The following is a 288,358-nucleotide window of genomic DNA, read 5'->3' on the forward strand; positions in this document are numbered from 1 at the left end:
CAAATGGATGAAATTGGAGAATATCCAGCTAAGTGAGATAAGTCAATCTCAAAAAACCAAAGGACGAATGATCTCGCTGATAAGCGAATGATGACACATAATGGGAGTGGGAGAGGTTAGTGTTAGGGTTAGGGTTAGGTTTAGGGTTGGGGTTAGGGAGGGGGGCAAGAATGGAGGAAGGAGGGACCGTATAGAGGGAAAAGAGGGGTGAGAGGGGTGGGGGGGAAGGGAAAAAATAACAGAATGAATCAAACAACATTACCCTATGTAAATTTATGATAACACAAATGGTATGCCTTGACTCCATGTACAAACAGAGAAACAACATGTATCCCATTTGTTTACAATTAAAAAAAAGATAATCTTTTGCTGAACTGAACTCTTGACCATAAAGAAAACTGTAAAGCCTGACCAGGCAATACCTAACCGAAGAATTTCCCTATAGTGTCCATACTGAAAATAACTAGTAGATTTCACAGACTTCTCTAACACAACTTGTAGCTCAGTTCTGAGATTTAACACAGACAAGAATCATTTGAATGAATACCCCAATTGCCAGTGAGCTTTTTTTTAATTTTAATTATTTTTATTGTAAACAAATGGGATACATGTTGTTTCTGATTGTACATGGAGTAACAGCATACCATTTGCATAGTCATCCATTTACATAGAGTAATGATGTTTGATTCATTCTGTTATTTTTTCCTCCCACCCACCCCTCCCACCCCTCTTTTCCCTCTATACGGTCCCTCCTTCCTCCATTCTTGCCCCCTCCCCCCCATTATGTGTCATCATCCGCTTATCAGTGAGATCATTCCTCTTTTGGATTTTTGAGTTTGGCTTATCTCACTTAGCTGGATATTCTCCAATTTCATCCATTTGCCTGCTAATGCCATAATTTTATCATTCGTTATAGCTGAGTAATATTCCATTGTATATATATACCACATTTTCTTTATCCATTCATCATTGAAGGACATCTAGGTTGGTTCCACAATCTGGCTATTGTGAATTGAGCAGCTATGAACATTGATGTGGCTGTATCTCTGTAGTATGCTGATTTCAAGTCCTTTGGGTATAGGCCAAGGAGTGGGATAGCTGGGTCAAATGGTGGTTCCATTCCAAGCTTTCTAAGGAATCTCCACACTGCTTTCCAGAGTGGCTGCCCTAATTTGCAACCCCACCAGCAATGTATGAGTGTACCTTTTTCCCCACATCCTCTCCAACACCTATTGTTGCTTGTATTCTTGATAATCGCCATTCTAATTGGGGTGAGATGAAATCTTAGGGTAGTTTTGATTTGCATTCATCTTATTACTAAAGATGGTGAACATTTTTCATATATCTGCTGATTGCATGTACATCTTCTTCTGTGAAGTGTCTGTTCATTTCCTTAGCCCATTTGTTGATTGGATTATTTGTATTCTTGGTGTAGAGTTTTTTGAGTTCTTTATATATTCTGCTCTATCTGAAGTGCTCTATCTGAAGTATGAGTGGCAAAGATATTCTCCCACTCTGTAGGCTCTCTCTTCCCATTGCTGATAGTTTCCTTTGCTGAGAGAAAGCTATTTAGTTTGAATCTATCCCAGTTGTTGATTCTTGCTTTTATTTCTTGTGCTATGGGAGTTCTGTTAAGGAAGTCTGATCCTAAGCCAACATATTGAAGATTTGGACCTAGTTTTTCTTCTATAAGATGAAGTGTCTTTGGTTTGATTCCGAGGTCCTTGATCCATTTTGAGTTGAGTTTTGTGCAGGGTGAGAGATAGGAGTTTAGTTTCATTCTGTTGCATATGGATTTCCAGTTTTCCCAGCACCATTGTTGAAGAGACCATCTTTTCTCCATTGCACATTTTTGGCACCTTTCTCTAATATGAGAAAATTGTATTTATTTGGGTTTGTGTTCGTGTTCTCTATTCTGTACCATTGATCTACCTGTCTATTTTGGTGCCAATACCATGCCGTTTTTATTACTATTGCTTTGTAGTAGAGTTGAAGATCTGGTATTGCAATACCCCCTGCTTTGCTCTTGCTACTGAGGATTGCTTTAGCTATTCTAGGTTTTTTATTCTTCCAGATGAATTTCATAATTGCTTGCTCTATTTCTGTAATATATGCCCTTGAGATTTTAATTGGAATTGCATTGAATCTGTATAGCACTTTGGGTAGTATGGCCATTTTGACAATATATAATTCTGCCTATCCAAGAACATGGGAGATCTTTCCATCTTCTAAGGTCTTCCTCAATTTCTTTCTTCAATGTTTTGTAGTTTTCATTGTAGAGATCTTTTACCTCTTTGGTCAGATTGATGCCCAAGTATTTTATTTTTGTTTTTGAGGCTATTGCAAATGGAGTTTTTTTCCTCATTTCCCTTTCAGCTGTTTTGTCGCTTGCGTAAAAAATGCTTTAGATTTATGCGGGTTGATTTTATAGCCTGTTATTTTGCTGAATTCATTGATGAGGTCTAGAAGTTTTCTGGAGGAGTTTTTTGGATCCTCTAAATATAGAATCATGTCATCAGCCAATAGTGACAGCTTAAGTTCCTCTTTTTGCCAGTGATCTTTATTTCTTGTTTCCTCAAGAATCCTAGCATAACAGACCCTGTACACATCCTCTGGCTCTTACATTTAAGTGCACTCTGGATATCATTTCTTAACTGTATTTCATACCCAGGAGCTTTCTTTAGTGCCAAAGCCTAGTTGGTGCTGGTATGGCACAGACTAAATGCAGGTAATTAAGCCATCCCTCACCCTCCGCCAAGCCCTCATCCAGTGATTGACAGGAGTTTTGTGAAACTATCTGGCCTCCGAGGTAGATTCACAATGAGTTCCCAAAGTGGGATTTAGTCATAGCTGATCTGATAACAAACCTACCAGTGTTCTTTACTTCCCTAGTTAAATCACTTGTACTTTAATCCTGAATCAAAGTCCTCTTCTGGGGGAACCCAAATTAAGGTACACCCCGGGGCACTTCCCAACAATGCATTTCTATGCTGACTGTTAATCAGTCGTGGCATCTTAGAACTTAAAGGATTCATCACAGACCATCCAGGGTCGAAATTTCTTCACTCTGAAAAGGAAACGAGTGTGCAAAGGGAGGAAGTTGTCTGCTCAAGGTCAAACTAGCCCTCCATGGAAAACACAACACTTGAATCGGTCTCTTCATACCCAGTTCAGTTCTGCTCTTCGTGGGATCTAAGCTGACCTACCTGAAGGTAATCTCACACTTAACAAGGGTAAAAATGGGGCATCTGCAACCATGACAGACATCACTAGTTGAAATCAGTACTCCTTTTCCATCAACTCAAATATAGTCTCAGAATATTCCTCAACAGAGTCCAGACAACAATTACTGTTTGGTCAGTGGTAACCCATAAAATGAAACCTATTTCCATGCCTGATCCAACTTGAAAAGCATATGAATTTTCTCTGCTTAAAATAGTTTTAGGGAACTTTTTATTTTCTCCTTTCAGTAACAAAAGAAAACTCCAGAAGGACTGGGAAAGGCTTCTGAGCAATTATTTTCACTTGCTCAGGAATTTTGTTCTTCACTTGATACTCTTGGAAGAGAGAGGAAGGAATGAGTAATTGAAGCACAGAGAATTTTCAGAGTAGTGAGACTATTTTGTGTGACACTATAATGGGGACACATGACATTATGCATTTGTCAAACCCATTGAACTATACAACACCACACACACACACAAGAACTATGGATTTTCACTAATAAAATATTGATATTGGTTCATCAGTTACAACAAATTTTCACACTAATGCAAAATGTTATTGGGGAAAACTGGGGAGAGCATAGATTATTTGGGAGTCTTTCTTTCCTGCTCAATATTTCTATAAAACTTAAAACTGTGCTGCAAACAAAGTCCACCATGCTTTTTTTTTTAAGACAATAAGTAATTTTGGGGATATAATACTGATAATTGTGGAAAATAATAACTCCTGTCTACTTTTTACTGGTTTATAAAACAAGACAAAACAAAACAAAAAACAGCCCAGCAGATTGTGAGGCTATGACAGGAGGATCTCATTAACAGCCAGCCTCAGCATCTTAGCGAGGTCCTAGGCAACTCAGGGAGACCCTGTCTCTAAATAAAATATTTTAAAAGGACTGAGGATGTGGGTCAGTGGTAAAAGCACCCCTGGGTTTAATCTCTGATACCAAGAAAAAAAAAAGAAAGAAAGTCAGCACCCCTGGGCATGGTGCTTAGTTCAAGGTACCAAACCTTACAAAGGGATCATGAAAACCAGGTATTTTTAGAAGAGAGAAACTGAGGCAGTGAAAGGACTTGAAATCATGTCACATGAGGTCATATAAAAGAAACTGAGTATATCTAACTAGTAGAAGTAGAGTTAATGGGTGGAGTAGAATATAGGGGCAGGATGTAATAGTTGTCCCTACACATTTGAAGGGCTATCTTATAAAGGATTTATTTCTATAACTCTACAAGAAAGAACAAGGGCTAATAAGCAGAACTAGAGTAAACATATTTGGGCTTAATATTAAGCTAAAGTTTTGAATAATTAGAACTTCCCTAAGGTGAAATAGGTCAATGTATTAGACAGTCAGTTACGGCAAGCAGAAGACAGTCGGACTCTCCCTTAGTGGTCTGATTTTTACATCTAAGTTAACTGTTTTGCCTTTCTTTTTTCATATTTTCCTTGATTGAATTCACTAGCTTATATTCAGATACACTTTTACTGGTTAAATAATTTATTATAATACTTTTATGTCAGAGGTGATAACAGCATAAAAGTGAAGGACACTGAAATATTTAAACATTGTGTAATAATGGCACTTGATGTCTTTATCTGCCAAGACACATAGCTATCCAAAACACAACTCATGTCTGTTATTTCTCATCAAATTACTAACCTGTGCTTCTCATTTGTTCCAAATGTTATCAGTATAATAGCTTTATTTATTAAGTACCTGTTATGTGTTAGATATTTTACAAATAATCAATTAATTTAAATCCTCACCATAAGCCAGTGAGGTGGAGTTTATCTCCATTTTTTAATTGAAGAATCTGAGAGTCAGAAAGTAACTTTGCCATTCTTATCCAGCCTGTAAATTCTAGAATGATTTAAATCTATACTTTAGGGATTCTAAAGTTGTACAATTTGCATATAGAGGTTGTGATGGTCATACTTAGAGTGGGGGTGATGATGGAAACTTATCTTGAACCTATATTTTCTTGAACTGCACACGTAAGATGGCTCTCAACAATCACTACCTGCTGGTATTTGCGCCTTAACGTAGTCTCCTCCCTTATTATACCGGTGGTGGTTTGTTTGACTAAATAGAATATAGCAGAAGTGATGCTATGTCACTCCTGAGGTTAGGTTACAAAAGGCACTGAAACTTTATTCCTTTTCTCTCTCTCTCTCTCTCCTCTAGGTAACTCTGTCTGGGGAAAGCTGGGTGCAATCCTAGAACAGCCCTATGGAGAGGTCCCCAAGACAAGAAACTGAGGTATCTGGCAGCAGCCATGGGAGTGATCTTGGAAGCAGACCCTCCAGTCCCAGTGGAGTCTGCAGATGGCTTCAGCCCCCCACCTCCCCATAACAACCTCATGAAGGATCCAGGGCCAGAATCACCCAGCTAAGCTGCTCCTAAATTCCTGACCCATAGAAAGTGTGTGATAATAAATGTTCGTTTTTAAAACAATTAAGTTGGGGGGGGCGATTTGTTATGCAGAAGTATAGGGCAAGCTAGGGGAGTTCATGGGGAAAAGGCTAAAACCCCCAAACTTCAACTCTTTGCAGTAAAGTCATTGCCAAAAGCTAACTTCTAACCACTATGCAAATGTTGTGAATTTTAAGGGTCTTAACAACAAGTTTTAAGGAGACTTTATATATATAAATTTACATATGTAAATCATATATATTTATTCATAAATATATATGTAACATATTTCTATATTTATATATAAATATATGTAATATATTTATATTATATAAATACATTTATATATTTATATGTAAACATATATGTGTATATACACACATAAAATAATATATATAAATATATCAATTTATATATAAATTTATATTTTATAAAATATATTTATAAAATTTGTTATTAAGATCCTTAAAATTCACATCATTGGCATAGTGGTTAGAGGTTAGCTTTATATATTTATATTTATATTATTTATAAATAATTTATATATAAATTATAGCTACATAAGTATATAAATAATTATATTTATATATAAATTATATTTATAATATTATTTATATAAGTATATAAATAATAATTATATTTATATATAAATTATATTTATGATATTATAAGTATATAATAATAATTATATTTATATATAAATATATATGTTTTCTCTCATATATATATGAGAGAGAGAAGAAAATAGAATACCTAAGTTTCTTAGCAAGAAATACACATATTGCAACAAAACTTATTTTTCCAAGTTGCATCAAATACTTTGGCTTCCATATAAGGTATAGGTTGGGATATAAAATAAAGGTTTTGTGGTACATTGTGGTTTTATTTTTAAAAAGTTTATAAAATACTGTACTACACTCCGTATCACTCTGCCTCTTCTATAGACTTCTTTACTTGACTAATGGCTGGAGCACAAAATTGAGGCTCCTAGACAACCCAGCTTTGTACATATTAGCTACAGTAACTTGAATGAGTTTAAACTTCAGCCAGTTACCAGAGTGTAACTATGATGAAATGTTCATAAAAAAGCTCTTCAGATGTTAACAGAAGCATTAAGAACCAGTGAAACTTTGTGAAAGAGGCCTTCAAATTCTGCAAGTTTTGCAAGGATGGTATTAGTCCTGAGATTCTAGTTTTAAATGTAAAATTCTGCTAAGTGAGGGATACCAGTCCTAAATGTCTTTCCTCTCAAAAAGTACCAATTATAGGTTTCTAGTGGCATCAATTCATTACCATAGTAAGAATAAGATATGTCCGCTCCAAATACCAAGATTGAAGATTGCCCTAGTGCTAAGTCTATTTGCTATTAGCCTTCTAAACACTTGCTATGGCTTGAATGTTTGCTTCCCTTAAAAATTCATGTTAAAACTCCATCAGCACTGTGTACTATTAAGAAGTAAGGTCTTGGGCTGGGGATATAGCTCAGTTGGTAGAGTGCTTGCCTTGCATGCACAAGGCCCTGGGTTCAATCCCCAGCACCACACAAAAAAAAAAACAAAACAAAAAAAGAAGTAAGGTCTTTATGAGAACATTTGGTCATGAGTGTGAAATCCTCATGAATGGGATTAGTGCCCTTTCAAAAGAGGCTGGAGGGAGGCGTCCACCCTTCTGCCATGTGGGGATAAAGCAAGGTGTCATCTATGAAACAAAGAACATACTTCACCAGACATCAGATCTGCTGGTGTCAGACCTTGGAGCTCCCTGCCTACAGAACTGTGAGCAATAAATTCCTGTTGTAGTTTAAAAACTATCCAGGCTAAAGTACTTCACTATGGTATCACTATGATTTGAATAAAAGTTTCTCAAGGCCCATGAGTTAAAGTTTAGGTCCCAGAGGCTGTGGGATTGGAAGGTGGTGGCAACTTTAAGAGGTGGAGCCTAGTGGAAGGTCTTCCAGTCACTGGGGATGTGTGCCCTTGAAGGGGATATTGGGATCCTGGGCCCTTCCTCTTCCTCGCTTCCATTTCTGGCTGCCAAAAGGGGAGCAGTCTCGCTCCACCATACACTCCCACTCTGATGTACTGCCTTACCACAGGCCCAAAAGCAATGGGGCCAACTGATCATGGAGAAACCTCTGAAATCTTAAGCCAAAATAAACCTCTCTCTTTATAATTTGATTATCTTAGGAAGTTTCTTACAATAATAAAAAGCTGTTGAAAGTTAATATTTTCTTTTTAGATGCCTCTCAATTTTTGGCTCTTGCCTGATGAGTTTCCATGAAATTCAAGTGAGAAAGATTCTAATACCTGCTTCTCTATTCTTGACTTGACTCAAACGACCCCCACCTCCATACCAATCTTCTGTCCTCATCTATAGTTTCAGGGATGCTTTCTGGCTTCCATGCAGCCACCAGCTACCCCCACCTAAAAGACCCCCACCATAATTGTAACATAGAAGCTTCTCTCTTGGTCAACAAGATTTTTGCAGATAATGTCAGTAGGATATCTGCAGAGCTCATTGTGCTTGGAGACTTCCTCTTGTTGTAAAGGCCAGGTTTCTCTTTCTTGTAAAAACTAGGTTTGCAATCAAGCTTGTTGCTGTGCAAACGTTACTATTTCTGCTTTCCTTGGTAAAAACTTGAGAAATCTCTGTCTGACCTAAAATATGGGACAAAGAGTAACTGCTATGTAACCATGCATTGGGTATAAACCCCCACTCAGTATAAATCTAAAAGAATTTCCAGACCCTGAGTCCAGAGATTTTTAGGCATTAGCCCCTCTGAATCTCTGCAGCTTAAATAAACCTGATTTCTGAAAATTCCTTAGGCGCCCAACCTTATCTGTCCTACTCTTCCTTAGGATCACACTTGGAGGGAATGTGCAGGTGAGGTATGACCAATAAGAATGGTACTTATTTGGTCATATTATCCAAAATATAAACTGCTTGGTGATATGATAAGTCCCTTAAGAAATTGTTACTGTTTTTTAAATGGTTCATGCAATTTTCCAAATGCTTAATGAGCTCTTTGAGAAGTGACCAGATTCCAAGTATATCTTGAAGATGAACAAGATTTCCTAAAGGACTGGGCATGGAACATGAGATAAAAAGAGGATTCAAGATGACTTGTGGCTTTTGGCCCAAGCAGCAAAAAGGGTGAGTTTGCTTATAACTAACATGGGAGTGCTGGGGGGATAGCTTAGTTGGTAGAGTGCTTGCCTCGCAGGTAATGTGACTTGGTGGGGTGCAGCATAGAGGGTGAGGAGTTCTATTTGGGATACATTATGTTTACACCATATATTTTTAGCAAATCAATGAAGAAGTCTACTAGTGGTAAGTGTAATATACAAAGCTGCTCCCCCTGACCCTTTCCAGCGCAGCCATTTTCCCGCCTCCCAACCACTTGTCAGTCTGTGAACATCCTAGCTAGCTATTGGTTCATCAGTCAGCTTGCAAGTATCCTTCTCTGTTATTGGTCTCCTGTTAACTCTGCAGAATTCAATTGCTTTACTGTAGCTACCCCGCCATCTTTTCTCATCCTTCTCTCTCTCCTCCTCACTTTCTCTATCCTCCTGGCTTTCACACTCTTTCTTGCACAAGCCCTTTCTCGTTCCCTTTCTTTTCCTCTCATTTTCTCTCTTACCCTGCAGGGAGACACTCTGTTTGCTTAATAAACTCCCTTATGTGATTTCCCGTGTCCGGTGTGGTTTCCGTGGGATCCCTTACAGTAAGTATAGACATTGAAGTTTAGGAGAGAGTCCTGACTGGTCATATAAATTAGGAGAACCATTAGATCTCAAAACAAATGAATGGAGACAAAGAAGATAAAAGAACCAAGGGTTGAGTCTTACATAAGAATTCAGGGAAAGAAAATGGGCAAGGAAAGAATGAAAATCAGTAGACACTGAGGTAGGGAACAAACCTCAGCAAGTAAAGAAGTATATGTAGGAAGAGAGAGTTATCAACTGTGTCAAATGCTTCCAAGGGATAAAGTTCAATAAGCAGAAAGAGGCTATTGAAATTAACAACACCGAGGCCATTCATGACCTTGATGAGCAGAATCGGGGGTATGCTGGAGGTAAAAGCCTGTCTTGGAATGGACTTAAAAAAGAATTGGAGGTGGACTGGGGTTCTTTGGTAGAGCGCTTGCCTAGCATGTGTGAGGAACGGTTTGATTCTCAGCACTGTATATAAGTAAATAAATAAATAAAGGTTCATTGACAACGAAAAAATATTCTTTAAAAGAGAATTAGAGGAGAGGAAATGGGAATTAGTATAGAAAAGCACAGTCAAAAAATTTTGCTGCAAGGATAGCAAAATACTGAAGCAGTAGTTACATTACGATACAACAGTAGTTACAATACAATAGTAGTATTGGGGTCAAGGAACACTTTCGGTGTGGTGGTGGTGGTGGTGCTGCTGCTGCTACTTTGGTGTTGCTAATTTGTTGTTGTGCTAAAAAAAGAAAAAAAGAAAAAAGCAAGCAAGCAAGCAAGCAAGCAAAACATTTATTTAGCTAGATCTTCACAAAGGTTCATTGGAAGCTTGAGTTAATTCATAGCATATCCCAGTAAGAATGTGGAGGTTTCGATGAGTTTCCTAATCACCTTTGTAATCCCCTAATCCTACCTAATTCATGCATCCAATGGTTAATAATCACCTTGAACATTAAAAACGAAGGAAAATTGTGGTAACTTTGTAACCAGAAAACTCAGAACTAAGACTGAATTCTCCTGGGAAATACTGAGAACTGTGTTTTCACAACTCCTTCTTCTCCATTTTTGGTATTTTTCCAAGGAAAAAATTATGTACTTTTTTTCATCATAATGGTTCTTGTCAGTTCCAGAAGTCTTGGGAAAAATCTGAAGTTGCTGAACTTTGTGGTGCCTATCACAAACATTAACAAATGTGCTGGCATCTACAAATGAAAATCAGCTTATTGGTACTGTAATTTCATTTTGTATTAGAAGAAAATGGATTTTTAAAAATTAATATGATTTAGAAGCTAAATTTCTATGTAAAATTAGATTGAATAGTTTCAACTTCAACTGAATGCATAGTTGTCTTTAACAATGACCTTGTCTGAGATTATTTGGAGAACAAGAATCAAGTTACCTTTACAAATATAATCAAGTATGTGCAGTCACTTTGTAATCTGAAAATATTAAAAATGAATATAATATTGTTTCCCAAATCTGATTTCTCCCTGTCTCCCATATAAACTCCACCATACTTTGATTTGTATTTCCACATATCAGTACCATAAAAATAAAGTAGCACTGAGATAGAACAGAAGACATGAGGATAGGTAGAAAGCAGATGTGCAGGACAAAACAAGAGTGACCATGATTTAAAGTCTACTTTCACATGGATTAGAAGTCCAGATTTAAAGGTCACAAACAGTACTGTTCAATCAGTTATTAGACCTTATCCATGGTTATACCAATGTAGTACTGTTTACATTCACAAAGAAAAGAAAATAACACCCCCACCCCATTAATGGTCAACAGGTCCATAAATGACCATATCCCAGTAATAGTCAACATGTCCAGTTAACAACTCTACTCTGTCTCTCAGAGTGTATATTTCTTCCTTTCTCTCAATAACATCAATCTGTGCCTCACTTTGAGTCATCCTTAAATTCCTTTCTGTGAAGGATATGTGTTGGTACAGGAGACATATGGGAAGCTCTCCATATTTTTCTGCTCAATTTTGCCATTACCCCAAAACTGCCCTAAAAATTGGTCTATTTTAAAAAAATCCTTCAGTTCAATTATAAAATTAAACAGTTCTTCATAAGAATGGATGAGTATAATAGCAAATTTCAGAAGTAAACTTTAACCTATCAAGAAGTTTAACATGAAATATTAAGAGGAATAAGAGTAATAAATCACAATTTAATAAATATTGTTGGGAAGTTAGTTTTCATTGTGAAAAAACGTTAAACATCAGTTCATACCTCACAATCAACACATACCCACAGTAAAATTAACCCAAGATGAGGAGAAGTTTTTAACTTTAAATATTCCTAGGAGTTAATAAGAGTTGCATATTTAACTAATTGTACTAAAGTGAATATTTTTCAACTAATGAAGCAAACAGACCATCTACAGATGGCAATTTAAATGCATTAACATAAAATACTGAAGCATTAATTGTAAGATCGTACTGGAGTAACCTGATCAGACGACAGTAACCGGAGAACGGACAGGCCAGATGTGAATCTAAAAGAAAAACTTTATTGGGACAGCTCTTGGGCGAGATTCGCCTGGTCCCACAGAACAGGGGCTGGAGAAGTTGCATGTGGTCCCATGGGGCGGTGTTTTTACAACCCCGGATGGAGGGGGAAGCTTGAGGACTCGTGTCCTCCTGGGATTGGCTGGGATCATTTGTCAGCGCCTGATTGGTTGCTCCTCGGAGCATGTGCAGGCTACATTGTTTCTCTACGCATACAAGCGCAAGCTGTTTGATGCCCTGCCACACCGTGCAGCTGCCCTGAACCGCCCTAATATTAATAAATGCTAAAAGATATTTGCAATACAGCAGACACTCAAGAAATGCATGTTGATAAATGAACACATTAGGCCTCTTCTCAGCCAGAACTGTAAATTATCCAGTTTGGAAACGAAACAGGAGATGGTAAGTTATTGTATCAATGTGATAAATCCAAAGTCTTCCATCAGATGATTCTTGAAAGGGTTAATTCAGCATGCTGAAAGGTTTAGAAATATCAATATTTAATTCATTGGTATATGAATTACATAAAAATCAAACAAATGAAACGTAGGTCAATATTAGAATATTTAGTAATATAAAATTTACCATATTAATAGGTCTAAGGGAAAAAACAATTTGAATATTCCCATAGATGCTGAAAAACCTTGGGGCAAATTTAACACCTTTTCCTAACAAGATTTCTTGAAAAAAAAATGGATGACTATTTCCTTAACATATTAAAATATGTATGTTTCAATTCTTAAGTCATCATGTTACTTAAGGAAACTCTGGAAGCATTCTCATTAGGTGTGGGACCATAGGTGAGTATGGTACGGATCTACAATACAATTCAACATTATTCTGAAGATCTTAACTGATACAATTATAAAAGATGAGATAAAACTTTTCATTGGTCTCAGTGGCCGAGTGCTTGCTTGCCTAGCAGGTACTGACAAACAAGAAAAGCCCCCATAAGCAAATTCAAAAGACAAATGAAAAATCAGGAGGAAATAGTCATAACACATCACTGATAAAAGATTAATAACCCTAATTTATTAAGAACTTCTAAAATTCGATGGGGGTGGGGAGAAGCCTTTGCACTATGAAAGAAGATCATTCCGCGCTCTAAGCCTGCGGGATAGGCAGTCATAGGCCAGGGCGGTCAGCGCCCTAGCAGCCGCTCTGCAGGTCCCAGGGCTGCGTTGGCTCCTGTGGCCCCAGCACCCCTCATCGTCCTGCGGGAGGAAGAGCATCACGAAGCGGGGCAGACCTCGCACTCCCGCCGCCCGATGTCTTCCGGCTCTGGAAGTAAGTCTGCAACTTGGTGCTCAAGTTCTTCGGGGGTCGGAGCCCCAAGACTCCTCCACCAGCGGCGGGAAGGAGTAGGACGCAGCCACCCCGGCTCCGCTGGTTCCCCGGGACTGCCGGGCCGCCCCACCCACGAGACCCCGAGCCTGCCTTGAGCTCCGTTCGCTTTGTTTTCTGTGAAATGTAACCGCGAAGGGTCTGGTTCTACCTGCCGGACGAAACTAAACATTTGAGAGACAGCGTGATGGAAGAAGGAGGTTTATTGACGAGAAGACAGAATTGGAAGATGGGGACGCTTGTCCTAAAAAAGCCATCTTGCTTAGGGATCGCAGGCTTTGTTAGAGGAATTCTGTTGGGGAGGCATATCATGGACCCCCGACAAGGTAGAGACAATTTTCCGTTGAGCTGTCTTTCTGAAAGGCAGCTGAAAGGGGCTGCCGTTATCAGTACGTCGAGGGAGGTTCTGGGTTCTGTAAATCTAAAGAAAAGTTACTGTTAGAAATTCTAATGACTCATGTCTTTATAGTTCCCTTTTCCCAGGAATCGTTAATCCAGTAGTTAATCTTTAGGTTAACAAACAAACAAACAAACAACTACAAAAAGCAACCAAAAAACTTTTCATCAGTGCAGGGGAAGAAAGCAGCAGGGGCAGGTAAAGGGTCTGGGAAGAATAGTGGAAGATGACAGAAAAGAAAGGACAGGATAGTTTAACAGGAGGGTGGATTGGGTGGGTTCTTTATCTCACAAATTCAGAAAATGAACAGGGACACAGGGCGAGAGCAAAGTAATAGGATTTATCAGAGTAATAGAAAGAAAGCAGAGCTCCTGAATAAAGAGGGGTCCCAAGAGAGGGATACCAAGAGATGTCTGTTGTCTAGGGATTTTATGGGCTTGATCTGTCCCTATGGATATAGGATTTGGAAAGGAAGCTGACCAAATCTATTTTGCCTTCTTTAGCAAATCCGAAGAAAAGTGATTTCTAAGCCTTAATCAGCATAAGAGTGGGGGTGAAGTCTGTTGGTGCAAAAGGAAATACTTTTGAGAGTTGGTCTTGTCTACGGCCTATTAAGGAACAGCCCTTGTGGTTAGGAATAGTTGGGGTCAGAAATTTGATTTCCCTGTTCTCTCTTCCTTATTTTCTTCTCCAGATCCTTTTCTGGGCTGCCTGCGGGTGGTCTATTTTTTGTCTCAATAGTAAAATGTAACTTTTCACAGACAGGTTTTAGCAAACCATTAGGTAGCTTCAGTCAGAGGTGTCATCTACAGCAAAGTGGTAGACTAATAATATATTGCTCAGCTGTGTGACCTCTGAAATTAATGGGGATTAATGAGGTGTGACTGTGTGGTGCCTATGTACTGGGGATTGAACCCAGGGCCTGATCTGTGCTAGGCAAATACTGAGCTACATCCCTAACTCTTAATTTTGAAACAGAGCTTCTAAGTTACCCAAATTGGCCTCCAACTTGCAGTCTCCTGCCTCAGCCTCCCGGGTAACAGGAATCACAGAATTGGACCATCTCACCAGGCTAAAATTCCTGATTTTTAAAATCTACTAAAGCAAGTGGAAGGTCTGGGGATGTTGCTTGGTGGTAGAGTGCTTGCCTAGCATGTTAGAGGTCCTGGGTTCAATTCCCAGCATGCAGGTGCGCATGTGCGCATGACGCATGCACAAGTGAGTGGATGGGTCAAAATCACTCATAGTATCAGTCAAATTCATTAGCTGTGTAACCTCAATCAGTCAAATCCATACAATGGGCACAGCCATAACTTTCATAGTATTATCTTGGGGATTAATCTCCTCCCCCTCCTTGAATAACTACTTCATGGTATTAGCATGAGGAATAAAATTTCCACCCCGCACCCCTATGGTACTGGAAATCGAACCCAGGACCTCTCAGCAACTAGTGTCCAGATGATTGTGATACAAGATGAAGTTTGAGAAGTACTGCCTGGGGCATCAGGATGCCTCTGAAGGCATATCCTCAGAGGAGAGAGATCAGAGCTGTTTTCTCAGAAGGTAGTTTGAGGTGGGAGGATAAAGGGGAATGGGGACAGAAAGAGCTCTGAAAGGGTATTTCAATAGTTCTGGTAAAAGAACTATGAGGACACCAAGTGGACAGTGAGATTTGAAGCATAAAAGGAAAGGCAGGACCAGTGACAATTGATGCAGAAGAGGGAAAAGCCAAAAGTGCCACTGAGACTACATTTACATATGTTATAAATGGGCCTTATATCTTCTCTTGTTTTCTCAAGAAATAAATCTAAGTTCCCTCTGTAAAATGAGGCATTTAAACAGGATGATTTCTGGGGTCCTTTTCAGTTCATATGTCCAGTGAACAGAGCTGCTGTCTGCTGAGCAACCTGCTGAGTCTTTGAAAGGGGCTTTGTGGTGGAGTAGCCAGGGTGATAACTCAGAGCCTTGCTTTGCATCCTGCTTTGCCTCCTTTTGTTCATTCTTACATTCACTGCCTTGGACTTACACCTATCATATGAACAGCATCTTACTCTTTGCCTCAGTCTGGGTGTTTTAGAGGCACCAGGACCCAGTCAATAAAAAGGCCATACTGCTGAACTCCCGTATGGAAATCAAAGCAAAAACTATTCAGATAAGTATAGGAAAATTCCATGACGGTCTCATTTTTCCCCAAATGACTGTTTTTCTCCTGATACTATTCTTAGGGAAACATTCAATATCTCAGTATTATTTTTGAATTCTTCTTTTCCTTTGGAGAGAAGGGTGCACTCAATCTGCTGATGCTCAGTGAGCAAGGAGGGACAATAGTTTGATAGGGTATTACCTATGCTTTCTCTAGCAGAAAGAAGGGATGAAATCTGTAGGCAACTTTTATCTTCTTTATAGAAACCTGTGTGCTAGGAAGAAAAGGTATTGAGAAATATGATTTTCATGGTCCAGAGTGGCAGCAGTGAAGTCAATAGTGAAGTTCTGCTGTGATAATATTTAGCAAACAGCTGCACACAAAATCAACCCAAGATGTCCACACATGTGTTATACAATTTTGTACTGTTTGTGTTGAAGGAAATACCCAGAATCTCAACCTAAGGAAAGAGAATGAGGGAAAGAATGCAGACAATGTGTTTCGAATATGGATTTGACTTTATTTAAAGTGAATGAAAACACCTTCCAAAGAACAGAAACAGTAATCCAAATGCTTAAAAACCACTCACACCATGCAAATTGTGTTTGCATACACAATGCAATCCAGAGCTTAATAAAAACCAAACTTCTGCTTCTTTGGAACAGATTTAACCAAAAGATCAGAAGATAGAAAACAATCAATCATAACAATAAAGAATTTAATGAATCATCAAGAACTAAATGTATAATCTGAAAAAAAAAAAAGAGAGAGAGAGAGAGAGAGAAGACCTTTGGTGTAATTTTCCTTAACTCTCTGGACAAGGAGAGGTTTCTGGGTTTTAAAGATCTTTGAATAGGACTTCCTTGGAAGAAATTTGGTTTTTGAGCACTATGCAGGAGTCCATTTCTGAGAGAACCCTAGAATTAAGGGAACTCCTTGGCTTACTCCATGGAGAAGTACCCCAGTAGGAAGCAGTACAGTGCTGGAATATAGAAATCTTGGAGCTACTTTACCTGGTTCAAAAGCTAGCACTTATTAACTGTGATCTCCAGTAATTCACTTATGCTTTCTATCAGCTTTCTTGGCTATTTCTCCTACCACCTTTTTTTTTTTCCTTTTTCTTCTTCTTATTTTTTCCTTTTTGGTCCTGGGGATTGAACCCAGGGCCTTGTACATGCTAGGCAGCACTCTACCACTGAGCTACACCCCTAGCCTAGTTTTCTTGACTATAGAAGGGGAATACTAGCCGGGTGTGGTAGTACACGCCTGTAATCCCAGCGGCTTGGGAGGCTGAGGCAGAAAGATCGCGAATTCAAAGGCAGTCTCTGCAATTTAGTGAGGTGCTAAGCAAATCAGTGAGACCCTGTCTCTAAATAAAACATAAAAGAAGGGCTGGGATGTGGCTCAGTGGTTAAGCACCCCTGGGTTCAATCCCCACTACCAAAAATAAAAGAAAAGGGAATACTAGCTGTACTAATTACACAGATGTAAAGTTCTTTTAAGGGTTGTGACAAGGGAAGTACTCAATAGCTATTTGCTATTATTACCTGACTGAAAAAAAACTCATGGGTGTTCATGTGTATCTTTAGGAAAAGAACAAGGTATCTTGCTCACCAGTTTGGGAGAGAGTGTGCAATAGATAACTGGATAATTTGCTATGGTAGTTTTTTTTCTGACTTGGAGAAACATTTAAAAGTAAAATCTTAAATGTCACATATTCCTTGTTATAGGCTTTTTTTCTATTGAGAGAGAAAGGATTAGAAAGATTTAGAGAGTGGGGCTGGGTACATAGCTCAGTTGGTAGAGTGTTTGCCTCGCAGGCACAAGGCCCTGGGTTCAATCCCCAGCACCACAAAAAAAAAAAAAAAAAAAAAAGAAAGAAAGATTTAAAGAGTGAAAACATAAATTGGTGAGATTTAGTGAAGAGGCAAAAAAACTATTTCATTGGAGCTATAGTTACTATAAGTGGTAAACAATGGAAACTAAAGTAAGGTTACTTATTTGTTAAAACTGGAAGCAGGATAACTCAAAGTACAACATATTCAGTGGAAGGGGTCTGTTCAAAAACATGTAGCAATTCTGTGGCAGGGCAAATGCACCCCATAGGACAGGTTCCGAGGATCAGGGAAGAGTGAGGGTCCAGTTAGGGACTTGGTCAGGAGTTCAGCCACAAAGAATACTGGAGTAAGAAACTCAGTTTTCCAGATGAGTAGTGAGGACTCCAGAAATGGCTTCCCAACTCCTGCTTCTGTCAAACATTTTAAAAGTATATATCTCTCTGCAGAACTACTCTAACTTGAGTTAGAAGACAAAACTGTATTAAGCATCAACGGTATTCCATGCTCTGTGTCATTAAAAAAGAAGTCTCATTTTCACATATTACCAAAGGTTGCCCAGCCTCAGTTTTCTTACTGTGTGGAAGCGGGAAGGGGCATGTGGCTCTCTAATTTTTCCATAAGTAAAGCCTTGTTTTCCCCCTTCTATTTACACAAGGCTCTTGCTTTTACCAGTAAAGTTTAAAGGGAAAGAAAAGAAAAAATTAAAGTACCTTCTCAGAGATGGCAATGAAAAGAGGATCAAAGGGTTGGGGGAGAACCTCAGAGGCCCTGGGTTCTATCCCCACCACCATGTGAAGAAAAGGGTCAACCAGTAGCTTAGGGAAGATTATTTCAGGTCCACCACCCACCCTCAACCATGACACAAGAATGAGATATACTTTTGCAGCAAAATTACTCAGCTCTTGGGGGCTTCTGCTTTCCACCAAAACTTGACACTCTAAAATAATAGACTAGTAGGTTTCTACTCTTATACAAACCACTTCTTGAGATGCAAAATTTTAAAAGGTATTTCTACAGAAGGATTAGCATTAATGCAGCCTTCTAAATACATCCTTTGAAAGCTAAGCTTGGGTTAAGACATCCTTCCAGCAGTTTTCTTACTTAATTCCTTTAGCTTTCAGTTCCTCCTTGACACGTTCCAGGTAATGATTATCAGGGTAGCCATAACTGCGGAAAGAAAAATCCTTTTAAGCATCATCACAAATAGTTCTTAAGATCTTTTGCATTTGAGGATTTCATATTCAGCATTGTGAACAATTATGGGTAATCCTGAAGATGGGTGATATATAACCATTCTGAAGTGTAGAGATGTAACTCATTTAGCTAATGACTCATTTAGTTGTCTGACCAGTATCTATTTTCCAACTAGGCTTTTAAAATTCTCAGTTTATTATAAGTTTATTTATAACTCATAAAGTTATAACCATATACTATATTTTATGGGGAGTCATTAATTATATGCATAAGATTTTCAATTGGTGATTCTTTTTGAATATCAAGGGTCTGAAGTATTCTGAGTTTTATAAACAACAATCAGATTTCCTGTAACACAGCTTTCACCACCATTAGTCCTCTCAAAACTAAGACTTTTTCTAGCATGTGATTACCAAGAGAGTTTAGCTCCTCTGGGTACTGATGAGAAAAAAGGGCAGAAAGAAAGATGATCTTAAAAGAAAGCACAGTAACACTTCTAGAATCTACCTTTCAAATTGACATGATGCTCAAGTTTAATCAACTTAGATACCATTCACTTGTATGCTGAAATCCTCTTTTCTTTGGTGCAAAATTTAATAACTAATACTTTGTAATTGACAGGGTAGGTGGTTATGGGGACCAAACTTACTCTCTTTGAATTTATCATCCCAGATTAGCATTTCTCATAATACTAGGATACCAGTGCTATAAAGTCTCCTTATAGCCACATCCTCAAATTGCCATATTTTACAACCTCTATACTTTATCTAGGACCATTACATTTCAAAAGGTTCTCACTTTTCTGGTCCTCCATATTGGGATGTTTTGTGATGTATATCATTCCACGTAATGACATCTGATTTTCCTGATGTTCGAGAGTACCCCACTGTGAAAATCAGCTTTTGTTCAAAGGCTTTATGAAGTAGTTCCAAAACCTCCTTTCCTTCCTTATTATTAGGCAAGTATGCAGTTCGATGTATTCCATGATAAGGCTTTCCTGGGTTTGGATGCTCTTCCTGTATAAAGACAAGAAAATGTCATGCAAAAACAGTCCCCTGTCTGAATTTTACTATATGCATAGATCTGTTCATTTGTAGATAGAGCAAATAGAAACAAGAAAAGCATTAAAGTGTTACTCATATTCCCAATAATTCATATTTTTTCTCTTTCTTCAACTTCACATTGTGAACACTACCTATCTTCCTGACTCCTATTTTCCTAACACATATTCTCCATTCATCCTTTGTTGACCTTAAGAAATAGACATGTAAGGGTTGGGTGTGGTGGTACACACCTCCCAGCAGCTCAGGAGGCTGAGGCAGAAGGATCACTAGTTCAAAGTCAGTTTCAGAAACTTAGCAAGATCCTGTCTCTAAATAAAAAATAAGAAGGGCTGGAGATGTGGCTTAGTGGTTAAGCACCCCTAAGTTCAATCCCCAGTACCAGAAAAAAAAAAAAGAGAGAGAGAGAGAGAATTAGATATGATATAGGGTTAGTAGTGTAGTTCAGTGGTAAAGTACCTGCTTAGTATGCATGAAGTCCTGGGTTTGATCCCCCCATCACCAAAAAAACCAAAAAAACCAAAAAAACAAAAAACGCAAAACAAAATGAAAGCACATGAAAATGTGGAAAGAGAAAAGAAAAAATAGAAGTAAAAAGACATGAAAGATCTACATTATAAGCAGATAAGGTAACTTGCATCACCGTTTCTGTCCCTTGTACATGAGTATGAAATAATTCCCTGGGAAATCCATTGTCAAATAGGCAACAGAATAATCCCTTTTGCCCCAGCTATTCCAACACAGTGGAAAGAAACCCAGGGACCCCAGAAACACTTACCGTTTGTATGCCTCCCAACATTTCATATGTAATGACAATGGTGTCACAGGATGGATAACCCGGAAGTGAGGTTTTTAAAATTCTGTACGTCATGGTTCCATCTGGTTGATTCCCTTTCTGGACACCATAGGAAGTCAGACACACAGGACAGTTGGGCTTATATGCCATGGCTGTGACGATACAAGGCCTGCAGAATTCATGCTTGCACTCAGGTAGCACATATTTGTTACTAATGGTGTCCATGCAGATGACACAGATGTCCTTTTCCTTCTTGCCTGCTTCTGAGGCCACAGAACTTGCAGAGTCCTTGAATAGAGGTGAAGCTGCTTTTGAATCTTTAGTATCAATGTCCATGGGTGTTCCATGATCTTTGTTCAATTTCTCTCCAGCTGAAGGTGACAACCCACCTCTTTTTAACACATATTGTTTTGCTTCTGCAAGGCGATTTGGAAAACCAGTCAAAGTCAATGACTCTCTATTCAGCACAAAGTGTATATCTGGATACCTCTTTGTAAAGTCATCAGCGAACTTGGTCCCATGTAAGTGCTGTTTCTCCTTTCCCAAATGTTTCAGTAAAAGGACTTCTTTTGTCAGCTGACTGGTGGCCTGTTGAAAGGCATCTATGAAGCTTGCATAAGCATGCACAGATAGATCTATGTCCTTATCCTTTGACTCAAATACAATGCAGGTCTTCTGACCTTTCTCTAGAACTTTACTATGAATGTTGTACTTCTGCTCTATCTCGGATATCTCTTGGAGTAACTGAACTTTTAGAAGCTTATAGTAAGCAGTGTCAACCTCAATTTTGTTCTTCATGCAACTGGGAGCAATTATTTCCACAGGTTTCAAGACAAAAAGTTCATTGATTATTTGTTTGGCAGCAGAAATGTCATCTTGGGTCCCAAGGAGAGTTAGCATTCCTCCTTGCTCCTTTATCAGGAGCTTTGGAAACCTGTAACTCAACTCCTGTTTGATATCATTTGCCCACTTATGGTCTGCTAAAGGGACACATTCTTGCTTCAGAGATTCAGTGGTCTTCTGAAACTCACTAACAAAAAACTCTCGAGCTGCTTCTATGTCATCTGACTGCCTAGAGGTGAAGTCCAAATAGACCATATTGGGAGAGCTGCCTTGAATTTTAGTGTTTACATCAAATCTTTTCTCTATTGAGTTTATTTTACCAGGACAGGTATATCTGAAGTATTCCAAGAAAGGCAAGGGAATTTCAAACTGGCCGCCTTTTTCTTCTGACCTGGGTTTTGATTCAGAAGGAGAAGAGCTGCTGTCCCAGTCCGGCTGGTCAAGAGGCTCCCTCTCTGTAGCAGAAGGGGAAGATTCCTGATTCCTCTCATTCTCCAGGAGCTGCTCACTTAAGAAGTAATATATTTTTTCAATATCTCTGAAGTCACCACACACCTTCTCAACTCCATTGTTACCCTCCAACTTTTTGACACTGGGGCAGAGAGTGGTTACATGTGCCCTCTGCTCTTTGGAGAACAGGTCACAGTTCAGATCAGCTGTCACAGTAAGAAAGATCTGAAAATTTCAAAGGAACAGGAACAAATAAGATATCTCAGACACCCAAGCCCACAGTAGAACCTAGAATTCTTCAGAATGCCGAGACTACAGAAACATCCACTGTGTCTTTCCTTAGCAGCAGGTAACCTGTTCAGAGCTTTATAGAGTATGCAGTATGCTACAGCCCAAAGGGTCTCAGTCCTGTCTGCACATTAGAATCACCTGGGAAGTTCAAAAAGAGAAAGAGAGAAAGGGGGTGAAGGGGAAAGGGCAAGAGGGCTAGGGCTTAGATTCATGTAAGTGGTCTACAGTGGAGCCTGGGCTTGAACATTTTTTATAAAGCTCTGTGTAAAAAAGAGCTATGTTCTAGAGCTGCCACTGTCTGACGTGGGGAATGGCAGTAGGGGAAAGGCATTTCTGTTCTCTGGACAAGTTGCTGTGGTCCTCACAAAATAGTAGTCTATGAGCCTGGAAAGGAGTCATAAATTGGAGGATAATAGTTTTCTTATTACTATTCTTTTTTCTTATTTACCCTTCCTCTTTAAAAAAAAAAAAAAAAAAAAAAAAACACACAGTTGGACATGGTAGCACATGTCTGTAACCTTAGCAACTTTATCTCAAGTTCAAGGCCAGCCTGAGCAACTTAGTGGGACCCTGTCTCAAAATAAAAAACAAATAGGGCTGAGGATATAGCTTAGTTGTAAAGTGCTCCTGGGTTCAATCCCAGTACCAAACAACAACAATAATAAAAAACCAACAAAATTAAACAACTGACCTCCCACAGAGTTGCTGGACCCTTCTAAACCTTGACCTTTAGAAGTTCAATTATAAGATAGATAATTTATTTTATAATAAAAAGGACAAATGTGAATGAAATGTAATATAAAAGCAGGTATTTCTAATGTTTTGTTCCCCCTTGAGGTCTTTGCCCATGCCCTTTTCTCTGCATGCAACGATCTTCCTCTAGATCTTCAAAATGCTTCCCGAATCTAACCTCTTCTTATACTTCTATGGGGACCACCTAGAGTCCAGGCCATTATCATCTTCCATCTGGCCCACTGCAGCTTCTCCTAACTGGGCTCTGACCTTCCTACACATATGTTTTCACACAGCAGCCAAAGTGATCTCTTAGAAATGTAAACCAGAAAGCCCCACATCTGCCCTCTCTCAGTTCCCAGCACTCCTTCCCTTGCTCCCTGCCTTCCCCTAGTCTATCTTCTTTGTAGCTTGTAGAGCTCAGGATGTAAGCTTTTGTGGGGCTTGTGCACATGTGCATCCCAGGCCTAGAATGTTCTTCCCCCAGAAACCCACTTGTCTAGCTCCCTTACTTCATTCATGTCTGTTCAGATGACACTATTTGAGAGGTTCTTCTTGACATCCTTTGTAAAATAGGGTTTCTTTCATTTATCCTGAATTATTCTTCCCAAAACCAATAGGCATTTTATTTGGTTACATTTGGTTCCTCTCACTTGAAGGTAAGTTGTGAGGGCTGAGTCTGCTGTGTACCTGACTGTGTCCCAAGCCCTTGTTACAGTGCCTGGCACATAGTAGGCAGTTGATATCTATTTGTGGGATGAATTCTTGCATGGCTGACTCCTCATCATGTTTTATGACAAAAGTCTCCTCCACAGAAGAGTTGGCTCTGACTTTTGGTCAGAAGTAGAACCATCTTCACCTTCCCCTTTTTGGCCTTGGCCCTGTTCCTCTCTGAGGCAAAACTCCATTATATATTCTTAGCAGATCGTAGCCTCTGAAATGGTTTTATTAGGTTGGCTTACTTGCTTATCCTCTTTCTGTGAATCTCTCCACCCCAGTGCCAGCTGCCCGAGAGCCGGGACCTTGTCTGTTGTGTTCTCCGTGTCCTAGTGCCTAAACCAGTGCCTGACTCATTATTAGTCCCCAGCACTGTCTGCTGGGACATAAAAGGCAGTAGGTGTGGTAACCATAGGGGCACTTACAGGAACACAGTCATCTGCTTTTTCCAACACTCACCTTTTGGACATAGGAGTCGACAGTGTTAGGAACACTTCCTTTATTTGGGTGCTTCTCCTTAGACTGTGCTTCAGCTTGTGACTGTGTCAATGAAGAACTTCTGGGTCTTGTGTCCTCTATTGGCTTTCTAGTGGTTTCCAGAAAAATGGGCACAGGTTTGTCTTTAACCAAGATGTAGTGCTCTCCTTTTTTCAACACTCTCTCCTTAGCTTCAGAGGAGACATTAAACACACATTCACACAGAAACAGGAGAAATTTCAAACAGCTGGCTCTCAGTATCCCCTGAGAATTGATTCTGAGAACCCCCAACGATACCAAAATCCATGGATGCTCAAGTCCCTTAAATGTGTGATATTTCCATCAACCTACTCATATCCTCCCACATACTTTAAATCATTTCAGATTACTTACAATACCCAATACAATGTAAAATCTTTGTAAATAGTTGTCATACTGTATTGTTTAGGGAATAATGACAGGAAAAATGTACATGTCCAGTACAGATGCTACTTTCTTCCTGTTATTATGACATTTTCCATCTCTGCTTGGTTGAATCCATGGAGGCAGAACCCACAGCTACAGAGGGCCTGACAGTAATCCTGTTATTCATGCATCTGTACCCTGCCCAAGACCCTCACTGTAAGACTGTTCCCTGCATGCTGGAATAGCAGTTTGGTGATGGGGAAGTAGGGGCAGCTATTCAGAACTCTAAAGTAGGCAGCTTACATTTTACAATAAAAGGAAAACTTAATGAAAATGGAACATCATCAGCCCATTTAAAGTCATGAAATTGTCTCCAGTTTCATTTCAATGATATGGAATAATACTCATTAAGTAATTTTTTTTTAAAGTAGGAATCCAGTGTTCCTCCTCATAATGTTAGAAATACATACGTGTTTGCTGACATTCATAGAAAATGACTGAAAGGAGATGCATCAAAATGTTCCTTCCCATTGTTTATCTCCACGTAGTTTCTTCTTTCTTTTTTGCTCTTTTCTTTAGTGAGCATCTATTACTTTTGAAACCTCAAAAGTAGGTCAATTGAATCATAATTTAAAACATAAAACCGCAATGCTTAAACAAGGACAAAAGCTGCCAAGGACCTGGGGAGGGAAGGGACAGTACTTATATTTCTCTGGCAATTGAAAAATACGTCAGTTCAGAAAAGCACATAGAAAGTACCATCCTTCAAGTGGTCAGTAGATCAGGGACTGGGCACATCTGGGGCCCTAACCTCCACCGTGGGGTCAAAGGAGTTGTTGGCAACAGTAACCCCAGGTTCCTGCCCGCCCCAAAGGGCACCTCCATACTTTCTCCTGCGCGCTCCCCTAGGTCAGATTGAACTGGATCGGCCTGGAAACCCGCGGCGCTGCGCCCCCGGGGACGGGGACGAAGACGGCCTTGGCACTTCTGCTGCCCACTGCTCACCTGCCCTTTCTTTGAACACCACCTGGAAAGTGCCCGGGGCACTCTGGTAGACGGACTGGACCTCGCACTCCCCGCCGTCCGAGAGCCGGCTCTGGAAGTAGCCTTCCAGTTTCAAGCGCGGCATGGGGATGGACTCGGACACCCGCACGAACAGCGGGGACGGCGGGCAGGGGTTGGAGGCCATGGCGCCTTGCGTGCAGCTCGCGCGGGGCTCCGGGACGCTTCTGCGCCGGACGGGGCAAAGGCGCCTCCCGCCCCTCCGACTGGGGCCGCAAAGTTTCAGTTTCACTTCCTTGGAGGTCCCTCCCTGTTCCCGGCAGAGCCGCCTCCCCTCCTCTCCGCAGTCCGCCCCGCAGCCAGCGTCGGGTAAGTGGGTCCCGCCTTTGGGGGTACGCGCTCGTGCGGGTCCGCTCTCCGCAGGATCCCTCGAGGGCGGGCGAGGACCGGGGTCCCCGGGCCAGGCCTCCCCATGTTAGCATAGAGGCTAGGCAGGGAAAATGATTCTCTTGTGCTTCTCTTCTTTGAAACCATTGTTGTTATTGCTTTTTGCCACGAAGATGTAATTCGCATTCCAAATTCACGTTATACTTAACCTAATTTTTAAAAGAAAAAAAAAAATTTTAGTTTACCTGCCTTGGGACCTATGACGTGTTCCCTGCCTGCTGCTGTACCCCGTAGATAGGAACTTTTCTGCCCTCCTCCCTTGCGTTGGCCAACAGCACTGGTTGCTGCCTTGTGCGCTAGGGGTAAGAGGTCTCTGAGCTCAAGGGTTGGCAAAGGGAGGCAGACCTATGAACAAAGAAGCAAATCTCTTGAGGACCTCCAAGTGAAAGTTTCAAGCAGAATTTGACACTCTAAGAGTGTTGGGTGGTGGGGGCGCTTAGGAGGGGGGAGAATGGGAGTGCATCTGGGACCAGGAGTGCTGTGGTCTGAAACACAGAGGGTCCTGAGACCTGGAAGGAGATGAGGTGGACAGGGACATGCATAAGGAAGGGCCTGCTCAGATCTGTGCTGTTCAATAGCAATATAATGGGAGTCACATATGTTAATTGTAAAATTCTTCGTCATATTATTAAGACTATAAAGAAACAGGTGAAATTAATTTTACTGCTATGCTATTCAGTATATTCAAACTAATTATTTCAGCATGTAATGGGATAGTTTATGATCTTTTTGGTCATACTAAGTCTTTGCCATCCAGTTTTTTTCTTTTCTTTACCTCACGTTTCAATTCAGACTAACCACATATCCAGTGCCCAATAACTAAACGTGCCTAATGGTCTCCCTTGAACAGCCCATGTCTAAATGGTGAATGGTCTTGATGACAGAGAGAAATGGAAGTGTTGGAAACAAGGGAAGCCAGAGACTGATGGGCCAGATTTGGCAGTTTAGAAAGATAGAGCTGACAACAATGCAAAGGACACATTTCCAAGCAGGGATGAATGGAGGTAGAGAGGCCAGAGAGGTTTTTGCATGTGGCTAGACCAACTAGAAATGGGTTGGTCTTCATGGACAGCAGTTTGGCACTACTATCAGAATTACAATTGCATAGACTTTGTGTTTTTTCAGTTCTACATCTAGGAATTTGTCCCACTGATATATTAGCCCTTATGTGTTAAGTGACCTATGTACAAAGTTGTTCTTTATAGCCTTGTTTATGGTAGCCTAAGACTGGGAACTCCTTAAATGCCCATGAATGGGGGACCAGAGTTAAATAACTTACAGTGTTTCTATATGATGGAATACAGTGAGTAGTGAAAAAATGAGGTCCATCTCAGTGTGCTCTATGAACAGATCTCTGGCATGTATTAAGTGGAGAACATAAAATGTAGAAGAGTAGGGGCTGGGGAGATAGCTCAGTCGGTAGAGTGCTTGCCTTGTAAGCACAAGTCCCTGGGTTCGATCCCCAGCACCCCAAAAAAAAAAATGTAGAAGAGTGTATAAGATGCTACCTTTTGTGTAGAGATGTATCTAGAAGGATAAAGGAGAAATTGATTGCCTTGGTATTTCTTGAGGGAGACAGGAGAGGGCTTTCTACACTTTTTGAACCATGTAAATGTAATATTTATTCAGACGATCAAAAGTAAAGTTAGATACTGCATTTACGTCTTTGGAAAGAGTATACTGCCATAACTCAGGCAATAGTTCTAAGACCCTAAAGTGCAGCAGTGTCAGGGAACAAGGAGGGTAGGGGCATGTATGAGAGGAACTTAGGTGATCAGGACCCAGAGATAGATTAGGTATGGAACAAAAGAGGAGATTTAAGGATAATTCTTAGATTTCTGATTTGAATGGGCAAATGGTGTATCATTTGCTGAGCTATGGAATCTAGGAGATAAAGCATGGATTTTTGTGGGGGAGTAGGGAGGAGGAGATAGGGGTCAGTTTTTGCGGAGGCTGTATTTGAGGGGAATGTGGACATTCAGGCAGAGTTGCAAAGTGAGTTCCAGGAGAGCGGTAGCCTAGAAATACAGACATGGGAGTTGTGTTTGCAGTTGGTGAGTTGAAGCCCTGTAGCAGATGAGATTACCCCTGGAGAATATGTAGGGTAAAATGAGAAGTGTCACTTAGACTCTTGAGGCCAGGCACGGTGCATACCTGTAATCCCAGTGACTAGAGGATCACAAGTTCAAAGCCAGTCTTAGCAACTTAGCAAGACCCTAAGCAACTCAGCGAGACCCTATCTCTAAAGAAAATACAAAAAAAGGACTGGGGATGTGGCTTAGTGGTTAAATGCCCCTGGATTCAATCTCCAATACCAAAAAAAAAAAAAAAAAAAAATCATGGGGCAAATGATTAAGGGGTAAGGGGTGGATCTGGACGTGAATCCAGGGGAAATCTCCTGTATAGGTATATGGAGAAAAAAGCCAAAGAACCAAGAGGGCATAGGAAAACCAATAAAGCAGAATTTCAGGAATCAAAGCAAGCAAAGATAGAAGATAGTGCCTTGGGTTAACCACATGGGGGACACTGACGATTTCAGATGAGTAATGGGGATGAGGTGGGGAGACAGATTATGGTGAGCTGAATGGGTAGGACAATCGACCACTCTTTGCAGAAGTTTGACTGCCTATAAAGGGACAGAAACACCATAAGAAAGGACAGAAGGAAAAAAGTAACAACAATAGCAAAACACTGTGTGCATCTCATCAATGGAATGAAAAGCTTTTCAAAATTAGAAATCATGTTCAGTCCTCCTGTGGAATATTCTTAGCAAATTCCCTTAGCTTCAGTGATGGAAAGTTGAGAAGGGATTTGTTGTTATTTAAATGGAAGAAATTGTTTTAGGCAACATTCTCCTTGTTTCTAATTTCTCTGGGGTTAAATGGATGCCACCCCCATTGCCAAGTCCCTGTCTAGACCTTTAAGGGCTGATCTGAAGGTAGAAATAGGTGCAACAACATCTAAAGCAAAACCCAGCAGCCCACAGCAGGTGCAGTCCTCCTTCTTTTGTGAATACAGCAGTGCCCTCTAGAGGCACACACGTGTCTTGTTCTTGCATTTTAGGATTGTTGTGGACTTACTCCTTTTCTTCCAAGTGTAAGTGCTCTTGATATTGTGGATGACTACATAAACATTTTCTATTGCAAAGACATAGAAAACACTCCGGGGACCTAAAGATAGCAGCAAGTGTGGGCCACTGTATCTTTTCAGCATCATCTAAAAATTCACAACCTTTCATAACTGCCTACTTCATGGCAAACTTTATAATATTCCCCAGAGTTTTAAAAATATTATTATCCCGACATCCCCTATTGAATTAGGTCAAGGATATTTATCATAAACTCAGTAATGCACACTCCACGCAGACATAAACATTTTCTTCAAACACTCTCCAGGGATCTTCATTTGCTCATAAGCCTGCTTGTTCCTGGCTGTTCTCCGAATGCTGTGCTCAGTCTCACCCTTTGTTATCATCTTCCTCTTCTACATATGTGAAAACCTGCTCCATCCTTCAGGACGTGGCTCCAGTCTGAACTTCTCCTTAAGTTTTTTCCTGTTCAAGCCCCCATAGCTTTTCCCCTTCTCTGAACTACCATCATGGTTTCAATTGGAACCTGTCCTGAAAAGGACAGAGGTAAACAGTAACAACAATAGAAAACCAATATGTGCATCTCACAATGGAATGAAAAACTTCTCAAGATCAGAAATCATGCTCAGTCCTCCTATGGACTATTTGTACCGAATTCCCTCAGCTTCTGGTCAATGCTTACTGACTGTGTCACTGTGTTGTTTCTGTTTATTCCTAGAAGTAGGCCGCCATATCTGGGAACTGCAGTCTATGTTTTGAAACACAAGAGGGATTAAAGACCCACCAGAGATCTGGACAATGGCCTTTTCCATGGTAAAAAAGTTTAAGTATCTATGTATTATGAACCTTGATCAGAACATGAAGAGTTCTCCCTCTAATAAATAACAAGAACTCTGGGATCTTCAGTAATACCTAGCATCTCATTTGGTTTTAATAGCCCAATAAAAGTGTTCTTCTTCAACCATGTGGGAATTGGGAATTGAAAATATGCTAATTGTTGTGGTTTGGATATGAGGTGTCTCCCAAAAGCTCACGTGTGAGACAATGCAAGAAGGTTCAGAGGAGAAATGATTGTGTTGTGACTGTATTAACCTAATCAGTGAATTGATCCCTGATGGGATTAACTGAGTGGTAACTGAAGTTGTAGGGCGTGGCTGGAGAAGATTGGAATTGAGGCCTGGCTTTGGGGTATATATTTTGTATGTGGAGAGTGGAGACTCTCTCTCTCTCCTTCCTGATAATGGGAGCTGCTTCCCTCGGCCACGTTCTTCCATCATGGTGTTCTGCCTCACCTGAGCTTCGAGGAATGGAGCTAATCTTCTATGGACTAAGACCTCTGCAATTGTGAGCCCTCAAATAAACTTTTCCTCCTCTCTAATTGTGCTGGTCAGATCCTTTTAGTCACAGTAGCAAAAAAGCTGACTAAAACACTAATTATCAACAATGTCAACTTGAGGATGGATGATTTTTTTAAAAAATGTCACTTGTTTATCATTTGGATTCTGTTCATTCATTCAGCAGTTCTTTTTTTTTCAGGACGGAGGAAAGAATAAAAGCAAGGAATAGAGAAAGTAACCTCATTTGCTAAGTCTGAAAATTCGACATCAGGGCTGTGTCATGGAATAGGCAGTTGAAAGTGGGTCATTATTGGTGGGTGGAAGATACAGCTGATGAGGCTCATGTCCTCGTGTTTTCTGCTCTATCTAGGGAAACTCCAAAGACATTGGAATTGGAGACTGTCTGAGGGTTTTGGATCTTTTTAGAGGTCTATGACCCTTAGGCCTTTTCAAATGTTAATCTACAACCCTTCATGTCATTTTGAATTCAAGGTGCACCGACCCCTGTGGAAGTAGGATAGGGTCAATGTTTGATGGAACATATAGTGTTTTCAGTGTTTTAGGCATAAAGATGGAAAATAACCACATCAACAAATACATGTGTCCCTCTCTCCCAAACCCAGTGCTTTGAGCAGAGTTCCTGTTGCTTTGCATTTAGGAGACTATATTTGTGATCTGTAGCCTGTAGTCATTCAGTTTTAATTTTTTTTTAAAATTCATTCTCATCTTTCACAGGATGTTGGAGCAGCAATTTCCAAGGAAAAATCAGGTAGGATCACCTCACTCCTACTCTTATTTCAGAAAGGCTTTGCTCAGCTCTTTCCTCAGTGGAGAAAAGGAAATATGGAAGGAGATCTCCCCTACAAGTGCTCAGGTGTGTGACTGAAGGCCAGTGTGATGACCCTAGCTCATGCTTCAGAAGGAGGATTGCTTCAGAAGCAGTGTGGCACCAGCAGCTTATTCCCTTAGGGCCCCTATTGATCCTTTCCTTTGTCCACAATGTCTCTTCTGAGCACAGCCCTGCAGCTGACATTGGACAGAAGGGATGACCAACTGATTGTCCCCTTGCCCAAATGGTACCTGCCTAACTCTAAGGGTGGCCCATTTGAGATTTGAGATTTCTAACTAAAGCTCAGGCCAGTTAGGCCAAACTACTCACTTACTGCTGCTTTTGGGTACCTAAGGCCACCAGAGGTCTTTCTTGGTGGCTCCAATTAGAAATGCCAGTTGAAGTTGTGTATATATTGCCACATTTTATATATGTAGGATGCACATTTTTTCACATTTAACATCTCTGAAACAAAGCTACTACAGTTTCATTAGCATCATTTTCCCTTTCTCAGAGGCATATAATAACAATGTCTTGTGCTCCATGAAATACTGTCACAGGTTGGGTTCTCCAGGAACTCAAGTTGGAGATGGAGTTAGTACAAAATGTTCACCATGGAAGAAGCAGAAGAAGCTGGGGTGGGTGGGTGGAGCCCTCAGGTTATAATAAAAACCTGACAGCTTCTGGCAGCCTAAGAGCTGCTGTTATAGGTGACCCTTGCATAAATTGCCTTGCTCAGGTTTTGATGGAGAACACTCTGAGAATAGTCTGACCTTGACTAGAGAACTGAGATGAACCCATGAGGGGGTTAAAAGCTAGAGGCTCTGAGCTAACCAAATTTTCCACTTCATAATCAAAATGAAGGAGGATTTAAGCAACACATTTGCTTTTCAGCCACAGGAAATACTTTTTAGTCAATCAGTTTTAATTCCACATTAATTTTAACTGTGCCATGCAACTAAAGTACTTTGAAGAAATGTTTACTGTAGTAGATATTGTCAGGCTCCATGCATTTTTTGGTACAGTGCTCCCTCCCCGCTCCTAGCCAAGGAACAGTTCTGACCAATGACCCTTAGAAGCTAGAGAAATATCCCAGCTCCTATAATTACCCCCTCTAGGGGTACAACTCTGGGACACATAATCTATACTGCCTACCAGTGAAGTTTCATTTACTAAATAAGACACTCTATTCACTTTTCTCCTTCATCTTAGTTTCCCACCCTGCCCTCCTTAAACAGAAACCCTGGTGTTTGCTAGGATCACCTCTCAAATAAATTATTTACATTTAAATTCTCATCTCAGAGTCTGCTTTCAAAAGGACTCAAACTAAGACACTGGCCAAAGCATAAAAAGTTAGAAATGTAATTCCTTGTATTTCTGACTCATAATTATGTCTTTTCTGATATTTTTACTTGCATTTAAACTATTTATGAGCCCCTGTACACACCATCTTCTTATCACTGTACATAGTAGTTACCACATAGGGGTGTTTAGTATATGTAGGTACAAAACTGAGCACCTTAGGAGTGTGTCCTACCATTGAAAACTCTTGGATATCCTTGGTGTAATTAAATGTCTGAGTGAGAAGGAGAATCAGTAAGGGAGCTAGAGAAAGTTCATATCTTTTGCAAATAAGAAACTCAGTCTCCTGGTGTGAAGTGGAATTACATTCCTTTTCGAAAGAAACTTTGCTCATTTCTTTATTATTTTATCTTCTCTCCTTTTCCAGAGACTGACTCTCTTGGAAAAAACTATAGTTGTCAAATTCCTATTAATCTCAATGACTTCAAAATTTTAAAAAATAATGAGACTCGACTGTTTGAAGTCCTCCAGAATAAGTTTGGCTGTATCTCCACCCTGATGTCTCCAGCTCCAAAAGATAACAGCGAGCCTCTTGGCCAAAAAGTCTTCAGAAAGAGCCTGGCCCCAGGACTAGAGTTATCTGTCTGGAAGGGTGACCTCAGCAGATGTGCTGTTGATGTTGTGGTGAATGCAGCCAACGGAGACCTTATACATGGGGGAGGCCTGGCCTTTGCCCTGGTGAAAGCTGGTGGCCCTGAAATCCAAGAGGAGAGCAAAAGATTCATTGCCAGTCACGGCACAATACCAACTGGTGAGATAGCTGTCACTGGAGCAGGAAAACTTCCCTGCAAAATGATTATCCATGCTGTTGGACCTCGGTGGGAAGAAAGGGAGAAAGAGAGATGTATCAGTGAACTGCACAGAGCTATTACAAATGTTCTGGAGTTTGTTTGTAAAGATAAGTACATTAAGACAGTAGCAATTCCAGCCCTGAGCTCTGGAGTTTTCCAGTTTCCTCTGAATTTGTGTACACAAACCATTTTAAGAACTATCAAGTTTTATTTCCAAGGGAAGCAGGTGGTTGGTAATTTGAAAGAAATTTACCTGGTGAGCAATGAGGACCCTACTGTTGCTTCCTTTAAATCTGCTTCAGAATCCATCCTAGGAAGTAATGAGCTGGGCTCTTGGAAGCGTCAAGAAACCACCCCACCTTTCAATATGACTCTTCAAATTGCCCAGGGCCTGACTCTCCAGATTGTCCTGGGCCACATTGAACTACAGATGGTAAATCTTTGTTTCTATTTTCTTGCACTGCCAGGAGGAAATCCTTGAATCGTTCAATACCTATTGAGAGGTTTTAGAATATGTACTATGCATTGTTGTTTAGAAAGCATCTTGTTGGGGGTTAAGAGTGTGCTCTTCACAGCCAGGCTACCTGGATTTAAATACCTGCCTTATCATTTACTAAATGGGTGACCTGAAACAAATTAGCTTATCTTTTAGTTTCCTCATCTGAAAAATGAGGATAACTGTAGTACTTATATCACAGAGCTGGAATCAATACCCACACAATGCTTATACTAGTGCTTTGCACATGATTAGTGTAGTAATTTTAATTATTATTGCTATTGCTGATATTGTTAGGCACTGTGAGGAATGAGAACAACTTATGATCCCAAGGAACTTAAAATCTATTATATTCTTTTTATCTAAAAAGTTCTTTATTTGGAAAAATCTCATTGTTGAGACAAACCACCTCAACATTTCTGAAGCAGCCTATCAGTAGTAATGTAAAATAATAGCAGACCAAGAAAGTTTGTTTCTGGAGATGTGAGTTTTGAATCTGTTCTTAAGTTGTGATGGTTGTGAATTGGCAGGAGGGAAAACTGATTGGAGACCTTCTTGAGACTTGATCAAAGACACACAGGAAATAATGAACTTGGCCAGAGTGAGTAGACACAAGTGGAGCTCAAAGTCAAATTCTGTATATATAGCTCTGTGACAGAGACTGTGGAAAATACAAGGTGTAACTTAGCATTTAGCTGGGGTTTATTGGGCACAAAGGCCAGGGCCTTGGGTGGGGGTTGAGGAAGTCAGGGTTACAGGAAATTCAAGAGTTTATGGCCTAATTCAGCTCCACTGCTAGGTAGAGAGCACCTGAGGAAGAGGATCATGGCTTGCTCATTTCTGCAGTCCCAGGGCCTTATCTGGGCATGCATCTGGGTGTTCAGCAAATTAATGATGGATAAGTGGAAGGGACAGCAAGGAGCAGGAACTGTAACAGAGGGAGAGAAGAAATATAAGATTGTATTCTTTTTTGTTTGTTTGTTTGTTTTTTGGGTGGAGGACTGAACTCAGGGGCACTTAACCACCAAGCTCCATCCCCAGCTCTTCTTTTGTATTTTATTTAGACAGGGTCTCACTGAGTTGCTTAGGGCCTTGCTAAGTTGCTAAGGCTGCCTTTGAACTTCATGATCCTCCTTCCTCAGCCTCTCAAGCTGCTGGGATTACAGGTGCACGCCACTGTGCTTGGCTAAGTCTGTATTCTTTAATTAAATGATGTCTTTAATCACAATCAAATTGACTTAACCCCCTAATAAAACAAATGCCACTTATTGTTTATAAGAAAATTATAATGAAGACTGAAGGGGCTATATGATTTGCAAAGTTATTAATACACCGATTCAAAATTAAAAGGAAAGCATACCAGTTGAATAACTTATCCCTTTAACTGAAATTTTAGTGCATTTATTTATTGCCAATAGAATTAGGAACCATAAAATTTAAGGGATACCAGTGACTCCAAATGGCAAATTCTGATTGCACTCTCAAAGTGAAACACTTATTAACATCCATGAGAAATACCTAAGTTACCCCCAAAGGGAACCAAAGATGATTAGAAGCTTTGGTGGAGGAGAGGACACAACCCTTTAGCACAGTTCTGAGAGCTAAGAGATGGTATTATTTAAAATACCACATATATGTAAATAGTCTGTTTCCAAAAACATAGATGAAGAACTGGTAGAAGTGGTTGGCTGTAGGATGGGAAAATGAGTGGGTCTGGAGATCCCATCCAGCAGGAATCCTGCTTTTCATTGCGAATCATTTTGCTTCATTTGTACTTTCTTTAACCATGTATTACTTACCTTAAAACAAAAACATTTGGTGGTAGAAATCTTCTAAGAAAATTAATGTCCTCTCTGTTTAAAACAAAACAAAGCAACCTACACAGAAATAACAAAAAAAGTGATGGTGGTACGGCAGAGAATGAAACCACTTACTGATACAATTAAAAAATAACACCAGGAATGCTCAGAATCTGGAAATATAGGAGACGTAATCCAGCAAGGGGCTAATAGATATTTTACAATAAGAATTATTTCATCTATATCTGTACTTAATTTTTGAATAGGACAGATAACTTCATGGCAGTTAAATGATTGCACCTTGGGAAATAAGATTTTCTAACCATTATTAAATGATTTTTTGGGGTTTGGGATCCTCAAAAAGCATTTTTAAAAGCTCTTTTAGGAAATGAAGATTTCAATTAGGGATTTAACAATGAATTCTGTGCTGTCTTCCCTTTTCAGACAAATGTAATTGTTAATTCTGTAACCCCACCTCATCTCAGAGGTGGACCCGTGTCAGCATCAATTCTACAACAAGCAGGAGATGAAATGGCATGGAACCTCAGGACCCAAACGACTAAACCATTGCCACATCCCCAGTTGGTATTGGTCACAGAGGATTTAAATTGCCCTGTCAATATGTATTACCCATGTACTGTGGAATTCAAGCACTAACATCCATATTCAGTAAGTTCAGAATGGATTTACCTTTATGCAGCTCCTGGTCAAACAAGTCTGTTAAATTTCCATTATTTCTTAACATGTATGAAATGTTAAGTTGCTTATGACCCACATTTGAGCCTGTAAAGTTACCTAACCCTTGACTAAATGTGAAGTGAGCATCCTGCACTAGGTGCTGAAACACAGAGCTTCCTCAGCCTGTTCACCTGTTCACCTCACCATACCCAGTGACCCTGTAGCCTTTTCCTAATAGGCATGATGTTCGGCCCCTGCGTATTTTCCTCTATGGTTTAAATTCAAGAAGGAGCTGGGATTTCCCTTCTAGCACCATTCCAGTCAAATCTATTACCTGTGGTCTCTTCCTACCTGTGCCTGCGGTAGATATTGGCTCTCTAGTCACCTTGTCTTCTAAGGCCTATAGTAGACAAGCTTTAAAGAATAGGGAAACCGACTCAGATATGGAAAGAGAGAAGTTTAATCCCCTTTGCCTTTGTTTTCTTCTACACCATTTCTTGCCCTGTCATAGCTAGAGAGCTCTTTTATTCCAAATTGGTCCTCTATGCTTCAATCTTCCACATCCTTCTTTCCACAGACAAACCTCTGTCATAGTAATTCAATATGATGTCAAAAAGTTGATAGATGTTTAAATCTGTCAAAAGTATTAGTACTTCTACAGGAGAAATCATGTAATAGATCCCAGTGATATTGAATAAATGCTGCTTTTTCTTTTAATCTCTATCGTCCTTTATTTAACTGTCTAAGAACTCTTTATGCTAACTTAGAAGGGGCTGGGGGGCAGAACAAATTGATAGTTGAGCTCTAACCGAGAAGATGGGCAAGGCTACATAAACCAGTAGAAATCAGTGCCCAATGTCTTGAATAGCCCACAGGGGCTCAAATACTTCAGTTTTTTTCAGTCATTTCATTTCTCATTATCTAATTTTGTAGCTGTAATGGGTTCTCTATGGAAGCGGCCTATCCTGCCCTCTGAGGAGGCATGGACATGACCCTTCGTAGAGGTTAGCATTGTAAAATATGAACAGAATCAAGGGATAAGTGAAGTCTTATTTTTGACTCAAAGAGTGATTTTAAATTTATGTTTCTCTTATAGATATTGGAAAATGCAATGAAGCAATGTTTGGAAAAATGCCTCAAGCCAAATATAACTTCTATTTCTTTTCCTGCCCTTGGGTCTGGAAACATTGGTATAGAGAAGGATATAGTAGCAAAACTTATGTTTAATGAAGTGCTAGCATTTTCCAAAGACCATTTGGAAAAACAACTAACTATAAACTTTGTGATATTTCCAACAGATCTGGAGACATATAAGGTGAGTTAATATGTTAGAAATGTCCTATAGTTTGTCAGGCATGGTGGTGCACATCTATAATCCTAGCTACTTGATGTTCCCAGTGGATTCTTGTAAGCCAATGTAAGCTGCTCCAGTACACTGCTGTGCCTCCTCCACAGCTCCCTGGCAGGATAGTAACAAATGACCCAATGAAGTAGCTCACCTTTTTGGCAAAATGAATCATCCTGTGCTTTGAATAAAGACTGCCCATTTCCCCTATGCAGAAGACTATTACTGGGCCCGCACGGGTATCCTGAGAACTTTCCTCAATTCTGCATGAAGTGTCATGTCCTTACAAGAGGAATTAACCACATCTAGAAAAGAAGGTTCGTCTTCTTCAACATATAGACAAAACTGTACTCGGCAGTTCAAGGAAAGTGGAAAGATCAAGCACACACTGAGGGCTCCCCTTAGGGTTAAGCATAAATATTGGCGCCATCATATATTGGTCTGCCAGGCACTGTGCTAAGCAGAAGCTCTCTTTACATTCATCCCATGATAGTGCGATGAAGCTACTATTGGCATTTCCATCTCATGGATGGGAAAACAACTCTGGATTTGATATGCACACAGCTAGTAAAGGGGCTAAACCAAGATTCCAACCTGGGTCTGTTTATTTGCCCCCAAAGCCTGAGTTCTGAACTACAAACCAAGAACTTGAGAAATAATACATCTTTCAGTTTTGTAACTCAATGGAAAGGATTATCTTATCCAGTAGTTTACATCATGTAGTGACTTTTAGCCATTTCTGCAGGCTTTTTTCAACATTAACACCTACCTAATATTCACATGGAATTATGAAATGTGTGCATGCATTTATATACACCTCTGACTTTCTAATAAGCTCCTCTTTTCTTCCTAAATAAGTCTTACAGTGAGAAGTGTGTGCATAGAAGATCAATGGCAACTTACACAGGTCCTCATGAGGATGTTACCTTGATAGTGTCCCTTTATTCCAGAAAATGGATTTGTCAGACATTTAGGGTTGACCTGACTCAGGAAGACCAATCTACACTTAACTCACAATAAAGTGATACTCATTTTCATATACTAATATTTTCCAATTCAGACTCGAAGTGAAGAAATAATTCCCCAGCTGACTAGAATACTTGCATTCACCAATATTTCATGATGGTAAGAGTCTTGGGTAGAGCTGAGTATCTATAAAAGGCAATGGATTGTTATTTAACAAATATTTATTGACTATCAACCTTGTACCAGACCTTGTATCTCAGAATAAGGAACCTGCTCCAGAACACGTTACTGACATCTCTCAGATAAGGTGTTGGTCACTAGTGAACAGAGCTGGAGAAACACTGCCAAATTCATGGCATTGGACCCCACTTTTTCAAGATCTTTGCAGACCATCTGCTTGTCATCCACACATTCTTTCTTCAATGTCATCACTAGTGATTTAGTTCCAGTTTTTCCTTCACGTTCAATTTCAAAGTCTTGCCTAATTATTTCTTTTTTTAAAATTTGTTCCTCCTAGGTACACTTTGACCAGTAGGGTCTATTTTGACATATTATACATACATAAAATAAGTATAACTTGTTCTGATTAGGATCCCATTATTGTGGTTGTACATGACGTGGAGTTACACTGGTCGTGTATTCATGTGTAAGGATAGGAAAGACACATCTGATTCATTCTACTGTCTTTCTTATTTCCATTCCCTCTCCTGTCCCTTAATTCCCCTTTGTCTAATTCATTGAACTTCTGTTCTTTACTCCCCATCTCCTTGTTGTGTGTGGGCATCCACATATCAGAACATTCTGCCTTTGGTTTTTTGGGATTGTCTTATTTCACTTAGCATGATAGTCTCCAGTTCCATCCATTTATTTCATTCTTCTTTATGGCTGAGTAATATTTCATTGTGTATATACGTATCACATTCTCTTTAGCCATTATCTGTTGTGGAGCACTAGGTTGGTTCCATAGCTTGGCTATTGTATATTGAGCTGCTATAAACATTGAAGTGGCTGCATCACTGTAGTATGCTTATTTTAAATTTTTTGAGTGTAAACCAAGGAGTGGGATAACTGAGTCAAATGGTGGTTCCACTCCAAGTTTTCTAAGGAATCTCCTCCATACTGCTTTCCAGAGTAGCTGCACCAATTTGCAGTACCACCAGCAATGTATATGTGAACCTTTTCCCCTACATCCTTGCCAACATTCATTGTTACTTGTATTCTTGATAATTTCCATTCTGACTGGGATGAGATGAACTCTCAGTGTAGTTTATTTATTTATTTATTTTAAAATTTATTTGTATTGTAAACAAATGGGATACATCTTGTTTCTCTGTTTGTACATTAAGTAGAGGCATACCATTTGTGTAATCTTACATTTACGTAGGGTAATAGTTTTTGATTGATTCTGTTAATTTTTTCCTTCCCCCCCAACCCTCCCACCTTTCTTTTCCCTCTATACAGTCCCTTCTTCCTCCATTCTTGTTCCCCTCCCACCCCCCATCATCCGCTTATCAGCGAGATCATTCTTCCTTTGGCTTTTTGAGATTGGCTTATCTCACTTAGCTGGATATTCTCCAATTTCATTCATTTGCCTGCAAATGCCATAATTTCATTATTTTTTATGGCTGAGTAATAGTCCACTGTATATATATATATACCACTGTTTCTTTATCCATTCATCAATTGAAGGGCATCTAGGTTGGTTCCACAATCTGGCTATTGTGAATTGAGGCAGCTATGAACATTGATGTGGCTGTATCTCTGTAGTATGCTGATTTTAAGTCCTTTGGGTATTGGCCAAGGGGTGGGATAGCTGGGTCAAATGATGGTTCCATTCCAAGTTTTCTAAGGAATCTAGACACTGCTTTCCAGAGTGGCTGCACTAATTTGCAGCCCCACCAGCAATGTATGAGTGTACCTTATTCCCCACATCTCTCCAACACCTATTGTTGCTTGTATTCTTGATAATCACCATTCTAATTGGGGTGAGATGGAATCTTAGGGTAGTTTTGATTTGCATTTCTCTTATTACTAGAGATGTTGAAACATTTTTTCATATATCTGTTGATTGCTTGTAGATCTTCTGTGAAGTGTCTGTTCATTTCCTTAGCCCATTTGTGACTGGGTATTTGTAATTCTTGGTGTAGAGTTTTTTGAGTTCTTTATATATTCTGGTAATTAGTGCTCTATCTAAAAGTATGAGTGGAAAAGATTTTCTCCGCTCTGTAGGTCTCTCTCTTCACAATGCTGATAGTTCCTTTGCTGAGAGAAAGCTTTTTAGTTTGAATCTATCCAGTGTTGATTCTTGCTTTTATTTCTTGTGCTATGGGTGTTCTGTTAAGGAAGTCTGATCCTAAGCCGACATGTTGAAGATTTGGACCTACTTTTTCTTCTATAAGATGCAGGGTCTCTGGTCTGATTCCAAGGTCCTTGATCCATTTTGAGTTGATTTTTGTGCATGGTGAGAGATAGGAGTTAATTTCATTCTGTTGCATATGGATTTCCAGTTTTTCCCAGCACCATTTGTTGAAGAAGCTATCTTTTCTCCATTGCACATTTTTGGCACCTTTTTCTAGTATTAGAAAATTGTATTTATTTGGGTTTGTGTCCGTGTCCTCTATTCTGTACCATTGATCTACTTGTCTATTTTGGTGCCAATACCATGCCATTTTTGTTACTATTGCTTTGTAGTACAGTTGAAGTTCTGGTATTGCGATACTCCCTGCTTCACTCTTCCTGCTAAGGAATGCTTTAGCTATTCTGGGTTTCTTATTCTTCCAGATGAACTTCATGATTGCTTGTTCTATTTCTGTAAGGTACGTCCTTGGGATTTTAATTGGAATTGCATTGAATCTGTATAGCACTTTTGGTAGTATGGCCATTTTGACAATATTAATTCTTCCTATACAAGAACATGGGAGATCTTTCCATCTTCTAAGGTTTTCTTTAATTTCTTTCTTTAGTGTTCTGTAGTTCTCATTGTAGAGGTCTTTCACCTCTTTTTTGAGATTGATTCCCAAGTATTTTATTTTTTTCGAAGCTATTGTGAATGGGGTAGTTTTCCTAGCTTCTCTTTCTGAAGATTCATCACTTATGTATAAAATGCATTGGATTTATGAGCCTTGATCTTATATCCTGCTACTTTACTGAATTCACTTATGAGTTCTAAAAGTTTTTTGGTGGAATTTCCTGGTTCCTCTAATATATAATCATGTCATCAGCAAATAGGGATAGTTTGAATTTTTCTTTTCCTATTCGTATCCCTTTAATTTCCTTGGTCTGTCTAATTGCTCTGGTTAGAGTTTCAAGGACGATGTTGAATAGAAGTGGTGAAAGAGGGCATCCCTGCCTCGTTCCAGTTTTTAGGGGGAATACTTTCAGTTTTTCACCATTTAGAATGATATTGGCCATGGGCTTAGCATAGATGGCCTTTATAATGTTAAGAAATGTTCCCACTATCCCTGTTTTTTCTAGTGTTTTGAGCATGAAGGGGTGCTATATTTTATCAAATGCTTTTTCTGCATCTATCACAATAATCATGTGATTCTTGACTTTAAGTCGGTTGATATAGTGAATTGCATTTATTGATTTCCGAATGTTGAACCAACCTTACATCCGTGGGATAAAACCCACTTGATCGTGGTGCACTATCTTTTTAATATATTTTTGTATGCGATTTGCTGAGATTTTGTTGAGAATTTTTGCATCAATGTTCATTACGGATATTGGTCTGAAATTTCTTTCCTCGATGTGTCTCTGTCTGGTTTAGTTGTCAGGGTGACTATTGGCTTTCACAGAATGAGTTTGGGAGGGTTCCCCTCCTCTTCTATTTCATGGAATACTTTGAGAAGTATTGGAATGAGCTCTTTTATAAGGTTTTGTAGAACTCGGCTGAGAACTCATCTGGTCCCAGACTTTTCTTATTGGTAGACTTTTGATGACTTCTTCTATTTCATTACTTGAAATTGATCTGTTTAAATTGTGTATGTCCTCTGGTTCAGTTTAGGTAATTCATATGTCTGTAGAAACCTGTTGATGTCTTTGAGATTTTCTATTTTGTTGGAGTATAGATTTTCAAAATAGCTTCTAATTATGTTTTGTATTTACCTCGTGTGTCTGTTGTGATATTTCCTTGCTCATTCCAAATTTTAGTAATTTGAGTTTTCTCTTTCTTCTCTTTGTTAGTGTGGCTAAGGGTTTATCAATTTTGTTTATTTTTTCAAAGAAACAACTATATATTTTGTCGATTTTTTGTTAATTGTTTCTTTGTTTCAATATTGTTGATTTCAGCCTCTGACATTAACTATTTCCTGTCTTCTACTATACTACTTTTGGTGTTGGTCTGTTCTTCTTTTTCGAGGGCTTTGAGCTGTAGTATTAAGTCATTTATTTGTTGTTTGTACTTCTTTTGTTGAATGCGCTCCATGAAATAAATCTTCCTCCTAAGTACTCGCTTTCATAGTGTCCCAGAGATTTTGATATGATGTTTCTTTGTTCTCATTTACCTCTAAGAATTTTTTAATTTCCTTCCTGATGTCTTCTGTTATCCATTCATCATATAATAGTGTATTATTTAATCTCCAGGTGTTGAAGTAGTTTCTGTTTTTTAATCTTTCATTTATTTCTAATTTCAATCCATTATGATCTGATAGAATACAAGGTAATGGTCTCTATCTTCTTGTATTGCTAACATTAGCTTTGTGGCATAAAATATGGGTCTATTTAGAGAAGGATCCATGTGCTGCTGAGAAGAAAGTGTATTTGCCTCTTTGTTGGATGGTATATTCTATAAATGTCTGTTAAGTCTAAATTATTGATTGTGTTATTGAGATCTATGGTTCTTTATCAATTTTGTTTTGGAGGATCTGTCCAGTGGTGAGAGAGGTGTGTTAAAATCACCTAGTATTATTGTGTTGTGGTCTATTTGATTTCTGGCATTGAGAAGGATTTGTTTGACGTGTATGAATGAACCATTGTTTGAGGCATAGATATTTATGATTGTTATGTCTTGCTGATTCATGCTTCCCTTAAGCAGTATGAAATGTCCTTCTTTATCCCTTCTGACTAGTTTGGCTTGAAGTGCACGTATCTGAAATGAGGATGGATACTCCAGCTTTTTTGCTGTGTCCGTGTGCATGGTATGTTTTTCCCATCCTTCATCTTTAGTCTATGGGTATCTCTTTCTGTGAGATGAGTCTATTGCAGGCAGCAAATTGTGGATCTTCTTTTTAATCCAATCTGCCAGTCTATGTCTTTGATTGATGAGTTCAGGTCATTAACATTCAGGGTTATTATTGAGATATGATTTGTATTCCAGTCATTTGGCAAACTTTTTTTTTTTAACACAACTTGTTTCTCCTTTATTTGGCGTTCCTTTAGGGTAGTTCCTCCCTTTGCTGATTTAGATCATTGTTTCATCTCTTCATCATGGATAATTTTGCTGAGAATGTTTTAGTGCTGGCTTTTTTTTTGTAATTCTTTTAGCTTTGTTTATCATGGAAGGATTTTATTTGTCGTCAAACCCGAAGGTTAAGTTTTGCTGGGTATAAGATTCTTGGTTGGCATCCGTTTTCTTTCAGAGACTTGGTAAATGTTGTTTCCAGGCCTTTCTAGCTTTAGGGTGTGGGTTGAAAAAATCTGCTGATATCCATATTGGTTTCCCCCTGAATATAATTGATTTTTTTCTCTTGCAGCCTTTAAATTCTGTCTTTATTTTATATATAGGTATTTTCATTATAATGTGTCTTGGTGTGAGTCTGTTGTAATTTTGTGTATTTGGAGTCCTCTAAGCCTCTTGTATTTGATTTTCCATTTTGTTCTCAGATTTTGGGAAATTTTCTGATATTATTTCATTGAATAGATTGTTCATTCCTTTGGTTTGTTTCTCTGTCCTTCCTCTATCCCATAGCTTCTTTTAAATTTGGCCCTTTCATTGATATCCCTAATTCTTGTAGATTCTGTTACCTGATTTCTTACCATCTTCTCTGTTTTTCACTGGTTTTCAAGGTTAAATATTTTGGTCTTCAATGTCTTGAGGTTCTGTCTTCCAGGTGTTCTATCCTATTGGTTATGCTTTCTATGGAGTTCTTAATTTGGTTTATTATTTCCTTCATTTCAAGTATTTCTGTCTGATTTTTTTTCAGTATCTCTAACTCTTTATTGAAATGATCTTTTGCTTCCCACATTTGCTCTTTTAACTGTTGAGTGGTGTGAATCATTCAAAGCCTGCATTTGCTCTCTGATCATTTTAATTATGTACCATTCTGAACTCCCTTTCTGACATTTCTTCTGCCCTGCTGTCCATTGGATTTTATTGCTATACCCTCTAGGTTTGTTTGGGACATTTTCTCCCTTGTTTTCTCATATTGCTCAGGTATCTACCCCTCTAGTAGTGAAACTGTGAGACATTGCAGATTTCCTCTATTGACTAATATTGTCTCTGTAGATTTCTAATAACTCAACTCTAGCCTTCAGTAGCCTGAAGTCCTGGAAGGAACTTGATAATGTGGTGCTCCACTAGGAAGCTGCCCCTCTAGGGATGGTGGCCTTCAGGTGGGGTATTTCCCTGTCAGTAGGCAGAGGAGCCTTCCACTGTTGACTGATGGTCCGCCAAAGGGGGGACTAGACTGAAGACTGGGGCACGTCTGATCTGGGGCTGGTCTCTGTTCTACTGCCCTGGTGGGAAAGCCTTGCCCAGCAGGGAAGACTATACGGGTGGGGAAGTTCGTTGGGCAGTTCTCCTCCTATTAGTTCACCTTTGGTCCAGAATACCACCTGGACGGGCAGCCCTCCTCTGTGATGTTTCCAGGGGTTCTGTCCTACCACCTGGGCTGGGGAGCCTAGCCCATACGAGGGACTCCCTAGCTGAGCGGCCCTCTCTGCTACGTTTCCTGGGGACCATAGCTACCGCCTGGGCACTCAGACCCCCCACTTGCGTGGAAGCCTCTCGCTGTGCGGCCCTCCTCTGCATTGCTCCCCGGTTTGAAGGGTATTCGGCTCCAGCAGGGGAGTCTCACTGGGCCACTCTACTCCACAAAGTTCCCTGCATTTCAGGACTACTGCCCCATCCAGGGAACCCGACCAGTGGGAGAGACTCACCCGGTGGCTCCGAGTTGGTCCCGAGTCTCTCAATACCTCCTCTTCTTGGCTCCTGGGTCTTGTCAAAGGTCCTATAGTTTCCTGTAGGTGTCTCAGGAAGGGAGCCACCCTTCCGATGATGATGGCCACGCCCTCAGGAATAATTCGAAATGCCTGCACCAACCCTATAAAGCGCCTCTGGCTAGCTCCGAGAGGCAGGCGGGCTGGCTCCTCTGGCCGGCTTGCTCTGAGATGGCAACAGATCTCGGTGTGGTGGTCAGGGCGGGTCGCTCAGTGATAGTGTGTGTCTTGGCCTGGTGGGTTGGGGGGAATGGCTGGTCCGCCGCCCAGTCGGCAAGGCAGGCGGGTTGGGTGCCCGCCTGCTTCCTCCCTATGCAGGCGGTCTGACTCACCTGCCACTCGCTCCGGGACTGCGACCACCCAATGTTGGCGCCCGTCTTCGATGCAGGGCTCAGGTGTAGTTTTATTTGCATTCTCTAATTGCTAGAGATGGTGAAACATTTTTTCACATATTTTTTGACCATTTATATTTCTTCTTCTGTGAAGTGCCTGTTCAGTTCCCTTAGCCCATTTATTGATTGGGTATTTTTTGTTTGTTGTTTGTTTGGTTTTTTGGTGTTAAATTTTTTAGTTTTTTGTATATCCTGGCGATTAATCTCTAGCTGAGGTGCCAGTGGTAACGATTTTTTCAATTCTGTAGGCTCTTGTTCACATTCTTGATTGTTTCCTTTTGGTGAAGAAGCTTTTTAGTTTGCTACCATTCCATTTATTGATTCTGATCTTACTGTTGTGCTTTGGGAGTCTTAATGAGGAAGTTGGTTCCTAAGCCAACAGGTGAGAGTTAGGTCCTACTTTTTCTTCTATTAAGTACAGGGTCTCTGGTTAATGCCTCGGACCCTTAATCCACTTTGAGTTGAGTTTTGTGCAGGGTAAGAGGTAGAGGTTCAGTTTCATTTTACTACCTATAGGTTTCCAATTTTCTCAGCACCTTTGTTGAAGAGGCTATCTTTTCTCCCAATGTATATTATGGCGCCTTTGTCTAGTATGAGATAATTGTATTTATGTTGGTATGACTCTGTGTCTTCTATCTCTTCTATTGGTCTACATGTCTGTTTTGGTGCCAAAACCATGCCCTTTTTGTTACTATAGTTCTGTAGTATAATTTAAGGTCTGGTATTGTGATGCTTCATACTTCACATTTCTTACTGAGGATTGCTTTGGCTATTCTGAGTCTCTTATTTTTCTAAATGAATTTTATGACTGCTTTTTTATTTCTATGAAGAATGTCACTGGGATTTTGAGAGGAATTGATTAAATCTGTATAGCGCTTTTGGTAGTATGGCCATTTTGACAATATTAATTCTGCCTATCTAAGAACATGGGAGGTCTTTCCGTCTTATAAGATATTCAATTCTTCTTTCTTTAGGTTCTGTAGTTTTCATTGTAGAGGTCTTTCACCTCTTGTTAGATGATTCCCAAATATTTTATTTTTTTTGAACCTATTGTCAACCAAGATAGTTTTCCTGATTTCTCTTCCTTGATTCATCATTGGTGTATAGGAATGCAGCTAATATGGTGAGTGTTAGTTTTATATCCAGATACTTTGCTGAATTCTTTAATGAGTTCTAGAAGCTTCTGATGGAGGTTTTTTGAGTCTTCTAAATATAGAATTATGTCATTGACCTGCCTAATTATCTCTACCCTATAAATACATTCTGACTTTTAAAATGACCTTATAGAGAGACCTGATTTTTATCATTGTGTATGTCGGTTTTTTTTTTTGGGGGGGGTTACTTGAGATGAACCCAGGGGTGCTTATCACTAAGTCACATCCCCAGCCCTTTTTTTTTTTGCGGTGCTGGGGATCGAACCCAGGGCCTTGTGCTTACTAAGGCAAGCACCTCATACCGTCTGAGCTACTCCCCAGCACCCCAGCCCTTTTTAATATTTTATTTAGAGACAGGGTCTTGCTGAGTTGCTTGGGGGCTCACTAAGCTGGCTGAACCTGGCTTTGAACTAACGATCCTCCTGCCTCTGCCCCCCAAGCTGCTGGGATTACAGGGGTGTGCCACCACTCCTGGCTGGCATTTCTTATTAGTTTATTTATCAACAGATAATGTACCTCATTTGTTTTATTTCTAAGTTCTTGGATGGGGAAGGTAGGGAAGTATCCTGTCATAACCTCTCCAGGTAACTAAATATGGTAAAATCAAGGACTTTTTGCCCTGGAAATAATAGCTGCAGTTATAATTTTTGAAGAAAAAATCCAGGCTGGGGTTGTGACTCAGTGGCACAGTGCTCACCTAGCACACGTGAGGCTCTGGGTTCAATCCTCAGCACCACATAAAAATAAATAAATAAAATAAAGGTATTGTGTTCATGTACAACTAAAAAAAAATATATATATATATATATATATATATATATATATATATATATATAAGAACATGTCAGGACTGGGGTTGGGCTTAGTGGTAGAGAGCTTGCCTAGCATGTGTGAGGCACTGGGTTTGATTTCAGCACTGCATACAAATAAATGAATAAAATTAAAGGTCCATCAACAACTAAAAATATATATATTAAAAAAAGAAAAAAGAAAGAAAATGTCTATAGCTCAAGAAACTTCTTGTTTTAAAACTTAGAAGCAAAGCAAAATCACATTTTACCTCATTAATAGTACTTAATAAAGTACTGCCCATTGTATCAACTTTGAACAAGGAAGAGTACATATCTATAGCTTTAATTCATGTTAACATCATAATACCTGTAATAAGCAGATATGAAGGTCTGTTGAATGAATGGATGATTTTTTTGCTTTAGAATATACATTCTTATTGTTTAACGATATTTTGTTTTCCTTCCTATATTTGTGTCCTCTGTGTTCTAGTAGATTATGGTGCTGCACTTGCTGTTCTCTAGGACTTTCCTCAAATCTGCTTTTAGATTTGTTGACAGTGGGGATGAAGTCAAGTGTGTTGGGTACAGATAAACAAGATTTTGGTGGACAAGGACTATATCCCTGCTTATGACTGTGCTCTATTTTGCTATTGTAGGCTTTCATGTATGAAATGACAAGTATTCCAGAGTGCTGACTCTCAACATTTACAGTGGTGAGTAGGAAATCACAGGCCTAGAAGTAGAGTTTTCCCATTTTAGACTCATTCTGGTTTTTGTTTTTTGGAGGTGGGGTGGATACTGGGGATTGAACCCAGGGCCTTGTGCCTGTGAGGCAAGCACTCTACCAACTGAGCTATATCCCCAGCACTCATTCTGTTCTTGATCATCTAAACTAATGAAAGGATAAGGAGAATAAACCAATGGAGTTCCCTGTGCTCCTGCTGTGGACACCAACCTACTTTATACCTGACTGTGAGTCTGTTCTTGCTCAATCTGATTTCATGATACTGACAGAGAAGTTAAGTGTAAATGCAGTAGATAATCCACAGTGTGGGTAGTTCATTACAAATAAATGTTTATAATTTTTTTCTAATAACAAATTCTGCCCTCCCATAAACTGGCTAAGCTAGTCAGATGTTCATACCCAAACATTTACATGGAGTTATGCATTAGTAATTACAGAAAATGCCTCTCAGTAATAACAGATAAATGGGTTAACCCAATACTACCCAAACCTGAGTAGTCACTGGGATCATGATGGAAACTTCAAAAACACACACACACACACACACACACACACACACACACACACAGAGGGTGGGAGGTGTTAGCTCCCAACCCTACAGATTCAGATTCAGAAACTCTGAATCTGGATCAAGCAGATATTTTTTAATGCTCCCTAATCAGTGTGTGCAGCTGAATCAGGTTGAGAGCCCTGTATTAAAACCAGTTTCTGGTTGTTAGGGCGTGTTGAGGATTAGCTTTATCTCCTGACTTATTCCTTTAGTGGAATTTGAGGGAACTGAAATGGAATGTTCAGTGGCTCAGCATTTCGAAAAGTGACGAAGGAACTGAATAGAACAATAATTAACAAAAAAAAAAAAGCGAAGAAGGAGGAATTGACCAGGAATGTGCCTTTTATAAGCCTATCCATTGTCCGTAAAATGATGATAATAACAGGACCTATCATGAGGATAGTTGGAGATTATGTATGTAAAGATGGTCTGGAAATTACAAAGCATTAACAAATGCCAGGGAACAAGATGAGATGGGAAGGTGGACACACTCCCCTGGTGGCCGAAGGAAGAAGAGATTTCTTTTGACTGGGAGGGATCAAGAATGGCTTCATGGCCCGGTGTGGTGGCTTGGGAGACTGAGACAGGAGATTGCAAGTTCAAAGCCAACCTCAGCAATTTAGGAGGCCCTCAGCAACTCAGGGAGACCTAGTCTCTAAATAAATACAAAAAGGGCTGGGGATGTGGCTCAGTGGTGAAGCACTCCTGGGTTCAAATCCCTGGTACCAAAAAAAAAAAAAAAAAAGAAAAGAAAAGAAGGGCTTCATGGATAAGACCTGATTCTACATTAGGCTTTGAGAATGGCAAGGTTTTCAATGATCAGTGTATATGTGTGGAGGTTGTGGGTGCAGCACCCAAGAAACCCACATGAGCAAACAAATGCAGTGTATGTTTGGGGAACCACAAGGAATATGGGGTAGCTAGACAAGAGGAGTGTTAAGATGAAGCTCATACGGAAAAGGCGCAGTGCAAGGTCTATGTGTCATTAATCTGATTCATGGGCAAATGTCACCTTTTGTTTCAGTAATTCTTTAGGATATCTGTAAAGTAATTAGATAGCACAGGACAATAATTGACAGTCATAATGATTGATGATCCTCTCAGATTATTAAGCAAAGGTTAAATTAGTTGGGAAGGCAGAGAAGCATGTTTTCATTAGTATTATTTAGCCTAATAAATCGTTAAATGTGTTTTTGGTGCTAGAAGAGTATCTTTTAGTGGTCTGAACTTAGTTATCTAGATGAACAATTCTTCTTTCCTAATAATGACAGATTAATGAAGTCCCATCTTGCACATTTCAGATTTCTCCTAAAAAATAGTACAGCTCCTAAGCAAGGGTTTGAAACCACCAAAAAGTATGCTCCAATTAAAATATTTTTCTTACTACTTTCTAAAATTTTAGCTTATAAATGGAAAATATTTTAAAACTAAAACATGGGCTTTTATTTTTTCAGCAAGAAGCCTTCCTTCCCCTCTCAGTTCATAGTTCTATCCTTGTGCTTTTTCATAGTTCTTGAGGCTAACCAAGACACTATCGGGAGAAAGAAGCTTGTTCTCTTATTGTCCAGGTCACTAAGATAGGTGCCAATTATGCAAGCGCTGGAGTCAGATGTCCACACCATATTGACTTCATGACCAGCACTAACTGATTCTATAACCATGGGCAAGTTACTTAATGACACTCTGAGTCTTTACCAGTTCTCCTATTTGTACATGGGACTCAGTTGTGAGGCGTGAGTAAAATAATACATGTAAAGCCCTTGGAACAAGGCCTAGAATATAATATGTGTTCAACTTACTTTTTTCCCCCTCAAAAATTGTCTCTGAAATTCATCCCCATAAAGCTTCATCTGAGTTCCAGTTGCTCTGCATCCTTTCTGACAACTTGATATTGACAGAGTAAAGAATTTTGCCAGTCTGGTGGATGGTTTTTCAATTCCTGATTGCCAGTAAGAATAAGCATCTTTTTTTCACATAGCTTATGGGATCATTCAGGTTTCCTTTCCTGTGAAAACTTTGCCTGACTAACTACTGGGTGGTTTCTTTTTTTTCTTTTTCTTTTTTTTTAAATAATTTTAGGAATTCTTCATATATCCTAGATACTGCAAAATCTATTAATTTCCTCTCTTTAAAATTTTGTAGTTGTAGATGGACCGAATGCCTTTATTTGTGATTTTTATGTGGTGCTAGGATTGAATCCAATGCCTCACACGTGCTAGGCAAGCACTCTGCCATTGAGCTACAGCCCCAGCCTTTAATTTTCTCTCAATTAGTCCATTCCCTATTCCCTCCTCCTTTTTTTTTTTTTTTTTTTTTTGCAATTTGAGTTTCAGAGTCACCTTAATTATCTCTACCTCTTGTGAAGAGTACAGATGGGTGATTAGAATCAGGTTTTCCTTTCCTTTCTCCTAGAATGTACTATGTCCAGTAGCAGCAGTATCTAAGCTTTAAATGCTTGCTGTGGTGATGGAGAAGGGTGATGCCCAATTTTATCCTTTAAGCAGAAGAAGGCCCATCTTGTCTGATTAAACAAAGATAAGATATAATAAGGATTTCTGGGTAGTGGAATTATAGGCATTTCTTCTTTTCAGTATACTCTGATAAATTTCTAATTTTCCAGTTATAGGCATGTGTTACTTTTATTATCAGGGATTTGTGTTTGATTGTTTTTTAAAATAAGTTTCATGCCAGGCTCACACTGTAATCCCAGTGAATTGGGAGAGCTGAGGTAGGAGGATTGTTAAGTTCAAAGCCAGCCAGAAACTTAGTGAGTCTTAGTGAGATCTGTCTCAAAATATAAAGGGCTGGGGATGTGGCTCAGTGGTTAAGCATCCATGGGTTCAATCCCAGGTACCAAAACCAAAACCGAAAACAATTAAATAAATTTCACTCCTTGAACTCTATGGCTTTCAGAGATGTTTGATTTTAAACCTGGCAGAAGGAAGAGGTTAAGGAAAACTTCATTCAGCAGGAAACAATACTTAGTTACTATCCAGATTGAGATCACAAGGTAAACTCATCTGTGAATTGACAAATGCCACAGAGTAGAGGCCAGATATAATAAAGCCAGCTTCTTAGGAGCTACTCTGTGCTTCCAAGGAGGCTATAAATAATGCATGTTGTTTGTCTTTATAACCAGTGCAACTTTCAGTGCTGATAATGGTGAAGATATCATTGGGGTAAACACTAGCCATGGTGTTTTGTTCTGTACTATTTTAAAAACCACCAGCCTTCTATGGTTGCTCATGATAGTTGTTTTAGTTCCCCAGCGGACTAACGGGGAGCAAAGAGAAAATGGGCTTGAAGCTGGGTCTCCTGCCATTGATCTGATGGGATGCAACAAGGAAGAGATGTATGAGGCCAAAGCATGGATCCAAAAGATACTGACATCCCAGAACAACCACAGCATTGAGAATAGTCATATTCTCCACCTTGGGAAAAAGGAACATGACATTTTATCTCAACTTCAGAAAACCTCAAGTGTCTCCATTTTAGAGCTCATCAGTCCAGGAAGGGCATTTTTAGAGATCAGAGGACCCCAGGCTGACCTCATTGAGGTGGTTATGAACATTGAACATATGCTGTGTGAAGTTCAGGAGAAAATGACAAGGAAAAAGGAGCAAGACCTTTGGATCTTGTCAGGTGAGTAACTTCCTTTTTAATTAGGAGTCAGCTCTACCAACTGTTTCTTCTTTTGGGTGTGAGTGTGATTGTATGTATGTGGTTAAGAGGTAGAATGGAAAAGGAGAGAGCAAACTCTTCTGGTTCACTGTTAGGTTGTAAACTTTCATTTTTAATGGTAATGGGAATTGAATCCAGGCCCTGGCACATGCTAGGTAAATGCTCCAGTACTGAGCTATACCTCCATCCCTATCTCCATCCCTCATAAATTTTATAAGGCAGTTTTGGGCCCTCTTTCTACCATCAGGGTTATTTATTAATGAATGAAAACACACACACACACACACACACACACACACACACACACATCATTGGGTTTACTTATAATGACATAGATTGCCTGAGAGGTGAATGAATTGAAAGCCTCGGGTAAAACCTAAGCCAAGTCCTGGCTAAAATAAGCACCTCACATTTCTGCAGTTGGGAGCATTCAAACATACACACTTTCCACATGCTTGTTTCTTTCATTGAGTTTATTGTATTTATTCATTAGTGCCGGATTAGGAACCATAAAATTGCTTACTTGGAGCCCTGTCATCAAAATTAAAGTATTCACTGGTAATATGAGGTACACTTAAATATCTCCATTCAAGTGGGGCATAAACTCATCAAGATAACCATGGGAATTGGTCTGGGAGAGGTTCTTTTAACAGAACCCAAAAGCTAACTAGAAATCATGCCTTTTAAAATTCTACCCTAAGAATAGCAGATTATTTCCTTCATTTTCTCAATGACTGCATATTGCATTCATGGTATATGTTGCCATGCATTGTGCTAGGTACTCACAATAACAAGGTGGATATTGTTCCTGCTCCAAAGTCTACTTGGGACAGGACAGGTAAGTAATGATAGAGGGGTGAAAGTGCTCTGGGAGCGCAGTGAGGAGAGGCACCTTACCCCCAGACTTGAGGTGTCAGGGGAGAGCTTCTCAAAGGAGGTACCATAGATGGAGAACTAAATAATAAGTGCAGTTAGCTAGGCAAAGATAGAAAGTTTCAAGACTTAAAACTACCAGTAGGGGCCTTAGATTATACAAGATTTTTAAGTCACATGAGAGAGTTCAGATGATTTTTTTTCTTTTGTGGAGGCACTGGGGATTGAACCCAGGGGCCTTCTTTATCGGAACTACATCCCCAGCCCTTTCAGTTTTTATTTTTGCTAACAAAGGAGAAACACAGAGGACTCCTATCCCAAAGGCTATGATTTGCCCGTCAGCAGGAAACAGGGGGCTTATAAAGAGGTGACTCAAAGGCTACATTCCATGTGTTCTCTGTCTGGAGGTTTGTAATTCATTGTTAATTTGGAGAGAGTCATTTCTAAGATCTGGTACATCCCCAAAGTGTGGGATTACCTCATTCCTATGGTGGGTATGTACTCAGGGACAGATAACTCTGTCCAGGATGGGAAAGAAAGATAATTCTGTTTCCCCTGAGATTAGGATGGCGAGAGCTTAGGGAGGAGCAGGGAGAGAGGGAGAGAGGAAGAGAATAAACATGTCCATTTAAAAAATAAGTTGCAGTAGCAGAGCAGCAAGGGTTATGTTCAAAGCATAAAGTAGATCAGTATTACAATTACAGTATTGATTGTGGGGAAAGCATACACTGTATGCTTTTTTTCTTTTTAACCCTTCAACCTCATGATCCAGATCATCTGAGGACAAATTTTGTCTTACGACTTCTAATTGTATTGTAGCTCTTTTCGTATGTCCTAAGCAATATGAGGCATATGCTTTAAACTAGCAAATCTCTTCCTTCAAATTTCTAGGAATTGTTTAATTAAATTGCTTTACAAACTCCTTCTCACAGAGCATTAAGACAAGGTTTTGTGTTACCTATTTTAGGACAATGGACAGATCAGCAAACACAAAATCAGGATGAAATGAAAAAAAAAAAATCACATTTCTACGATATCCAGCACCTTTAACTCAAGAACTTATGGATCGAAAGAATCAGTTTGAAAATATGGTTTGCAGGTTTATAAAGGTATACCTAATTAAGGGATGATTTTTTCTTCTCTTGCTATTAATTTCTTGGTTCTATAGCCAGAAGAGAGCTCGTCTGACAAAGACACTAAACTAGCTGCTCAGTGGTCGCGAATCTTAGGGGTAAGACTGGAAGAAGGCAGGCACATGGGTCCGATGCATCAGTATGTAGAAATGATGTTTGGCTGTTCCGAAGCCTAGATTCGAAATCCAGGAAGCCGTGATCCCTCTATCTTTGATCAAAACAAAGGAAAGAAAATGGAATAGTGTTTATCACACTGTCATTATTATCTTTCACTAATCTATGTTCTTTAAAAGGGCAGACACTATGCGCTGTTACCGGGTTTCTTTACCTGTGCCTAACACATGGTTATGCCAATGAAATTTTATTAAATGAATCAATTGAAAAAGTTTTATTAAAGGAATCAATTGAAACTGCAGCTGGGGTTGTGCCTCAGTGGTAGAGCACTCACCTAGCATGCGTGAGGCCCCGGGGTTTAATCCTCAGCACCACAATAAAAATAAAATAAACATATTGTGTCCACCTACAACTAAAATTATAATATTAAAAAAAAGAAGAAGAAGTAACAAGGATTTTGAGAGTTAAGAGTCAAACTAGGAAGGATAAGGGGCCAGGATAGACTGTTATTGCAATTTTATATGAAAAGCAAATTGCCTGCAAATTAATGTATACATAAATGCCTTATCTATATACATGCAAGAGGCAGTTGAATAGGTTACCTGGTTTTTCTTTCCTTGGTTTTAGGTGGAGACAATAGACAATGTGGTTCTTCAGGCTGCCTTCCAAAGAAAGAAGAAAATGATGGAACGGAGAACTTCTAAGGAGCCTGTGAGCCACAGGTTGTTTCAGCAGGTTCCACACCAGTCTGCAATGTGGTATGCAGAGTGGGCTTTCAGAGATTGTACTCTTGTGGTAGGTGTTCAACCCTGACTGTGGGAACTATTTTTTTGTGGGAATTGTGAGAGCAGACATCAGCAGGTGGCTCACCACTATAGCATTTGTTGCTGGGGCGGGGATCATTTGTGACTGCAGTTGAGAGGTAGTCTTTTGGAAAGGATTATATTTTTAATTTTCTTTATATCTTTTTTTTTTGACTAGGGTTTTATATTGATGACAATGTGAGCAGTAGATCTACAGTTACTGTTTTTTCTCATTTCTGTTTCTATATCCTATCTGCAGAAAACACCTGGGGCTCCCTCTCTCCTTTGGGGCTTATTTATCTGTAATTATAAGTAATGCCAGTGGTATGATCCTCATCTCTTAATTAATAGGATATTTTCCCAAATTTAAGATAATTGGTCTTCAGCTGGGCTGCTGTGTGTGTGTACCCATAGCCACAGCTACTTGGAGGCTGAGGCAGGAGATTGCTTGAGCCCAAAAGTTTGAGACCAACTTAGGCAACATAGCAAGACCTCATCTCAAAAAAGAAAAAGAAAAAAAAAGGGACAGCTGGTCTTTTGTTTCTTATTCTCATATTTCCTGTAGCTTGCTTGTGGACAAATTAGGTATGATCTGGCAGGTAAAGTGAATAGCATCTTAGGATCCTTCTCAGCTAAAGTACGACATGTAGCTTCCATGTGTCTCTTCAGTTGTACAAACTTAGATAACCTCTATATTGTACCCTTTCCTCTTCTGTGGCTAATGGAAAATTCTGGCTTTAGAGCTCTCGAAGAACTTAAGTCATAATCATGGATAGGTCCCTTGCAGTGCGACTTGGGTTTGTCTGGTCCACTAAACATGGGATCTTTACCTTAAGACTGTAGCATGATTCTTGCTGTGGAACCAATTCTAATAGTCTCTGTTTCTAGAAAGCAGAAGATCTGAAAATCATGTTTTCTTTGTCCCAGAGAGAACATAGGTAATACCAGGAGTAAAAATTGAATATAAACAATTCCTGGGGTTAGAAGTAGATAAATGAATCTCCACCGAGAATTTTTTTGAGTGCAGTTGGGAGTGGAAGCAGTATGGTCCCTTCATCGCCACAGTCTTAAATCTACAGCTTCCATTGCTCCTTAATGGGCTTCTCTGCACTCCCCATTCCACTTCAACTGAAACTACTCTTACTGAGATCTTTCTGTTTTCCAAATCTGATGAGGACCCTCTTTTTAATCCTGTGCCTGGCATTGCTAATTTCTTACCCAACATCAATTTACATCTTTCTCCCCAAAACATCTAAGATGCGCCCCAAAACATCTGAGATGCACACCAAAACAAGACAGACCCAAAGTTTTATCCAGTCTTGTCTTCATCAGCCTCAAGCTCAGGCTGTTTTCTCTTAAGGCATGAGGGTGAGGTATCGCCCCCCCCCAATGCACCCTAGATAATGATGTGAGAAGGAATAGAAGATTGCATTGAAAACTCATTTGAAAGAGGAGAAGATCACTGGCCCACACTATTTATCCTGTGCTGCTGGAAAGGAACACAGGAGAACTCCCTATTCTGGGAATGGAGTAAGACCCTAGTTTCACACTCTGGGAAAAATCTTCCTTATGTGTCATGGCCCTTGACCATTTCTAGACCCACTGCCTACCAGGGGACCTTGGATTGCCTCTAGTTTAGAATGTTCTCAGGCTGTTGTACCCTGACTTGTGATTTCCTCAGCAATGTGGTTCCTTTTAAAAACTCAGCAGGCACAGGGCCTATTCCCTTGTGGCCTAGTGTACGTCTTCATATAGTCTCTTTCTTTATTTTCTTTTCCACAGTGCTGATAGAAATCAGGTCTGTACATGTCAGGCAAGTGCTCTACCCCTGAGCTATATCCCTACCCCTCCATGCAGCCTTTAAACCTCAAGAATTGTTTTTTCCTATTGGCATTTATGTTTTTGCCCACCCGCTGCCCATTAGCTTCATTGTCACTGCCTAGGCGTAGTTTGGGCAATAGATTGCATAGGGAGACACTACTCATAATGTAACCTGCACCAATGAACTCATCTCTGCAGAGCAGTGAAAACTCTCTAAACTGAAAGTTCTAGACAAGCCCAGGATGCACCCATCTTATCACCACTGAAGCTGTTCTCATTTGGAGTACAAAAGCTCTTGACTTTTTCAGCCTTACAGTTTTCTAAATTATGGGACTCTCAGTCAATTTAGATGGCCAACCACAGGCAGAGGAGGCTTCTGCTAATAAAACTTTATTTTTTTTTTCTTTCTATACTTGCATTCCAGCTGGTTATATTCTGGGTTCATCCCTTGCTTGTAGGACTTGGTTAAATGCAGCCAAAAGTAGCTTACGCATGTGTAGTTCCCTTATTACCATAATTCATTCATTCCACATTCATTAAGCACATTGTATGAATCAGGCCTTGGGCTGGGGTAAGAGAGATATAGCGATAAGTAAAAACCAGAGTTCTTGCCCTTATAATTTATCATACAGTGAGTCCATCCTTTAAATGGTGTTCTCCTATGTTCTGCAGGAAGTCTACTTTTTTCCTCCAGTGTCCCCTGGGTGATGGCACCTATTCCCATGCCCTCAACTCCTCCTTCTATGAGGATGACTTATAAATTTCTTACTCTAACCCCCTGTCTATCTCCTGATGTGCAGGTCTAGATCATTGACTGGTTTGGAGACATTTTTATCTCGTTGTCCCATAGGCATCTCAAACTGGGCTCTTCTCTTGCCCTTGCTCTTCCTTAAGAAATATGCCTTTTGTTTTCTTACTCCCTGATTTGGCTAATGCCATCATCATCCACCTACCAAGTCTCCCAAGCATGCACGTTATTATCATCCTCCATTCCTCCCTTTGCTTCACTCTCATACTGGTTGTTGTGGTTCAAGCTTTGTAATGGTCTCAATCCAGCCTCACCTCTCTATTCTCACTGTCTTAGTCCATCTTGATGTAGAAATAGACTATTTACCTTTCCTTGTCTCAAAACAAACCCCCGTCCATCCATTAGCAGACTTGTCATGCCAAAAAAGTACCTTCTTGCTAAATATCTATATTCCTAGTTTCCTATAAAAACCCAAACTCCTTAGCACAGCATATAGGGAAATCCCACATTTTTCACCAGATTCATCACCCCATATGTTCCTTAACACTTTAGCCATAAACTTTTTTTCTACTCACGAAACTCAGCTCTGAAAGCCAGAATACCAAGACCATATTCTCTTATGTATGCTGGATGCTTTCTAACCTCTATGCCTTTCAGTGTGGAAGGCCTTCCTTCCTCAGCCTTTGAAGCTACTCAGACTCCTGTTCTTTCTTAAGACCTAGCTCAAACGGCCTCTCCTGGTTGGCCCCTTCCCCAACTCCTGCAGGCCCAGTGAGTTGATTCCTCCTCTGTGCTCCCATACTTCCTCAAGCCTTTCGTTGCAATATCTGTATGTTTAACAATGACTAAAATGTATAGTCCCAAAGCTGAAATGTGGGAATTAGTGTCTTTATGGCTCTGTAGCAGAACTTTACCTAGCTATCAAGTTTCCATGTCCAAAGATCTGGAAAACTCCATCTTGACAATTCAAGTTGAACTTGGTTATTTTGAGAAATTTCTTAGTCCCTTCAGGGCTTGAATTGAGTTCCTATTAGGTTTTGTCGTTTTTCTCCCTTTCTCTCTGAGACTGATCTAGATGGTGGCAGAGTTGTGGGGAGGGTTGCCTGACTCCTGGTTCCATCTGCCCCAAGGCCCTCTGCCAGATAAGCCCTATGGGCTTTGGTCATTAGTCTCCACTTGTGCCCTTTGCACTTAGTTAGTATCTGCTCCAGCCACTCCGTGTCTTGCCCTGAGGTAATTCCTTTTCAGGCTATGTCTGTTCTTCTCCTGAAGTGCTGTAATTATTTGAGCTTGTTTATCCTCCAGGCTGAAAGCAGGGTCTGGCCTGGTGGTCCTCACTGCTCTGGAGTCTTCCCCAGCATGGGCTATTCTTTACTCAGGCATGAGGCTGGATAAGAGAGTGCACCTAGCAGTCAGGCAGTGGTGCCCCTTCTGCCCTGGGAATCCTGCCAGTTGTTCTGAGATTTCTATTGTTCGGCCCTATCTTGACTCCCAGGGCTCTTTTGAGGGAATGGGGCAGTGAAATGAGCCCATTCTCAACGTTCCCAAGAGCTCTAGTTACGTCTTTTATGAATCTTCTCTTTCAATCATCTGGAAGGAAGAAATTTTATTTGTCTCGAATTGAGAAAACTGCTCTTTGATTATCTTGTATTATTCTCTCTTCTCATTCTTAGTAAACACTGCATGCTTTGAATCCTTTAGATTTTTATCATTTAATTTTTAAAAAAACCCTTCTGTTCTCAGAAAACCTAACTCTGAAATCTAGGATTTCAAGACCATATTCTCTTATGTGAATTAAATATTTATATATTTTATATATATCTATATACACCCATATGATATATGTACAAGTTTTTTTATATATACATGTGTGCATATATATATCTATATCTATATACACATATACATAGGTTTTATTCTTTTTTTTTTTTGCGGTACTGGGGATCGAACTCAGGGCCTTGTGCTTGCAAGGCAAGCACTCTACCAGCTGAACTATCTCCCCAGCCCACATAGGTTTTATTCTAAGCTTTATCTTTTTTTACCTTTGAGATAATAAGTGGCAATAACTCAGGGCTGGGGATGTGACTCAGTGGTAGAGCTCTTGCCTAGCATGTTTGAGCCCCTGGATTTGAGCTCCAGTACCAAAAAAGCCAAAAACAAAAACAAAACAACAAAAAACGTGAATGGGAAGAAGACCAAAGATCAAGAAGAAACTTTTTAAAAAAAATATTTTTAGTTATGGATGGACACAAGACCTTTATTTATTTTTATGTGGTGCTGAGGATGGAACACAGTGCCTCACATATGCAAGGCAGGCACTCCACCACTGAGCCCCAGCCCCAGCCCAAGAAGAAACTTTTTTTTTTTTTTTGGCGGGGGTGCTGGGGATCGAACCCAGGGCCTTGTGCTTACAAGGCAAGCACTCTACCAATTGAGCTATCTCCCCAGCCCCCCAAGAAGAAACTCTTGAGAAAGAAAATCTTTGATTTTTTTTAATCCCAAAATATTACCTTGCCACTTCAAATTATACTATATCTGCCCAGGTCCCTTTGTGAAGTTTTAAGAACAGGAATCATATCTTAGTCACTTTCGAATCTCTGGAGCTGTACTGTTCAAATAGTAGCCCTTAGCCACATATGATAACTAAGCATGTGAGATATGGCATATCTGAATTGAGATGTACTTTAAGTATAAAATACAGGATTTTTCAAAGAACTACTATAAAATAATGTAAAATATAGTTTTCTATTGATTAAATGTTGAAATAGCATTTTAAAGCTAATGAGTTAAATACAATACTAATTTTATCTGCTTCTTTTTACCCTTTTAAATGTGGCTACTAAAAAATTTAAAACATATATGTAGCTCATACTGCATTTTTACTTCTCAGTGCTGCTCTCGAGCCTAAAACAGTATCAAGTGTAGAAAAAGAAAAAGAAAAAGGGAAGGAAAGAAGAACGGAAGGAAGGAATGAGAATATAGAATATAGCTTTTCAAAGAAGTTTATTTTTTTTCCTCTCAGTAAGGTTATTATTATTTTTTTCAGTGCTGGGGACCCAGGGCCTTCTACATGCTAAGCATGTGATCTACTCCCCCAGGACCTTTATGTGATGTTAGAAAAGGCATTGCACAGGGATTACCTTGAGATCCAGAATCTGGCCCTCAGCTTCTTGGGTGCCCTTGAAAGATTCCTGAAAAGGTAATGCAGATCAAGGGACTGGAGTTGTGGCTCAGTGGTAGAGTACTTGCCTAGTATGTGTAAGACTCTGGGTTTGATCCTCAACACCACATAAAACTAAATAATAAAATAAAGATACTGTGTCCATCTAACACTAAAAATATATATATTTTAAAAAAGGCAATGCAGATCAAAAGCAATATGCCAGAATGGAGAACAGTCATTTTCGGTGATTGGAATCAGGCATATCCTTCTTAGTGTCACAGTCTCCAGAATGCCTGATGGGTGGTGAGCATGAACCTAGATCCAAAGTATGTGGAGGATTCTTGGTCAGTTATTGTGCCAGATCATGATGAGATCTGATGACCACACCTGCCATGTAGTACAGAATACCTCACTAGCGATTAGAATCTCTATGTCCCCCAAATCCAAGGTTGTTTTTCCTAAATAATGAGGCATGAACATTTACATGCTAATTTTTCTCATTTCATTTTTCTTGTAATGCTGTCCATTACTTTGCCTACTCTTATAAGATGCTATTTTTCAAGCCATGTTTTTCCAGCCAGTATTAGGGATTGAACCTAGAGGTGCTCTACCACTGATCCACGTCCCCATTCCTTTTTTGTTTTGTTTTGTTTTTGAGACAGGGTCTCACTAATAGCTGAGTCTGGCCTTGAACTTGCAATCCTCCTGCCTCAGCCTCCCAAGTTGCTTTGTTTGCAGGTGCGCATCACCTCACTTGGATTCAAGCCATATGCTCAAGAGTTGTAGAGATATCCTTATAGCTTATACCTTGTAGAAGTCAGGCAGTGTTCTAAGAGAAATAGAACTTTACTTTTATTATGTTGGATGTTAGATGCTTGGTTAATGTTGACTTGAATCATAATTTCTCTGAATCTCAGATTTTTCATCTTTTAAATAGAGATATAATCCAATTCCTAGATCGATTGAATCTAATCAGTGTAAAAATTCTTGGACAGCCAAAGGCTTTTCTAAAACTATAGTGGTGTATTAAATGTAGTCTATTACTATGTTGATATCAGTGATCATTTGTCTCCAGGAACAACTTTGGGTACCTTGGCTATAGACTTAGGAACTTAGAACAAGAGGAGATGAATTATTTGAAACACTAGAGAGAGGATACATATTAGTACCCAAATAGGCAATAGCATTTGTTAAATCATAATAATCCTTTAACTTTTAACTTTTTTCCTTTTATCAGGCTCAAAATATGGAGCTGGTATATACTTCATCAAGAACCTTAAAAACCTAGCAGACCAAGTCAAGAAAACCACTGATATAAATGAGCTGATCTATGTATTTGAAGCTGAAGTACTCACAGGCACCTTCTGCCAAGGTCACCAGTTAAATATTGTCCCACCTCCATTGAGTCCTGGAGCTATAGATGTTCATGACAGTGTGGTTGACAATGTCCTCAGTCCTGAAACCTTTGTTATATTTAGTAGCATACAGGCTATGCCCCGATATTTATGGACTTGTATTTGGGGTCATGTATGGTCACAGAATTATTCAAGACCAATGTCACAGCAGCCTAGGAGGAAATTCTCAAGTGGCAGTTCTGTTGATTAATCTTCAATTCATTATAACAATAGGAATGACCTTACATCGGGGGATCTAACCAAATTGTGGCCATCAATGACTCAAAGAGTAATTTGAATATGTCAAATGGGTTATCTGTTTGGACTGACGGGGCATTGAAAGTACCAGTCACATACTAGCATCTTAGTGGCTTAATCCTTGCCTTTTTCTCTTGGGGTTGGAGTGGATAGACAACAATGAAAAAACTCATAGGACAGTTCCTCTTTGTTGCACTTGTTCTTTTTCCTCCTTTACTGTAGGTAACAGCAAAAATGTTTTACATGTAATAAAGAGATTTTTCCAGAATGTAATCCAAGCCTTTTATTTTCTAAAAGAATGACAGTATAAAATATTAGGATAGCAGAATGATTTTAGACTTACAAAGTGTTTTGAATATCAAAATAAATCACCTTTGTTTGAATAACTGACTCTTAAAAATATGTGCAAAATTAAATAACTTGAAGTAGAAGGATGTCAAAAGGCTGATATTCAGTTTGGATTTAGCCATCTCAAGCAATGCCATTCAAGGACCATGCAGCCAAAGTATTAATTCACCAAATATTTATTATCACTAGAAGTGTTCCTATTACTTTCTGGGTCCTGGGATATGACACTGGATAAGACAAATATTCTCACAAACCTTTTGGGCTGAATAATCAGGAAAGCAGATATGGACAACTTAATGAGAGTGATTAGATATAACAAAAGGATAATTGTAGATTCTTTGAGAAAATCTAAGAGGAAGAAAAATACATTAATCAGAGATTAAGAGGAGGTCTCCAAAAAAATGAAAATTTAAGCTAAGACCATAAGGAGTGTAGCAAATTGGGAGCAAAGTCAGCAGAGTATTTTAGGCAGAGAGAATAACCCTTTTAAAAACTGAATCCACTGTGACTAATTGTCTATGTCCAAATTTGATTTCAGAGTTCTATTTGCAAGGTTGAGGCCAGTTAATCTCACCATGAATCTATTGCATACTTTCAAATTCATAGTTCTCTGTACTTTCAAACTTCCCTGACCTTACATCTTCAGCCTCTTGCATATAACACTTTCTCCTCCATAACCTCCACTGTCCTTGAAAGAGGTAAGCTTATTGTCTCACATGATACTATCCTTGAATCTGGGTAAGAGGTGTTCTGCCTTGAACTCCTGATTTGAAAGTTGTGTTGTCTTGGGCCCCTTGCCTGAAAGAGTTCATTCTGGCCTTCCTCCTTTGACTGGGTCCATCATCACAAAGTGAGGTCCCCTGTGGGATCCACCTGGAGCCTGTATTACTCCTAGGTCACCCAGTAGGTATCTGGAACCCCACATTTCCTGCTTAAACAGCTCTGAGTCCACTTCCAGGACTTAATTTGGTCTCTTTCTTGGGTCTCTCTTCCCAAGTGTGGACTATGCCACAGTCTATATCAGGAGCGGTCAAGTGGGCTAGGGATGTACCTCAGTGGTAGAGTACTTGCCTAGCATACACAAGACACTGGGTTCAATCTCCATCACCACAATTAAAAAACAAAAACAGAACAAAACTTCTCAATAGATGATTGTAGGGATGGATGTGAATGTGAGGGCTAAGGTGTCCACATGCATGTGCATGAGGCCTGTAATGCAAAACTGAGAGGACAGATTATCTTTGAAGCAGCCATAAGAATTACAGAAAAGGAGAACTAACTCGAGTTGTTCATTGTTATTGAAGGTGACAACAAAATCTCCAACAGAATATTTAAAAAGAATAATTTCTTGAAAGGGTTTTTCCAAATCTTAAAAAGCCCCCAGAAAAAGGCAACAAAGATTAACAGAACTTTATGAATTTCTTTATTCAGACTATAAGCTTATTTGAACTCTAACTCCAATTTCACAATTTCAGATCATGTCTGGCTTAAAAGCCATTTTCCTTGCAGAAAAGATGAGGACATGCGATATGCTTCCTAGTATTTTTAAAGTGATGGGAATTTCAGATACAGAGATCCTACATAGTCAATTTATAGATGCAAAGAACCCAATTGACAGACTGTACACACAAAGTGGCTGGATATTTTGGAAAGATGGAAATGAATTCCTACAAGCATAAAATCCTTCTGTACTAGTAAATAAAATCCTAAGTATTCTGTACTCAAACACCTTTATTGAGAGAAAATCTAGCTTGATGTCATTACTTTGTAATTGACAATAGGAATCAGTGCCATGTAGGCAGAAGAGCAGAGCTTCAAGTCAAAATTAATTTTGTTTGACTGTATTCAGTTTTACCACTATATCAAAGAAGGCTATAGACAGTTCCGAGAAGTATTAATGGAAAAAGAAACAAAGAATAAAACACCGACCATATCCTGAGACAGAAAGAAACAAATCATTATTTTTTTATTTACTGTAGGTAATGTCTGTTTAATTAGTTCTATTATCTTCTCTCTTCCTCCTCCTTTTTTGTATTGAGAATCGAACCTAGGGGCCTCATGCATACTAGGAGAGTGCTCTACCACTAAGTGCATCCTCAACCCCTTTTAAAAAATTTTTATTTTGAGACAGGTCTCACTAAGTTGCCCAGGCTAGCCTTGAATTTGTGATCCTGTTACCTCACGTTCCAGAGTATCTGGGATTCCAGATGTGTGCCTCCACAACTAGCTACATTCTTCTTTAAAAAATCCTCATACTGGGCTGGGGATATAGCTCAGTTGGTAGAGCACTTGCCTGGCAAGCCCAAGGCCCTGAATTCAATCCCCAGCACCAAAAAAAAAAAAAAACAGAAAAAGAAAAAAAATCCTCATATTTACATATTTTAGGAATATAGAAAAATATAGCCTACAAAATTTAAATATTTAATAAAGAATTAAATTGCTGTACCAGAGGACAGAGACATTATAGAAAATAGTTGTATTTTCTCACAACTATTTATTTAGTTGGTATTTCTATTATTACTACTTGCCACTTTTAGTGCTATTCCTATTTTGTTTAAGAGCATGCAAAAGACGTGACAATATATCATTTCTAGTAAATACCTATTTTCATATTTCTATGTTCAAGTAATATGAACACAGTTTATATTATGTTTAATTTCCACCTCTATTAGACTGGCAAAATTTAAAAAGTCAATCATTTCCAAATGTTAGCAAGGATGTCTAGAAAAGAGAATCTTATGCTGTTTGTGGAGCATAAAAATTGGTACAACCACTTCATGAAATAATCCAGCAATATTTTATTATATTAGTTTATTTTTGCTGTGTAACAAGTTGCCACCAACCTAGTGGCTTAAAACACATTTACTATCTTTCAGTTTATGTGGACCAGGAGTCCATGTACAGCTAAGTTCCTCTGCTCAAGGTTCTAACAAAGCTACAATAAAGTGCAAGTCAGGCTGTCTGGAGGCTTGACCGGGAATGAATCTGTTTCCAAGCTCTCTCAGGCTGTTGGCAGAATTAATTTCCTTGAGGTTTTACTTAAGGACCCTGGCTTCTACTGGCTCCCAGCTAAAGGAGATTACAAGTTATCTGTGCTTTTTTGCTACCCTGCCCTGTGTCCCTCTCCATAGGTATTTGACAACATAACTTTCCTTTTCAAGGTCAGGAGGAAGAGTCTAGCTCTAGTCTGCTATGACAAATTCATAAATAATGAAATGTCATCATGATAGTAAAATCCCATCATCTTTGCTATATTCTAAGTCCCATCCACATTCAAGGGGTGGCGATTATATAGGGCAACACTATGAGAGAGATGCTGTGTTCCCCAATATAGCTGGTTCCTTGTAGGTAGTAGATGTATAGGGATATTCAAAACAGCATTATGATAAAAAATATTGTTCTACATTTAAAAATTTTTCAAAATACAAAAAAATCCTAGATAGTCATTAGCTTATGAAATACCACATGTGGTATGATAACATTTTCTGTAAAGGTAACATATAAAGGAATTACGCTTCTGGCAATGGCCTATTGTAGTTGTTTTGGCCCATCACTGCCACCACTAAGAACAACTGGAGAAAACAGAAAAACATTAATGCATTTAAGAAGTACCCAGGAAATAAGAATTTGGTGGTGCAAGAAAGGGGTGCCACGGAAAGTGAGCCTGACATTTTCCATCACTTTTCCAAACCTGTGTTGACTGCTGATTCTAAGAGCAGTGACTGAAAAACGGAATAGAGCTTTTGACTGCTCAGGTACTGAGGAGGACCTGCCAAAAAGGACAAGCCTTAGTAAATACCTGAGACTTTGGTTGGGAACCTACATTGGGTATGGGTGAAAATAAACTAGCTTTTACAAAGACTAAAGTCCAGCTCTGAATAATCAGTCTTAGCTCCTGATTGGAATAAGTGATGTGTCCCCAGCATAGCTATGGTCAGACATGCTTGCCCCTAGGCCTCTCTCATGGAACACTTTCTCTTTCCTCATTCTCCTTTCTCATCTCTGATAACAAACCACCATGGTATGTTCATTAGAACCATGGGAGAATGCTCACGAAGGGGAGGGGAGGAAGAAAGGGGGAAGGGAAAGGGAGAGATACCCAAGACAAATGAATATCGCATAAGGTAGGCTACCATTAGTGTGCTACTCTTTATTCTTCTCTCCTACACTTACAAATGCGTTAATCTACCCCATCTCTTTCACTGTGCTTCTTGGCGTGTGTTTTAAATTGATTTAGTAAACCACCTCAAGTGAGACTTTCCCATCACCTCTGCTTGGCTGGCTTCAGTTTTTCTTCTTCGGAAGGCACGACTCCATTTGCTTCTCCCCAAAAGAGAATCCCATCAAATTTAATAGTAACAATCATTGAAACCCAATTTTCGTTTACAAGCACTTACTGAAAGAAAAACGAGTATGTACGTTAAAAATTAATTCTTAATGATTTCTGATACTACTTAAAAAGTGTCAGGCAAAGAGGATGGAAAAGAATTAAAATACCTAGAGGCTTCCTGCAAGCGGGCTGCCTGTGAACCCTTTGGACAAGAGGCACTGACGTCACTTTTTAAACAAGCCCTCAGACTTCAGTCACGCCATCCATCATTCATTTAATAAACATGAACTGTATTAGGTAACTACCATGTGAGGGAGATGATGCGGATCGATCGGCCTTGGAAGAGCTTAGTAAAGACAGGTTTGTAGACATAACTTTCCCAGCCTTTTCCATGGACTGTAAACCTCAGCAGGACCCTCTCCCTGACCCCGACTCTTCACAAGACCAGCGCTAACCACCAGAAACCGCAGGGGAAAGACGGTCGGAAGACTACCCTTCCCGGCAGCCTCTGCGGCGGGCGGCGGAGGGGCGCGCGCAGGCGCGCAGGCGCGCAGGCCGGCCCCCGCACGCAGGCGCACTGCGCACGCCGGCTGAGCTGGTCTCGCTCCTCGGTGCGAGGTGGCGGAGAGCGAGGCCTGGTGAACACTGCTGAGGCGCGGGTCGGCTCTCCGAGATTGTGCGCGGGAGAGCACCGCGGGCGGGCGAGCGAGCGAGCGCCTCACCCTAGCAGTGGCACCGGGATCGGTTGCCTCGAGCTGGTGAGTGGGGGGGGCCCCCGCGGCTGCGGCCCCTCCCCAGCCGCTGGAAGATCCGGGTAGTCCTCGGCATGAGCCTGGAGAGGCCCCCGGACAAGGGCCGGCGCCGGCAGTGCCTCGAGCTGGAGTGTCTGGGCCCGGACGCTCGCAGTGCGTCCGTGCGTCACGGGCCCGGGTGTCCTAACGGCCGCGCGGCCGACGGAGGGGAAGGTGGGGGCGGGGATCGCTGGTGTGATCGCCATCAGGAACGCCGGTCGAGGCGGGGCGGGGCGGGGTGGAAGCGGCGCTGGGGACTGCGGGGCGCCGAGGCAGCGGGGCGGAGAAGAGGCGAACGCGGATCCTGCGCCGCGGCTCGACCCGGCGCGCGCGGGCGGGGGGCGGGAGTGGGCCGCGCTGAGCGAGCGCTGCTTTTAGGGAGGAAACAGCACGGGTGGCTAGTAAAAATCCTAACCGGGCAAGAAGGGACAGTCTGGGGAATTCACAAGTTAGAGCCGGGACCGGTGTTGAAGGGAGGCGGGGGGTGGGGGGTGGAGACCGTCGGCTGCAGTTTACAGATGTCATAACAACCTGGGCCCGGAGCGGCTGACGGGGGTGTGGTAATTATAGGAATGACAGAACTAAGTCTGCGCTGAGCGTGTGTAAGCAGTGATGCAAAGGAAACAGCAAGTATTAGATTAAGCTCAGAATGGGAGGAGAAAACTGAAGGCTGACTGGAGTCAGGGAGGTCGTCATGAAAGAATGTTTTATGGTAGAATGGAAGTGCTTCTTGTTCCACTTTTAATTGAGAAGTTTTAAAATGATTGATTTCTCAGGCTTCGACTCAGATTCGGTTAACAGTAACAATCAGAATAAACAATCATGAAATACTTCTGAAACTATTTTAAACAATTACTTTTTCATCCTTAAACACGTTTCTTCAAAATCTCAATTAACAGATGAGTAGGTAATTTTCTTCCCTTTTTGTTACTTTAAGGCGTATTCTTTCTTTTTTTTTTTTTTTTAAGGCTTATTCTTGACGGTTTATTTTTCCTTAACTTGTTCTTCCATTTGTAATACTTTTGAGGTTATCTACAAGTTATTCTTCCCTCCGTTTTAAAGATTAAAGAGATTAAAATTTAATTTTTGAAGGAAAAGTTGTATTTTGACTGAAATAATTTATTCTTGGAAGGACTGTTTTACATTCATATATGATTTTAAGGGAATGAGAGAAGGTAAAGAATTAACGTTTATTGAGCGCCTTTTCAAATTATATGCTGAATACTCATAATATTAAAATATTTAATATTTTTAATAACTTGGAAGTAGTTAATTTTTCCAATTTTACAGATGAAAGTATGGAAGGGCAAAGTAATTTGCATAAAGTCATCCAGCTCTTGTTGGAACCAACCTTAGAACACAAAGTCTACTGTTTTAATAATTATTTCTTCTTTCTTTTGATATTTCTTGGTGTGCCTTCTTTATTTAATCCATTCATTCAGCAAATAGTTACGGAGTGATCATTTGCCTGAAACTGGGGATACTGCCATGATTGAGACACGCTGTCTGTGTCCTTATGGAATTTATAGTGTCAGAGGGAAAACTAATACAAATGTTGACTACATGATATCTTATCAGTCATTATAATTGAGCAGAAACTGTAAAAAAGCACTTTACTAAATAATGAAGTTCAACTGGAAACAGACAACATAAGCTTTGAGGAACTTATAGTTCTAGGGAAACAAAATGTACATTTTATAAAAACCCGAAAGGGGGATTGGAGCTGTAGCTCAGTTGTAGACTACTTGCCCTAGCATGTGTGAGGCTCTGGGTTTGACCCTGAGCACCACATAAAAATAAATAAATAGAATAAAGGTATTGTGAAAAAAATTCTTTAAAAAAAATACCAAAAATCCAGAAGGGATGTCTGAGGCCCTGAGGTTTGACCCCTACCCCCTAGGGTGCATGAAGCCCTCAGCCATGAGAATATCTAGACTGAAGTAAATGCATCACCTGAAAGCAGTATATTTGTATATATATATTTTTAAGGTGGTCCTCATGAAAGTTTCTTCACATACCTGTAATTTAACATCGGGCACCTTAACTTTTATCTAGAATTGATACATACCAAAGTGGGTCCTGAAAAAAAATTTTCTTTATTGCCATCCAGGTACTGTTTCTAATTTTTTTTTAAAATTAGTCTCTGTAATGTACAGACATAGGGACAAATTCTTAAGACCCTACTGCTAGGCTTTTATTTTTATTATTTTTTAATACAAATGACTGCCTTTCATTAGGTCATTTTTTGTTTTGTACGTTGTTCTGTTTCTCTTAACACTTGGGTTGTCAGGAGTCTCATAGTGTGTTCAATTTTTGTAATTTTCCTTATTTCATACAAGATAGTCTGAAATTGTGCTAATTTGTTTCCTGGACTTTTTGTTGTCATTCTCCATTGTTCTCAATTGTTTTGTCCTCTTTCCTTTTCCCATACACATGAAAGAGGGATTATATCTTTCGTCTCCAGGGTTTTAGCACAGTTTTTGTTGAATTAACGATAAAGTCTTAAGGATTTTTGATGTCTGTGCTTTTAAGTGTGACAAATTGTTCTTAGAATTGTGTATGAATATTGTACATAAAATCAGTTACGACTTTTGATGGCCATGCAAGTAAAGATAGGTGACCCTAGTGATAAAGATAATCCCATAATACTCTTTAAGATATCTTTATTCTTTGTAGGGATTATGAATTTAACTGTAATAATGGAAGAAAATGTTGGAAATGGTAAGTAGTTTAGTTAGCTGTGTAGGACTGCTTCTCTTTCTTTGCCTCAGTAAACAGGAGGTCGCCCCAGGCCAAATGGAGGCCAGATAGGCCTACATTAGAAAAATTTGAGGTTGTGCATTGAAAAGAGGAGGGATGAAGTCTGATGGAATGCAGTTTGTTTTTAAAGATGTTAGCAATCCTACAAAGCAGTCCTAAGTGAAAAAATGGTTCTGTCCTAGAGTAGACTAATTGGGGCAGTTCTTGAGAGCAGGCAATAATCCAGAATGTGGATAATGGGGTTAATCTCTTTCATATAACAAGAATAATACTGCCCTTCATATACAAAGATAAGTCTGCTTACTCATCATGATTGATTTTCCAGCATGAAGAGGGATATGTGCTGAGTTGTCCATGTGTCTCTATCCTCTGTGACCAGCAAGGCAGGTTGGGGTCAGAATGGGGATTTGTAGCTGGGGAATAGAAAGACTCACAGAAAGTACTAAAATCTGTTAATAGTTCAAGCCCTACATATGGTTTCATTTAATTATCCTTGCAGAACCATTCTGCAGGTGTTTACATAGACAGGATGATTAGGTAACTTGCCCTATTTCAGAATAAGTGTGGAACTGGGATTCAAACAGGGGCTGTTTGTGTTATGTTCATATCAATAATTAAAACTTGATTTTATTAGCAGTTCAGTTTTTCCATCAGAACAAACTAGATGTAGTTTAACATCGTGAGATGATAGTGTAAAGGTCTAATTTACTAACTGAAAGATTTTTCATGATTCCTTGTTTTATCATCAGTTTAAAACGAATTTAAAAATTATAGAATACTGTCTGAAAAGCTGCTGACCTTGTCCCAGCTTCTGCTACCCTTAGCGGTTTCCTCTTATGTTATAAATAACTTTCTTTCTCTCCTCTACTTTCCTCTCCTTCCTTTCCCCCACCTTTCTGCTAGGCATTGAACCCAGGGTCTTGGTCATGCTAGGCACTTTTACGTGCTCCGTCACTGAGCTACCCCCAACCCCTGTTGATATTTATTGATACAGCAATTTTAAACATTATCTGTTGATTTTCTTCTAAGCAAGGTATAGTTATATTCCTTGGTGTTCCATAAATACCTACCTTACCCAAACACACCCAGCCTCTCCCCTCTTCTCAATATAGTTATCACAGGTATTTATTAAGTCAATAATCTATGTTTACAGTATTGTAACTAGGTAAATATTCAAAACCACCCCTCTAGGGTACTATGATATCATTTCCTCTCATGTTTTTCTAGGAGTTAATACTTTTTTTTGCTTCATTTCCTGACAGCTATCCTGGAACCCTTTGACCTCTAATGTAGACTGGACTGCTTAACTTTTGAACTTGTTCCACAGTTGTTTTCCTGGTACTTTTTTCTTTCCATCATTCTTAAAATTCTCTTTTCCTTTCTCCCGTGTCAGATCTTCTGTTCCCATACTTTTTTTTCCTCGATTTATTCATTTCCTTGGCGTAAATCTAGTAGTTTTATGAGACATGGTATGTGGGAAGAACTTTCTGAAATCTTAGTAGAAAAAAAAAATCTTTGTTTTGCCTTCACATTTGATCAATAATTTGTCTGGGTATAAAATTCTAGGTTGAAAATGAGTAGAAATGTCTACTCAAAGTACTCATCTATTCAAAGTTTAGAAATCATTGGTTTTCTTCCATTGTTGCTATTGAACTACAAAGATATTCTGATTCTTTTTCATTGCTATGTGACCTTCTTTGTCTCCCAATCTCAATAAGCTTTTTGGATATTTTTTAACCCTTGAAATCAATGATAATGTGCTTGGGTGTAAGTCTTTTTTCGTGTAAGGGCAGTCAGTGGACCCTTCCAAGCTGAGAATTTATGTTCTTTCACTTTGGGAAATTCTTGTGTTTTGAACTTTAGGCAGAATAGAAGCTTTGGAGTTAATTATGCTCCTCAATTCTTGACAAACTCATTGAATCATATGAGGTTTTTAAAATTTTTTTCTTAAATTTCTGAGCCCTACCTATACCTATAGTAGCATGATTGGTATGTTCTTTGATTATGTATGAATCATTGTGAAATGTTAGTGGCATATGTGTGTACAATTCAAGTATTATTTACTCAACATTGTGGATCTTTGTTTTGTGCATATGTGTATTTGTGTCTAATGTAGAATTCCATAATGCACATCTACCACCTTTTACTTTTCCCTAGTAAATTGATGCCTGAGTTACTTTTCTGCAGTCACATACCCTGTTACTTGTACATCTCTATGGACTTATGGAAAAAGTTCTTGGGTTTAGTCTCAGGAATGTGATTCCTACAGCATAAATGAGACAGTTTATGTGCCTTCCAGTAGTACAGGAGGGTTCTTGTTTGCCCACACCTTTGCCTGTACTTTCTATTCTTTTGTTAGTCTGATGGATATAAAGTATTTTAGTTTATATTTTCTTAATTACTAATGATTTTGAACATTTTTTTTTGATAATTGTTTATTTTGTTCTTTTTTTCTTTTTTGGTATGTTGAATTTCCTTGTGGTGGTTAAATTTGAATTGCCTATCGATTTTAGACTTGGAAATGTCTTCTACGCTTGTTGTCTTCTGTTCACTTTTGTCTTCATTGTCTTTCAATGAGTGGATATTCTTTGATATGTTGTTTCTTTGATAATCTCTTCCTTTTCAACTTTTTGTTCTGTCGTTTTGGGTTTTGTATTATTTGGATTTTGGACTTTTTAGGTGATTTAGATTTTTTTTTTCTTTTCCCTCTTTTCCATCCCTCAGTCTTTTTTGTTTTTGTTTTATTTCTTATTGGTGTATTATCATCCCTTAAGTCTTTCTGTTGTTTCCCAAGAGATTTCCTCAGTGTTGTTTTTCAGTCCTTCTGTTGAATTTTTAATTTCTATCTGTATTTTAAATTTATTTGCGTTCATTCTTATGTTATATCTAGTTTCATAGATAAATGCTATAATCTGTTTGTGAATGTTAATGATTGTTTTATTTATTTATTTTTTCTTCCCTTCATTGCTGTTTCTTCTGAGTTTCTGTACTTCCATTGCTGTCTTTTTTCTCTGTAGAGGCTTTGTATACATACTTTATTAATTCCTCCTAAGCAGTTTTAAAAAGCTTGAGGAGTAAGAACTCTTCCCGCTGATTAGAGGCATAATTGTACATTGTGAAAATAATACTTTCCCAGATGTCTGGTAATCTTATGGTTGTGCCAAAAACTGAATTATAAGCTCTACAGGTGTGGCTTGTTGAAGGGTGAACATGGTAACTGGTGACTGTTTTCAGGGCAGGGACAAGGGTACATCTGTATGTCTTTTTTCTTGGACTGATCAGTTTTCCTGAGAAAGAGCCTTTAGTCTCTTGCCTGGAAGATCACACTTGGCTGCTATGTTTTGAAAACCCTTTAGAAAGGGAGCTGGAATTTTTTTTTTTTTGGTAGCAAGGATTGAACCTAGAGTCATTTTACTACTGAGCCATATACCCAGCCCCTTTTATTGTTTTATAAGTTGCTTAGGGACTCACTAAGTTGTTGAGGCTAGCTTTGAACTCTCAATCCTCCTGCCTCAGCCTCCTGCCTGGCCAAGGAACCGGAGTTCATAATTGTTAATTGTGTTCATATAATCCTGTTTTCAATATGGTACCTTACTAAGTATGGGTGTATGTATGTATTAGTTTATTAATTTGGGGGAATTGAGGATTGAACCCAGGGCTTCATGCATGCCAGGCCAGCACGTACCACTGAGCATCCCCAACCTGCTTAGAGCACCATTTTAAAGTCTCCTTTTCAGTTTCTTCACAGTAATTTTCTCAGCAATTACAGGGGTTAGGGAAGAGTGATTGTCTGGCTATGAGGAATATGGGAGGAAATCTGGGTGTGTGATGGCTACTTTGTAGATTTTCAACTGACTTTAGTTTTCAACCCCAGTCCTCACTTTACCTTCAGAGATACCTGGGGGATCTTCTGTGTGTAGAGCCACCTGACTGGTGGGTGGTGTGAATCCATTTATTTCTTAATGACTCTCCCTTTGCAGGTGTTTTATTTTCAGAGTTTTCCACTTTGCTAGTGAAATGTCACTTGACCTTTAGTTTTATAGCTAAGTATGCTTTCATGTTATTCCTCTTCACCTTATGAAGTATAATTCTCCATTGTGAAGATGGAGAAGTCTAGTTTTTCCCCTACATCATTGTGCTGAGAAATCAATCTTAATACAGGGCTTCAAGGCTGAATTTTACCTCTAAACCTCCTTTTTATTTCACTTTCATAAAAAGAAGCAAGTAAATTGTTAGTTTTCATGTTAACATTTCTTTCCTTTTTAGATTTAAAAAAAATTTTGAAATAACTTCAAACTTACAAAAAAGTTACCAGAAATGTGCAAGGTCTCCTCTGTATACATCTACATTCCCCAGTTGTTCATTTTGCCTTTATAATTTATTCTCTCCATATATATTTGTGTGTTCCCAACATTGCCTTTCCTTAATCGGTTGCCCTTCCAGCTCCTCATTGATTACAGACTTAAAGTCGAATTGGTTTTTGGTTTATTAAGTTTTATTCAATTCTTACCCTGTCACTATAGACTTTCCTTCCTTTGGAAGGAAAAGTTTTCTTGAATTTGGATCATCATTGCAACACTGCTGTTATGTTATATTGTGTCATTTCAGAGCCCAAACACTGCCTGCTTTACCAGTATTTCCTGTATATTATTTCTGAACACCTTTAAGTATAATATCATTGGAATTATTCACAAATTCTCATCTGTAGTATACTTTAACCTTTTAGGCCGATAAAACTCAATCTGACAAAATACTACTGGGTGGATATATTAGTCTATTCGGGCTGCCATAACAAAATACCACAGACTGGGTGGCTTAAACAACACAAATTCATTTTCTCAGTTTTGAAGACTAGAAGCAAAGGTCATGTTCCAGCAGGGTTGATGTTCAATGTTTGGTGAGGCTTCTGCTGGCTTGGAGCTACCTGCATTTTTAATGTCTCCTCACACAGACTTAGTGTCTTATAAGTCTCTGGTGTCTCATTTTCTTTCTCTAAGGACATTAGTCCTACCAATTTAGGCCTCATCCTTATGACCTCACTTAACTTTACCTCTGTAAATGTCTGTATTCAAATGTAGAAACATTGGGGGTTAAGACTTAAACATAAAAATTTTGAAGGGATGTTATTCAGTCTATAGCAATAGAGCACTGGTTTGTTTAGTTTATTTATTTTGGTACTGGGGATTGAACCCATGGGTTCTTAAGCACCAAGCCACATCCCCAGCCCTTTATTTATTTATTTTTTTATATTTTGAGACAGGGTCTTACTAAGTTACTTAGGGCATTGCTATTACTGAGACTGAATTTGAACTTAATCTTCCTGCTTCAGCCTCCAGAGCTGCTGGGAGTATAGGTGTGCACCACCATGCTTAGTGATCACTGGGTTTATACAAGAGACCTAAGTGCATATCCTAACTGTCTTGTATTAAGTATTTAACCCTGGTCAAGTCACTTAACCTCTGAGCTTTCTGATTCCTTCCCTATAAAAGGTAGTGATAATAATAGTTCTTGCCCTATTGGTTTGTTGAGAGATCCAAGTAAAATAGAAGATATGACAGCACAACCCAGACCACTATCAAAATCATTTTAAAAGTAATTGTTCCAGGGGATTTGGGTGTAGCCCAGTGGTAAAATAGTCTGCCATGTATGAGGCCTGGATTTGATTCCCCGCACCACAAAAATATAAAATAATTGTTCCTACAACTTTCAGCTTAACAATGAACTTTCTTCTGACCCAGTCAGTAAGTAAAACTGAGGGAAACTATCATATAAAGCCTCTCTAAATGGTGCTGGGGCATATAGAAGTGAAAAATGAGGGGAAAAAGCAAAAATGGGCAGAAATGAAGGGATAGATAATTCAATAATAAGAGTGGGGAGACTTTAATACCCTACTTTCTGTAATCAGAATAACTAGGCATAAGGTCAGTAAGGAAACAACACCATAAATGAAGGATAGTAGTTTATTATCTATGGATGGTTCATTCTAAGACTATCAGTGGGGTTTGAAACCACAGATATACTGAACCCTGTACACAAGCTACAACAGATGGTATGACAGCTGAAATGGCAACTAAGTGAATAAGGGTTAGGTAGTGTACATAGCATTGGTAAATTAGTTGAACAAAGGGTTATTCACCTTCCTGGCAAAATGGTAGGATGATGAGAGATTACATCAGTAATTAGAATGATGTGAAGTTTAAAACTTATGAATTGTTTATGTCTAGAATTTTTCTATTTAATAATTTTGGACTATGATTGGTCACAGGTAACTGAATACTGAAAGCAAAACTGCTGCACATAAGGGGTGGACTATTTATTCAAATCAGATATGAAGGAGGGCATATTATAGTGACCTTAAAAAATACAAGAATTATGAAGAAATACTTGAATAGTTTTATCCTGATAAGTTAAATGACTTAGACATTTTTTTTTCAAAGTATAAATATTACCAAAACTATCTCAGTAAGGAATAGACTATCTGAATAGACCTATAAGATATGAAGGTGTCACAAGACTACCCACAAAGAAAAGTCTAGGCCCATCTGACTTTACTGTTGGATTCTACCAAACACTTAGAAAAGAATTAGTACTAATTCTTCGTAAAGTCTTCCAAAAAGTAGAACATGGAAGAACACCTCCCAATTCATTTTATGAAGCTTGTTTGTATTACTTTGATGCTAAAGCCAGACAAAGGCATTACAAGAAAACTAGAGACCAGTATTACAAACATGAACATAAAAGTCTGTGTTGGAATACTGGCAAACTGAATTCAACAGTATATAAACAGATTTATATTTCATGACCAAGTGGTATGTATCCTAGAAATATTAGATTGAGTTTTAAGTCCAAAAATCAATTAATGTATCAATAAAATAAAAAATTATACTGTCATCTCAGTAGACACTGGAAAAGCATTTGACAAAATCCATCACGTTTTTATGATAAAAACACTCAACTAGGAATAGAAGGGAACTTCTCAACGTGATAAAGGACATCATACTTAATTGCTGGTTACTTTGCCTATAATAATCTGGAATAAGAAAAAGATGTCTGCTCTCTCCACATCTATTTGATTTTGTACTTAGGTTTCTAGTCAGAGAAGTTAAGAAAAAGGAAAGAAAGATATCAAGATCAGAAAGGAAGAAGTAAAGCTCTCTTACACATGACATGATCTTGTATATCCACTAAAAAGTGTTAGCATGAATAATACAAGTTCTGCAAGATTGTAGTATATAAGACTAATATGTAAAAATTAGTTGTATTCTATAGACTTGTGATGTATAGTCTGAAAATGAAATAAAATTCCATTTACCATCGCATAAAAATGAAATACTGAATTTAACAGAGGAAGTGTAAAATTTGTATTCTGAAAGGAGTTAAAAGTGATCTGAGTAGAAAAGTATCCTATCTTAATGAGTTGGAAGATTTAACTTTCCTAAAGTGCCAATATTCCCCAAATTGATTTACAGATTCAGTGCAGTCTCTAGCAGAATCCCAGCTGACCTCTTTGTAGAAATTGAGAAACTGATTTCTAAAATTCATGTGGAATTTAAGGAATACATAATAGCTGAAACAATTTTGAAAAAGAACTTCAGTAGGAAGAGTCACACTTCCTCATTCCAAAATTTACTGTTAGACAGTAGTAATCAAGACTGTGGAATTGGCAGGATTAAACATATTAACACATATTGGTCAATGGCATAGAATTGAGAGTCAAGAAATTAAACTATGTGTACATCATACGGTCCACTGGTTGTCAACAAGAGTGCCATCATGGTCTGTTTGAGCAGTTTTAATAAAATACCAGAGACCATATGACTCATAAGCAACAGAAATTTATTTCTCACAGTCTAGAGGCTGGGAAGTCCAAGATCAAGGTGCTGGGAACGTCTGTATTTGGTGAGAGCCTGCTTTCTGTTTCATAGATGGCTGATATTTTCACATAACAGAAGGGGCAAGCACACACTCTGGGATCCCTTTTACAGGGGCAGTAATCCCTTGCATGGGGGCTCTGCCATCATGGCCAAATCATATTGGCCCCACCTTCCAACACCATCACAATGGTAGTTAGGATTTCACATACAAAATTTGGAGGCATGCAAACATCTGATGTATAGCAGGTGCCAAGACCATTCAATGGAGAAAGAACAGTTTTCACCAAATACTGTTGGAACACTCCATAGCCACTTATAAAAAACAAGAAGTTTGACTCTTTATCTCTCTCTCACCATATAAAAATGTAACTCCAAATGGATCACAGACCTAAATGTAAAAGGTAATCTATATAAAACTCTTAGAAGGAAACATAAGTAAGGTCCAGGATTCTTAATAATATATGGCACTAAAAGCATGGACAAGAAAAGAAAAAGTAGATTAATTTGAACTTCAAAATTAAAAGCTTTTGTGCTTGGAATGATAACTGTTAGGAAAGTGGGAAGATTACCTATACAATGGTAGCGCATTTATAAATTATAGTTGATAACGAGAGTTATCTAGAATGTATAAAGAACTCTTGCAACTCAATGGTAAAAAGCAAACCAATATAAAAAGGGTCAAAAGAATTTGAATAAACTATATTTGGAGATACTACAGTTAGCAAATAATTAGTTTGAAAAGATGCTGTACTTCCGTTAGTCTTAAGGGTATTGCAACCAAAACCACAATGAAACATTGCTTCATATTCACTGGAATGGTTAGGTTAAAATCTAACCCTAATGTTGCTGATGGGAATATAAAATGGTAAAACCACTTTGGAGAAACGGTTGAATGGTTCCTCAGGTGATAAACATACTACATAACTCAGCATTTCCATTCTTAGGTGTGTATGTGTGACAAATAAAAATTTGTATATGAAAAAATTCATCTATAAGCATTTATAGAAACACCATTCATAATAGACAAAATGTAGAAATAGCTCATATGTTCATCAGTTGGTGAAGGAATAAATGTAATTGGGTATATACATTAAGTGCAATGTTTTTCACCCATAGAAAGTACTGAAGTACTGACATGAGACTTGAAAACATGTTAATTGAAAGAAGCCAGTCACGAAATATTGCATATTATATGATTGTGTTCACATGAAATATCCAGAATAGGAATGATAGTTAAATGATATAGCGCTTTTTTTAAGTTGATGAAAATGCTTTAAAATCCACTCTAGTGATGGTTGCACATAGCTGTGAATACAGTAAAAAAGAACTGATGAATTGTATATTTTAATAAAACTTAAAAAATAATCAAATCATTTCTGGTGTCGCTTTGGGGTGAGTTTGGGCACGTATATGTTTAAGACTGGGCTTGCATAACAGTAAGCTCAACTGTTCTCTCTCCACCCTTGTAGAAATCATGAGCACCCCAGGAAAAGAGAACTTTCGTCTGAAAAGTTACAAGAACAAATCTCTGAATCCTGATGAGATGCGCAGGAGGAGGGAGGAAGAAGGACTACAGTTACGAAAGCAGAAAAGAGAAGAGCAGGTAAGTCCTTTGTTTATTTCTTTTAAAGAACTTAATGTTCTATTTAAGATGAAAATATCATTTTCATTTTTATTTTGACAGTGTTTAACTTATGTTTCCTTTCCTTTCTATAAAATCAACACTCTCTGAGGATAGGGAAGAGAATGTACTGAAAAATGGAGTTCAAACTGGGTCAGTCTGTCAGGTTCCCATTTTTCTCAGTATAAACACTACTGAATATTTTGGTCTATTTGTTTTTAGTATATTTTGTTTTTCTTAAGTTGCAGCTTCCTTCATAATTCTCAAATGACCAAAACATTGCTTTTTGTTATAAACTTTAATTTGAAAATTTATAAACATAGTACAACTGTGAGAGATAATAAACCTCATAAACCCATCCTTTGGATTCAGTAATTGTTACCAGTTTGCCATACCTGCTTCCTTTCTGTTTACCTTTACATTTTTTAAGTATCTAATATTTTAAAGTAAAATTTTAGGGAATATATATTTTTATTCTTGAATGATTTATGTATTATTTATAAAGACATTTACAACATTGATTTTTTTTTTTTTTTTAAATCATTTTTAACCTGAGAACATCTGTAAGAGTACTTGGGACTTAACCTCACTGTACCTCCCTTTAAAAATGCTTACAACAAATGGTCCATCACTTTTGACAGAGACATTTAAAGGCAAAAAGTGTAGGTGACTGTTTTTTTTCTTTTGCTACAGAGAGACTTTTGAGTCTTAAAGGACCTTTTGACCCCCACATTATAAAAACTTCAGAACCGTTCATACCTGAAAAATAAGATAATCTGTCATAAATGTTTTGCAGTTATAGTGAAATACTCAATACATACTCTTTGAGAAGCACTGTACTAGATAACTTAGGTGAAGTCCAACAGTATGTTACAGTCTCAGTGTTTTATTAGGGTTGTAGATGTTTGAATCAAGCACTTTATCATTGCCATTATTATTATTGATAAGAGTAGTCTGTAATATTACAAAAGACTATATTGAGTATAGTGAGTAAATATATGAATTCTCAACTTTATAATCTTTGACTGTAACTGCTTATTCACAAAAGGGTTTCTTTTGATTTCTTGTTGCCTCTGTGCATCTGTCTTATTGATGGTGGATTCTTTATCCTTTTGTTTGGATTAATTAATTAGATTCTATTTTTGTGGTAAAGTTCCTTTGAAATCACAAACATATTGTTATATACTTATATTTACCTATATAAATGTGACTATACGCATATATACAGGTAACACAGGTATTAATCTGAATATAATCATCATGTCTAGGGATTTTATTTAGCATAAAGCCGTTTGAAGATGTGGTAGTGGTACTGTCATTTACACAGTGTTCATTTTATTTTGTTTCTTCTTGGCAATTATAGTTCATGTGATTAAATTCTATTATAAAATTTACATAAAAAATGTAATATTAATTGCCTGAAGGTAGATTCTCAAAGTACTTAGGATATCAAGTAGCAAGTATGACCCCCACACACCTGACTAAAACAATTTTTTTATTGGAAGTTTACCATATTCGTTATATGAGATCTGAAATTGTACTAGGGCTTTTATTAGTTTCTAGAGTACTGTTCTTTAAAATTTTAATTTTGTCATTTCATATATGCCAACTTATATGGGAAGAACTAGTAAGAATAAATAGTACCACAACAGTATTTACTTCATGCCTAATTTCTAAAATAGTAAACATCAGGAAAATACGAATTCATTCAGGGACTGTTTATCTTTGCAAGTTGCTTTGTCATCTATCTGGAAAAGTAACTGGCCTATACCAACTGAGCAGTTAGATTTGAGGGTAATATAGGTATGGATGCTGCCAAGTACACAAAAGATATCTAGCTTTTAGGGCTATCCTTTCAAGTATACAAGTACTTAATATTTGTTATCGAGCAGAACTATATAAATGATCTCTGTCCAGTTGGCAGTGACAGACCAAACTAAAGTTTATTTTTGGTAGAGCAGTTTACTGTTTATTAATACCTTTCTGATGGAGTGTGTACTTTCTTTCTCTCTCTCTCTCTCTTTCTCTCTTTTTTCCTGCAGTGTTAGGGATGGAACCAGGGGTGCTTTACCACTGAACCCTTTTTAATTTTAATTTTGAAACAGTGTCTTATTTGGTTGCCCAGGCTGGTCTAAACTTGGCGTTCCTTTTGCCTTATTCAGCCTCTTGAGTAACTGGGATTACAGCTACCATATCCTACTAGTACTTGTAATTCTTCATGTACAGAAAGAATGCTCTGTGTGTACTAATAAAATATTTTGAGCTATGTAGACTTGCTAAATCAGTGTCACTAGGTAACACAATGTTGCTAAAAACCATAGTGATGAAGAATGGAGGCTTTCTTGATATTGTGAGTTAGAAGAAATATCTTCTGGAATAACCAAGATGATAAACTGTGAATTGCCACTGTTTCCCATGAATTATTTGACTGACAAGACCAGGCAATCATCTGTAGTCTATAAATAAGTCTATACAAATCATGATTGTTTTGACAGTTGTTTTTTTCTTTTCAAAACCCCATTTTTACTTGTAATACTTTGTGTACAAAGTTGAAAAAGCCCGTAATGCTAAAATACTTGAAATAATTTTCCTGGTTTCATTCTGAAGTAAGCCACTTTCAACTTTCTTCAATGTTCAATGTGGCTTCTGTTAAATTTCTAAGGAATATGTGTATATTACTGTATAACTTTATCAATTTAAAGTATTATCTGTTGATGTTCTTTTGTGGTAGGTGAAATTCTTATATAACTATTTCCATTTACCCTTCATCATAGTACAGTTGTATTTCATTATGTATGTGTTTCTCACAGCTGAGTAATATACTGTGGTTACATTTTCTTTTTTTGCTTTGTTTTTCTTGGAGTTGTTCCCTTCATCTCTTTATTAAACTTTTTTTGGCTTTCTTCAAATTTCTGACTAAATTTTTCAGTTCTGAGTCTTTCCAGAGCTTTGTATGGTTTATGGATGTATTTCTCAATAGTAATCTCTCCACAGACTGCTTAGGTTTGATCATCCATTATACTTACTGATATCTTTTCTCAGTCTGCCTTTTATTGTCACAGATATGGTTAGGGGTTACACATGTCTTCTAATTTCAATAAGTAAGAGAGTACTTTTTGGGTTTTGTCCCCGTTATCATTGCAGGGTGGTATTTATGAGAGTAAGGGGATAGAAAGATCTTTTATTTTTAATTTGTATATCTCATCTGGAAATACAGATTGGTTTATTTTTGTTTACTGCTGGTGTGAAAATTTTATTGACTTTGAAAAGTTTTAGGATCTATTTTAATTCTTCTGTTGTAAGTAATAGAGGTGTACAGTTTCAGAATAGTGCACTGGATTAATTTTAGTAATTATGAAGTACGAATGATAATAGTTAACTATAGAGTGTTTGTTCTATATCCTTTCAGGTACTGTTCTAATCACTTTATAAATTATCACTCTTAATTCTCTAAACCAAACTTCGAGGTCATTTATTGTTTCCTTTATGATAATGTATGTTCACATTAAGATTGTGAGCCACTAATGAAAAATTTAGATTTCATTGGATGAAATTCAATCCAGGTGATTTTCTTTAGATAATCTGTGATCCTGGGCAAGATATAATATTTTCATAAAAAAATTGAAAAGTGAAGGGTATAAATTCATGACATTCCCTGTCTTTTATCTGAGATTTGCCCTTGTGGTTGTAGCAGTTTTGTGGAAATGATCTTGGCTATAAAGAATAAGAGCCTCTGTCACTTGAAGGAACCTTTGAAATCCTCTAGACCAGTAAAGTCCAAATTGTATTCTGTGGAACTTTGAGATTCTTGGTGTGTCTCCTCCTGGTTCTGTTTCTCTGTGAGAAATTTGAAAGTGATTGAGCTGAATGTCTATAATGGTAGCTGTTAGCCACAGGTGGCTATTGAACATTTAATATATGGCTGGTTCAGATTGAGGTGTGTCATATAAGTATAAAATTTACATTGAGTTTTGAAGTATAATAGGAAAAAAATATGAAGTTTCTTTTCTAAATTGACAACATATTGAAATAATATTCTGGGCATGTGGGTTAAATATGTATTAACAAATTTTTTTTAATGTGGCAACTAGAAGTTTCTAGAATTTCATTCGTGGCTTTCATATATCTTTTTTTTTCAGTTTTTATTTTTTGATTCATTGTACACAAATGGGGTACAACTTTTCATTTCTCTGGTTGTACACAAAGTAGAGTCACCACCGTTTGTGTAATCATACATGTACATAGGGTAATTATGTTTGTGTCATTCCATTTTCTTTCCTTCCCTTGCACCCTACCCACCTCTCATTTCCTTCTACACAATCCATCCTTCCTCCATTCTTCCTTTACCCCCCCCCCACTCAACCTCCCTGTTATGTATCATTATTCACTTATCAGAGAAAATATTTGGCCTTTGGTTTTTTGGGATTGGCTTATTTCACTTAGCCTGATCTTCTCCAGCTCCATCCATTTTCCTGCAAGTGCCATAATTTTACTCTTCTTTACGACTGAATAATATTCCATTGTCTATGTATACCACAGTTTCTTTATCCATTCATCTGTTGAAGGGCATCTAGGTTGGTTCTACAATCTATCTATTGTGAATAGCTATAAACATTGATGTGGCTGTGTCACTGTAGTGTGCTGATTTTAAGTCCTTTGGGTATAGGCCAAGGAGTGGGATAGCTGGGTCAAAATGGTGGTTCCATTCCAAGTTTTCTAAGGAATCTCCATACTGTTTTCCAGAGTGGCTGCACCAATTTGCAGCCCCACCAGCAATGTATGAGTGTACCTTTTCCCCCATATCCTTGCCAACACCTATTGTTGCTTGTATTCTTGATAAAGGCCATTCTGATTGGGGTGAAATGAAATCTTAGTTTTGATTTTCATTTCTCTAATTACTAGAGATGTTGAGCATTTTTCCATATATCTGTTGATTGCTTATAAACCTTCTGTGAAGTGCCTGCTCAGCTCCCTAGCCCATTTATTGATTGGGTTATTTGTATTCTTAATGTAAAGTTTTTTGAGTTCTTTATAAATTCTGGAGATTAGTGCTCTCTCTGAAGTGCATGTGGTAAAGATTTTCTCCCACTCTGTAGACTCTCTCTTCACATTGTTGATTGTTTCCTTTGTTGAGAAATAGCTTTTTAATTTGAATCTATTCCATTTATTGATTCCTGCTTTTATTTCTTGTGCTTTGGGAGTCTTGTTAAGGAAGCATGGACCTAACCCAACATGATGAAGATTTGGGCCTACGTTTTCTTCTATTTGGTGCAGGGTCTCTGGTGAACAGATGTAGATCATCTGCTATATAATAGAACTATGAGTGTTTTGCCTAAGATTATGTAGTAGATTAGTGGAACCAAAAGCCTCTTGCATCTGGATTAATGCTCTTTCCACAGGATCATGTAGCATTAGGTTGATCTGATAAAAGTTGTTTAGTGACTCTCTATGGCACACATCTTGTGTTCCTTTGCAAGGCAGGATTAGAAAGAAAGCATAGTTAAAATTCATGGTCAGAAAATCGGAGTACTTAGCTCACTACTTGTGACCTACTAAATATTAAGTGAAATCAGTCATATTTTTTAGAGACGAGTAGTACGTCTCTGATTCTGTATGACCCCAATTTCTCTTACACAATTCTTTCATTAGTAATGATTTTCACATTTATTCATGATGCTGGGAACTTTTCACTTGAACAGTTGATTAACTTGCATTTTCCCTCCAGTATCTTATTGCTTTATGAATTAATTGTCTTTGCAAATTAAATATGCCATACACTTCAGTCTTTTTTTGTGCTTGTTTTTGTTTTATTTTGTGGTGTTAGGGATTAAACTCAGGGCTTCTCAGTGGTAGGCAAGCATTCTGCTGGTGAGCTGCATTCCCCATCCCTTAACCTCATTTTTAACTTTCATCAAACCAGTTTTTGTTGTGCTTCTTTTAGGTAGTAGTAGTAACTGCATGTTGATCAGCTTTTCCATTGTCCCACCTACTATTTAATCAATTGCTACTACAATTTCTATCACTGCATTAGTATCATTTAAGGTATCTTGAAAGTGGTTGTATTTTAAAAACATTATATTTTCTGTAGATAGGCTTTTTCCCCAGCAGTTTTGAATGCTGTTGACTCAGCTTTGCTATTCCAAGTCAGTCAGTTATCAAACCAGCAGTTTTTCATGACCGGTAGTAATTAAAGATCACTAATAGCATCTTGCCATGTCATATTATACCAAAGACACTGCCTATAGATATAAACTTTTGTAATGTCAACAGATAAAATTTTTGGTGATTAAGTATGATCTTGGAATCATGTATTTTAATTAATTGTAAACTACTTAAAAATGAGGGGAGAAATTCATACAAATAATTTAAAAAAGGAAGGAAACAAATGATCTTAACTACATGTCATGCTTATGGCAAAACCACATAGAGAAACTTTTTTTTTTTTTTTTTCTTTCTCTTTTTTGGTACCATGGGTTGAGCCTAGGACCTGCTAAAGACTGAGCCACATCCCCAACCCTTTTATTTTTTATTTTGAGATAGGACCTCATTCAGTTCTGAGTCTGGGTTTGAACTTGGGATCCTCCTACCTCAGCTTCTCAAGTTCCTGGGATTACAGGCATGTACCACTATGCCTGACCAGAGAAACATTTTTAAATACACTTTTAAACTATATGAATTTGATTAATTATCTGTATTGATATATAGCCTAAGGACCAAAATAATTGTAAACAAATCTTCAAAACTGCTTGTAGCAATAATAAAATTGACAGTTATTATGAAACTATATACGTATATATATATATATAAACTATATGTTTATGTATAGTTTATATATAAATCAAAGAAATTAAGTAGATATGAATTGGTAATAACACTGGGAAGTCATATGTTTTCTTTAAAAGGAAACACCAACTCTGACCTGAAAAGGCTTACAAATAGTGAATTACATTATAGTTGAGTACTCCTGCCATCCTGAGATTGTTTGAAAGTTTTTTCCCAAAAGAACCAGACTCCTTAAAAAAAAAAATTTATTTCTAATAAAAAATAGGGAATATTCAATATTAACTAATATTTTTATATATATAACAAAGAAGTTATGTTATATAAAATATTACTGAAATTGTGTCAAAAAGAGTCAGGAGCTGCCAGGCGCAGTAGTTCATGCCTATAATCCCAGCAGCTTAGGAGACTGAGACAGGAGGATTGCAAGTTCAAAACCAGCCTCAGCAAAATCAAGGCACTAAGAAACTCAGTGAGACCCTGTGTTTAAATAAAATACAAAATAGGACTGCAAATGTGGCTCGGTGAAGTGCCCTTGAGTTCACCAGTACCTGCCACTGCCCCCCACCACCAAAAAAAAGAAAAAAAAAGAAAAAAAAGAGGAGCTAACTTGAATAGGCTCCTTAGGTGAAAAAATGGGTATTTTGAGTATCAGAAAGGATACTGTAAGGATTTTTGCTTCTGTCTAAAATGAATTAGCAGAGGTTCCATTTACCTTCCTACCTCAAATTACAGAGTCAACATTTAAAATACATGAAACAACAGTTGAAGACATTAGTCATCAGACAATGGACGTAATCTCTAGAAATGAAAAACAAATGAGGTGAACCTTGTGGTCTCTCAGCTTATCGCTGTGAGTTTCTAGGTTGTGACAAAGGAGCGCTAAGGCAGAACTCACAGCCTTTCTGTATTGAGACAGAGTTAAAAGTATGAGAAGACCAAGGCATGGGAGGGAGTGCCAGAGAAGAGAGACTTGTATATAGAGAGAAACTTGGAGATCTTCAAAGGGTTTCAGTAGAGTATACTGGTCAGCATATGTGATTGAGAAAACTACCCAAGGTTAGAGAAAATGGCATTGAAAAGAATTAGAGGGGATAGATTTATCAGAGAATGACGTTAAGATGGTTATCATAACTGTATTGTACATATTCAAAGAGTTAAGTTAGAGACAGGGCCTTGCACATGGTAGGCAGATTCTTTACCAATTTTAATATATTTTGAGGTAATGTTTGTATAAGGTTTATGGTAAGGGTTCACCTTCGCTCTTCCACACATGGTTGTTGAATTTTCCCAGCATCATTTGTTGAGGACCTTTAGCTAATCATCACTAATAATTTTTGCCTCCATTTTTCTGTTTTCTCATTTCTTCCTTGGAAAGATGGTGTTAGAGAAGACATTTCCCCTGTGGAGCTTATGAGTCTGAATTTTGCTAACAGTTTGCCATTCAAAATGTTCCTTGGCTTCCATATTTCATAAAAACTCATAGTTAAATATAAAGACTTGGTTGGATTCATGTTTGATTTTCTTACTAGACTTCATGGGCAACACTTCCTAGAGCATCACATTATAGGAGGATCATAAACATAAACTCTGTCTCTTTTTGTGCTGTTGATATTGTTGGCCTGATCTGTCTACTATAAATAGACCCTGTAAGCCTTTCACCTCAGATTGTAGTGACTTGACTTTTGATGATCACTGCTAAGATCTACTACTAGTTGCAGTGATAATTCCCTCTGCTTTTATTATCCTGTACTTTATTTAAAAATTTTTTTAGTTGTAGATGGACACAGTACCTTTATTTTATTTACTTATTTATATGTGGTACTGAGAATTGAACCCAGTGCCTCACATGTGCTATGCAAGAGTTCTACCACTGAGTTACAGCCGCAGCCCTAGCCTGTACTTCTATTACAGTTTTGTACGTTTTTTCTTGAAGACTTTCTTTTTTTGGATTGTTTTTAGTTTATCCCAGAAATGAACTGGAGATGGAGATTTCCCATATACAGCAATCCCCTTATTATTTGTGGAGAATATGTTCCAAGATCCCAAATGAATGTCTGAAACTGCAGATAGAACCTAACCCTATATATACTGGGTTTTATATATATATATATATATATATATATATATATATATATATATGTACCTATGATAGTTTAATTTACAATCTAAGGCACCATAAGAGATTAATAAGTAATAATAGTACAGTCACAACAGTTTACTTTAATAAAATTGCCAGCATAATTACTATTGTGCTTTGGGGTGATCATGAGTAAAGAAGAATTGCTTGAACATAAGCACTGTTGTGATATTATGGTATTCATTCTGAAAACCTAGATGATTACTCAGTGACTAGCAGTAGGTGTAGAGGATGGATATGCTGGGTGAAGAAATGATTCATGTTCAAGACAGGATAAAACAGGACAGCAAGAGATTTCTTCCTTGAAATCTGCTGCTTAGAATGACACCTGATTTAAAACTTAGGAATTGTTTACTTCTGGGATTTTCCTTTTAATATTTTGGGCTATGGTTGACTATGGGTAACCACAAAAAACAAAATTGTAGACAAGTGAGGAATAATGTACCCTCTGTTTCCACACCATGTATAGCTTCCCCCATTAGCAACATTACCTATGAAGTGTTTTATATTTTGTTAAATTTATAACTAAATATTTCATTTTGGGGGTTGCTGGTATAAATGGGATTATTTAAATTTCAAATTCCACTTGTTCATTGCTAATACATAGGAGTGTGATTGAATTTTGTATGTTAACCTTGTATTATACAGCCTTGCCATCATTGCTTTTTAGTTCCAGGAGTTTTTTTTTTGTTGATTTTGCTGAATTTATACATGCCTAAACTAAAAGGCATGTGCCTGTAATCCCAGCTGCTTGGGAGGCTGAGGCAGGAGGATTGTGAGTTCAAAGCCAGCCTCAGCCAAAGCGAGGTGCCAAACAACAAAATGAGACCCTGTCTAAATAAAATACAAAACAGCTGGGGATGTGGCTCAGTGGACGAGTGCCTGAGTTCAATCCCCAGTATACCTTTCCCCTAAAAATGGCAAATTTATTTCTGTCTTCCCAATCAGTATGCCTTTTATTTCCCTTTATTGTCTTCCTGCATTAATTAGGATTTGTATCTCAGTGTTGAAAAGGGATATTAGAATAATGCTGGCCTTTATAGAATGAGTTTAATGTTTGGTAGAGCCAGACATAGTGGCACATGCTTATAATTTCAGCTACTCTTCTGTTATGTCCTTGTTGATTTTTTTTGTCTTCTGGATCTGTCATTTCTGATAGAGGGATGTTGGGATTTCCAACTGTAATAGTGAATTATTCTCCTTGTGATTCTATCAAAATTTCCTTACATATTTTGGCACTTGATGATCAGGCTTATACACATGCAGAACTGTTGTGTATTCTTGAAGAATTGACCACTTTATCACTATGTAATGCTCCTCTTTATCCCTAATAAATTTCATTTCTTTGGTTTGTTCTATCTGAAATTATTACATCTGTTCCCATTTTCTTTTGTTTAGTGTTAATATTGTATGTCTTTCTCTATTTACTTGCAGATTATGTCTCTTTATGGTTTTTTTGAATAGACAACATATGCTTGGGTCTTTCTTTTTATGCTTTCTTACAGTCTCTTTCTTTAAATTGGTTATTTTAGATCACTGACAAAGTTAATATATAGATACAGTTGGATTAATATTTAACATATACTTTACTGAATTGTTTATTGCCCTTGTTCTTTGTTCTTAGTTTTGTCTTACCATTATCTTGCCCTTTATGGTTTTAATTGAGCATTTTTTTGTGATTTCCATTTTCTCTCCATTCTTATCATATTGGTTTTACCTTTTTTGTACTCTTTTTTGGTGGTTGTCCTAGGGCTTGCAATGTACTTTTACAACTAATCCAAGTCTGCTTTGAATAACATATTACTGCTTAATGAGTAATGCTAATACTTTGTAACAGCAAAATAATCCTAACTCTTCCCTCCCATCCCTTGTGTCATTGCTTTCATTCATTGTACTTATACAGAAACATACATGATAATGTACATGTACATAAATAAAAGTTTGATTTTACCTTCACGTATTTGCTTTCTGATGCTTTTCCTTTCTTTACATACATCCATGTTTTTGACCTGTATTACTTATCTTCTCACTGAAGAACTTTCAACATTTCTTTCAAAGGAGTTCTGGTGCCAGATGTGGTGCACATCTGTAAACCAGCAACCCGGGAGTCTGAGGCAGGAGGCTCCCAAGTTTAAGGCCAGCCTCAGCAACTTAGGCCCTAAGCAATGTAGCGAGACTGTCTCAAAATAAATAAAAGGGCTAGGGATAGCTCAGTGGTAAAGCCCTACTGTGTTCATTCCCCTATGCCCCCATCTGTAACCCCCCTCAACAAAAGAAACATAACACCAAAACCAAAAAGCCCTGTTCAGCTGGCAATAAATTCCTTTAATATTTCACTCCACTCTTTTCTGGCTTGCACGATTTCTGAGGAGAAGTTGGATGTGGTTCTTACCTTTGTTACGTATATATACTATGATTTTTTTCCTCTGATTTCCTTTAGGAATTGGTTATTTAGTTGTTTGAAATAATGTAGGATTTTTAAAAATTTTTTTTATTTTTTATCCTGTCTGATATTCTCTGGGCTTCCTAGATCTGCAGTTTGGTGTCTGACATTAATTTGGGGAAATTCATTACTTTTTCCCCAGTTCTTGGATATATTCTGGGGGTTTTGGTATTGTTTTGTTTGCTTTTCAGTTTTAGAAGTTGGTACTGTGGTATCCTCAAGCTCAGAGATTATTTCTTCAGCCATGTAGGCTGACTAATAAATCAACTGAAGACGTTCTTCAGTTCTGTTTTGGTATTTTTGGTTGCTTGTATTTCTTCTTGTTTCTTAGAATTTCCATTTCTCTCCCTAACATTGCCTCTCTGTTCTTGCATGCTGTCTTTTTTTGTTGGGGGAGAGACGTTACCAGGGCTTGATCTCAGGGCACTCAGCCACTGAGCCGCATCCCGGGCCCTATTTTGTATTTTATTTAGAGGCAGGGTCTCACTGAGCTGCTTAGAGCCTCATTATTGCTGAGGCTGACTTTGAACTCAAGATGCTTTTGTCTTAGCTTCCTGAGAGACTGGGATTACAGGTGTGTGCCACCATGCCTGGCTTGCATGCTGTCTTCATCCATTAGCACCCTTAGCATCTTAATCGTAGTTTTAAATGTTCATCTGAAAATTTCAACATATCCCTGCTATATCCAAGTCTGGTTCTCATACTTTCTTTACCTCCTTTTCAAACTTTTTTTTTTTTTTTTTTTTTTTTTTTTGGTAGTTGTAGGTGGACAAAATTCCTTTATTTCATTTGTTTGTTTTTAGGTAGTGCTAAGGATCGAACACAGTGCCTCCACATGGTAGCTAGGCAGACGCTCTGTCACTGAGCTACGGCCCCAGCCGTCAAACTGTATTTTTAAAAATCTTTTAGTATGCCTTATAGTTGATAAATTGGGCAAATATACTGGGTAAAAGAAACTGTCATTCATAGACTTTTGTAAAGACAATTTTGATGATGACCCTATTGAATGAGATAGGAAGATTCTCTGTGCTTCCGTCTTCTGAAAAATGACAATCATACACTGAGCAGTACTAAGTTGAGACTCAAAGGAAACCTTCTGTAGATCTTCGGAATTCTCTCTGTTACTCTCTCCTCTTTCATCCTTTGCCTTATGATTTCTCCTTAGTTCTAAACTCCATTTGCTCAATTCAGGGAGCCTTGTAACTGTTTGGGTTTTTATCCTCCCTGCATTGCAGCCTGGAAAACTGGAGGCAGTAATCTGAAGTAATCATGGAGCTGATCCTGATTTTCTTTTCTGAGAAATTGCAGTCCTATACTGCCTTTTGTGCAGTGACTAAAACATGTATTTTTGTCTGCTGTTTAGTTGTTTAGGATGAGAGGATAGGTGGTTATTACTCCCTCTAAAAATGGCTTGATGAATAAGTGTGTTACCCAGGATTCTTAAAGATATAATGAAAAGGATTTTGTGGGACCGACTTTGGAGAAAATTTTTCTTTGCCTATGAAAATTAATTGATTTTTTTTTTCTTTTTTTCTTTTTTTTTTTTTTTTGTATCAGGGATTGAATCCAGGGACACTTAACCACTGAGCCACATCCCCAGCCCTTTTGGTATATTATTTGGACAGGATCTCATGAGTTGCTCAGGGCCTCGTTAAGTTGCTGAGGCTGGCTTTGAACTCCAGATCCTTCTGCTTCAAGGATCAAGCCGCTGGGATTACAGATGTGCACCATTGCACCCTACTTGATTCTTTTAAAATATGGTTCTAGTACTCTCGTCACTGATTATTGGAGAGCTTGAAAGGTTCGAAACCTCAGTCTGCTATCCTTGAGAGTTAAAATGGAAGTATTAAGTCATTCTTACCTTATTTATATCTTCATTTTCCCAGATGTATTATTAAAAGACTATCCTGTTGCTTACTTTATGAGGGAAATGGCCAAATTTGCTCCATGTCCTTTTTCTCCCTCCCCCCCATGTCATGTATTGTCAGGCCTCTTGTAGTTATGTTTTGTATCATCAAGTATTGGTTATGCATAATGTGATAGTTAATTGTATTAGATTATAAGACTGGGGGAAAATACAATTGTTCCTCATCAATTAAGGGTGAAGGTAGCACAAACTTCAAAATTTTTAAAATGACTCTCAAAGAGTTCCATTGCCTTTTAAATGAAGTGCCTGGTATTTGGATGTTGAAGTACCTTGTGTTAGAATTACACTAGTAATAATCTTATTTTTCCAGTTATTCAAGCGAAGAAATGTTGCTACAGCAGAAGAAGAAACAGAAGAAGAAGTTATGTCAGATGGTGGCTTTCATGAGGCCCAGATTAATAACATGGAGATGGCACCTGTAAGTAAAATAATAATAATTCTTTAAGTGTTTTTGTGATAAAGATAATGAAATATCTCGGTCTTGCTGTCTCTTTTTGTACTGGGGATTGAACCCAGGATCTCATGCATGCCAGGCATGCAATGTACCACTGAGCTCTATTCCCAGCCCTTCTATCTCTTTTTGAGTTGAATAAAAAGATTAGGTTAGATAGCTACAGAAAGATCATAGCATTTCATTTTTAAAAATAAACTGCATATTTGATCTTCATGGTTTATTAAATGTTTATTGTATTTTGGACAATGTACAATTAAATTAAGGTAGGAAGATTAATTCAGCTATAAACTTAAAAGAATATAGGTGCCAAAACATCCCATTGTACTACATAAAATTATACAATTATTTTGTGTCAATTTAAAAAATAAAATAAAAATTAATTTTATGAAATAAAGTTGTTCCTCCTTAGAAACATTATTATAAAATAAAATTATTCCTTAAAAGTTGCAATTATAAAATTGACATGTAAGATGACTTTAAAATTGATTCCGTTAGAACTATTATAACATTCTGTTGCAAACCATTTTGTAACATTTTTTAGTTTATATAAAGATATAAAAACTGCTTTTTTATATGAATAAGACTTGTCTTGATATCCTGTGTGTTGTAATTATGTAATTTTTAATAGATCATCTCTGTATAGTTTTTTTTTAAAGAAAAATATTTTCTATTTCATTTACCCAATATTTTTCCCTAGTGACAGTCGCCATTATTCAGTTCTTTCTGTTCTTTTTTAAAAACATTTATTTTATTTTATTTATTTTACTTTGTTTCATTTACTTATATGTGGTGATGAGAATCTAACCCAGTGCCTCACACATACTAGGCAAGCGTTCTATCACTGAACCAAACCACAGTCCCAGCCCCTTTCTGTTCTTTTTCTGAGGTTTTGTATGTGAAGGAAAATAAACACCCCCCATCCCTTTTTTTTCTTGTGCAAATAAATTGTAGCTTATTATGTTCACTATTGTATAATTTTCATAGATTTTCAGTTTTTATGATCCAGTTTTCTTAGGAGTTGAAGGGAGTGTGATTCCCTTTGGAGACCCAGGCACTGTAACTAATGCTGTCATCATTTTTGTGGTAGATTCTTTTAGGGTCTTCACAGAGTTTTTCCAATTTAAAAACAATGATTATTAAATGAATATATTGTTGTAGACTGTATCAGTCAGGGTTCTTCAGAGAAAATCAGCGAGAGAGAAAAGTTTTATTTAAAGGAAGTGACTCACTTGATTGGGAGCTGGCAAGTTTGAAATCTGTAGGGCAAGAAATTAAGGAAAGAGTGATGTTGCCAGTCCAAAGGCTCGATTCCTTTTTTGGGAAACTCCTTTTGCTCTTAAGGCATCAACTGAGTGCATAAAGCTAATCCACATTATGGGGAGCAATCAGTTTAACTCAAGTGTAGTGATTTAATGTTGACCACATCTAAAAATAACGTCACCCTAACACCTGCACAGGTGTTTGACCAAATAATTGGTACCATAGCTTGAAGTTGACAAATAAAATTAATTATCATAGTCTATTCCTTGTTAATTCGATATCTGTATGTATCTTCCTGGTACCATATTGTGTCTCAAAGGCAACAACAAATTTGTGTCTCCACCTAAGATGATAAAATTCTATTACATGTAGCTGAAAATATACCAACCCTTTCCCCAAAAGAGGATACAAAATCCTTGGGTAATAATGTTCACTCCTCTTCTTGGTATCCTGATACCATGATATAAAATCTATATGGCTTATAAAAGGACGAGAGAGAAGAAAAAGGTAAGTTGCCTACTATATATACATGTTTGAGTGTTTAGACAGATATACATGTATATCTGTATGTGTGTGTGTGTTTGTGTGTCTAGGCACATGTATAAAGACATGATCATACCAGTCATTTAGGTGTCTTGATTTATTCAGGAATTGGTATTGCTACTTTGAAAATAGTTGCTTTTTTGACTCCCCAGCAGAATGCTTCTTACATTCCCTGATGGGAGTTCTTCATGTTAACATATTATTACCTACCACCCAACATTTACAGCTCAGTGCATCTTGCTTCACAATTCATCTTGTTGCTTTCTTAACATAAGAATTTTGTTTCATTGTGACAAATGATTTTGAGAAGAAAGTTAACTGCTCATACTGGGCATGGGTTATAACAGGAAATGGAAAAACAATAAGGCAAGAAAATAATGGGAAACCAAAAAATTATCATAAAGCAAGAAGTAGTTTAAAGTTTTAATGAAGAAGCAAGAAAATAGAATTTTAAATAAGTTTAAAAGTCAGCTGTTGAATTTGGCAGTGGCTTGATTCCATGGTCTATTTCTTTAGTATTTGTTAAGCATCTCCTGTGTGTTGGCCAGTAGTGATAAGAATGGTAAGATGGGACAGAGTCCTGATTTAAACGTTACACAGCATATACATGTAGTAAAACATTACATGGTACCCATTGATATGTACAATTTTTATGTTTCTATATGTCAGTTAAAAATAAATCAGTTATAAAACTGATGGGTATCTGATATGTATCAGTTAACCCCCCCCCCCAAAAAAAAAGTGTGCGTGTGGGGAAATCTTTGACTTTCAAGGAGATTGTAATAAACTAGGTAACCCAGACATTAACAAGTATCAGGAAAAATATCCGGTAGTGATAAGAGTTGGGCATGGAATTAAAGTAAGTGAAGTGACAGAGCAGCCGCTCCAGGTTTAGAGGTCTTGAAAACCTGTCCTTTAGAACTTATCCTTTTAATTGTGGTAATAGAAAACAACCAGTCATGTAATGAGCAAGGAGACAAATATTTTTGCTTTACTACTTACTATTGTGAGCTTTTTAATCATAGATTAAGACTTTGACTTCATTGCATTCCTAATCATCTTTTATATTTTTGCATGTAAAGATTTTTCTACATTTATGTAACTTCTTGAGAAATGTGACAAATAGGTAACTTGGCCCAAATTTATATTATCTTTATTGTCCTCTGAATTAAGATAACTTTTTATTGAATTTGATTTTCGTTTGTGATCACAGGGTGGTGTTATTACTTCTGACATGATCGAAATGATATTTTCCAATAGCCCAGAGCAACAGCTTTCAGCAACGCAGAAGTTCAGAAAACTGCTTTCAAAAGGTGAGCTTTGCATATATTGAGTCATCTTTTTATAAAATAGTCCCATAATTTATTTTCACATCACAGATGATTTGTTTTAGAGTGTGTTTTATCAATACAAAATAGAGACACACAAGGGCATATATAATTGTGAGCAGTGCCTTTTCATTTCCTTATTTATGACATCTTACGAAGACCAGAAGGCACTTTTGAACTATCTTATGAAAGACCTCATAGTTAATAGTAATCAACATCTTATTTTAATTAAAATTAAAAACTCCACTTTGTTTATAGAAAACCTTAAATAACATTACTTGAAGAAGTAATACATGTTGATTTTATTGTTAACAGTTTAACCAGTGTACCCCTAAAAGTATGGGTTTATAGGTGTGTCGGGTTTCTACTCTTGTGGTATAATTAATGTAGAATAGAATATCATACTTGTAATACTGGGCAAGTAAAAATAACAAAGTGTTGATGGCAAATACTTTAATGGTTGTTTAGAATCATTATTTAGAATCATTAGTGGTTTTTTTTTTTTTTTTTTTTTTTTTTTTGGCGGTATTGGGGATTGAACTCAGGGCCTTGTGCTTGCAAGGCAAGCACTCTACCAGCTGAGCTATCTCCCCAGCCCTCATTAGTGGTTTTAAAATAATAACATCCCTTGAGATTAACTGGAATAAAAACCTAGCATCATAATGTCTTTTGCCTGACAACTTGCTAAATATTTGAAGGGGAAGTATACCTTCCCACCTCTCTAAGAATGTGGTTGTCTATTTTCAGCAAGCTGAGCTTAATGGTTTTCTCACATAATATAACCTTTTTAAGGCCTTTTACCATTCTTCTATTTTCCTGCATGATTTCTAGTTTGCTAACATCACTCTTAAATGATAACTAGAATACAGTTCTCCAGATGTGTTCTTATTACTGTGGGATGTGGCAAGAGATTACCCTCCTTGTAAAACTGTCCATTCCAGGAATTAATCCAAGTTAACATTAGTTTTTTGGGAGTCATGGCTTAGTCATTGGATTTTCAGCAAGCTAAATTCCTTGACACTTTCCTTCATTTACTGTAGTTAATTTGTGGGAGATTAGATTATACAGACTTTTAAAAATTTAGTTGCTAAGCCAAATGCTGTGACACATGCTTGTAGTTTCTTATTCTTGGGGAGACTGAGGCAGGAGGATCACTTATGCCTAGGAGCTTACTGCTAATCTGGGCAACTTAGAACCTGTCTCAAAAAAATAAACAGAAAAATCAGTTGCTGAATTTTGCTTTATTCCTGTTGTTTTATTGCCAATTTTGATGTATTCTTTTTGCATGTTACTTCTGTAATTCAGCATATTATAACTAGTATGTTGTTACTACCACACTAGTTACTACTATTTATTAGAGTGGTTGATTAAAATGTTGAACCAGGTTTATCATTAGAACCACCTCCTCCCCAAATCGACATTGTACCTTTAGTCACTTGAGAGCCTCTTGCCTTAGCCTCCTGATTATAGGCATGGATTATAGGCATCTGCTACCACTCTCAGCACAGTAGTCACCTCTTTTAATAAGGACATTGACTTTGCTAAGATTCTCTAAATAGTATTGTGATCTGCATTTTTTAGGCATTACCACATGCGTTTTGTCAAAAACTCAAATCTCTTCCTGAAATTACTGATCTGATTTGTCTGACTTATCTACTTAATCAATAAGATTTTGAATGACTCCCTTTATAAGATACTGTATTGTGAGAAATGAAAATGAGATTAATTTGGTAAGTCATTTGCAGTGAATTTTTGCTGGCATCTATCACTGCAGTTGTTAAATTCTTTAAGCACAGAATCCTGTAATTTAGCTTCTTAAGCTATTATTTAATAAACAATAACAGACTGAAAGCTCATGTACAGAAAAAGGGCTAGAAGACAGTATACTAAAACACTAACAGTAGTTCTCTTTTGATATTTTTTACTTCCTATGTTCAAAGTTTCCTAAAATAGTTGAGGCAGTAATTTTGAGTTTTTGCAAATTCCTAGGGGTTAGGGGTGAAGTTTACCCAGCATGACAAAAAGCAAAACAAAGAATTCTGTTCATTCTTTTATTTCCATATTGTGGAAATAAAACTACCCTAGTCCCAAAGTGACCAAACTCAGTGTCACTTTTTTGGTTTTGGTGGTTTTCCAATATGAAAAAGCTGGTAATGAAGGGAGGAGTGTTACAAAGTAATGTTATGCTGAAAAGTTTTTGCATTGTAGTCAAAGGATTGTTTTTCTTCTTTCCTTTTATTTTATGGGGAAACAGAACCTAATCCTCCTATTGATGAAGTTATCAGCACTCCAGGAGTAGTGGCCAGGTTTGTGGAATTCCTCAAACGAAAAGAGAATTGTACACTGCAGGTGCGGACCATTTTCATTTCTTGACTCATAACTTGGTTCTCTTTGAACTTTTATCATGTAAATGATTTTTTACGTACTTAACCTATATGAAGGGATTAAGTTTGTTTATCATCATATTTATGACAACTACATTGCAAGCTGCTTTTTATAACTTTTTTAACATGTAGGCCCTTGTTATACTTTCTCAAATTTATATCTTTAATCTCTTATAATGTTTTATGATGATTGTAGATAATACTTGTAGATAATCTAATACTTGTAGATTGTAGACAATATAGTAGGGAAATTGTTATTGTAGAGAAACCATTATAAATAGGAATCCATGTGCGAGCAACCTAAAATTTGGTCTTGAGGGATTTGTAGATTATTATCCTTTATCAAAATGGTATAACATGGACTGATCATAAGCTCAGTAATCCTGATGGTTCTCCTTTTACCCCAAAACTGCTGACAAGAAGAGAGAGTTTTTTTCAGGAATTGTGCTTTCTTCTATGTCAGTTTAATCTTTCAGTATTATACTTTATAGAATTTCCAAGAGGGAATTCTCCAGTCTCTGAATTGGATAATTTTCACAGTAAAAGAAACCACTGTCAATGGACTTGTCCTTGGAATTATCTTAAAATTTTTAAATAGTTTTTTTTTCCCCCCTCAATAAAGTTGGATTTTTAGTAAACTAGTGATTGGTCATAGCTAGATTTTCTTGAAGTAGTCAGCTGAATTATTATTTGTATCTTTAACTATACTTGTGTTTTCTAAATATGCACTGAAGTATCTAATCTGAAAGACCCAGACCCTTTAGAGAGATTCTGTAACCATAAAATTTGTTAGGTACCAAGTAGATCACAAATTAGGATTATTTTTCCAAGTAAATCTTTGCCAGTAACAAGTTAATCATAAAGATGCCCCATCCCCCTACCCCCAGTAGGCTTTTTGCCTTCTCTGTGGCTGGTGCCATGTAGGGACTGGGACCTTTTTATAAATGATAACTTTACTCTTTCCCCGGGCTCCTTATTGGCCAGACCATTGCAGGCTATTTGTAAGTCTTAATGCTTTGTTGATATTTTCTCTCCTTTCGTCCTACCCCATCTTCCTCTTTCTTTTTACATCTTTATTGCGGTGATGAGTTTCTTCTAGAGGAAAAACAAGAAATCCAGAAAAGGTAGAGTACTTTGATGTCCCATCAGTTTTTCTTCTCCAGTTTGACATTTATCAAACCCTGTGTTTATTTGAATTAAGATTCTGTTTTGCTAGCTGCCTCCTGGATTGTCATTCTGGTCCCCATCTAAGGCCAGAATCACCAGACATCTGAAATATCATGTTCACCCTGAAAGCAAGGGAAGAGAGAGACTTTTCTCAGAAAAAAGGAAATCCAGACAACCAACACTGCAGAGAACAGAGCCTGAGCCCCTAAGCAAGCTGCCAAGCAAACCAGAGGGACCAAATGAGGAGCCTTACTGCAGTTTATCATTTGAAATTCTTTGTAGGAAGAGGGAGGTAGGGAAAATTATCATTTTGTTCATGTTGAAAAAAATGTTTCTGTCCTCTCTGGGAATGAGAGTAGCTGAGAGATACTGGTTTTACTCCTGGATCTAGCAGTTTTTAGTAGGTGTTTGCACAGGTTCAATTCTTCGTGCATAAAGAAAGAAGGTATAACCTAAAATGAAAAAAGAGATGAATCTTTCTTTACCTCTACATTGTCCTGTACTCAGTGAGTACAGTATGTTCTCAGACAGTGCCCTCTCCTGGCTAACTACATGTGAAGTCTACATCATTTTTTTCATTTAATACTTTAATCCTAGAACACATCTGAAGATTAAATACTTAGAAAGATCTAATTTGCTTTTATCTAAATTTCTAGATTCCACCCTCTGCTACGTAATTAATTAGGCTGAAATACTGAAAAATTATTCCTCTGGAAGTGACCACCTGATGATTTTTCACCTGAGCTATTCTAAAACTGTTTATTATCTAAGGGTTGTCATCTCCAGGTGTCCTTCTGCACATATTTAAGCACAGGAAGGTATTCTTTCTCCGGTGTAAGTAATAGGTAACCTCGACTTCTCTGAATCAAGAGAAGCAAGTTTATTTAGGGAGACATTAGAGTCAGGAAACTTTATGGTCTGCCCTGTCTTCAAATAATTAGATGTGCTCTGGAAACCTCTGTCTTCTTGGAGAGAACTAGGATGTATGCTATCCTTGATACTACTGCCTGCTTACTAGAGAGATGAACAGTATATCTTTGGAATAGGACTTTTGCCATTTCTCTTCCAGAAAGAGTGAATACTATATGGTTCCAATAGGAAATTTGATGGCTCAGTCCACTGATAAGTCCTGTCAAGAAACTTAATTTCTTCATTCTGTAGCTAAGGAACTGTAAATCTAGTGAGGGTGTCTTCATTCCCATTCTATTTTCCCAAATCAGTGAAACATCTCAAACAAGGGAGCTGAAAATGCCTGTTTTGGGCGTGGCTACTCTGGTTCTGACCTGCCCTCAAACTGGAGGTGAGCATGGGTGGAATCTAGGATTTTGGAAGAAAGCAATACGTTTAGCTAAGAGCATTTCTCAAGCTTGGTGACATCTGAGTCTTAGGCATACTTGAGGCTTTGGCATGAGACCAGTCTGCTTTGTGGTATGTTCTGTGGGCCCACTTTGTTTCTTTGAATCTAGGCCCAGTGTCTTTGTACTGTCCTTTGCAGTGCTAAGATGTTCATTCCCAAACCTTATAGAAAATTTACTTTAAAAGTCTAGAAGTAATTAAATTGCCTCTTGCTTAAAAACACCAGACAGATACTCGTCTAAAAGTTGTAAATTTGAATTAGGTTGGCTTAGTTTTCCCCTTTCTGCCTTTCTGTCCCCTTTAAAAGCTTAATGTGAGAAACTGCAGTAAGCCTTCATCCTCCTGTGCCTTTTCCCATCTTCATTGATCTCTCTACCTTTCCTGGAAGGTTGCTCAGATGACTCAGGCACTGTTCTCTGCAGAGTTTGATATCTGGGTTTATTTTTCTGATGTGAGCCTTTCTTTTCACTTGCTCTCCAGGTGAGCCTGGCATTTGCTAGGAACCAGAGTGGAACCGGCAAAGTGGCCAGCAACAGAGTCCTGATCCAAATGGAGAAAGGGAACCAGGCGTACCTCAACCTGGAGTGGGAAACTTGATAGGAGGTCAGAAGTACTTCAGCTTTGGATTCTCATTTTCCTTTTTTAAGGAACTGAGCGCCAGAAGGTAGAGACTTAAGAAAGGGGAGAGAGGAAGCATCAAATCTTCAGGGTGCAGCTTTCAGTTGTAGCCTTATTTAGCAAGTTCTGAATAGTGAAAAATAAGCAATTGTAACTGTATGATAGGTGTTTCCTTGTATGGTACTATTCTTGGAGTATTAAGAGGAAGTGAAAGTTGTAGTTATTTTGGTTACCTTTTGTTACTTCAGGTGATATCATTTATTAGATTTCTTTCCCTCTTTTTTTCAGGTTACTGACTTTTTTTCTTGAGTTGTATAATTAAACTTAGTTTTTGTCTATTTTTATCCTAACTATATATTTGTGTTTACCGTCAATTCTGGGTTTTACCATTTCATAACTTTCAGGTTATATTCTAATCTAGCACCCAAAGCTAAAACATTAAAAAAAAAAAACTACAAATCTCACTAAAATATAGCTGAAATTACAGACTGTGATGAAAGGGAAGTTATATAGTTCAAAGTACATCCAGTTTTTAAAGAATGTTCTTACATGTTAAATATATTTGATACTTGCTTTTTCCAACAGTAACAGGGTCTTATATTTAGGAATTCTGAGAGTGAGAGAGAGAGACAGAAAGACATGGTTATAAAAAATTCTACACATGCAGCTTGAGAGTTTTTAGAAGATATAAACACCAATGTAATTGGCACCCTTTGTGTGTGTTTTTTATGCCTTATTAATGCATGAATATGGTTATGTCTTCACTTGTCTTCTAGTTATAGTTATTCATTTGCTTCTGTCTCTGGTAACAACAAAACTGCTTTTTGATTTCTGTTCTTGAATCTTCTTTGCATTCAGAGGTTAGATCATCATTATGCCTTTCTTAGTAATAAACAACTCTTGACACTGTTTTGCTAAGATGTACTGGTTTCTAATTTTTATCATTCATGTTCAGACTGTTTTCCACTTATTTTTCATTTCCCTAATCACCATCCCTCTATTTAGTTTCGTTTCTCCTTTTTATTCACTTGAGTAGCTTCTGGAATTCCTTCTCATTTCCTCTGAGAACTTTGGAGCTATATTCAGATAGCAGTTTGTACTCAGACAAACTTAGAATTATTTAATATTTTAAGTAGCTTTTTACACTGACAGCTTCAGTATAATCTTTATTTACCCAGGTTGTTAGTATTTCTTTTGCATCAAAATCTTACTGCTATCCTTTTTCTCTTCTATATGTAAACAATTCTTATTCTTTCCAGATTGCTTTTCCTTAGACTCCTTTTCTTTTGACTTGATCTTTGCAGTATCTGATGATTATTACTGAACTTTGAGCCTGCCTGTGGTAGGACAGTCTACTTTTATGCTTATATGTCTCTGATTTAGCTAATTAATTTTTCTAGTAAGCAAAACAAACTACATTTTAGGCAGCTTTTTTTTTTTTTTTTTTTTTTTTTTTTTTAACCATAAATAATCTGGTATACCTCCATTTGAAATTTCTTGCCCTGGATACCAAAACTAAAAGCAGTTGAAATATTGCTATGCCATTGTTACAGGTATGTTTCAGAGAGGGAGTGCAGCATACTAGATGAGGAGACAGTAATCTAGTCCTTTTCTGACTGGCTGTATATATTACTCAAATCATTAGTCACTAGTTGGAACTTTTTCTGATATTTCTTCATTCATAACTAGCAAAACCAGACATCTTAACTTCTTGGGCTGTTGTGAGGATCACCTCAGAGTATGTGAATTATTCTTTGAAAAACATAAAGTGCTGTACAAATGTAAAGTTTAATTCAGACAGATTAAAAAGGGTTTGAGCATTGCTTTCATTAGTAATTTAACTATAGAAATGAATGTGTGAAGAGGTTGCCCCCAACCCCCATATTCAGGGTTTTATCTGTGTCTCTTAAACTTTGGTTATAAGAAAACATTTTCAGATATAGTTTATGTTGAGGAAATTAGTGTCTAGGTTGACCATCAAGCTGTTTTATCACACCTGCGTTTGTCACTTTTATAGGTTTCTTTGAACATCCCCTTCTTTAATTGCCTCTATGAATTTGCTGTCATTCATGCAGCTTTGGACTGTACTATACCCTCATATCCTGTCTTCCTCTACCCCCAGTGATTGATTAGTTTTCCCTATGACAGTCGTTTCTTAATTGATCCAAAAGCTTAGAAAAAAATCAAATGTACATTTTTTTTTCAAATGTACATTTTTGGTGATGTTATTGATCTCTTATTCAAAGGCCATACTACTGAATTATTTTCCTGTATGTATACTTTATTAAAGGATAAATAGAAGATAAAATGAGGGAAGGAATCAACCTAAACTTTAATTAAAAATTCTTATTTAAGTGGAAATGTAAACCTTCACTTTTGGACTTATCAATATTAAACCAAAGAATCAAGTTCCTATTAGAAATACGTAGAATTTGTAATATGCTGTATTTTTTGTTGGCCATAATTTTCTTCATATCTTCTGTTTGCCATTGCTATAATACTAGATCACCTTTTACTCAGTTTACCTTTTTTTCTTTCCCTATTAAGAATGTTCTTTTAAGGGGCTGGGGAGATAGCTCAGTTGGTAGAGTGCTTGCCTTGCAAATACAAGGCCCTGGGTTCAATCACCAGCACTGCAAAAAAAAAAAAAAAAAAAAAGAATGTTCTTTTAAAAAACTCTTTTATCTCTGTACCTTGTTTTGGAGTCTTCTCATTTATTGAAAGCTCTTATGCTTGGGAATCATTAATTTTATGTCTGTTAACTCCTTTTGACCTACTTAACATTTAAAATATCTTTTACCTTTTTTTTTTAATTGTGACTGTATTTTATACTAACATCTATTCCCATTTCACTTTGCCTATCTTATACAGATTTTTTTATTGGATTACATACATAGTAAAAGGCCTAAAGGAACATAGGGCTTTCTGGTTAAAGTTTTTCTTATCCTTATTTCCCAGTCATCTAGGCCCCTCCATTGTAGGCATTAAGGAGGTAATTTGTACAATAAGTATATTAATTCATATATTTCTTTTTAACCATTTTAGGTAATACAATATACCATAATAATGTACACCTAATGCCATAGCAATGTATGCTGTTTGGCATTTCATTGTTGTTGTTTTTATTTAAATCCTGGAAGATCATTCTGCATCAACATATGAGAAAAACTCTCATTTTTGTAGTCTCATATTAACTCTGTACCTTGATCTGAAATTTTAAGACACCTTGAATATTCTTCTAGACTGAGGAATTTTTTCTAGTCATTCCTTTGAAATTAAAATGGAATTCAACTCATTAGTGATATGTGAATAATGATCTCAGATTCTTTTCTTCGCGTACAGAAAACTTTATTGTTATAAGTAAAAAAAAAGTTTTAAAATTCTAATAAGATAATGAAAATTATTTTTATTTTTATCTTAATAGTTTGAATCAGCTTGGGTACTGACAAATATTGCTTCAGGAAATTCTCTTCAGACCCGGATTGTGATTCAGGCAGGAGCAGTTCCCATCTTCATAGAGTTGCTCAGCTCAGAGTTTGAAGATGTCCAAGAACAGGTAAAAAAATACAACAAAAAGGAAAGCATATGAAAGAATAAATTTTTCCTGTCTGCCATTTTCTTGACTTCAGTTTGACTTCTTGGCCAGGATAATTACAGGGAGTGTTCTAGAAATCCAAGCTTTACCAAAATAGAAAATTATTTAGTTACTGTAGGTACAATTTCTTCTAGACACATAAAACTTTCCCCCTTTTCAACCCTGACATTCTTTAAGCCCTATATATATACCTTTTTAGACCATGTAAGCAGTTACTGATATAAGACCTTTTCCTTGTAGGAATTGTTGTGTTAGTATCAGAGTAAGTGTCTTTGCCACTTATGTGAAGTAAAAGACATATAAGACATGTTGTTTTACTACTATCAACCTTATCAAATTTGTAAAGATACATCACTATTAAATGATTTTCTTTTATAGTTTTATTGAGGTATAAATTGTCATGTAATAAACTATATATTTAAAGTATACAGTATGATAACCACAAAACCATCATTGTATTTAAAATAAGTATATTCAGCTGGGTGGGGGCACACATCTGTAATCCCTTTCACTCAGGAGGCTAAGGCAGGAGGAGTGCAAGTTTGAGGCCAACCTCAGCAGTTTAGCAAGGTCCTAAGCATCTTGGTGAGACCCGTCTCAAAATAAAAAAGATTGGGGATATAACTTAGTGGTAAAGCACCCTGGGTTCAATCCACGGGGGTAAAAATTATCTTTACCACATCTAAAAGTTAATAAAGTTACTTGCATTTTGATTGCTTTTCAATTCTCTGTTGACTGTTTTGTGTTCTAAGCAAGATTAAAGTACATTTTTAAGTCAGCGAGTAAGCCATTTGAATCTCTGCTCTGTACTAAAGACTGTATGGAATGTTACATAGGGATGAGGATGGAGTCTTCTAAAATAAAGATAAGAATTGATTTTTCTCTTTAATGAGCTTTAATTTTTTTAATGAATGCCTAGATGCCTACATTTCCTTTTGTTTATTGTATATTTTAGAATATTTTATTCGTCCCCCAGTGCCATAACTATTTTAATTTGACTCCCTGATGAGTGAATTTTAAGAATATTTGTAGTTAGTTCATATGTAATATGTTGATTGCTGTATAGTTTTATAAGGTGTTAATGTTATATGCTGGCATCTTTTTTGAAAGAAATATGTGGGAATTAACATATACAACTGTCACTAACAAATAATTCTTTCACAGGCAGTTTGGGCTCTTGGCAACATAGCTGGAGATAGTACCATGTGCAGGGACTATGTCTTAGACTGCAATATTCTTCCCCCTCTTTTGCAGTAAGTCTCTTACTTCCTTTTTTGAGTAACAAAAATATGGGAAATTCCTTAGAAAGCATTACATCTTTGAAAGTCATTTTGGATTTCCAGATATATATATATATATATATATATATATATATATATATATATATTAACTCGTTTAGGTCATTTCTTCAGGCTCCCAATCTTAACTCCAGTTCCAAACTTCTGAATTAGTTGCATTAGAATTAATGAAGTTTAATTTTGGAGAAAAGCTATTTGAATGTATTTATTTTATCAGTAGCAGTTTAGTATTTCTCTTATGCCACCAGAGAATTAATATCTGCTGTATAATTAGCTGTTGTATCATCATGCTTGCAGGTTATTTTCAAAGCAAAACCGCCTGACCATGACCCGGAATGCAGTATGGGCTTTGTCTAATCTCTGTAGAGGAAAAAGCCCACCTCCAGAATTTGCAAAGGTAAGGACTATGCTTGTAGAAAACTGGCAGTAAAATGCAGTTAAAAAAAAATGTAGCACCCAACATTAATGTTTATAAAATGATACTTTTTGATAAAATTTAGCATGGTAGGACTTTATTGGTTTCTAGAGAATTGGTTTTTGGTGGTTTTTATTTACTTGGGATTCTTTCTCACTGTGGAAAGCTCCAAATTCATCTTAAAACCTTAGCATATTTTGTTCATAATGAAGTATTGAAAATACAGAATTTCCCAGCTTTGGCATTTTTGAAAACTTCTTTATGCCTTTGGTCTACAAAGTGTGGATTTTGACAGAGAACCTCACTCTTAAGAAGTGGTGTCTATAAAACTTTTCTTCCTGAAATGATTTTTCTTGGATTCTGCCAACCATCAGCAAAGTAAAAATTGCAGGACCCTTGATAGCATTCCCAGAGATGGAAATGCCACTCAGCCCTTTGCTAGTCAAACTCTCGAAGTATAAATCTAACTCCAGGTCATCAAGTGTCTGCTTGATAGCCTTCTTGGTTATCTCACCTCACTCCTTTTTTTTTGCTGTGCTGGGGATTGAACCCAGGGCCTTGTGCTTGCAAGGCAAGCACTCTGTCCACTGAGCTATATCCCCAACCCTCACCTCACTTCTGATTTCCATTCTTTTGAATTTCATAATCATATTATCTTCCTTTTACAGGTTTCCCCCTGTTTGAATGTCCTTTCCTGGTTGCTCTTTGTCAGTGACACTGATGTCCTGGCTGATGCCTGCTGGGCCCTCTCGTATCTATCAGATGGACCCAATGATAAAATTCAAGCAGTCATTGATGCAGGAGTATGTAGGAGACTGGTGGAGTTGCTAATGTAAGATATCTTTAAGAAAGTACTTTCCTCCCTTGTATTGTTTCCTGTTTGCTAATAATTACTAGTTGATGTATATTTTACTTATTATTGTGTTTTGGACTACTATTTTTTGTTTTTTTCATTTTATGTTATTTTTTTGAGGGTGGGTACCAGGGATTGAACTCATGGGCACTCAACTGAGCCACATCCCCAGCCCTATTTTGTATTTTATTCAGAGACGGGGTCTTACTGAGTTGCTTAACTTCTCGCTTTTGCTAAGGTTGGCTTTAAACTCGAGATCCTCCTGCCTCAGCCTCCTGAGCCATTAAGATTACAGAAATGTTGTACTGCACCCAGCTCTTTTGTTCATACTGATGTCAATTTTTTTGTTTTGTTTTTTTCTTATGAGATTTATGGAGAACCTCATATTCTTTTGTCATAGTTACCCTTTAGCAGAAATTTTTGGAAAACATTGATCTGTGATTCCAGCCCACAGTGGGTGACCTAACATCAACCCCTGGACATCAAAAGGCATCTGCCTCTAAAAATAGTATTTCTTATCTGTCTGTGCTCTTTAGAGTTTAATGTAGACTGGTATCAGATGTTGAATCTTTATTTTACTCCCTTTATAATGCTTTTGATGATGGAGTGAAAGATTTTCTCATGATATAATAATTGAGATTATATTAATCAAGTTTTTAGTTAAGACTATAGAAGGAAAAAAGAAAAAAGTAGAGTAATAAGACAATGAAGAAATGGTGTAGTTTTAAGCAACAAGAAGTTTAATTGAAGTATGAATAGATGTAAAGAGACATTGTCCCAGACTTGAGAATGTGGAATGGATTAGATAAGTAGAATGTATAGAACACAAAATTCTGGGATTATAGCTGGCCACAGACTGGTTGTAAATCAGTAAAGTAGTACTATTGTTGACTTAAAAGCAATATGATGTTGTAGAAGTTAAAAAACATTGAAAGTCTGAGACTTAATCCTTTGTATCCTTTAGTTTTTATTGTTCATTTTAATCATTTATTTTAGCCATCAATCTTAAATGTGAAGGAACTGACACAGTTTTTAAAAAATTGTTTAATTTATTATTTAGTTGTCAATGGGTCTTTATTTATATATGGTGCTGAGAATCTAACCCAGTGCCTCATGCTTGCCAGGCAAGCGGTCTACCACTGAACTACCACGCCAACCCCAAGAACTGACACAGTTTTAAGAGGAGTGATTAGTATCATTTAAAAAGAACAAAAATAAGACCTTTAAGTAAAGATAAAGAATATTGACTTATTTACCCTAAAAACCAGACTTCATGTTTTTCTATTTTCATGTTTATCTTCATATTTTATACATATAAATCTGTCTTCAAGTATGTTATTATAGACTTTATTGATGGTTTCTTTTGACCAGTAAGACAGCTTAGTAGGTTTAATAGAGTTTAGCATTTAAAGTGTGAATTCACACTTTAAATTCTTAAATTGGTTCAACTGTTGATATGAGTTTCACCTCCTTTTAAAATTAATTTACAGGAGGATCACAAGTTCGAGGCCATCCTCAGCAACTTAAGCCCTAAGTAACTTAGTAAGACCCTGTCCCAAAATTAAAAACAAAAACAAAAACAAAAAGCAAAAGGGTTGGGGGTAGAGGTTATAGATCTGTGGTAAAGCATCTTTGGGTTAAATCTCCAGAACCCAAATAAATAAACAAACAAAAAACATATATCTGTCTTGTTCCCTGTTTATCTGAGCAACCATAGAAGACCAGTTAAAGAGGAAGTGAAGCCTGTATTAAAGAATGAGAGGGAGTACTTGGAATCCATTCGATGAAATCCTGGAAAAGATTACTCTTTGTGTAATTTTTTCTAAAAATTCTAAATACAGGGGAAGACAGCTATTCTAGGGGTCACAAAACATTCTGTCATCATGGTAGGATTCCCTTAATAATCATATCAGTACCTTTCTGTTCTAAAATCTTATCACAAATTATTTCTTTTGGATTTCAGCCCTCAAGAAAAAAGATTGTGGATAGAATTACTGACTAGACTATAACATTTCTTTTTATGGTTGCAGGCATAATGATTATAAAGTGGTTTCTCCTGCTCTGCGGGCTGTGGGAAACATTGTCACAGGGGATGATATTCAGACACAGGTATGAATAAATGGTAACTTTTTTTCTCAAAAACAATACATTGAACTCCATGATTGTATTTCCATTATAATATTTAATTGATATTATTGAGGGAAACTGATACTTTTTTGCTAATGTTTGTTTAAAATGTTGGCTTTTAGCATCTACTCTCAAAACTTTGACTGTGTGTGTTTACCTGTTACTTGTAGCAATTTTGTGTTCCCCTCTAATAAAGACTTTATTTGGTTGGGCAGATTTGTTTCCTTCTACTTGTACTTGAAATGGTTTTGGGGAACATCAGAAGCTTGTAGTAGCATCTTTTTCTCTTTCTTTAAACTTTTCTGATAGCTGCCTCCTTTTGTACGTGATATGTCTCCTGTGTAAGGAAGGTTCTTGCTCCTAGTTCCTCATATCCATTCTACTTAAGTGACCTTAAGACACATTCTCAGTGGATTGTTCTAGCCATTTTTTTTTTTTCAGATGTCTCAGATGCATTGATGGTGATGATTTAAAATTATCTTAAAATTGTCTTAGGCTTCTGCGGTGTTGAAATTTTAGTTCTTTGCTTCATTAGCCATTTGTTCCTTCTTACCAAATTCATTTTCCTGATTTCTTTTGTTTATATGCATTCTCTAGGAGTAGTCCTTCAGCATCATTCATAGACCTTATTTATAATTTCAGTGATCACATTTATGTGCATGGATTGAGAATTGGGAATTGTTTTTTAGCCTTAGTTTGCTCTTAACTGGCTCCGACTTTTAGAAAGCATTTAATGTTTTTACTTTTCCTAATCTCTAACATTAAGGAGGCTAGATTTGTTTTCTTAAGTGTCTTTCATTTGTTATATATCTGTTTCCAATTTATTCTGTCCACAAAGGAACTAATTTCCTACTGTGTACTGAACCTCTGCTTCTGTTTCCTGTCTTGGTAAATGGCACAAACAGTTGTCCATGTCAGAAACCTAGACAGCAGCTTGATTTTTCCCTCTCCTCCACTTGTCATCAGTTTCTAAGTCCTGTTACTCCATCTCTGTTCGTCCCTGCAGTGCTTAGTTTAGATATTTCAGACAAGAGAAGAAGAAAAGAATATATGGTTGATTGAATAAAATTTCTCTGGAAGGAAATATAGGAAACTCACATTGGATGTCTCCAAAAAGAAGTGAGTGTTTTGGGTACAAGAATAGAAAGTTGTCTTTTAACTATTTAGTTCCTTATACTTCCTGATGTTTGAAACCATACCAGTGTATTATTTTTCAAAAATTAAAGTTTCTAGGGTTGGAGATGTTGCTCAGTAGTGGAGTGATTGCTTCTCATGTGTGAAGCCCTAGGTTCATTCCCTGTTAGCCCCCTGAAAAAAGTTTCTACATCTCCCCCTCCCACTGCATACTCATATGTTTCTGCCATGTTTGTTCTTGAACTCTCATCTCTGAACTTTGATACTTACTTTCTTCCCTGTGTGTGTAGAACATCTGTCTCCGTTGCCCATCCATGCCAGGACTGCCACCTCATACATACCTGCACTCTGCTAGTAAGGTTTTCTCTTTTCTCACATCTTGACGAATGTCATTTTCTCTGGGAAGCTTTGACCCCATACTCTTCAGTTAGTTGCTTTTTGTTTTATTAGAGTATTAATCACACTGTACTTACTGTAACTGTTAAATTATTGGGTTATAAGATGTTAGAGGTAGACTGTCAATCTTGTTCATTTGCATAGAGACTCAAAATATTTATTGAATGGAATGAAGTTCTCAATCTATACATCTAGGTCTGACCCATTTCAAGTTCCTGTCCCATGTCTTAAGACTTGTTAGATATTTCTATTTGTATGTCTCATGTTGTCTCAGTATGTTCAAGTTCCAAGTTCTGATTCTTCCTGTTTTGATAAATTCTAAACTTTGCAGTTATATTTGGTGTCTTTTCTCTGTATACTTTGTATAGCAGATCACCAAGCCTTGTTGATTCTTACTGTTGCTAGATCCACTTATGATTACCTTATTTTGGTCCTTGTCCTCTCACAAAGGTGTTTTTTCTTTTTCACACAAAGGTGATGTGCTCATCTGATTTATCTTCCTACCTCCCAAGTTACTCTTGTTTATTCCCTCTAGTAATAGCTTCATCTTTCCTAAAATAGTCTTCTTGTCATCGTTTATTTTACTCTTAGAAACAGTCAGCTTCTTTAATGGCTATGAGATGAAGGACCTTCTCATTCTTTCTAGTTGGGGGTTAGAACTAGTAGTATTCCTACTACTAGTCTGTTCTTTTATTCTCTTTTTTTGGACCTTTGGTAAGGGCATTGGGGATTTAACCCAAGGGCAATTTACCACTGAGCTTCATCTCCAGCATTTTTGTTTTTTATTTTGAGACAAGGAGTCACTAAGTTACTTAGAGCCTCACTAGGTTGCTGAGACTGGCCTTGAACTTAGGATCCTCCTGTCTCAGCCTCCTGAGCCACTGGAATTCCAGGCATGCACTATCATGCTTCTCTTTTCTTTTGCTCTTAAGGTAGTTTGTAGTACAAACTTTTCTATTTCTAGGTTTTAGGTGTAGCATCCTTCCTCTTCTTGGCTTCAGAAATCTTATGTGCATTCCAAGTTTTTATAAAGTTTTATTCTTGACTCAAGTATTCTGTTTAATTCTGACATGTTTGTTTTCCAGATACTACTTTGGCATTTTTTAAATTGCTTTTTGACATCTCTTATACTGTTGTTTATCTTTTTTTTTTTTTTTTAAGGTTTGTATGGATTGAGTATAAAAAATATTTTTTCATTATAGAAAAATTAACAAATGAAAGTCACCCATAACTCTACTTTTTAAGTTTTTGTTGTATGCAATTTTATGTACTGCTTGTACAGTTTTATATACTGCTTTTTTCCTGGTGTTCACTTAACATTCTATTATAAAACCTTATAATTTCCTCTGAGTAGATATCCTAGAAGTAGAACTATTTGGATAAAATTGTGTCTTTTTAAAATGCTTCTAGATATTTATGACTAAATTGTGTTTAGAAAGAATTATTTTACTAGAAATTTTTGTTTTGGAGGCTGTGTTTAATTGCATTTCTTTCATTGTGAGTTTATTTTCTGTTAAAGTTTTGGTTTTTCTTTTCTATTTACATAATGAAGATAGCAGCCATCTTTATTTTTTGGAAATGTTTTTTCACATTGTGTGGTATACATTTTAAATTTTCCTATTTTTAACTCAGTGAAATTTTTATTTTTATCTTATAACTTTGTTTTATGCTTAGAAATATTTTCACCATCCCTAGATCAGCTATTGACTGATATTTTCTTCTATTTTATGGGGATTTTTTCCTTCATTTTAATATTGTTCCTATGTTGGTTGCAAGCATTAAGAATTGATTTTTAAAAATGATTTTCAGCTATTTAACTTCTTAACTTATTAAATAAACCTACCAGTCACTGGAGGACAGAAAAAGTTATTAAATTATTTGTAAGAATTTGCAGAGCTGGGGAGATAGCTCAGTCGGTAGAGTGCTTGCCTTGCAAGCACAAGGCCCTGGGTTCGATCCCCAGCACCCAAAAAAAAAGAATTTGCATTTGCTTCTGGATTAACTATTTTATTGTTTAGTGATTTATTCTTGCGCCTGCCATATACTATTTTGATCATTATAACTTTTATAATTTTATTTTAGTTTCTAGTAGAGTAGGCCTCCTTTTTCCATGTGTGTTTGTCTTACTGCCTCCCTTGCCTTTTTGAGCTGTTTGATGCCTTGTGCCATGTTTTTTCAATCCTCATATCCTTTAAAGAACTTTATATATATAGTCATTAAGTATGTATTGGTTCATTGACTGCAAGATAGATAGTTAGCAGAGGATTTCGAATCTGAGACTACTTTTCTTGTCCCTTAATATGTTTGCCCATCCAGAAGGCTTAGCTGTAGAGTCAGGAGGTGAATGAGTAATCCCTATTATAATTACTAATACTAATATTATTGTGTTTTATTAAGTATGATTTTAGTTGTTGTGAATATATAAAATGAAGCTAGTTTAATAGTCTTAGAAACTAATTTTTATTAATAGTAAATGTTTTTATGTATAGAAAGTTACTTAGTTTTAAGATATCAAGGGGAGATTTATTTCTCTGTCTATATTTTTCCTAAAATAAGCTTTGTGAGTTAAAGATTTACTTATATTTGGAACAGTACAATATGTTAAAAAGTTTTAAACTTTTCCTTTCAGGTAATTTTGAATTGTTCAGCTCTTCAGAGTTTATTGCATTTGCTGAGTAGCCCAAAGGAATCTATCAAAAAGGAAGCATGTTGGACAATATCTAATATCACAGCTGGAAATAGGGCACAGATCCAGGTAGTCTCATAGCACCTTTATTCTTATACCTTTATTGATTGGTAAGGTTTTTGTTTTTCTGTTTTTTTTTAATTCAGCCGTTAAAGTACGTATTTTTATTATTGCTTTGAAAATCACTAACTTCTGTTGCTATTTCATAGTCTGCTTCTTATTTTCTTTTTCCTGGCTTAGAAATGCTTATTCTTTTAAAATTTTTACTTATACCTTGGTTTACCCCTTTGTCTTTAATATTTGATGACTTACAAGATCAGGAAAAAGTATCTTGTACTTTTGAAATGTTTTAATGTGCTTTATGTTACACAGATTGACTTTGCTCTTGCCAAGTAAAATAGTTATTTTCCAGTGGAACCCTATATTAGATTATTTAATTTTTCATCCTTTGGAGATCTGTTTTTCTTTAAATGGTTATCTATCCTTTATTTTTGCTCTTCTGTCACTGGAAGAGTAACCTGAGAGGAAGACAAGCAGTGGGCTAATGTTTCAGCATGAACTGTGATCAAGGCTGCAACAGTGGCTAAAAACTGAGTGGAATCATAGAAGTCATCTAATCCAATATTTTCATTACATAATTATTATGTTTATCTGAGCATCACATTCTAATCCAAGAATGTATAATTATTATGCATCAATAAAAGTAAATGTAAAATAAACGATGAAGTTGAGGCTCAGAAAAATAGAATAGTGTCCTCAAGAACTTCTCCAGTAAATAACAGGACTAGGATCTTTCCACTAAAGTTTGCTGACTTCCTTCACTGGTATAGTAGAAAATATTCTTGAACAGGAAAGCATTATTAGTCATCCTGAGAAAACTGAATTAAGGACTGAGATTCATAGCTGTAGCAGTTTATAGTGTGGCTATGTAATGCCAGCTGTGGTTGATGGTCTACCGCCACCAGGCTCATATGTACCGCTTCTCAGTTTCTTGATTAAGAGAAATTATGGAAGTATACTTTAGGTTTTTAAGCTGATGGGGAACCTGAAGAAAGCAATTTTGGGCAAATTGCTTTAGTGTTAGTAAGTGGGGTCGAATAAAAGTACTCTGTCCTAACAATAGTTCCTTAAGTACAAATAAGGGAATTCTGATAATTTCATTGGGAGTAGTGCCTTAGATTATGATGGTGACAGTGATCCTAAAGGAAAAAGATAACCTTGGAATGTTTTAAAGTGAGAAGGAAAAGGAAACTTGGTAACTGATTGAATTTAGAATGGATGTGTAAATAAATAGCCTTTGTGAACTTAGAGACATTTAAATGGAGACCTGATAGGACAGATGATGTGTTTGGAATGAGTATCAGACTGAAAGTACATTGCTGGCTACCCTGGGCTGGAGCTTCAGTGACAAGCAAGGACTGGAGAGTTAACAGCATACCAGCAGGAATGGTTGCAGTGAGAGGGATGAGAGTAGCAGAGGAATAGGGAATCAAACTATAAATTGTTACATGGGGTACAACAAGAGAGGACAATAAAAGAGAAAAGAACTCAGGGAGAAACTAGGTGATCTTAAGATTTTAGTCTCCACAGAGGGTGTCATCCATGGTATTAAGGTGTAGCCTGATAGGAGTAATCAAAGAACCCTGGAGGACTTTACCCGGAGCTACACTTTGTGTGTGTGTGGTGCTTGGAATTGAACCATTGAACCCAGGGTCTCATACATGCTGGGTAGTAGGCAGTTAACCACTGAACTACATCCTCATTCCCCTTCCAATTTATTTTTAACAGAGGAATGGTGTCATTAGTAAAGCAAAGTTAAAAGTTGCAATTAGTATTAGGAATATTTTTACAAATCTTACTTCCTTTTCTACTTAAATTTTTCCAATTTTAATTTTTCCTCAATTTCAGACTGTCATAGATGCCAACATTTTTCCGGCCCTTATTAGCATATTGCAAACTGCTGAGTTTCGGACAAGGAAAGAAGCTGCTTGGGCCATCACAAATGCAACTTCTGGAGGATCAGCTGAACAGATCAAGTAAGTACTAGCCAGCATCCTATAAATTAAAGGAAAAATTGTTGCTGGGTTTACATCCCTCCTTCCCTAATATTACCTAGAATGAAAAATTGGCTAGAGTTGAGGAATAAGGTGAAAGATGATCATATTAAATAAGAATGCTTAATTCTGGCCCTTTGGATGCTTGTTCTCAGTGTGTAATTAGACTCAAATGTATATTTAATTTATTACACTTGTCTCATTCTTTTTGCTGAAATTAATTCTGGGAAGAGAGGAAAAAGGCATAGTCAAGGATTGATGCGATAGAAATACTTACAGGTTAGCTTCAGCCTACTCTGGACCTGCTTGATCAGAAGCATCTTAGATAGTCTAGGTTATTATTTGTAGAACTCAGAGCCCAACTATAATAGCCCAGTTCCTGCTATTTCTACTTTAGATGTCTTAATGGTAGAATTAGATCATACTTGAAATAGAGATATGTCTTAGAATAAAATACCGTATTCAGTAGAGGAAGTATCTTCTAAAGTATTTTGGTGTTCAAGAAGAAGAGAGAGATTTGTTGTAGCTTGATACTTAAATGGTTTCCTTCATAGTAATTTATAATCTTAGTCTGTAGAGAAGGCATAAATAAAGATGGGAATCAGTTCTTCAAAGGAGCATCATGCAATTAAATGTTAAATTCTGGATATCCAATGAAAGAAAATGAAGAGTGGTATAGGGAAAAATGGAACCTTTATCCTCCCACCTCCTTCTTCCTTATTGAACCCAGCGCCTGGAGCATACTCGTCAAGTGTTCTACCATTGAGCTTCATCCCCAGCCCTTTTAAAATACTTTTTAAAAATGCTTTTATTTTAAGTCATCCATGCTGACCTCGATCTTGCTCTCCTCCTGTCTCAGCCTCCCAGGTACCTGGGATTACTGACTGGTGTGTGCCACCATGCCCAACTTGCCTTAATTTTCTCAATGGGGGAATTCAGATGAGGGGAAGATGGTTCCAAAAATGTTAAAGCATTTGCCACTCCTTATAAGTGATAGCAGACAAACATAACTATTTCTATATTGTTGGTGTGTAGATTAGATTTATGCACTCAACAAAGGCTTAAAATCTGTTTGAAATTATAAAATAAAAATTACTCTTAACAAATTACAGAAATTCTTTAGGTAGAGAAGATAAGAAGTATGTACCTGAAATAATAAGAACTACAAATAGATTATTTATATGAATAGCTATTTTGATAAAAATTCATCATGGACAGGTTATTCAAGGAGGGCTTTGAATTGTCTCCAGAAGCATAAATATCTTTTTTTAGGTCTTTTTCAAACTCTTAAGATTCTGAGTCAGGGTACTGGGATTTTAAGTGAGCCATCATAGATGGTAATAACCTAAAGTAATTTATAGTTTTCATTGCCTCTGTACCAGATGCATTTTCTTAATGAAAACAATTAAATATGTGCTTCTAAAACATTTCTAAAATACCATGCTGTCTTTCATTAGAAAGTACTTTGGGAGTATTTTGCTCTGTTAGAGAAGAGTAGAATTGCTACAGTCCGCTTTTAAAATTCAGCATATTTATAATAATGAAGTGAATTATTAATCTTCTAGCAGTTTCATCTTACCCAGATGAAGTGTTATCTTGAATGATTATTATAAAAATATTAGTCCAAATTACAGAAACCAAACTGACTTTATCACTGATAAAAGAAATTTATTGAGAAATTGCCAAGTTGTCTTCCATACTGTCTGTCTCATTTTGCATTCCACCAGCAATAAGTGAGAGTTCCTGTTGCTCCCTGTGCTTGTCAGCATTAGATGTTGTCATTGTTTTGTATTTTAGTCAGTCCTAATAGGTATGTATGTTGTTTTAATTTGTTAGTTTCATAATATCACATGATAGGATATTGAAGATTGTTTCATATCTTAATTTGCCATCTGTTTATCTTCCTGGGATGAAATGTCTATTCAGACCTTTGAACATTTTTTAATTGAGTTTCTTATTGTTGAGTTTTGAGAGTTTTTTGTATATTTGGGATACCAGTATTTTATTAGATATGTGTTTGCAACTATTTTCTTTCAGTCTGTGGCTTGTCTTTTAATTCTTATAACAGCATCTTTCACAAAGCAGAAAATTTTTATTTTCTAATTTAAAATTTTAAAGTTTAGATTAATCATTTTTTTTTCTTTCCATGACTTAATAAGCTTTTGATATCTAAAACTTCATTGCCAAATCCAAATTTGCCTAAATTTTTTCTTATGTGGTCATCTTTTAACTTTTTACTTTTTTGAGGGGGCATATGGGGAATTGTCAGTCCTCCAACTTTGTTCTTCAGTATTGTATTACTATTCTGGCTTTGCTTTTCTGTATAAACTTCTAGAATCAGTTTGTTGGTATTTATAAAAGATCTTACTAGAATTTTGATTGGAATTATCATTGAATCTATAGATCAAGTTGGGAAGAAGTGACATTTTAACAACATTGAGTCTTCTGTCCATGATAATGGAGCAGTTCTTCATTTATTTTGATCTTAAAATTTTGACATTTTCCTCCTAATAGAGCCTATACATATTTTGTCAGATTTGTACTTCTTTAATGCTACTATAAATGATACTGTTTTAAATTTCAAATTCCAGTTGTTCATTACTAGTGTGTAGGAAAGGAATTGAATTTTATTAACCTTGTACTATGCAACCTTACCATAACTGCTTGTTAGTATGGGAGATTTTTGGTCTCAACTTCAATTGTTTGGGGTTTTCTGCATAGATACTGATAATATCTGGAAACAAAGATAATTTCTTCCTTCCCAGTCTGTTAACTTTTTCTTGCCTGCTCCACCCCCCATCTTTTAAATAAGTGCATTAGCAATGGTGAACGAGTACATCCTTGCTGTGTTCTCAGTCTTTCTTATCATTTAAGTATGGTGTTACCTGTACAGTTTTTGTTGAGGTTCTTTATCAAGTTAACAAATTTTCCTCTAATTTTGATGAATCTTTTACATTTTAATTATGAATGAGTGTTGGATTTTTACAAAATTTTTGCATCTATTGAAATGATCATATGTTGATGTGATCAATTACTTTTTTTTTTTTTTTTCCTAACTGTTGGGTCAACCTTGCATACCTGGAAAACAAAATCCCACTTAATGTATAATTCTTTTTACATATTGCAGGATTTTATCTGGTAATACTTTGTTGAGAATTTTTGCATTTATGGCTTTAGTAGAAATTAATTTATAATTCTTCCTTATATTGTGTATTTAGTTTATTAGGAAAATAATTAGGAAAGTGAGTTAAGTGTTCCTCTCCTTCCGATTTTTGGAAGAGATCATAGAATACTAGTATGTTGTCCTTAAATGTTTGATAGAATTCACCAGTGAAATCATCTCATCGTAGTGCTTTCTATTTTGGAGGGTTAATTATTGACTTAATTTCTTTTAATACATATAAGTCTATTCATATTACCCATTTCTCCTTGTGTGAGTTTTGATAGTCTTGTCCAAGAAATTTCATCATCTAAGTTATCAAATTTGTGGGCATAGTTATTTATATTATTTCTTTATTATCCTGTTAATGTCCATAGCATCAGTAATAGTCCTCTTTATTTTATGATATTAGTAATGTTGTCATCATCATCATCATCATCATCATCTTCCTCCCTTCTGTTTTTGGTTTGCCTGGGTAGACATTGATTTTTATATATTTTTGAAATTGAAAATACAGCAGTGTGAGAAAGAAAGTAGAAAGTAGTAGAGTGCACTAGCAGTATGTTCCAAAATGACACTGTTCACATCCTCAGAATGCACCTGGATTCATTATCTCTGCCTCCCATACATAACTTGAGAAACCAGAATGATACAAAAGTAACATTAATATCTGCCATGACTGTGATGTTTTTTGTGTCTTGATTCCATCACAGTTAATCCTGAATGCATGTTAAATTCTGCCTGAATTAAAGAAATTCAGCTCAAGAGTCCTCTCTACATTTGTTTTATTCTTCCCATAGTCTTCTCACAATTTAGTAAAATTCTAATCACATTTGAATTATTTGACCTCCTGGGTTTGTGCTGTGTTTCAGAACCAAGTGTATCTTGGTTGGGAATTGTGGCTTCCTATAGCAACAAAAAGACATCAGTTTATCAAAACTATGCTATTTTCATGAGTTGCTTATATTCAAGGCTAGAAAAAATTTCTATTTCTTACAGTCCACAAATTGGAGAACTAGTTTTGGTTAATTTTTTTATAGCTTTTTTGATGGTGAAGTGTATAGTTGACTGGGTACCTGTTTTCATCTCTGTAGTCAGTTTGAGGATGACTCACCAGTTTCATAACAGTTTTACAGATTCAGAAATTTTGTTTTGACTAAATTGTCCTTGTATTAATTTAGGTACCTAGTAGAGCTGGGTTGTATCAAGCCGCTCTGTGATCTCCTCACTGTCATGGACTCTAAGATTGTACAGGTTGCCCTTAATGGCTTGGAAAACATCTTGAGGCTTGGAGAACAAGAAGCCAAAAGGAATGGCGCTGGCATTAACCCTTACTGTGCTTTGATTGAAGAAGCTTATGGTAAGATGCTTTGACTGAAGAAGGTTGTGGCCAAAAATTAACTCATAGATGCAGTCTAATGAAAACATTAATATTGCTAGGTACTGGAAGATGTGGTGACTGTTAAGGAAATTACCATTTCTACAAAATAGATATTGCTTACATACGTATTTAGGAAGTCAGTTTATAGTATTAGCTTTCAGATATAATTTTAGCAACTATTTTAATGCTATTATAAAATATAAGTAGAGAATCTTCTTTTCTATCAAGGAAGAAGACATGGTAAAGTATAGTTTATTGGTAATTCCAATAAATATCTTCCTTTATTCTTTGTTCTAGGTTTGGATAAAATTGAGTTCTTACAGAGTCATGAAAACCAGGAGATCTACCAGAAGGCCTTTGATCTTATTGAGCATTACTTTGGGACCGAAGATGAGGATAGCAGCATTGCTCCCCAGGTTGACCTTAGCCAGCAGCAGTACATCTTCCAGCAGTGTGAGGCTCCTATGGAAGGTTTCCAGCTTTGAAGCAATACTCTGCTTTCATGTTCCTGTGTCAGACCAGGCTACCCAGTCGAGTCCTCTTGTGGAGCCCACAGTCCTCATGGAGCTAACTTCTCAAATGTTTTCCATAATACTGTTTGCGCTCATTTGCTTGCCTTGCGCACCTGCTCTCTTATACACATCTGGAAAACCTCTGGCTCTCTGTGGGGGAATACCCTTATAATAAAAGGGTAACCAGAACGGCCCACTCTTATGGAAAAAATCCCTAGGCTTTGGAGATCCGCACTTATATTAGAGTCATGGAAATATATACATATAATGTGGCTCCCTTTTTTGTCAGGGAGAAGAGAGGACTCTTCCTCATTCCCTTTAAAGTGGGGAAAAAAAATACTGACATTAAAAGATAAAACTAAGACCTTTATCTTGAATTTCACACAACTACTTGTGACAAGGGAGATGTTTAGACCTGTTGTGTATACTTCAGAGTACTTTTCATGAGTTCTTCCACAGTGAACCCTTGGATTACCTAGTGGCTTTTTCTAGCCAAATTTACATTAATCCTTATTGAGACTGGATGGTTTTCTTTCTTCTATTGGCGCCATTCTTCAGATATTAAAGTTAAACCATCCATCCCTCACCTTCAGCCTTCAGTGAATGCTTTCTAGTTGTCTGGAATGCTGAAGAATTAACACTTTGACTCTTAAATGTGATACTGGTTTGCAGATTCTCTTAAAGCAGAAAAAAGAGGAGCACGTATTAATTTGTATAGCTTTTGCTTCTCTTTGGTCTTATGTGACTTAGGATTTGGAAGTGGTTCAGTTCTAATACTGGTATGAAGATTTAGAATCCTTAGTAATCAAAAACATCCTATAATTCAGTTAAAAAATAAGAGGAAAAAAAAAAAAAAAAGGACCTGAACCCTCCAATTTTCTCAGACTCAACCCATATGACTAGAGGCTGTGTTTCTGCATTACAACAAATATTTCAGGCTTTGTGGTCCTGATCAAGGTCCTCAGTAAATTGGAGTTCACCCTAGGTGCTTTTCCCCCTGTGACTGGCAGATAACACATACTTTTAAAGGATACTTAAGGATTTTTTTTTTCTTAGTCAAGTGCAGCTTGATTCTTATATATTCCTGCTGCATATATGATCCCTATGATGTAGCATTCTTAAGAAAAACAACCATCTTCTCAACATGACCTGCTTAACCCGAATAAGGGCAGTGATCTTTTTTTCTAATAACTTCATTGTTCCCTACTAATTTTATTTAATCTACTACTATCTTTCCCCTGTCCCCTAAATAAAAATGTGTCCACCTTCTGGCTCATTTAATGATGACTGCAATCATAAACCTGCAAATGGCGCTTCCAGTACTGTGTTCACTGATCCACATTTTGCTTGGACTGGAATGAAAAAATAAGCTTAATTGCCAAGACAACTGCAACTGAGTTCAATACGACTTCTCGGTGCTAGTTGGCCATCTTGACTCAATGTTGGGATACACTATCAGAGAAGATTTTTTGATGATGATTCTGTTCAAAATGAATTCCGAAGGAAAAGTTGGTGACTTCTGTTTCAGAGTATACCCTTTTAAACCTCTTTAGACTTACCCTGTTCTAGAGTTCATAACCCCAAAGTGTAAAAACTATCTGGAAGTTGCCCCTGACAAGCTATTGTACTTCTCTGATGAATCCTGCTGAATGTAGGAGATACTCAGAGCTTTCATACCTCATCATGATGTTCTTTAAGCAGCCAACTTATGTGACCTGATTTAAACTTTTAAAAAACCCACTTCATTCAAACTAGAAAGATTCAAAGACAAAGGACATTTATCAACCAAGAGTGACGCATTCTTCGCCTCTAGTCTGTAGTTGTGTCTGTGCTCTGGGATGGATACCGTCTGATGTCTGTTGTTATTGATGGAGCAGCCACAGCAAAACTAGTCAACTCCCATCTATACTGTTACTTTTTCTAGTGCTGCTTTGTGCTGAGAGAACATTTTAGTTTACTGCACTTGACTTGTAAAAGACTTTGATTCTTTGTAATTTTAGGGATAAATTAGGTGGTTAATTTAAAGAAGAACTTTCAATGTTGCCTTTACATCACATTAAAATATAACTTCTTTCAGAAGGATAATAGAAGCACTGATTCAGAGTAAAAATCTTGTTTTTAGCTTTCTTTTTTTGTGGCTGAGTTTTTTTAAATTGTAAATTACTGGTAACATGTCATTTCTATAGGATGTTTTAAATTATGTATCTTCTATTGGATAGTTAAATTTTTTTTTTCCATTTTATAAACCAATTTGAATGGAAAAGAATATAAAGCACACCAGTGTCTCACCTTGTTAGAGTAGTGTATGGTGGGAAGTTTTGCTAACAATTGCAGGTATCTCAATGAATGAATTAAAACAAAGAAAGTTCCGTTTAACTGATGTGATCTGTTTTGTTTAAAACAGAAGAATTTCTCTCACCTCTGGTCCTAAAAGTTCATGAACCTTAAGATCTGAACTGAGCTTTTATTTTTTTAAGTATAAAAATTGAAATTGACTCAAGATATATCACAACATAAACGTGTGCTGGCACTTAATTGATGAAGCAGCCTTTTTGGTAATAGAAATGGCCTTTTTAAGGGTTAATTGTAAATCCTATTTTGTTTCTCTGGAAGATTCTATTTAGTTTGATTTATTCAATATTTTTATCACAAAAAGTGTGTTACTCATTACAGAAGTATATTGATTTCAACAGAAGAAAACTCAGTGTAGTTTTGTATGCTGATGAAGGAAAGTGACTGTGTTTTTCCTCCCCACTGACCTCCAAACTTTGAAAGTGTATTCTTTGTAATGAGAACTTTGGTCGGGGGAGAAAAGTATTCAAAGAATTTGGGGTATAAAAGTACCTGGTATCTGAAGGACCAGCAGATAGGTAATGGTTGAATGTAGAAATACCAGGGGAAAGTTGAGATGGTGGACAGAAAGAAAAGATTGAGGAGACAGAATTTTTAGTGGAACACTTTATGTTGTCACTAACTAATCAAAATCCTTTTTAGTTATTGCCTATGTCAGTAGTACTGCTTTTGAAAACTGTTGCCCAAGGATTGTTTCTTCGTATACCTGATAAGACTGATTTGACTTTGGGATGTTTTCAGCCTTATTATTACAGAGGAAAAACCAGCAGTTTTCCCATAATAAATCTAAATTATTCCAGGTTGCTGCTGATTTTGGCTAAGAAAAAAGCATGTAAGTATATTTCATCAGCCAGACTTCACAACTAAATCCTCTCATCAGTGACTACCTATAGGCAACTTAAATTTATTTCTCTAGTGCAAAATAAACATTTCAGCTGTTTGATACCCCAACTTGGGGCATTATGAAAAGATCTTCTTTGGGTCAAGGAATATCTTCTCTTTCCTACCGATTACTTTGGTGAAAATTGTCTTATCAATAGGCAAGTCATTACAGCTGTTTTAGGGGTTGAAGCTTTTTATGTAAATTGGAAAATTGTGATGTATTAGGATGCTTGTTCACTAATGAAGGGGCTCACTTTTAAAAAGAAGTATTATTTGCCTTCAACTTATGTTATATGCTAACTCCTGCATTCCACATTGGCTCATTTGTGGAGATGTGTGTGCCTGTATATGAAACTCTCAAATATTTTGACATTCTTAATTAATAGGACCATTTCCTTCTGCTAGGTGAACCTGCCCAGGCAGGATAATTTTGGGTTACCTTTTCCTATCAAAAAAGTTAAATTTTTAAAAAAGTAATTGAAGACTGGATGTGACAAGTACATAAGTAGACTGTAATATGAAAAATATAACATGCTTTATTGTCTGGAAAAGGACAGGCTTGTAAGAATGGGTACCTGGGCATCAGAATGATGTCTGGTAAAGAAAAGATATTTGTATATGAATTAAAAGTATCAAATTGTGTTGAATATAAAATACATCTGGAAGCTTGAGGTAAGCAAAGGATATCTAGATGAAGTTCCATTCTGTTTTCAATTAAGTATAGGTAAAGAAGTCTCTCTTTCTGAAGGTCAAGATAAAGGCACTTTGTCTTTATCTGAGCATCTGTTATGTTATGGCTAAGAACTTCCTTTTTCTTAATCCTCCAACTGCTTGTTTTCTTAATCCTCCCAACTGCTTTTTGAGGTGAATAATTATCACTCTATTATAGATGTCAAAACAAGACACATGGGAAATTACTTTGCTCCATGGTCACAATCCTTAGATACTGGCTTCCAAGGGAGGAGAGAATACCTACCAAGTTCTGTCTTGAAGAAAGCAGTGCTTGTGATGTTCTATGCCTAGGAACTCCACAACTAGACTTTTCAGCAGCCACAGATGGGCAAGCCTATTTTGTAGGACCATTCATCCTGATTTCCTCATCATTGGCTCTCTGCTCCCTTAGGACAACTCCATCAGGTATAAATTGCTTTTAGTTTACATAATCTGGTGTTGTAGGCCCTCTCAACCCAGACGTTTCCCCCCTTTTGTGGTGCTAAAATTCTGTATATCCTAACAAGTACAACAAAGGTTTTTTGTGTTTTTTTAAAAAGGACACCAGATGTGGTGGCTCACACCTGTAATCCCAGTGGCTCAGGAGGCTGAGGTAGGAGGATTGCAAATTCAAAGCCAGCCTCAGTAATTTAGCTAGGCCCCAAGTAATTTGGCAAAACCCTCTTTCAAAATAAAATAGGACTGGGGATATGGTGCAGTGGTTAAGTACCCTTGTTTCAATCCCTAGTACAAAAAAAAAAAAAAAAAAAGAAAAGGGGGCAAATGATTGATTTTGAGTTCAGTAACAGAATAAAAGGAAGACATTGACGAAAGGTAAAACTTTGTAATGAAGAATTACTTCTTCCTAAAAGAGTATCATCCCACAGAGGTCTTGTTTTACTGTGTTTTCTGTTTAGTATATGTTTACCTCATTTTGGCCACTCCATGACCTTTTTCACAGTGTTCTGACACTGATTTGGAAGGGCTTTAATGATTCTTTATACTCTAATGCAGTCTGTCAGGCCATGGGTCAGTGCCTTGCACATAGTAGACATTCAGTTAATAAGTGAATGAAGGAATATACATCTTTGTGATGTGGTAAAGGGTACTAGATTACAAAAGAAAACTCAAAGGAACTCCTTTATGCTATTGTTTGAAACTAAGATTAATAACTATTAAAGCAATTATCTCAACATCTAAGTGTTTTATATGTAGTTACTTTTCAGAAAACAATATGACCTGAAGTTTGCAAAAGCAAATGTCATAGTGGGTCTGTTATTTTAAACACAACAACAACAAAACAGAAAAGTTGATGGGTACGTTCTACAGGTTAACTAATATATAATCCACCCCATGCATTTTATACCAAAAATGCCTCATCAATCTAATCTGGCATATTTTAAACTAAGGAAAAACTTGGCAGATATATACAACTGATGTGGAAGTTGGTGGTTGCCTTGGACTGTTGAACAGGAATTTTTTATTTTGACATGTTGTATCTGTTGCACGAGATTATTTTCTTTATCCTTTTCCCAGTTAAGGGACAGATGAGTAGAAACAAAAAGATGGCGGATTTCTTCATTCTGTGACTGCTTGTGTTTTTGGAGATGTCACTAAAGTTTTTTTTTTTAAACAAAAAAATTTAAAGCAAAACATAAGCCTCAGTTCCTGCAGACTTGTTTTCTTTATAGTACAAAATTCTGGATTTACATATTTACTAAAGCTGGCTTGGGTGATTGTTGCCCCTCTTTCACTTCGATTTTGGAAAAATTTTTTTTTTCTAATTTCAAATCAGTATCAAATTTCAAATCATTCTGTGATCATGAATGTTTTTTGCAAAAAATAAAATGACCCTTATACACCTCTTTATCCCCTATCCACTTGACCTGAAAAAACTAGCAGAGTGCAGTGGAGGGACCATCATAAGAAATCACTGCCCTATCTACCATTTGTGTTTAGGACTATTAAGATAAATTGATGAGTACAGGGAAAATGAATACCCAAAGACTACAGTGGTGGGTAGAGAATAGTGCAGAATTTGAGAGAAGCCTGGGCAGGCTGGAATGTAAATTACCATATAAAGAGAGTGGAATTTTCCAAGATGAAATTAGTGATTATGAGAAGAGTCCACTGGGGAAGTCAGCAGTGACTTGGTTTACTGAGGACAGTCCCAGTTTAAATTTGTGTATCATTTTAATATGTTATTTGAGTGTCCTCTGTGTCAACATTTTCTATTTAGAATATTTGCAGAATTTGCTGCAGCGCAAGGGGAATAAACCTTTTGACATAGTTGAGAGACTTTAAATTGTGAAACTTATGAGAAACTTAGTTGATTTCCAGAGGGAGGAAAACTTCAGATCACTTGTCTAGTGAGAATTAAGGGTAACAAAAATAGATAATGTTAAAAAGGGGGTTACCATGTGAGAGATTCTGTTTCAAAGCTCACATGCCAGTCTTAATGTTTCTGCCACTTTGAAGTTACCTGTGTCAGTATTCCTTGCTCCTCCACGCTCTGGCCACCAAGGCCCTCACTTGAAGGAGCTCTAACTGAAATTCCTAGTCTTAATTCATACGTACAACATTAGGACTACTTGTTAATATTAGAAAATGATGAATGAATTAACCAAAATCCTAGTCATATGAAATTCCTAGTCTTAATTCATACGTACAACATTAGGACTACTTGTTAATATTAGAAAATGATGAATGAATTAACCAAAATCCTAGTCATATTGATTTTGATTTTCTCTACACAGTTTCCTGATGCTGTTTGTAAAAAATAAAAATTCCAGATATCAAAAGTGGGTTTTAGTTTCATCAAATTTGGGAGAAAGTTCTTTCTGTGGTTTGTTTATTAATACATTTATTTTTGTGCCAGGCATTTAACCCAGAGGTTATTTACCACTGAGCCACATCACCAACCATGTCCATATATATGTGTTTTGTTTTTTTAGGTGGGGGAGATGGGGCCTCACTAAATTGCTGAGATCAGATTTGAACTTGCAGTCCTCCTGTTGCTGGGATTACAGGCCTGCGACAGCGACAAACCCAGCTGTTCTAACACTAACACATTCTTAATTCTGCTCCCCCTCTCCCTCTACTTCTATCAGACTAAATATATTCCAGCACCAATACCCCAGTCTAGCCTCTGTTTGTTTAGTAGTTTCCCTAGTATATAAACAGTGACTGGGAAAATATAGGTTTTCTTAATATTCTTTGAAACAAAGCCTAATTTTAAAAGCTGCTTTTAAATTGACCTTTTAATGAGCTAATAAAAATGGAAATAGTTGCTGGGTTTGGTAGTGCACGCCTGCAAACCCAGTGACTTAAGGCTGAGTAGGAGCACAAGTGGAGGCCAGCTTCAGCTACTTAACTGAGATGCTGTCTTCAAAAGGAGTGGGGACTGGTGCTGGGGGTTGCTCTTTGGGTTCCAGTGTCACAAATAAATGAATAATAAGTTTTAATGAGGTTTTTACTATGGTTTATGAATTATGGATGAGCCAGGTGTGCCTGTTGTGCCTTATAAAGACAAAACTTTCAAATATCTAGTAAGTACACAATAGGAGACTTTCCAAATGAATTTTAATTTTCAACAAGAGAAAGATATTTGCCCCCCTGACTTTAGCTTGGTTACCAGGAAAACCCTTTACACAGAATAACACCTGCCTCACTCTATGGTAATCACCGTGGGACTGGGGTTCAAACCCAGGCGCTCTTTACTACTGCACTACAGCCTCAGTCCCTTTTATTTTCTGAGACAAGCTGTCGCTAAATTGCCCAGGCGGACCTCCAAATTGTGATCCTCCTGAGTCGTAGCTGGGCTTACCGGCTTATGCAACTACGTTTTGTTCTGTCACTTTCTAATTTGAGCAATTACGGGGATGAAGAAACTAGTCAGTTTACAGTTTCTTTGTAAACTTTTTATTTAAAAGAGGGTAACAACTAGTTACATACATACTTTCATGGCCATTAGCATTTCTTAAAATTGTGGGAAGCTCTCTAAAGCCTATTTAACAGTAATCTTACCCATTTTTTTTTTTTTTTTTGCCACCCACCAACTTCTGCCCTTCTCTGAATCACCTTTGAAGAGATAGGAACTCTTAAGACCACGAGCTCACACATTTGCTCGGTTCTCCCAGTATATCAATGACTTACAGGTCTCTAACAGACAGGTTCTTTATCCTTTTCTAAAGGCTTACAGGGAAAATTTTGGACCAGAAATCTTAAAATCTGGGCATTTAATTCTGTCCACTCCGTTTCCCACAATCATCAAGCAGGCCCTAACACCACCGGGCTTAACATCACAACAAGAGCAAAATCAAAGCCATCTGCAGGGAAGGCACTTGCACGGAGTCACTGGCGAAGGTTGGGTCAAAGCTTGACGCATTTCAGAAATGCATGAAGTTTGGGCAATTTACAAACCAAGGGTGGGCCTAAGACTTTGGCTAAGAGGCGTCAACAAATTCATTACTTTCCTGTGAGTTTCCAAAAAAAATGCATATTCTTTAGGGGAAAAAAAAAAAAAAAAGGCCCACTGAATCCAAAACTAGCAAATTAGGGCTGGGAAATATTCTGTTTAACTTCCCACTCCAAGAAAGCATTTGAACTTGCAGGGCGCGAGCGAAAAGGACCGGAAGTTAACACGGGCGCCTCTTGCGCAGGCGCAGTCGGGCATCTCCCATTGGTCACCTCGGCTCCGGGAGCGGGTCTCTTCGCCTTTGCGCTCTGCTTCCTTTCCCACTCTTGTTAGAGTGGCGGTGTGGTGAAGTGCTGGCTGTTGGTATTGCGGAAGGAACCCTGGCATCCCTGGCCTCTAATTCCGGTGGCTACGTAGGTTTTAACTTATGAAATCTGTTGGAAGCGGTGGTTTGCTCATCCTCAAGTACTTAGTCTCTCTTGACTGGTAGGGTGGCTCAGGGTTCTCAAACCTTCGGAGCGGGGCGGCAGGGGCGTGTGGGAATACTTCCGTGCACCCTCACCGCTCAGGGCCTTAACCAAACACTCGATTTTAGTACCCGGCCTGCCGACGGCGCCAGGACCTTTTTGATAATATTCGCGAGTATTGACAGGGAAAACTGACGTAGTAGAAGCCGTGCTGCCGATTCAGTACATATACTTTAAAGACGATTCAGAAAATTGTTTAATTAAAACCGTGTACTTTTTTGATTGCGATTTTTCTTACTACATGAATTAGGGCCGGACATCTAATCAACATACTGTATTGGGATTTCCGAGCCCAATGGCGACAAGGGAGCCAGGAGATGTCGTAGCACAGTCCACCCTTCCCACTTCAGCCAGTCACAGCAAGGAAGCGCCTGAAAAAACCGAACTATGCCCTCAAACTTACTCTCGTGGGGCATACAGCAGCAGTATCATCGGTTAAGTTTAGTCCTAATGGAGAATGGCTAGCAAGTTCTTCTGCTGATAAATTAATTATAATTTGGGGAGCATATGATGGAAAATATGAGAAAACACTATATGGACACAATCTAGAATATCAGATATTGCCTGGTCATCAGATTCCAGTCTTCTTGTTCTCTGCCTCCGATGATAAAACTTTGAAGATATGGGATGTAAGGTCTGGAAAATGTTTGAGAACATTGAAGGGACACAGGAACTATGTCTTTTGCTGTAATTTCAATCCACTATCCAACCTCATCATTTCAGGATCCTTCGATGAGAGTGTGAAAATATGGGAGGTGAAAACAGGAAGGTGCCTCAAGACTTTGTTCTGCTCACTCTGACCCAATTTCTGCTGTTCATTTAATTGTAATGGGTCTTTGATAGTATCAGGTAGTTATGACGGTCTCTGTAGAATCTGGGATGCTGCCTCAGGTCGTGTTTAAAAACACTTGCTGATGATGATAACCCTCCTGTCTCTTTTGTAAAATTTTCTCCAAATGGTAAATATATTCTCACTGCAACTTTGGACAATACTCTTAAACTGTGGGATTACAGTAGAGGCAGATGCCTGAAGACATACACTGGTCATAAGAATGAGAAATACTGCATATTTGCCAGTTTTTCAGTTACTGGTGGAAAGTGGATTGTGTCTGGTTCAGAGGATAACCTGGTTTACATTTGGAACCTTCAAACTAAAGAGATTGTACAGAAATTACAAGGTCATACAGATGTCGTGATCTCAGCAGCTTGTCATCCTACAGAAAACATCATTGCATCAGCAGCATTAGAAAATGACAAAACAATTAAACTGTGGATGAGTAACTGCTAAAGCCAGGTTAACAAAAAAACTTATTTGAAAGATGGTTTTTCTAACTGGTATAGTTTTGTATTTCTTTTAAAAAATTATCTTCAATTATAAGATTTAGAGATTTTCAATCTAAGTATACAAAATGAGACAGTTGTAAAAGCAAGTCTAGAGTCTGCCTGGGGCTTCTGTTAGGAATTGCCTGTTAGGAATCTCAGATCTATTTGTCCCTGTATAAGTTTCCATTCTGTTTCTCTTGTAACTATTGTAGAGGGTTGGTTTATTTGGAAAATATTTAAAAGTAAGGTCGATAAGACAGGATGACTGATTGAGGTGGGCAAGAGAGTTTGCAGTTTTCTGGTTTGGGAGGTCAAATGAACAAGAGCATAAGGCTGGGGTAGTAATGGGAGGATTGCAGATACATGTCACATGCCTCCTGCACTTTTAGTGATACCTTACATGATGGGATGTGAAACAGTACATAGAATTATGTCACTAAATTGAGGAAAGTATGTCCTGGTTAGGTTTATTCTAAGAGTCTATGAACTTTTAATTGAAGGACCTCTACCTCATTAGGTATGCTACATTGAATGGCAGGACCTCCACCTCATTATTAGGTTGTGCCATCTTGTGATGGCAATGTGTGCTACATTGAATGGCGAGACTGCTCTCCTTCAGGATGTTACCTAACTTCTATATACTTCGGACTCATTGTACGTAAGTCACTTCTTGTGCCATCACTGCCTGCCTCCCTCTAGGCTCAGTGGACAGCTGAATTAGATTTTCTTCTTTCTATACAGTTCCTGATATAAAACTCAAAAATAATATTTGCCAATGTGTCATAATGTTTTCATGGGCCATGTTTTTAGCAGATATGAGTTCTGTGGGATCAGGAAGTTTCGATCCCACAGAGCTCATTATTCACCTTTGTATTCTGTTTGATGAATGACAGTGTGATACCACAACACCCTTTATTCCTTGCCTGCTTTCAATAAATTTTAGTAATAAAATCTAAAATAAAAATATAACGTAGAAATAAAAAATACAACGTAGAAAATAGTTTCTACCATGGAGACATGATAAACATACAAAAAAAATCTAAAAAATTAATACAACAGTAATTTTAACTGAAAGCAACAAGGGCAAAACTATCTTATATTTTATAGCACCTCATAGTGCTCATTAAATTGTATTTGACAAATTCTGAGGAATATATATATATAGTGACTAGAATGGTAAATTACAAGTCGAGTATTAGTGTAAGAGGTTGGTATATGAGGATACTGGAAAAAGTAGTGTGTATTAGAGGCAGTTCTGAAATTGTGGCTAAGAAATTTATATTTAACCCTTAAAGAGATAGTCATAGTATGTTATCACGTAGAGAATAACAATGAGAAATGGTTGTGTGAATTCTTGGTGCATGGCAATAATTATCAGCCTTTAGTTAAGTGAGACATTTTTATTAAACCTACAAGAATCACACTTAAATGCTCTTCAACAGTTAAAAATAGTTTCTATGATGAAAAGTTAACTGTTTTTAAAAGAAATACTGTTAAAATCTACCCAAATTTAAAACATTTGGTTTAGGGGGTCCCAAAATAATCAAGAAAAATTAATCTTTTAAAATATATGAGAAACAATAATGCTTTTTGATAATAACTTTGCAAGTGGATACCTAAAAGGAAGCTAAGGTCAAATTACTCTAGAATAAAGTATATAAACAGACATCATTATCAACATTATGAAGCTATCATGTATTAGATTTTATTGAGTATTTTATTAAAGTTCCCAAACAGCAGCATATATCACTTTTTAATTTCTGTTATAACTGAGGAGAATTAGTATATTGGGATGAAATATAATGACTTATCCATTAATATAATGAGGCATGTGACAATAAATTAAGTAGTTATAATAGAAACCAGTACCCATATCTGAGACAACGTGGCATCCCAAAGTCAAAGTGATATGTATGCTAGGTGCACATGTTCATCTTTCAACACTAATGAGAAAATGCATGAGATTTTCATATTTGAGGAATTTAGTTTCTCAGGCAGCAGGAAAGGGACCAATTGGGAACCATCATCCATGGAGCTAGGAGGTGACTGTTCTGGCCTCCAGCAAATCCATGATGATAGAATTTCTAAGTCCCCACAAACTCCTGGCCAGATCACTCTCATCACCTTGCCAGGACATTTTCAAATAATGTTCTTCAAATGAACCCCATCTGCCAGATGCCCAAGATACAGTGAAGTCTGGCTGCTTCTCAGGGCTCTTTCAGGAGCCAGCCTCCCCAAAGCACCATGGCATTGTAGTGACCTGGGCAATATAGTCAACTATCTTCCTTACCCTTTAGAATTAAGTACCAGAAGAAGAAATAGAGAACTAAAAGCTATTTTGGCCTCTGGAGAGATGTCACTTTGGTAATGGGAACAAAAGTAAGATAGATTCCTGATTCTCTAAGAGTTAATATTATTGAAATAAGTTCTCTCATTTTTAAATTTTCTCCAAAAAGCTGGGAGGCTGCATTTTACTTGGATTAAAGCCATAAAACATAGACAAGTTTTTAAGAAAATTTATTTGTACATCTACAGCAGAAAACAGGGAAACAGTTTAAGTTTGTGCAAATCACAGTGATGAAGTGGAGCTTCACCACATCCTTTTAAATACAGGCTTGCTGCAACATTATTCCTGGATTTTCAAAATCCAGCCAGCACGGATGCTTCTCTGCTACTCTGTTTTAGCCTTCATAGCTGCTTCCTCTCTGAGACGAGCTTTCTTTTCTAAGTTCAAGCTTGTTAAAGACTCATTTCTTTTGGCAGCCTAAAATGAAGTAAATTCGAACAGGTGATTATGCCAGGCTGAAGAGGCATCATTACCTTCCACTAAGGACAGCAGGGTCCTCCACATGCCTTCTACATCATCTAATGCTCTGGACTACAGTAGCCTCCCCAAGCACAAGATTAGTGCACACCTCTCCCTTTCTGGCCTCTTTCTGTAAATTTGCAGCTTTTCCTTATTCCTTTTATTCCCTTATTTTTCCTTTTATTTCCTCCCTTTCCTCCCTCTTCTCTTTGATATTAAATACCTTCTCATTTCCATTTCATTTTTTCTTCTTTCACATTTCTCCTTCCCAACTCATTTGCATACTTTCATACTCTTCTAGCTCCTTACTGAAGCTAGCTTACATAAACAGATCAGTTTCAAAATCTGTATACCAAATAAGTGAAACTAAGCATCCATACAAGCTGGTATTATATCATCTGTAAACAATTAGGTATGGGGAGGGGGAAGAGAATGGGAATGAATAGGAAGTTGATGGGAATAGGACAAAACACAAAGTAGTTAATTTTGCTCTTTTAGTCACATTAAGTTGAAAAGTCCTCCATTCCAGTAGCATTTAACAACTTTTGGAAATGGAAATTCTATAAAAGATAAATGTACCATTTTATGTAACAGAACGTGAGAGGAACTCTCTATAGCATATATGCCTGGATGATGCTAAAAGAAATCCCAGGGGATAATTTGCTTAGGCAGTAAACTCAAGTTTATTAATAAATGCAAGTTTAAACAAATATACAAAAGCAATGCAGAATTCTGAAAATCCACATCTTGTTCAGAAGCTTCTGAAGGCTTCAACCTGAGAAGTCAAAGATGAAGACAGGGAAGACTAAAGTGGGACAGCATTGGTGTTTGTTTTCAAGAGAACTTGGCCTATGTCAGCACTCTTGCCCTTTTGTGCTCCTATGAGGGCAGCCTAAAATGGTTAATGTTTATGTAACTACAAGACTCTAAAGAGAGCCAAAAGTTCATTTCCTTTTACTCTGGAGTCACTGAGGATAAGGAAATAGTTAACAATGGGTGTGTAGAGGAATCTTTCTAATATCTATTATTAGTTATAAGACATCTCTTCCAATATGGAAGCTGTAACACAGATCAGACATTAAAAGATAGGTTTGACCAGCACTACTGAATATAAAAATGACTCCATCTTAATAACAAGGATAACATACCGGGAGGTGTGGTAACATGCAAATTTGGATCTGATTTTTTTACCTTGACATTTATTAGCTATGTGATTTTGGGAAAGTTATTGACCATCTCTCAGTTCAGGTTCCTCCTTTATAAAAAACAGTAATAAGAGAACTATATTTTAGGTTCTGAGGATTATTATGGTGATTAAATAAGCTTAACAGTTTACCCTTCTACATAGTAAGCACTCAATAAATGGGAAAAATTTTACTGTAACCTTGATTAGGTGGCTCTGTTATTTGGGAGCTGGGTAGCCTTGGGTAAGTTACGAAAGCTTTTAAACTAGTTTCCCTATCTATAAATGAGTACCTATCTTACAGTGCTGTTGTGAGGTTCAGACGAGACAATAATAGAAAAGTACCCAGAATGCAGTAAGTATTCAATTAGCAATAGCTATTAATTTATAATCTGTATCAGAACAAAGACTTCTAGATTTTCATTCCTATGTGCTGCTTAGAAGCAGTGGTCCTCAGACATATGGCCATGTTTGGCTGAACTTCAAATAAAGAATCATGATAAGATGTTCACTGTGATTAAGGCAGTTATAGTGAGGATAAATAAGTCCATATACTGATGGTGCTTTATAAATATGCAGTGTTATAAAATGCCCCTGTCCTATTTCTTGTTTCATATTATTTATAACAACTATGATAAACAACACTTTTTACACAAAATAATATTTCTTCACCATGCCAAAATTAGGGCTTACCATTTATCCTGACAATAACTCACGTTTGTCCCTACTATGTCTTATTTTGTTTCCTATCATTTCTAGCCTCTTCTTGGATAGTAAACAGTAGAGGCAATCCCTGCTTTCCTTCCTGGTCTTCTGTGGAGAGAACTGAGACACAGAGGGGAATACTCTCACCTTCTTGCCCCTCGATAATCATCAGGATGCATCCTGCCACTGTCAAGGCAATCATTATATAGCTAACCTTCACCCGGATCTTGTTCTTTGCAGCATCAAGCATCTCAAACCTAATAGTACAATGTGATCAAGAAAGAATGTTAGTAACTTTTCTCTTTCTGAAGCTGCAGCAAGATATCAAGTTCTGTGTACCACAACTTAGAAGTGTAGTGTCTATAAATATAAAAAGGAGACAGGAACTGGAGATCCACAGTATTTTGGGGAGGATGAGCAATTTTCACAACCATTTATGTGTTTAACAGCAAGATGGCAAAAATTTAAAGTACAAAAGAAGTAAGAAGACAATATGAAAGAGTGAGCCAGGAACAAAGCAAAAAAAAAAAAAAAAAAAAAACAGCAACAAAAACCCAGCAAGGCATATTAAACTACTTTTGCTATGATGGGCCCCAATTTTGGCTCTCAGGTTTCTAGCAGCCAACACTAAAAATGAAACTATTAGCTAATTATCCCTAGGGTTCTTAAGAAGAAAATATGTGATACAATGACTGAAGAATACCCTGATAGCAGATATTGCTATGAGCTTCCAACACAAAGTACAATTCAGAAATAAGACCAACATGAGAGAGAGTCAAACAATGTGCTCTATATAACCTGGCTTTTTTTGTCTTGAACCAGGAGTAGACTGGAGAATATCTAAGCCAGTAGAAAGATCCTTTAAGTGAAAGTCCCTTAATATTTACCTTTTAACTAAATATTTAAATATTTACCTTTTAACTCAGTTTTACTAAAACTGAGTAAGTTTGTGCTCTTTGGCAAGTGCCTGGAGTACAGCTCTTCTAAATCTGTCCTCTGAGTGAACACTCATGTTCCCCAATAGAAAGTTGGGGGTTGGATCATCATGTTGGGTAAAAGGTAAGGGGTATAACACGGTAGAGTCTAAAGAGAAAGCCACTCTACCTTGGTTATTTTGTAGATAGGCAGTGGTTGTATTACCTGGGTGCCTAGTAGAGTCTCAAGGTAGAGCATGTGGAGTCATAATGGGGCCCAGGATAAAGGACTTCTGGTCTCCTCCAAAGTGTACATAGGAAATGATAGTCTCTAGATGATGGAATTGGAGTCCTTTTTAGTTTTCTTCCCCCATGTCTTCAACACATTACTTTGAAAATCAGGTGGGGAAATGGTTTTTAAGAAATGTTTGGAAGGAGGCATAGGGTTTGGGATGTTGCAGGTGGATAAGAGGAGGACCCTTAAAACACACACATAATGTGATATGAGAGCTGGGAACTGTAAGGCAGCAATGTGGAAGGAGTTCTCCAGGTACCAAAACTGGGCCTACAGTGGTGGGAACCAAGAACAACTTCTAAAGATTGTGAATTACTCAAGAGCACCTGAGATCACACTACTACTCATTTTGGCAGTATTTTATGTGAACTGGTATGTCCAAATGAAGTGCTGTGATTCTCATGGACAGTGATATATTTTACAGGTCAAGGAACATTTAAAAAAGTAAAGTACATTTAAATAAGGCCATGATATTGCCATTCATCCCTCAGGAAGCAATAAGAAGGTTAAGCAGTACTTGTTCAGAACTACCAGCTCAAGGATAAATGGTTGCCTGAGTCCAGGAAAAAGTCTTTTGGGGTGACTCACAGGCAGTATTTTGGACCTGAGGTGAACCTGGAACCAACTATAGGACAGGCTAGGGAAGGTGTTCCATAGCAAAGCCTATACAGCATCAGTTAGAAAAATATGTAGCAGCTTATTTTCTGTTGGAATATTCAGAAAGAAATCAAGAGCACAGGCAAGAACTTGATATCACTGTTATTTCTAGGGTGCTCTTATTTTCCAGGAGAGTACACTATCACTTAAGCTAAGATGGATAAGGATTCTTCTGCTGAAACAACTCTAGTGAAAATAATGTGCTAATCTGATTGGCAGAAGCAGAAAGGTTCTATTGCTGGGTGCAGTGGGTATGAGCCTGTAGTCCCAGCTACTTGGGAGGCTGAGATGTGAAGATCACCTGAGCCCCAGGTGTTCAAGGTCAGTCTGGACAATACAGCGAGACCCTGTTTCAAATAAATAAGTAAAAAAATTTGAAAAAATTTTAAATTCTTTTGTAAAAGAAAATAAATACTATCTTTCCGGAAAAGTGGTCCTGAATGAACCCAATTCTTTTTCAATCCTGAAAACAAGAAGGCCCCAGAAGAGTTTACCACTGAAAGAACGTGCAGGAACTTTGTCTGATATCTGTCTCTCAGTAGGATGATGCCCAGAGAGGAGCTAGCATGTACTTCTCAGAACCCCTTCTGGTCAAGATTCCTACTAGTCAGGGTCTTTGGCATGAAGCTGGAACACTGCTGCCAAGTGGGGTTGATTCTGCCCCCCAGGGATATTTGCTAATATCTAGAGATATTTTTGTCACCACTAATGGAATGTTACTGGCACCTAGAGGATAAAGGCCAGGGATGTTGCTAAACATCATCTAGCATGCAAGTCAGGCCCTACAACAGAATATTCCAGCCCAAAATGTCAACACTGCTGAGCTTGAGAAACTCTTGGTTTGGAGGAACCTGTATTCCATTATCTACAAAGTGAAAAAGTCCAGGATTATAGCCAAAGCTATGTTTAGGAAAGTGGTGACAGGAGGCACTCTTTCTTCCTCTCAGAAAAAGAATGTATTATGCTGAAACTCTTTTATGCCTAAGGTTGATCTTGAGTGGATATTGTAGACTATAGTTACTGTCACTGATATCTGAGTGATATACCCAGATTAAATACAAACTTAAAAAAGTGAATACTATTGTTCAGTCACATTCCTGTGACTAGGAGATGAAGCTAAATATCAGCTAGCTTTGGAAAACCTGACGAACATAAGTTTTCCAGCACTATTTCTGTTCTGGGTATTTGCCAATGAGCAAAGTAAAAATGCTTCTGAATTTGATTGAAAGGTTTTAAACAGTCAGAACTCAGAGATTCTGCTCTTCCCTGAAAACAGATCAGTGAGAAATACAAGCTGATTACAATCCTGAATTCAGTACTCACGAGATGGTCTCTGGGATTTCATCTTCCTTTTTGAAGCGACCTGACCATATCAGGATCTTCCTTTCCCAATCTGTTGGTTTGTGTAATGGCACTCTGTGGCTGTATTTGTCTGTGAGAAAAAAAACAGACAAGAAATCTTACTTGAGATTATAACTCCCAGGTTTATCATGAGAAAAAATGCTATTTGTGCTTTTTTTTGTTATTCACTAGACAGAAACACTGAGAAACTTCAAGCTAATTAGAGCTTTGTTTGAATGAAATTTCTTAGAAAGCTTTGTTTTTCTTTTTTTGTGGTACTGGGGATCGAACCCAGAGTCCTCTACCACTAAACACATTCCCTACACTTTTTTTTGACCCAGGGGCTAAGTCACTTAGCCTGGCCTTGAATTTGCAATCCTCCTGCCTCAACCTCCTGAGTCTATGAGATCATAGGCGTGCATCACCAAATCCAGCTAGTATGCTTTATTTTTCAGATGAGATTCCAAAATTCCCTGAGGACTAAGGTAAAATAAAAGTAGTATTTCCCCATATAAATACTAACTACTGAAAAGTAAAAGAATACCATGAATAAAAAAATGAAGGTAAGGATGAACTAAGAAGGAAATAGTAAGAAACTTGTTTGAATACAGCAGTTTGAGTCTGTAAGGTAAGATCAGATTATAAAACACCTTGACCACCAAGCTAAGGAGATTAGACCTGGTTTGGGAACTATGTTTTGTTTGCAACGGGGTCTAACTATGTTGCCCAGGCTGGTACTGAACTGGGGTCCAGGAATATTTATAGATAAATATCAGTAAATATTTATAGATAAATATCAGTTGGAATTCTTCAGTTTTTATATTATATAGAAATGACAGTGACAAGGGTTTGAGTTAGGATGTGGAATGGATGTGGCTACAGTCAATACCCAAACTTTTAGTCCTGATTTTGCTGTATCTAAAACATAATTTGATTTGGTTCCTTAAAAGATAATTTCTAGACTACTAAACATCTATATTCCTACAAAAAACTCCAATCCAACCCTTGAAGCAAGAAAAGGAGAAATGGCAAATGTAGAAATCATTGTACATGTGAGTACAATATACATATAATATGCGAAGCTTAAACTACAAGTTTGGGCATGATGTAGGAACCCCTATGAGTCTAGGTTCTTTAAGTTCCTAGTTGTCCTACTCTTTGGGAGACACCTATTGCTTAACTAGAAAACAAATAAAAACTTACTAGATGGCACTTTGGGATTTTCCTGTGGTTTAGTGCAAAATCCATTTATTTGCTTCAAATTAGAGTTTGTGGTAAATCTTACAGATGAGGCAGCATCTTTTTCATATAACCTAAAAAAATTCCCTAGAAAAGAGAGAGAAATATTTTCAGAGGAGAAAATATGAAGTTTTTTCAAGATTACAAATGCTTATAAGTTGTATATTTAAAATATTAGCTCTTTTAGAAAATTAAACTATACATATGTAAGATACACAACTTATTTAAGGTGCTATGATTGGTGTTGTTTTAAACTATAAATGCTTTGCTGATTAGGAAATCAGGAGTCTGCAACATAAATGTTTTATGAGCTATAAATTTTTACATAAGACTTCTCACATGTATCCTGTTATAATTACTCTGGTGGCAACATATGTATTAGAGCATTCAGGTTGTTTAGGTAAAAGAATAGCAACCTCCAAGAAGTGGTAAAAGAAGTCATCTAGTATAGTCATAGATATAGTTTTACACATTAATATGTAGTTTTATATTAACATAAAATATGTAGTTTTTTAATAAAATTTTAAGTTCAAAGCTCATATAGAAAGTATTATCAACTCCTATGTGTTTATCACCCAGTTACAAGTATCAACACCTACCAATAAATATTTTTCACCTAAATGTAATCATTTTCTACCCCCTACTGGATTATATAAAGCAAATTCCAAACATCATATTACTTCTTCCATAAACACTTGAGTTGTTCTCCAAACAACTTTCTAAAATCACATCCAGAATACCACTACTATAACTAAAAAATATTTCCTTAGTAACAATACATTATGACTAAATGATACTAAGATTAAAATTTCTCAAATGGGCTCATGGGTGTTATCATTATTGTGGTTGAGGTGGGGATTGAGCCCAGGGTCTTGCTCATACTAAGCAAGTGCTCTACCACTGAGCTACATTCCCAGCACAGCTCATATTTTGTGTTTGCTTTTTAAAAATTTTTTTAGTCGCAGAAGGACACAATACCTTTATTTTATTTATTTATTTATTTATTTTTATGTGGTGATGAGGATCAAACCCAGTGCCTCACTCATGCTAGGCAAGCACCCAGCCCTCATTTTTTTTTTTTTTGGTTGTTTATAGTTGGTTTATTCCAACTAAATGCACACATTGAATATGACTGATGCTTCCTGAGTTTTTTAAATCTACAAGTTCGTTCTCCCTTTAAAACTTTTTTTGGGTGGGAGGTCATTTATTTGTTGGAAAAACTAGAGTCATCAATCCTACAGGGCTTCCCTCATTTTAGATTTTGCTGAATGTATCACCATGGTGTGGCTACCATTTTCTTACAATGCCTCTATTTCTTGAAAACAGATTTTTGAAGATTGATAAGATTCAAGTTTTTTTTTTAGCAAGGTACTATTACTTCCTGTGGCATCACATTAAGAAGTGTACACTGCCCAGCATGGTGGTGCACACCTGTAAACCCAGTGACTCAGGCTAAGGCAGGAGGATCACAATTCAAGGCCAGCCTCAGCAACTTAGCAAGACTTTGTCCCAAAAAATAGGAATAGAGCTCAGTGGTAGCGTGCCTCTGGGTTTAATCCCCAGTACCAAAAAACAAAACAAAACAAAAACAAACCCCAAAAAGCTGAACATCAATTTTGGTTTTTTTGTGATATTAAAATTTATGAGTAGAGACTCAGGAGGTTGAGACAGGAGGATCACAAATTCAAGGCCAGCCTCAGCAACTGAGGGAGGCCCTCAGCAACTTAGGGAGACTCTGTCAAAAAAAAAAAAAAAAATGATGGGTAGGTGCTACTAGTCTGATTTATCCCTTATAAATTTCTTTATCAACCTTTTATCTAATGTTTTTTGCCAGCAAACGTGATTGTTTCATTAGGGGGTTACAAAATGGTAGTATTCTTTTTCACATTAATATTTGATTATCCTAAGGTATAAGTCATCAAGAAGATGTTAGGATAAATGCTTGATTCTTTTCCTTTATCTGCCAGGTTTCAAATTAATGAATTGGGTTTCCTTGCAAACTTTTGTTTGAAATTAGTATAAAAACCCTGCATTTTACATATGTGATATACTCTAATCTGTTTCAGTTATTATTATTTTTTTAATGCTCAAATGTTCTCATCTTTAGTCACTGGGAACACTTCAAGACTGGTTCAAGTCCTTTTGAACATTGCTCAGTGGTCACTGATGGCTTCTGCATTCTCTGTCAAGATGTTTTGGGCTCATTTTGAACATTCCCTGCCCCTGACCTGGAATTACACATTTCTCTAAGAGGTTCTGGTTCCTTTAAAGAAGAAATGTAGAGAGTCTCATGGTTTGTCACCATTTCTAAGACTTTTCAGTGAACAAGTCAAGGAAATGTTCTCTTCTCAAAATAATTAATACTTTTAAGAAATTAGTTGTAGTTAATAATTTTCCCTTTCAGTATGAATCATTGAATCAATCAATACTAATCAAAATTAAAAGCAGAGACAGCCAGAAACAGTTTTGATGAGGGTGGGAGATGAACTGGGAAGTGGGTGGGAATTCTGATGAATTGGAAAGTGGCCTTGTGCTTCCGAGGCAGGCACTCTACCAACTGAGCTATATCTCCAGCCCTGTTCCTCCTATTTTTAAAAGAAATTGTGAAGGATTAATTCTTTTTTTAAATTGCTTTTATTGTTTGCTTTTACAGAAAGTTTTTAAGCTAATTCAATTTCTTTATTCAGTATAGAGCTTTTCAGATTTTATATTTTTTACTCAGTTTCAGCAATTTTTGTCTTTTTAGACATCTGTCCATTTCATCTATGTCATTTTTGGCATTTAATTGCATGCTGTGTATTTGGCCACAAGTTTCTTTAGCTTAGTGATCAGCTAATAATTAGAGACATCTATAAATAAGTTTGTCAGTCTTTGCTGAAGGACTCTTGAAGGTGTATTGAAGCAAGTTTTCTACCCATAGGCAGTTTTCGACCCATAAACAGTTTAGAACACTAACTTGGCCTTCAATTCCTGATTGCACAGAGTCTAAATGAGTCAGAGGTGAAGGCTTAGGGACTTCTCAGGTCTTTCCTAGGGCACGTACATAATCTTGCACATATTCCAACCCAGAAAGATGTCAGATCTTTTCAGATATCAAAATGGATATCTCATTCCCAGGATTTTCCTTTTAAATTTTTCAACTGCTTCGTCTTTGACCCAAATGTTATTGCCTTCCTATGTTACGCTAAACAAATGCTGCCATTTTCAATAAATACCTCTGGAAAAGCTGTTTGCAAACAGTAAATTCTAAGTCAGGTGAAAAAGACAAGTCCTTTAAGTGGGGGTTCTTAGGGAGCCACCAGGGAGATCAGACACTTAACAGTTTCTGGAGTTGGGGCTTTGAGGGCGCTCCAAACCCCTTTTACCTTCTTCAGTGTATGCTAGACTGTTGGTATTTGTGATGCTGAGAGGAGATGGAAATAAGGCAAGTTAAAACTTCACAAGACTTGTTCTTACCATGATTCAGTCATTTTTTTTTTAAAGATACATACTCCTCAGATTGTTAAAAGCCCCTGGTTATTTTTCAGTCTGAAACAGCTGATTTTTGGCAATTTCTGGTAGTGTTTTCAATGCTTTTTTGTAGGAACAGATTTTCAGAGGTCCTTACCCTGACATACTGGAAGTTAGAATCTCCGTGTAAAGACTAGTGGTTATGATTTCTTCCATAAGAGACCTTATCATTTTCATTTTCTAGGTCTGCAATCCCTGAGAGCTTTGCTGGTCAAATTAACCACACAACCATCAGTGCCATGTTGGGGAAGCAAGTGATACTATAAGGAAAGTAGATAAATTATAATTGTTCTTGGCTTACTTCCTTACTTTAAATGTAACAGTATTTATAGCACTAGGGCTGACAAGAGGGTTTAATGGAAAAACAAACATGGGAACATCTGTCAAGATGCTTGAAACACATCAGGCACTCTAAAGTTCATTTTTCAAAATTACTAGTTTTTGTATATGAAGTATACCCCAAAGACTTATGTGTTGAAGGTTTGGTCCTCTCAACGCCTCAATGTTCAAAGGTGTGGAATTTGGGAAGTGATTGGATCAAGTAGGCACAAATTTCACGAATGGATTAATCCATTGCTAAGTTCATAGCTGAACAGGCTATTAGGAGGTGGGGCCTAGCAGACCAAAGGGGAGAGACTTAGAAAGGTGTATCCTGTCCCCACCTAACCTGTACCTCCCCCTCCCCACCTTTCCACGTCCTGGTTGCCATGAGGCGAACAGCTCTGCTCTACCATACCTTTTCTGCCATGATGTTCTGCCTCACCAGAGGCCCATAACATGGAGTCAGCCAACCATGGACTGAAACCTCTAAAACTATGGGCCCAAATAGTTCTTCATAGCTCTCAGGATTAAGACGATCCTAAGACACGGAATGCTGTGATTCTCAAACTAGTACATATCAGTCACCTGCAGTTTCTCAATCAACAGTTCTTGTGGTAGAGATAGGAAATTTGCATTTCTTTCTTTCTTTTTTTTAGGCACTGGGGTTTGAACTCAGGGGTACTCTACCACTGAACTATACACTCAGCCCTTTTTACTTTTTGGGAAAGGGTCTCACTAAGTTGTAAAGGCTGGCTTCAAACTTGTAATCTTCCTGCTTCAGCCTCCCAAGTTGCTGTAATTACAGGTGTTCACCATGGTATCTGGCTGGGAATTTGCATTTTTAACAAGCTCCTAGGGGGTACTGCTACTGTTATTTTAGGATTATACTTTGAGAACCACTAAGTTTTCTCCACTAAACAATGGTAAAATATACACAACATAAAATTTACAATTTAAACTACCTTTCAATATACAATTCAGTGGTGTTAAATACATTTACTTTGTTTAACCACTTCTAACATCTATCTCTAATACTTTTTCATCTTCACCAGAGAATCACTGGTTTAAGGTGACCAATAAGGCACCATCTCACACCATGCTGTCCCAGCAGGCACTTAGAAAGGAGCAAGGTTAACTGGCAGCAAGGTAAAAGAACTCTGCTCTCAAAACACAAACCAGGGCTGGGGAGATAGCTCAGCTTGTAGAGTGCTTGCCTCGCAAGCACAAGGCCCTGAGTTCGATCCCCAGTACCGCAAAAAAAAAAAAAAACCACACAAAACAAAGAATCAACATTATTTACTTAGACAGCTACCCTTTTCTACTCTCTTAATTAGAACAGAGGCAGTTAGGAAACAACAGAACAGGCTGTTAAGAAGAGAAGACAAACTACCTGTAAGTTCAGTTTGGGTAATAACAGTAAAGCAAAAAAAAAAAAGTCATGCAAACACGCATGCTTACTATCAATTATATTAAAGATATGCATATTGGTGATATAAATTCAAACACTAATAATTGAGTGCCTACTATGTGCCAGGCACTGCTTTAGGCAAAACAGAAAAGGCATAAAAATCACTGGGCACGTGACTGTGATCTCAGCAATTCGGTAGGTGGAGGCAGGAACATCACAAATTCAAGGCCAGACTCTCAGCAACTAGGCAAGGTCCTAAGCAACTCAGCAAAAGACCCGGTCTCAAAATAAAATATAAAAAGGACTGGGGATGGAGCTCAGTGGTGAAAACTCCCCTGGGTTCAATCCCAAAATAAATAAATAAATAAAAATAAGAGATAAAATCCTGTGCCAGGAGGACTTAAGATTCTACTAGGGAAAAGAATTGCATTATGTCAGGTACTAAGTGCCAGGGGTGGGGGTGGGAGGTGGATATGAAGTGTTTATATGTCTAGAAAAGTGATGTATTTGCGTGAAATTTTAATTTGGGTAGCCAGGGAAGTTCTCTTTCAGAGTGTCCCTTTGAAGAAAATGAGGGAGCTAGTTATGTAGTTATTTGAATATTTTAAACAGAAAGAACAGTAAGTGCAAAGGCCCTAAAGTGATTTTAGGGACCACAAAGAGGAGACCAGGGAGACTGGAAGGGAGCAAATAATGGGAAGAGAATTAGAATTTGATTTGAGGTCAGAGATACCTGGGGCAGAAGTGGCAGGCAGAAACTTGAAGATATGAAAGGTTTACCTTGATCAGAAAATATCTCCCAACTTTTGCTTACTTCATGCCAATTACTTTTACCTCCCTAAAGTACAGGTGCTGATTAAAATATATGCAAATATGATCTAATTATAATTAGAAATAAGACCAATTTAAGAATGTTAAAAATTTATCATTAAAAACAAGCATGAAGTACTTGTGATCCTTGGTTTTGTTTTTGTGGGTACCAGGGATTGAACTCAGGGGCACTTAACCACTGAGCCACATCCCCAGCCCTACTTCGTATTTTATTTAGACAGGGTCTCACTGAGTTGCTTAGTGCCTTGCTTTTGCTGCGGCTGGATCTGAACTCATGATCCTCCTGCCTCAGCCTCCCAAGTAACTGGGATTTACAGGCATGTGCCACTGCGCCCAGCAGTAATTTTGGTTTTTATTTTACAATTACAACAAAATGGAAGTATAAACAAGCTTTAGTATGATTAAGACCTTCTTTTTCTATCTCAAAGAGATAGAACATATTGCCCCGGACATCCAAGACAGAAATTTTCCATTCTCTGGTAGATCACAATTAAAAACATCTAAACCCAAAGAAAAATAGCCCTTTAACCCTCTGGCTGTTCTTGTAGCCTGTCCCTGACTGACCAGTTCTGTGTCCCCAGAGTCCTAGCAGGAAGTTAGGATAAAGATTCATAGTTGCCTCTAAGTCTATGATCAGCAAATGGCTGGTTAATCTTAAGGGCGGAGGTTCTCAAACCTTAGTGTATGCAAGAATCATCTGGAGGACTTGTAATAAAGACTACTGGACAGCTCTGCCAGTTTCTGATTGAATAGGTATGGTCTGAAGATGTATAGTTCTTACACTGTCCCAAGTGATGCTCATTTTGCCCATGTGGGGATATAAAATTAGAAAACCAGTGCCTTACAAGTATTATTGCTAGCTCCTGGCTGTAGACAGCCAACTGGGATGAGACTGATTCAAGTACTACCTTCTCTTCTGGTAGTTCCCTCCTTTCTACAAAAATCCCTTCCAAGCTCAGAATGGGAAGTGGACAGGGGAGAGAATGCCTTTTCCCCCCTGAGACTATTTTAAGATACTCCTGGAGAACAGTAATGCAAAAGGGACATGACAAATCTTTTAAGAATCAGTGATGATAAATGAAAGTTCAGTGAATGCTGGAGGAGAAAGGGACCTTTAGAAGATGATCAAACTTAGTTTTGTTTAACCTACTATCAAGATTAGCTGCAAGTAACACGTTGCTAGCTATGAAGTTTGGCAGTATTTAAAAAAAAAAAAACGACTGTCAAAACTCAAAAAACTTACAAGATCCTTAACATACACAAAATTTAAAACATCAACCAAGATGCTGGAGAATACATGTTTCCTAGCACAAATAACTGGAAGGGCCTGGAATCAGTAACACTTCAGTAGCAATGCTACTGCTCACTCTGCAGAACTGAGTTTCTAAACACCACTCTCTAGTAAAATAAATCAGGGATACTTGGAGAGAAATGGCTGATCGACACCAGGGCAGAGAAAATACAAAAGAGCCTACAGCATCTTTTAGTACCAGAAAGAAAAAAGTATTCAAAAAACAAAAGGATGGGAGCGTGTGAAGGGACACAGGCACTGATCTAAAAGAACTTAAACTAGAATAATTTGAGAAAATAATGCTGTAAGAGACTATAACCAACATAAAGAAGTATGAGCCCATAGTAATAAAAATAACAAGATGAATAAATGGGGACAAGGGATAAATTTTCTTACCAAAAAAAATTCAAATATATGTAGATCCTTCTTCCTGGATTCAACTTAATGACTTCCGTTCAGACTAATGGAGAGGGAAAAAAACAGAACTTTTCCTAGGTGAAACCAACTGGCCAAGGTTAAAATCACCAGTTAAAGTCATGTGGCTTTTATGCACACCTATATGAAGCGATGAGGAAGCACTTTACCTTTGTGATAATTATATTCTTCTCTAAAACCCATAACCCTAGTCAGAGCATAAGAAAACATTAAACAAACCCAAATTGTGTGACATTTTATAAAATACCTGACCAGTATTCTTCAAAACTGTCAAGGTCATGAAAATCAAAGAATGAGAAGCTGTTAGCAACAAAAAAGACTAGAGAGACATGGGAACTAACTGCAATGAAGTTTCTTGGATTGGATTCTGGAACAGAAAATGGACATCACTGATATAATTGATGAGATATGAATAAAGTTAGTACTTTAGTTAATAGTAATGTACTAATGTTCACTTTCTTAATTTAGGCAAATGTACCATGGTTACATACACTATTAACATTACAAAAATTTATTGAGGGGTTTACAGAACTCTGTACTATCTTTGCAACCTTTGGAAATTAAAATCATTCCAAAATAAAAGTATTTTTAAAAACATGGTACTTGGGGGGCTGGGGTTGTGGCTCAGTGGTAGAGTGCTTGCCGGGCCTGTGTGAGGCCCTATGTTCAAATCTCAGTACTGAGTATTAAAAAAAAAAAAAAAAAGGCCCACTAACAACTAAAAAAAATTTTAAAATATGCACCTATTAAAAAATAGGCACATGGTTACTAACTATATCTCTTTTAAACATGAATTTAAAAAAATATTTTCTATTTAAAAAATTAGAGAATTTGATATTATCTCTACAAAAATATTATTCTCACTTGCATTCCAATATACTCCTGGAATGAGAGAGGTAAGGAAAGGGCTGGGGCACAGTAGGAAAAGTGAACAATTCCAGGTCGACCAAGAACGTACAGGTGAGGGTCATCTGACTAGTGTACCTTGGTGGAAATGAGGTGAGACAATGATGGCATACATTTTGTCACACTCCCCCTTTGCTATCCTCAAGTGTAGCTGGCATCACCTGGCAGCTTGTTAGAAATGCAGACCCTCACTTCCCACCCTGACCTATACCATCTAAATCTTCATTTTTTTATGAACTAGCCAGGTGACTCATATGAATATTAAATTTTGAGATGGAAATAGACAACCATATTCACTCAGCAGTTGTTGAGTACTTACTGTGTGCCAGACAAACGGAGACCAATGCCATATATTCTAGAATGGTGCTACTCAGCCTCAGCTAGGAGCTTCACTGAAATGCAGATTCTGCAACTCACTCCAAACCCTCAGATTTTCTGAGGCTGGGGAGTAGAAATCTGTTTTTATAAGCCCCCCAGATCCTAAAGTTTGAGAAGCACTGCTCTGGAAAAGTAAACTTCAAACTTTGCATATTGGAATCTCCACAGTATCTTAAAAAAAAAAAAAAAAAAAAAAAGCTCAGTGCATAAGCACAACATAGAGCAATTAAATTCCAATTTCTGGGAGCAGAACTTGGGCATATTTTTCAAGATTCCCCAATAATTCTATATGCTGCCATGTTTGAGAAAAGCTTCTATATAACAACCAATTGTCATCCCCACTGAACACAGGCTATGTAAATGACCAGAGTACATGTGTAAGGCTGGATACCTTGTCTCTGGATGAATTCAAAATCCCTCTTTTTAATAGCTAATTCATGGAAAAGCAGTTCTACCTCAGTTCTAACTTCTACACATCAATATGTAATTCATTATTTTAGAAGTTTGGAATTCCTGTGGAATGTATTAAAATATGCCCAACTTTCAGATTTTACAGAGCACACATTCTCTAACACACTACCCAATACTTGGTGACATGCAGTGTGAACTGTCCTACAGTTGTCTTACCTACCATCTCCCTTGGAAAAAAGAGATTCTATTTTGTGTCCCTCATCTATAGCACCTGCCTGCCCTCATGGGTGAACACTGTTTGATTGTCCCACAATGAGTGACCATAGTCCACAGAGCAGATCCTGCCACACAGATGTGAGACTGTTCAGTTACTTCGTCCCCGTTCCCTAATGTTCCATGCTACCATGACCTTGGCTGGAAGAGGTTATTTCTGGAGCAACAACATTCCTTTCCCATGTTCCATGGAAAGATGTTTTAATCTATGTAAAAACTTAGGAGGTTCTCCTATTAGCTCACAAATGGCTATTTAATCTTTATAAACTGAAATACGATATTACCAGTATGTTTGCTGTCACAGGAAAGGGCAAGTGTGAGGAAGGAACTTTGAAGATTTGTTTTGTGAATCAGAGTCAATTTTAAGTCTCAGAAGAAAAAAGCGAGATGTATTCTTACTGTGGGGATATCTAAGTCCCCATGCATACACTAATCAATATTGTAACTTCGTAATTATAAAATTATGTTAAATGTTACAACTGCTCAGTAGACCTAGCAGGATAATGATTAATTTATGTCAATTATGTAGTTTATGAAGGTGAAGCATTCATTCCCACCCAGAACTCACACAGAATAGAGAAACACCGATTTTGTTCCCACATTAGAAGCAAAGATAGGCTGCCCTAAAGGTTGACCACAAAAACAAAAACAAACAAAAAAACCCCAAACACCACTTCCCCATTTCTCAGTCCACACTGCACTGCCTATTTGGCAAACCTTTTTGGTGTGCGTGTGTGCAACAGACAAAAAGGACTCACTGTGGGAGAGCGTGGATGGTCACAACACCTACAGTTAGAGTGAATGGGGTCAGTGTCATCACATAGATTTGGAGTCCCAGAATGTCAGCATGAACCTTATTAACATGGTAGTTAGGCCTGTGAATGTTCACAGCCTGGATGACAGATCCAGAAGTCAATAACACAGCGGAACAGAGTCATCAGTGTTTGAAGCCATAAAAAAGTCCATCCCTTGTCAGATTTACAGACATGAGATTTCAAGCCATTCAGGTCTGATCATGAAAAAGCTCAGAACAAGTTAATGTTTGAGGGCTTGTTCATTTTTTTTTTAAATTTTTTTAGTTGTAGATGGACACAATACTTGTATTTATTTTTATGTGGTGCTAAGGATCGAACCAAGTGCCTCACAAGTGCCAGGCAAGTGCTCTACCACTAAGCTACAACCCCAGCCCCTTTGTTGTTGTTGCTTTTGTTGTTTTTTTTTAACCATGGATTAAACCCAGGGGTGCTTAACTCTGAGCCACATCCCCAGCCCTATCCCCCCTTTTTTTCTGGTCATACATAGATGGAGCATATGTTCTCATTCTTCTGGTTGTACATGATGTAGAATCCCACAGGTTGCATAGTTATATGTGTACACAGGGTAATAATGTCTAATTCGTTCTATTCTTCCTACCTCCAAAATCCTTCCCCTCCCTTCACTCCCCTCTTCTTAATCCAAAGTAACTCTATTCTTTCCTAGCCACCCCACCCCTTATTTTGAATTAGCATCCGCATATCAGAGAAAGCATTTGGCCTTTGGTTTCTTGGGATTGGCTTATTTTGCTTGGCATGATATTCTCCAGCTCCATCCATTTATTGGCAAATGTCATAATTTCATTCTTCAAGGCTGAGTAATATTCCATTGTGTGTGTGTGTGTGTGTGTGTGTGTGTGTGTACGTACGTATGTGTATATATATATAACATACACACACACGCCACATTTTCTTTATCCATTCATCTGTTGAAGGGCACCTAAGTTGGTGATTTTACATCCTGCTATCCAGTCCCTTTTTATGTTTTATTTAGAGAGGGGGTCTCACTAAGTTGCTTAGGGACTCACTAAGTTGCTAAGGCTGGCTTTGAATTTGTTATCCTCCTGCCTCAGCCTCCAGAGCCTCTGGGATTACAAAAAGTGGTTTTAGGAAGGCAAATCTTGACATAGAATGAAGGATGGGCCTCAGGGGAGGGCAAAATGGGATAAAGGGAGCAGGAGAGGGTGATGTGGCTATGGAAACCTCCAGTTAGGTGATGTCACAATCCTGTAGTTTGGGTAATATAAAGGAAAGAGGATACCTGCAACAGAGAAGATGAGAAAAATATAGGAGGAAAACTCAGTTTTTGTGGGTTGCTTGGAATCCCCTGATTACCATTTGTAACATTGTTTCTGTGTGTGTGTGTGGGAGGGGACCTTCAGAGTCTAAAAACAAAGATTTATAAATAAACCTTTGTTACCTGGATAGTTTTCAAGCTGGGGAGAATTTATACAAAAGTCTTACAATTCTAGTCTGATAGTTATTGGTCAAGGAGCTATTCCTGAAGATCTTTTCTCCTCTCATCAATGGTCCAGCCCTCTCTCCACAATGGCTATTTGAAACTCTCCAGGCATGGTTGTGGACCCCAGTTGTATGACATACTCTGTTTACCTCCATCTGTTTTTCTCATCTTTCCCTGCAAGCTTGGAAGAACACCAATCCTCTTTCATTCTGAAAGAGTGAGCCCTTCCATCTGTGATGGCTCTAGTGAGGGAGGGACACCACACCAAATTATCACAACCTCTAGTTCCTTACCTTCCACTGCCTTTTTCCTGCCAAAGGGCATCACCCCATCATAAATACTACAAAACAAAAACTAGCAACAAAAAACCTTTATCAAATACTTGCTCATTACAGAAAAATTAGAAGCTAAAAAGAGTTGTCAAGAAAAGTGAAAGCACTAATAATCACACTACGCAGAGATAACAAGTTGGTGTATTTCTAGATTTTTTCCTATTATCATACACAATGTACATTTTTCATAACCAGACAATACTATTTCTTGCATAAGTCACAAATACTATTCCCAGGTATTGATTTAAAAAAAAAGCAAAAAACTGAGAGCTGTGTAACATCAAACACACAGATATAACCTGAATTAAATCATACCATACAGCTGGATTTTTTCCCCAATTTTCACTACTATATGTATTGTTTAAATGACCAGTTTTCTGTACTTTTTTAATTTTGTTTTTGAGACAGGGTCTTGCTCTGTTGTTCAGACTAATCTCAAACTCCTTGATTCAACTGATCCTCCTGCCTGAGCCTCCCAAGGAGCTGGGACTGCAGCCTGCCACCATGCCCAGTTCTTTTACATTAATCTTTGATGACATTCCTAATAATCTGTTTTCTTAGAATAAAATCTTATAGGAGAGGGTTAAAGATCAGACTATATGCAAAATAAACTGCTTTCCAGAAAGGTGAAAGCAAGGTATATTTCTACCAGCAGATGACAAGAATTTCTGTAGCACGTCCCAATAACACAGGTTCCACTATCTTGGATAAAACATTCACCCTGTTTTCAACAGATCCTATAAATAAAATACTAATCTTCCTTTCATAGCTCAGATGATTTAATCGACAGCATATATTTATTACCTTCACTTTACCACCCACACTTTATTCCATTACACTCTTTCTCCCCCTCAATAGCTTCACTGAAATTGCTCTAAGGCTGGTGATCCTGTTCTCACCCCATGACCACCTGTTTTAGACTCGTCAGGAGCCCATTTTACCATACACTTCCCATCTTCCAGGTCATCTGACTACACCGATCTCCTTCTTCTACAAGGATTCAATCCTTTCTTCTGTTACACATCACATTCTCTTCACATCCAATTTCTATAGTCTATCTTCATTAATGTTTCTTTGCCACTTCTTATTACTTAAACTATGACAGACCTCCAAGGTTCAGTCCTTGCCACTATTCTGTGCTACTACAGAAGGACTCCTCCATTCTATTTTAATAATCAGATCTACAATGATGGCTCCCATATTTTTCTGTTCCTGTGTCTTCTGGACTTTGATAGAGGGTTTCCCATCATCACCTATAACTCAAAGCCACCTACACCAAAACAATGCATTTTCTCTGCCAAATGAACATAAAATCTTTGATGTTACTCCTGATTATTTCCCCAGCTTCCTTATTTCTGACAATGAGGTAACACTTGTGCAGCACTCTATGCTCAAATGCTTGTCTTTTAAGTTCTATCTTAAATTATGCAGTATCTCTAAACTCTTGCTTCTTCAAGACATTTTCTACATACAATCCTTTTTTTATTTTTTTATCATTTCCACCATTACGTCACACATGGATTATTGTTATACTGTCCCAGGCCACAACAATTTATCTTGTATGCAAATGTCTTGAAAATTTCCCAAAGATGTTTCTTTGATTAGTTCTGCTTAAAGGCTTCTTTTTTAATTCAAATCAAACCAATTCAAACTCCTCATAAAGAGCTAATATCTCCTGATCGAAATCTAAGCCAATCCTTTCTCCTTCTTTCTCCCTCAGAACTTGTCCACATTACTGCTCCTACCTTTGCTCATGTTACTCCACCTCCTCCAATGACAAATGTCTAATGAAACCTCCTATTGACAATCCTACCCTTACATCTTTTCCTTTCTTAGTATTCCTGAAGCCAGCTGTGTACTGGCTCTTGGGAAAGACTGGTGAGAAATCCTCATCTACAGTGTTGCCAATAACCCTCACCACAGCAGATTTCAAGCTATCAATTTAACACTCCAATTGTAAAATTGGGAAAAGATATGCACAATGTTGGCAGGAACTGGTCCCAGGAGACCACAGCAGCAATTTCCAGAAGTTAATATATATTATTTTGTATAGGTTCTCTGGGTGCCTTGAATAGATTGGTTTAGTCATTGCAATAAACTAGCCCTAGGAAAAGAAGCAGTTCATTCTTGTCAAGAGCTTTCACAATATATATGGCACACAGTGTGTGCTCAATAAAAATCTATTGGCAAGACTTGGAGGGGTGTCATAAGCAAAGCCAAAGATGGGAGTGGTTAGTAAGAACAAACAAAAAAGCAATGAGGGAGCAGAGTGAGGTGGAAATAAAATCAGAATGGGAGCCAGGAAATACTGGTTATGTCACAGCTTTGTATGTGTGTGACTCTTAGCAAGTCAATTCCCTTCTTGGGCCTTTAGTTACCAAATGTATAAAAATTAATTGGACTACACAACTTGTAAAATATCCCTTGACTCATATGCTCTGGGATGTGAGTTCAACTCACAAGAAGGTGCCCACAGTCCACTGCATTGGGAATAAAAATGATGATAATAACATCATTTTAAAGTCTGACAAGTTAATGGAGATTGAGGCAACAAAACTTTTCTGAATGTGTAAGGCCATTCCATTCTTTTGACCTAATAATCATCCTACAGAAAGAGATAATGTCCTAAAAGCTGCATCTACTTCATTCTACTCTCAGGGGAAAAGAGGCATGGAAACTCACTTTATATCTACTTATTCCAAGATATTTCCTAGTGTCCCCCATCAAAATATGACCTGAGGATTTAAGAAGAACAGAAAGACCCAGTTTTTAGCCTCCTGGAATCCACAGCAATGTGAGTCAGTAGCCATTTAACTCCTATTCATTCATACCCATGCTTTTTATAAACTGCTCTGAGTAACTGATGCAAGCTTTAGATCCTCTTTTTCAAAAACAGGCATATAATCATGAAACTTGAATAAAATTTCAGATGTTCACAAGACCTCTCATCTGTGTAGGTGTCTGAAGTACTGCAAGTTAACAACCTGACCTATATCTACATTTACAAAACACTCAAGAAATTCAAGTCCATAAAAGCCTGTATTGTTTGCTTACGGAGAACAGCAAAGATTTCTAATGGAAAAACTAAATGTAAATGTCCACTGTTTAAAGAATTGTTTGTTATTTGAAATTTTATTCACCTAGAGGACCTTATTCCTGAGAAGATCAGGTGCATTCAGGGTCCTATGGTCATAGACAATAGCAGCTTACTCCAAATAGTATTGTGGGTCAGTGTGCTTACATTATGTTTCTATTTGATCTCTCATTCCTTTGTTTATGTTGCTTATTATCAATCTTCTTTCTTGAAAAGCCATTTGCACACAAATGTACATTTCCATTTCAAAAATAAATTTGCATTTCATGACTCTTCCATTTCACATTAATGAGACCCTTGGCCATGACAAATACTTATGTACTCATATCCTGAATGAGCAGTTTCAACAATGGCAAAGAACACAAATTTCAGAAGGAGAGGACACTGCCTTCTGCGCTGCCTTTTTTTTTTGGAAGTGATCATGGACAAATCACTTAACCCTCTGACCTGTTTCATTTACAGGAATGTGAGGGGATAATAAGACTTACCAGATTGGGCTGCTGTGAGAAACTGATCAAATAAATGTATGTGAATATGTTTAGCTATAAAACAGACAAAATAAAGCAGATCCCATGATGTTGCTCACAAAAATATCTTGCATTCACAGATCATTTATAAAGAATTGCTCAACCTTAGGTATTATTAAAGTCTTTCTATCTGAAGTAAAATAAATTATTCTTTAATGGCTAAAGGAATTGCCTTGGTTAAGTGCCCAATAGTAAAGTTCTAAAGCATCAGATGCCTACAGAGCAGCTTTGGAAGTTCCATGATGCACAAGTATAGTCCAAGACAAGAAGTGAAATCAATCTGAATTCCAACTAGTCAAAGACGCTTTCACACAGCCTGTTTTAATTTTTTTTTTTTTTTACAAAGCACTGATTCTTTCACTTGTCCTATTGAAAAGTTTTAAAAAGTATTTAATAGAATGTACACAAAAGACTTTAGATGAATTAAATCAAAACTGACAAAATCAAATGAAATCAATACTAGTATTTGAACTTTTCTTTTTTAGCAGAGGGGGTATTTGCATTATAGGAAGTAATAATCTCTAAGCAAAACAGATTTTCCATTACATTCTTCACTGAAACACAAGATAAGCCAAGTAAAAACATTACCTTTTGGGGGAAAATGCAGGCTACACAGTAAGCTTGTGAAACTTACACATTCATTATTTATGGGGGGTGCTGGAGATCGAATCCAGGGCCTTTCACCCACAACACTATCTTTTTGGCACTGCTTCATTTACATAACAATGTATATTTGCATTCTTTCAATAAATGAGTTTGGGGTTATTCTTCCTTTAAGAATTGAACAACTTTTTAATAATCTTGTACCATGGAACAAAAGCAAAAGCTCATTACATCTCATCCAAGTTCATAAAGATGACCAAGAAAACTGTCCTGGCACCTACAAGAGTGAAGATGCCAACACTGATTTCTCAGTCCTACAGTAATGCCAAAGCTCTGTTGCTTTCCTGAAGAAGACGAATTAGTTCCTAACTTCAAAATACCCACCACACAAATGTCTACTGAGAAAACAAACTGCAGATCCTGTATTTACATAAAACTTTCCTCCAAGAAATTCAAAGCACTTAGTTGTAAGATTGTTTAAAAATAATGTATCCCTCCTCCGTTTAAAGAAAACATTTATTATTATTCTGTGAGACTTTAAACTCCTTTCCCATTCAGACACTAAATGTAAAACTCCAGGCTCAGGTTGTCTGACAGCAAGAATAAACTCATCTGATGATGGGGAGCGAGGCGGAGAGGGAAGATTCAATTAGAGTAACGGGTAGGGAAAGTTAAGGTGGAAAGCAAAATGAAGTTCTAGGAATAGCAAATGATTTGAGTTCAGAGGAGGCTGGGGCCCGAGAGAAAGGAAAGGAGGGTGCAAGGGCCCCTTAAATTGGTGGGAGCTGGGTAAATAGAGAGCCAGGTGCTAGGGTTAGGCCCCAGCGTCTGCTAAGCAGCAGCTTGCTCAGTCCTGGCTCTCTCCCATTATTGACACTAAGAAGGTAGAATTCCGAGCCACCGTGCGTCGTGAAACCGAAGAGCTCTCCGGCCTGAGCCGCAGGATTCCCCTTCCCCAGCCCACTGAGTCTCACCAACCGCCAGGCGCAGGCCGCGGAGGCTCCCCATGGCCGCCTACTCCGCCAACCACAGCGGTGGCGCTGGTGCGCTCAATGTCACCAAGCGCAGCCGTGGGAGGGACGCGGGAGGTGCCAGCGGGCGGTGCGAGGGGCGGAGCCAGCGGGGCGTGCGTGACGTGCGGGGCATGTGGGACGTGCGCGACGCGCCGAAGACGCAGGCAGCGCACCCCGCCCCTCCCCTGGGCGCTGCGTCCGGCACTGAGTTTTAGGCCTGTGTCTGGGAAGTGTCGGGTAATCGGAGCTGTTTGCCGTGTTAATGTAGGAAAGTTAAAGGAAAAAATATACAACTTTTGCGAAGTGTACACTTCTCAAATACACTAAGTAAACCAGTATTTCGGTATACGGTTCTTCCAATGTTTTTAATGAATATAAGCATTTATCAAAAACACATTTGGACTCAGTGCCTAGAGGCCCCAAGTCTTGTTGGCTTTTGGAGACTCTCAGAGGCCAGTCTGAAAAATCAACATGTTATTTTGCTTTCTATTTCCCAATTAAAAAGACACATTTTAATCATTTCAACCACTTACCCACCTACACCACCGGAAATGTCCTCGTTTCTTAACCCTTCTTAGTGGTCCCAAATTCTTAATGAACATGGGCCCTTCTGCTGTAGGGAGGGAGTGTAGACGCTGCAGTGGAAGGATGAGAAATGGACTTTCCTAGATATTCTATTGGAATGACCCGATTAGTGTGGACAAAAGACTGTTCCCTTTTGTAAGAACGAGATCAGAGTAAACAATTCTTTCAAGCTCTGAGAGGGGGGCATATTAAAAAGGGGTTAGAGAGAAAAGCACGACAGCAAGGTGACAAAGTTCGACGTGGATCACGAAAACAAACCTTAGTTCAGCGTTCGGCTCCTACTGTTTTTCGTCAGGCGGCGCCGCGGACACCTCTGCTTCACAGTGATTGGCCTGCAGCGGGGTCCTCGCGTTCGTCCAATATGGCGGCGCCCAGTGGTGGTGTGAACTGTGAGGAGTTCGCCGAGTTCCAGGTGATGGGGTTTTCCTCATGTGGCCAAGCATGCCCCTCCATTTGTTCCCAGGCATAATCTCTGCTCTTGCCAGGGAGGTCGTATGGATCCGTTGTGGAAAGCGGGCTGTTGAAGGCTTTTTTTTCCTTAGCCATTGGAGGTCATGGGGGGCGCGGGGTTTGGCCTTGGGGAACAAAGCTGCTCGATGTGTATGTGGGGGTGGGGGTCATAGTTCTCCTTCTGCCGCGCAGGCCTTGACCAGGGAGCCCCGGGCCATTCCGCAATGGTAAAGCCGAGCTTGGGCTCTGTGAGTGGGGATTATAACAATTTTGTAGCAGTTCCCTGAAGTCAGTTCCCAACCTCTGCTATTTCTTTCAAGTTAAGCTTTTGTGGGACAGAAGAAAGTCAAAAAGACGGCTTGTTTACTTGATAAAACACTTGACCTCGTTTCCTTTTTTGGTGAGCCAAAACGTTTGGATTTTTCGAGGGAAAATTAATTCTAAATATACCTGCTCTGGTATTGTTGCCTTCCTAACTATTCGAGAGGTAATATTTAAGTAAAAAGGCTGTATCTTTTTTTATATTAGAACACCGAAGGTCCAGAGTTAGTTATTAACGCATGAACTCAAGAACAGGGATCTCTGGATTTTGATCAAGTTACTTTGTAAGTTATCCATTCTAATGCAGGCATAAATATCCTATTGCGTAGTTGCGGACTGAATTTTAAAAATCATCACCTTAAAATGTTTTAAACTAAAGATACTGTGAAATCACTTCATGTACTATTGACCTATCTGTAGTAAGCTTTGTTCTTAGAAAGATTCCTATGTAGGTATTCCTTAAGACATCCTCAACAAAATGAAGTTGTTTGACAGCATTTGGTTAAAGAAGTTAGTATGAGGTCTTTCCACCATTATTTGCACCCTCTTTTTTACTTCATGTCAGCTCAACGACAGCAGTCAACCTCAAATGTGATCAGAGTGCCCAATAAACATAAATACTTGTAAACATTTTAATAGGATAGACAAAGTCTGTTGAATTCCAAAGTATATTGCATATTTAAGGTTAACTGGTTCAGTTGTGGCATTGACCTTGTCACTTTAGTACTATGATATAACTTGAGTTGATGAACTCATGTAGTCAGGTAGTGGTAGCCTTAGGTTTATAGGAAAGAGCACTGATTGAGGAGTTAGATATTCCGGGTGCTAAAATGTCCCCTATGGGCAAAATCATCCCTTGCTGAGGGCTACCGCTTTGGAGGGAGAGGATAAATTAAGGAAAATCTGGGGTAGTAATTCCCAGCTCAGAGGACTTAGGTGTGGGCTGCTCAGCTGTGGACTTGTCAGCCATTCATTCCCTTGAAGTTTCATCTTTCCTGAACACCCCGTGTTCCATAGATGCTGCTCTTTAGCTTTTCTTACCTCACACCTCCCATCGTATAGTGTAAGGGTGCTCCTCTGTCATTGCATGCTTCTCATGAGCCACACTGCTCCTCTCCCTCTTCCATCCTGAGGGAGAGGGCTTCCCTAGTGCCTCTGCCACACGAAAAAAAACCCTGAAACTTCAAAACCTCCATCTTCAAGGATGCTGTCTTTCGGAACCTTTGAAAAGATACAGAGATGATAACAAGTTTCCCTAAACTGTCAGTGAAATGTAGATAACTGACCACAGAAGAATGACCTCATGGTCAGTCAGTGGTCACCCTGCTTACCTATGGGGATTTGCCAGTAGCACCTCTGTTGTCAGACGCTCACTGTCTAATCCTGGGTTCGAACATTTTTCCCAATATCTGGCCTCAGTATTGAGAGTAGTCATCCAGCTCTTTTGCCATATGGTGTGGCGTGTCATCATTAGGATTACAAAACCAATTAGATCAAAACTCCAATTAAATGTACTATCATTGATACTTTTTTAAAAAAGATGTTCTAGGTTCTAGGACTTCTGTCATTAACAGCATTGTGATCTTGAGCTAATAATCACTTAATCCCTTTGTGAATTATCTTAAGTCTATAAAACAAGAAGATTGGGGCTGGGAGTGCAGCTCACAGTAGAATGTTCTCCTAGCATATACAAGGCCCTGGGTTTGATCTCTAGCATCTACAAAAGAAGAAGATTGTATTAAGCAGAATAGCAATTTAAACTTGATTCCATTTCTATAATTATTTTAATCTTTAAGGCCAAATTTCATAAGAGCTCTTTGAGCTGATGGTGAGATAAGATTTCAGTGAGGCAAAAACTAACATATATTTCCTAACCAGGCCATCTACAGAGATAAAATATATATAAATATCAAAATTATTAAAGAAACCTGAGGGAACTTTTTAGATAGTTTCTCTAGAACTTTTCCAAATGCATAGTTTATAATACCCCCAAAATACCCTAAGTTATAATTCAAATGATATGGTTCATCAGAGCTAACTTTGGCATACTATTTAACCTCCTTGAAAATGGGTATTAACATTTGCCCCACTGCCTCAGAGATAGGAACATAAGTGAAAGTGCTTGAAAAATGTAAAATTTAGGTATAATATTTAGGTTTAGATGAGTTTGGTAAAAATTTTAAAACATGGTTGACTGATATTTGCACAAATTATTAAAGTACATATTTTTAAGACTATTAAACCATTATGTTTTATATGTAAGTATTTTAAGAATGGAAAGCACTGCACTGAATACTGTGAAAGAGAAATAGAAAGTCATGTTTTGTTGTTTTACAATACTGGGGATTGAACCCAGGGGTGCTTTGCCACTGAGATACATCCTCAGGCTTTTTCTAAAATTTCGAGACAGAGTCTACTGAGTTGCTGAGGCTGGTCTAGAACTTATGATCCTCCTGCTTCCGCCACCTGAGTTGCTGGGATTAAGGGCATGTGCTAGCATACCCAGTCTCATGTATTTTTTATTTAAAAGATTAGGTGAATTTTTTCAAAATTAAGAAAATGTTCAACTTTTCTACAAAGAAGTTGAAAGAATTGTAGAATGAGTGCTTTGTACCCACCATCTGTATTCCAATTACTTATGAGCTGTATTACCACATATCCATTTATCCAGCCCTCGGTCCTTCTGTCAGTCTTATATTTTTGGTGTATTTCAAAATAAGTTGCAAATATCAGTATACTTTACTCCTAAACATGTCAGCATGCATTTTATTAACTAGAGTTCAGTATTTGTTTGCTAATTTGAAGGGGTAAATTCCATACAGTGAAGTACACAAATCTTAAAGAGTTCCGGTCCAAGAGTTTGATGTTGACCTACTCCTGCAATGCAAACTTCCATCAAATCTATTACCTTGAAAGATTTTTCTTGCCCCTTCTTAGGTAGTCTGTACTACTACCACCCCTGCAACTATTTTCTGGGTTGTTGTGTTGTTTTTATTTTTTTCACATTTAAATATTTTAAAGTTTTAGAGGTTTTAAAATATTTTTAATTTTTTATCTTTTCCATTGTAAATATTAAGAATTAGCAAACTCCTGGAAAATGTTCTATTTCCAAAGTGAAATAAAATTTTAAAAATAAAATTTTAAAATTGAGTGCCTCGAATCCCATTTTAATATTCATTCAACATTTGTTGTGTACTGTATTAGTCTGATAGGGCTGCCACAACAAAATGCCACAGACTGGGTAGTTTAAGCAACAGAGTTCTTTTTTTTCCCCTTACAGTTCTGAAGGCTGGAAGTCCACGATCAGGGTGTTATGGTTGGTTTGGCCTCTCTTTCTCTAGAAACCAACCAACAAGTTTCTCACTCTTGTCCATATATGTCTGCGCAGAGAGGGAGAAGGATCCCTGATGTCTCTTCCTCACTGTATAAAGGCACCATTTCTATAATTAGGACCTCAGTTTATATATTTTTTTAAAGAGGTAGGATCTTGCTATGTTGTCCAGGCTGGTCCGGAATTCCTGGGCTACACAATCCTCCTACCTCAGCCTTCTGAGTAGCTGGGATCATAGGTGTGTTCCACCATGCCTGGCTATGAACTCTGTTTAACCTTCATTACCTCCTTAAAGACCTATCTCCAGGGAAATAGGGCTTCAACCTGAACTTGGAGGTTGCGGGTGGGATGGAACACAGTTTACATAGCCAACAGCCAGGCACTTGGGGGAACCCTAGTGGGCAGGGTATCAAGCAAGGAATATAGAACATATATTGGACAAATCTAAACATTTGTCCAGTTTTTTTTTTGTTTGGTTTTGTTTTGTTTTTTTTGGCCCAGATAACCAGGTCCAAGGACTAAGACACTGAAAATATGAATAAAATGCTAGAAGAGTTTAGAGAGAAATCAAGAGGTGATAACTGAGTTGGATCTTAGGTTGATAACGCCAGTGGAATTCTAGGCCAGGGTAATAGTATATTGACCAAAAATTTTATGTGCAGTCGTGAGTCACTTAAAAAGGGGGGTATGTTCTGCGAATAATGTTGTTAGGTGATTTCATTATTGTGCAAACATAATAAACTACTTACACAAACCTAGATGGTATAGGTCAATCACTCATGGCATCTTGATGCAATCAAGAGATGCAGTAAAAGAATATATATGAGCTGCTATAATACCCTAATGTAACAATAAAATATATAATGTGTATATATACATGTATATGTGTGTGTGTGTATATATATATTTTGTTTGTTCGTTTGTTTGTTTGTTTCCTGAGGAACAAGGGATTCAACCCAGAGACTCTACCACTGAGCTGCATCCTTAGCCCTTTTTATCTTTTGTTTTGAGACAAAGTCTCACTTAAGTTGCAGACGTTGGCTTCAAACTTGTGATTCTTCTGCCTCAGTTTCCTGAGTTGCTGGAATTTCAGGCGTGTGTCATGGTGCCTGGCAACATATAGTTGTGAAGTATTAGGTACTATAGCTAATTATGTGTGTTGTACTTATATATAACTGTCAGCACAGTGGGTTTGTTTACAGCAGCAAAACCATACACACAAGTAATTGTGTTATGATATTACAATGACTACAGCATCACTAGGTAATAGTAATTTTTCAGCTCCATTATACTTTTATGGGACCACCAACCATATTGTGATACATTGTTGACCAAAACATTATGTAATGCATGACCATATTGGGGCGGGGGATAGCAAATCACTATTATTAGAATATAGGACTTGCACAGGGCACATTGGGATTACACAAAGATTAGAGCCAGATTGTGGGAGGCCTTGAATGCCAAATGTGAGAATGGGGAATCGTTTTTGAGCGGAGTGAGTGAGATAATCAGAGGCAATTTAGGAAGATTCATTGTTAAACATTCTGAAAGAATGTTTAAAATTGAGGCCTAGAATCCCATTTTAACATTCACTCAACATTTATTGTGTCCTATGTTAGTCTGCTAGGACTGCCACAACAAAATACCACAGGCTAGGTGACTTAAGCAACAGAAATTTATTTTCTCATAGTTCTAGAGGCTTGAACTCTAGGTTGGTTTCTTCAACCTAATTGCTTTCCATACTATGGTGGCTTTATACTATTATCTTCTGAAATTTAGAATCTAAACATTTGTCCAGTTTTTTTTGTTTTGTTTTGTTTTGTTTTGTTTTGTTTGGCCCAGATAACCAGGTCCGAGGACTAAACATGGTATTTCAAAATCCAGTCCCAAAGTGCCTCACTTGACATCTCTTATTACCACCACCCTTATTCACATCTTTGTCTTCCTAGCCTACCTCCATGTATGACAGGCATTTAAGCCTTACCGTCCAGCCATATAGACCTAACTTGCTTTTGACTGAATACATCATGCTTTTTGTCATTTCTGTGCTTTTTTGTTGTTGTTACCACTCTGAAATTCCTTCCTCTTGACCCTATTTGAGACCCAGTTCATATTATCACCTAGTCAAAATCAACTAAGTATTCTTTCCTAGAACATTTAAATCTTGGTTGTTCATATTAGGAATATTTGCTCATTTATATGTAATGGGTTTGGTAATTAGATATACATACTGAATAGATTCTTTTCTAACATCTACACAGTGGTGCTCTGTTCCTGTCTGTAGGTACTGTCAGAGACTCCTATAGTTGCAGGCAGTCTGTGTTTCAGACTTGTGGGGAAAGGGGCCACAGTATGAGCATTGCTGTAAAAGTAGGGTTTCAAGAACAAGGGCTGTCTGGAAGAAGCATCAAGCATCTTGTGAATGGGTCTACTTCCAGACAGCTTAGGCAGAGGGGGAGGAGAGAACATGTTAAGTAAGTTCTAGTACGTGGTAATTTAGTCATATAATAGCCTTTTCTTACACCCTGTGTGCCCTAAAAACTGCCCAGTGTAATAAAAGGAATTTAATATCTGAGGATTCATCTTAGGAATAGACCATAGTATAATTGTATGGGCAGTAGAAAGTGTTCACTACTCCTCCCCACTAAATATGGTGCAACCTTCAGTATGTAAATTGCCTTCCAACAGGATGAGATTTTCACCCCCACAATTAGAGATAAGAAAAAATGCAGTTACACAGAAGGCATCTGAATAATTTTAAAGAGCTAGCCTAAAATGAGAGATTTCATGACATATCAGATCTCATGTTTTGAGAAAGGTCAAAGATAAGAGGAGCTAGAGCTGGGAAATGGCCTAGTGTTAGAGGCTTGCATGCTTGTGACCCTTGGTTAATGCCCAGCACACCACCACTCCCCCCAAAAGAGAGAAGCTGGGGGCACTACAGAATTTAAAGATTTACTTTTGCTATTGTTTGACTTACTGTAGCCTGCACAGAACCACTGAACAATATTAGGTGTTACCATCTGTGGGCATGCAGTTTATTGTGTACAATGTCTATTCAGGGATATCTTCTCTCTATTTTCTGGGGTTACAGGTGTGTGTATGTGTGGAACAGTAGAATGCTTTGGGGACTAGCATCAGATAGGTAGTCAGTAATTATGATGATAGAAATATTTAAAGGCAACACTTTTGTGCCTTTATTTGCCTTCATTTGCTCTTAGCCTGTAAGGGCCACCCAGCCTTTTCCTTAGGCCCTCCTGGAATTGCTTTAAGAGCTATGGCATTTTTTCACTGAAAGGAAACATAAGCCTGGTGAAGTGGTTATAGTTCTTTTCCGTCCCCTTTCCAACTTAGAAAGAATTCCCTTGTTGCATCTCACCACCACCACCTTTTTCTCTTCTCTTTAGCCTTATATCTTTCTCTGAAATCTGTTTACAGCTTGTATTCTCAGCAACCTCTGAACAAGTCCTTTACCAGACAGTGATTGCCATTTTATTTTATGTAATACAGCACTGTCAGGTAGAATCTTCTGTGATGGTGGAAATACTTCCATGTTTGTGTTGTCAACATAGTGACATGTGGTTCTTCAGCATTTTAAATAGCTCGTGCAATTGAGGAACTAAATTTAGATTGTTTTATTTTAATGACCTATGTGACTAGTATCTGCCATATTAAAAGACAAGCTGTAGATCACATGTTGGTAATTCACTAGTACAACAGAGAAAAATGATGTGTTTGATAGTCCACATTTGTTAGTTTTATTGGTAAGATGCAAAAGTTGTTATTACCTAGTTAATGCAGGAAAATTCCCATTGTTAAATATGGACTTTAGTAGTATGTCCATATTGTTTTATTGAAGGGGATTTATTGAAGGGTACAGCCAGTGTTCAAATTCAAAACTGGTTGAAGTTCAGAGTCAATAAAAACTGGGAAATATTAAGCTATGTATCTTTCACCTGGATTGCTGTTATCAGTTTCCTAACTACCCGCTTCTACTCTTGTTTTAGGCAATCCATTTTCCACATTTAACACCTAAGCAGTCATTTCAGGACACAAGGTTATGATCATGTAACCCCACTGTACTTAAAACTCTTGATTTTCTGGGGTTCCTCAGGAAATACTAACATCCAGTAACAACCTATAATAGTGGACCATATCTTATGCCATGTTTCTCTTACTCTCTGCACCTAAGCCAAATAAAAATTTCAGTCCACTCAACATTCTGTTAAATGGCTCTCATCAAGGTCGTCCATGTAATTCCTTTCTTTGGGTGTAGGGGTACCAGGGATTGAACCCAGCAGTGCTTAAACACTGCGCCACATCGCCAGCCCTTTTTTGATTTTTATTTTGAGGACAGGGTCTTGCTACATTGCTCAGGGCCTCACTAAGTTGCTGAGAACTCACTTTGAACTTGTGGTCCTCCTGCCTCATCCTCCCAAGCCCTTGGGATTACAGGTATGCCACCATGCCTGGCCAGTCCATAAGATCTTGACTTCATAATAAATTCAACAGAATTGATTATTCCCCTCCTTTAAACCTTGTGTCTCCCAACTTCTTTGATATTACAGATGTTCCCCTCTACTTTTAGGTGTTAGTTCTTCTTCATTGTTGGTCCCACTTCACTCCCTACCAGTCTTCCCCAATGACCTTTTCAAGTGTCATGACTTTTAAATAGCATAAGTTTGTTCATATGACTTCTAGCCTGAGCAGTGTCCAGACTGTATGTTTAACTTTCTACTGTACTCAGATATCTTAATAGACAAGTCAAACTGAACCAAGTCCAAAAACAACTTTTTTTTTAAAGTATTTTTTGACAGAATTTTAAACATATGCTAAAGGAGAAATGTACTTTGAAAAACCCCATGTATACTACTTCCAACTCTAACAATCAATTCATGGTCATTCTTTTTTTCATCTATACAGTGTGACTACTACCACTTACCCCACCTTGCCATATTATTTAGAAGCACATTCCAGGCATATCTTTTTTTAATCTGTAAATATTTCAGTAAAAGATTAATTTAAAACATAATACCAGGGTAATATATAATTAACAGTAATGCTTAATATCCTGTGAGTTAGAACAGAAGTCTTGATTTTTTCAGTCCTTCCAAATCTCTTCCTTCCCCAGCCTCTCCCATCAGTTAGCAGCATTTCCATACATTCAGTTGCTCAGGTCTCAACCCCAATAATCCTATTTTATTTTCTCATCCATCACTACCAATTCATAGCAAGTACTGTTGGTTTTATTTTGAAAATCTTGAATCCAGCTAACCTCTCCTTAATTCTACATCTACCACTTTATCAAACCATCTTTATCTCTTTACTAAATCACCAAATACTAGTCTCCTAAATGGTTGCCCCTATTTTCATTCTTCACCCAGCGCCAGAGTTACCTTTTTAAAAAAAAAAATTAATGGTACATTATCCCTTATCTAAAACCCTGTAATCTATTTAGAACAGAATTCTAAATTTTGCCAGTCTATATTGTCCTTCATATTTGGTCTACCGTGCCTCATCTTTATACCACTTTTTCTCTGATAGTTCTTTTGGCCAACTTGCCTTCTTTTAATTCTTCAAATATTCCAAGTCTCTTCTTCTTGCCTCATGTATTTTGGCTTATTCCCTCAGATATACCTGTAGTTGATTTTCACATCATTCAGGTTATAACTCAAATGTTAACAGCTTCATAGAGGCCTTTGCATGATCTTTTCACCTAAAGCAACTCCCAGTTCCTACTGGTCTCTCTTTCCCCCATGGCCTTAATTTGTTACTTTTCACCCTACGTTTTCAGTATGTGAGATTATGGTTGTTCATGGGGGTATTTCTTTATTGTCCTGTCGCCTCCAGGAATTTGCTCATTAGGAGCAAGTATGTGGTTTTTCTGTTTTCTATACCACTGTACAGGGTGTTTAGAATGGTGCCTGACACATACTAGACATTAGTAAACATTGTTTGAAGGAAGGGTTAGTAAATGAATGAACTCTGTTGTACTGTAACTGCTTCATTTTTTAAAGAAGGAAGCTTGATGAGGGCTTTCATACCCAAAGGAAACTATCTAAAAAGATCAGTTTGTTTCAATAGCTGTTTATTGTCAGACACAGGGCCTTGTACATGCTAGTAAGGCATCTTTAGTAACAAAGGCAAAATGCTCATGGTATAATGTCATAAAGCAAGACTTGACCGTATAGTACCCCAATATTTATTAAAATATTCACAGATGTAGAAAAAAGACTAAAGAGATACATTAAAATTGATAATGGGGGCTGGGAATATAGCTTATTGGTAGAGCCCTTGACTAGTATGTGTGAGGCTCTGAGTTGAATCCCAGCAATGCAAAAAAAAAAAAAGATATATTCATAATAATTTGAATAATTTTTATTTAAAAATTTTAATATTTCTTATAATGAAGATAGTACTTTAATAATAATAAATGTTTTTATTTTAACAAATGGCTGAGGAAAAAATGAAGAAGTTCGTTTGAGTCATGGATGTAAGTTTGAGAAAAGAAAGAATGGTATGTTAAAGGAGATAGAAAGACAAGCAAAACTGCTTTCAGTACATGCTTACACTGAATGTTAACTTAGATGTTTTCAACAATAAGTATATTCCTTGTATTATATAATTCTGTTTTCTTGATGATTCCTAGTGATCTTGTTTTACGTTGTTGGTTTTTGGTGGTGTTTCTTTGTAAATTTAAAACAACTAAAACAGAGAAGGGTATATACTGTTAGAAACTTATCCCAGAGTTTACGTTATATGAATGTAGAATGTACCTGATGCCCATCCTTTCTCTAGTGACAAGTGAAAAGAAGTGGGAAGGCACTGTGTTATACAGATAATACTCAGCAACTTTCTAAGTTCCTACCCTTTTGTTACTATTTTCTTTGTGTTTGCTTTTTGAAAATGGAATGCTTTTTGAGTGGCAGGGGAACCTTGAGAATAGGAACCAGGGTTACTAAAAAGAGGAAAACTGCCTGCTTGTTCTGTGAATAAGAAAACCATGACAAGATTTGATCTCAGCATGTTTTGTTTTATGTATTTGTATCACAAAAATAATACATGATCATAGTTAAATACTGAGAAGCTAAAAACTAAGAGGGTGGAGATTAATTTATTTGAGTTAACTACTACTAATAGTTTTTCATATATCTTTCTAGAAGTTTTCTTCCTAGCACCATGTGTTGCAATAATAGCTGAGAGGAAATAGAGCAAACAGTTAGCTGGTGATTATGGAGAATGTGTGGTAATCAGGTTCAGTAGAACTGTTTTTGACTGTATGCTGGAGATGGAAAGGACACACATTGTTTGCTATGTACCATACCAGCAAATGGGATTTAAATTTGAGTAAAACAGTCTTAATCCTTAAGATGACCATAGCTGAGGCAAGGAGACAGGTTTGGTATCACTATTCAAATTACTACTAAAGCTTACCTGTCATCCTTGTAATAAAGATTTTCTTATGATTGTACTACATTTGACTTGGTTTCCCCACTCCTAAATTAAAGAGTTGTTAAATATCCAAGACTTTTGTTTTTTGTGTAAATACTTAATTTTTATCACTTAATGTTTCATTCAGGTTATATTCTTTTATTTTAAATATATATAGGAATTACTCAAGGTGATGAGGACAATTGATGACAGAATAGTACATGAATTAAACACTACGGTTCCAACAGCTTCCTTTGCAGGGAAAATTGATGCCAGCCAAACCTGTAAACAACTTTATGAGTCTGTAAGTCTATCTTTTGAGTCTCTCTTTTGTACTTCTTTTATGCTTTTCTTTGATGACAAAATAAGAAATCTGTATCTAAACTGTGAATAAACAAATGATATCTTCATGTTTCTTTGCCCACACCTGAGGGTGTAAAGAATTTTGATCTGGTTTCTATAAATTAAATTTGTGATCTTATGTGCAAATCTGTGGAGAGATGGGTCTAATGAATCAGAGCAGTCATTGTTTTGACTTCTTTGTCTGCTGCCTTTAACTTATGGAGACCTCATGCCCAAAGGGATGAAGGGGAAAGTAAAATAGTAAAGTAAGACAGTAACAAGAGCAAGGATGAGAATGAATAAATCCTAAAGCCAAACAGATGACGTAAAGAATAATTAAAGCACTTCACACATTTCGTATCTTTCCTTCACTCATCAGGAAGTGAAATAGAAGCATATGGCAGATGGGAGAGAAGGAAAGCCACGGATAAATTGTCTTTTCTTGAAGCTCTGGTTTCTCAAGTATATATTTTTTCATGTCCTCCTTTATCTCTCTTTAATTTCCAAAGGCAGAATGAAATACTAATGCAGCTAAATACTGTTTGCAATTTATTATATCCTTCGATTAAGTTAGAAACTTCAATTGACACTATTTTAAGCTCTACCACACTAGGTTCTCCTGTTATATTAAAGTATCATTTTATTGAGTGATCAGGTAAGTCTTGTGGTTTTAGAAAATTGTAAGGTGTGGACTTTAATGAGTAGAATCCAATAATGGGGGAGTAGGAGGATAGGTCTAAGTTCTATTTTACCATAAGATTTTTTGACAGATTACTTAGTTTCTTTGGGTGTCGCTGACTAAAGACCTAGAAATTTATGATCACTTTGTCATATCTCTTCCCACCCCACCACCCATCTCTCTCTACTATTTAGTCATTTTCATTTAAAATCTTCTGTTAACATAGAGTTTATAGTGTCAAGATTGACAACATGGATTCAGATCTGGATTAAACTGTCCTCTGCTACTTCCTAAGCTGGGTGACCTTGATCGTGTTATATGACCTTTCGTAGCCTCCTTTTCCTTATTTGTAAAATAGTATGGTGGTGGGACCTAATTTATAGGGTTGTTAAAGAATTGAGTGATATTAATACAAAGTTCTTTTTGCACTATGTTTTGCATGAAATTGTTTACCATTATTTCAAGTAGCTTGCACCAGGGATCAAGCCTGCAGAGTGCTCAGCTCATAAGTACCTCAGAATTCCCTTAAATATTGTTTCAATAATGAAGAAGTCTGAAATGTCCAAGTTGCTCATAGCCTCCCTGATGCACTGTAGGCCCTGACTCAGCTTTATTCTGTAGTTGATGAAAAGATATTTAAATTCTCTAAGGGCAACACTTCATGGGAGATGATGTGTAAAGTTATAATGAAGCACAAGTTTTAGAAATTCCAAATCTTTAATGTAGTAAAACCATTTCAGTGCAATCCTTGTTATTAGAGCATACTCCATTTAATCTTAGCTTTACATTCTTTGTTCTCAAGATAACATAGAAATCATTACTAAGCAATAAAGTCTATGAACTTGAAACATTACTTGACAAATGCATATATTTGGGGTATCATCAAAATTCAGCTGTGATCACCAGATTGTGCTTGAAACATGACCAGTATACCTTGCTAATCAAGTCAGAAATAGATGATGAGCACTTTTATTAGATTTGTACATAAGATGACAGTTATAAAGAGTTCTGTCGGATATCCTTACTTGAGATTAACACACCACAATCCAAGCTTATATGTAGGTTTCTTCATCAATACTTAACACTTTAAAATCCTGTAAAAGGCGGTAAACAGGCAAATGTAACATTCTTTGTTTTTCTTATAGTAACTAAGACCTCTGCATTACTTAGTTTGTATTTCTTTTCCATGTTGACAATATGAACTGAAAAAAAAAAAAAAAAATGAAGGACAAAAAGAAAGAAAGAAGAGCAATAAGCTGCCCAAAGGGGGATGTAATATAGGGTACGAGTGGATGGAACAGTGGGGGAGACAGGGACGGGAAGTAAGGAGACTGAGATGGACAAGCCCAGCAGAGGAAATACTGGGGACATGTTGAGGGAAGCAGACCTTCTACCCTCTAAGGTGCTCTCTTCTGTTTTTGGTGATTTGCTGATTAAAACACAATCTTCTGTGGAGTCGATGTTTAAAAATTGGTTTAGAAAATTTCTGAAAAGTATTTCTGAGTCCCAGAATAAGGATTTTTTCTTTTAAACACTGAGATGTGACAAACTGATGTGATTGTTCTTCCCCTTTCATTTCTTTCTTTTTCGTTTAGTTGATGCAGCTCATGCGAGTAGAGATAAAGTTATAAAAAATTGTATAGCCCAGACCTCAGAAGTAGTAAAAAACCTCCGCGAAGAGAGAGAAAAGAATTTGGATGATTTAAACGTTATTAAAGCAACTTAGAAAAGAACAGACAAAGGTAAGTTGTAACACAATTTACGTTTCTCAGGCAGTTTTTTCCAAACATACCCTTTAAAAGAAAGGCAGTTTTTAATATACACAATTCAGCGTGACATGTGATTACTTAAAAAAATACCACATTAATGCTTCATTTTAGTGGACTTTGTTTTATTATATTTAGGTACGAATTGGTAAATTAATGTTCATTTCATAAATGGATTCAGTGTAGCAACTTTAGGGCAAAATAAGCATATAATCATATTTATTTCCATTCTTTATTTGTTCCCCCACTGCTAAAGACAAAGGATCAATATAGACCAATACTATGTGATCTTTCTGATGCTTAACTTGAAATATTCTCTTTATTTGTCTTTTGGAAGTACTGCCATAAATAGAGTACTATTGGCTATAATTAGGATATATGAGTACCTCATTATAGTTATTTACCTACTATGTAGAAATGGTTATGGGTCTTTTGGACCACCTTTTCTGTACATCTTCCAATATCCCTGCAGGCATTTTCACTTTTAAGAAAATAGCAAGTACTTATTTAAGGATGTTGTAAGAAAGAAGCCTTATTTTCTCACTCAGATGTAATATAGATAGGAATGGATCTCAGAATATAGTTAATGCAATAGAACTCTTTCTTTATAGCCCCTGTATATCATCAAAAAAACTGTTGTATATTTAGCAAGCAGTTGTCCTTTGATAACCTGGGGCACTTAGTTCCAGGACCCTACCTTCCACCCACTGGGGATACCAAAATCCCCAGATACTCAAGTTTCATGTATAAAATGGCTAAGTATTTGCAAGTAACCTATACATATCCTCCCTTATACTCTAAATCACCTATATGTTCCGTAGGATACCTAATACAATGTAACACTCTGGTAAATCATAGTTCTACTATATTGTTTAGGGAATAATGGCAAGAAAAAAAGTTCGTTAGTATATGTACAGTTTTTCCTTGTAAATTTTTTGGTGGGGAGTACCAGGGATTGAATTCAGGGGTACTCGACCACTAAGAGGCCAAATCCCCAGCCCTATTTTGTGTTTTATTAGAGACAAGGTATCTCACTGAGTGGCTTAGAGCCTTTGCTTTTGCCAAGTCTGGCTTTTGAACTTGAGATCCTCCTGCCCCAGCCTCCCAAGTCCACTGGGATACAGCATGTGCCACCGCACCTGGCTCTATTCCCCTTTTATTTACATTTTGTCCTACCTTCTTTACAATTTATTCTATTTACCGTCCCTTCTTCCTTTTATTCTCCCCTGCCTCCTTCCTCCCTCCTTTCCACACACCTGAACACATAGTATATTCTTTCCCGAACAATTTTGAGAGCATGTTAGACATACTATACCACTTTACCCACCTCGTCCTGTTTTTTTTTGTTTTTTTTTTTTTGATAACAGGAATTGAACTCAGGGACCCTTAACCACTGAGCCTCATCTCCGGCCCTTTTTCATTTTGAGGCAGGGTCTCACTCAGTTGCTTAGGGCCTCTTTAAGTTGCTGAGGCTATCCTTGAACTTGTAATTCTCCTGTCTCAGACTCCCAAGTTGCTGGGATTACAGGTAGGCACCACTGTACCTGGCACTGCTTTACCCTTAAACATGTTTGTTATTTCCTAAGAACAAGGAATTTTTCTCACATGATCATTGTCTAGTTATCAAAATTTTGTTTGTATATTAAGATGGCACAATAGGTGATTTTCAGATCGTTGTTTGTCAGGTATTTGAAAATCCAGTGTGAAGTGGAATCAGTGTTTTTCATACTAAGCAGTTGTGAAATTTTCCCTTTGTTGAGTGCAGGTAGCCCAACTTTGAAAAGGGGACCTTGTCATTTCTCAAGCTGTTAGTAGAAAGAAAAGCCCTGTTCCTTGTGGTGCACACAGGAGAGTAGGCCAGGCTGCTGCCCTTTCATGGTTCAGTGTCTGTCTCCGGATACTGGTCTCAGCCAATGTCTTTGCTGCTCTTTTGTTCACAACTACTGCTTTAGGTCTGGATTTCCATACCTGCTCATTCATCAGGCAGAGGTGGATTCCTCAGTGAGGTTAAGCTATAATGTTCATCTTACCCAATATAGATTATTTATGTAGAACTGGTCAAAGTGTAGGGCACTTTGGTTTTTGTATTTCATGAAGGTGTTGACAAAGGAAAATGTGGCAGGACTTTTCAGTCAGAAACTGAAAAATTACTCTTTGCATATTAAGTCAAAGAACACAATCACTTTTGTTAGTGAAGCACAAAGTTCAAAACTGAACCACTGTGTACTTGGGAGTGATTGTGTCACACAGTTTGCTCAACCCTCAGATCTGGTCTTTATGCCTTTCGGGCTGGGAAAGCCACCAGGATGATAGCTGCAAGGAAGAGTTTAGAAAGTAAACCGTGAGGTCTGTAAGGTTTACTTTCTAGCTTGATAACAGAGGGCTAGAGGGCAACCATGAGTAGTATGTAAGCAGTAAGGGCCTGTGGTCATGTGTAACTGCTGTCACCTATTAGTGACCTTTCAGAAGTAGTGCATCTATTTAAGACCCAGAGCTTCAAAAACAGTATCTTAAGCAAACAGTTTTGTTGATGGCACTGATATAATTATATTAGAAGTTGATATATATGGTGCAGTGTGTAATAAGGAAAAGAATAAAAACATGGACTGTGAAGCTGTAAGGGAAAAAATTCCCATCTAAGTTGGTGACTTTGCAACATTGTACATTAATTGCTCTGAAACTTCTGATTTTCAGTCTGTAAATGGATTTCATACTTAATAACCTTTTTTTGTTTGTTTGTTTGAGATGAGATTTCACATTTTGTCCAGGCTGATCTCAAATCATCCTTCCACCTCAGTCTTTCCAGTTGCTGGGACAGGCATGGGCCACCATGCCCAGCTGCTTAATAACTTATGCTTTCAATTTTTGGTGAGGACTGCATTATAGAATTGTGCATAAAGCTAACATATTGACTGGCATACAGTAGCAATTGCTTTCCTTTCCTTTTCCAGTTGTTGGAAGTATTGTATTACTCTTCTTTATATATCCTATCAACCATTGGTTTCTACCTTTTATTTTGCCACTACTTCAGGAAACAAGGGAGAAAAGATGATGTCTCTTCTGTGTCAGTGCTTTCCTCTTTTTGGATAGTTCTAATCGTTGACAGATTTTCTTAAATTTTGCAAAGCCCCGTCTTCCTGTAATCCGTAAATAATGCTTCTTAATCATCCCTCTGGAACTATACAGTCTAAACCCTTTTTTATACAACATCCCTTTAAATATTTAAGAAATTAGGAAGACCATCTTGATGGCAGATTATCACATTCTGTTCTTCAACTGAATTTTTCCCCTTTTTCCTTCTCCTCCTCCTCTTTTTCCCTCCTCCTCCTCTTTTTTTTTTTTTAGTTTTTGCCAGGTACAGTAATGCACACCTGTAGTCACAGCCACCAGGGAGGCCCAGGCAGAAGGATTGTAAGTTCAAGGCCAACCTCAGCAATTTAGTGAGGCCCTAAGCAACATAGACACTAAAAGGACTGGAGAGTTCACTCAGTGGTTAAGTACCCCTGGGTTCAGTCCCCAGTATGAATGAATGAGAGAAAGGAAGGAAAGAAGGAAGGGAGGGAGGGGAGAGGGTGGGAGGAAAAGAAAGGAAGAAAGAAAGACTGGATGGCTCATTAAAATCTGAAACTGAGGTTGCTTAGGAGCTTCTTCAGGTGTGATATTGCTCCATAGCACAGGTCCAGTGTCGGAAATGCAGTCCTTCCCATCATGCCATAGTTACAGCCATATGTGCCAGCTTGCATTTTGACATTAGTTTTGAGTCTAGGAAGAGATTATAGGAGCCACTGGATCAGAATCAAGTTCCATTCTCATTGGCGTTGCATGCAGATTTCTCAAGCCTCCTGCCTGAACTGTCTTCCTAATTAGTCTAGGTTTTTGGCTTGGGATTCAGACTCATGGTTGCCCAGAACTTCTCTCATTATCTGGTATTTTGCTCTTGACTCTGGCCTGGGTTCTCAGCTTTTGTCTGACGAAGACATCCTGGTTCTAAACTCTGGCAGCTTCAACCTGTAGCCTGTAGTTCATGTTTTTTCTCTTCTTCCTCCCCTGCCCCCTACACGGTACTGGGGATTGAAACCCAGGGACATTCTGCCACTGAGCTACATTCCCAACCCTTTTTATTTTTTATTTTGAGACAGGGTCTCACTAAATTACTGAGCCTGGCCTTGAGCTTGCAGTCTTTTTTCCCTTGGTCTTCTGTGTTGCTGGGGTTACAGGTGTGTGCCACTACACTCAACTTTTCTCCTATTTTTTTTTTTTTTTTTTTACTATTTTCAAGCCCTCTTCCTGAAACTAGCTAGCTTCTTCCAAGTCCCTCTGATCAGATGTGACTAGGAGTATTATGGATCCTGTCATCTGAGCCTGCAATGGAATCAGCTACTTTTCTGGTGGAGTAAGACAGTTAGACTTAGCATTTTAGCCTTAAACCTGTGGCTTTGTGGTCAAGGTGTGGGGACTCATGGCTTTCTAAATCACTTGGATCTAACGTATTTTCTCTTTCTCTCCTTGTTTTCCTTCTGGATTCTTTTTTCTTAATTCTCTATCCAAATCAGCTTGCTGCTCTGTCTTTTTTTCACTCCTCTGTTCTATCTTTCAAATCTGTAGTTGTATAATCAATTTCTAGAACTAGCATTGTTGGATTCAAGGACATGTGAATGTACATATTTGATAAGTCCTGCCAATTTGCCCTCTATAGAAGTTGGAATAATTATACTGCTACTGAAAGTGTGTTTGAGTGTATCTTTTCCCACTCCCTCACTCTTATTAGGTTTTATCAGACTTTTTCATATTACAGTTTAATTTTGTATTCCTTTGTACCTGAGTAAGATTGCACTTTTGAAAAAGTTATATTTAGGGATGGGGATGTAACTCAGTGGTAGAGCACTTGTCTAGCATGCATGAGGCCCTGAGTTTGATTCCCAGCACTGCAAAAAAGAAAATAATAATAATAATAATAATAACAATAATAATAATGTTTATTGGCCATTTTTATGTCTTCTTAGAACTGTTTGGGCGTTGGGGATGTATAAAAGCTCTCATGATGATTGATTGTAATATGCAGCAAAATTTGAAAACCACTTTTCTGTAAGATTTGACTATTGATTAGATTTGGTGTGAGGAATTTGTGTCAAAGAAGGTCCCAAAATCTATACCATTAACAGAGACATAAGCAGCAGCTAATTTTGTTGGGGAAACATAATAAAGTTTGGTTTTATCTCTGTATATTGCATAACTTCTTTTTTTTTTTTCTTTCATACAGTTGAAATGGATGCAATCAGAACTGAATGTTGAAGAAGTGGTAAATGACAGGAGCTGGAAGGTATAAAGTAGTCTTGATTATTGGAGAGAAACAGGAGGGAAACTGAGTTAGCAAAGGGCAGCCAGGACAACATGAGTGCCAGGAGGCTGTAAGAATAGAGATCAGTCACTAATGAGCAACTGAGGACTTTAAACTTTTTTTTGGTGGTGGTGGTGGATGAGGTGCTATTATCCTGTACATAGAATCAGCTTATAAAAGTTAGCTTTATAGGCAGATCATAAAATTCTGTGATTTGTCATGGTAATAGGATTAGAGATATTCCATATGTCTCCTAATACTAATTATGGACATAGTTAATATTTAAAATTTTTACTCCAGGAAACTGAGAATCTTCAAAGAGGTTATTTGTTAAAATTAGCCATTTTTTACAGAATTCCTTTCCATAAAGTTTCATATCATTAGCTACCCTGTTAGTTTCTTGCCTTCTAACATATTTGACCATGAATTTTTTATTTTATGTAGCTTTACTGGTATCTGGTAATAGGGCTTTTTACTGTTTTAGGTTCACATGTTCTTTTTTATCACCCCTGTGGTTCTGATTAGAAACCAGATCGGGGAACCAAATCTCAGGACTTTACATAATAGTCAGCAATTGCAGAGTTCTAACTTTGCTTGTAAACTTCTAATATGAAAGATTTCTAAAGGGCAAAACCTATTAAATCCGAAAGAATGAACTGAAAATTCTGTTTTATCCTTTGAAATTAACTAATGGAATGGGTTAAAACCCTTATAAGAGAGAGGCTAACTGAACCGAAATCCAGAATTGAAAACCATAGTTATTACTAGAATCATTTTGCTATTGTGTCAATTAATATTCATGGAGTTCCATTAGATGTAATTACACAGAGAATTTGAAACATGGAAGAAATAGTTGGATAAATAGCATTCCAGCAGGAAAAGAAAAATACGGTGTTATTGGCTTGACTGTTGTCTCCTTGGCTAGGCCTCCCTTGGGTTTCAGACCTTGACTTAAAAGCACCTGACTTGGCTTCTTGAATTCCTAACTCTTGACATTTTAGTAAATGTTTTTCTCTCATTTCTTTTTATTTGATTACTTGTTTCCGAAACTGTCATGCTTTTAAAGATACACAAAAGCACACAGAAGAATACTTAATTGCTAAACATAATACTTTTATCACAATAGCAATCATCTTCTACCTACTATTTGTAAATAGCTTATTTTATAATGTTATTTTTCCTTTGTCATTTAATAATTACATCAGTCTTGGGGAAAAGTAGACTGTAACAACATTCTGAGTCATGAATAAATTGCAAAATGCAACATAACTTTTTTGCTTCATCTCATTTCTTTATCCTGTCCTCGTGACCAAAATTTACTACATTTATCCTTTCCACCAATATGATAAGGTGTATTCTACTTGAAAGATTTTGTCACCATTTGTCTGGAAATATTCTTTAATAAAGTAATATTTATTCTTGGAACAGGATGGAGAGGGTCACAGTGAATATCTATCTAGTTTGTAAAACCCAGTGCAGAGGATTATGATATATATAAAATGTAGTGGGAAGAGTGAAGCATGTTTGGATTTGATATCACAGATGCTCTTGACTTATAATGGGGTTACAACATGATAAACCCATCATAAATTGAAAATATCCTTAGTCAAAAATGTATTTAATACACCTGACCTAAAACATCATAGTGTAGCCTAACCTACATTAAATGTTCTCCGTACACTTACATTAGAGTACAGTTAAGTTGGGCATTGAGAGAGTTGTTCTGCATATCGCTAACCTGGGAAAAGATCAAGATTTGAAGTGTGGTTTCTTCCCAGTGTATATTGCTTTCTCACCATCATAAAGTTGGAAAATCATCATGAAACCATCTATAGTTGTAAAGAAAATAGGTCCTACTCCTCACAAAAAGTGAGGCCTTTACTTGTTTCAAAACAGAAAATGTAGCTGAGGTACAGTAGCAAGCAAAAGTGGGTAGGAAATCATTCAGGAGGATTTGGAGAGGCTCTGCCAGGTGTTTATATCAAGGAGACTAGTTTGGAAGCCTTTTCCGGTCTGAGTATTGGAAGGATCAAGGCTGGGAACAGGAGTGAGATGAATTTTAAGATGAAATAGCCAGCAAGTCATAAACTTTTTACAAGTTTTATTTAACTATGATATGCATGTTGAAAACATGTTATAGTTTAGAGAATGTTAATGAACATTTGTGTACCACCCAGATTAAGAAGTTGAATAATACCATCTAGTCTCTTAGAAGCTCCCTGTGTAGGTTTTTATTTTATTTTTATCACAATCAACAGCAGCCAATAGAAGTAATTTTTTTTACCTTAAAAATAATTTGTTTTGCTGGGTGTGGTGGCGCACTCCTGTAATCGCAGCAGCTCAGGAGGCTGAGGCAGGAGGATCATGAGTTCAAAGCCAGCCTCAGCAAAAGTGAGGTGATAAGCAATTCAGGGAGACCCTGTCTGTAAATAAAATACAAAGTGGGACTGGGGATGTGACTTAGTGATCAAGTACCCCTGAGTTCAATCCCCAGTACCAAAAAATAATAATAATTTGTTTCCTAGCATAAGTGGGGTATAGAGGTAAATTCTGAGAAGAAATTCTTTTAGGTTTTAGAATTTTCTTTGTAATTAGACACAGAACTTGCAGATGTGTTCAAAATTTTTAGTTTTTTCATAAAATTTTTACATGAAACCATATGCAGTAAAAATTCTGCCTCTTACCCTCTGCTCTAAGCCATCTCCTGTCTGAAAGGATGGTACATGCTTTGAGATATTTGTACTTTGATTTTATGTGTGTATTTCCTCCTTTGCTACATAAACTGAAGTATACTGTATGTACCTAATTTTTTTCCGCCTTAATGTATCTTGGAAATCTTTTCAAATCAGAACATAAAAAGCTTCCTTTTAAGCATTTTTAAGCATTTTATTTCATTGAATAGCTATACCAAAACATTTAACATAGTCCCAAAGTAACATTTAGTCATAGAGCATACTTTCAACATTTATGATATGCTACTTGTTTGGCATTTTAGGAAGTAAGATAAATAAAACAACTACATAAATCCATACAGTACAGCAAAGTAGTGGTTTGCCTGGCAAGTATACCTCCTTATAAAAGGATCTGGCATATAGAAAAGTACAACAAATATCTCAATAACAAAACTTATTTAGAAAAGAAGCTTTATTTTAAACTTAATTTTAAGTCCAAACTGTTCAGAATATGGAACTGAAATGTTTGTTAATTTCTAAATTAGCTGGCTCTTGATTTTTCTTTATGTAATTTACATCTTATAAAAACATTAAAATTATTTGTGCATATTTATTACCTAGTAAGACTGTTTGGCCTGGTGAGGCAGCACCTCTGTTTGCTAACTCTTTTGACTTGGAACAAAAATGACAATATCCTCCTAATCAAATTTAGTTTCAGGGCTGGGGATATAGCTCAGTTGGTAGAGTGTTTGCCTCACAAGCACAAGGTCCTGGGTTCAAATCCCCAGCACCACAAAAAAAAAAAAAAAAAAAAAAAAAATTTAGTTTCAGACCTGATTTATGCAGAATGACTCAATGACTTTTCATTTCTTTCTAAATATCTTAGGTGTTTAATGAACGCTGCCGGATTCACTTCAAGCCTCCAAAGAATGAATAAAGAGAGATTATTTTTTTAAAAGAAGGACCGGGTCATCTCATGATTGCTAAGCACGACAGACATCAACAGGGTGGGCTTCTTAGGATGATTTCTGAGCCAACAGTCCAAGACCTTTTGTTGATTTCAGCCCCACTTAGCCAAGACCTCAAGTCTAAATAATTCTGATAATTATAAAATAATCAACTGCTATTTTATACTGATTCTGTAAAAAAAAAAAAAGTTTTGTAACTATTAAAATAATTTTCTGACTCAGTGTACATATTTATTTGTTGGTTTTCCAAGTTGAGACAGTTCTCCTAAGAGAATTTGCACAAAATTTCAACATCTGAGTTTATTTGTATAGCATCTTTTGATTTTATCAATTTGGCATAGATATGGACCTCTTTGGCCACTGATGAGTTTATTTTTACATTTATCCTTTATTTTTAAAAGGGTCATTTTATAAACTATACTAGCCAGTGAAGCTTTCTCTTAGTATCTGTTTTTATGGGGGGTGGTGCTGATACCGGGGATTGAACTGAGGGGCACTCGACCACTGAGCCACATCTCCAGCTGTATTTTGTATTTATTTAGAGACAGGGCCTCACTGAGTTGATTAGCACCTTGCTTAGTTGCCGAGTCTGACTTTGAACTCATGATCCTCCTGCCTGAGCCTTCTGAGCCACTAGGATTGCAGGCGTGCACCATCACGCCCAGCTCTTTGTATCTTAATTTATCTTCAGATGTAAAAACTAACACTGGGTAGAATTTTTTTCCTGGGCAGTTTTTCCACGGACACTGAAAAAGAAAGTGGTAAAACACATTGAGAAAAGGGAAAGGTAGGGCTGGGAAGATAGCTCAGTTAATAAAGTGCTTGTCTTGCATGCATAAGGCCCTGGGTTCAATCCCCAGCACTGCAAAAAAGAAAAGGCAAAGGTAGGGAAGGGTTTGTGTAATATTTAATGAATTAGTAAATGTATTCTGCTGTAATTGCAGAATTTTGATTATTGAAGAAAAACATTGGCTCTGGGGATGTATAGTTCAATAGTCAAGTAGATCACTGGCCCAGCATGTGTATTGGGTCTATCCCCAATGCCTCCAAACGAAAAGAAAAATACTTTCTGGTACAGGATGATTATATTGGCTTTGTATTGCTATTTAACAATTTGCCATAGGCTTAGCTGATAATATCACACCTATTTCTTATCTCACAGACAGACTTGGCTGGACTGGGTTCTTTGCTTAAGGTCTCACAAAGCTGAAATCAAGCTAAGAGCTAGGTTGGCTCTTGTCTGGAGTCTGGGAAAAGAATTTACTTCCAACTTCATTGAGTTTATAGGCAGAATTCAGATCCTTGAGTTGTATATCTGGAGTTCTTGCTGGCTGTCAGGCACCACTCAGCTACTTGAAGCCACCTACATTTCCCGGAACAACTGCTCTTTTCAATTTGGTGACAGTGCATTAAATCCTCATACTGTGACTTGGGCTTCCTTTTCAGTTATAAGCCAGATAAACTTCTTCTAAAGGCCATACGTGATTGGATTGGCCTACTGTGATCCTGCTTTTAATTACCCAGTTCATTTATTACGATTTAATTATATCTGCAAATCATTTTTGCCTTGTAATATAACAGTCACAGATGTGATGACTCATAGCCTGAGGGATTAGGGTGGGAAATTTTAGGCAGCCAGTTTAGGATTCTGCCTGTCACAATGATCTAAACACAAGCCACCTAGTTCTGGCCTTTAATATGTTGCACTTTATCAGATTATGCACTTGAGAAGGAACAATAAAGTGCTCACTGTTAGCACAAAATTCCAATCATGGACTTGTGTCTCAGTGTGTAGGGGGATCTAATGAACAAGACTGTTTGTGTAGACTATAGTGTTCTCAACAAGATAAATTCCCTAAAGGTCTGCAGTGAAAAAAATTTTCTGTAAGGTTAATGTGTTATCAATTTTGGTGAATGAATTGAAAGGCTGTGAATGCAAGAATGAAAAGACAAAGATCTAGCCAGTTGCAGTGGTGCATGCCTGTGATCCCAGCAACTTGGGAAGCAGAGGTAGAAGGATCAAGTTCAGAGCCAGTCTTGGCAACTTAGTGATGCCCTAAGCAACTTAGCAAGACCTCTGTCTTTAAATAAAACATTAAAAGGGCTGGAGCTGTTGTTCAGTGGTTAAGCACCTCAGGGTTCAATCCCTGGTTCCAAAAAAATAAATATTCCTGATGCTGGTCCTCAAGAGAGAATTTAGATCCTTGGGAAGGACTCTAAATGGCCTTTCCAGAATTACAGATCTTTTCTCCAAAATACCACTTAGGTAACCCAATTACATTTGGCAGGGTGCCTGATTCATCCCAAGTAACAGACTTCATGACGAATGTGCAATTACGGGAGCATAGAGCACAACAGTATGAATGAATAGGCTGAGTTTCCAATGAATGGCATTTAAAGCCTCAAACATGAAGAAAGAAAAAATGGTACATTGTTCTCCAAGGTTGATTTGCTTGCTGAAACAGTGTCTTGTGTAATTACTGCCTTTCAGTGAGTCAATCTGCTTTTGTTGCTCAAAGAGTAGGATTTAGATACACATGCACACATAAGAATCAAAATGCGCAAAAGTTGAGAGATAATTTGGCTTTTCCTTGGCAGAACAGAAGATAACCATACGAAGAAACACAGAGCGTTGCAAATTTTTAAAAATATTTGGTGTTCAGCGTATTCTAGATGCTATTAAACACTATTATTATGCCATTGAATAAGATGTTAAAATACCTGTTCTGAAAGAGCTTACACTTGGTGAGGGTAGACAGTAGTAAAGATTTAAGTTATATAGTGTGGTGTGATATGATAAAGTTCTATGTAAAAAAATAAATAGATCTGAGCCAAGAGGAGTGGTGCATGCATATAATCCCAGGAATCTGGGAGGCCGAGGCAGGAGGATTGCAAGTTCAAGGCCAGCCTAAGCAATTTAGTGAGACCTTTTCTCAAAAAGGGCTAGGAATGTAGCTCAGTGGTGAAGCCCTTGCCTAGCATGTGTGAAACCCTGGGTTCAATTCTCAATACTTAAAAAGAAAAAGATTTGGAAGTTAGGGGTGTGGGTGAAGAGTGGATTGCAAATGACTGTTTTTAGCTAACTGGAGAACATAATGCTCTTGTCTTTGAAAAGACAATTTAAAGATTGAAATGTGCCTAATAAGTGCAGGGAGTTTTTCTAATAAGTCATACTCTTTTATAAGTTGTGCTGCAAAGGTATCAGTTCTCAAATGGAGTGATAAGGTACTAATGCTACTGCAGTAATATAATGCCCTACATGTTCATAAATAACTTGGAAACTGTAGATGAATCAACTGTGTAATCCTGTTTTAAATTAAAAATGAGTTAGATGATCTAATCAAACATGTTAGAGATTACTAAGATTATTTATTTCTGTGTGTAGTCTTCTAAAATACCTTTGATTAATTTGGTTGACCCTTAAAAATTTCTATTATTGAGCATAGACATGGAAAAATAAGGAAAATGCAAAGTGATTACTTCAGCATTTCCAGAGCAAAACTTATTTTATCCCACAGAATTATGTTGAGGAGGAAGTCTAAAATGTAATAAAAAGTTCAAGAAAAAATAGCTGCCAGTCTCTTAATGAAGTGGCCAGCTGAGGGCACCCCTGTAAAGGGAGAGGACTTGGCCTAGGTGAATTTGTGCAATTCCTGATGCATGAAGGAAGAAGAGCTGATCCATTGGTACTTGAAAATAATTGCTATAGGCTGAATAATTTTTTCACTTCAGCGTAAAATCAGTGCTGTTAAATTGTTGGTTTATCTCTTTCTTCTGGTTTGTGAAAGCTGGCACTGTGGTTCTCAGCAGCTGGAATGGATGAGACACAGCAAATTTCCTACTCCATATACATCCCACCCCCACCCCCCACTTCCCAATAGAAACCTGATTTTGTTTAGGTTAACAGTGTGCCCAGTTTCCTTTGCAGCTCCAGGTAATGACAAGACGGTTCTGATCAATACAGAAAACTGTTGGGGTATTTCTGAGAAACTTTTAGAGTGCTAAAGGCATTGTCCTCTCCTTATTACCTCCACCTTCCTTATAGAAACAAAGTATCCATAAAACAATGGGAAAGCAATTAACAAAATAGCAGTAGTAAATCATTAACTATCAATGTGGCTAGATTATATTCTCCAGTAAAAAGAGTGAATGAATAGATTAAAAAAATCAATACCCAAATATAATCTGCCTGCAAGATACTTGCTTCACTTTTAAGCACACATACAGACTGAAAGTGAAAGGGTGGAAAAGGTATTCCATGCAAATGGAAACCAAAGGAGAGCAGAGGTAGCAATACTTCAAGGTTAAAAAATGGTAAAGGGGACAAAGAAGGACATAATGATAGAGGGGTAAATGGATAAAGAAGATATACCAATCATATGTGCATTCAATAACAAAGTGCTTAAATTTATAAAGCAAATATAAAGGATCTGAAGGAAGAGACAGATTGAAGTACTGAACCACTTTCAATATTGGGCAAATCATTCAGACAAAATCAATAAGGAAATATTGGTCTTAATGCTCTAGGCCAAATGAACCTAACACACATCCAGAACACCCCATCCAACAGCACCAGGGCATGCCCTCTTCTGCAGCACACATGGGGCATTCTTCAGGATGCAATATACATCTAACCACAAAACACATCTCAGCAAATTTAAGATCAATAACCTGTCAAGTATCTTTTTAAACCAGAAGAGCATGAAACTAGAAATCAAAAATAGGAGGAATTTCAGGAGATTCACAAATGCCAATTACAACCAATGGGTCAATTAAGAAATTAAAAGGGAAGTAAGAAAATAATTGAGCCAATCAAAAGGGGGAAAACAATATACTAAAGCTTGTGGGATGAAGCAAAAGCTTTTTTTTTTTTTTTTTTTTTTTTTTTTTTGGTGCTAGAGATCAAATCCAGGGTCTTACACATGCCAAACAGGAGTTCTTCTACTAAGTTACACCCCTAACCCCTAGCAAAAGCAGTGTGTGTGTGTGTGTGTGTGTGTGTGTTTGTGTGTGTGTACTGGGGATTGAACTTAGGGGTACTCTACTACTGAGTTATATCCCAGCCCTTTTTAAGTTTTTATTTTGAGACATGATCTCGCTAAGTTGCAGATGTTGGCTTTGAACTTGTGATCCTCCTGTCTCAGCCCCAAGTTGTTGGGATTACAGGTGTGAGCCACTGTACCTGGCAAAAGTTAGTTTTGAGAAGATCAAAAATTGATAGACCTTTAGCTAGACTGCCCAAGGGGAAAAAAAAACTCAATTAAAAAAATTCACAAATGAAAACAGGAACATTACAACTAATACCACAGGGGGAAAAAAAAAAAGAATTGTAAAAGATGACCCTGAACAACTATATGCCAGAAAATTTGGATACCCTAGAAGAAATGGATAAATCCCTAGGTTCATACATACAACCTACCAAGACTGAATTGTGAGGAAACAGAAAATCTTAACAGACTAATAGAAGACCGAGAGAGTACTCAGTAATAAATTCTCCCATGAAAGAAAAATTCCAGACTTGGTGGTTTCACTGCTGAATCATATCAAACAATTGAAGATCAAATAACAATTCTCCACAAACTTTTCCAAAAAACTGTAGTGGAGAGAAAACTTAACAGACTTTTTTTTTTTTTTTAAGTGAGACATTCATTGATACCAAAGTCAGACAAGCACATTACAAGAAAAGAACACTACAGGCTGGGCCTAAGCCAGCTAGTGTGAGGCTTGGAGCTGAAAGGACCAGGCTGTGGTGGGAGTGGTGTGGACTATCCACACCCAGGACCTGCACCAGCTCCATTTTCTGCAGCTGTTAAAGGAGTAGCACTTTAGTAGCTGGCGAGCTGGAGCGAAGCTTGATAAATAAATAGTTGTACACTGTGGATGTTTTTTGAAAAACAAAACAAAGTAAAACAAATTAAAAAAAATAGGTCTACCATTTGATTAATTCCACTTCTGGAATTGCCCATATTCATTGCAGCACTATCCACCATAATAGGTTATGGAATCAACCTAAGTGCCCATTAATGAATGAATGACAAAAAAAAAAAATGTGGTATATATACACAATGGAATGCTATTCACAAGGGACAGCAGGGATGGAATAGGAGGACATTGTGCTAAGTGAAATAAGACAAACACAGAAACACAAGTATTGCATGCCTTCAGATTCCAGAACAACTGAACTCCTATAAATAGAGAGTAGAATAGTGGCTACCTGAAGCTGGGGGTTGGCAGGAATGGGGAAAGGGTAAACAAAGGGTACAAAGTCTTGGTTTTATAAGAGGAATAAGTTTGATTTGGGGTGTTTAAAAACAAATTTAATCACAGCATGATGAATAGAGCAAACAATTGAGTACTGCGTGTGTTAATATCACTGAAAGAGTAGATCTCAAATGTTATCACAAAACACATCAAATGTTTGAGGGGATGGATGAGTTAATTGGTTGGATGTAATCATTCCACACTATATTCAGAAATCATAACACTTTGTACTGTATGTATATATGCGTATATGCAACTATACTTTCAATAGATAATAAAAATTATGAAAATGTATTATCCACTATGTTTACAGAATGAAATACATATTATTCCATTAAATAAAAAAGGACTAAAATATTGTTATATGCTAAAACATGTATGAATCTTGAAAACATCATGCTAAATGAAAGATGCTAGTTACTAGCTACAAAAGACCGTATATGATATGACTCTGTATACATGAAGTGTCTAGAATAGGTAGCTCTAGACAGAAAAGAAAATTAGTAGCTGCTTAGGGGTGATGGAGCAAGAGGCAGAAGAGAATGGGGAGGTGATAGAGGGTAAGGGTTTCTTTCTGAGGCAATTAAAATGTTCTAAAACTGATGGTGACGTTTGTACACACTTGGGCACATTCTAAAAACCACCAAATTGTACACTTAAATGGGTGAATTATATGGTATGTAAATTATCTCAAAATGTTATAAAAAAGAGAAGTGGCAATTAAATGGAACATATGGTTTTGGACTGGATCTTTTGTAATAAAGGACATCATCAGGACAACTGGGGAAATTTGAATGGGGTCGGGACTGGACATCAGCAGAACATCAGTGTTAATTTCCTGATTGTAATGGTTGCATTTTACCAATGTAGGAGAATATCCTTTTTGTGGGACGTGCACATCCTATTTGTACTAGTGAGGACTAGTATTAATGACAGAGAATCACTGTAGGTAACTGACTGTCCAACATCTGGGGAAAAAAAGATTTATTGCAGTTTTTCTGTACATTTAAGATTGCTTCAAAATAAAAATATGTTTTGTGAACTACCTGATTTAATTTTAAAATATGAGGGTGGAGATGGAATGTTGGGTTCTCAGTAACCACAAAGAAGAGGGAGGCTGAGTATTGGAAGCCCAGCATCCGGTCTGCTGATGGTGGGGGTGGGGGTAGCACCATTCTTTAGCCAATTGTGTTAGGTCTGACCCCCCCATGTCTAATAACAATTTTTTTATTTTAGAAAAGTATTAAAAACCTATCAAGAAGAAAACAAAAGACTATTACATTACTTTGGAATAAATGCTGTCAATAGTTAAGAATAATTTCTTCCAGGAGCATAATATTTCTATAATAAAAATTCTTTAAAGAGAAACCATGTAAAAGGTTTAAAAAAGTTATATCATCAAAACACTAAATAGCAGCCAAAACAAATTGTGTTACCTGTATTAGTATCAGACTTCAGAATAAGGTCTATAACCAGAGATAGAATGGAATATTTCATAATGATAAGGGGGAAGTTCATTGGAAGAACATAATAGCACCAAATGTCCATATGCCATAGTAATCCTTAGACTGGAGGTAGTACTGAGGCCCATTTTTTATGAGATTTCTAACTGATGTTAACTTGCACAGAATTTCTACCCTAAAGTAATAACAGCTGATTTTGAGAAAGAAGAGGTCACTTATATTTAATACAACAAATGAGTAAAAATTGAAGAAATAATGTATTGAAAAGGAATGCTTCTTTATTGATGGTGATGTTGGTCATTATCATTAATCAGTAGCCAGCAGAAGGAATCAGACCACTTTTGGAATATCCTGCTAAAAGCCGGTCAGCTCGTCATCCTTGCTTTTGTCAGTCTGGTAACCAGTAAGTACCAATTCCTCATTTTGTCCAGGAAGACCTTTGAATATTTTCAAGTGAATGTAACTATCATCACCTACTCGTATCTGAAAGGTATAAGACAAAAAAGGAAAAGGAGATTTATTCATAAGGATCTACATCAACAGAAAAAAGTTATGGGTCTAGAAAGAACTCACTGACATATGCCTTTCTGGAACAGTCTAGACCTGGGCCAGTGTTCCTACACTCAGCTTCTGTGAATCCCTCATCGTATTTCATGAGAGAAAGGGCAGGCTGATGGTGTGGTAAGAAGAAGCACATGTCCTAGATTCATTTAATTGTATTTTTTATCATAATATCTGGGTACAAATAACAACCCAGAGAAGCTTTTTTTTCCCCCAAAGATGCACAGAGCAGAAATATGCAACAGCCTATATTTTTGGTGATCCTTTTTTTTTTTGACTTGTAAATTAGGACACTTTGTTTGCCACGTTATTTGATAAGAGAGAAGAAAATGAGAATTGCTGTAAAAATTTTGGTTGTATGGTTTCCATACCTCTACTGTATTAGAACCTACTTTTATAAATATCCACTGTGTTTTAGGACTGAGCAGGGGCAGGGTGGCCAGCCTCCCTTGTAAAGAGAAGGGATCCTGAAGTCATAGTATGAAGGTTGAGATGGTAGTTTGGGCATAAATCCAGGACCTGGAAAACCACAGGAAGAATTTCCACTTTGTTTCTTGTTTGGGACAATAAAATTTTTGTCTTAGATGGTATCTATTGTGCTCTGCTGTCCCTTCCTATCTTAATTTTAACAAATGCCATTTGTCAAAGTTTATTATGATACTATAAGATGGTGATGAGCATTTTATACACCTGATTATATTTACTTCTTATTACAGACCTGAAGGTGGAATAATATCGATTTTACAGATGCAGAAACAGATAAAGAGATTATTATTATTCTCTATAAATCTCTCATGATGTAAATGGCAGAACCCAAATTCAAACCCAGTTTCATTAGATTCCAACATCTATGTTCTTTTGACTGAACAGGGTAAAAGCGCTTATTTTATGTTTAGAACAGGGCATTGACCTCTGCAAACATTATTAGAGACAGCACGGCCAGTGCTCTGGGTCTCAATCCTGGCTCTGCTTTTACAGTTCTATGACCTCAGTTAGTTACTTCACTTAACCAGGGTTCAATCTTCTCATCAATAATAGAATAGAAGTGGCTAATACTTTCCCGTAGATTGTATTAAAAATGAGTTAGGACACGCCCCACTCTTGGAACAGTGCTTGGCACAGTGTAAGCACGTAGAAGTCATTATCCCCATTGTTCAGGTTAGGACTTGAGGCTCAGAAGACAGCCTTTGATCACAGGTTTTGACTTGCAGAATGAGTGGAATAAAGGTTCAAACCCAGGATGAACTGACACCAGAGGCTGTGGTCCTTCCACTCGAACACCCTGCCTCTTGATAGGAAGGTGGGACATTGAGAGATGGTGAGGTCACTGGCAAGATCTTAACTCTAGAGAGTGGCTCAGCTTGAAGGAATCCACAGCCACACTGCAGGAAGTAAGGAGGGAACTCTGGATAGGAAAGGGTAGTAGAGTGGTCAAGGGAAGAAACTTTCAAGATCATTTTCTGATGAGCTTTTAAAGGAATGCATAAGGGAGTAACTATGTGATATTTATGCATTAGTATTAATCCTAAATTATTAAAGTGATCCCAGTTTTGATGGAAAGATTCCTATCTTTGAACAAAAGAACTTTTAACTGGAAAACTTTCTTTTCCAGCTGTGAAGAAAGACTGAGAAATGACAAAATGATGACATTGCTTTTGAGGATACAGCAGGGTCTCATTCACATGTATCTCCCCTGGGCCCAGTATTTACCAGGAGCCCACATATGGTAGCACTGAACTGATTCACCTAGATAACCCAGTATTGTAACTCTTCCTTCCTTCCTTTCTTCCTTTCTTCCTTTCTTCTTTTGTTTTTTTCCTTCTTCTTCTTCTTCTTATTTTTTTTTTTAATGTACCAGGAATTGGACCCTGGGGTGCTTAACCACTGAGCCCATTTTTTATTTTGAGATAGGGCCTTGCTTAATTACTGAGACTGGCTTTGAACTTGCTATCCTCCTGCCTCAGCCTCCTGATTTGCTGGGATTATAGGTACGCACCATGGCACCTGGCTCATAACTTTCTTATGCTAAGCTGACTAGTTCCACTTACTGTATTTTGTTTGCTGAAAACATTAATTTTTAATATCTTAAGTAGTTATTTGTTAAAGAGAAATAAACCATACTGTGTCCTGGTCAAATGGTTAAGTAAAGAATAAGTAAATACACTTGAATGTCTGTTGTTGTTATGATTACAGTGCTGGGGACTGAACTCATAGCCTCATGAGTACTAGACAAGTGATCTGTCACTGAACTACACCAGCACTGTTATTCTTTTTAAAATCAGAATTGTTATCTTTTTAATATATAAGAATAAGAATGGCTCCCACATATATCCATGATTGACTTGTTGAACTGGTTCCCTTTTGGTAACATCAAAAGAATTTTTAGCTGGGTGTGATGGTACACACCTGTAATCCCAGTGGCTTGGGTGGCTGAAGCAAGATGATAGCAAGTTCAAAGGCAGCCTCAGCAACTTAGTGAGGCCCTAAGTAACTTAGCGAGACTTGGTCTCTAAATAAAAAATAAAAAGGGCTGGGGATATGGCTCAGTAGTTAAGTGCCCCTGAGTTCAATCCCTGGTACTACTACTACTACTACTAATAATAATAATGATAATAATAGTTTCTTTCATTAGAACTGAGTCAATGCATCACTTAATGGTTTGATATAACTATAAAATCAATTTAAAAAATATTTTAAATATACCACTGCTTAAAACTATACCTAGAGTGCCACAAGTTTGATCTACTGAGTTGCAAAAATAATATTTAAATTATATTAATTAAAATACTTAGTTGAGGGTAAAAGTGGTGTGCAGTCTTTTCCTAGATAATGGTTCAAGCCATTTTAAAGATCCATTTAATATGGGCATACAGAATCATAAAGCTCTGAGGAACATAGGCTTTAAGACACTATCTGGTCTGGCCCCAGGCCCTCAAGCCCTCCCACCATACACGTAAAGCAACCAGGGCCACAAAACAAGTGTGCCCTGAACTGCTGTGAAATGTTTTCCTATACAAGTTCTAGAAATTAAGTTAAGATTGATGTGATCCTACAATATGTATAATCAGAAAAATTAGAGATTACACTCCATTTATGTACAATCTATCAAAATATATAAATGCATTCTACTGTCACATACAACTAATTAGAACAAATAAAATATTTTTTTTTTAAAAAAGCTAAATTCAGGGGCTGGGAGATAGCTCAGTCGGTAGAGTGCTTGCCTTGCAAGCACAAGGCCCTGGGTTCGATCCCCAGCACCCAAAAAAAAAAAAAAAAAAAGCTAAATTCATGAGAAGAAAAGTACTGTAAATGCAACGCCATTTGCTGGATTTGAGAGTCTATCACTTGTAAGGTATCATGGTAGGCATCTTCATTTTGGATAGTCAGAATGAATGAAGTGTATGGTAGGGAAACAAGAAACACCACAGCAAATAAGAAATATGATATCTTTGAATGCTAAAGTGGACATCGAACTCTAACCTTAATGTAGTAATTTATTCCAGCCACTACTTGAGTTTTGTATTCTACAGCTTCGAATTGTTCATAAGTCCTATTTGTTTTTTCTTCAAGCTGTGGTTTGACCTTAAAAAGAGAAAAAAGGAAACAAATTAGTAAATATATATTGAACTCTATTTATGTGATTTAAAATTCTGGGAACCTTATACTCTTAACAGTTCTCAGTAATGACAATGAGATCTGTGAGCTGTTTCCCATATTTCAACAAAAAACATTTATCTTTAAGATTACATGAATTAAGCTGGGGGTGGTGAGACAAGCCTGCAATCCCAGTGACTCAGAGGCTGAGGCAGGAGGATCACAAGTTTGAGGACAGCCTGGGCAACTTAGCAAGGCCCTGTCTCAAAATAAAAATTAAAAAGGGTGAGGGATGTGGCTCAGTGGTTAAGTGCCCCTGGGTTCAATCACCAGTACCAAAAAAAAAAAAAAAAAATTACATGTATCAAAATGTCAAACTTTGTTGGTTTAGGCTGAATTAACATCAAATCAATGTGATAATTCAATATAGCAACATTTTGACTGGTAAAGCTCCAGCAGTTATATATGCCTTTGATTAATTAAGAAAAAGAGTGATAATTATTATTTATTTGTAAAAAATTATTTTGAAACAATTTCACACTTAGAGTTGTGAAAATAACATATTGAATTCCTTTATAGTATTTAATTTCCCCTAATGTTACCATCTTACATATCTATAATATAATCATCAAAACCAGGAAATCAACATGATATAATACTATTAAGTCATCTATAAACCTCATTAGAATTTTGCCAGTTGTCCCCAAAATGTCCCTTTTCTGCTCCGGGATCCTAACTACATTTAGTCATCACGTCTCCCTCATCTCTTCCATCCTTTTGTCTTTTTTGCTCCTGATCTTGACACTTTTGAAGAATACTGAATTGTTGCTTTGCAGAACATCCCTGGATTTGGGTTTGCCTGACCTTCTGTTGGTTAGTATGCTACATCTTTCTGTAAGGATGGCACAGGTTAACGTGCTCCTCATGCATCCCAGGAAAAGCTGCATGTTTCCGTGGTGCTGATGTTAATTTCCATCACTTAGGTTGTCTGCTTGTTTCTGCCACTGAAAAGTTACTATTTTCCCCCTTTGTAATTAATATAATTTTTTTGAAGAGACACATTCAACTGTCCTATATATATATATATATATATTTTTTTTTTTTTTTTGGGTGCTGGGGATTGAACCCAGGGCCTTGTGCTTGCAAGGCAAGCACTCTACCGACTGAGCTATCTCCCCAGCCCCTGTCCTATATTTTTCATTAGATTTTCATTCACCAATTTATCATGTGATGTTTCTCCCCAACAACAATTTTTACTGTGGTGTTTGACAAATTATTATTTGATTTCTATCATTCCTTGTATATCTGTTAATTGAAATTTTACTATAAGGAAGACTGTCTCCCTTTTCCTATTCATTTATTACTTCTATTAATGTGACTTGTGGGTGTTTATTTCGAAAGTTATAATTCATTACTACTTTTTTTGTTGTTGTTGTTGTTGTCATTGTTGCTCCTCAACATGGCTCCAGCATTTCATGAGCACTTCCTTACTTTCTGACATGAGATGCTCTCCTAATGAAAGCATTTAATGTGCAGCCAGCTTCAGTCAAGTCTCCAGGGTATCCGAGGTTCTGCTGAGGCCATCCCGTCTTTCCAATTAGTGGGCAGATGTTTTGAGTCCTTTCCTATTGGTGTCTTAGTTCATCCAGCAGAACTGTTTTTAAAGATGTATGTAGACGTTTGCAGACTGAATTCTCGGACACTTTTGAAGGGCCACTCTGTGGACCCTTTTCTCCCATAACCTTCAGAGTCAGTGGGAAGAAGGCGATTGCTTTGTTGAGTTGGAAAATGAAGTTCCAAAGTGGAGAAAGGGAGAGGACAGAGAGAGAACAAACCAAAATGGCAAGAGGCTGGGTGGGAAGACAGGAGGAGACCAGGGACAGATGGCAGAGAGAAGCTGACCTGGAAAAGGGGTTGCTGTCTTAGGCTCTTCTGGTGCTGACCCTTTTGAGCTGCCAAAGGAGGGATTAGGAACTGAGTTAGGAGCTGAGTTGGAAAGGGTTTATCTCTACGCTGACTCCCAACAGGACTGATTTAACATCATTTTCCAAGTAAGGAAGCTGTGAGGAGAGCCTGATTGCTTAAGGTTGAAAAATTTCAATCACAGTCCTAGCTATTTTAAAGTCTTTGCCTGAAACCTAAATATCTGTTATGCAGTCCTGGTTTTCAGTCTTCTGGTCATTTTTTTTTTTTTTCAGCTCAAATCATACTTTTTTATTTCTGTCTGTTCTATGAACAGATCCAAATTTGTGACCTTTCCATGGCATGCGTGCAGATCACAAGTGCAGAGTTTTCCATGAGAGAGTTCATGCCAAGTGCTCTGGTGTATTTCCTTTGTGCCTTGGCACCTGTCATGTGGGTTGCCCCAGTTTCTGGTTTGCTGGATGTGTAATGTGCAGCCTCCCTCTCAACTTCCAGTAGAACAGATTTGCACTGTTCAGCGTTAGATGCTATGGGTCTGGGTGATGAGATTTGAGCAGGGGGCTAGGGAAAGGGGCAAACTGGGGAGCTTATAAGTGAAGCTTTGAAATTCAGAAGGTAGCTTAGTGCTGAAAGAGCCCCAGGGTGGGCACTGAGGGGAAGGAAGCCAGCTGTGAGTGGTGGTCAGGAACCTGCTATGGACAGGCCTTGTGCTGAATCCAGTTGGAGTTTCCCTTACTCAGCCTGCCACGTGCAGTAGTGGCCGAGAACCTGGAGGGAACAGTGTGGGTTTAGCACTTTGCCCCAAGTCAAAAGAAGGAGGCCATGAGGGAGAAGCGCCTGGTAAAACAGATTTACTCCAGAGCTGTTCAAGCTTTTCTTATTGCTGCAGAGCACAGATCTTGGGGGGTTGTCTGTTTTTTAGGATCTGAAGATTAAATCATGTGACACCCAACATCCAGGCATTTTCCCTAATCTGTAATCATTCTTCAGAAACACTTGAACTATGCAGAGGACGGACAGAGATGAGAGTGGTGACATGGAGAGACCGTGTGTTGGAAAATTTTACAAGTTCAGGAAGGAGAGTTTGGTAGTTGTGTGAAAGGATGGTGGGTCTTGTAGGGTGTGTCTGGTGCACATTTGTTATCTGATGTGTTTGGAAGAAAGGAGGAAGTATGAGGCAAGGCACCTGGATGAAGAACTGAAGTCACCTGGCCAAGAATGGAGGGACTGGCTGAAGAAAGGAGGACAGAGTCTCCTCTCAGAGGGATGGGTATGATCCAGCTGGGGAAAGGTAAATTGGGGCATTGTCTCACCAGATGTCTGCAGTTTTCTAAGAAGGGAAGGAACTGATACATCCTGCTGGAGGGACCATGGGGGGACAGGAGGGATTGAGAAACTGAGGAAAGAGAAGGTAGTTTCTTAAAATGAGGAACAAATTGGACTGAAGGAATGTTGTGGTCCCAGGGTCCTCATGTGGTTATTGGGTGTGAATTCAGAGTTGGGATGAGTGAGTTTTCTGTGGTTCTCATCCTCCTTGAGCAGAGATCGCTGATCTTGGAGAAGAACCTGAGGAGGAGGCAGAGGCCGTGGGAGTGATCTCTAATTGAAGGCTGGAATGACAGGAGCTCACAGATTCATGGAAATCAGGGGTGGAGGAGTGTACAAAACCACCTGTCATGGAAGAGTGACCAAGTGGGCCCCAGCATGTTCGGATGGAGATGGGAGGGTAAGTGCCTGGAGGATTCTGGTGTGGCTGAATGGCAGGTTTCCGGGTGTGGGGCAGTGGGAGACATGACTGACTGATGAGGAGGCTGAGGTAGGAGAGGGGAACATAAATCTGTGATGGGTGAGTGAGAACCAGGAGGTGCTGAATTTCAGGGTGTGTCCAGGATGGTATGCAGATATGTTTGTGTGGTATCCTGGCACATAAAAATTATGTTTTGTGTGTTTGCCAGAAATGGTATTCAGCAGGCGAGTGACTTAAGGCATGTGTGGGGGTGTCATATGCACGCATATTTGTATGTGTACTAATAGTCCTTATTTCCAAAAATAATTATTAAAATAACAAATAAACATACTTATACTGAATTCTAATCCAGTAGTTATTTACATATGATTTAAGATAACAGATCAGCAATAGTGATCTGGAGATTTCTGCTGTTGGGGTTATCTATGTATTTGGTCCTTTATTACATATATCATGGCTTTCCATGGTTGAGTTCATGTATGGCTCTTTGTTTCATCATGTGTCTTCTCACCTCCATTCCATTTTGTAAATTTTCCTGCAGCCAAGGACCGTTTTATTCTCCTGCCTATCAGAACAGTCCATGCAGTGCTGTCTACATAATCAGTGTCTTCTGAATGAGAAGATCGCAGTTGTTTTCCTTTATAACAACTTGTCTCCCAAAATAGAAAAGACAGACAGAGCAATGACTACTATCAACCAACAGAGAGAGACTTGGAAGAGAAGTCTTCTTCCAAGAATACTCTGACCAAGTTCTTTCAGCATCTCTCAGTACATGATCCATTCTGTCTCTGTTGTCTTGTCTTCTACCTTCAAATATGAACCCTCTCAGTTCTAACCCTTTGTTTGACTTTCTTTCTGACCTCATCCAACATCCCTCTTTCACTTAGCTGTCAGTTCCTGGCATGTGCAGTTCCCACTCATCTGTGACACTGCTCTCTCCTGTGATGTCCTTTCCTATTCTTCTTTCCCTCCCACCCCAGTGGGGTTCTTCCTTTACTTGGCATTCCACTAAGAAGCTCCCAGATAAGGAGAGAGGAACCTCAGAATCATCAACACTTCTAAGAGCTGAAAAAGCTTGCATTTTAACAGGTGATTTTAAAAAATAGAAATAAACTTAAAAATTGAAGAAACAAAACTACAAAGTAAATGATAGGCAGTGGAGATGTTCCCTGGAACTTCCTCACATCACAGTAGATGTGTGATGACCAGCACCTACCCACTAGCCTAGCCCTGCCGGGGGACACAACCAGTTCTAGAATCTTGGAGGAATTGATTCAATTTCCTCACTATCAAGTACTTTCAATAGCCTCTGACTCTTGGAGTTGTTTGTGGGGGAATAACTGATGTAATGGATGTGAAAGTGCTTCCTAAACTACAGTTTATTGACTTCTACCTTCCAACACTTATCTGGGAATTGTCCCTTAAGACTGTCTCCTACAATGGGGAGCAGATGAGAGACAAGTGGGAGTTCAGCAGCTGAGGAGCTGCACCCCCACACAGTAATCATTTCCCTGAAGGTAATAAGGTAAGGAGGGTTGACAAGCAATCTCTAGCATGCTCACTGGTCCAAAACCTATGGTTATGAAAAAGTACCTAATTGGCTAATGTTCTAGATATCTGGACTTCCCCCACTGCACCGTTAGCTCCTGAGGGCAGGGGCCAAATCTTACAGCTCTAATGTAGCTTCTGTAAAATTTAGCACAAGGCTAGACACCTAGGAGATAGTCAGGAAACACACATACCATGGATGCTTCATCCACGTGTGTTTCTCATAGTGACTTAAATGTGAGGCTGGAACCTGCAGTGAGGAGGCCAGACTGCCACACTCTTACTCCTCGGTGTGTTCCTGCACCCGCGAAACTTCTCCATGTGCTAACACTGTGTGGAGGAAGGGGCTGCCAGTCAAAACTCTGGAGGGAGGCTAATTTCTTAATCAGGTGAGTCTTAGCCACTTTGAATCTTGGTTTCATCATCTGAAAATTGGACGTAATGTCCTCTCTACCTGCTCCAGGGTTATGAAGATCAAATGTGAGGTCCAATGGAGGTCAAAGTTTTTAAAACTAAAAAGCGCCTTTATGGGGTGAGGTAGCAGTGTTAATACCTACTTCCCATGACACCTCTGACAAAGTTGGAGCCTGAGGTAAACACACTTTTGAATTACTTTTATAATTAAGACGGTGCTCACAGATGGCATTGTTAACAATACAAGGCCTTCTAGTAGCTTCTTATTTAAAAAAAATTATTCTTGCTAAGCAAGGTGGTGTACACTTGTGCCAGCTACTTGAAAAGCAGAGGAAAGGAGGATCACTGGAGTCCCCAAGTCTGAGACTAGCCTGAGCAACACAGGAGGACCCCAACATACATACACACACAAACACACACACAAACACACACAAAGTAAATTTAAAATAGTAATGAGTCTAACTAACTAAGGTGATAGACTTTTAAAAATCATTGAAATGCTCTGTATCTGCTATATTTCAAATTTCTATTGCTTCCTATCCCCTTACAACTCTGGTTCCTGGAGAGTCTCGGGGAGACTTGGGGGGCTCAGGGATGATTTCAGGCAAAAATTTGAAATAAACGATTACGGTGTCTTACCTATGCATATTTTAAATTTCAAGTCATTTTTATGCACATTATTTTGGTTTCGTCCTTACAGCTCTGAGGTTAGTGGGGCAGGAGACTTTTCCAAATGAAATTGAGAACTTTTATTTTGGCACCCTATTTTAAAAGCCTCATCTCCCAGGGATCTTGGAGGATAACATACACCTCTGGTCCTGTAGGCGGTGAGGCCAGGAATAGCAGCAGCAGCACCTGCAACCCCGGTAGGAATGCAGAATCTCAGGTCCACCTCAGACTCCTGAGTTAGAATCTGTGTTTTATCAAGACTCACAGGGACTTTTGGGCACATTCAAGTTTGAGGACACTGATGTGATACAGGGATTCAAATAAAAGTATTAATGACTCAGTATATTCTCCAAGAATAAGAAACTCTAATGTTAAGTAAGCAAACTTCTGAAAAAGAACTATTTAGCTCTAAAGAATGAGTGATTGAATTCCAGGCCTCTGGAATTTCAGGGCCCTAAAATAAAGGATCTTGTCTCTATCACTTACATAGAAAGTCAATTTGATTGGCCAAATAATGTCATAGAATGATGATTCAGAGAGAAAAAACAAGAAGGATTAGAAAATGAGGCAATAAATTATAAACTTAGGTGGGAGCTAATTAAACACCACCTAAAATGTATCAACATGCTAAAATCATTTAGAGTTCTATTCTTACCATAATCAATGTGGTGGTCCTGGAATCGCCATAGGCTATATTATTTCTCTCTAATTGAATCATCCTCTAACTCCTAAATGACTACAGCACTATTTGGACAGATGCAAAGGAAGTCTGTAACTGACTTCGTTTACAATACTGTTCTTCATTCAACCCATTTAAAAACGATCTCCCTGAAGTGCATTCAAAGTCCAGTTTATCCCATAGTTAACGACCTTAGACTTTTATTACTTGTTGTTTTCACAGAGATTGAAAAAATTCACCAGTAACCGAATTAGTAATCTTAAAACCATTCATTTAAGTAAAGCCTTAGAGAGATGATCCGAAACAAATTGTTCTACAAATGGGTAAACGAGGCTCTGACAAGGAACAGTGACTTGGTCGAGGTCACTCTTGCAGTGTTGGGATTATTCCAGGTTTTGTCTGAAAGGCTCAGTGTTCCATTTTTAGCTGCAGGAAAGCTTGGACAAAGCCCCATTTCCCCCAATGCTCTGGTTTTCATGTTCTCCCACCCCGCCTAACACAGGGCCAAAAGATGAACTGAGATTTTGGATCCAACTTTTTCCTGAAATGGCACCAACTCACCTCATTAGCAATCTCCTGGATTTCTGGAGTGGCGGGTTTGGCCTCAGTCAAGCCTCCAGGTATCATTTTGGCTAGTTGCGAGTCGGCTGGCAGGCTGCTGGAACCAAAGTGCTCAGGTAAGTGGGGAGACAAGTTTTAACAGGGTTGTCTACAAGCTCCGCCTACAGAATGTATTAATTTCCACAAAGAGCAAAGAGGCGCGGGAAAATGAGCTTGCCGGAGGACAGTCTTCTTGCTTCCTTGAGAGGATCTGCTGAGTGGAACTGGGAAGGATGGTGGGGGACCAGCGTGGGCGTGCTCGAGAGTCATGCGGCAGCAAGCCTCAGACTTGCGTCCCTGTGTTCTCGGTCCTGGTGATTTCACCCCGTTGCGCCTTCTGCAATACAACATGCAAAACCACAGTCTCTGGATGTTTTTAAACCTCCAATAGAACGTTTTATATAAGACATTTTTTAAAAATGTTTTTTAGAGTCGATAGACCTTTATTTTATTCTCTTATTTATATGTGGTGCTGAGAATCAAGCCCGGTGCCTCACACATGCTAGGCAAGCGCTCTACCACTGAGCCACAGCCCCAGTCATAAAAAAAAAAAATATATATATATATATATATATATATTTATATTTATATTTATATTTATATATATATTATATATATATTTATATATTTATATATATATTTATATATATATATTTATATATATATATATATTTTTTTTAAGGAATACTTTCAAATAATGTCAAGGCTGATTGTTCACAATGTACTTGAATTTGTGAAAATGATAAAAGGATCTGTATGGAGGATTTCATCTGGATATGTGTACTTCACTTTTAATTTCTAGGAATGGTGGTTCAAATACAGAAAAGCAACAAGAATAAAATAACAAGCACGTAAATTTCTATTGCTCAGAACTAAAGAGTTTAAACATTTTGTCTTTACTTCATGTCCTATTTTTCTTTTTGTAGTTGTTTTGAAGAAAAAAAAATATTACCCACCCCAACCTTGCCCTCCACAGAGGTAAGTTATTGTGGGTTTGGTATCTTTCTAGCCCATTTTTATGCTTTTACTTGGTGTTTTAAAATTAATTTATTGTTATTATTATTATCATTATTATTGGTACCAGGGATTGAACCCAGGAGCACTTAACCACAGAGCCACATCCCCAGTCCTTTCTATATTTTATTTAGAGGCAGGGACTCAGTAAGTTACTTAGGGCCTTGCTAAGTTGCTGAGGCTGGCTTTGAACTCTCTATCCTCCTGCCTCAGCCTCCCAAACTGCTGGGATTACAGACACTGTGCCTGGCCTATTTTAAGAATTTAACTTAAGTTGTATGCTAACCATATTTTTTATGTTTTGTTCTTTTCCTACTCTATGTGTTTCGTAGTCTCTCCATGTGGAGGTGTAGATAGATCAGTCCAGTTCCCTTCAAATCTGCTGCTCTCTGCTACATCTATTATTCTATGTGACTGCTCTATGGTATTTCATAGGGCATATACTCATTCTCCTATTAAGATTCCAGCTGTTTCTGTTGCTTCACCCTTATAAAGAACGTTGCATTACCTTCCTTTGTACATATGTGAGGGTTTCTCCAGACAACTTATCTAGGAACAAAAGTTGCTGTTGTGGTGTGAATATTTATTTATATCATTTTATTCTGTTTCAGGACCATGTAATAAATAGGAACCAAAGAGTTTACAGTATAAGGAATTTTTTACCCATTCGACTCCTCAGTCACTCTTCTTTCCAGAGACAACTGCTGCACCAGCTTCTTGTGTATTCTTTATAGCTATTGTCACACATGAAAATAAGTAAATAAACAACTACACATACATACACGTGCATGTACACAGATGCATGTGTATGTGTATAAATTGTTCTTTTACACAAATGAGGTAATACACTCTTTGCTTTTACCCTAACAATGTATTTTGGAGATTATGCTATATCATTATACAGAGAGGTGTTTGATTATTTATAATGGTGTTTGGCAAATGCTTGGAGAGGGATAAATGTTTTACTGGAAAAATCTAAGGGGTGCTAGGCAGGTGACTCTCCATCAAATGCCTTCACCCTGCAGATTGAGGAGAACAGCAAAGGTGATGACAAGGTGCTCCTTCACGAAGCCACAAGTCCTCTGAAGAGTATGGCCCAGGTTTCACAGGCCACAGACTCTGGTCACAGACAATCCCAGACAGCCTCCATGTGTAGGTTCTATTCATCTTCCTGTGACCTTCCCAAGTCAAGTCCTCTCAGATGCAGCCCCCTAACTGTTTTCAAGGCCACAGCCCATTTTTACTTCCTTGCTCACCTAGTCTAGGCCCTCCTTCTAGCCCTTCCCTGGTGGGAGGGGACAGGGTTAGCTCCAGTCTGTTCCCTTTCTAGGCTTGATGCCCTTTGTTTCTCAGCTCTTCCCTCTTGATTCTCTATAATTTCTTTTAGAAATAAAACCTTCCCCAAAGCAAATATTACTTTGTCTTCGCATTTCTACTATAATAGCCTTAATTCTCCAGTGGTGTGGATGACTCCAACAAACAGGGAAGAGTCGCACACAAGGAAGTGCAGAAAAGCACAATAATTGAAACAGTCAACAGATTAAATAAACACTTATTTTTAAAGTACCTTTAAGATTGCTCTTTGGGTTTTTCTTTTTTCGGCATGTCTTTATGGAGACGGTATGGAGCTAGACATCCTCATGTGTTCCGTAGTTCTTGTCTATGGTCTTATCTTCAGTGGGAGTTGCCTTTTATGGGAGCTTTATCCTTTATGGGCTGAGTTGCTAGACTTCCCCTTAGGGTGGCTGCCTGTGTGCAGCCCTAGGAGGTAAAAGCTCTTATGTTACTACTGATTTAGGAGTTTTGAACCATGAGGATACTGAGAATTGGGGCTTTTCTCCAGCTTGTGGGATAGGCCTGGGGCTCTGGACTTCCCCAGCTAACTGTGCTGCCCCCGTTGTCAGGGGTGGATGTGTGGATACACTCATGCACAACCCATCATTCCCACTCCTGGAGAGTGGAGACGTGTCCACACGAAGACTTGTGTGCAAATGTTCATAGCTGTGTTATTCCTAACAACTCTGAACTGAAAATGTGACTGGTGAATGGCAAAAATCAATCAAGTGTGGCATATTCATAGCATAAAATACTGTTCAACAATAAAAAGTAACACAATAGCCACACATTCAATAATATACGGGAACCTCAAAAACAAATCGATGTGAGGTACAAGTCAAACAAAAGAGACGATGGACTATATTATTCCATTTATGTGAAACCCTGCAAGATGCAAAATCATAGTGACAAAAAGAAGATCAAGGTTGCTTGAGGCTGGGGGAGAGGGAAGGAAAGGACTGCAGAGGGGTATAAGGAAGTGCTTTAGGAAGATGCAGCTGCTCCATGTCTGGAATGCAGTCAAGTGACACAACAGCATACCTTTACCAGAATTCATCAGCTGGGCACTTAAAACGGGTAGACTTTACTGTATGTAAGTTACACCACCCCAAAACTGGAATAAAGAAAACGGTGCTACCATTTGAACACTTTTATGTGTGTCTTGGCCTTGCTTTATATACTGCTTCCTTTAATGTGTTTCTTTAGGGTCTTAACTGCTGCTGAATGACCACATGCTCAATGACATATGACCTTAAACATACTTAGGAAAGCCCCATCTGAAGTGTGTGCTCAAGGGGGAGGACATAGGTACTCCGCCTGGCACTCCACGTGGTGAAGAAGGAAAGCAGGAGGTAAGGTTGCTTGAGGCTTGGTCACTAAGAATAGGTGAAAGATGTTTACACATTAGTTGTTGGGTCATAGTGGCCTCTAAAGGTTTGAGCTGTACAGAAACCATTTATGACTTAGGAAGATACAACTGGGAGCAATGTGCAGGCTGGTGTGTTAATGAAAAATACTGTCTCTTTTCTCCTACCATCCTCCCAACACTCAGCACACTTCAGGCCACCAAACTGTGTGGGACACACAAACAATGCTCCAATAGACCCTCATGGGTGTCCTATCATTCAGTTTGATTCTGACATTAACCGGAGTTAGGGTCTGATTCCACAGGTTAAGGGCATAATCCCCCAAGGTTGTCCCTCACTTCAGATGCCAATCATACGACCCAGGTCATGACAAATACTTTGGGTCTACCAACTATAAATCAAAGTTTCCATGACCCCCACCTTGGGTTTAACCATTTTCTAAGACTCAGAGAAACGCATTGGTCAGCTTATTATTTAATAAGGGATATGATGAAGGATACAGATAAGTAGCCATATTAGAGTGAATCCTGTAGAACTCCTGAATGTGAGAGCTTCTGTCCCTGTGGAATTGGGGTACACCGCCCTCTCACCACGTGGATGTTTCCCAATCCAGAAGCTCTTCAGACTCTATAGTTCAGGGATTTTTTATGGAGGCTTCATCACACAGACATGACTGATTGCTGACTGAACCTCCAGCCCTCTCCCTTCCCATAGGATAGGGCGTGTGGTGGAGCTGAAGTTGCAGACTTCCTTTCTGGCTTCCTGGAGCCAGCCCTCCTCCAGGGCCCACACGTGCCTCACTAAAACAAAACTTACTCCTTCCACCCAGAGAAGTTCTAAGGGATTAGGAACTTTGTGTCAGGAACTGGGGTCAAAGACCAAATATTAGAACAACAGATTGTCCTAGTACCCCTAGCTCAAGAAATGACCAAGTGTTTAGGAGTTCTGTATCAGAAATCGGAGAGAAAGAGCGATGTGTGTGTGTGTGTGTGTGTGTGTGTGTGTGTGTATCTTATTATAAATCACAATATCGTGGCTGGATTTGAGAAGATCCTGGAGACAGAAAAATCAATTAGGAAGTTAATCACAATGAAATAATGGAAGGTTAATGAGAGCTTGATCGAAGGCTGGCAGATGGACTGAGGAGGAAGGGGACCCATACCCCAATTACATAAATAATATTAGGAGTGGGGGAAGGACAAGGAAAAGGGAGTTGGAAGGCTGACAGGTGTTTCATTTGGGTGATCAGGACAATGATTGCACTATTAACAGAATTTGGGACTGCAGGGGGAAAAGCAGGTCTAAGCAAAGAAGAGTTAATACTGAAAATATAAAAATACAACTGGGAAAAGAAAATTACCTTTCTCCTTCCAGATAAATTATGGGGGAGACTGAAGATCCTTGCAAAAGAATTTAATGCGATGCACCCGCGGCGTCCATGGAGACAGATTGAAGTGGCGGAGCTCTGGCCCGAGGCACCATGACGCCGGGCGTTGAAGATATCGGCCTCGTTAGTCCAGGCCACTGTCCTGGCTGTGAGCAAGAGGAAGCTGTAGCCCGCCCGAGCCGCCCTCATCCTGACACCTTCAGCAGTAAACAAAATAAAACAACTTCTCAAAGATAAGCCTGAGCATGTAGGTGTGAAAGTCGGTGTCCCAACTAGAGGCTGTAATGGCCTTTCTTGCACGCTGGAATATACAAAGACAAAGGAGATTCTGATGAAGAAGTTGTTCAAGATGGAGTCAGAGTGTTCATGGAAAAGAAAGCACAGCTGACACTTTTAGGAACAGAAATGGACTATGTTGAAGACAAATTATCCAGTGAGTTTGTCTTCAGTAACCCAAACATCAAAGGAACTTGTGGCTGGGGAGAAAGCTTTAATATTTGAAACCTCAGGACTCCTCTGGCTGTAAACTCCAGGAAAGCTTGCTGAAACCTCGGAGCTTGCTGAAGAAATCATGTGACTGTCACATGCCTAAGGTTTATAATGTGTGACCACCTTGTGGGGAAAATAAAGTGATGCCTTGAAAATGAAGTCAGTATGTTAGATTCCAGAAGAAATGATGTTTGTATTCTCCATATGGGACAGAAAGTGAGAAACCATTGCTCCTTTTGGATCATTGTTATATAAAGAAAAAATTCTACCCTACACTTAACGCTCATTTATCCTTTCTGTTAGAACCAGTTAATGCTGCTTCCCTGACAATAATTCTCAAGACAGGTTAATAGGTGTGTGCTTGCTAGATTTCTGTCAAATGGCTTGAATGTGCATTTCTGTCTGCCTTTTCTCAACAAGATTAATGGTTCCCAAAATTCAGAGGTGAGCAGGTCTGACTACTGATAGTAACATGGCAGTGCATTGTTTTTCTACCCAAATTGGCATGACCTTTTTTACATTTTTATTAAAAATTTCATTGTCGAATGCCTTGTTTGTGTACCCTTCAACAATACTGGGAAAAGATTTCCTTGAACTGTAGTGCAAAGTAGTTCCTAGTGATGGGATCAAAAGTGAGGAATATTTTATCCACTTGTTTTATGACCTATTTTTTTGCCACCCTAAAAATCTGCTCAAAGCTGACTTAGATCCTTTTAGTTGGAAGGTCTCTTAAGAGCCATCTAGCTCACCCCTTTTAATTCTGTGTGGAAAGAGACAAACCCCAGGGAAGCTGAAGGACATTTGTCCACATGGGTCTATAAACTACAAGAGAGATGGGGCCATTCTCCATCACCTCTTCCTCATAGGGAACACTTGTGCTCAGCATTCTGAGGCAGTGAAGGACAATAGTAGTGTGGCTTAATCTGGTCAACATTTGGATAGTTTCCTTTGTAAGTTGATGAGATCCTATTAGTTTTATTTTATTTTGAGAGGAGTAAATCTTATTTTAAAACCGTTATGTGAATCACCATCTTGTTTGTTTAAAACTTTGAAACAATGGTATACACTAGCAAAGAAGATATTATAGCAGCCCAGCCCACTCCATTCTTTCGGGGTGTAGTAGTGATTATAAAACAAAACATGGGGGGCTTTTCTTACAATTCTCAGTATGTGTATACTTTCTGGTTCCTAAGTCCAAATACTAAAATTTTTAAACAATATTGTAACCAAATACTTTGATCACCAACTTTTCTTTTAAAGTAGTCCTTTTGTCACTAAGTCTATGATTTCCCTGGGTTTGACATATTAAATATTCTCAAAGATGTTATACATATACTTTTTTGAAAACCGATTCTCATGAATTAAAGTAGCTGAGTTCCTTGTGTTTGTCCCACTTACTAAAGTACCTGGCACAAAATGCACCAAAACCTAGAGCAGCAGTTCTATGTAAATGTTCATGAGTTTGTATTGTTAATATAATTGTTGATGTAACGTACAAAACTGCTCCCCTGACCTTTCCAGTGCAGCCATTTTCCCGGCCTCCCAACTACTGTCAATCTGTGAACATCCTAGCTAGCTATTGGTTCATCAGTCAGCTTGCAAGTATCCTTCTCCGTTATTGGTCCCCTGTTAGCCCCGCGGAATTCAACTGCCATCTTTCCTCTCTTGCTTTTCTCTCCTCCTGACTCTTTCTCCTCCTCTTTCCACTCTCTCTAGTGGTGCCCTTTCTCTTTCCTTTCTCTTTTCCTCTCATTTTCTCTCTTACCCTGCAGGGAGACACTCTGTTTGCTTAATAAACTCCCTTATGTGATTTCCTGTGTCCCGCATGGTTTCCGTGGGATTCCTTATAGTTGATCTACACATAATTTATGCAATACTGAATGTAGAGATTGAGTTATCAATTAAAAAATGATCTAAAAAAAAGAATTTAATCCAAGTCTTTCAAATATAATGTGGAAATCAGAAATCACAGGCCTTGATATTTCATTGGTCTTGTAGAAATTTAATCGTTAATAATATTGTATAGAAAATCTTATAAAGTAAAATATGCTGCAGTGGCATTACCATATCAGTAAAGATGAGGAAGGTGAGAAGGTTGGAGAACATTAATGTACCAATAAGCTTTGGAGCACAAAGGACAAAAGGCAACACCATGTAGATGAAGGTCTTGTTTAATTTGAATCTGTTCCATCTTATTATGTTGTTGAAAGTAACTTAAATTTCTGTCTTTTTGCTTTACTAAGAAATGTAAGAGGCCAAGAGTGTGATGGCGCATGCCTGTAATCCCAGTGATTTGGGAGACTAACACAGGAGGATTGCAAGTTTGAGGTCATTGTGGGCAGTTTAGGGAGACACTGTTTCAAAAATTTTTTTTAAAAGGTGGGAGTGGGCTGAGATGTAGCTCAGTGATAGAGCCTCCCCAGTTTAATCCTCAGTACCACAAAAAAAGAAAGAAAGAAAGAACGAATGAAAGATAATAAAGAAAGAAGAGAGAGAAAGAAAAGAAAATCTTTCCCTAATAGTTTAATAGTTAGATGTTAATTACTGTAAAATAATATACTTTTTTCAAATTATGGTCCAGGGCAGAAACCTTTTGTATTACATCTTTACTAATTTTTTTTCTGAGAAGAAATTAGCTTTCTTGATAAAATACTTATTTCTTGATAAAATACTTTGCTTGATAAATATTTTAGTGATTGGGAGCCTAATTATTTTCTCACAAAATAATTTTCTCAGAGTTATTTCCTATTAAAATCCTGATTCATTTGAACTTCCTGAATTTCCTACACCACTTATGGATGCAGCAAATTATTATTGCTTTAGTGAAATGTTTATTATTACAAAATGTAAAATTATATGTTCAACTGTGGAATTCTAATAGCTGCTGTCTTAAAATGGTTAGTTCTTATAAATTTCTTTGCTAATGTTAGGGCTTAGGAAATGATATCTCAGGGCTGGGGATATAGCTCAGTGTTAGAACACTTGCTTAGCATACTTGAGGCCCTGAGTTTGGTCTACCAAAAAAAGAAAATAATACCCCAAGTACAGTGCTTTTGGCATGCTGAGTACTTTGAATGAAAAGCATTGGAAGTTTCTCAGAAACAAAGTTTTTTGTGACCTTCTCTTGCCCTTCTTTCCCCTGCTTCTCCCCCAAAGCAGGCCATGGAAAATGAAAAAATTCCTCTTCCTCAGGGTGCATCACAGACACCAGAAGCCCTTTCCCCTGAAGACATTCACAAAGCCTGGAAACATTACTCTAACCTCCCTCTGCCTTTCTGTGTAAGAACTAGCCTTAAAGAAACTCTAATCTACCTTACCTGATAGTAGTAGATCACAAGGCCCTCATTCCAGAAGGGGTCCGGCCCGAGACCAGGGAGGGAGGACTGCCACAAGAGAAGGCCAAGAAGAATCTGAACAGCAGGCTTGGCTGGGTTTCCTCTTTGAGTCTCTTACCGTTAGATTATACCCTTTTTGTGCAATCACATTTCTGCACAGCTGTCCATTTTTCATTGAATCAAAGCCTAAAAATGGACAGCTTTTCCTGGGTCTCTGAGTCTTTGTTTCCAAGGGCTTCTGTGTCACATAAAACTTTGATTTAGTAATTCTGTTACGTTGTTCTCTCGTTATCCTGTCCTTTGTTATAGGAGCCTAATCCTTATGATGAGGAGGAGAGGTCTCATCCCCTTCTGCCCCTATGCTATAAATTGTTAAGATTTACAAATTGTAAGGGTTTGTTGGGATTTATAAATTGTTAGTTTACACTGGGCAAAAGTTTTAACTACCTCTTCGACAGACTTTTATATCAACATTTGTTTATCAGTAGTTTGCTGTACAAAGAAGAGATTAAGTGGAGTAAGATCCAAGACACAGTTTTACCTGAGATTGGCAGAAGGCGGAGAGGTGGATGACATATCAATGAAATACTAAAGATGAAAACCAATGTGGGGCTGGGACTCAGTGAGAGTGCCTGCCTAGCATGTGTGAGGCACAGGGTTCGATTTTCAGCACCACATATAAATAATAAAATAAAGGTCTATTGACATCTAAAAAAATATTTAAAAAATTTAAAAAAAAAAGAAAGAAAACCAATGTGGAGGATCACGGTGGGGAGAGGCAGGAGGCCACGCTACTGCAGCGGGTTGAGGTCATCAGGATCTGGGCCAGAAGCAGTGACTTTGACTCTGAACCATTTCTGAACTTGGTCATGGCTGTAGGTTGTCATCTCTGCATCACAATTAGCATTCCTGCCCTGCTTTCCAGTAAAGGGCGCTGCCAGCCAGTCAGTTGCTCAATCCAGAAGTCATGCTTTTTTCTTATTTCCAAATCCAATCCGGAAGACAGTTCTGCCTTTGCTTGTTGAAAAGTACTATGTGTCACTTGTTTTTCATGAAGCAGTGATCTTGTGTGAACATAAATTAGATGGTGTTCTACCACTGAATAAATTCCATTAATATAGTCCCACTGCTTTAAGAAAAGCAAACAAACAAACAAACAAGCATCCAAACCTCTCACCATGGGCTACAGGGCCTTGCATTTTCAGTCTTTGCCTCACTCTCCAAACTCATCCTATGACATTTTCCCCCTTAATGCAATCTGTGTCCTCGCCTCATCTGGATCCAATGAGGCAGGCCAAGTTCTTCCCCACCTGACCCTGGGCACTGTATGTTCTTTCAGTCAGGAATGGTCCTTCCCAGATTCTTCTTCTTTTTTCTTTTTCTTTTTCTTTTCTTTTCCTTTCCTTTCCTTTCCTTTCCTCTTTCTTTCTTTCTTTCTTTTTTTTTTTTTTTGGTACTGAGGATTGAACTTAGAGGCACTTGACCACTGAGCTGCATTCCCAGACCTGTTTTATATTTTATTTAGAGACAGAGTCTCACTGAGTTGCTTGGCACCTTGCTTTTGCTGAGGCTAGCTTTGAACTCACCATCCTCTTGTCTCAGCCTCTAAACTGCTGGAATTATAGGCATGCACCACAGTGCCAGGCTTTTTTTTTTCCCCCAGAATATTTATTAAGGTTAATGTACAATTTTTTGATTTGCCTTGGAAGTCCTTTATTGTAAAGACAATTCTTTTGTCTGATGACAAACAGTAGCCACAGTGATTAATCTGGACCTCCATGTTGGATAAATTTCATTTCTTCTTGAGATACAGGTTTCCTTCTGTATTTCTGAGGTAATGTTTCTGCAGTGTCTGGTGGACCCTGAGTGAATTTGGTGATTTACTCCCCTTAGAATGCAATGAAATTACAGGTGAGCGAGAGGGCAGCCCCGCTGATCTCAAACTTCTGTTACACTGAGTTCAGGATTGTCTCTCCTGTCAGGGAATCTTACTAATGGAGTATGTGACTTGACTACCTGAATGACCCTGCTGGCAGCTGCCATTTTGCTGCCCCCATGACGCCCCCAAGAAGGGGCAGCTTCCAGGCTCTAGATTCTTTTTATCCATCATAGCCCAGCAGAAATATCACATGCTAAGCAGGTCCACCTATTTATTAGGTCATCTTTTTGTTAGTGACACTATTCACAAGCTGTGCTATTATTTCAGTTATTTTTATATTCTTTGTTGCCTGGAATAACTGTTATATTCTCAGAGCCCAGGGCCTAGAACCTAGAACAGCACTTGACAGCAGACAATCAGTAAGTATCTATGAAATGAATAAATAACTGCCTATTTACTTGTCTGTCTTCTACATTGGATTGTAAATGTGGGGGGGAAGGAGTCCTGGCTCCCCCCCAGCATTGTTACCCTGGTGTCTGACACAATGTTCTAGCACTTTGGTAAATGCTCAGTAGGTATTGATTGGATGAAGGCACCCACTCAAGCTCTCCATCTGGAATGGATTATGGTCTAGCCAACAGAATCGTTTTCTAATATGGAAAGTGGGAGTTATGTGTCTCAAGGGGCCCCTGGAAGAGGATGGTGATAGAGCAGATGACATAGAGAAATGAGGCTCTAGCTCCTAATAATCTGCTTTAACTGGAGAAGCTCTTAATTGTCTGATAAACTGTGGTTCTATATAAAAGTAAGTTAAGCAGTTGGCAGTTCCTCAATTTTTAAAAAGTAAACCCATTGATTTAGACTAAGCCCTGTGCCAGCTTTTTTTTTTTTTTTTTTTTCCCAGATGAGGATTCTGAAGCCAAGAGAGGGATGAAGAGTTTTGCTCAAGTTCACATATAGTCAGTGGCAAAGCTGGGCTGAAGTCCAGGTCAGCTGACTCCCTGTTCTGTATTCATCTCATGTGTTACTCTCAGGTCTGTCCAGAGGACAACAGGTGATGAACCACAACCTCAGGATGTGGCTAAGAGAAAAGTCTGGTTTTGTGTGTACTATGGGGCAGAAGGACAACTGTCCTTCCGGATTGATTTTTGAGCATAAATAGACTCCCACTGGACTCAAACAACCCCTTTGTCAATCAACCAGCACTAGAGGTTGGGCACTTCCTGAGCAGAGCCCTGAGCCGCTGCTCCCACGAGCAGATTCATGTGAGCTTGGTGGGAAGTTCCAGTGAATAACATAAGCACATCTGAGAATTAACAGACCAGAAAGTGGTGACCATTGTCCCATAGGTAGGATCCTGCTGGGGAATTCTGAGGTAAGACAATGATCTCAGCTCTGCTGGCTCTAACTTTCAAAAGGAACTGATGAATATATTAAAAGCAAGTTGTTCTTAACTGGTGAGTCGAATTTGCTTATAGGTCAGCTGTACAGAATTGGCATTTCTGAAATGCCATCCATGTGGGGACTTCTAGGCCAGCTCTCCAAGCCCACTTAACCCACAAGGGACCTGTCTTATGCAGGAAATGTCATCACTGAGTAAACACGCTGCTGTTGCTTGTTTCCCCTCCATGTTCAGAAGGATCTTACAGTTCACAGAGGAAGCTGAACACATGAAAAGTGCCTACAGTTATCACGAGAAATAGCATGAGTTGGGGAAAATACTTGAGAGAGGAGGTGGTAGAGCTGGGCTTGAAGAAAGATGAACTGTTTCTCTTTAAACAGTTTTCAAAAATTTAGCAGTTTATTGAGGTATGATTGACACAACAAATTGTGCCTATTTAAAATGTTTAATTTGATAACTTTTGATATGTGTATGTGTACATGTGTATTTACACATTTATAATACCACAATCCTTACTAAAATTTCTCCATGTGCTTTTATAAATCCCCTCCAATACCTCTCCACACTCCCCATCCCTTAGCAAATGCTAATCTACTTTCTGACACTCTGTCCATCTTTTTTTTTTTTTTTTTTTTTTTTTTTTTTTTTTTGCGGTACTGGGGATTGAACTCAGGGCCTTGTGCTCGTGAGGCAAGCATTTTACCAGCTGAGCCATATCTCCAGTCCTCACTCTGTCCATCTTATATAAGTGGAATCATACTGTTTGTCCTCTTTTTTTATGGCTTCTTTTACTGGACATAATAATTTTAAGATTCATTCATGTTGTTGTGTGTATTCATAATTCATTCCTTTATTGTGTTGAGTAGTATTTCATTGAACAGATATACAACCGACTGTTCACCAGACAAGACTTTATGTGATTTTATTTCTTGGATAAATATCTGAGAGTGGAGTGACTGGGTTATATGGTAGGTATCTGTTTGCATTTTAGAGAAATTTCCTCCTTCTTTCTTTCCTTCCTTGCACAGGGGATAGAACCCATGCTAGTCAAGTACTCTACCGCTGAGCTCCACCCTCCACTCCCCAATTTTTTTTGTTATATCTTTCTTCTTTGCAAAAGCTTAATGCAGTGGTTTTCAAATTGCCCTCAGGGACTTTAAAGAGCTCCCTAGGGCTGGAGGAAAAGGGTAAGAAATGGGGAAAGGAGAAATAGTAGTCAGCCAAAGGGGCTTTGCTTTAAAACCAGAGTGGAATGGCTTGTGGGGAGGGCAGAGACACTGGATGTCCCCGAATTCCTACAGGAGGCACTCTATTCTTACAAAATAATTTTCTTATTATCTCTTCATGGTAGAAAATGAAACCTTGTGAGTTGGGTAGGCTGGCTTCTCACCTTGAACAAAATGTTTTGTTCTGCATTCAGAGGAAGGAGAGACAGTGCAGCTAGGTGGGTGGCAGGAGGGCCAGAGGGTACGCTGGAAGACCCTATGACTCCAGGCCCGGGAGTTGACTGAACATGCTAACTGCTTGAGGAAATTATTTTTTTCTTTTTTGAGTGGGGTTAAGGTTGGCCCTGAGGTTCATGCCTGAAATGACATGGAGCAAACCAGAGTGAAGACAAGGGAACCAAAAGACTGAACCCTCAGAACTCAGCCAAACTCTGTGGTGGCTCACACACAGGGTTTCCTTCCCTAAGCTCAGGAAGGTAGCCTACCTAGATCTCTGTGCCAGGTAGTTCCTAGTTCCTGTTTGGGATACAAAGGTTTTGGGATTCGGTATGAGAATTTGTGTTCCTTTCTCAAATTCTGAAGCATAGTTTATGCGTGTGAAAATGCAGAGTATAAGGTCAATACTATGTGCCTAAGTTTTGGCAGCTGTTTACACCATATAATAAGTTGTAGTGTATTTCCCACATCCCAGGAAGATGCTTCAGAACCCTTCCCGTTCACTACGATCTACTCAACCACTAGTTTTCTCTACTTTAAAGCGTTGTGTAAATGGAATTATACTCTCACGTAGGTACTTTCTGATGCTCAGCATAACCATTTTGATTCATCCTCATTGGGATTTATCAAAATGTGTGTGTTTTTTTAAATGCTATGTAGTGTTCCTGGGTGGGAACATAATATGTTTTGTCAATCTCCTACTGATGGGCATTTGGGTTATTTCCATTTTTTGTGGCAATTTTGAATAAACCTGCTATGAAATCATTTCTCCTTGGTGTATACCCAGCAGTGGAAACCCTGGTATATAGAAAAGGTGCATGTTTAACGTTGTTAGTGTAAGATATGGAAAACGACAGACCCCAAAATGGTGTGGCAGAGGGAGTGAGGAAGAGGGCAACACACTGAGAACATTGATTCTTTCCTAGTGAAGGGACAATCCCTAGAAAGGAAGCAAACGTAATCTAGTGACAAGACAGTCCCTGGGAAGGAAACATCCATCAAGCCTAGAATGGCAGTCTCTGGGAGGAAGCCAAAGCATTGATCCTTCCCCAAATAAATCTTTTCCCAGTGACAGTACAATGGGACCTGGGAGGGAAAGAGATAAGCACTGAACACTGACCCCAGACCCTCCACTCTTCTCCAAGAAAAAATATTGCGCTGGTAAAAACAAGTTTCAAATTCTCACAAACCTGTTTCCTGAGTGCCTTGACACACTCTGTCAATAATTAAGTCACCTCTCGGTACAACATATAAAAGCAGACTCCCCCTTTTGGCCAGTGACTCATTTTCCATCAGGAAAGTGGGTCCATCAGAGGCATGGCTCCACTGCTGAATTAAGGCTGTGCTGATCCGTGAAGTCTGCACCAGCTTTGTCATTTTGTGCTAACAATTAGAAACTGTCAACCCAATGTGACTGTACCATTTTTAACTCCATTAACAAATGCTGAGTTGTGTTGTTCATCCTCCTCAACACTTGGTATTGTCAGTCTGTTTTTTTTTTTTTTTTTTTTTTTTTGGAACTGGAGGTCAAATCCAGGGCTTTGCAAATGTGAGCCAGGTGCTTTGCCACTGAGTTACATCCCAGCCTGGTCAGTCTTTTTGATTTTAGCCATTCTTGTGAGTATATAGTGTCTCACTATGGTTTTAATTTGCATTTCCCTGGTGAGTAATAATTTTCAGCACCTTTCATGTGTTCATTGACTATTTGGATCTTTTCTTTTACAGAGTGGCCATTCAAGTCTTTGGCCTGCTTCCTTCTTTTTCTGTGCAGTCAGTCCCTCATAGCCACAGGTTCCTTCTCCACAGATTAAACAACCACAGATTGAAAAATATTCAGGAAAAAAATTTCTTCTATAGTAAACATTTTTGGAGTCCTTATTCCATAAACAATGCAGTGTATAACTATTTACATAGCATTTGCATCATATTAGGCATTATCAGAAATCCAGAGATGATTTAAAGTGTGTGGAAGGGTGTGTTTAGGTTGCTGAAGTCATATGTGAACACTACAAAATCTTATATAAGCACCAGCAGATTTTGGCATCCTGAGGGGTCCTGGAACCAATTTCCTGATGATACAGAGGGGTGACTGTACTATTGAAAAGTTCTGTATGTATTCTAGGTATTAGTTCTTCTTTGTGTGTGTGTGTACGTGTGTGTGTGCTACAGTTTAGATCTTGAATGTTCTCCCAAAAGCACATGTGTTGAAGACTTGGTATCCACCCCACAGAGCAACTAGGAGAAGTGGAACCATTAGGAGGTAGGGCCTAGTGGAAAGAAGTTAGGTTATTGGGGGAATGCTCTTGAAGGGGATATTGGGATCCTGGCACCTTCTCTTCTCTTTGTTTCCTAGCTCCCATGAGGTGAACATCCTCCTCCACCATGTGCTTCCACCATGAAGTACTGTGCCATAGGCCGAAAGCAGCAGGGCCAAATGACCATAATCCCTGAAACCATAAGCCAAAACAAACCTTTCCTCCTTTTAAGTTGATTACCTCAGGCATTTTATCACAGTGACAGAAAGCTGACTAACACAACATGTGTATATAATGTTTTCTTTCAGGCTTGTGGCTTGCCTTTTCACTTTTGTAATGGATTTTTCAATGAGGGAAACTATCTAATTTTGGAGTTAGAGAATATCATACTAAATGAAAGAAGCTAAACCCCAAAAACCAAAGGTCAAATATTTTCTCCGATATGTGGAAATTAATTCACAATAAAGAGCAGGTGGATAGGGAAGAATAGAGTTACTTTATATTAGGTAGAGGGGAGTGAAGGGAGGGGAAGGGGAATGGGAGAAGGAATGAAAGTAGAGTAAAACAGACATTATTACCTCATCTTCATGTATGACTGCATGACTGATGTGATTCTGCAATATGTGTAACCAGAAAAATGAGAGATTACACTCTATTTATGTATGATCTATCAAAATGTATAAATGCATTCTACTGTCATGTACAACTAATTAGAACAAATAAAATGAAAAAAATTTTTAAAAAGAAAATATCTATTTTGATGAAGTCCACTTTTTCCTTCATGATCAGTGCCTAGGACATGTTTTAAAGATACTTGCCAACTTGGGGATTAGCTCAGTAGTAAAGTGCTTACCTAGCATGTTTGAGTCCCCAGGTTCAATCCCCAGTACCACACATACACATGCACATACACACATACATACACATGAAATTGCCTTCCCTTTACATTTAAATACATGACCTATCTTGAATTTATTTCTATATGGTGTGTATGCTGTGATGTGGGACTAGTGGAGTCTCAAGTACTTTTTTTTCTTTTCCTTACAGATAATTAGTTGCTCCAACATTACTTACTGAAAAATGCAAAGCAAAACAAAATATTTTCTTTCACATTGAGTTTTATCAATGCTTTTGTTAAAAATTAACTGTGTAAGTATAGGTCTGGGTACCATTAATTCTCTTCTCTTTCCCCTGCCAGGGCCTGAGAAGCCAAGAGAAAGGGGGAAAAAGAAGCAAATTTCAGGAAACCTAGACCCAGAATAAGGCATGTGGAAGGAAATTTCATATAGTTGCTACATTTGTCCTTCCCTGGCACCCAAGAATAACATCGCCATTGTGGATATAGTTCTTTTATGAGTGAAGGCATTAAGTTCCAGGCTTGTAAGCGGGTGTAGATTTGGGACTGCTGAAGACAGAGTTGCAAGGCTGTCAGATTTCTATCTTCCCACTTCCCTCAGGTGTCACCAAGCTCATCTATTAACAGTGATGCTTAGGAAAGAATCTGCAAGTGTTTCACAACATGGCACGAATGAAAAATCTCATGGATATTTATATTTTGACTGGAGTAAGTGCTTTGCAGTGAAGAAATACAATGGTGAAAATTTGGCATGAGGTGAGTAAATATGATTTGGGAAGCAAGTTTGTATTAATTGCTCTGAGTAGGTGATCACCTCACCTTTTTTTTTTCATGTAGAGTAGGTGTTTCCTTGATTCAAAAACTTGTTCTGACTTTGTTAAACCACAGGCATCTAATTCTACTTTCACATACTCCAAGGAGCCGCCTCTATTCATTTCCACATTCTAAAGTTGGCAAATATGTCAATTTAGAAGTTTTTGAACAAGGGAGGAGGTAGTTTTATAATGTGGGAAAACAATGTTGGATTAAAGAGTTCTAGAGAAGTTCTGAGAAGATTTGAAAGTTTAACAAAAAATATATTCAATTATTCCCAGATATTTCTATTTATTACATTTTCTCTTGATTACCCTGTTCAAACATACAATTTAGAAATTGGTATGTACATTAAATCTTGTTAAAAGATTCTCCTTCACTGAGCTCATAGTTATTTTTCTTAAAATATAATATACCCATGAACTTATATCTCTTAACCAACCACATCTTAATGAGTTCATGGCATTTAGTCACTTGGAATTTCTTGGACAGTCTTTTGACTTTTATGACCATGGGAAATTCTTGAAACTGCAAGAAAAACCTTTCCATTGTAGAAAATAGCAAAGATCATAGTCAAGGCAAGACAAAGAAAAAAAATTTTCTGACTGCAAAGGACTCTGGGTTTTGTTAGGGTTGCCAGTAATGGGCAGGGAGTGAGACTCCAAAGAACTCCCCCAAAGTGAGTTAAGAGTCTCTGTGGGGCTGGGGTCATAGTACAGCGCTTGCCTAGCATGTGTGAGGCACTGGGTTTGATCCTCAGCACCACATGAAAATAAATAAATAAAATAAAGGTATTGTGTCCATTTATGACTAAAAAAATAATAATAATTAAAAAAGAGTCTCTGTAAACTAGAGGTTAGGACCTTGCAGTGAGTTTGGGGTGGAGATGTACTAGCGGGAGGAAGGCTGGGATGAGGATGTCAGGAGGTCAGGAGGTCATTTATCTCACAAGGTGTGAGACTTGGCTAAATTCAGTGAGGCATAAGTAAAGGTGCTGAGACCAAAAATAAGGCTGACAGTTAAAGCCAAGAAGTCTTGGGGCTGTGTCCCAGACAAGGGATGGGTCCCAAAAGGGAAGGGAACGGAAACATAGTTGGGAAATATGTAGAAGTAAGGTATCAAACACATTTTTCAAGAGTAAAAATTCCAATGACCCGTAACTTTTCTTCCTTTGAAGTATGAAAGCTGTAAGAATCAAAATGAAGTCACTCTTGGCAAACCCTAAACAAAGAAATACACAAAGCTGTGAGGCTATGAAGGAAGGGATCTTGTGCCTATGCCCAATAAAAAGAATTATTCACCAAAGACTTTGCCAGAACCACAACCTTGCACAAAGGCCACTGCAACCTCACCCAGAAATACTTCTGCAGGGAGGTCTGTCCAACAACTGCCTGTCTAACCCTGACTGACACCACCCTTGATATTGATCCTTATAGCCAAGGATTATTGTTTCAAAATAACTTATACAATCCTCTCCATTTTGCCTTTTAAAACACCCTCTTGCCCAAACCTCCTTGGATACACTTGAAGTTTACTATGACATTCCCACAGCAAAACTACTACCTTTTTAACCTTTGGAGAATCTCTGTTTGTTATTTAGTTGGCATGAGCGTAGCAGCAATTATTTTCCTTCTCCTCTCCACAGGACAAAGGAACCTGTGGTTATTAACAATGCCACTGGCTTTGGGGCGCTCTGAAAATAAGGCAGAGGTGCTTCTATGAGCTCAGGAGCCATTCAGACAGCTCAGTAGCCTGATCTGTGAACTGAGTTGTGTTTTTGCTCTTCAAGGGAAGATGGAAGGAGTCTACCCAGTCAGGATACTCATCAAGCAACCTGACAATACAGAAACTGACAGAGTCAATTTTTATGACTAATAAAAAAAGCCAGGGTGGAGTAAAGTAATATTATGCAACATTGTTGCTCCTGTTCCTAAGAAGAAAATTCTGCCAGACACACACAGTGTGTCATAGGCACCGCCCAGCATGGTTTTGTGTCAGCTTACGCCCTAGGAGGAATGGGCCAAACACTATGTGTGAACATAGGGTGAAATCTCTCTCAAGGCTGCTTCTTTTTTTTTTTTTTTTGGTGGTTGTGGGGGTGGGTACCAGGGATTGAACTCAGAAGCACTCAACCACTGAGCCACATCCCCAGCCCTATTTTGTATTTTAGTTAGAGACAGGGTCTCACTGAGTTGCTGAGCACCTGACTTTTGCTGAGGCTGCCTTTGAACTTGCGATCCTCCTTGCTCAGCCTCCCGAGTCACTGGGATTACAGGTGTGCGCCCTCATGCCCTCATTTATCAAGTCTTCTTGATAAATGTTCATTTATGAGTTTGGTTTTGACATGGATCAAGTATATTGCTGGGTGAACTTAGAAGTGCTCTGTTAATGTGGTCTGGGGACTACCTGCACCAGAAATATCTGGGACTCTAGTTCAGTGAACAGTCCTGAACCCCATCCCAGGTTTATTAAATTATTTCTTAAGAGTAGGCTCTAGAATCTGCATTTCAAAAAAAAAAAAAAAAAAAAAAAAACAACAACAACAAAAAACAAAAAGCCTCCTCTTGGTGATTCTTATGTGCATTAAATTTGGAAGCCCGTAGCTTGAAATGTTCGTGTCCTAAGCTTATAGAGGCAGCAGAGAGGTGAGAAGGTAGAAACCTGGAAGACCAGTCTATTGAGAGGTGGAAGCCATTTCTACAAGGAGAAAACATATGAAAGAAGTCCATGGGAAGTGCTGAAGCAGATGTTGGCAATATGTTCTATTCGTGCTGCGGCAGACGAGAGTAGATTCTGGGTTTATGCTGTGGTACATCCAGCACATATGTACCATTAGTGCGCTGGTCACTGAAGTGTTTGTCCTAGCCCAATGCCCTGCTCCCAATCCTAGCTGAGGATTCTGTAGGCAGGTGGAGCTGTGTAATCAACAGGGGACAGACGGTGGCAACAGGACCATCACTTTTGTCAATCAAAATCCAAGCTATCCCCCATAAATATGTACAATTATTATATGTCAATTAAAAGAAAATAAATTACATTTTTAAAGATGCAAGTTAGTCAATATTTCTCCACAACCTATAGAGTGCTATTACCTTCTGTGTTGTTTCTATTTTAACCTTCTGATCTTCCTTTGTCTCTACACTGACCCAACCACCTGGGGAGGAGTGAAGACAGAATTAAATTTTATAACTTCTCTCATTTCGTATCCATTGTTCTTTGGAAATATTGCATTGCTATAGAAGGCCTTCTAAAGACTGGTGTAGAGTATTAACAACTCAGACCTTACACTGCAAGGAATAAAGGAAGTCTTGGCATAACACTTCTGAGAAGCTGGAAGCCTCCAACTTGAAATCAATCTCACAGAAACCCAGGGGCAATATTGCCAGGAATTGCTCAAACTTGCCAACAGCTGAGATTTCACAAGGCCTTTTGAATTCACCCTTCTTTGCTGTTGTCACAGGTACCATTCCCTCATCACCCCCTGACTGGCTTATTGCTCATGCCTCTAAGCTGGGCCCCATCTTTCTAGTTCCTCCTGAAAGTCAAACTCATTCTCATACACTTAAAAAAAAAGATGTTGCCTTATATCTTGGGAACTTCCTGCCATCTATCAAATCCATTCTAAATTCTAAGAATAGCACTCAAGCATTTAAGGGTCGTCCTCTCAGATTCGCTTTTACTTCCATCCCCTTACTCATACAATGCCCCTCAGCAGGAAAGTCACTCTTCTTTCTCTCCATCAATCTACATCTAGTCCTGCTTTCAAAAATCATACCACCCAGAGCCTTTTCTGGTTCCCCTCAGCTCTTGGTTTGCACTACCTAGTCCTGGTACTCATGTTACATGTATGCTTTCTGTTTATCTTCTCACGATCTGATTGCAATCTCCTCCTTGGCAGAGACTGTTGTCTTAGCTGTGAACTATCATATCTGCTAGCTTATCAAGCATGTTGTATTGTATCTCCTAAATTATCAAACACAACAGCTGCTCAAACAATATATGAGCAAGTTCCTAGACCTCACAACTTTCTTTTTTTTTTTCTCTTAAATTCATTGTACACAAATGGGGTACAACTTTCATTTCTTTAGCTGTACACGATTTGGAGTCACGTTTGTGTAATCAAACATGTACACAGGGTAATGATGTTTGTCTCATTAGACCTCACGGCTTTCATACGGGAGAAAGTGACAGCTACCCCATTTAGACTTCTGGAGTCCTTGGAAGGCCACTGGGGGAGCATGTCAAGGTCAAGTTTTCCATTTTACAGTTGAAGAAATGGAATCAGTTGAGGTTCACAGTGCTTGTTAATTAAAAGACTGAAAACTGGACTTAGCTACAAGTTTAAATGGTCTTTTCTTAAAAATACAAAATAAAGGAAACACACTGGGTAGCCAGGAGTTCAAGGCTATGTTCCCTGAAGAACATCTGGACTCCAGGCTCTCTGCATGCTGGCCAAGGGCTGGTGTAGATGCTTTGGCAGTTCCATCTAGTCATCCTTAAGGGAGGTGTTAGTTACCCGTCTACTATTGCGAATTTAAGCCTACAGCCGGGTAGTATGATCCAAGCCAGTTCAGTTACAGGGCTGCTAGGTTGCACAACTCCAGGGCATTATTTGCATTGTATTAAAAAATGGATCTCAAGATTGTTGGATGTCTTTCCGAAGGAAACTTAGTTGTTTTTTGAGTAAAAGAGATGTGAAAAAGCAAGAAGAGCCTGTGTTTAGCATTCACGAGGCCCTGGCTTTAATTCTCAGTACACACAGAGAGAAAGAGAACTTTTATGTGATAGATTTAAATCCATCACTCTTCTTAAGAAAGGGCTTGCTGCAGGTGAATAGCACAGTAGTTAACAGCACGGGTTTTGGAGTTGAAGATGGCTGAGTTCAAGGTTCTGTGTGACCATGAAACCCTGGGCAAGTTATTTCACCTTTCACAGCACTGGTTTCCTGGTCTGTAAAATGGAAATAAAAATATCTACAGAGTTGTGAAAATTATGTGAAAAATGTACATATTGATTCATAAAATGTACATATGGTGGCATATATATATATATTTGCAGAAATTGACAGTAGTCATATTTTCATTTCTAGATACTTTGAAACTGTAGCAGCCATTCTCACATTTTGTATCCTCAGTGCATCTTGAAGGATCTAGAAATGCAAAGAAAACTGGAGTAAGATAGGATGGAGGAATGTATTTGAAATTTTGAATTAATTTGAAAATTTGAAATTGATGAGATAAAAAATGTCTCCTTATAACAAAACCAGCTTAAAATCTATCTAAGTACTTTTTCCTTCTTTAATAGGAAATGTGCTCTTTAGAGGCCATGTTGGCACTCTCTCTGTTGCAGGGTCTTCTTCTGAAGGACTCCTCATCTCCCCACACTTCTTATTGTCCTCCTTCCACGTCCTAAGTCACACATTCTCCACTCTTCCCTCTAGTCATCACCAGCTCTTGTCAGTTACATCAGCTCCATCCCCTTCTCTTTTTTTTCAGTATTTATATGTTTATATTTTATTTGATTTTTCAAGGTAATTTTGATCATAAGTTATAGTGCCATTATATTTTCAAAAAATGAGGAAATTGAGGTGGAGAAGGTTTAAGAATCATTTCTGGATAAGCCAGATAATTGGGCAACATTCATGTATCCAAACCAATGGTATTAAAAAAAAAAAGTCAGCGGAAGCTAAAGAAAATAAGTAAATATTTACTTTTTGTAAATACCAGGTTGGTCTCATTTGACTTTCATGTGTGGTGTGTAACAGGAAGTGGAACAATTTACTTTGTGTTAAAGACTATTATATAACCTTAAAGAATTAAGCACTTCCTCCCCCAAATGTGTCAAGTTAGGGATAGTGCAGAGAAATAAGCAACTAGACACAAGTCATCACTGGGAAAGAAATTCTGGAAACTGGTAAAGCCTTTCCATCTTTTTTAGATGAGATATTGAAAAAGTAGCTCCATCCCCTTCTTTCAGTCTGTCCTGCACGTTCAGGCTAGAGTTCTCTCTCCCTTGAATAAAAACAAGAGCTTCCCCTGGTCTCCCCCTTCAGCCACACCCCTCCCCATTTCATTCTTCACACAACAGCCAAATATTCCTTCTAAAAAGCAAATCCAATCATATCATTTCCTAAATTAAAATGCTTCAATAGCTTTCCATTATCCTTGGGATATAGTTCTCACTCTTTAATGCAGCCACAAACCCCTTCTGATTTGGCTCCTGTCAAGTTCTTCTGGGGTCTTTCCTCTTGCCTCTTGCTCATGCTAGAGATTCCCTGTGCTTCCATTTGCCTGGTGGGTGCTTCCTTATCTTCAGGCCTATTACTGGCTGAATTGTGTCCCCCAAAGTCCTCACCCCGAGTGCCTCAGGATGTGACTGTATTTGGAGGCAGGATCTTTAAAGAGGCAATTAAATTGAAATGAGACCATTAGGGTGGACCTTAATCCAACAGGACTGACGTCCACATAAGAAGAGGGAATCAGGGCACTCATACACAGGGGGAGACCATGTGAAGACACAGGGGATAGACGGGGTGACCAGCCAAGGAGAGGCTGCAGAAGAAACCAACCCTGCAACACCTTGATCTCTGGCTGCCAGCCTCCAGAATTGTCAGAAAGTAAGTTTCTGCTGTTTAAGCCACCCAGTCTGTGGTACTTTGTTGTGGCAGCTTTAGTAGACTAGTGCATAGTCTGAGTGGGATGTCATTTCCCTTGGGGCACGTCCCACATGCCCCAATGTCTGTGTGTTTCTGTGGCATATGCCGGTAGCACTTTGTAATTGTAATTGCTTATTATAGCTTTTACCACAGTGTGTTGGAATTGTTATTTTGCTTTTCTCAATTTTTGGTTGTTTATTTTTCAAGTTTTTTCCCCTCTTATCTCTATTAACAGCACAGTTAAATCTCATTAATTATTGTCACAGGAGAGACTGTGTCTGTTTTGTTCACCGTATCATCCGCAGTGCACAGCATGGTGTCTCACGTCTCCCAGGAAACCCATAGAGATGAATGAATCAATGGACGAATTGAGGGTGGTCAAAATCCTAAAGGTTAAATTAAGGTTAAGCAAAAGTCAGCTAAACTTAGGAACCCAGGGTGTTTTTCCGAAGTTCCGGTTAAGAAAAAAAAAAAAAAAAAAACAGCCAGGTTACAATTATAAATTGCAGAAGCAACCCCCTTTGCTATTCTGGTTACATGGCAACTCCCCCACCCCGCCCCAACCAACAGAAGATAGTAACACTGGATGGGCACAAACCAATTTATAACTCCAAGTGGAGCTAAAGAAAGCTGACTACAACATCTGAAGATAAGGTGGTTCTAAGTAAAATCAAGCCCAAATTCAGCAATAACAGGAGAATTTTTAAGTCTCACATTCCTAATTCTTGACCAGTTATGCCTGGGACCAGAACCACTTTCTTTTCTTTTCTTTTCTTTTTTTTAAATACTGAGTTTATTTAAAGAATAGTAAATGCAAATGGCTTTTAATCATGTTTAAAAGTGCTAACAATCTGAATGAAAGATATACAAATTAAAACTATGCCAGTTGGACACATCAAGATGAAAATACCTGATAATGTGTTGTACTAATAAATGGGGAGGGCAACCAGGGAGGATTATATATTGATACAAGTTCTCTGGAGGACAATATAGCAATACCAATCCAGTGTTAATGTGTCATGTTCTTTTCACCTAGCAATTCCACTTCTATAAATTTAATTCCCTAAACTCATATATATACAAAAAGGTACATATAATTTTTTTATTTAAATTTTTTTAATTTTTACAGACTGCATTTTGACTCATTGTACACAAATGGGGTACAACTTTTCATTTCTATGGTTATACACGATATAGATTCACACCATTTATGGCATTATAAATATACATAGGGTAATACTGTCTGTCTCATTCTACTATTTTTCCTTCCTCCATCCCATTTTCCTGTACACCATCCAAAATTCCTTCATTCTTTTCTCCCACCCTCCACCTCCCCCCCCGCCCCTCGCCCACATTATGTATTGCCATCCACTTATCAGAGAAAACATTTGGCCTTTGGTGTTTTGGGCTTGGCCTATTTCACTTAGCATGATATTTTCCAACTTCATCCATTACCCAGCAAATGCCATAATTGTATTCTTCTTTATGGTTGAGTAATATTCCATTATGTATATATACCACCGTTTATTTATCCATTCATCAATTGAAGGGCATCTTAGTTGGTTCCATCATTTAGCTATTGAGAATTAGCAGCTATGAACACTGATGTGGCTGCATCACTGCAGTATGCTGATTTTAAGTTCTTTGGGCATAAACCGAGGAGTGTGATAGCTGGTCAAATGGTGGGTTCATTCCAAGTTTTCTGAGGAATCTCCCTACTGCTTTCCAGAGTGGCTGCACCATTTTGAACTCCGCCAGCAATGTATGAGTGTGCCTTTTTCCCTATATTCACATCAACACCTATTATTGCTTGTGTTCTTGATAATAGCCATTCTAATTGAAGTTAGATTAAATTTTAGGGAGTTTTTATTTGCATTTCTCTAATTACTAGAGACGATGAGCACTATTTCATGTATTTGTTGATCATCTGTATATCTTTTTCTTGGAAGTGTCTGCCTAGTTCCTTAGCCCATTTATTGATTGGGTTTTTTGTATTTTTGGTGTAAAGTTTTTAAAGTTCTTTATAAACTTTGGAGATTAGTGCTCTGTCTGAAGTGTGTATGGAAAAGACTTTCTTCCACTGTGTAGGCTCCCTTTTCAAATTATTGATTTTGTTTACTGAGAAAAAGTTTTTTAGGTTGAATCTATCCCATTTATTGAGTCTTTTATTTCTTGCACTATGGGGGTCTTGTTAAGGAAGTCTGGTTCCAAGCCAATGTGATGGAGATTTTGGCCTACTTTTTCTTCTATTTGGTGAAGGGTCTCAGAACTAATTCCTAGATCCTTGATCCATTTTGAGTTGAGTTTTGTACAGGGTGAGAGATAGGGGTTTAATTTCATTTTACTGCATATGGATTTCCAGTTTTGCCATCACCACTTGTTGAAAAGGCTATCTTTTCTCCATTGTAAGTTTTTGGCATCTTTGTCTAGTATGAGATAACTATACTTATGTGGGTATATCTCCATGTCTTCTATCCTGTACCATTGGTCCACCTGTCTATTTTGGTGCCAATACCATGCCATTTTTGTTACTATTGCTCTATAGTGAGTTTAGGTCTGGTATTGTGATACCTCCTGCATCACTCTTCCTGCCCAGGATTGGTTTGGCTATTCTGGGTCTTTTGTTCTTTCAGGTGAATATCATGATTGCTTTCTCTATTTCTATGAGAAATGTCATTGGGATTTTAATTGGAATTGCATTAAATCTGTATAGTGCTTTTGGAAGTATGGTCATTTTGATAATATTAATTCTGCCTATCCAAGAACATGGGAGATCTTTCCATCTTCTAAGGTCTTCTTCAATTTCTTTCTTTAATATTCTGTAGTTTTCATTGTAGAGATCTTTCATCTCTTTGGTTAGCTTGATTTCCAAGTATTTTATTTTTTTTTGAGGCTGTTGTGAATGGAGTTGTTTTCCTCATTTCCCTTTCAGATGTTTCATTGCTTATGAATAAAAATGCTTTAGATTTATGCATGTTGATTTTATATCCTGCTATTTTGATGAATTCATTTATTATGTATAGAAATTTTCCGGTGGAGTTTTTTGGATCCTCTAAATAGAGAATCATGTCATTGATACCGCCGTTTACTGGTGACGAGTTCTGCTTCTTCTAATGTTGAAGATTAAGCACTAGAGAAGCACGCCAAGGCAAGCATATTAAGCAGGTTTTATTTAAAGGTAATAATACAGACTTCTCCCGGCAGGAAGAAGGGGGCCATGGCTGATGTTCTAAAGTCCCAAGAAGTGAGCACACCCTGCATCTTTTATAGGTTAAAGTCTCTTTTGTTCTCCAGTTCTCTCCCCCCTTATCTCTCTCTCCTTTCTGCCTACATGACTAGGCCCGGTTTTGCATAAGTGAGAAGCCAAGGGCAGGGGGAGGGCCAAGGTGATTCAGGCAGGTAAGGGCCAGGGGGCATTAATTAGCAGCTCCTTGTTTGCAGTCCTTGATAAAGGCAGGTAAATTTGGTAATCAATGGGCTCCGGAGATCTTTGATATTCCATTCTTCCAGGGGCAGTCTCCAACTTCCAAAGGCAGATGGCTTCATGGCTTCATTTCCTCGAATTGACCCGATTTTCTATTTCTACACTAACTACCTGTCCTTAATTCTGGCTTCATTCCCCCCTTTAGCTATAGGAACTCCTAACTGCTTTAAGGAAAAGGGGGCGTCGGTCGTTCTGGCTGCTTCGAAGCTGAAAGGGGGCAGCGAGGGGTAAAGCAGTTTGGAGTTCCTTTTTAAAAATCGGGTCAATCGAGGGGTCCAAGGTAGAAGTCTGGTTGGGGAAGAGCAGGTTGTAAAGTCATCTGGGGGTGGGTGCTTCTATGATAGAAGAACAAAAAGACATGAGTACTGAAATGAGATTAGTACAAAGTAAATGTTGCAGCATCTGGAACATGCCACTGAGTATCATGAAAATGACAGAAGTCAATCTCTCACCAGGCGGTGGAAGAACTGAGAAATTGTTCCCATAACTAGGCCTAGCAAAGGCTGGAAAGGACAAGGCCTTTATTTGGGAACTTTAACATTGTCCAGGTTATCAGGAATGTAAACACAACATTTAACTCTTAATGTCATAGATGTCCCCAGAAAATATAGTTAAGCTACTTAATGCCATTTGATTCTTGTAAAATATCCCTTTATTGGTATAACCTGTGTTTAGTAGAGATCTCTATACTTCCGTTACTTAGGGCTAGATAATCATACGAGCAAACATAGATTAAGTCTACCTGTGTAGCTTAGGAAGGTCTGCAGACCTTAAACTGACTAAAAACTTCTGGCAGTTTCTCTTGAGAGTTTTCAGGCACATTTGCTGAAAGGATCTTTTATTTGTAGCTTCCAGTCTCTATTCTAGTGGGCTAATACAAGTGTACATCTTAAGTTACATTTAACTATTATTTCTTTTAAATGCCCAAGAATGGCTATATTTTGGTTTTAACTGTTTTGCTGGGTGTCTAAGATCAAGCTGGTCAAATTGACCTGGTTCCTGTCTTGTTAAAGAGTCAGCTGAGTTCCCACAGGGGCCACTTGTAGAGAACTTAAGAACAGCTTCTTAGCTCCACCAGTGCCATTGGTTAGGTAGGGTCTCCTTGATGAGGTGACTTCCTTTGGAAGCATTAAGGGATGTCTCCCTTTTTCCATGACCCTCCTCTGCAGCAGATGCACTGAGTGATTTTTTCATCCTCTAGTCTCAACAATCTCCTTGATCAGGAGGTTGTGTGACCCAGAGTTGCAGCACTCCTTAGAGAAGTCCTCTTATTCCCTGGGTTCAGGCTGACTGAGGGCAAAACTTCCAAATACTGGTCTATCTTGCCTTCTGTATTTAATTCCAATCTCTAAATTTGATCTTAGTCATCCAGCAAGCCAGTCTCGCCAGTCATAAAGTAAGAGTACTGGGCTTTAAATTCAATGTCCATTAACTTCGCAGTTATTTACCCTTTTATCTAACTGGAGTCTGCATTAGTACTGGAAGTTACTACTATCTGTTCTGGTATTTGTTACCACTATCTGTTAGGTGATGGCTTATTATCACAAGTTACCTAGGTTGCGTGTTCTTGAAGCAGCTACTTCTGCAAAACATTAACAGGTAACAGTTTTACAAAATGAAATTAGCAAGAGTAAAAATATATTCTGCTTGTATAATAGCTATCTTGAATTTTGACTGAGAACCACATTATATTTCCTATATGAGATCATAGTAATTTTACAACAAAAACCAATCTTTTGACTATAACTTTAAATAAGCTGAAGTCTGACTAACAAATAAATAAGCTGGAGTCACTCTAACATGCAGTAAGGTTGGAGGCAGAGCCTTATCTCAGGTAAGGCGTGGCTCTTTACAGATCTTAAGTGTTCTAATTCTGATGTTGATCTTTGCTTCCTCCTTAAATATCATGAAGTAGTCTACATATACTGTTTCCTCAGTCTATATAAACTTTATAATTAACACAATTTAACATTGTATGTAAAACATGAATCAAAGAAAGGCTGAGAGAGCTTTCAACTTTCCTTTCATATGTCAAAGTGGCAAAATGTTTTCATGTTTCAGAATATTAACCTTTAAACAAGTCAGGCTCTAACTTTTATTAATACATTTACATTTGAAATTCTTTTTCTCAGTGTAAAAAGTAACCAATTTTGCATATACCCTATTGATAACAGGTCCTATAATAGAACATTAAATGATAGAAATTAATCCCCAATAAAATTTACTCTTTATAAGCTTAAAATTACCATTACAGACAAGTTTAATCTGGAGAATAGCAGCTGGATAAATTCCCTGCTTTAAAACTTGTATACCTGAAAAATATGAACACATTTAATATACAACTAGTGACCATTTCACAATTACCTTGACACTTTTATCTTACAAATTTAGTTTTTAAAGAAAAATGTAGACTCTGTAACACAGTATAATACTCTAACAGTTGTTTAACCATAATTGTATAAACCCCAATTTTTAAGACTAATTGTTCTAAAGAAAAAAACTTAATAGACACAAAGAGTAAATTAGTGCTTCTAAGAAATCCTTGCCATTTAACCATGTCATTTTACCATATAGATTAAACTTTGGTTTATATCAGAACATTAGTATTTCACTTTAGGAAAAACCTTAAATAGCTTTAGCTGTTTCACATACATACAACCAACTTAGTTACACGCAAACTTGTTGAAACTTGCCCTTTACGTACACAGACTTTCTTAGCACTTACTTAGACCCTCATGTATTTCATCACACAAGCACTTTCTTACCCAGAAACTTTTCCTTTTTCCTTTTACTAAATATATTTCCATACCCAGAACCTTTTATTTTCTCTTTCCTATTCGTTGACCCCTTTTTGTTCACATTCTGAAACAACTCTTATGAAATTTCTGAATTTAGATAAATTGCTCTATTTTAATAAGATTAAATAGTTTGTTGTTTATAGTACTCTAATTGAAACACAGTTGAAACTTTTGGGACCCTTTGTATATAGAATTCCACTTGTTAGGACATAACTCTTAGTAACCTTGTTTTTAGTTTAGTGATGACACAAAGCAAGTTTAAACCCTTTTATTTACTAACCTATGAAAACACCAATAATGTTTGAGTATGATACCCCATGGAATTTAAGGAGTTAAGAGTACTTGATGTTATTTAACATTTAGCATTTTAACTTTGAAAATTAATCAGATGTCTCTACAAACACATTTGAATAATCCCATACATGTTAACTCTAATTCACTTATTCTGTAAAAACCAAGAAATCAGACAAGTGTCCTGAACAGTATTTGCTGTCTCTTTCCTGTTGAAGAAAAGTCTTAGAAACAATTGATATTAGACATTTTATTAACATCAATATTTTATTAGCTTGACCACCTAGAGACTTGCGAGTTATTTTCAAAGACATTTTACTTTCATTAGTTTACCCAATTTGAATTGAACCTTTAAATCACGTGAATTAAAAGTATTTGGATCCATTTTTAAATTTTAATTTTAGGAGCGCTCAGTTTTGATACAGACAACACCAGACAGCACGACATACAAATAACACAAAATCAAAGGCCTTGTAACTTTATAGGTGAATCTCCATTGCAATGTAACAGATGTTCAAAAACTCGAGTTGAATAAAAAGTAGAACTGATCAAAAAAATCATGAGCTCAAAAAAAACATAATTAAAAAAACAAGAGTCCTGGAAAAATGATACGGCCGTTAATTACTTTAGTAAAGCACCATAAAATTCACTTTTGCTGGAGTTTAGGTAAGGCTCTTTTTTACCTTTTTTTCCTTGGGTTTGAGACCGGTCTCCTACTGAGTCTTTGGGCTTCTTTTATTTACATTTCAATGTAAGCCTTGACTGAGATCTGGAAGGATCTAACAGGTTTTAACAGAAACCTTGTGCCTAGGGCATTTTAGTCCTTTCATTAGGACAGGTTGGATGTCAAAGAAAATTATGAGACCTTATTTTCCATTTCTTTTGAGAATGAAGCTACTTTGCTAAGTTCCTCACTGAGATATGCCATTGGTTATTGAGTTGCCTATGGCTGTCTATCCAGGATTTATTTTCCCCTTTTGTGACAAACAGGTTAAATCTTGCTTCATAGGTAAGTTGAGGACAGGAGCTTGAAGTAAGGCCCCTTCCTGGGGCAGAATATTGTCCTATGGTGGCTATTTCCTGTAGTATTGAACCTGTTGATGACATAATTAAGCTTTATTTTTTGAGATCTTATAATTCCTATTAGCTAAGAAGTTTAGGAGTTCTGCAATGGCCTTTTGATATTCCTCCTGGGTGGAGACACATAAAGGATGTCATTTACTTATTGGAGAACAATCACAGATGTTTTATCTCTGAATTTTGCTAAGTCCTTAGCTAAGGTTTGTCCGGAACAGGTGAGGGCCATCTAAATCCTAAGGCAATACTGTCTAGGTTAGTTGAGATACAGTATCTGGTTCCTCAAAGGCTAACAGAAATTGCCATTCAGAGTCTAGCATAAACAGGAAAAGCCATCTTTTAAATCTAACTTAGTAAACCAAGCAGCAGTTGGAATCCAAGATAAAAGTGTATGAATTAAGAACTACAGGGTGGGGGAAATTACTGCTTCATTATTCTAAGGTCTTGGACTAGGTAGTTTGCTTTTTAACTCCTAAAATGGGCAAATTGCATGGACTATTGCAAGGCATTAAAAGTTTCTATCAGTTTGAATGATCTTTAATAAGTCCTTTTTCTTGCCTATATGTTCCCTTTTCTTTCCTTTGATGTCTATTAAAAATGGAAGATGCAAGCTGGAGAAGATCATCTGAGGATTGATCAGGGCCACGTGCCAATTTTGAAATTTCCTCTAAATATTTGGGGCTGACTAAATGATACTTTAAAAGTAGGTGGCCCTTTATGGATTCAGGATTCAGAGTGGTGTGCTTTCTTATTGCTTTCCTAAGTCTCTCCATGAAAATAACAGTAATGGGGAGACTCTAGATGTCTAGACTAGTGAAGGCTAACTATGCGAACAAAGGGAACCTGGGCCTTTTCATACTAATCATCCCAGGCCTTAATTCTACAGTCTGAATTCCTAATGTCTGACCGGCAAGGGAAGGGGAGCATCCAGGAGGGAGTGGATGTGTGGGAGTGTTGTGCACTGTGCGGCCCATACGGAGGCAAAGGTAATTGGCGCTTTCCCTCAGTGCCACTCTCTACTGATCACCCTGGATACCCCTCAGGGCTGTCGGGAGGGGGAGTCTGGAGAAGGAACCTTTGGGGTCCACCCGAGACTAGCCCGGGCCGAGAACCCCGCAGTTGCTCCAATCCTTCCTCCACCTCCACGCATCCTGGGCAGATCAGGACTAGGGACACTGTGTACTTGCGGCAATTGCGCTCCGGGCCTGGACAGAAAAGTAGGAAACGGCTTCAGCACAGTCCAACATGCCTACAGAGCAGGGGATTGGAACTTGCCTGGGCCGGGAAACCTCTCACCCGAGTCTTAAGAATGGCGGCTGCACTAACTGCATTTAAGTAGCCGACGGGTGCCCATTTTGCCCTCCAAAAATAAAGATACAGAAAGAAAGATGCACCTCAAACAGATGTGGGGTGTGTGGAGAGAGAAGCTTACTTACCTTGGCGTAAATCTCGGTGGGACCTCCAAATCTGATACCGCCGTTTACTGGTGACGAGTTCTGCTTCTTCTAATGTTGAAGATTAAGCACTAGAGAAGCACGCCAAGGCAAGCATATTAAGCAGGTTTTATTTAAAGGTAATAATACAGACTTCTCCCGGCAGGAAGAAGGGGGCCATGGCTGATGTTCTAAAGTCCCAAGAAGTGAGCACACCCTGCATCTTTTATAGGTTAAAGTCTCTTTTGTTCTCCAGTTCTCTCCCCCCTTATCTCTCTCTCCTTCCTGCCTACATGACTAGGCCCGGTTTTGCATAAGTGAGAAGCCAAGGGCAGGGGGAGGGCCAAGGTGATTCAGGCAGGTAAGGGCCAGGGGGCATTAATTAGCAGCTCCTTGTTTGCAGTCCTTGATAAAGGCAGGTAAATTTGGTAATCAATGGGCTCCGGAGATCTTTGATATTCCATTCTTCCAGGGGCAGTCTCCAACTTCCAAAGGCAGATGGCTTCATGGCTTCATTTCCTCGAATTGACCCGATTTTCTATTTCTACACTAACTACCTGTCCTTAATTCTGGCTTCATCATCAGCAAATAGTGACAACTTGAGTTTTTCTTTTCCTGTTCGTATCCCTTTAATTTCTTTGGTCTGTCTAATTGCTCTGGCTAGTATTTCAAGGATGATGTTGAATAGAAGTGGTCAAAGAGGGCATCCCAGGCTTGTTCCAGTTTTTAAAGGGAATGTTTTCATTTTTTCCATTAAGAGTGATGTTGGCCATGGGCTTAGCATAAATAACCTTTACAATGTTGAGGTATGTTCCTACTATCCCTATTTTTTCTAGTGTTTTGAGCAAGAAGGGGTGTTGTATTTTGTCAAATGATTTCTCAGCATCTATTGAAATAATCATATGATTCTTAACCTTAAGTCTATTGATGTGATGAATTACATTTACTGATTTCCAGATGTTGAACTAACCTTGCAACTCCGGGATAAACCCCACTTGATCATGGTGCACTATCTTCTTAATGTTTTTGTATGCGATTTGCCAGAATTTTGTTAAAGACTTTTGCATCTATATTCGTGTGATATATCAGTCTAAATTCTCTTTCCTTGATGTGTCTTTGCCTGGTTTTGTTATCAGAGTGGTACTAGCTTCAAGAATGAGTTTGGAAGGGTTCCCTCCTTTTCTATTTCCTGGAATACTTCAAGGAGTATTGGAATGAGTTCTTTGAAGGTCTTGTAGAACTCGACTGAGAATCCGTCTGGTCCTGGGTAGCTTTTCTTGGTTGGTAGACTTTTAATGGCCTCTTCTATTTCATTGCTTGATATTGATCTGTTTAAATTGTGTATGTCCTCCTGGTTCAGTTTGGGAGGAGCATATGTCTCTAAAAATTTGTTGATGTCTTTGATCTTTTCTATTTTGTTGGAGTATAGATTTTCAAAGTAGATTCTCATTATGTTTTGTATTTCAGTGGTGTCTGTCTTGATATTTCCTTTTTCATCACAAATTTTAGTAATTTGAGTTTTCTCTTCTCCTTCTTGTTGTTAGTGTGGCTAAGGGTTTATCTATTTTGTTCACTTTTTCAAAGAACCAACATTTTGTTTTGTCGATTTTTTGAATTGTTTCTTTTGTTTCAATTTCATTGATTTCAGCTTTGATTTTCATTATTTCCTGTCTTCTACTACTTTTGGTGTTGTTCTGTTCTTCTTTTTTCTAGGGCTTTGAGTTGTAATGTTAGGTCATTTAGTTGTTGACTTTTTATTCTTTTCTTGAATGTGCTCCATGCAATGAATTTTCCTCTTAGTACTGCTTTCATAGTTTTCCAGAGATTTTGATATGTTGTATCATCATTCTCGTTTACCTCTAAGAATTTTTTTTATCTCCTCCCTGATATTTTCTGTTATACATGCTTCATTCAATAGCATATTACTTAGTCTCCAGGTGTTGGAGTACTTTCTGTTTCTTATTTTGTCATTGATTTCTAATTTCATCCCATTATGATCTGATAGAACACAAGGTAGTATCTCTATTTTTTTGCATTTACTAAGGGTTGCTTTGTGGCATAACATGTGGTCTATTTCGAGAAGGATCCATGTGCTGCTCAGAAGAAAGTGTATTCGCTTGTTCATGGATGGAATATTCTATATATGTCTGTTAAGTCTAAGTTATTGATTGTGTTATTGAGTTCTATGGTTTCTTTGTCTAGTTTTTGTTTGGAAGATCTATCTAGTGGTGACAGTGGTGCGTTAAAGTCACCCAGAATTATTGTGTTATGGTCTATTTGATTCCTGGAATTGAGAAGGATTTGTTGGATGTACAGGGATGCACCATTGTTTGGGGCATAAATATTTATGATCATTATGTCTTCCTGATTTATGGTTCCCTTAAGCAGTATGAAATGTCCTTCTTTATCCCTTCTGAATAACTTTGGTAGAAGTCCACTTTATCTGATATAAGGATGGAAATCCCTGCTTTTTTACTGAGTCCATGTGCATGGATGGTAGGTTTCTTCCCATCCTTTCACCTTTAGTCTGTGGATGTCTTTTTCTATGAGATGAGTCTCTTGCAGGCAGCATATTGTTGGGTCTTTCTTTTTAATCCATTCTGCCAGTCTATGTCTTTTGATTGATGAGTTTAGGCCATTAACATTCAGGGTTATTATTGAGATATGATTTGGATTCCCAGTCATTTGGCTTATTTTTGGTTTTTAAGTTGGCTTGGTTTCTCCTTTGAGTGGTTTTTCTCTAAGGTAGTTCCTCCCTTTGCTGACCTACATTGTTGTTTTTCATTTCCTCCTCATGGAATATTTTTCTGAGAATGTTCTGTAGTGCAGGCTTTCTTTCTATTTGTAAATTCTTTTAACTTTTGTTTATCATGGAAGGATTTTATTTTATCTTCAAATCTGAAGGTTAGTTTTGTTGGATATAGGATTCTTGATTGGCATCTGTTTTCTTTCAGAGCTTGAAATATGTTGTTCCAGGCCCTTCTAGCTTTTAGAGTCTGGGTTGAGAAGTCTGCTGCTATCCGTATTGGTCTCCCCCTATATGTAATCTGAGGCTTTTCTCTTGTGGCCTTCAAAATCCTATCTTTATTTTGAATGTTAGGCATTTTCATTATAATGTGCCTTGGTGTGGACCTGTTGTGATTTTGTGCATTTGGTGTTCTGTAAGCCTCTTGTATTTGATTTTCCATTTCATTCTTCAGGTTTGGGAAATTTTCTGATATTATTTCATTGAATAGGTTGTTTATTCCTTTGGTTTGTATCTCTGTGCCTTCCTCAATCCCAATAATTCTTAAATTTGGTCTTTTCATGATGTCCCATAGTTCTTGGAGGTTCTGTTCATGATTTCTTACCATCTTCTCTGTTTGGGCAACTTTATTTTCAAGATTAAATATTTTGTCTTCATTGTCTAAGGTTCTGTCTTCCAAGTGGTCTAGTCTTTTGGTGAAGCTTTCCATTGAGTTTTTTATTTGGTTTATTGTTTCCTTCATTTCAAGGATTTCCATTTGGTTTGTTTTTTGAGAATCTCTATCTCTTTGTTGAAATGATCTTTTGCTTCCTGCAGGTGCTCTTTCAGCTTATTGGTATTATCATTCATTGCCTGCATTTGCTCTCTTATCTCATCCTTTGCTTCGCGAATCATCTTAATCATGTATAATCTGAAGTCCTTTTCTGACATTTCTTCTAACATACTGTCATTGGATTCTATTAATATAGAATCTAGATTTGTTTGGATCATTTTCTCCCCTTGTTTTTTCATGTTGTTCATGTATCTTCCCCTCTAGCAGTGAAGATCTGGGGTATTGCAGATTTCCTCCTATAGGCTTATAGTGGCCCTATAGGTTTCCAAAACCCTTTCTTTAAGGGGAGATCAATATTAGCAGTGCCCATTTCTGACACTATGCAATCCTAGACCAAATAGCCCCTATGAGGACAATAACAAAATTGTCACAATAAACAGAATGAGTTTAAATATTATCTTCAGTAAAACAAACAGATTTGCAATAAGGTCTGCAATTTCCAATGGAGGACAAAGAAGATGCAGAGGGATGTAGAACGTGGCTGCTAATGGGATAAGAAAAGAATATACAGAAGTTCTAGATAATAGAAAGGGTGAGAGTGTAATCAAAAGAAATTGGATGTTAGCATGCAAAAAAGGGAGAAAGACACTCTGAGGGAACAGGTAAACAAAAGGAAAAGAGAGCAAGAAAAGTAAAGAAATAAAAACTTAAAAATTTTCAATAAGGAGTGAAAAGAAAATCTACAGTATAATAGTCATATAGTAATGAAACCTCCCAGTGTTTAGTAGCCTGATGCATGAGAGGTACCTGACAATGAGCTTCAGGTCTCTAACAGGCGTCTCAGGATGGGATTTGCCCCACCTAAAGATCAGAGCTACAGCTTCCAGGATTATACAAGATGGCTGCTCTGGCTTCCAAATGTGTTGGCAAATGGGGAGCTGCAGCTCAGGGTGTGGATGTGGTCAGCTGGAGGTCCTGGAGGCGGGATGCGGTTGGTCAGGCAGGGGTCCTGGAGGTCTGGTGTGTTTGGTGTGGTTGTGGGATCCTAGAGGCCGGGTGCAATCAGTCAGTCTGGGGTCCCAGTGATAGGGTGCAGTCAGTTGGTCTGAGGGTCCTGGTGGCAGGGAGCAGTCAGTTGATGTGAGGGCCCCAGAGGCAGGGAGTGATCGGTTGGGCTGAGGGATCCTGGAAATGGGGCTTGGTCAGTCCGGCCAGGGGTTCTATGGGGCCTGACTGTTGTCTCAAAATGGTGGCAGCCACGTGTAATCAAACCTGCAGGTACTGTGACAGTGAACTTCCAGGCAACAGCAGGCAGCTGGTGCTCCACTGGCGGTCAGTGATCAGTTTGCTGACTGTTGTTGGATGATCAGGAGGTGAACCTCGTGCGTTGGGTGATGGATAGGTGTAAGGCAGGCAATGGACAGGCGAGAGGCAGGGCAAATGGCGGATGATATATGCCTGACGGTGAGCAATCTGCACTCAGAAAAGGTGTCAATATGCTGGCAGACTGCAGGTGATCACAGCAGACAAATGGGGTAAACAGCAGGGGATCGATAAGCAGCAAAAACTGCCTCACCAAGAAACAGATATCCTCTGCTTGAAACCGGAGTTACGGAGCGACAAGGAATGCAGACTCCCTCTAGTCCGCCATCTTAGATCTCCCACATTTCAATCTTTATAAGACCCACCCCTCTGTTTCTTTTCCTTTTTCTTTTTTAGTTTTCACATATAAGAGAAAACAAATGACTCTTGATCTTCTGAGTTTGGTTTATTCCACTTATTATAATGTTCTCAAGTTCCATCTATTTCCATTCATTTTTCTTTATGACTGAATAAAACTTCACTCTGTATATATACCACATTTTCTTTATCCACCCATCTCTAAGAGATGCTGAGACTGGTTCCATAGTTTGGCTATTATGAAATGTGTTGCTACAAACACGGGTATGCATACTATAGTATGATGACTGTAATTCTTCAGGCTAAATACCAAGGAGTGGTATTGCTGGGTCATATGGTGGTTCCATGCCTAGTATTTTAAGGAACCTCTTTACTGATTTTCATGGAGTTTGTACTAATCTACAATCTCACCAACAGGGTAAAAGTGTTCCTTTTTCTCCACATCCTCTCCAGCATTTATTGCTGTTTGTATTCTTGTTGACTGCCATTCTGACTAATGTGAGATGAAATCTCCAAGTAGTTTTAATGATGCTGAACATTTTTTCATATATTTATTGACCATTCGTATTTGTTCTTTAGGGAAATTTCTGTTTAATTCATTTGCCCATTTATTAATTGGGTTATTTAGGCTTTTTGTTTTGTTTTGTTTTGTTTTGTTTGTTAGTTTTTTGTGTTCTTCATATACTCTAGGTGTTAATCCTCTGTCAAAAGAGTAGCTAGCAAAGATTTTTATCCCATTCTGTAGGTTCTCTTTTCATGTTCCTAATTGTTTCCTTTGTTACAAAGAATCTCTTTTAATAAAATGCCATTCCATATAATAACTCTTCGCATTATTTCCTAAGCTTTAGGGATCCTATTAGAAATTAATTGCCTGTGCCTATATGTTGGAGTTTTGACCCTACATTTTCTTCTAGAAGTTGCATAGTTACTGGTCTAATTCCTAGGTTTTGATTCATTTTGAGTTGATTTTTGTGGCGGGTGAGAGATAAGGGTCTTAGTATCATACTTCTACATATGAACAACCAATTTTCTCAGCATCATTTGTTAAAAAGTCTTTTCTCCAATGTATGTTTTTGGCACCTTTGTCCAGGATCCAATGACTATAGAAGTGTGGGTTTGTCTCTGAGTCTTCTATTCTGTATCACTGGTCAATGTATCTGTTTTTATGGCAGTACTGTGTAGTTTTTGTTACTACATCTCAGTAGTGTAATTTGAGGTCAGATATTGTGATGTCTTCAGCATTGCTTTTTCGACTGAGAATTGTTTTGGTTACTCTTTGTCTTTTATTCTTCCAAGTGAATTTTAGAACTGTTCTTCTAGTTCTGTGAAGAATGTCATTTGTATGTTGATGGGGATTGTACTGAATCTGTATATGGGGTATTTTTTAGCTCCTTGGTTAGATTTATTCCTTGTTTGTTGTTCTTATTGTTTTTAGGCCATCTTTTTTTAACATATAAACATTTAATAATTAGAAAATATATTGACATCATTTATATAGGGCATTTATGAGCAAAGAAAAACTAAGCACTGTCTATGGAGAAAAGGAAGTCACTCTAGCAGGAAATCTCTACCAACACAAACTAAATTTTCCTCCCACTCTTTTCCATCTTTTTTCATTTTTTCATACATGTATATAGGGTAATAATGTCTCTCATTCTACCATCCTTCCCATCCCCACTGACCCCACCCCTTTTCTCACTCCCCTTTGCATAATCCAAAGTTCCTTCATTCTTCCCTGCCCACCCCTAACTATGGATCAGCATCTGCTTATCAGAGAAAACATTCAACCTTTGGTTTTTGGGGATTGGCTTATCTCACTTAGCATGATATTCTCTAGTTCCATCCATTTACCTGCAAATGCCATAATTTCATTCTTCTTTAAGGCTGCATTATATTCCATTGTGTATATGTACTACATTTTGTTTATCCATTCATCTGTTGAAGGGCATCTAGGTTGGTTCCATAGTTTAGCGATTGTGAATTGAACTGCTATAAACATTGATGTGACTGTGTCACTGTAATATGTTGATTTTAAGTCCTTTGGGTATAAACTGAGGAGTGGGATAGTTGGGTCAAATGGTGGTTCCATTCCAAGTTTCTTAGGAATCTCCATACTGCTTTCCAAAGAGGTTGCACCAATCTGCAGTTCCACCAACAATGTAAGAGTGTACATTTTCCCCCACATCCTTGCCAACACTTATTATTGCTTGTATTCTTGATAATTGCCAGTCTGATTGGAGTGAGATGAAATCTTAGAATAGTTTTGATTTGCATTTCTCTAATTGCTATAGATGTTGAACACTTTTTCATATATTTTCTGACCATTCGTATTTATTCTTCTATGAAGTGTCTGTTCAGTTCCTTAGCCCATTTATTGATTGGGTTATTTGGGGAGTTTTTTGGTGTTAAGTTTTTTGAGTTCTTTATATATCCTGGAGGTTAGAGCTCTATCTGAGGTGCATGTGGTAAAAAATTTTTCCCATTCTGTAGGCTCTCTTCATGTTATGGATTGTTTCCTTTGTTGAGAAGAATCTTTTTAGTTTGAATCCATCCCATTTATTGATTCTTAATTTTACTTCTTGCACTTTAGGAGTTAGGCTTTCACAAGCGGATTGTTTTCCTGATTTCTTTCTCAGAGAATTCATTGTTGGTATATAGAAAAGCTACTGATTTTTGTATGTTGATTTTGTAACCTCTACTTCACTGAATTTGTTTATTAGCTCTAGCAGTCTTCCGATGGAGTTTTTTGGATCTTCTAAATATAGGACCACATCATCTGCAAAGAGTGATAATTTGACTTCTTCCTTTCCTATTTTTATCCATTCTGTTTCTTTCTCTTGCCTAATTGCTCTGCCTAGAACTTCTAGCACTATAGTAAATAAGAGTGATGAAAGTGGACATCTTTGTCTTTACCTGATTTTAAAGGAAATGCTTTTAGTTTTTCTCATTTACTCTGAGGTTGGCTTTGGATTTTTCATATATAGCCTTTATGATATTGAGGTAAATTCCTTCTTTCTCTAATTTCTTCAGTGTTTTTATCATGAATGGTGCTTAATTTTGTAAAGGCCTTCTCTGCATTTATTGAGATTACTAAGTGATTTTTATCCTTAATTCTATTTGTGTGATGAATTATATTTATTGATTTGCATATGTTAAACCATCCTTGCATTCTGAGATAAAATCAGTTTGGTTATGATGTACAATCTTCTTAATATGTTGTTGAATATGATTTGTTAATATTTTTAAAGAATTTTTGTATCTAAGTTCATCAGGGATATTGGTCTATAGTTTTCTTTCCTTGATGTGTCCTTATTTGGTTTTGATATGAATATAATACTGGCTTCACAGAATGAATTTAGAAGTGTTCCATCCCTTTCTGTTTCACAGAATAATTTGAGTAGTATTGGCATTCATTCTTCTTTAAAGGTCTGGTAAGATTCAGCTGAGAATCCATCTGGTCTAGGACTTTTCTTTGTTGAAAGATTTTTATTACTGCTTCTATCTCATTGCTAATTATTATCTATTTAGGTTTTCCATGTCCTCTTGATTCAATTTTGTCATGTCATTTGTGCCTAGAAATGTATCCATTTCTTTTAGATTTCCAGTTTATTGGAGTATAAGTTTTCAAAACAGTCCCTAATGATCTTCTGGATTTCTGTGATATCCGTGGTAATTTCTCCTTTTTTATCTCTAGTTTTAATTTGAGTCTTCTCTCTTTTTCTTTTGGTTAGTTTGGCTAAGAGCTTATCAGTCTTGTTTATCTTTTCAAGGAATCTACTCTTAGTTTTATTGATTCTTTGCATTGCTTTCATATTTTCAATTTGATTGATCTTAATTTTTTCCTTCCTTGTTTAACTCTGATCTTAATTATTTTTTTCCTTCTACTGGTTTGGGAATTGATCTGTTGTTTTTTTATTTCACCCCAAGAGCCTTGAGATGCATCATTAGTTTATTTATTTGGAATCTTTCTGCTTTTGTTATGCAGGCACTTAGAGCAATAAGCTTTCCTCTTATAACTACCTTTATAGTGTCCCAAATGTTCTGGTATATTATGTCACTATTATTATTTGTTTTTTATTTTCCTCTGTGAAGTGTCTGGCAGGACTTGATAGGACACTATTCTCATTTGAGTCCAAACTTTTTGAAAATTTCTCCCTGATTTCTTCTATCATCCATCATTAGGGAAAACTGCATTGTTCAATCTCTATGTGTTTGTATAGTTTCTATAGGATTTTCTTGTGTTGATTTCTAATTTCATTCCATCATGATCTGATAAGATGCAAGGAATTATATAAATTTTTTTGTATTTGTTAAGTGTTACTTTGTGACCTAAAATATGATCTATTTTGGAAAAGGTTCCTGAGTCACTGAGAAAAAAAGTATATTCAGTTATTGTTAAGTGAACTAGTCGAAAGATGTACATTCAGTTCAGTAGATTTATAATATTTTTCAGGTCCAGAGAGTCTTTGCTGAGTTTATGGCTGGGTGAGAGAGATGTGTTGCAATAACTCATTATTATTGTACTGGGGCCTGTCTGAGGCTTCAATATATGATTACTTGTGCCCACATTTGGGGCATAAATATTTATTACTGTTATATCTTCTTGTTGGATTATTCCACTTACCAGTAGAAAGTGATCTTCTTTGTCTCTTCTGATTAATTTTAGTTTGGAAATCTGCTTTATCGGATATGAGAGTAGTTACTCCTGCTAGTTTTCAGGCTCCTTTCACGTGGTATATCAATTTTCATCCATTCACTTTCAGCCTATGGCTAAATTTACCTGTAAATTGTAATTTACAGTAATTGTAAGGTGAGTCTTACCTTACAAGAGTTGTTTACTCTTGTAAACAACCTATAACTGAATCTTGTTTTTTTGTTTTGTTTTTCTTTTTTCTTTCTTTCTTTCTTTCTTTCTTCTTTCTTTCTTTCTTTCTTTCTTTCTTTCTTTCTTTCTTTCTTTCTCTCTTTCTTTCTTTTTTTTTGTGGTGCCAGGAATTGAACCCAGGGCCTTGTGCATCAAAGCAAGCACTCTACCAACTGAGCTATTCCCCAGTCCCTGGATCTTGTATTTAATTCATTCTGCCAGTTTATGTCCTTTAATTGAAGGGTTGGGACAATTTACATTCAATGTTATTATAAAGAGATGATTAGTAGTTTCTGCCATTTTGATTTATTTGTAATGTTTTGTTTGACCCTATTTCGCATTTGCTTAGCTACTCTTTAAATGAAATTTGTTCATTTGTGAGCACTGGGTTTTTTTATTTCTTCTGTATGGATTATTTCTGTAAGTAAGTTCTGAAGTACCAGCTTAGTGGTGAGAAATTCTTTTAGCTTCTGTTTATTTTAGAAGATTTTTATTTCCTTTTAAATTTTGAAGGACAGCTTTACTGGATATAGGAATCTTGGTTGGCAGTTATTTTCTTTCAGGACTTGGAATGCATTATTGCAAGCCCTCTTGGCTTTTAGAGTTTGTTCTGAGAAATTGGTAATAATTCTGATTGATTTGTTTCTAAATGTGACCTGAACATCTTGAGGCTTTTAAAATTCTGTCCTTATTCTTTACATTAGGTTTTTTAATTATAATGTGTCTTGAAGAGGTTCTTTTTTTCATCTTGTCTGTTTGGGGTTTTGAATGATTCCTATATCTGCATGTCCATCTTATTCCTCAAGGTTTGAAATTTTTTTGTTATTATTTTCCTGGAGAGGATATCCATTTAATTATCCTATATTTCTCAACCCTCCTCAATTCCAATGATTCTCAAATTTGGTCTCTTAATGTTGTTCCAGAGTGCTTGTATATTCTGATCAAGGTTACTTATTTTCTTTTCTTTAATACTGTCTAAATGTCCAAGGCTGGCCACTTTGTCTTCCAGTTCTGAGACATCTGCAACATGGTCTACTCTGTTAGAGACACTTTAAACTGAACATTTTATTTGATTTATTGTGTTTTTCATTTCCAAGATCTCTGTTTGGTTCTTTTTCATATTTATATTTCCTTATCAAATTTCTCATTCATATTCTGTGCTGATTTCCTTCACTCATTCAGTTGTTTTTCTGTGTTCTTTTTGAATTCATTGATCATTTTTATAATCATTCTTTTGAATTCTGATATTTCATCTACTTCAATATCTTTGGGGTAAGTTGCTGGTGAATTATGAACCTTAGGAGGCATTGTGTTACCTTGTATTTTCATGTATCTTGTATTCTTGTATTTGGTTGTATGCATCACTTGGGATGAATTTTTCTTCCACTCCTCTGTGTGGGTCTTTTTAGGACATGATTTTCTCTTGCTAAGTGACCTAGAGTGATCTAGATTGAGATCCCCTCATAGTCATGGTATCCACAGTCTTGGCATTAGTTCTCTCTGTTTTGGCTGTAGCAGTGGATGTCCATGAATGGAACCTGAGGGTCCACCCCTGGCCAATCCTATTTGGGGACCTGGTCATTAACTTGAACTTTTGTCTTTTTTATTCTTCATATTAAAGTATAGCTGAAGTTTGAGTGTTATTAATGTTTGCATGGAGAAAGGTATACTGTCTTTTGGCTGGGTTTAGTTCAGCAGCAGAGTCTCTACCATGCGAACGTATAGTGTCCTTCTAGGTTCCCAGAACCTCACAGAAAGGTGAAAAATAAACAATCCTGTATACTTTATATCATCTCTAGATTACTTTTAATACTTAACAGTGTAAATGCTATGTAAATAGTTGTTATACTGATTGTTCATAGGATGATTACAAGAAAAAAAATCCTATATGCTGAAAACAGATGCAGTTATTGGGATTTTTCTGAATATTTTCAATCTTTAGTTAGCTAAATCTGTGGATGCCAAACTTGTGGATATGAAGGTTTGATAGTACTTGAAGATAGTCTATAGAAAATATTGAGGAGGTCTTCACTAAAATGTTAGAAGGGAATCCGTATGGTGGGAGTATAAGTGGGATTATTAATAGTTATTATTTTCTTTGCAGAAATATTTTAAAATATTTCTACAATGTATTTGTTATCTTTATAGTCAGAAAAATGTTATTTAAAAAGCTAAAAGCATTTACTGAGTTTATGATTGGTGCACTGGTATATACTATACCACAATAAAAAGAATTTTAAGAAACAAAAGCAAGAATTTTCAACATCAAGGATGATTAAGAAAAAACATCTTTGGAGATCATCTCAGACTGTGGTTGGGTTTCTTTGCTCACCAAATAATTATTGTGTGCTAATTAAATTTCTTGGTTGTCCTGTGGCAAATGTGCTTAACCAAAGCATCTTGCAAATCACATGTATACTAACTTTGGATACTAAAAGGTCACTATACAACATTTATACTGTTCCCTCCAAGTGATCACAGGCCAGGGAGTAACCTGAATTTGTCATAGGGGTGTGTGTGCTGGTTACTGGTTATGCAAGTCTTCAATAACCTGCTGAGTAAAAATCTGGTCTGGCTACTTTTCTTAGATTTCACAGCGCCTGACACAACTCTTTGTCTCCTGCTCACTTTTCATTTTTTTCTTGGGAAATCAAACAGATCCACCTTCTTACACAGCCTACAGGTCAGATGAAGTAGAGTCATGTTCTCGGAACAAAAAGTGGTTCTGGGGGGTCCAAGATGGTGAACTAGAGGGAGGCTGCATTCCTTGTCGCTCCATAACTCAGGTTTCAAGCAGAGGATATCTGTTTCTTGGTGAGGCAGTTTTTGCTGCTTATCGATCCCCTGCTGTTTACCCCATTTGTCTGCTGTGATCACCTGCAGAACCAGCATATTGACTACTTTTTGAGTGCAGATTGCTCACTGACTGGCGCCTATCGTCTGCCATTTGCCTGTTTGCCTGCCTCTTGCCTTTCACCTATTCATCACACACCGCCTGTGGTGTACCTGCAGATCGTCCACCAGTAGCCTACAGACCAACCACAGACCAACAGTGGATTGCCAGCTGCCTGCTGTTGCCTGGAACTCCACTCTCACAGTACCCACAGGCTTGGTTACACATGGCTGCCACCATTTTGAGACAATAGCCAGGGCCTGCAGGACCCCGGGACAGGCTGACCGTGCCCCCACCAGGACCCCTCAACCAGACTGACCACACCCTGCCTCCAGGACTCCTGCCCCACCAACCACACCCCACCTCCAGGACCCCCAGCTGACCACGCCCCTGCCCTGAGCTGCAGCTCCCCATTTGTCAACATATTTGGATTATCCTGTAAGCAGAAGTTCCCATCTTTAGGTGGGGCAAATCCCATCCTGAGACGCCTGCTGGAGACTGGAAGCTCATTGTCATGTACCTCTCATGCATCAGGCTACTGAAGATCGGGAGGTTTGGATAGTGTATGACTGTTAAAGTGTAGATCTTTTTTCTTTTTTCTTTTTCTCCTTTTTGAAAACTGTTGTTTTTATTTCTTACTTTTCTTGCTCCATTTTCCTTTTGTTTACCTGTTTCCTCAGAGTCAGTCTCTTTCTCCCTTTTCTCCTGCTTTAACAAGCAACTGATTTTGATTATACTTTCACTCTTTCTACAGTCTAGAACTTCTATATACTCTTTTATTATCCCATTAACAGTTATATCCTACACCCCTCCCCATTCTCTTTGTCCTCCATAAGAAACTGCAGACCTTATTGCAAATCTATTTGTTATACTGTAGATAATAGTTGAACTCATCCTGTCTGTTTATTACGACAATATTGTTAACATCTTCATAGGGGCTATTTGGTTTAGGGCTGCATATTGTCTGTACAATAGGGTGCTGCTAATATTGATCTCCCTGTTAAAGAAGAGATTTTAGAAACTAATAGGGGAAATTTGCACTGCTAGCGGGGAAGATAGGTGAATGACATGAAAAAACAAGAGAAGAAAATGTTCCAAACAAACCTAGATTCTATATTAATAGAATTGAGTGACAGCATGGTAGAAGAAATATCAGAAAAGGAGTTCAGAATATGCATAATTAAAATGATTTGTGAAGAAAAGGATGAGATAAGAGAGCAAATGCAGGCTATGAATGATAATACCAATACGCAGTTGAAAGAGCAACTGCAGGAAGTAAAAGATCATTTCAACAAAGAGAAAAACAAAAACAAAAACAAAAACAAAAACCCAAACAGAAATCCTTGAAATGAAGAAAACAATAAACCAAATAAAAAACTCAATGGAAAGCATCACCAACAGACTAGATCACTTGGAAGACAGAACCTCAGACAATGAAAACAAAACATTTAATCTTGAAAACAAAGCTGCCCAAACAGAGAAGATGGTAAGAAATCATGAACAGAACCTCCAAGAACTATGGGACATCATGAAAAAACCAAACTTAAGAATTATCGGGATTGAGGAAGGCACAGAGATACAAACCAAAGGAATAAACAACCTATTCAATGAAATAATATCAGAAAATTTCCCAAACCTGAAGAATGAAATGGAAAATCAAATACAAGAGGCTTACAGAACACCAAATGCACAAAATCACAACAGGTCCACACCAAGGCACATTATAATGAAAATGCCTAACATTCAAAATAAAGATGGGATTTTGAAGGCCACAAGAGAAAAGCATCAGATTACATATAGGGGGAGACCAATACGGATAGCAGCAGACTACTCAATCCAGACTCTAAAAGCTAGAAGGGCCTGGAACAACATATTTCAAGCTCTGAAAGAAAACAGATGCCAACCAAGAATCCTATACCCAGCAAAACTAACCTTCAGATTTGAAGATAATATAAAATCCTTCCATGATAAACAAAAGTTAAAGGAATTTACAAATAGAAAGCCTGCACTACAGAACATTCTCAGAAAAATATTCCATGAGGAGGAAATGAAAAACAACAATGTAGGTCAGCAAAGGGAGGAACTACCTTAGAGAAAAACCACTCAAAGGAGAAACCAAGCCAACTTAAAAACCAAAAATAAGCCAAATGACTGGGAATCCAAATCATATCTCAATAATAACCCTGAATGTTAATGGCCTAAACTCATCAATCAAAAGACATAGACTGGCAGAATGGATTAAAAAGAAAGACCCAACAATATGCTGCCTGCAAGAGACTCATCTCATAGAAAAAGACATCCACAGACTAAAGGTGAAAGGATGGGAAAAAACCTACCATGCACATGGACTCAGTAAAAAAGCGAGGGTTTCCATTCTTATATCAGATAAAGCGGACTTCAAGTCAAAGTTATTCAGAAGGAATAAAGAAGGACATTTCATACTGCTTAAGGGAACCATAAATCAGGAAGACATAATGATCATAAATATTTATGCCCCAAACAATGGTCCATCCATGTACATCAAACAAATCCTTCTCAATTTCAGGAATCACATAGACCACAACACAATAATTCTGGGTGACTTTAACACACTGCTGTCACCACTGGATAGATCTTCCAAACAAAAACCAACCAAATAAACCATAAAACTCAATAACACAATCAATAACCTAGACTTAATAGACATATGTAGAATATTCAATCCACCAATGAGAGGATTCACTTTCTTCTCAGCAGCACATGGAATCTTCTTGAAAATAAACCATATGTTATGCCACAAAGTAGCCCTTAGGAAATGCAAAAAAATAGAAATACTACCTTGTGTTCTATCAGATCATAATGGACAGAGAGTAGAAATCAATGACAAAATAAGAAACAGAAAGTACTCCAACACCTGTAGACTAAATAATATGCTATTTAATGAAACATGGATAACAGAAAACATCAGGAAGGAGATAAAAAAATTCTTAGAGATCAATGAGAATGACGATACAACATATCAAAATCTCTGGGACACTATGAAAGCGGTACTAAGAGGAAAATTCATTGCATGGAGCATGTTCAAGAAAAGAATAAAAAGTCAACAACTAAATGTCCTAACATTATAGCTCAAAGCCCTAGAAAAAGAAAAACAGAATAACAGCAAAAGTAGTAGAAGACTGGAAATAATGAAAATCAAAGCTGAAATCAATGAAATTGAAACAAAAGAAACAATTCAAAAAATCAACAAAATGAAATGTTGATTCTTTGAGAATGTAAACAAAATAGACAAACCCTTAGCCACACTAACAAAGAGAAGGAGAGAGAAAACTCAAATTACTAAAATTCGTGATGAAAAAGGAAATATCACAACAGACACCCCTGATATATAACACAATGAGAAGCTACTTCGAAAATCTGTATTCCAACAAAATAGAAACTACCGAAGACATTGACAAATTTCTAGAGACATATGCTCCTCCCAAACTGAACCAGGAGGACATACACAATTTAAACAGATCAATATCAAGCAACAAAATAGAAGAAGCCATTAAGAACCTACTATCCAAGAAAAGCCCAGGACCAGATGGATTCTCAGCCGAGTTCTACAAGACCTTCAAAGAAGAACTCATTCCAATACTTCTCAAAGTATTCCAGGAAATAGAAAAGGAGGGTACCCTACCAAAATCATTCTATGAAGCTAATATCACCCTCATACCCAAACCAGGCAAAGACACATCAAGGAAAGAAAATTTTAGACCAATATCCTTGATGAATATAGATGCAAAGATCCCTAACAAAATATTGGCAAACCGTATCCAAAAACATATTCAGAAAATCATGCACCACGATCAAGTGGGGTTCATCCCTGGAATGCAAGGATAGTTTAACATTCGTAAATCAATAAATGTAATTCATCACGTTAATAGACTTAAGGATAAGAATCATATGGTTATTTCAACGGACGCAGAAAAAGCATTTGACAAAATACAACACCCCTTCATGCTCAAAACACTAGAAAAAATACGGATAGTAGGAGCGTACCTCAACATTGTAAAGGCTATTTATGCTAAGCCCATGGCCAACATCATTCTTAATGGAGAAAAACTGAAACCATTCCCTTTAAAAACAGGAACAAGACAGGGATGTCCTCTTTCACCACTTCTATTCAACATTGTCCTTGAAACTCTAGCCAGAGCAATTAGGCAGACTAAAGAAATTAAAGGGATACAAATAGGAAAAGAGGACCTTAAGCTGTCACTATTTGCTGATGACATGATTCTATATTTAGAGGGCCAAAAACTCCTCCAGAAAACTTCTAGACCTCATCAATGAATTCAGCAAAATAGCAGGCTATAAAATCAACACGCATAAATCTAAAGCATTTTTATACACAAGCGACGAAACATCTGAAAGGGAAATGAGGAAAACAACTCCATTTCCAACAGCCTCAAAAAAATAAAATAAAATACTTGGGCATCAATCTAACCAAAGAAGTAAAATATCTCTACAATGAAAACTTCAAAACATTGAAGAAAGAAATTGAGGAAGACCTTAGAAGATGGAAAGATCTCCCATGTTCTTGGCTAGGCAGAACAAATATTGTCAAAATGGCCATACTACCAAAAGTGCTATACAGATTCAATGCAATTCCAATTAAAATCCCAGTGATGTACCTTACAGAAATAGAGCAAGAAATTATGAAATTCATCTGGAAGAATAAGAAACCCAGAATAGCTAAAGCAATCCTTAGCAGGAAGAATGAAACAGGAGGTATTGCAATACCAGAACTTCGTCTCTACTACAAAGTAATAGTAACAAAAACGGCATGGTATTGGCACCAAAATAGACAGGTAGATCAATGGTACGGAATAGAGCACATGGACACAAACCCAAATAAATACAATTTTCTTATACTAGACAAAGGTGCCAAAAATATGAAATGGAGAAAAGATAGCCTCTTCAACAAATGGTGCTGGGAAAACTGGAAATCCATATGCAACAGAATGAAACTAAACCTCTATCTCTCACCCTGCACAAAACTCAACTCACAATGGATCAAGGACCTTGAAATCAGACCAAAGTCCCTGCATCTTATAGAAGAAAAAGTAGGTCCAAATCTTCAACATGTTGACTTAGGATCAGACTTCCTTAACAGGACTCCCATAGCTCAAGAAATAAAAGCAAGAATCAATAACTGGGATAGATTCAAACTAAATAGCTTTCTCTCAGCAAAGGAAACTATCAGCAATCAAAGAGAGAGCCTACAGAGTGGGAGAATATCTTTGCCACTTATACTTCAGATAGAGCACTAATTTCCAGAATGTATAAAGAACTCAAAAAACTCTACACCAAGAATACAAATAACCCAATCAACAAATGGGCTAAGGATATGAACAGATGCTTCACAGAAGAAGATCTACAAGCAATCAACAAGCATATGAAAAAATTGTTCACCATCTTTAGTAATAAGAGAAATGCAAATCAAAACTACACTAAGATTCCATCTCACCCCAATTAGAATGGTGATTATCAAGAATACAAGCAACAATAGATGTTGGAGAGGATGTGGGGGAAAAAGGTACACTCATACATTGCTGGTGGGGCTGCAAATTAGTGCAGCCACTCTGGAAAGCAGTGTGGAGATTCCTCAGAAAACTTGGAGTGGACCCACCATTAGACCCAGCTATCCCACTCCTCAGCCTATACCCAAAGGACTTAAAATCAGCATTCTACAGAGATACAGCCACATCAATGTTCATAGCCGCTCAATTCACAATAGCCAGACTGTGGAACCAACCTAGATGTCTTTCAATTGATGAATGGATAAAGAAACTGTGGTACATATATATACAGTGGAATATTACTCAGCTATAAAGAATAATAAAATTATGGCATTTTCAGGCAAATGGATGAAATTGGAGAATATCATGCTAAGTGAGATAAGCCAATCTCAAAAAAACCAAAGGATGAATGATCTCGCTGATAAGCAGATGATGACACATAATAGGGGGTGGGAGGGGGGCAAGAATGGAGGAAGGAGGAACTGTATAGAGGGAAAAGAGGGGTGGGGGGGAAGGAAAAAATAACAGAATGAATCAAACATCATTACCCTATGTAAATGTATGATTACGCAAATGGTACGCTGTTACTCCATGTACAAACAGAAACAACATTTGTTCACAATATCCCATTTGTTCACAATAAAAATAAATAAATAAAAAAAAGATTTAAATGTAACTGGGCACAGTGGCATATACCTGTAATCCCAGCGGCTTGGGAGGCTGAGGCAGGACGATTGCGAGTTCAAAGCCAGTCTTAGCAAATCGAGGCACTAAGCAATGCAGTGAGTCCCTGTGTGTAAATAAAATACAAAATAGAGCTGGGGCTCTATGTGGTTGAGTGTCCTTGAGATTCAATTCCTGCAAAAAAAAAAAATGAAATTTAGCTGGGGTGGTGGTGAACATCTGTAATCTCAGTAACTAGGGAGACTGAGGCAGGAGGAACTCAAGTTCAAGACCGGGCTCAGCAAGTAAGGCCCTAAGCAACTTAGCAATACCCTGTCTCAAAATAGGGTTAGAGGTAAGGTGCACCTAGGTTCAATCCCCTTTACAAAAAAAAAAAAAAAAAAAATTGAAGGTAGATCAATAGAATAGAGCAAAGGAACCAGGGGGAGGGAGGAGGGCAGGGAAAGAGAATATACTGTAGAATGATATTGGCCAAATTATATTGTTATATCATGTCATGTATGAATATATAACAATGAATCCCACCACATGTACAACTGAAATGCACCAATAAAAATATGTAAAAAAAGTATACAGGAGGATGCATGTAAGTTATATACAGATAACTCTGTAATCTTATATGAGAGACTTGAGCATTTGAAAATTTTGGTGTCCTCAAAGTTCTTGGCACCAATCCCCATGGATACTGAGGGACCTCTATTATAAAATTGTGATTGAGTGGTTCATTTTGCCTTTATTATTTTTATTGTCAATATTATCACTTATTTTTCAACAACTTGACATTAAGCAGCTGCATAGAATTTTATCATGAGGTCTTACACTACATGGAAATGGTCACAATAGAACAGAATTAGTAGGAATGAATCTTCTAATTTGTTTTAATAGATGAGGTGAGGATGGGAACAATTGTGTGAGCACAGCATCTAGAACCTATGGAAATACTAAAAAATGATTGTGTGGTCAGATGATATTTCACATATTTACCTTTATTTTTTTCTTCAAATACCTCTCTCCCCCCATTCAAGTTCCTGGTCAATCTGTGACCATGTGTTTTGAAGAGAAGGATGTTGTGTTAGAAAGCAGAAGACTTTAAGACATTCCAATTTTTGTTTTAGGAGATTCAATTCTAGAATGGGGAGAGACTAGACAAGGTGTCTATCTGAAATCAAGATCATACTTGAAAATGTTGTGTCAGCTAAGGGGAAGGGAAATGATAAATGTACAGAAATCTCTAAGGCCTGGAATGAAGGAAGGAGGTAGCAAGGCCCGCGAGCAAGTGCATGGATCTGTGCCTGGGCGTTCTTCATCTGTCCCAAAGTGTTAATCATTCACACACAGGACAGGCTCACAGGAGAGAGATGTGACCCAATGCTGGACAGCCCCTGGCTCACCATGACCACTGAAAAATGGTCATGTCCCAAGGGTCATGTCCCTCCTCTTCCAATGAGGCTCCTTAACAGTGCAAGACTTCTTTATGGAGATGGGACGTTTCACCCTCCCTGTCTTCTAGGTGTAGCCCTAAGGCTGCTGGTCACTGCTAGCTTGTTTTTCTCCTTATGATTTAGAGAGACATTTTGCACAGACCAACTGTAAGTGAAGATTCCCAGCGTTCTGTTCTTGTAGCTGTTCTAAACATGATCATGGAATGGCCCTGATTTTTGTTGAAAAGTGGGTGCCTCATGGTTTTAGGTGATCCAGGGAAGCAGGAAAGTGCATGGATTCTTGTTCTCTTTCATACTTTGGATTCTACGTGGAACAAAGAAAGAATGAGGGGGAAGTCAAGCCCAGGGCTTACCTGGAACTCACTGTTCCATGAAGTCGGCGTAAGTTAGCCATCCCCACAGCAGGGTTAACGGAAGACAGATATTATTTTACAGCAGAAAGAAGAAGGAGGTTTTCTGGGGGCTTTCACACTGGGAGTTTTCAGGCCGAAACAACTGCAAGTTAGTAATTCTCAGATGTATGAGGACAATTCTGGGAATCTCTGTGGTGAAAAAAAAAAAAAAAAATATATATATATATATATATATATTTGAAAGAATAAATATAACTAACTCATTTTAAAGTTGTATGAGCTATATGAATGATGTATGAATGATGTGAAGACTTTGTAATTCTTATGTAATAGGAATGTAAGGAAAGAAGGCTTGAGAAACTAAGCTGTAGAAGAAGGTGCAAGGTGGTGTAAAAGAAGCATAGCCTTCATGTTTCCTAAATCAGGAACCCATAGCAGTTTAATCCTGGAGACACAGACCTGGAAAGGAATTTAGAGAACTACTAGCCCAGATGTTGTCAAAATACCGTCCGGTGAACCAGACCCAGCCCAGCTGCTATTTTTTTTTTTTAACATATCTTTTGGACTAAAAATGATTTTTACATTTTTAAATGGTTGAAAAAAATAAAAAAATTAATAGTTTAAGGACATGAAAATGTAAAATTCAAATTTTAGTGTCCATAAAAAAAGTTTTATTGGAACATATCCTTGCTTATTTGCTCTCATGCTGTCAATTGCTGCTTCTGCAGTACAGTGACAGAGCTGAGTGGCTGCAACAGACAAAGCATGGCCTGCAAAGCTTCAAATATTTATTACCTGCCACTCTACTGAAAAAAATTGGCTGACCCTGATCTTGCTCAGCGTTCAGGCAAAGAAACTGAATTCCCGAAAGTATAACTTTTCCTTTCAAGTTCAGATGGCTGAAGAGTAGAAGGTTCTTATTATTAAGGAAATTCCCTTTCCAGTCTATGTATTTTTAGTTATTGTTACGATGTCAAGCAGTTCTCTTTTCCCTCTTCTAGCTTTAAAGTTTTTTCCTGATAGAATTTTCTAGAATATGTCCACAGCTATTTTTGACAAAAGACAGTGTATGTTTTGCTTTGCTTCTATTGTCCTTTTAAAATGTATTTTGGCCTCTTGCTGGCTTGTCCACATCTTGTGGTGTGCCCAAAATGTCTCTATAAATTAGTTTTCTAAATTTATAATTGCAGGGTGTTTGTTACCATTGAAGGACATCATACGCAGGATGTATAGTATTGCCACCAAGTGCCAACTGAGCTATTGAGGACTTATCATAGTATCACAGGATGCCATGGTTGGAAGGGAACTTACATCATTTTATCTTTGCTTAAGGAGATCATAATCCTGTCTAGTCTAATGTTAGAAATAAAAAGAATGGTTTCTTAAGAGAAACTTATATGCTTACTTTGTCACTTAAAAATTTAAATATAAAGAAATGCAAACTTAGATGCTATTTGGGACTCTCCTCAAGGCTTTGTGTGTTATTGGTCATTGATAAAACTAACCCTGTTGTTAGACTATATCACAATATTCTACCCCGTTCTGTTGTTTTCAATTAAGTACACTGCAGAGGTATTTTAAAATAACTTGATATTAAAAGCCCTTGTAGCTTGCTGTCACTTACGTTTCTCTTAAATGCTTTTAATAAAAAGCATTAAATAGGGGTGTGGAGTATGGTGGTTCATGTTTGTAATCCTGGTGATTTAAGAGGTGGAGGTAGGAGAATTGCAAATTTAGGGCCAGCCTCTGCAATTTAGAAAGACCCTGTCTCAAAATAAAAACAAGAAAAAATGAAGGTCTGGGGATGTAACTCAGTGGCAAAGTGCCCTGGGTTCAACCCAAACAACCTCCCAAACAAACAAACAAGCAAATGGGTGATCTCTATAACTCTGCTTACCACTGTCTGGATGGGAGCCACTCAGCTTCACAGCCCTTTCCTTCTCTTGTATAATGGTAAATTGTGTGTTCTGGTCTTGTCTGTTTTTATTGGGTTTTTAAATTTTTTTATTTTTATTTTTATTTTTTATTTTTTGGTACCAGGGATTGAACCCAGGACTACTTAACCACTGAGCCACATCGCCAGCCCTTTTTAAAATTTTATCTACAGACAGGGTCTCACTGATAATGGATATGGAAAATAAGAAATTCCTAAAATAATGAGGCCTGAGAAAAAGAAAAGAGAGTGAAGATGAAGACCATGCACTGACAGCTTTCATCTCCCAAGAGGAGTGTCCTCCAGATGCTGGCTGCAGGCAGAGAGGACGTTTATCATCCTCAAAAGGAAACAGTCTCTCGGAGGCGTTATCTCCTCCAGAGCAAAATCCTTTCTGGCACTGTCCACAGACCATGACCGAAAGGCCCACATTCCTGACTCAGCAAAACTGACATGTTTATTGGACCATCCCTCAAAATAACCTAAATAAACCCAGTCCCTTTCTTCGTTCAGTGGTTCATTTTCCACTAGGAAGGTGGGTCCATGGGCACTATTTCATCCCCCTGAATGAAGAGCTGAGATGACTCATGAGGTTTGTTTGCATCCTGCTGGGTCTTTTTGTGCTACCAACAGAATTGCTTAGGGCCTTGCTAAGTTGCTGAGGTGGGCTTTGAACTTGGGATCCTCCTGCCTCAGCCTCTTGAGTTGCTGGGATTACAGGCATGTACCACCATGCCCGTCTGGTTTTTCATCTGTTTCCTACAAATAATTTGTCTGTTCGGGTTACCTCTATTATCTGTGATATACACTGCAAATATTTTTCTTTCAGTGATTTGTCAGTTAATTTTACTCTTTTCTTAGGATATGACAATTAAGAAAAAATTTTTTTAACGTAGTCAAATTTATCAGTATTTTCTGTTACTGAATCTGGGTTTGGAAACATAGTTAGAAAGCCTATCCTCGACATTGAACTTAAAAAGGAATTCAGCACCCATTTATTCTAGTATTTATATGGTTTTGCTCCATTTTTTTACATTAGATCTCTAATGCATTGGTAGTTCATTCTTAGAGTCTGAGGTATGGATGCAATTTTATCTTTTTAAAAAATGGCTATGGGGCCAGGCAGGGTGGTAAGTGCATGTAATCCATCCCCTTGGGAAGTTGAGGCAAGAGGATAGCAAATTCAAAGCCAGCCTCAATAACATCGAGAGGCTAAGCAACACAGTGAGACCCGTCTGTAAATAAAATACAAAAAAAAAAAAAAAATGGTTGAATGCCCCTGAGTTCAATCCTTCCTACCCACTTTCAAAAAAAAAAAAAAAAAAAAAAGTTAGCTATTTGCTATCAAGTTGCCCTTTCACCATATATTAAAGAACCAATTACTAAAATTCGGAATGAACAAGGAAACATCACAACAGACATGAGTGAAATACAAAACATAATTAGAAGCTATTTCGAAAATCTATACTCCAACAAAACAGAAAACCTCGAAGACATCAACAAATTTCTAGAGACATATGAATTACCTAAACTGAACGAGGAGGACATACACAACCTAAATAAACCAATTTCAAGTAATGAAATAGAAGCAATGAAATAGAAGCCTACCAACAAAGAAAAGTCCAGGACCAGATGGGTTCTCAGCCGAGTTCTACAAAACCTTTAAAGAAGAGCTCATTCCAATACTCCTCAAACTATTCCATGAAATAGAAGAGGAGGGAACCCTCCCAAACTCGTTCTATGAAGCCAATATCACCCTGATACCTAAACCAGACAGAGACACATCGAGGAAAGAAAATTTCAGACCAATATCCTTAATGAACACCGACGCAAAAATTCTCAACAAAATTTTAGCAAATCGCATACAAATATATATTAAAAAGATAGTGCACCACGATCAAGTGGGTTTTATCCCAGGGATGCAAGGTTGGTTCAACATTAGGAAATCAATAAATGTCATTCACCATATCAAAAGACTTAAAGTTAAGAATCACATGATTATTTCAATAGATGCAGAAAAAACATTCGATAAAATACAGCATCCCTTCATGCTCAAAACACTAGAAAAAATTGGGGTAGTGGGAACATTCCTTAACATTATAAAGGCCATCTACGCTAAGCTCATGGCTAATATCATTCTAAATGGTGAAAAACTGAAAGCGTTCCCCCTAAAAACTGGAACAAGGCAGGGATGCCCTCTTTCACCACTTCTATTCAACATCGTCCTTGAGACTCTAGCCAGAGCAATCAGACAAACCAAAGAAATTAAAGGGATACGAATAGGAAAAGAAGAACTCAAACTATCCCTGTTCGCTGATGACATGATTATATATTTAGAGGAACCTGGAAATTCCACCAGAAAACTTTTAGAACTCATAAGTGAATTCAGTAAAGCAGCAGGTTACAAGATCAATGCTCATAAATCCAATGCATTTTTATACATAAGTGATGAATCTTCAGAAAGAGAAATTAGGAAAACTACCCCATTCACAATAGCATCGAAAAAAATAAAATACTTGGGAATCAATCTCACAAAAGAGGTGAAAGACCTCTACAATGAGAACTACAGAACACTAAAGAAAGAAATTAAAGAAAACCTTAGAAGATGGAAAGATCTCCCATGTTCCTGGATAGGCAGAATTAATATTGTCAAAATGGCCATACTACCTAAAGTGCTATACAGATTCAATGCAATTCCAATTAAAATCCCAATGATGTACCTTGCAGAAATAGAGCAAGCAATTACGAAATTCATCTGGAAGAATAAAAAATTTAGAATAGCTAAAGCAATCCTCAGTAGCAAGAGCGAAGCAGGGGGTATCGCAATACCAGATCTTCAACTCTACTACAAAGCAATAGTAACAAAACGGCATGGTATTGGTACCAAAATAGACAGGTAGATCAATGGTACAGAATAGAGGACATGGACACAAACCCAAATAAATACAATTTTCTCATACTAGACAAAGGTTCCAAAAATATGCAATGGAGAAAAGATAGCCTCTTCAACAAATGGTGCTGGGAAAACTGGAAAACCATATGCAATCGAATGAAATTAAACCCCTATCTCTCACCCTACACAAAACTCAACTCAAAATGGATCAAGGACCTCGGAATCAGACCAGAGACCCTGCATCTTATAGAAGAAAAAGTAGGTCCAAATCTTCAACTTGTTGGCTTAGGATCAGACTTCCTTAACAGGACTCCCATAGCACAAGAAATAAAAGCAAGAATCAACAACTGGGATAGATTCAAACTAAAAAGCTTTCTCTCAGCAAAGGAAACTATCAGAAATGTGAAGTGAGAGCCTACAGAGTGGGAGAATATCTTTGCCAACCATACCTCAGATAGAGCGCTAATTTCCAGAATCTATAAAGAACTCAAAAAACTCTACACGAAGAATACAAATAATCCAATCAACAAATGGGCTAAGGAAATGAACAGACACTTCACAGAAGAAGATGTACAAGTAATCAACAGATATATGAAAAAATGTTCAACATCCCTAGTAATAAGGGAAATGCAAATCAAAACTACCCTAAGATTTCATCTCACCCCAATTAGAATGGCGATTATCAAGAATACAAGCAACAACAGGTGTTGGCGAGGATGTGGTGAAAAAGGAACACTCATACATTGCTGGTGGGGTTGCAAATTAGTGCAGCCACTCTGGAAAGCAGTGTGGAGATTCCTCAGACAGCTTGGAATGGAAACACCATTTGACCCAGCTATCCCACTCCTTGGCCTATACCCAAAGGACTTAAAATCAGCATATTACAGAGATACAGCCACATCAATGTTCATTGCTGCTCAATTCACCATAGCCAGATTGTGGAACCAACCTAGATGCCCTTCAGTTGATGAATGGATAAAGAAACTGTGGCATATATATACAATGGAATATTACTCCACAATGAAGAATGATAAAATTATGGCATTTGTAGGCAAATGGACGAAATTGGAGAATATCATGCTAAGTGAGATAAGCCAATCTCAAAAAACTAAAGGACGAATGATCTCGCTGATAAGCGGATGAGGACATATAATGGGGGGTGGGAGGGGTTAGCATTAGGTTTAGGGTTAGGTTTAGGGTTAGGGATAAGGAGAGCGGTAAGAATGAAGGAAAGAAGGACTGTATAGAGGGAAAAGAGGGGTGGGAGGGGTGGGGGACAAGGGAAAAAAAAATAAACATCATTGCCCTATGTAAAAAAAAATAAATAAATAAAATAAAAGCAAATACTCTCAAAAAAAAAAAAAAAAAAAGAACCATATTTGTCCCAGTGATTTTTCTAGATGCCATAAAATTTTTTTGGTATTGCATTCTAAATTTCCATATACACTTAGGCTTTAATTCTGGACTTCTAGATTGTTCATGTGCCAATGCTTTCATTATGGAGATTTTAAAATATATTTTAATATCTAATAGTGCTACTCTTCTTTTATGGATCTCTTATTTTTAAAAAGCTATTCTTGCACATTTTTTTCATATAAACTTTACTATAAATTATCTAGTTTCAAAACAAGCTCATGGGCATCTTTATGGAGAATCTTATTTATTGTAAACTCAGTTGGGCAGAACGGTCAATTTTTAAATGTGGGTGATCTTATCTAGGAATATGCAAGGTCTTTCAAATTGTTCAAGTACTCTTTGGTATTTTCTGAGTATTTTAAGTTTTTCCTTACACTGTTTGGCATATTTCTTGTTAAATTTATTCCTTGGAATTTATTTCTTTTTTTACTGTGGTACATAGGGCTTTCTCCTGTTTTATTTTCTAACTAGTTACTGTTCATGACTCCAAAGGCTATTGATTCCTGTGTATTAGTTTTGTATTCTGCTAACATTAGAATTTTTAGTTGCTTGGTTAATTTTACCATTCATTCTTGAAGATTTGACGGCTATACTATGATGTCATCTGTCAGATGCTGACTTTAAGATTGACGTACAAATTTTATGACACCAATGAAATATAGACTAATTCCCATATTCTTGAATGCTTTTTTTAAATTTAAAAAAATTTTTTTTTTCTAAGACAGGATCTTGCTGTGCTGCCCAGGCTGGCCTGGAATTCCTGTGCTTAAGGGCTCCTCCTGCCTTAGCCTCCCTAAGTAGCTGGGACTACAGGTGCCTGCTGCTGCGTCTGGTATGAGTGTTTGAAATATCAGAAATAAGTGTGGAGTTTTGTCCAGTTTTTTTTTTTTTAGAATTTACAGACATATGTTTTTTCTAAATAGCTCTATTAAAACAGTGAATTATAGTAATTGATGTTCTAATATGAACTACTCTTGTATTCCCGGAATAAATCTCACTGGACGTGTTTGGATCCTGTTTACTTGGATTTTATTTTATTTTAGGATATTTGTAGAACGTATACAAGTAATATTGGTTCGTCATTTTCTTTTTTATTTATTTATTTATTTATTTTTCTTGAAAACAAATGGGATACATGTTGTTTCTCTGTTTGTACATGGCGTAAAGACATACTATTTGTGTAATCATACATTTACATAGGGTAATGTTGTTTGATTCATTCTGTTATTTTTTCCCTTCCCCCCCACCCCTCTTTTCCCTCTATACAGTCCTTCCTTCCTCCATTCTTGCCCCCCTCCCTAACCCTAACTCTAACCCTAACACTAACCCCTCCCACCCCCCATTATGTGTCATCATCCACTTATCAGCGAGATCATTCGTCCTTGGTTTTTTTGAGATTGGCTTATCTCACTTAGCATGATATTCTCCAATTTCATCCATTTACCTGCAAATGCCATAATTTTATCATTCTTTATGGCTGAGTAATATTCCATTGTATATATATACCACAGTTTCTTTATCCATTCATCAACTGAAGGACATCTAGGTTGGTTCCACAATCTGGCTATTGTGAACTGAGCAGCTATGAACATTGATGTGGCTGTATCTCTGTAATATGCTGATTTTAAGTCCTTTGGGTATAGGCCAAGGAGTGGGATAGCTGGGTCAAATGGTGGTTCCATTCCAAGTTTTCTAAGGAGTCTCCACACTGCTTTCCAGAGTGACTGCACTAATTTGCAGCCCCACCAACAATGTATGAGTGTACCTTTCTCCCCACATCCTCACCAACACCTGTTGTTGCTTGTATTCTTGATAATCGCCATTCTAATTGGGGTGAGATGGAATCTTAGGGTGGTTTTGATTTGCATTTCTCTTATTACTAGAGATGTTAAACATTTTTCCATATGTTTGTTACTTGCTTGTAGATCTTCTTCTGTAAAGTGTCTATTCATTTCCTTAGCCCATTTGTCGATTGGATTATTTGCATTCTTTTAGTCTGAATCTATCCCAGTTATTGATTCTTGCTTTTATTTCTTGTGCTATGGGAGTCCTGTTGAGGAAGTCTGGTCCTAAGCCGACATGTTGAAGCTCTGGACCTACTTTTTCTTCTATAAGATGCACGGTCTCTGCTCTGATTCTGAGGTCCTTAATCCATTTTGAGTTTAGTTTCGTGCATGGTGAGAGATATGGGTTTAGTTTCATTCTGTTGCATATGGATTTCCAATTCTCCCAGCACCATTTGTTGAAGAGGCTATCTTTTCTCCATTGCATATTTTTGGCACCTTTGTTTAGTATGAGAAAATTGTATTTATTTGGGTTTGTGTCCGTGTCCTCTATTCTGTACCATTGATCCACCTTTCTATTTTGGTACCAATACCATGCCGTTTTTGTTACTATTGCTTTGTAGTAGAGTTGAAGATCTGGTATTGCGATACCCCCTGCTTCACTCTTTCTGCCAAGGATTGCTTTAGCTATTCTGGGTTTTTTATTCTTCCAGATGAATTTCATAATTTCTTGCTCTATTTCTGTAAGGTACATCATTGGGATTTTAATTGGTATTGCATTGAATCTGTATAGCACTTTTGGTAGTATGGCCATTTTGACAATATTAATTCTTCCTATCCAAGAACATGGGAGATCTTTCCATCTTCTAAGGTTTTCTTTAATTTCTTTCTTTAGTGTTCTGTAGTTCTCAATGTAGAGATCTTTCACCTCTTTTGTGAGATTGATTCACAAGTATTTTATTTTTTTCAATGCTATTGTGAATGGGATAGTTTTCCTAATTTCTCTTTCTGAAGATTCATCATTTATGTATAAAAATGCATTAGATTTATGAGCATTGATCTTATATCCTGCTACTTTACTGAATTCACTTAGAGTTCTAAAAGTTTTCTGGTGGAATTTCCTGGTTCCTCTAAGTATATAATCATATCATCAGCGAACAGGGATAGTTTGAGTTCTTCTTTTCCTATTTGTATCCCTTTAATTTCTTTGGTCTGTCTAATTGCTCTGGATAGAGTTTCAAGGACAGTATTGAAAAGAAGTGGTGAAAGAGGGCATCCCTGCCTTGTTCCAGTTTTGAGAGGGAATGCTTTCAGTTTTTCACCATTTAGAATGATATTAACCATGGACTTAGCATAGATGGACTTTACAATGTTAAGGAATGTTCCCACTATCCCGATTTTTTCTAGTGTTTTGAGCATGAAGGGGTGCTGTATTTTATCAAATGCTTTTTCTGCATCTATCACAATAATCATGTGATTCTTGACTTTAAGTCTATTGATATGGTGAATTACATTTATTGATTTCCTGATGTTGAACCAACCTTGCATCCCTGGGATAAAACCCACTTGATCATGGTGCACTACCTTTTTATTATGTTTTTGTATGCGATTTGCTAAAATTTTGTTGAGAATTTTTGCGTCGGTGTTCATTAAGGATATTGGTCTGAAATTTTCTTTCCTCGATGTGTCTCTGTCTGGTTTAGGTATCAGGGTAATATTGGCTTCATAGAATGAGTTTGGGAGGGTTCCCTCCTCTTCTATTTTATGGAATACTTTGAGGAGTATTGGAATGAGCTCTTCTTTAAAGGTTTTGTAGAACTCGGCTGAGAACCTATCTGGTCCTGGACTTTTCTTTGTTGGTAGGCTTTTGATGACTTCTTCTATTTCATTACTTGAAATTGGTCTATTTAAATTGTGTATGTCCTCCTCATTCAGTTTAGGCAATTCATATGTCTCTAGAAACCTGTTGATGTCTTTGAAATTTTCTATTTTGTTGGAGTATAGATTTTCAAAATAGCTTCTAATTATGTTTTGTATTTCAGTCATGTCTGTTGTGATATTTCCTGTTCATTCTGAATTTTAGTGATTTGGGTTTTCTCTCATCTTCTCTTTGTTAGTGTGGCTAAAGGTTTTTCAATTTTCTTTATTTTTTCGAAGAACCAACTATTTATTTTGTCAATTTTTCCGATTGTTTCTTTTGTTTCAATTTCATTGATTTCAGCTCTGAGTTTAACTATTTCCTGTCTTCTACTACTTTTGGTGTTGGTCTGTTCTTATTTTTCTAGGGCTTTGAGCTGTAGTGTTAGGTCGTTTATTTTTTGAGTTTTATTTCTTTTATTAAATGCACTCCATGAAATAAATTTTCCTCTAAGTACTGCTTTCATAGTGTCCCAGAGATTTTGATATGATCTTTCTTTGTTCTCATTTACCTCTAAGAATTTTTTAATTTCCTTCCTAATATCTTCTGTTATCCATTCATCATATAATAGCATATTGTTTAATCTCCAGGTGTTGGAGTAGTTTCTGTTTTTTACTCTTTCATTTATTTCTAACTTTAATCCATTATGATCTGATAGAATACAAAGTAGTGTCTCTATCTTCTTGTATTTGCTAACATTAACTGTGTGGCATAATATATCATCTATTTTAGAGAAGGATCCATGTGCTGCTGAGAAGAAAGTGTATTCGCTCTTGGTTGGATGGTATATTCTATAAATGTCTGTTAAGTCTAAATTATTGATTGTGTTATTGAGATCTATGGTTTCTTTGTTCAATTTTTCTTTGGAAGATCTGTCCAGTGGTGAGAGAGGCGTGTTAAAATCACCTAGTATTATTGTGTTATGGTCTATTTGGTTTCTAAAATTGAGAAGGATTTGTTTGACATACATGGATGAGCCACTGTTCGGGGCATAGATGTTTATGATTGTTATATCTTGCTGATTTATGCTTCCCTTAAACAGTATGAAATGTCCTTCTTTATCCCTTCTGACTAACTTTGGCTTGAAGTCCACATTATCTGAAATGAGGATGGATACTCCAGCTTTTTTGCTGAGTCCATGTGCATGGTATGTTTTTTCCCATCCTTTCACCTTTAGTCTATGGGTATCTCTTTCTATGAGGTGAGTCTCTTGCAGGCAACATATTTTTGGATCTTTCTTTTTAATCCAATCTGCCAGTCTATGTCTTTTGATTGATGAATTCAGGCCATTAACATTCAGGGTTATTATTGAGATATGATTTGTATTCCTCGTCATTTGGTTCATTTTTTAAATTTTATTTATTTATTTATTTATTTGACACAACTTGGTTCCTCTTTATTTGACAGTTCCTTTAGGATAATTCCTCCCTTTGCTGATTTGCTTCTTTGTTTTTTATCTCTCCTCATGGAATATTTTGCTGAGAATGTTCTGTTATGCTGGCTTTCTTTTTGTAAATTCTTTTAGCTTTTGTTTATCATGGAAGGATTTTATTTCATCGTCAAATTTGAAGGTAAATTTTGCTGGGTATAAGATTCTTGGTTGGCATCCATTTTCTTTCAGAGCTTGAAAAATGTTGTTCCAGGCCCTTCTAGCTTTTAGGGTCTGGATTGAAAAATCTGCTGATATCCGTATTGGTTTCCCTCTGATTGTAATTTGGTTCTTTTCTCTCAGAGCCTTTAAAATTCTGTCTTTATTTTGTATGTTAGGTATTTTCATTATAATGTGCCTTGGTGTGGGTCTGTTGTAATTTTGTGTATTTGGAGTCCTATAAGCCTCTTGAACTTGAGTTTCCATTTCATTCTTCAGATTTGGGAAATTTTCTGATATTATTTCATTGAATAGATTGTTCATTCCTTTGGTTTGTTTCTCTAAGCCTTCCTCAATCCCAATAATTCTCAAATTTGGCCTTTTCATGATATCCTGTAGTTCTTGGAGATTCTGTTCATGATTTCTTACCATCTTCTCTGTTTGTTCAACTTTGTTTTCAAGGTTAAATATTTTGTCTTCAATATCTGAGGTTCTGTCTTCCAGGTGTTCTATCCTATTAGTTATGCTTTCTATGAAGTTCTTAATTTGGTTTATTGTTTCCTTCATTTCAAGGATTTCTGTTTGTTTTTTTTCAATATCTCTAACTCTTTATTGAAATGATCTTTTGCTTCCTGAATTTGCTCTTTTAACTGTCGATTGGTGCGATCATTCAATGCCTGCATTTGCTCTTTCATCTCATCATTCAATGCCTGCATTTGCTCTTTCATCTCATCGTTTGCTTCCCCGATCATTTTAATTATGTACATTCTGAACTCCCTTCCTGTCATTTCGTCTGCCATGCTGTCGTTGGATTTTATTGATGTAACATCTAGATTTGTTTGGGGCATTTTCTTCCCTTGTTTTCTCATATTGTTCAGGAATCAGTGGGTCCTTAAGATATTGCAGATTTCCTCTATTGACTTATAATGTCCCTGAAGATTGCTAGTATATCCCCTCTTATCCTTCAGTAGCCTGCAGTCTTGGAGGAAGTTGATAATGCGGTGCTCCACAAGGAAGCTGCCTCTCTAGGGTTGGTGACCCTCAGGTGGGGTATATTCCCTGATAGTGGGCAGAGGTGCCTCCACTTGTTGACCAATGGTCATCCAAAGGGGAACTAGGCTGTGTGCTGAGGCAAGGCCTGTTTTTGCCTGTGTCTCTGGTTTAACATCCTTGTGGGAAAACCTCACCTGGCAGGGAAGACTCACCCGGTGGGGCGGTCTCGCTGGTCAGTTCCCCTCCTAGAGGTTCCCCTCAATCTACAACTACCGCCTGGGCTGGGCTGCCTTCCTCTGCAATGTTCCCAGGCTCCCGGACCTACCTCCTGGGCCTGGGAGCCTCACCCTTCGCAGATGAGTCTCCTTAGGCTGCCTCTCCTCAGAGAACCTGCCCGCAGTCCTGGAAACTTTGCTCCGCCCCTAGGCGTGTCTCTGTGCAGCTCTTCCACCAAGAAGCCGCCTAGGTCCTGGGACCCTGCTCTGCACCTAATTGCCTGGCTATGCGGCCCCTCCTCTGAGCCACCACCTGGAGCCCAGTACAATAGCTCTGAGACCCAGAAAACAGCCACACACCTCTTCCTCTGGACAGCTGCCCGGTTTCCGACGCAGTCACTAGGAGTCCAAGCAACTCACTTCACGTCTCCTCCTCCCGCCAACCGCCCATAGCCCTAGGCAGTCACTCCGAGTCCAAGTGACCCGCCCTGTTCCTCCTCCTCCTCGGGGTAGCCCCCCAGGTGTTCAGGAGCGGTCGCTCGGAGACCAAGCGACCCACCGCGCTCCTCCTCCAGGCAGTCCACCGGTGTTCAGGAGTGGTCGCTCTGAGTCCAAACAGCTCGCCATGCAGCTCCTCCTCTGACAACCGCCTGTAGCTCTGATGCAGTCTCTCCTAGACCAAGCGACCTGCTGCGCTTCTCCTCTTCCTCCGGGCAACCCCCCGGTGTTCAGAAGTGATCGTTCTGAGTCCAAACAGCTCGCCACGCAGCTCCTCCTCAGGCAGCCACCCAGAGCCCCAGTGGTTGCTCTGAGTCCAAGCGCTGTGCTGAGCCGCCTCCTCTACGATGATCCCAGTTGTCCGTGTTTACCGTTCCAGCGGGGGGGAGGGGCATCTCGCCGGGCAACTCTACTTCACAAAGTTCCCTGTGTTCTGGGGCTACCGCCCCATCCGGGACACTTCCCCAACGGGAGAGACTCACCCGGTGGCTTTGAGTTGGTCCCAAGTTTCTCACTATCTCTTCTTTCGAATCCTGCGTCCTGGAGCAACATGAAATGCAGCCGCCCTCTAGTCCGCCATCTTGAAACCTCCTGGTCTGTCATTTTCTTTGTATCAACTTAGTCATGTTTAGCAATCATGTTTAGTGTTAGGAATCTGGACATCTCACTTTTCTAGAACAATTTAGGTGGTGCTGGGACTATCTGCTCTTAAGATATGATAAAAATTTCTTTTGAAATTGAGCTTGATGCTTTTTTGTGGGCTGTTTTTTGATATTGTTCTAGTTCTTATAAGGACATTGGTCTGTTCATACTTTTTATTGAAGTCAATTTTGTTAAACTATTTTAGTAGACAACTACCCATTTAATCTAAATAAATTTGCTTAGTGATGTACAAAATAGTTGCTTATGATTTAAAAAATATTTTCTGTGCTTCAGTGGTCACTTTCTTTTGTTCATTTATTATTTTGTTTGATTTCCCTATTTTGTTGGTTTTTAAGAGAATGAATATTTTGATTTATTAATAGTTTTATCTTTTTATTCTCTATCTTAACTAACTTTTAGATTTATTATTTCCTTCTTTTACTTTTGGTTACTTTGTTTTTATTTTTCTAGCTTTTTGGATTATACATTTAATTCATTTTCATTCTGTAATTTTTCATTGCTATAAGTTTTTAAGATTGTGATTTTTTTTTCTCAGATCACTTTTAAATGGAACCCATTGGTTCTAATAAATAGTGTTCCACTCTTATTATTTTTGAAAATTCAGTAATCTTGGGAAAAATAACTTACACTTTCCCTTTTATTCAAAAGTTGTTTAAAAGAAGGCTTCTTACTTTCAAGGTATAACAGTCTATTTGTTTAATTATTTTTGAAGTGCCTAGAATTGAATCCAGGTCCTCATGCGTGGTAGGCAAAGTGCTCTACCACTGAGCTACACCCCAGTCCAGTCTTTTTAGTTTTGATTTTTCCACTATTTTTATTATACTGAGATTATCTTAAATCTCTTTTTAATCATAGATTATCTTAAATCTTTTTTTAATCTTTCCTACTCTACTTTCCCCCACTGATTTATTGGAGAAACCAGGTCATTTATCTCTGATGATCTTCCATATCCTGAATTTGACTGTTTGCTTCTCATGATGTCACTTAAGCATGTTTCTTCATGCTTCATGTGTCTGTAAATTGCTATTTGCTCTTAGAAGCTTGATAAGATTTGGGTTTAATATTTTAGGCAATAACACATCGTGGAGATGCTCCGTACTTCCGTAGATCATTAAGCATGTAATGTCTTGTCCCACTTGAGTGATATGGACACTCTTCAATGGGTTTCGGTGAGTCAACCTGCTCTTTCCTTAGAAAATTTACCATTAATCTTTTAGATAATTGTTTCAGCACTAATGTTGTAGCCTTGACCCATTATTCAATTAGGCCTAGCAAAATGCTGATTGCTCTGATCCTGTTACTGCTTTTGCTATTTGCTATGTTTTTGCTATATATTTTAGTTCATATATTTATTTTTAAACAGTTTTATTGTAGTATAAGTGACATATAATAAAATACACATGCTTAAAGTACATAGTTTGGACATATTTACATTTTGGCCTATATGTAGATTATTATGTAATACATTGCAAAGTATTATCTATTAATAATTGAATTGTTCTACAAAGAAGAAATTTCCATCAGTATTTGATTATTCTGATATGCAATTCATATAAGGACACTAGAAACAAACACTAGAAAATTAAAAAAAAATTTTTTTAGACATTGATAGGCCTTTATTTTATACATTTATTTATATATGGTGCTGAGAATTGAACCCAGTGCCTCACACATACTAGGCAAGTGCTTTGCTACTGAACCACAACCCCCAAACACTAGATTCTTTACCTTACTTTATCAATTAACAGCTAATGAGAAATTATACTACCGAGATGTAGTAAAAAAACAGCATGGTATTGGCATCAAAATAGACAGGAAGACTAGATTAGAATAGAAGACACAGAGACAAATCCACAAATAGCCATCTGATATTTGACAAAGGTGCCAAAAATATATATTGGAAAAATGACAGCCTTTTAAACAAATGGTGCTGGGAAAACTGGATAGCTATATGTAAAAAAATGAAATTAGACACCTCTCTCTCACCCTGCATAAAACTCAAATTGAAATGGATCAAAAACTTAGGAATTAGACCAGAGAACTTACAACTGCTGGAAGAAAACAGAGGGTCAACCCTCCATCAAATAGGTGTTGGCACCAGCTTCCTTAACAAGACCCTCAAAGCACAAGAAATAAAACCAAGAATCAATAAGTGGGATGCCATTAAACTAAAAAGGTTCTGCACAGCAAAGGAAATGATTAAGAACAAGAAGAGAGAGCCTACAGAATGGGAGAAAATGTTGGCCAGCTACTCCTCTGAAAGGGGATTAATATCCAGAATACACATAGAACTCAAAAAACTTAACACCAAAAAAAAAAAAAAAAAAAAAAAAAAAATCAAATAACCCAGAAACTTCTCAATTAAAGAAACACAAAATGCCAATAAATATATAAAAACATGTTCAACTTCTCTAGCAATCAGGGAACTGCAAGTCAAAATTACACTAAGATTTCATCTTACTCCAGTCAGAATGGCAATGATCAAGAATTCCAACAACAATAAAAACTGGTGAGGTTGTGGGGACAAAGATACACTTGTACATTGTTGGTGGGATTGCAGATTAGTACAACCACTGTGGAAAACAGCATGGAGATTCCTCAGAAAACTAGGGATGGAACCACCATATGACCCAGGTATCCTATTCCTGGGTATTTTCCCGAAAGATCTAAAATCAGTATACTACAGTGATACAGCCACATCAATGTTTGTAGCAGCACAATTCACAATAACTAAGTTATAGAATCAAACCAGACACTCATTAATAGATGAATGTATTAAGGAATTGCTAAGGAATTATAATATATATATATATATATATATATATATATATATATATATATATATATATTGCAGTATATACACACACACACACACACAATGGCATTCTACTCAGTCATTAAAAAGAATGAAATTATGGCATTTGCTGGTAAATGGTCGGAAATGGAGACTACCATGCTAAGTGAAATTAGTCAAACTCAGAAACTCAAAGGTCATATGTGGTAGTTAGAGTACAATAAAGGAAAGGGTGAGGGAAGGATAAGATTATAAAAAGAACCAATCAAATACAAATTAATAGACAAGCAAAAGGAAGTCTAGTAGAGAAGAAGGAGAGGGGAGAGGGAGGGAGAATGAGAGGGGGAAAAGGGAGAGGAAAAAATGGAGGATCATGAACAAATCAATTTCCATGCACATATGAGTTTGTCAGGATGAACCCAAATACTATGTATAACCATAAACCTTAATAATAATAAAAATAAATAAATAATGACCCCAGAATTTAAAAAGAGAAGAAGTAATGAGTTGGTACCCTGAAAGTTTGAATGATGACAATTAAGACTTTTTAAAACGTTCTTTTTTGGGGGGCTGTGGGGGAAGTTTGGGAGGATGACTATGAACTTGTGGATTTGTATATATATGAAATGCTTCATTTATAGTTCCTGTTCTTTTACTGATGCTCATATTGTCTCATCTTAGGCTTATGAGAGCCCATTCAAGGTGGTTTTATGTCTTTTTCTTTTTCTGTAGCAGGGCTTGAACCCAGGGCTTTGCACATACTAGACAAGTGCTTTACCACTAAGCTATACCCTAGCCAGCTCTTAAGTCTTTTTGATGTATTTATAGTAGTCTTTGATTCTTTGATAGTGTCTTTGTTTTTTGAAACATGATGTCATAGATTTAACTGTGTATATCTTACCACAGCCCTATAATCAACCATTTCTTTAAGGACTATTGGTTACTTTTGGTAACCAATGGCACTTAGAACTTTGGGCTCTTTTATTTAAAAAAAAAACAAAACTCTAAAATAGCCCATAGTTTGAATCAGTTACTAATGCTATATACCAATGACACACGTTATTGGGATAATGCTTTTTATATCAATTGTTTAATAATATTTGTCTTTTTTAGTAATAGAGCTACAGAATAATTTGTGGTTATTTCAAATAACATTATTCCAATTTGTCTATTACTTTAAATCATATGATCTATATTTACTTACCACAGAAACTATTAAGAGCCAACAAATCAAAACAACTGGGGACTCAGTCGTACTCTGCAGGTGGTGTGAACTGGCATGAACCACTACTTGTCTGTTCCACTCCTTGTCTGCACAGTCAGAGGTAAAGGCAATGGCCTATCTCTGTGGACAGCTGATAGTTGTGTATGCTACTAGGTAAATATCACTCATTTGGAATTCACAGTCATTCATCTTAGCCAGAGAAAAAAAGGAAGCTAAGAAAGGACTGTAAAGGGGTGTTCATTTCCATCTTGCAGATCCAGAAGGAGGGGAGTCTGAGTGAAAGAATAGGCTGTAGTTTCTTCTTACTCCAGATCTCTTAAGCCAGAGTTTGCTTGGTAATGGAGGGAATGGGGGGCATAAACATTAGGTTGAATTTTGAAATTTAAGTTTTAAACTAGACTGAATTTTTAATAAATGAAAATGACTAGAAAGACATAGAGCCTACTCAGAATGTTATGAAGAATTGGGAAAGAGATGAACCAAGCCCAGTCAAAGGTAGTAGTGGGAGAAAAGCAAAACTACTTGAGTTTGTAGCCAATAATGTTCTGAATGTTTAATAAACTGAATATGTTTGGTTACGATAATGGGAGAAGTCAAAATTTTATGCATTACTATAAGAAACAGATTATGGAAGTAAAACTTAGAAGGAATTTCTCTATTAGAGGTGGTGATAGTCTTGCCTACTATCTCACCTCAGGCTTTTCCTGCAATTCAGTTGTGTTCCACTAGGTGGTAGCAGATATCCTGGTTATATCATTCACCATAAGATTAAACCACAAATTTTTTTGAACCCAGGGGTGCTTAACTACTGAGTCACATACCAGTCCTTTTTTAAAATTGTTACTTTTTATTTTGAGACCAGGGTTTCACTATATTGCTTAGGGTTTCACTAATCAAACCACAGATTTCCCACATAAATTCCATTGTAGGCTTTTTCTTTTCTATTGTAGGTTTTAACTGCATATTTTTCAAATGAAAATTAAAAACATGACTTAAGTAGTTTAACAAGAACTTTAAATTATAACTTTAAATTTTTTAATACAAATAGAAATCAGTCTTTAAAAATCTAAAAAACAATTACATAAAAGTAACTTCCATTCCATTTCCAGCTAACTCTATTTTTATCTGGACTAAGATGCCATCCCTTAATTCTCTCTTATTTTCTCTTATGTGATGTGTCAATAGGAAATGATATAGTTCTGTTACTTCAGTCAAATTTGATAATGTGAATTTCTTAGTTTCTTTTTACTACTGGCTGTAGAATATTGAGGTTTAGGGACTAACTTCTGTGCTTGCCTGTTTTAGTTATCCATAAATTTCCATTTTTATTTTTTGAGTTTCACTTTTATCTTTTCTATTGGCAAAATCAAGAAATGAAAATCTCTGACCTGCTGTGATAAAAATTCCCCTTCCACCAAGTTAGGCTTTATTGGAGGGCACTAATTTTCCACTGATTCATCGAATGATATCACCTTTTTCCCTTGAGCTTTCTAACTGGAAACTTATTTCAACTATTTTACATGTGCTGGTACTTATCTTACCGCAAATTTAAGTTGCTTCAATTAGTTTTATTTTACCTTACTTTTTTGCAGTGCTGCATTTATAATTAATTTTAAAAAGAAAATTCTATTTATGGGGAGAATTTACAAGTCAAAATATAAAGTTTCTGAGCAAGAGTTTAGAAAGCCTTTATAAACAGGTTAATTTTAAAATGAATCCCCTCAAGTTTTTATTACAAAATTTCTAACCATTCACAAAAAATAATGTGACACTCCTAGACCATCCCTCAGATTAAACAATTATTAATGTTTTGTCACATATTTTAACATATCTGTATTTATGCTTTTGTAAAACTTTTTTTTTGTGTGTGAAACATTCAAAAGTAAGAGGATGTGACCATTTATTCCTAAATTGTTTAGCATGACATTTCCTGAGGCAGGTGGATTGCAAGTGTGAGGTCAGCCTGGGCGACTCAGCAAGACCCTATCTCAAAAAATGAAAAGGGCCGAGGATATAGCTCAGTGCTAAAACATTCTTGTGTTCAATCCTCAGTACTTCAAATAATAATAATAATAACACCTACAAAAATTACTATAAACTTGGTGACTTACTACAAAACAAATGTATTATTTTACAGTTCTGGGTCTCCCAGACCTGTAATCAAGGTGTTGACAGGGTTGTTATTCCTTTCTGGAGATTGGAGGGAAATCAGTTCTTAGTTTCTAGAGGCCTCTTGGGATCCTTGGCTTATGGTCACTTCCTCCATCTTCAAAGCCAGTAGCATAGTAACTTCAGATCTCTCTCTGACTTTGACCTTGACTCTTCTGCCTCCCTCTTCTACCTGTAAGGACATTTGTGATACCACTGGACTCACCTGAATAATCCAGAATACTCTTCCTATTTCAAGGTCATCTGATTAGCAATCTTAATTCTATATGCAACCAAATTCCCTCTTGCTATGAAACATATTTACAGGTCCTGTAGGTCAGGATGTGGACATCTTTGGGGGCCATTATCCTGCCTGCTGTAATAAGTGACCTGACAATTGTAAGTTAGTCACAAGAGTCCTTTAATACACTATGATCTTATACGTTTGTTTGCTTTGCATTAGAATTCAGGAATAAAAGGCAATATGAACTGGGAAGAGGCATTAAAAGAATTGAATGATAAAGTGACATTCTTATAGACAGGTGGATGCATAGTTTGGTTTAAAGGATAGGGTGATCTTGGCATATGATATATCTGAAGTCAGGTGTTTTACTAGTTTTGTTTCAGATGCTTTGTTAAGGAAGGTGGGTGTTTCTTTGACTTTAATTAGAGAATTCAAATGACTTTAGTCTTATAATTCACTTCAACTCAACATCTTAAAGCTTAGCTGTCTCCTATCATTTTGAGAAATAGTAAGAGTTTTAAAGTGTAGGAGAGTCACACAAACCAGATCTGAGGAGGACCACGCCATTGTTGTCTAGACGAGGGTGGTGTCAAGATTTAGCATATTACTAAGATACTTTACTAAAGGTAAAGTATGAATCATCCACATTCATCATCCACAGGCCTTTGAGTACTGACCTCTTGTCATGATACATATACAAATTGGTCTTCCTTGAAGGAAAGTCTGGAAGGATTTGGCGGGGGGATGGGTGAGGGGACTTGTGCTGTGGATCAAGGAAAGGATCCTGAAGGCATGGTCTTGAGTAATAAACTTTGTTTAAAAAAAAAAAAAAATTAGCCAAACATCTGTTAAAGATGGAAAAGCAGACTCTTCAAGAGATTGGAGAAAAATTCTGGTTCTAAATTTAATTACAAAAATTTGAGGATATAAGGGAGGCACAATGGGGGAGGTTAGTCAATTAACAAGTTACAGGTGGAAATGAATGAAAACCCATTTCACATTCTTTTGTTGTTTTTAGATATTCATGACAGTAGAGTATATTTTGACATATACATACATGGAGTATAACTTCCCATTCTTGTGATTGTACATGACGTGGAGTTACTGGCTGTGTATTCATATATGACCACAGATTCATTCTACTGTCTTTCCTATTCCCATCCACTCCCTTCCCTTCATTCCCCTTTGTCTAATCCAATGAACTTCTATTCTTCCCTCTGAAAAGGGAGCTGAACCGTGGCCATGACAGGCTGCGTTTAGGGCATGAAAGATTTCAGGCCTAAGTTTCTATCAGGAGCTAAGGAGCCAGTGCCTAACATTCAAACCATATATGTCAATATGTTAAGACCTGGGTACCCTAAGCCAATGGAAACATGCCAAACCACACATGCTGAAAGATCAGCCAATCGTGTACTTTGTTCAAATTTCCTGCTCTACTATGGAGCTCATAAAACTCCCACTGAATCTAGACTTGGGGACTCTCAACCAGTACCTGCTGCATCAGTGAACGCTGTGAGTCCAAGCTGGAGCTTGCAATGAAGACCCGTTTGCTTTTGCATTGGGAACAGCTCCCTAGTGGTCTTTGGGGATTGTGATCTGGGCACAACACCTCCCCCTCTTATTTTGTGTTAGCATCCGCTTCACATTCTTGAATGTATGTTCCAACCTTAACTGAAATCTGCTCACAGTGCCCTGGTGCTGCAGTTTCTGGTTTACAATCCCAATGCACCCAAACTACTTCGCCTTATGGACTGCCCTCCTGTCCCAAAGCTTTCCCTGCTTTGTGTAATCACCTCCCTCTTATCTAGAGCCAGTGTGGGTTTTTCATGTCCACAAAACAGTTGTGCCAGGGCAGTGGAGTTGGTTGTTGAAAGCCCAAAGGAAGTGCATGCATGGTATGTAAGACACAATGTATCCGGGAACGCTTACAGGAGATCAGCCACAGCTCCCAGAAGAGTTCAGGGGCCTCTGGCTGAACAGACAGCACCTCCAACCCTCATGGAGCTTTGCCAAGCAGTGTTTCCTCTTCTTGGCGTTTTGTCCAGAGGTGGCCGGCTGGATGAGTGACATGTATTCTTTCCACAGTGCCCTCTGCTCCATGCCAGTTGCCACTGAGAGGGATTGTATGTGTTAAGATGCAGAAGCAGTGACATCATCAGCATTAGCTTGCTTAGTTTTCTTACATGACCTGCATCCCAAGGAGCAATTGTCCTGCCATAAGTGCAAGAAAATGGCGTTCTACAGATAACCCTAACTGGCCCTACATTTCAGTGTGCATAAGAGAGAGTCAGTGTCCTTCAAGGTCATATGTATCTGGACATTCTGACCCAGGCTTGCTCTTGTTGATCCCTTAAGTTGGTGAGGTTTTTAGGAACAGAAAGGGGGCCTTCAGGGACATGGTGTTAAACTGTATCCCTTTTCTTTAAGGATGATACAGGATCCATATAAACAACTTGTGCCTTCTTTCCCCAAAACTTCATTCTAAAATACTATAGCTTTTTAGATCCAGCACACATTTTCTCAGCTGCTACCTAATCCTTTCTGTTTGGCATCTGTACAGCTCAATAAACCCTTTCACTTTGGAGATCTCTTCATCTTAAAAGTCCTGGTGATAGGTACAGGGGCACTGCAAAGGGATCTTGCCACACAGAACACTCAGACTGAACCCCAACAAAAACAAGTGGAGTTTTTTTTCTTTCTTTTTTTTTTTTTTTTTTCTTTAGTCAAGGATCAGAGTGGGCATCAGTGGGCAGAAAATGATCAAGAGGAGGCATCGATGTTGAGAGTTTCTGGCTGAACCGACCTGCTGGGACAACTGCTGCAGGTCAGGGTGGGGAAGTTTCCCTAAACTGACTTGGTAAGATTCTGGCTCAAACTGGATGCAACAAGGCTGGAAGTTGAGACAGAGGTCAAGCAGAGGTCTCAGAGGAACCCAACAAAATTGGATCAAAGGAGAGTCTTTGTGGTCATGATCACCTGAAGCTGAGAACTCAGGAATCTCTTGGGATTTCAGCTGGGTTGAACCCCATCGAAGTGGCTGTATCAGGGGAGGTGAACTGAGTGTATTTGTGAATCCACATTGTGTCATTTATTCTACCCAGTGGCCATTGCTACCTGGGAAAGACAGAAGCCCTTGGCAATGGGAATTTAGAACTCATTCTTTTGGGTGTTCTTGAATCCTGTTCAAGAGAGTTTCTGGAGGAGCAAACAGAAACTTCGATATATAGCAGGGTACTTAGGAATGTTAAATAAACATTACAGAAGACCATTATTTTGGACTAAGCCCCTGCAATAGGTGCAAACAGACCAGATTAGAAATCAGAATGGACACATCCATGCTTGAGTTTCATGTTACCACCCAAACTAAGTTATCTGACCTTCCCTGGGGTGGGGCAGGGGGAGAAAGAAAGAAAAAAAGAAAACGGCTAAATTTTCAAATAGGGCAGTTTGAATTAGCATGATAATGAAGTTTCCCTGTCTTAATCCTTAAACAAAAGAGGTAAACTGGAGTAACCGGATATTAACCAAGCAAGATATTTTTCTATTGTCTCCCTGTCCTTTATTTACTTTTTTTTTCGTACCAGGGATTAAACCCAGGGTCACTCTACCACTGTGCTACATCCCTATTCCTTTTATTTTATTTTTTTAATTTTGGACAGTGTCTTACTAAGCCGCCCAGGCTGGTCTCAATTTGTTATCCTCCTGCCTTGATCTGCTGAGTTGCTAGAATTACAGACCTGTGCCACCATGCTGGCAAGGAAAGTAACTTTTAAAATTATTATTATTATATTTTTATAATTTTGGCATTGCTGGGCCCTGGTCCCGGGCCTCCTGTACACTAGGCAAGTGGTCTGCCAAGGAAAGTAACTTTAAAATGATCAATCTGCTTTTTGTTCTTTGTTTCTTGCTTTTTTTTTTTTTTTTTTTTTTTTTTTAATTTTAAGTTGTTGGGCTAAACACTAATCAGTGCCGGGAAAGTTTGCAGTGAGATATGAAAGTCTCTAAAACAGAGAGGAAAACGGAGAGGGGGAGCTGGTCACTCTCCTTATCCCCAGCCTGTCAGAGAGAATCAGAGGAGTGACCCTGGTTGTAAAGGAACGAACTCATGAAACCTGCGCGGCGGGCCTGCTGAAAGGAACTTGCCTCGCGGATGAGCAACGCAGAAACCTGACGAGGAGATCCACACGTAGAAAGTATTATTTGCCAGTCAGGGTCTGACAAAGGCCATCTCTTGGGAAAAGCGAGAGAGGCAGGAAAAACTTTGCTCTGGGGTGTTTTATGGGGTCCTTTGGACGGCTTGCGTAAGGTCGCCTGAGCTCCCATGAGGGGCTTCGTTCAGAACTTACGCTGGGCTGACAGGACAGGCGAGTGGAGGTTCTGCGTGGTTAGTGAGAGGTGGGAAGGGGAAGTGACATTTTAACCCTTGTTTTCTCTGTAAGTTCCCCTGAGGGCGGGAAAGCAACTTATGGTAAGAATTTAAAATGGCTGCGTAGATGCTAAGCCTTGGACCTCATACACACACCCGCTCCTGTATATTCCCTCTGGTTGTAGGTTTGGGCAGCCCTCCATGGTGTCCTCTCCTGCTGCCGAGGAGTGAGTGATAAAATGTCCAGAACCTCTCTGTGGAGTCCTCTGAGTTCTTCCTTTGGGATGGGTGAACTGTGCTCAGAGGTGTTTGCAGCCTTTCCTTCTCTACAAAATGCACTCTTCTGCTTGGCCCATTGGATCACTTACTCTATTCTGTGGAATGAAGATTGCCTGAGTTTTGAATTATAAACTTAAGCCAATTAAGATCTTTGAATTCAGCTGTTGTAATTTTGTCCTTTGACAGGAGTATTTGAAGAGGGCCCATCACTTCTACACTGAACACAATAGGTTCCCCCTTGGTAGGTGCAAAGCTGAGAAGCACAACCCTGGGGGGTTTGCTACTTGCAGCAAGTAAGGAGTGCACAGGAATAATTATTCTTTTATTTATTTATTTTTTTTTGGTACTGGGGATTGAACCCAGGGCCTTGTGCTTGCAAGGCAGGCACTCTACCCACTGAGCTATCTCCCCAGCCCAGGAATAATTCTTTAAGTAGTGTCACACAAACAGAGAAAGCAAGGGGTTCTATTGGGGAAATGTACACATATATTCTTTTTCCTTTTTGCTGTGCGGGGCATTGAATCCAGGCAAGCACTCTACCCCTGAGCCACATCCCCAGCTGCACGTATTCATATGGGAGAAACTTGTCCTCACACGTGGAGATGGGCACATTCCTGAACATGCTCATACACTGCATGTTCAGAAAAAAAAAAAGGCAGATAAGATGCCTGAGGGCAGGTAACCTAGTATTATAACAAGCAAAATTTACTCTAGGTCACCTAAAAAGTGAGTCATAGTGACTCAGTGATTTTGGCTGGTTCAGCTATAACTTTATCTGGAGGGCTTTATCTGAAACAAATCAACAAACAAAAAAGAACTTTGAAGGAATGTGAATAGTCACTTAAAGGGGCAACAGCCCTCCTGCTAAAGCAGAGTTGATTGTCCCTAAAAGTTCTTAGCAGCCAACAGTTCCATTAAGGCACCTTCAGGAGAGAGGTCCCCAGCAATGGAGGAATCTCCTCCACATCAGGGTCCCACAGCAAGAGAGTTCACTATCATACCTGGTGGGCACTAGTCAATATAAAAACTTTTCTGCCCAACTTAGTTTTCTTCCTCCCTGTTCTCCAGCCTTGGAGAGATGAACCATATATGTAGAGAGGAGAGGGCATAGAGAAAATGTCCTCAATAGGGAAATAGTTCCCTGACTACAAACTTGTCCCTCTGCCTAAACTAAACCAAGTTCAGAGTTCTGGACATTGAACCCAAGGCCCGCACATGCTAAGCACATTCTCTACCACTGAGTCCCACCTTCGACCTGACCTGATTCCGGTCTGTTGGAGATCACAATGGGTCCTTGTTCGCTGGTGTTGAAGATTGAACACCAGAAAAATGCCAAGGCAAGTGTAGAGAGCAAGATTTATTTAAGAGAGGGACAAAGACAGACTTCTCGGAAGAGAAGGGACCCCAGAGAGGTGCGTCCATGGGAGTGAGTGCATCTTGCTCTATTATAGACCCCAGAACCCTCTTTTTCATTATTGTCTCTCTTTTCTCCCTGTATATGTGACCAAGGGCAGGGACAGGGAGGTTAATTGTTAGCAACCCAGAGTGCCCAGGAGCACAATCTCAGAGGTTAACAACCATTGTTCTCTCTTTGATAACCAGTCCTCCTCTATTGCCCCATCCTTCATTACCTACACTGACTGCCTGACCTTTGCCCCTGCCTCAGTTTGCTGAGGAATGTGACATATCCTGTCCACTTAGGCCAGGAGGGGCTGCAGGCAGATTGCTTTTTGGCAAAGAAAGCTTGTGTGTGTGTGTGAGGGGGTCAGCACAGCAGGCCCATTTTATAGAATTATTCTCTTTTCCCCACATCCACGCCAACACTTATTATTGCTTGTGTTCTTGTTAATAGACATTCTAGTTGGAGTTAGATGAAATCTTAGGGTGGTTTTGATTTGCATTTCCCTAATTACTAGAGATGATGAGCACTTTTTCATATATTTGTTGATCACCTCTGTATCTTCTTCTGTGAAGTGTCTGCCCAGTTCCTTAGCCCATTTGTTGATTGGGTTCTTTACGTTTTTGGTGTAAAGTTTTTTAAGTTCTTTATAAATTTTGGAGATGAGTGCTCTGCCTGAAGTGTGTGTGGAAAAGATTTTCTCCCACTCTGTAGGCTTTCTTCACATTATTGATTGTTTCCTTTGCTGAGAAAAAGTTTTTTAGTTTGAATCTATCCCATTTATTGATTTTTGCTTTTATTTCTTGTGCTATGGGGATCTTGTTAAGGAAGTCTGGTCCTAAGCCAACATGATGAAGATTGGGGCCTACTTTTTCTTCTATTTGGTGAAGGGTCTCAGAGATTCCTCAAGAAACTTGAAATGGACTCACTATTTGACCCAGCTATTCCACTCCTCGGTTTATACCCAAAGGACTTAAAATCAGCATACTACAGTGATGCAACCACATGAATGTTCATAGTTGTCCAATTCATGATAGTCAGATTGTAGAACCATCTTAGATTCCCTTCATTTGATGAATGGATAAAGAAACTGTGGTATATAGACACAATGGAATATTACTCAGCCATAAAGAAGAATAAAATTATGGCTTTTGCTGGTAAATAGATGGAGTTGGAGAATATCATGCTAAGCGAAATAAGCCAGGCCCAAAAAACCAAAGACTGAATGTTTTCTCTGATAAGTGGATATGATACATAATGGGGGGTGGGTTGATGGAGTGGCCGGGGGGAGCAAGAGAAGAATGGAGGAACTCTGGATGGTGTAGAGGAAAATGGGGTAGGAGGGGGTAGGAAAAGGAAAGATAGTAGAATGAAACAGACATTATTACCCTATGTGCATGTATGATTATATGAATGGTGTGAATCTACATTGTGTACAACCATAGAAATGAAAAGTTGTACCCAATTTGTGTATAATTAAAAAAAAGAATTATTCTCTTAACTTTATGTTCCCACCATTCTCATCTATCTGTCCCCTTACAGACCTTTCAATTGTTGATTAGGAACTTGTGTCAACTAAAAGTTATCAGAAAAGTCTGATACTCCAGGTTTTCTCTTAATGGCAGGAGAACTAGCTTCACTAAGAATTAGATAGAGGAAGACAAAAACGAAGCCACTTAAGGATTATATCCCATGAAACTTTTTGCTCAATATGATTGTTACTGTTGTGATGGTCCAGGTTGGAGCTGTTCGGTGACTTAATTAATGGCGGGAGAGGGAGGAGGGTAATGAGACTGTTTTACTTTTGGTATAAAATTTATTTACCATATCTGCATAACACAGTGATTTTTAAAATTATTCTTTAAATGTTTTACCTTACCACAGGTTGCTTGGTATTTGCCCAGGGTGTAGGGAAATGGATCAGCATTCTCTATAAACTATCTGATCTGGAATTTTTCTGGATTTAGCTTTAGAACCCACAAGTGACTTCTGATCTCCGGTTCCCTGTAACTTGGCTTTATTAGTCCTTAAATGGCAGCTAAACTACATCAGATAGGCTTTATTTTTTCCTCCCTCCCTCCTTGCTCTCATTTCCTTCTTTTGTTTGGTGAAGTTATATAATTTTACAAAAGAAAGAAACAAATGTATAACAAACTCTACTTCCTCTCTCATATTCCTCCTCTCTCCTTTTCAAAACAGGTTCATTTTCTGTGGACATCATTTTCCTGCCCTCCCCTTTTGTGTTATTTCTAAAACTTGATGACATGTTTTGACATAGTCCATGTGTTTGCAGATCTTGTGTCTGTGGTTCTTCTACAATGGGATTATAACTTATTTAATTTCCTTAGCTGTTGCCTGGGTATTGATATCTGGGTGGTTTCTGGTTTCTTCCCAGGATCTCAGTGGTTTTCAGTGCTGCCCAGTGCAGACCACCCGATAGCATGGCCTAGACAGGTCCTTTTGTGTGTCTGTATCCATCGTCTGTCGTACGTATGTATGTATCAATCATCTGCTTATGTACAAGGAGTATTAAACGCAGGTGCACTCTACCCCTGAGCTATATCGCCAGCCCTTTTTTATTTTGAGACAGGGTCTCACCAAGTTGCCCAGCCTGGCCTCGAACTTGTGATTCTCCTGCCCAGCCTTCCGAGTCACTGGGATTACGGGCAAGCTACCCTGCTGGGTTTATGGCAGGTCCTCTTTTTGCCTGAAGTTGAAACTAATTACTTTTGTTCTCTGTTGTATTTTTTTCTTGGGACAGTATACATAAATGAGAAATTACTGCTACAAAAGCTAGTAAGAATCTGTTAAGGACTGAATATTTTGTTGGAGGACAATCCAAACAAATCAAACCAGGCAACAGTTGGTTCATCTAAGGATAAGATCAAAATCAGATCAAACATCATAACTGGATTTATCAAAGTCCAGAAAGGTCATCCAGATATGTTCTAAACAATCACTTTTTGAACTTGGTACTAAAGATCTTAATTTAATCAACCTATTTAATGATGCTAGAGATTGAACCAGAGCCTCAGCACATACTAGGTATATAGTCTACTACTGAGCTATACATGTGACCAATTTGATTTTAAGTTTTGTTTGTTTGTTTGTTTGTTTTTCCAACTAAAATTTTAGCTGCTTGGCAGACTTTCAGGTTTTTTTCCTGTGACCATGACTGACTGATTTCCCTCCTAACTAATAGAACCAGTCAAATCAGGGAAATTCTTTTGTGTAACTTTTGGACTGGTAAATTTTTTTTAATCCTTTGCCTGCTTTTTAATATTACTTTTTTATAATGAAAAAGAAATTTTAAAAAGTCTCCATAAAAGTAGAGGGAATAGAAAAGTGAATCCTCAGCTGGGTGCAGTGGCCTCTGCCTGTAATCCCAATGACTTGGGAGGCTGAGGCAGGAGGATCGAAAGTTCGAGGCCCTGAGCAACTTAGCAAGACAACTTAGCAAGACACCGTCTCAAAATGAAAAATAAAAAGGTCTGGGGATGAGTGCAGTGGTAAAACACCTCTGGATTCAATCCCCAGTACAAAAAAAGAAAGTGAAGTGAAGCTTCCTGTACCATCCCCCATTCCCCAGCTTCAGGAGCCACGACTTTCCGGGCTTCTGTCTTCTCTGCACACCTATTTCCCCCTCACTGTTGTATTTTAAATCACAGGCATCTGTGATCCCACCCATAAATACTTGAGTGAGCATCATGTTGTGTGAGATACCCACAGCACGAATGTCAAACCAAATGGGATCAGATTTTAACTAATATGTGAATCTGGGTAGAGGGGGACAGGTATTCTCTGTTCTACTTTTACTTTGCAAATTTTTTTTATAGATTTGAAATTATTTCCAAATAAAAACTGAAGCACAAACAATGAATAAAAACATGAATATATCATGATGGAGAACAGATTTCTTCTTGATTTACTATAAATCATGATTGTGGAAATTATTTTACTTTTTTTTTTTGCGGTGCTGGGGATTGAACCCAGGGCCTTGTGCTTGCAAGGCAAGCACTCTACCAACTGAGTTATCACCCCAGCCCTATTTTACTTTTTTGTTTTATTAATTAAATTCTTTTTTAACTTTTGTTTTTCCTTGGTGGAAAGAAATGAATGAAAATAACCAGAGAAATATTAAAAGGAAAATAAAAAGCATGTATCATTCTAACATCCAGATATAATCACTATAA

General features: G+C 37.8%; 7 protein-coding genes and 2 pseudogenes across 9 annotated transcripts; 5 read left to right on the plus strand and 4 right to left on the minus strand.

Annotated features, from left to right (window-relative positions):
• Window positions 1-16,816: 16,816 nt before the first annotated feature.
• Dtx3l (deltex E3 ubiquitin ligase 3L) lies at window positions 16,817-25,852 on the minus strand. The gene is made up of 5 exons (XM_047564484.1): window positions 25,566-25,852; window positions 24,138-24,346; window positions 20,628-22,163; window positions 19,587-19,804; window positions 16,817-18,761 (listed from the first exon to the last, which is right to left on the minus strand). Exons 1-5 carry the CDS (start codon window positions 25,747-25,749, stop codon window positions 18,692-18,694), a joined length of 2,217 nt encoding a protein of 738 aa, XP_047420440.1. The 5' UTR covers window positions 25,750-25,852; the 3' UTR covers window positions 16,817-18,691.
• Parp9 (poly(ADP-ribose) polymerase family member 9) lies at window positions 25,419-63,789 on the plus strand. The gene is given in 15 exon segments (XM_047565484.1): window positions 25,419-25,931; window positions 29,816-29,910; window positions 31,170-31,308; window positions 32,993-33,849; window positions 36,156-36,341; window positions 36,343-36,361; window positions 36,561-36,574; window positions 37,486-37,704; window positions 48,875-48,908; window positions 52,752-53,132; window positions 55,012-55,052; window positions 55,055-55,153; window positions 55,919-56,036; window positions 56,039-56,086; window positions 63,064-63,789. Coding segments are annotated over 14 exon segments (2,538 nt in total). The 5' UTR covers window positions 25,419-25,931; window positions 29,816-29,895; the 3' UTR covers window positions 63,432-63,789.
• A 4,940-nt stretch (window positions 63,790-68,729) lies between these two features.
• On the plus strand, window positions 68,730-127,942 carry Kpna1 (karyopherin subunit alpha 1). Its single transcript, XM_047563752.1, has 14 exons — window positions 68,730-68,914; window positions 81,051-81,184; window positions 94,803-94,910; window positions 97,963-98,062; window positions 100,332-100,426; window positions 107,027-107,158; window positions 108,362-108,450; window positions 108,793-108,892; window positions 109,579-109,742; window positions 111,794-111,872; window positions 116,050-116,175; window positions 118,015-118,142; window positions 122,502-122,680; window positions 122,999-127,942. The coding sequence occupies exons 2-14, from the start codon at window positions 81,056-81,058 to the stop codon at window positions 123,184-123,186; spliced, it is 1,617 nt and encodes a 538-aa protein (XP_047419708.1). The 5' UTR covers window positions 68,730-68,914; window positions 81,051-81,055; the 3' UTR covers window positions 123,187-127,942.
• Window positions 127,943-131,921: 3,979 nt separating this feature from the next.
• Wdr5b (WD repeat domain 5B) lies at window positions 131,922-143,311 on the plus strand. The gene is given in 6 exon segments (XM_053743440.1): window positions 131,922-132,478; window positions 132,480-132,651; window positions 132,654-132,694; window positions 132,696-132,993; window positions 132,996-133,396; window positions 133,943-143,311. Coding segments are annotated over 5 exon segments (987 nt in total). The 5' UTR covers window positions 131,922-132,397; the 3' UTR covers window positions 133,391-133,396; window positions 133,943-143,311.
• Window positions 135,926-160,171, minus strand: Fam162a (family with sequence similarity 162 member A). Of its 3 annotated transcripts, none has more exons than XM_047563472.1 (6): window positions 160,138-160,171; window positions 154,897-154,957; window positions 142,530-142,652; window positions 141,309-141,417; window positions 138,267-138,376; window positions 135,926-136,189 (listed from the first exon to the last, which is right to left on the minus strand). In XM_047563472.1, exons 1-6 carry the CDS (start codon window positions 160,165-160,167, stop codon window positions 136,173-136,175), a joined length of 450 nt encoding a protein of 149 aa, XP_047419428.1. In that variant the 5' UTR covers window positions 160,168-160,171; the 3' UTR covers window positions 135,926-136,172. The 3 variants fall into 3 exon arrangements, with proteins under 3 accessions (XP_047419428.1, XP_047419431.1, XP_047419430.1); XM_047563475.1 differs by having other exon boundaries at window positions 138,247-138,376; XM_047563474.1 differs by lacking the exon at window positions 135,926-136,189 and adding an exon at window positions 136,196-137,006.
• Window positions 160,172-160,417: 246 nt separating this feature from the next.
• Mix23 (mitochondrial matrix import factor 23) lies at window positions 160,418-184,284 on the plus strand. The gene is given in 6 exon segments (XM_047563476.1): window positions 160,418-161,169; window positions 172,472-172,601; window positions 174,910-175,019; window positions 175,021-175,056; window positions 180,341-180,400; window positions 183,977-184,284. Coding segments are annotated over 6 exon segments (438 nt in total). The 5' UTR covers window positions 160,418-161,118; the 3' UTR covers window positions 184,028-184,284.
• Window positions 184,285-192,035: 7,751 nt separating this feature from the next.
• On the minus strand, window positions 192,036-203,644 carry Csta (cystatin A). The gene is made up of 3 exons (XM_047564759.1): window positions 203,482-203,644; window positions 195,827-195,928; window positions 192,036-192,265 (listed from the first exon to the last, which is right to left on the minus strand). The coding sequence occupies exons 1-3, from the start codon at window positions 203,545-203,547 to the stop codon at window positions 192,137-192,139; spliced, it is 297 nt and encodes a 98-aa protein (XP_047420715.1). The 5' UTR covers window positions 203,548-203,644; the 3' UTR covers window positions 192,036-192,136.
• A 109-nt stretch (window positions 203,645-203,753) lies between these two features.
• LOC124993651 (iron-sulfur cluster assembly 1 homolog, mitochondrial-like) lies at window positions 203,754-209,124 on the plus strand (annotated as a pseudogene).
• Window positions 209,125-214,210: 5,086 nt separating this feature from the next.
• On the minus strand, window positions 214,211-260,157 carry LOC124993652 (alpha-ketoglutarate dehydrogenase component 4-like; annotated as a pseudogene).
• Window positions 260,158-288,358: the final 28,201 nt, after the last annotated feature.

This window comes from Sciurus carolinensis, chromosome 9 (genome assembly GCF_902686445.1).
Source record: "Sciurus carolinensis chromosome 9, mSciCar1.2, whole genome shotgun sequence".
In the NCBI taxonomy this organism is placed as follows: domain Eukaryota; kingdom Metazoa; phylum Chordata; class Mammalia; order Rodentia; family Sciuridae; genus Sciurus; species Sciurus carolinensis.

Bases quoted from the DNA above. Each gene is read 5' to 3' on its own strand.
- Kpna1 (XM_047563752.1), top strand. From the start codon at position 81,056: ATGAGCACCCCAGGAAAAGAGAACTTTCGTCTGAAAAGTTACAAGAAC. The intron at 107,159-108,361 runs GTAAAAAAATAC...ATTCTTTCACAG, and splicing joins TTGAAGATGTCCAAGAACAG to GCAGTTTGGGCTCTTGGCAA. The intron at 122,681-122,998 runs GTAAGATGCTTT...TCTTTGTTCTAG, and splicing joins TTTGATTGAAGAAGCTTATG to GTTTGGATAAAATTGAGTTC.
- Csta (XM_047564759.1), bottom strand. From the start codon at position 203,547: ATGATACCTGGAGGCTTGACTGAGGCCAAACCCGCCACTCCAGAAATC. The intron at 195,929-203,481 runs GTGAGTTGGTGC...TCTCTTTTTAAG, and splicing joins TCCAGGAGATTGCTAATGAG to GTCAAACCACAGCTTGAAGA. The intron at 192,266-195,826 runs GTTAGAGTTCGA...TATACCTTTCAG, and splicing joins GAATAAATTACTACATTAAG to ATACGAGTAGGTGATGATAG.
- Dtx3l (XM_047564484.1), bottom strand. From the start codon at position 25,749: ATGGCCTCCAACCCCTGCCCGCCGTCCCCGCTGTTCGTGCGGGTGTCC. The intron at 24,347-25,565 runs GTGAGCAGTGGG...TCTCCTCTGAAG, and splicing joins GGTGTTCAAAGAAAGGGCAG to CTAAGGAGAGAGTGTTGAAA. The intron at 19,805-20,627 runs GTAAGTGTTTCT...GTCTTTATACAG, and splicing joins TGTTGGGAGGCATACAAACG to GAAGAGCATCCAAACCCAGG.
- Fam162a (XM_047563475.1), bottom strand. From the start codon at position 160,167: ATGGGGAGCCTCCGCGGCCTGCGCCTGGCG. The intron at 154,958-160,137 runs GTTGGTGAGACT...TTTTGTTGCTAG, and splicing joins TCCGCGGCCTGCGCCTGGCG to TTTTTGTTTTGTAGTATTTA. The intron at 136,190-138,246 runs GTCTCAGTTCTC...ACTTCATTTTAG, and splicing joins GTGAGAGTATTCCCCTCTGT to GCTGCCAAAAGAAATGAGTC.